This window comes from Dipodomys spectabilis, unplaced genomic scaffold, assembly GCF_019054845.1.
Source record: "Dipodomys spectabilis isolate Male_0828 unplaced genomic scaffold, ASM1905484v1 ptg000009l, whole genome shotgun sequence".
Lineage (NCBI taxonomy): Eukaryota > Metazoa > Chordata > Mammalia > Rodentia > Heteromyidae > Dipodomys > Dipodomys spectabilis.
In genome coordinates this window covers 31,053,626-31,339,823 of record NW_024870686.1, presented here as the reverse complement: position 1 = coordinate 31,339,823, position 286,198 = coordinate 31,053,626, and the positions used below count along the sequence as shown (strand labels likewise).

General features: G+C 42.4%; 2 protein-coding genes and 1 non-coding gene across 10 annotated transcripts; 2 read left to right on the top strand and 1 right to left on the bottom strand.

Moving 5' to 3' along the window:
• Positions 1-19,396: 19,396 nt before the first annotated feature.
• Ints10 (integrator complex subunit 10) lies at positions 19,397-45,402 on the bottom strand. Of its 6 annotated transcripts, none has more exons than XM_042701103.1 (19): positions 45,189-45,399; positions 44,852-44,919; positions 43,253-43,356; positions 42,262-42,401; positions 39,909-39,990; positions 38,624-38,764; positions 37,566-37,737; positions 37,278-37,447; positions 35,769-35,902; positions 34,430-34,586; positions 33,045-33,127; positions 32,060-32,212; positions 30,150-30,258; positions 27,729-27,808; positions 26,540-26,702; positions 25,038-25,131; positions 22,938-23,015; positions 22,015-22,092; positions 19,397-19,738 (listed from the first exon to the last, which is right to left on the bottom strand). In XM_042701103.1, the coding sequence occupies exons 1-19, from the start codon at positions 45,315-45,317 to the stop codon at positions 19,582-19,584; spliced, it is 2,292 nt and encodes a 763-aa protein (XP_042557037.1). In that variant the 5' UTR covers positions 45,318-45,399; the 3' UTR covers positions 19,397-19,581. The 6 variants fall into 6 exon arrangements, with proteins under 6 accessions (XP_042557037.1, XP_042557028.1, XP_042557014.1 ...); XM_042701094.1 differs by having other exon boundaries at positions 34,430-34,583; positions 45,189-45,398; XM_042701068.1 differs by lacking the exon at positions 19,397-19,738 and having other exon boundaries at positions 19,745-22,092; positions 45,189-45,402.
• A 10,698-nt stretch (positions 45,403-56,100) lies between these two features.
• On the top strand, positions 56,101-56,266 carry LOC122127865. Its single transcript, XR_006151314.1, has one exon. It is a non-coding gene; the product is annotated as a U1 spliceosomal RNA (small nuclear RNA).
• A 19,176-nt stretch (positions 56,267-75,442) lies between these two features.
• Positions 75,443-279,749, top strand: Csgalnact1 (chondroitin sulfate N-acetylgalactosaminyltransferase 1). 3 transcript variants are annotated; one of them, XM_042700213.1, is made up of 9 exons: positions 75,443-75,483; positions 174,414-174,503; positions 220,975-221,880; positions 253,089-253,305; positions 254,851-254,952; positions 266,711-266,889; positions 267,433-267,527; positions 276,470-276,551; positions 278,131-279,749. In XM_042700213.1, the coding sequence occupies exons 3-9, from the start codon at positions 221,247-221,249 to the stop codon at positions 278,418-278,420; spliced, it is 1,599 nt and encodes a 532-aa protein (XP_042556147.1). In that variant the 5' UTR covers positions 75,443-75,483; positions 174,414-174,503; positions 220,975-221,246; the 3' UTR covers positions 278,421-279,749. The 3 variants fall into 3 exon arrangements, with proteins under 3 accessions (XP_042556147.1, XP_042556154.1, XP_042556142.1); XM_042700220.1 differs by lacking the exon at positions 75,443-75,483 and adding an exon at positions 76,040-76,058; XM_042700208.1 differs by lacking the exon at positions 75,443-75,483 and adding an exon at positions 76,872-76,996.
• Positions 279,750-286,198: the final 6,449 nt, after the last annotated feature.

Below are 286,198 nucleotides of genomic sequence, written 5' to 3'. Positions count from 1 at the left end.
TTTACTGTAGTGTTGTAATACCTTATGGAACAGGAAGTGTAATGTCACCAGCTTTGATATTTCTCAAAAATGCTTTGGACATTTGGGCTACTTATGGTTCGAGAGAAAATTTAGAATTTTTCCCCCTATTTCTGAAGAGCGCCATAGTAACTTTAACATTCTCACTAAATGAGTAAATCATTTTGTGTAGTGTTAGAGTTTAAGGGTGTCCCTCAAAGATACTAGGAACTTACTTCCCTGTAGCAGGGTGGCAGAACCTTAAAGAGGTCCCAATGGAAAGTGGTTACATCTTCCATTGGGCTCTCAGTGGGAACAAACATAGTTCTTACAAGAACATGTACTCTGTACCACATACATCCTATCAATGTGCTGTCATCTCTCAAAAAGAAGCCTTAGCTAGACATTGGTGGCTCACACCTATAATCCTAGCTACTTAGAAAGCTGAGATCTAAGGATCATGGTTCAAAACCAGCCCAGGCAAGAAAGTCTGTGAGACTCTTATTTCCTATTAACCACCATAAAGCCAGATGTGGAGCCATGGTTCAAATGGTAGGGAACTAGCATTGAGCAGAAAAAAACTCAAGATACAATGCCCAGGCCTAGCCTTTGCACTTGTACACACACATACACACACACACACACACACACACACACACACACACACACACACACACACACACATACAAAGAAGCCTTACAGATGGGACTACTCAATCTTAAACTTTTACTGTCTGATACTGTGAGCTAAAGAAACTTCCTTCTTCATTTATTACTTCAGATATCACTCAAACTCAGGTAGTTTATTATAGTGATAGAAAATGGCCAACACCAGAATGTTTACACCAATAGTATGGTTGTTGCTATAGGGACACTTGAAAATAAAGAAGTGTCTTTGGAACTAGGTCTTGGACAGCGGTTGGAAGAAGATGGAGAGGCAGGCTTTAAAGGGACTATATTGCTACAAATGGAGCCTTATGAATAACAATTCTGATGTAAACTTGAAGAACAGGCCAAATGGAAAGGAAATTGGAGGGGAAAATCCTTGCAATGAAGTAACAAGGAATTTGGTTGATATTCATGCACACTCATGGAAGACTAAAGTTAAGCATGACGTAAAACCAGTGGATGAAGTGTCTGGCTTGCAAGGCACTCAGATGGCTGCCCATTACTTTCAACTACATGGAGAAATGGCCTGGGAACAATGGCTTGATCTAAAGGCAAGATGTATAATTAAAAGGTAAACAACAGGAAGATTAAGAACATTTGTGGCCTGTCCACAAAAGAGCAAAATGTCCATGAGGAGAAGGTGCGACTCTACAATTGCTAGCTAGAAAGACTGACATGGAGAAAGGAAGCTAAGTGCTATGCATGGGAATATTAGAACAAGGTCCAAAGGGCCTCTTGGAAATCTGAGAGTTCACAACAATATGGACGTTATATAAAGCTAACATCTGGACACAGCCTGTGCCTTGCCCCAGTATTGCATTTGGGAACAGATATGCATTTTAACATCACCTGTCTCAAGAGTTCTTTGTGTTATTTACTCAAGATCTTAATTAATCACCTTCAGTCACTTTTTTTGTATTTGTATCAACTCTCTTCCCTTGCCCTCAGCAAGGCCTATTTGAATCCTGCAGACACACTTGAGAACTGTGTGCCTCCTTTGTCTGGGGTGTTTAAATAAGGCCTATTTTATTGTTGTGGATTTGATCCACCCAAGCATCTATGTGTTCCTGGTTCAGTTTGATAGACTCATAAGTAATAATCTCATAACTTATTAAATACATTATTAGTCTGCCTTGTGATTTCACTGGACAGATGGTAGTGTGAAGTTCTTCTGCCACAGCACTGCACTCCAAATGGAGCAGACTGTTGTTTTATTCAAATGAAATCATTCAGGGAAAGGGATAGCCTAAACACGACTGTTCTGAACAATATGGAATAACTGGGTTAGGGCTCAGCCTGATCTGCAAAAGTGGCTTCCAGCGAGATTTCTGCAAGTCCAAGCTGAAGCCTGCTGTGGAGGAAGAGCTGCTATAGAGAGTTTCCACTAGGAAACCAAGTAAAGCCATGGGAGTGTGTTGTCACTGGAGACCCCAGAAAGGTAGAGCCACCACAGGAGAGCCACAGACATCAATGCACCACTTAAGAATGCAGCCACATTAGCTGCAACCGTTAGTCATGGGGGGGGGGGGTCGAGGCTTCCTGAGGCCTTCTGGGTCCACCCCAACCACAGTGCACACTGGGACTCTCAGTATCTTTAGTATTTTTCCTGCTGGTTTATACTCTCATTTCACACAGATTCTTCTTTTTCTATCTCTCTATTTCTCCCATTTGGATTAAGAATGATAATCCTTGCCCTATCCTGCTAAACACAATTTGAAATACTAGTCACTTTTATATTTTGACTACGATTTTAAATATTCCAAATACTATCTTAAACACTATTTTAAAGTTTAATTTAAGTACTATTCATTTTAACGTCTCACAGCTACAAGGAGTTTGCCATGAATCCCAGGTGAGATTTCAGGTGAGCTTTGAGTGACTCTCAATTCGGTTACAACTGGGAATATCGGTTATGGATCAGACGTGTTTTGCATTGTAACATGGATGTGAACATTGGGGTCTGGAGACAAATGCTGTGGTTCAGCGACTGGTAGATGTGTTCCTCAAAGGTTCATGGGCTGAAAGCTCAGGTCTAAGTGGGACAGTACTGAGCTGCTGGAATACTTAAGAAGGAGGGATGAATGGACAGTGATTAGGTTTTTGAGGGTGCTGCTCTCAGAAGGGACTAACACAGTTCTCTTTCAGGACCCTGGATAGTTCTTGGGAGTGTGGGTTGTACTGAAAGGAGCAAGACTGGTCTCAGAACCCCTCCAGCTTCTTATTTTACCATGTGATCTCTTCTGCACACAACCCTTTACAAGGGGGCCCTCCCCGTGTATATAGATATGGTCTGAATATTGGTTTTTGTTTGTTTCTTGTTTTCTTTTGCTTTGCTTTCGTTTGGTTTTAGGTCTCTTGATACAGAATCTTGCTAGGTAGGCCAGGCTGGCTTTAAACTTTTAACCCTCCTTCCTTAGCCTCCTGAGTCCTTGGGGTTACATGCTGAGATCTTTGATTCTGCTTTATAAGACTGTAAGAAAAATCACCAGAAGTTGAAATCAAGGCTTCTGTTATTAGTGTAATTATTGTTGTATTGAACAACAGGTGCCAGCATTCTTCATTGTGAGCATGGTGACTCAATGCTGCCCTTAGAACATTCCCCTGTATCTGCTTCTCTATTCATGCTAGAGGGCTAGAGGATGATTTACCTCATTGCCCAAGCCTCTCAGTTTTTTTCATCTCTAAAATTGAGAGATTGTTACCTATCCTGCCACCTTGCAAGAGCAATTTTTGAATCAAATGGGGTCATTTTCTTTCTCTTTCTTTCTTTCTTTCTTTCTTTCTTTCTTTCTTTCTTTCTTTCTTTCTTTCTTTCTTTCTTTCTTTCTTTCTTTCTTTCTTTCTTTCTTTCTTTCTTTTCTTTCTTTCTTTTTTTTTTTTTTGTCAGCCATGGGTCTTTAACTCAGGGCTTGGGCGCTGTCCCTGAGCTCTTCAGCTCAAGGCTAGTGCTCTACCTCTTGAGCCACAGCACCACTTCCAGCTTTCTGGTGGTTGATTGGAGATAAGAGTCTCAAGGAATTTCCTGCCCTGGCTGGCTTTGAACCGTGATCCTCAGATCCAGCCTATTGAGTAGCTAGGATTATAGGTGTGAGTCCAGCTAAATGGGATCATTTTCAAAAGGAATTTGTACAATGAGATTACAATGTAGATGTTGGTGTTTTAAAGATTATTTGTGACTTCTGATGATAAAGCAGTATGACAAAGTGTTCTTTTGTTCTTTGCCTCTCAAAAAGTAAGCCTTCAAGGCTAATGACTAAATATAATGAGGGAAAAAATGTTGTGAGTCGCATTTACTCAGATCTATTGCGTTTCTGAAACTGCTGATGTTCAAAGAGAAAGGATATTTCATTCAATGGCTCTGGCTCAGTTTCTACTGTGGGCCACATGTAAGTGTTTTCCCCAGTACTCAGAACTTTTCCTTTGGAAAAAAAAATCACAGTCCCAAGAAATACAGCAGGAAGTGGCTTTGGAATCCACAGCCCAGAGGCCATTTCCCTGTATTTAGACTTACTGGTGAAAACATGAAAGACAATGTGTTCTGTGTGTTCAATGCCAACCACCCTAGGGAAACCAGTCCTTAAATAGAGGGATTTCTGTGTTGGTGAGTTTCCTGGAGCCAGATGTTTCAGTAGAGAACTGTTTCTCACAGTCTGTGACGTATCAGTCATTTTAGCAGAGTCGACTGAAGATGTACCTGCTTCATACTTTGGTCTTATATACATCCCCTCTACAATACTCCAGAGGCACCAGTTTAGATGATATGTAAAAAGATGGAGACTTTGGAAAGAATTGACAACCAGTTGGTGGCCACTGACCTTTGTCCCTTGATTTCCTTGGTAGCTCAGCATCCTATACCAAGTGGTCTGGGTCACGGTGGCATTTCCTGGGCTGACCCCTGGACCAGGCCATGAGTGAGAGGCATCAAATCTGCAGGTGCCAGCATTCTTCATTTGCTTTTCCATCTCCTTCATTTGCTTTCCCTTGCAAACTGGCTAGTGAATATAAATGATCCAAACCCTAAGTTCCTGGAATGACCTCAATCAGGAGAGAACACAGCTGGGTATGCTTTGTTTTCCTGGAGAGCAAGACTATGCTCTATTTCCAAGTCTAACCTTCCATTTCTCAATCTCAGATTCCTGCTGGACACGTGTTCATCTCTTAAAACCAACATCTCAATCATCCTAAGTGAGACAGAGAATTTGCTTTCAGATCTAATTGGTTAGGAGGAAGGAGACTAACTTTGGACTATTTCAGTGATTTTCTCCATTATAAAATGAGATCATGCTGGGTGCCAGTGGCTCACATCTGTAATCCTAGCTACTCAGGAAGATGAGATCTGAGGATCACAATTCAAAGTCAGCCCAGGCAGAAAAGTCCATGAGACTCTTACCTCCAATTAACCACCAGAAAACTGGAAGTGGCACTGGAGCTCAAATAGTAGAGTGCTCACCTTGAGCTGAAGAGCTTAGAGACAGCGCCCAGGCTCAGAGTTCAAGCCCCATAACTACCCCCACCCCACGCCCTGCCAAAAAAGGAGACAATTCTTCAGAAGTCAAGAATATGTTAGCTGAAAAAATGTATATTCATATTTATTTTGTGTCTCTAAAATTGATATTAATGTATTCTTGCAGGTGAGCTTTTGCTGTTGGTTTGGGGTTTGAATTTCTGTTGTGAGAATCCTTCAAGGGATGCTCATGTTTATTTGGTGACTGACTTTGCTTTCACTGTAGAGTCATTCTATGCTTTGAAATATTTTACTGTGAAAATGTTTGCTCTTGGATATTTAATGGAGCAAGATCCGTTTTCTCCAAACACTTGCTATTTTTTTTGGTCTGTTTTGTTTTGTTTGCAGTGCTGGGTTAGAGATACAATATTGAGAAAATACAGCCATGCTTAATTATTCTACTAGCCCGGGCAGTAGAAAGATAGCATAAGTGTGAGTTCCCCTATAGCCAGCACCAAGAGAACTCCTTCTCAGAAGGTCCCAGTACTGAGCATACATAAGCAAAGCTCAGAGTCCAAAATCTTAAGCAAATCAGACGATCCTTGAACCCTACGTGTGCTCCAACCCCACCTGGGATTGAAATCGAGGGGCACACATTGCTGCTCCAGGGGTGGAACAAGAGGCTTTGGTGGCACAGATTCTTATCCCTGATTCTCACAATATTCTCAGGGGTGGATAGGACAAGGAACAATGTATTCATTTCACATGTCAGAGGAGTGAAGCTCATTGATGTTAGAACTTGCAGGAAGCCATGCTGGATGGCTTTATCTTTCCCCTCACTGAGGCTCCTCTGTGGTGTTCTCCTTAGACAGTTCTCACAAGGCCTTGAATCAGGACTCTCATACATGCATGCTCTAAAGAGTCAGGGAGAGAGTGGGAACTGCCTTAGTCAATTTTCTATTGCCATGGTTTACGTTGGTTCTGACGTCTAACAGAAAGGCACAGGCATCGACTTGGCTCCTCAGAGGGCCTCATGCTGCTCCATGCGCAGTGGAAAAGTGGGAGGACAAACAGGCCCATGCAGATAACAAACAGTGTTTGAGACAGGCTGGGCTGAGGTGCCAGGCTCACTTCATAACAACCTGCTGCCTGGGTAACTGATCCAGTCTCAAGAGACCTAACTTAACCGCTGCAAGACGTAACTCACTCCCAGGAGACAGTTCCAGTTCCTTAAAAAACAAATCAACACTAACCAACCCATCATGAAGGTGGGTTTCTTAGGACCCCAAATGCCTCTTGAATACCCCATATCTCAGCACTGTCACAGACGGGACCCAATCTTATGAGGTTGGGTGAGGACAAACCACAGCAGCAGCTAATCTCCATTAGACTTCAAATGTTATGCCTGGTGACTTGTATGCATTATATTCATACCTTTATATGCATATATTTAGATGCTCTCATTTCTACATCCCAGAACCCTGAGAGTTTTAATTATATATAGTTTACTTGGAAGGAAACTGAGACTCAGATAAGGTAATAAATTTTTTCCAAATTCACTCAACTGAGAAGAGCTGAATGAATGAAGCTAATTCCTCACACATGTTTATGACGTCTGCATGGATATGATTGCAGACTATGTAAATAAGTACTACCATTTTGCAAACATGGAAATTATAGGACACATATCTGCCTAGGGAATGGCTGTGTTTTGGGCAAGTTTATGGATTCTTAACCTAGTACTATTTGCACTATATTATAGTAGGCTGTGGAGACGCTGTAGAAGAGCCTGCTAGTATATACAAGTGACACAGGGATGTTCCATTTCCAGGCCCAGTTTAGAATCCAGAACCAGATAGACATTCCTGCAATGGAAGAAAACAGCATTCTAGCTCTGCCTCTGCATTCCCTTCTGTTTTACTGCTCAACTTGTATGACGAACATCACATCCCCTTTCCCCAACACCTTTCCTCCTTTCCCTTATTCATGTCTTTCACACAGATCTATAAAGGTTGGGTGTGGTAATGTCAGAACTTGGCCTTGTGGAGTTAAAGGTTGGTGCTGTCCTTATGTCAGCAAGCATTTCCATCCTCACATTTCCATCTTAGTCAAACCCCACGTGCTGGACTTGCTTCCTTCCTGGGACCACAGAACACCTGGCCCCAAGTTCATGAGACTGCAAAAGCACCCTGGCTGCATTTATACAATAACACTTACGTAATGATCTCCCTTATGCAACATGCTTACAATCATGAGCCCAACTTTGAATCCATTTTACATCTGAAAGTCCCCTGAGGGCATAGGGACTACTATGTGAAGGAAGTTGAGCCCCAAACCCAGGACAGGAGCCTCCAAAAAAAAACCCTATTCTTCTTTTTCCCCTTTTGACATTTGAGCCAAGCTTTACTTCCTTGCCGACATTCAATAAGGAGGATTCTTTGTGCTCCTCTTCTAGGGGACAAAGTCATATGGTAAAGAACAAAGTCCTCTATTTATCTCTGTACCTCTGGTGCCTGGCCTAGGTCAGTATACAGTAGGGATTCAACCAACTTTAAACAACAGTTTTATATAAGACCAAACTGTCTCCAACAGGTGCAGAATTGGTCTTGCTGGTTTTCAGTTGGGAAGGGGAGCACTTCATAATAGAGACCTGGGTTTTCCATTTTCCTCTGGATGCCTGTAACTGACCTAGGCTTGGGCTTGGAGATTGGATGTTGCTTCTTTCTGGGTGCAGGAATAGCAGTAGGAAGATGGTTTTCAATGGGCCTCACAATGCACGCAGGGCCATGGGACTTATAAGGTTTTCTTGCTAGCTATTGCTATTGGTCCTTGGGATATGATTTGGGGTAGATGCCTATGGAATAAACCTGCTCTAGCTATTTTAGGGTTTTGCTGAGTCTGTATGGAAATTTCCCTGTATGGAAATTGTTTTTAATTATATAACTCTTTATGAAAAAGGGAATTGTTGATGACAAGTAAATTGTGAAGTGGACCTACCCTTAGGCTCATGTGTTGTTACTATACTCAATGTGAATAAATTATGCTGTCAAATTTTGCTATACAGTGATCAAAGGAATTCTCTGATTTCCTGGTTTTCTAAATTTGCTTTTAATATTTACATATGTTATAGTATTTGCTCCAGGAGATGTCTACTTAACTTTTTCATTTTAGGACTTCTTGAGTTTAGATAATTATCTAACATGACTGACACTTGAGTGTTAGAGAGTACGTGTTAGGCAATTTGTCCCTTCTATTTAACCTTTCCTACCGTTATTGAGCAACCATAAGAAATTGTTCTTTGCGATTTCTCAGTCTTCACAGTGACACAAGTTTTGTGAGGCAAGATTTTTCTATTTAAAAATAATCCCTTACCTTACTTAATTTGCAAGGGTTGCTGTTTGCCCCATTGGCTACACTCTGGAAGCTGTGAAAGATGTTTTCACAACGGCTTGACATTTCAAACCTCATGCTAGGATCAGAACCTAAAAAAACGTCCAGACAGTCCCAATGTCAGAGCACAATTCAATGGAAAATGTTTATGACACTAGCTCTGTTTAAGACACGCCAGTGAGCATGTGTCTCTTGTTGGCAGGTGAAGCTAGTTAAGGTCATGCTCTCAGGTAGGAGGAGAACCTTGGAGGAGAACCAGCCTGCCTTCCCCTAAGTCATGCTTTCTGTCTTGCAGTGACCTGGGCACCTTCAGCAGCAGCAGACGGCCACTGACCTTGAATCCTCTGGGTCATCATCTTTGATCGGGGATACCATTGTCTTCTCTCAAGGACATTGAGACTTAGGGATTTCAGTCTTCTTTTTCCATTCATGTTTATTCTATCATCTTCCAGACTCTGGAAAATTTCAGGAACTCGTTTTGGTGACCTGGCCTCAGACATCCAAAATACATGCAAAGGAAATAGCAATTCTACTTGGATTTTTTTAAAGTTCACCATTTGGTATATTTCCTTCCTATCCTGTCATTAATAAAAGGGTCCTGGGAAAGCTAGACAATCCTTTACCTTTGAGCTACATCTCCAGCTCTCAGCTTTTTTGAGAAGAGGTCTCTATGTAGCTAAGATCAGCTTAGAACTTATCATTCTGCCCTCTTTTCCCAAGTGCTCTGATTGTAAATGAATGCCACTGTGCCAGACTTGTTTAGATTATTTTAACCTGTAACAACTTTCAGTGACATTAAATGACCTAGAAATACATGCAGACATTTTAATTAAGAAAACAGCCTTTATTTATCAAATTGACTCCTCGTAGCTACTTTAGCTATCACTTGCTTCAAAATCTGGCTTTTGCTTTGCTCTCAGTAGGAATTTCCCTGTCCACAAGAGGAAAGTGGGCACAGAAGGCTGAGACAGAGCAGGAGCAAGGCCATGCGCTACTCCTTTATGGTTCATCATGGTCTGCACCTACCAATCTGTTAAGTTCCTTTCCCCCGTGCCTTTGGAGAAATCATTTTACATTTCTGATTTGGGGGTGCTAATGAATTCTATTAAAGGGTGATTTCAGAGATAACTTATTCTCTGTATCAACAATGTTACTCTAACGGGTGCCTGGTTCCTTGCTGGGCATTAACCACTCTCTGAAATGTTCTGTTTTGCTGAAATCCAAACCTCAGCTTTCCTGGGGCTGTTTGGGAAGGAAAATAGTCGCTCTCTCTGGATCAACTGCTGTGTAAGATCTAGAGAGCTTAAAACTATAAAGAAAATGTTTGGGCTTTCAAGTATATCAAAGTGCAATGGGTTTGGAGACCATGCGTGAAGAACTGAATTCGAAAGGTGAATCCATTGGTAAGTACAGTAGAAGGCAATAAAACATACATGTTGTGAACAACACGACCCATGTTGTAATAGCCCTGTGTGGACCGTGGGCTTAGGCCAAGCGCCACTGTTGCAAACATGGACCCAAGTCACTGGCCTCAAGTAAGAAGCAACTTAGCCACAGAGTCCAGACATCTGAACAGGAGCTACCTTTATGAACAAAGGCAAGATATTTAAGGTCAAGCTTACTGAGATATAATTTATTATTATAAAATGTTAGCCAGGATAGGCTAGGAATGTGGCTTGGTGGTAGAGTGCTTGCCTAACATGCATGAAGCCCTGGGTTCGATTCCTCAGTACCACATAAACAGAAAAAAAATGGAAGTGGTGTGCTATGGCTCAAGTGGTAGAGTGTTAGCCTTGAGCAAAAGAAGCTCAAAAGACAGGCCCTGAGTTTGAGCTCCAGGACTGGCAAAGAAAAAAGAAAAAAAACTGTTAGCCAGTTTAGTATGCATTTTGATAAGTGCATTCAGCCTGTAGACATAATTATGATGTAGTTCTATCACCCTTCCCCCCACAAATTTCTTCATGCCTTTCATAATCAACTATTTCCTCACATCAATCTCTGCTCTGCTCTTACTTCCTATAATTTGAAGACTAGATTCTTAAACTTTCTAAGCCTTGGGGGTTTTTGTTTTTTTTTTAATTTAATTTTATTTTATTTGTGAACATACTGTACAGAGGGGTTACAATTACATGGGCAGGATAATGCGTACATTTCTTATCAAGCATTGCAGCCTCCTCCTTTGGTTTACCCTTCACATCCCTTCCTTGAAATGGTATTAAATGCTGATTCAAATCAAATGTGAAGCAAGAGAATATAAATTCTGAGGGAGTAAGGTGTACAATTTACCAGGCTTCGTGCATGGTGCATTCATGTTTGTGTTTGTTTTTCAGCTCAGAGTACTTTAAAAATGAATTTCTTCTTCTCTCATATTTTGAAGAGAAGATGGAGGCTGTCGTTGTTGGCAAAATGGAGAGCATATTTCTTCCTAACTTCTCAGCCAGAAGTGACAGCACCAGCTGCTTCCACATCAGCATGTGGCCCACCCCATAGAGACAGACAGGAGAGCTCCTTTGGCATGAAGAGAGGAGCCAGGACACAGAAACGCTCTTCTACCAGATATCTTGGCCACTTTGCTAGGCTTTGACAATCATCCTAGTGGTCAATCCTATGCGAAGAATTCCAAATTCAAGGAAGGCGGAAAGGAAGAGGAAAGAACGTAGCCCAGCAATAGTCTCGTATAGAAAGATAGAGAAAAGAAAGAGAAGGGAGAGAGGATGTTTGTAGGAGGCTAAAATCCCTAAGAAGCAGGAAGGACTGGGCATATTTTTACCTCAAGATCATTTGCCACTGTCTCCTCCTGGATCAGAGGAGGTGGAATAATGGCCTCTTGGTTACAGGTAACAGCCACGTTTCTGGACCTTGCGCGTTGACCATCTTCCAGGTGTGGTATTAGGAGGAAGCTCAGCAGTCCCTGACGTCAATGACAAAACTGTAACATAAAACAGTGTGCTTCTTGCTTCTCTGGACACCCTCCTTCATGAGCACCAAGCAGGACATGTTCCCTCACACTGCCAGAAACTCTTCCCGGGCTCTGATGGGTGCTCAAACCCTTTTGTTGATGAGGGCTTCTTTGTTTGCTTGCTTGCTTTTGTTTTGAGATAGGGTCTCACTGTAGTGTAGAAGGGCAATTACAGGCATGTACCACTCCACCTGGCCAAATGATTGCTTCTTACACTTTTCATTGTCCACACAAACCACTCAATAAAATACAGTTTTGGCTTCCGAGGGTCTTGGTGTTGCTCGAGGTTTCTAAGAAGCTTCTCGATGTCTATGTAAGCTGCCTGTGGATCAGTCTTTGAGAAGCAGTGTCTTAGACGACTTCGACTCTGACTAAATTAATTAGGAATCTTGAAGGGACAGAAGCATTATATAATTCATGCGGAACTTGAAAATGTTACTGCTAAAAGGACATCGAATATCCACATGGAGGCCCAGGAACTACCTATTTCTAAAACCAAGCCTTATTCATGATGGTCAGTTTTCTCATCACCACGAGATACAATCTGTAGTTGAGAGAAATTTAAAGGAGAAAGGATGGTCATGTAGCTCCTTTCTTTCTGAGCCTGTGGTAAGGATAGATCAATGTAGAATCCCAAAGACAGATCTGCTGTGACCTACTTCCTACTTCCACCAACTCAGCCCTACTTCTAAAACTTTCCAAGACCTCCAGTGATGAGTCAATGTATCTAGAGAAGCAGAGCCCTCCATCAACAAAAAAATATTTAATTTTGTTGAGCAAAAGAAACAAAAAGGAGGGAAATACCACTGGAGCAGGTCTAGCTGGTTGGCTCACATGGTACTCTTACTTTCCCTTTCTAAGGAAATGTCATGTCTTTTATATTATGACTGCACTAATTTGTTGTTGTTTTGTCAGCTGTGGGGCCTGAACTCTGAGTCTGGGCGCTGTCCCTCAGCTCTTCAGCTCAAGGATAACGCTCTACCACTTGAGTCATAGTGCCACTTCTGGCTTTTTCTGCTTATGTGGTGCTGAGGAATCAAACCCAGGGCCTCATGCATGCAAGGCAAGCATTCTACCACTGAGCCACCTTCCCAGCCCCAGACTAATTTATTTTCTCATCAACAACATTTAGGGATACTTTGCCCCCACATGGCATCTGCATATCAAAAACATTTTATACTATTCTAACTGGGGTGCTGGCTAAAAATATTGAACATTTTTCCTATATTTGTGGTCCATTAGTAGTACTTTGAAAAATGCCTACTTAATTTATTTGCCCTCTTTTTTTATTGGATAACTTGTTGTTACATTTTGAGATCTTTTTGCTCTGCTGCTGAGTTCTTTCATGGTGCAGGAACTTTTAAAACTTGCTGTAGTCTCATATGGCAATTCTTGGTTCCATTTCCTGATTTATTGGTGTCTGATTCAGGAAATCATCTCCAGTGCCAATACCTTGAAGTGTTTTCCTCTAGTACTTCCAAGGTTTCAAGTTTTACATTGAGGTATTTAAAGGACTCTAATTTCAATTATTTATTTATTTTTAGTCAGGTTAAACTCTGGGCCTGGGAGCTGTGTCTGAGCTCTTTTGCTTATGGCTAGTGCTCTACCACTTTGAGCCACAGCATTATTTCCAGTTTCCTGGTGGTAAACTGGAAGTAAGAGTCTCATGGACTTTCCTACCCCATCTGGCTTTGAATTGTAATCCTCAGATCAAAGCCTCCTGAGTAACTAGGATTATAGATATGAGCCACCAATGCCCAGCTTGCTAATTTCAATTTTTCACGTGTCTATCAAGTTTTCCTAGATCTATTTGTCAAAGAGGCCATCCTTCCTCCAATATATATTTTTGGTACCTTTTTCAATTGACTATAAATGTGTGGGCTTATTTCTGGGTCTTCTGTTCTGTTGAGCTATGTGTCTGTGTTTGTGTTCATACCATAGTGTTTTTATGTCTATGTCTCTAGTATATTTTGAAAGCAGATATTGTGATGCATTTAGCATTTTTTGGCAAGATTATATTATTCATTGGGTTGTTCTCATATAATTTTTGGATTATTTCCTAGTTCTTTGAAGAATGACATAGTATTTATTGTAAGAATTGCATTGAACCTGTATATTGCTTTAACTGTCTAGCTATTTTAATAATATTAACCTACTTGTGAGCATGTGAGGTCTTCAATTTCTTTCTTCGGTGTTTTATAATTTTCATCTTAGAAGCCTTTCATCATCCTAATTGGATTTATTCCTATGTATTTTTAGGATATCAAGGTTGGGTTTGTTTTCCTGATTTCTTTCTCCTTGTGTTCATTATTGACATGTAGATTTTTGTACATTGCTTTTTGTATTTGGCTACTTTGATGAAATTGTTATAAATTCTAAGAGCCCTTTAGTGGGATCTTTAGGGTTTTCTATGAATAGAACCATGCCACATGGAATCAGCAATGATTTTATTTTCTTCTTTCCTTTCTGTATCCCTTTGTATTGCTGATTCTGGTTTTGATTACACTAGCTAAATTTTTTTATATTGAATAAGAGTTTTAAAAGACAAATAATTATACCTGGACATGTCTAATTAAACAGCAGTCTAACCATCCACACAGTGAGAACAAGGATGGTCTCAGGATTGCTCGGACACAGTAGCTATGTACACATGGTCATATAACATGATGCTAATCAAAGCAAACTTCAAGAAATGGAAGCAAGAGGCTTTTTTTAAATTGTGGTTTGTGGTTCCTCCTCCTCCTCCTCCTCTTCCTCCTCTTCCTCCTCCTCGCCTTCTTCCCTTTTTTCTTTGGTCTATTCCCTTCTGTTGCTGTGTTTGAATCTTGGACCCCTTGTGCTGTATGTAAGTTTATCTGACTTGGGGAGGGGGAGGGGAAGCACAGAAATGATGGGAGAATAGGTGAACCAGTTCAGCAGTGAAACCCACTGGACACGATGATGGAAATGAACTATATAACTTGGGCTGGGGGAGTCATGAGGGGGAAAAACAGAGAGAATGAGGGAGGGGCTGACACTGTAACCCCTCTGTATATAACCTTTACAATAAAATTTAAAAAATAAAAGTTATAAATTATATTTTTCAAAAAGAGTTGCAAGTGTGGGTACCCTTTTTGTTCCTAACTTTAGGGGAAATTCTTTCATTTTTCTCCATACAGTTTGACACTGACTCTGGGTTTGTTGTATATAGTCTTTATTTTGTTAATATATTGTTCTTTTATTTTGTATTTCTTCTGAGTTTTTTTCCATCATGAAAGGATGTTTGTCAGGTTTTCTAGTGACGAGTCTTATGCTTCTCCATGCTTTTGTGATTGTTATTTATCTTTTCTCCTTTTCTCTGTATAGGATCTCTTCAAATGTCTTCTTTAATGCTGGTTTTATGGTCATGGATTCTTTTATATTTATGTTGGAAGTTCTATATTTTGATATTGAAAGATAACTTTACTGGATATAATAAACTAGGTTATAAATAACTAGTTATTTATAAATAATAAACTAGTTACAAATAAACTAGTTATTTTCTTTCCAGTTTTGAAATACATCCGTCTATGCCCTCCTTGGTGTTTAGTTTCTACATTTATGCATTACTGGTGCTTCTTTCCTACAACTTTCAATTTTCTTTGAAGAAGATGTAATGGAGAGATGATATTCTGGTCATGTCACTCACCTTCAGCATCTAAATGCCTTTGATACCTAAATGTCCATTTTGTCCCCAAATTTAGAAAATTTTGTTATTATTTTACTTGATAAGTTTCCTATACCTTCAACCTATATCTTGGTGCCTGCATCACCATTAACCATTTGTATGTTCAATTAAAATATATGTCCCATGATTGTGCGTCTGTTCATACCTCTGCCACTGATGGATAAATGATTCCTTATCAGAAAATAACAACTAGTTTCTATTTTATTTGGTTTCTGTACTTACTAAATAATTTTTTTGTGTGAACACTGTATTGACATGACTTTCAGTTGTACGGTCCTTTCTGTTTTTATGCTTCTCTATGTGTATTATTTTGCTCCATGTGAAGGTTGGATATAGTGTCATTGAACTTGAGACAGCTCCAGGTAATGAGAGAAGGAGGGAAGGAGGGAATGGAGAGAGGCATTGGAAACCTACCAAGTAAAATAATAGCAAGATTTTTTAAATTTGGAGACGATATGGACATTCTAGCCCACAAGTATGGATAAAGAAAAGGCATAGACAGGCCAGGCCTCTGTGGCTCATGCCTATAATCCTCGCTACTCAGGAACTGAGATCTAAGGGTCGAGGTTTAAAGCCAGACCAGACAGGAAAGTCCCTGAGATTCTTATCTCAATAAACCACCAGTAAACTGGAAGTGGTGCTGTGGCTCAAGTGGTAGAGTGCTAGCCTTCAGCTCAAGGCTAGCACTCTACCACTTGAGCTGAAGAGCTGAGGGACAGCGCCCAGACCCAGAGTTTAAGCCCCACAACCAACAAAAAGAAAGAAAGAAAGAAAGAAAGAAAGAAAGAAAGAAAGAAAGAAAGAAAGAAAGAAAGAAAGGAAGGAAGGAAGGAAGGAAGGAAGGAAGGAAGGAAGGAAGGAAGGAAGGAAGGAAGGAAGGAAGGAAGGAAGGAAGGAAGGAAGGAAGAAAGGAAGAAAGAAAGAAAAAGAAAGAAAGAAAGAAAGAAAGAAAGAAAGAAAGAAAGAAAGGGGAAAGAAAAGAAAGAAAAGGCATAGACAACAAGGGAATAGGTGACATATTCTTTGCCTGACTTATGTAACAGTAACCCCTCTGTTTTTAGCATGTTCAAAAAAAAAAAAAAAAAGGCATATAGGCAATCCTGCTACTGCCCCTCAGCCACAGAAAAGGACCAATATAGAGGGCAAGAATGGTCTGGAGGGAAAACTAACACCAGATGACTTCCAGCAGAAACACAAGTTTTAAACAAGAATAGGTGAGGTAAGGAAATATGTGCATGGGTGTGTGAACAGCAATGTCAGGGGTGTCTGAATAGACAGGTAGGCAGGACACTCAGTTGTTTGTGTGGCTTCACAATCTAGAATTATGTCTCTAGTGGAGATGGGACCAGGAAAATTCAATTCTCTCCCTGAGCCTATTCCTTATAATTAGTATCTACTGGGATTCCAAATTGTATGCTTACAACCAACACTTACGCTTTTGAAATATTATACTAATGAATTCTCAGGAGACGTAGACAGATAAAAAGAGCTATCTCTGTGAAAAGCTGCTTGTTTTCCTTGCAGGTAAGTATTTATGAGGAAAAAATTTGCTTAATGAATTCATCTCTGTTCATAAAAGAAACATATCCAGCAAATGTACTACACAAATGTACTATGGAAGTTTGTTGTTTCCTAAAATCTGCAGAAATAAACAGGTTTTTCAGCAAAGATCAATCAAGTTGAGTTTATTTCTTGGAAGGAAAAGACTACACAAGTCATTGCAGGGAAATAAATCTGTATAAAAGGCTGAGAAAGCAGCCTAAGACATTTCCCTTTTTTGAGATTGACTAGTGCCACCTTCTGGTAGTTGTAGATATTTCTCTTCATTTTCTTTCAGAGTGCTTATGCAATATTTTTAATTTTTTTTTTAGAATTTAAACAAAATGGGACATGTTTTAAAAGCTGAGTATAATTGAATAACAAAGCAAACAAACAATAGTCTATTTATTTCCTCTTCCTGTCTCTTGGCTCCCAGAGATGAACGCAATCTTTTCGGCTGGTTTTTCATGGGTTTATCTTTATGAATCACTTTAGAAAATGTCTTGAGCTGCTTTGATCCACCATTTATATAGATTATCCATTGACTTCAGTTTATTGAGACTGACAACCTAGCTTTCCTGATCCCCTGCCCCTATTAGACTAAACACTTACTTCATAATTTTGTTACCTAAACATATGTTTTTATTACTTAATCATCTAGACTTTCCAGCTCTCCCACATAAAACAACACTTTCTGGTGAACCTTTATTCTTTGCATAGACTATTCCATTAATCAATATATGCCTAATGTGTGTGTGTATGTGTGTGTGTGTGTGGCACATGCATCAGTCCTGGGGCTTCAACTCAGGGCCTGGGCATTCACTGTCCTTGAGCTTCTTTTGCTCAAGGTTAGTAGCCTACAACTTGGGTCAGGCTCCATTTCTGGCTTTTACATTTGTTTCTGTAGTGTCTCATAGACTGTATAGGAAGCTTCAAACAACAATCCTCAGTTCTCTTCCTTCTGAGTAGCTAGTATTACAGGCATGTAATATACCAATTTGGTAATTAGAAAATTGCTTCCTCAAAATCTAACCAAATCATCAGTATTCTGTTCCAACTCAGAAAATTCAAGTGAAGTCTATCATAGTTATTTTCCCCTTTCTTCCTCCTTGAAAGCTATAGTTTCTGAAATCTGCTTTAAGAGAAATGGCAAACAATTAGGAAAACTTTTCTCCCCAGATAGAAATAATGGTTTGGTTTTGAAATTCTGAACCAGAAATACTTTATACCTTGGTTTTCACCTCCAGCAGGTGCCTTTGGGGAAAGTAATTAATACAGCATTCTGAAATTACACCCTCTCACTCCTGAGTTTATGTATGTGGGAGCTGTGAAGGAAATGTCAGAGTAATATATACCAGGGTCACCTGTCCAAAGAAAGATGGTAAATTTTCCAAATGTCAACACTGGCCCTTGTTTTATTAGCCTCTGTTTAAAAGAAGCAAATTATAAGATGCAGAGTGAAAAAAAACACAGATACCTTCATGAGACTGAGGAAAATATTATTCCTTAAGGTGATATAAACAACCAAAAAATATTACAGACAAAACATAGGTTCCTAAGGCATCATGGACTGACTTGAATCCTCTTAACATATATGATGAAGACCTTCTCTGCCTCAGAACTTGATTTCTAGCTGAAAATAGTGTCATTTACGAAGCTAGGAGCTGAAATGAGGTCACAGCGGAATAAGCTAAGTCCTGTCCAGGATGGCAGGTGTCCTTATAAGGAGAAGGAAAGGACAAGGAACACAGGAATTCCCAGTGACGGCAGAGAAACCAGAGGGATCAAGCTACTGGCTAGCATGTCTGCTGGTTGTCACTTCAGGCTTCAAAGAGGCAAGAAAGACTCCAGTGAGTTTCCAGACAAGGGGCAGGGAGAGGGGTACACAGCCCTGACAATGAGCTAACAAACCTCTTCTCTTGACCCCATATGTTGTTTTACATCACTCCAAGAAACCAAGAGCTGAGCAATATTTACAAGAGTGGTTAAAAAAAATAGAAGAGGTTTATAAGGATAGAGGTTTAAAAAAAGAAAAGCATGAGATCGATCCTGAGTTCAAAGCCTACTACTGACAAAGAAACACAGAAACATTAAAATTGGAGGAAGAGTTCCATTCTGCCTGCCTTGATCTAGCTAATAGGACAGAGTAGATACATTTATATGAAAGAAAACAGATTAAAAAGCTGCGCCCAATGGAGGCATGGTGTTTGCAATTTTCACTCATTAGGACTAGCTAGCCAGTCATCATGGGAGAAGTAGAAATAAACCAGTTTCCACAAAGATGTGTGTGATGCAGCAGCCCATTTCCTTTGAAAGGCAGAACAGGAATAAGCTCTGGGCTCATCCTGAAGTTGACATGAGACAGATGAAGGGGATGGGTTGGGAGGGGATAATCAATGATCCCAAAGGGAACTTGGGCCAAGGAAGGCGGGAGGACCACAAGGCTGTCGCTTCAGTCGCTGTGGGGATAGAACCTGTCTTGTTCACCTGTACCACCAGTACCCATCAAACGCCTATGATTTGTTGCAACAACATTCCAAGGGTGCTTATCGATCACTGAGCCGGGAAGTAGCCCAATTTTGTGGAACTGGGTGAAGTTCAGTCCCTGGATCGTTCCCCCTGGCTGTATGTTTAGAACTGCTGAAACAGGCACCAATATTTAGCAAACTGAATGCGAGCACAATTTAAAACTCTCGAATTTCAGATCATTCTTTATTTACAAAACAGACTGCCTCTTTGTTTTACAAAACTTACAAAATAGGACTCTTAAAAATAGAAATCGGCTTCTCAAGCTCTCGGAATCCACTTTTAAGTGGTGAACGTGAGACCAGCAACTCTCAGATCCACACTGCCGCCACTGCCAAGGCGGGCGCGGCGGTCAGGACAGACTCTGAAGGAGCAAGATCTTCTCGTTAATGCAGAACCTGTGCAGCACCACCATCAGATTCTCGCCGCAGCGGGACACCTGGCGCTCCATGGCCAGGCGGAAGTCCTCCTTCACGCCTTTGGTGATGCCCCGGGTGACGGTGTGGTGCCTGGGGTCGGCAACAGGAAAACAGAGGGAGCTGGGTTAGCAGCAGCATCGTGGACTGGCGTCACCCAGGTGGGAAGAAAGCCTGCCTCACATCTAAGCATAGGAAGAGACTCGAACCAAATGTAAAAAGAAAAAGAAAATCTGCAAGCAGACACCCACTCCAGCCCATTCTGCCCGGACGGTCTTTAACTAGGGAGATAGCTTACCCGCCTAGACGAGGTGATTTAAATGGCCACATGCTTACTGGAACTACGACTTGCTTTAGGTGGTTGCGCTCCAGTTGTCCATCCCTACTGCTGGTGTGCACACACCACTCCATGACTGAGGGCCCAGTGGGTCCCGTCCTCACTGGTGCCCAGTGAGGCCAGCAGAGCCAGGAGGGGTAGCAGCAGGAAGGAGGGGATCCAGGATGCAATCCATCACCAAGAAGAGATCCCCGCAGCTAGCGTTCCCACTCCCCCAGCTCGGAAAGGCCTGGGCTTCTGTGTAGCTTTTGGGTTCCTGGGTGAGCACACCTCTTTGTGCGGCTCCTCCCCTCCACATTCCCATCATCGTCAGAGAAAAAGCAGGGGATCTTGGGGACAGTGAGATAAAAAGGGTAGCCCAGATGGGGAGAGAGGGCCTGCAAAGTCCTAGGAAGACCAGATTTGTCCAGAGGCACAGAGGAGGGCCACTGGTCTGGGAGGGGTCACCAGGAGAAGCAGTTAAAGACTTGTCTAATTGGCCCCTACTGCTGTGCATCAGGGAAGGAAATGACAAACAAACCCCTAGAAACCAGAGGACAAAAAAAAAAAACAAACCAAACAAACAAAAACAAAATAACAACAACAAAAATCCCCCATCAAAACTCAATGGGAAGTTTGAGCTCCTAGTTTGGGAACGTCATAGATTCAGACAAACAAAAGTCCTTCCCCCGCCCTCTCCCCCATATACCCACTGTCTAACTTCTCTCAGACAAAGGAACAAATCTGAGCGTTCGATTGTACACTGGGCGAAGTGTAACTGCTGCAATCATTCTCAAAATGGGTCTTGTTTTTAGAACATCATCATCACACAAAATCAAGTTCACCAGAAATCCTAAGATCACAGTGTAATAGAAGACAATGGCTGCGGCTGTGAGAGGCTTGTGGAGCTACTAGAGCACCCCACAGGGGCCATGGAGATTTAAAAGGACCGTTTAAGGGGCCATGGGGAAAGGGCAGTTCTTTGTGGACACACTATGGCTGGGGCTAAGTGTGTCAGTGAGGTCAAGGTTCTCAGTCCTGCTGGGAGGAGATGCAGATCGTTTGCTGTTGTGGTGGGAGGCTGCTCACCTGGGTCCCAGGTCTCTATAGTGGACCGAGTCCCCTGCAGGCAGCAAGGTAAAGGGAAACCTCTTCTCTGAATGCTACTAAGAATACAATTACGTGTCACACCTGCTGTCCGGTTCCTGTTTCCGCCTATAAGAACAGCACCACTCAACGGTATTTCCATTAGCGCCTCTTCTCATAAGGCCAAAAGGTGCTAATTACAGTCATCCCCATATGATGTTTCTTTCAGCTACTGAAGGACCCCATTGGCTCCATATAGTCTAGGAATGGGGGAACCATCCCACCCAGGATGGGATGCCCCCTGTGGTGCTGGCATTGGGGACAAAGCTAACTAATGAAGGATTCCTTTCTTAGAAAGTGCTCCCATTATTAAGTGACCATGACGGCAGTTAGCTCTGACACTTCAAGAACAAGATGGGCGAGCTAATGAATATGGGATTGTGTTGGGCTATCAACTATGCACCCCAGAAAGCCAAGGGCTGAAAAACCAGCCTGAGTGGCAGGAGCAAAGCAGGTCATTGACTATGGAGACCAAAAGAGACAATCCTGGTTTTTACTATGATGAAAACCCCCAAAGGAAAAGCTACTTCAAGTCAACTTCAGTTCCTTAAATATTTCCTACCAAAAGTCCTGTTCTTTTTTTTTTTTTCCTTTTCAAAAGAGACTCAGAGTTGAGCACTAAATCTAATGCAATTTTATAAAATCTTCGATTTTGTTTTTCCAGATCCATAATGATTTTTAAATTCAACACAAACACATTGGCAACTTATGGGAAAAAAAAAGAAGAAATGTTACGATATTACACCGGATGGTTTGCCAGGGGGGGATGCGAAATAAAGTAAAAAAAAAAAAAAAAGAAAGAAAGAAAGCATGGCACAGAGCACTGAGGAAGGAAGCTGAAACCATGGGGCGGGGACACATGTCGACACACAGCACACTATGAGCAGGTGTTTTGTCCACTTGGTACCTGTCAGCAGTCTGTATGTTGGGCTGAAGCACAGGTAAGAATTCCTGCTGCAGCAACCCCATGGGAGGGCTAGAAGGCCTTTAAAAAACAGCAAACAGCAGCATTCAAACACCCACACCGGCTCACCCTGCACTGCAAAAACAACACTCCAGAGAAGATACACAGGACTGGAAGCAGACTTACAGAAACTTCAACCTGGACAAGCCCCTGGCGTGGCGTGCTTTGGGTGGGTGTGGGTGGGGGAGGGAGGTGGGACAAACTAGTGAGCCTCATGACATCCAATTGTGGGTAGCAGGGCTGAGGCATCCTGGCTCCTGGTCCTCGAGCTCCCCTCAGCCCCCTTGAGATGGGCACAGAGCCCACTGTGAGTTTGAGGGCCACGGCAGGTAAAGGGACGGCAGTGGGAAGGGGTGAATCTGAAGACACGGTCACAAGCCCAGCCTCCTCGACTCTGCGCTCTTCTCGTGCCCACACCGGCCTCAGACACGCACCGGGTGACTGTGGGTATCCACCTGTGGCGGAACTGAAACCCCAAACTTAAGAGGCCCAGAGGGGCGACAGTGCTTTTGGGAAAAGAAAGGGCGAGTCTATAGGTCAAACAAGTAACTGATGGGGGGAAAAAAAGAGTAAGTCTGGGGGCCCACAGTGTTGTAGAACTCTGGAATAGAGATTTAGTCAATTAGCTGGTAATTACCTCATTGAGCACCATCATTTTCTAATTGAATCCAGTCTAGTGCAACTGAGAGACTACAAATATCAGCATAGAAACATTTCTCTGTTTTAAAACACATCAGAGCAAAATGTCTAGAGAACAAAGGAAGAGCTTGCCTCTCCTTCCGGTCAGACACCAGGGACCCTGGTGTGTGTGTACTGTACCTGCTTGCATCCGAGATACCACAACTAGGACGGACTCACAACCTTACCCCAAGGGGAGGAGCTGTACACTGCTCACAACATCTCTGCCACTCATCTGGCGGGACCACCCATAAGGTCTGCAAAGGCTTCAGAGAATTTGTTTGGAACCCAAAGGGAAAAGGAATATAGATAGTTTTATTCAAGAGTCTAATTATACCTCAAGTAGTCAAAGCTCTCTGTCTTATGCAGTTTGATTCTCGTACGGTAGTTTAGGTATAAGTTATCTGAAATATAGGTTTCAAATTCACTTTGAGACCCCCACAGTGAACACCAGCAAACTCCTGAAAGCCAGGTCACTAGGCAGCCATCCCTAGTCCCGTTTCTAAGCCAATAAAATAGCGAGATTCCTATGGGAAGTTCAAGGAAATTAAGGTAAGACTGGTCAAGGTGGGGGAGCCTAGAGTAATCCAAATGTACACTGCCACCTGCAACTGACCCCTTCCTGTTGTACCATCCAGGTTACTAACTCTCCCTTACTTTACATTCTGTGTCCTAGAGACGGTCATGAGCCCTTGACACTGATCAGCTGAAGGAAAACTGGGGGAAAGAAGGAAGGCTCAGGACAATGAAGTCTGAGGTTCAAGGGCAGAGTTTCAACATTCCTTTCACTCCCACTTGCACAGAGTTAAGGACTGGCTGAGTTAACAGGACAGTCCTCTGTAGGTTTGATCTCCTGAGGGTGCAGTAGGGTGGTTCTAGGGCTGTAATAGAACCCAACAACTGTGTACAACAGAATTCATAAGCTTGAAATGTAATCGAAGAAAACTGTTGAGGCTGTGTGTGACTCGTGAAGCAAGGAGACAATTGGGGTGTGGTATGGCAACTTGATTAACTAAAAGGCTTTATTAAAAGTCTGCTTACGTATTCAACATTATAGCCTAGAAACGGTAGCAGAACAGGTCTGCTGTTATTCTCAGAGTTAGGAATATTTTGAGCCATGCAGTCATTTTCCCCCCATAGTTCTGACTCTCAAATCTCAGGAGCGTCAGTGGTCATGGAAGATGGGCGTGTCCAGTCCCTCTTGCCTACGCAATCTCATCTGTGTGGGGTCTCAAGATCTTAAAAAATGTACTTGTTCTTTCAAATGTTTAGGATACCTAATTCTGATCACAAGATTCCCAGACCATTCTTGCTAAGGCAAGAATGTCTGCTATGCACCTAACAACTAGGGTCACAGAAACCCAGGATGAATATTTCTTCCTTCCCTTCCTCAACGTTTCTAAGACTGAAGAATAACAGAGCAAGGTATGGACTTTTGCTTTCAACCACCCAACACTTGCTGCTATCACCATTGAGGGTAAAAACGAAAGGCCTTCCAGCCTCAGCCTAACCTCCTTCCCACTCGGGGCTAAGTCTCTTGCAGTAGCTCTTTTCCCTAACTAACAGACACACTGAATGTGCAGGAAGCAAAGGAGGAAAGATGAAAATAAAACTGTACGTGGCACTAACAGCAGGAAGGAAATATTACCCAAACTACAATGAGGATTGAGGAGAAGCAAGATTCATGAGCTATTTAAAAATCATAAATGGTCACTAACTTGGTATTTTCACCTGGGCCAAGCTAGAACTTCAGGGACCTCGGTGGGCACAGGGGCAGGTCTGGGACTGAGTCCCTTTTCCTCTCCTCCCCCCCACATTGCTGTAGGCTCTGGGGGGCACTGGGTACAAGGACCTCATTTAGTGCTGGAAACAGTGGGCAGTGCATGAAGGACTTCAGACAGAGTTTAGAAATGACATCTCTCATTTTTCCTAATGAATTTCCCCTATTTCAACACAATTTTAAGCACGCCTAGTCTTATGAAAATCCTTTCCTATCTAATCAGAAATGTATATACTTAGGCTGTAAGTCTTGGAAATGAGAAAGGATCAGGAGGAAACTTCTCATCTAGTGAAAAAGCTTCAGAAGTAATATCCTAATTTAAACTTTGTTTAAGTTAAGGAAAGACCAGTCTTTCAAACAGTCACCTGAATTACACTGACTCTTAAAAAGAGACCAGGTCTGGCTTCCTTCCTATTAAATTACCAAAAGGTACAAAAATCGACAAATAGTTCGTACAAACACAGGAAAGGTGAGCACAGTTTGGAAGAACAAAAGATCGTCTGCTTACTTGATCAGCATTCCTTGATTGGGGAGTAATTCCAGGTGGATCTTTCCTCCCTCCTGAGTCCGTAAGTAGGCAAATTCCTCCAGCATATCAATATCTGCAGGCCAGAGTCAGGTCAACCGCACGTGACAGCAAGGCACTCCATCCTTCCACTCTTGGCCGCCACCATCCCACAACTGCAGAGTGTGAACCTAGGCCTAACTCCAAAACACAGGACTTTTATATCCACCAAAGTGCCTCACAGAGAGAAATATTGGCCGAGGATGTGCCAGGCTGGCCCGGGGATGTAGCTCAGTGGGAAGGCATTTCTACAGCAAGCAAAAGGCAATGGACACTGGGACAACACGTTTAACCTGTAGAGATAACTATACCGACTCTACCATTATTTTTTCTTACTAAGGCATCATAGGTAGGGGGAGTGCGAGAGAGTGGTTTGGGATTCCAGCATACGAGTTATAACAAGCAAGTGATTCTTTCTTATGCCCAGGGTGCAAGGATTTCTAGATATTGCAAGATGAACTCATATATTTTATTATTTGGGGGAAAAAAGGTATGTAAACTCAAAAGGTTCAGCACTCCCCACCCCCCCAAAAAAAAGAGTAAAAACTCTTGCTTTATGGCACTTGGAAAATGGAATATGTATCTTGCCACTCAAAGTACTGCCCTAAAATAAGACAGAAAGCCATCCACATGGAGGCATAGCCTTCAATTCCAGGAAGGTCTCTGGCTAATGAACACCATGAACTCAAGCACCTGCTATGGGAGAGAGCAACTCTGGGCTGGGGAACGAGTCATTAGCAGTTATGACAGCCAGGGCCTGGTGAGCTTACAGCCAATCCCAGGGGACAGCCTACGTCCCAAGAAAGGCCACAGGGAACACTCTTTCCATAGAGGAAGGCTGGGGAACTATGCTACTCTGTAGTTGGCTTTCCCAGGCACCTTGTAGGCTATTACGTCAGAAATCTTGGGTGCCTTTCTGGAAGTCGATTCGAAATAGAAAATGGAACAGGGGTGTCCAAGCCTGATTCCTTGAATTATGTTTCTGAAGTCTCATTTGACTTTTTAAGAAGAGTTCCTTTCTTTTTTTTCATGGTAATCAGGTTTGCACTCGGCCTTATGCTGACTAGACAGGCAGTCCACCACTTGAGCCACACATCTAGTTCCTTTTTCCTTTAGTTACTTTTCAGATAAAGTCTTTAGTTTTTTCCCAGGCTGGTCATTCAACCAATTCTCCCTCTTATGTCTCTCATGTTTAGATTATGTGCCACTACTCCTGGCTTGCTCCTTAATATGAGGGCTACCTAAATTGCTGCGGAGCTACCCTCCTGAGTAGCTGGGATTACAGGCATGATCCACCTCTCCTGGACCCACAGCTCTATCTGAAATCACCCCCAACGGTAAAATCCAGTAATGCTACTCCAGAATGGTTCACTCCATTTCGTACGATGCATTCGTACTGAACAACTCAGAATCCATTATGCTTGCTTGAACAACGAAAAGGATACTCGTAACATAATTGAAAAAGTTCTCGTATTGGAAATTTCCTTGCTGGCAAATCTTATTGATAGCCTTCAGGAAGAGATTCTCTCCCCGCGGCCACTCCTGCTGGAGCAACACAATGACGTGTCCCAGTGCCATGTCGTCTCTGCTGTCCGTGAATGCCCTGAGCTGCAAGACAAACATGCCCACAGGCGGGGAGAGGAGATGAGTGTCAACTCGGATCAACACCTAGGATCACCTCCTAAAACCGGTGCCTATGCAACTGTGTGGTACAATCACAAGAGAAGCACCAAGGAACCGCTGGTCCTCATCAGGACGCTGGTCCTCATCAGGACGCTGGTCCTCATGTGTGCAGGGGCTGGCAGGTTCAGATGGGAGCTGGGCATGCTCGAATGAGCCTGAGGCTGGGAGTCAAGTTGAGTCACACCCATAACAAAGAATTTGGAGATTTCTTTTGGGGATTAACTGTGAGTGGAAAAAGATGGGCTCTTGAAGAGGCTATGCAGGACAGAAAACACAGGCAGCGGGCAAAGGACTGTTTTGTTTTCAATGAACAGCTATGCATAAAAACCACACTCCAAATTGTTTCTGTTGTCCCAAGTGGTTCCGATGAGGACGGAGGTCTGGGAACTACTGCGCCAAGGATCATTCCTCTCTAACAGCTAAACCTTCCTTACCCACAAAGCCCCAGGCTCTGACCCATCTGGGCCCAGGGTCTTGCTTGCTCTCTCCATATAATCCTTCCCAGCCAGCACTGCTGGCCTTCGCTGATCCTCGTGTCTAAAATTAATGCAATAAACTCACTACTTGCCTATGACCCTAACAGCATGCATGTACCCTTTTGCAGCTAATATAGTGAGTATTCATAATTTAGTATTTACTTTATGACTTGAAATATTCATACATTAATCAAATATTTATTGCATACTAGGGTAACTAAGCACAGTTATTTGCACATTTGTCCCATGGATGACTCATACATCTAAACTTCTCAAGGATGGGGCTAAGTTCTGGCCAGTGCAGTTGTTACTTATTAGATTATTTGTAAATCCCTAGTCTGTGTGCATCTCCCATTACCTTTTTACAAATCCTAAACCAACAATTGTCAACAAGGGTCTCTTTTCAAGTCATTCCAGGAGGCCAGGACACTTTGGCAAGTAAAATGTTTTTCATGCTAATCAATGTTAAACTCACCTTGAAGCAGGCTAGCATCAAACGCAGGCAGTAGGGCATGATGGCCTTACTGGTACAGGGTAGGAGCTTCAGATCTGAACCTAGCACAATAGACAATGTCATGTTAACATGGATGGATGTTACTAGGAACAACTTTGAAGATGGAATGTTCAAGACCTTTCCTCCCCTCATCAAGGAAAGCAACAGTCAGGTGACTGCTGATACATTTAACCCTAATGGTACTTGGTTGAGTCTGTAGATTTCACTTCTCAGTCTTCTTTCCTCAACACCATTAAATATTTTTGCATCATGTAACATTTCAGATACACAGAAAATTACAGAGGAAATATTATAAACACCAGTGTGCTCATCACTTGCCTTTACAAAATGCTAACATTTTACTTTTGATTTGTAAAGATTTTAACGTAAAGACTCACAGAATCAGGGGAAGTGTCCTGTGGACCCTTCTGAGACCTTCTCCTCCTCCCTCCCAAGCAGCCCCAGTGTTGAATGTGATGGCAATTGAAAGCCACCTGCCCACTCTGTCGCCTTCATTTCTATTCAGAGGAATTCTCGCAGGTTTTCAGTCTGCTCTACTAATGGTGTCAGGCTGCAGGAATTGGTCTGAAAAGTCACCTTTCTTTAACTCAATCTTTGAAGTTTCAGATTAATAACAGCGCATGTACAGAGGTCTATGGTTTATGAACTTTCAGGGTTACCTAGTATTTCTGTTTCCATATTACCATAAACAATTAATTTTAAAACAATGCTGAAACAGAACATTACTATTCATAATTTCCTGTGCATTTGTGGAAAAAAAAACTGTAAGCATGAATTTTAAATCAAGATCTGACCAACCCAGATCCCTCTCAGTAGATGAATGGATCAAGAAAATGTGGTATATATACACAATGGAATTCTATGCCTCCATCAGAAAGAATGACATTGCCCCATTTGTTAGGAAATGGAAAGACTTGGAAAAAATTATATTAAGTGAAGTAAGCCAGGCCCAAAGAAACATAGGTCCCATGGTTTCCCTTATTTGCAATAACTAGTATATGTCTGAGTCAAGCAGAAAAGGTCAGATAAGGTGATGTATGTAAGATATGTAAGATATCTAAGATATGTATTCAAATGTTTTTTCTTTCATGTGATTGTTTCTAACACATTTATAAGATTATTTCTTTGTTGCTTTGTATGTCCCTCCCCCACGGTATAACCCCTGCTTTCACTGTATTTGATGTCGGTATAATTTGTGGAGGGGAAGGGAAAAAATAAATCGTTTAAATAGGGATACAGGTGGACCCATTGCAACAATGAGATGTACAAGTCATTATGTCGAAAACGAACTTTACAACTTTGGTGGGGGGTGGGGAGAAATGGGTGAGGGGCTAGGGGAGGATGGGAAGGGATGGGAAGGGGAAACAAAGGAGGAGGCGACAATGCTTGATAAATGTACTCATTATCTTGCCCATGTAATATGTAACCCCTCTGTACAGTATTTTCACAATAAAAAAAAAAATCAAGATCTGTCTTTTTCCTTTATGGTCTGTGTTCTTTATATCTTTAATCCTTCTCTATCAGAGGTTAAAAATAAGTAAGTTTTTTTTTTTCAATCATGGGGCCTGAACTCTGGGCTTAGGTGCTGTCCCTCAGCTCTTCAGCTCAAGGTGAGCACTCTACTACCATTTGAGCCACAGTGTCACTTCCAGGTTTCTGGTGGTTTATTGGAGATAAGAGTCTCACGGACTTTCCTGCCCAGGCTGGCTTTGATCCGAGATCTTCAGATCTCAGCCTCCTGAGTAGCTAGGATTACAGGTGTGAGCCACCAGCACCCAGCAGAAATTGTTTTTTTTACATGGAAATCCTGTACACACATACTTAACATGTTACATGTCTAAAACTAAAGGTTTCACAAAATAATATTTATGCTTTCAACCTGAAATGCAATCATTTAAACGATTCTATCTATTTCATTAAAAAAGTAAATTTCTGGTTGAAATTCAGGAATAAAGGACCCAGTTTGGAAAACACAGATCTATGGTACAGAACTAAGAGATGAGGTAGATGACTAGGAAATGACTAGAAGTGATCAAGGCAGGAAAACGAGTTCACAAATATTCTTCCTTGTCCTTCTCCTCCTCTTCCTCCCTTTCCTTCCTCACTCTCCCTTTCCTTCCCTCCCATCCCCTCTCATTTCCTTCCCTCTTGTGGAGCAAGTGGAGCTTGGGAAGAAACACAGATTTACAGCTGTTAGGAAATCAGAGCCAAGGAAAACCTTGGAAAGAGGATGAACTTTTTATAAGGAACAATTTTTTATGCGCTACAGATCTGTAGACCACTACAGTTATCTTCTCACCAGGAAGCGTACACACCTTCCAGCCATGGCTTCTAACCCAGCCATGGGTTTTGACAAAGTAAGAGTAAAACGTCTCACTGTACCTTTTCTAAACTTGGGCTTCGCTTTTGATGGTTCTTCCTGTGACTTGCCGCCATCTTGGATGGGGAGGGTCATGTAGCACATCAGATCCAGAACTTTCTCACAGGTCATCTATACAAGATAAGACCATTAGGGGCTGGGAAGGTGGCTCAGTGGTAGAGCGCTTGCCTTGCATACATGAGGCCCTGGGTTCGATTCCTCAGCACCACATAAGCAAAAAGAAAAAAAGCCGGAAGTGGCACTGTGGCTCAAGTGGTAGAGCGCTAGCCTTGCACTGAAGAACTGAAGATAGTGCCCAGGCCCAGAGTTCAGGCCCCACGACCGGACACCCCCCCCGCCCCCCAAAAAAAGATAAGACCATCAGGCAACAACCTGAAATGAAATGAATGTGAAAGCAAATACCCTGTGCAAACACATAGGCAACATATGTGCCAGAAGTCTGGATCTCTGCCTCAAGACTAAAACGTATGTATGGGATCATAAGTATTTGTTCGGCAGTGAACACAAAGAAAGGAACAAGGAATGGTAAAATTAACAATATGGACCAGAGGGGAAAAGTCTGTACTTTGATGTTAAAGCCTAAACTTAAAAATTAATCAAGTACTAACTCAACTATCTGTGCGTAGGTGCTAAATGATGGTGGAAAAGCATTTCCAATGTTAAATGCACACCTTTTACCTGTTCTCCCGTTGTTTACATAAATGATCATCACGGCAAATTATAAATTATATTGCAGAGTCCAGGTTAAATTTTGTAGGTATTTAAATCGTAATCAATTTAAGTATATAGAGAGAATCTATACACAGCTTTCTGCACACTTTGAATCATCTTTTGATGAATTGCATTACCTAATCCAGTGGAAGCCCCATGGGAACAGCTGTCACACCGTGCTGTTCAAAGGAGGACAAGAATGTCTGCACATTTCAGAAGAAAGCAGAGTTCGTGTGTGAAGCTGTGGCCTTGAATTTGTAGAGTATCTACATATATGAAAATGCACCTATAATTTTAACCGACTCCAAATGTTTGCCGTGCATTCACTCTGAGGAAGTCATCATGGTAGGTGCTTTTGAAATCCGAAGATAAACAGTGCAGCCCCCATTCTGCAGCAGGAGAACTCAGGCTCATGAAGAAAAGATTACTTATAAATCTGTTCCTGCTGGGCGTCAGTAGCTCATGCCTGTAATGCTAGCTACTCAGGAGGTTGAGATCTGAGCATCATAGTTTGAAGCCACCCCGGCCAGGAAAGTCCATTAACTCTAATTTCCTATTAACCACCAGAAAGCCAGAAATGGAATTGTGGCTCAAGCACCAGACTTAAGTGGAAAAGCTAAGGGACAATGCTCCGACACAGAGTTCAAGCCCTAGTACTGGCATAATAAATAAAATAAAATAAGATAAACCTGTCTTGAACCCTCTGTCTAGTGTCATAGCCATTTAACTAGAGAAGCTGAGGTATGGGTAAGCTAAATGTCGTAAATCCTGTTGGCCACTCACTGATGGCCTCATGTCTCCAAGCACAACAGAATAACCTGGGTAAAGTGCACTTAGTAAACAGATTAAGGAGATTCTAAGCAAAAAAAAAAAAAAAAAAAAAAGTAAGCAATGATCCTCCAATAAAATAGAAAAAAAAAATCAGAACATTTGAAAAGCCTAATTTCAGGAAAGTCATGCTAAAGAGAAAACTAAAGAAAACATCTTTGTCGTTTCTTCACCAGCAAAATTAAGTCATAAGTCTTAGTGGCCACGTGAAATTCCAGCACACACACACACACACACACACACACACACACACACACACACACACACACACACACACACACACACACACACACACTGGTTTCAAGGGTCTTCTCTAAGACAGGAAGTGCCCATCACTTGGAGGCCAGGTGCCAGGCAACACACTCATACTCACTCTGTATTCTCCCAAGGCTAAGTGACAGGTTGCCAGCTGGATGAGTGCCCGCTGATGCTCCAGGGTCCCCTGTCCTGAGATCTGTGGCTGGGAAAGCGATCCCTGCAGAGCGGCTAAGTGATGCAGGCTGGCTATTGCCTTTTTATATTGACCCTTAGCGAGGGAAGAAAAGAAACAACAAAAACATTGCCCTGAGAAAAAAAACAAAAACCCACGTTCTCTAGTTTATTAAGCAATCAGCAAGCAACTGTAAATAAAGTACTTTTTTTTTTTATAGAAAGTATTTCTTTAATCAAGTACTTCTGAATGATCAGAGGAGGAAAAGGATCGAGTGGTAGAATCAGATCGGTTACTTCAGATTAGAAGTTCTTTATGAGGGTGCCTCACTAGTCCAGTCATTCCTACGGATCCTCAGAAGCGTGGCTCTAGGACCATGCAGGCACCACAACGTGTAGATGCTCCATTCTATTTCAAATGGTCCATTTGCATTCCGTGTATATACCTCCTGAAGACTTTAAGTCTTGAAATGAAATAAGACAACAGGAGCTCCCTGATAAAGAACATTTTGGAAGTTCATTTTGTTTTGTATGAAGGATGGCAGGAGGACCTTGTCCATTTCATCGTACCGGAAGAACAAAAGTTGCCTACACTCTCCATTCTAGGGCTAAGAAGCTGGAGGGCAGGAGAGCAGAGCAGAACTCTTACCACAGCAGAGGGGAGGAGGGAGAAAGTACTAGCATTCTATGAAATGATGGTGGTGTGTGTGAGAGTGACACTTCCAAAATCCATGGAAGGTGTGGCCTTTCATTTCAGAGTTATGCTTAAGAGTCACTAAGCTTCATACCTGTGATCAGGCACTGGACTAGCTCACGGGGGGGGGGGGGGGGGGGGGGGGGGCATGGTGTACCCTGCAGATGAGGGGTTAAATAATGGTGCACTCATCACTCAGAACATACCCAGGGACCCAAGACACACAGCACTGTACCTGGTAGATGATCATATCGGTAAGGAAGATTCTTAACCACAGCCATGTATCTGTCTTCCATGCCAAACAAATTCTTGTGAATTCTGAGTGGGAATTCAAGAGCAAATTCACCGAAAATACAGAATGCAGAAGCAGAAAACAACAGCAACCAACCCAGTAAAAGAGAACAAACTCGGGGCTGGGAAGGTGGCTCAGTGGTAGAGCGCTTGCCTTGCATGCATGAGGACCTGGGTTCGATTCCTCAGCACCACATAAACAAAAAGAAAAAAGCCAGAAGTGGCGCTGTGGCTCAAGTGGAAGAGCGCTAGCCTTGAGCTGAAGAGCTGAGGGACAATGCCCAGGCCCAGAGTTCAGGCCCCACGACCGGACCCAAAAAAAAAAAAAAAGAGAACAAACTCCCCCAAAAGTCTTAACTTTATAGACTCTTGTTGCTAAAACAATGGATCCAGACTTTTAGCTTAGATAGTTAGAGTTTGCCATACCCAATACACAGGCAGGATTTTTATTCAGAAACCAATATGACAAGCACACACAATATGCTAACTGTGCTTTTCATGTATTATGACACTTGGTGCGTTTATCTGATTAATCCATCCATTCACCCATTCATTTATTCATTAACTCAGAGTGTCACTCTGTAACAGATTGGCCTTGAACTCAAGATCTTCCTGTCTCAGCTTCCTGAGTGCTGGGATTTGTGTCGTGAGCCCAGGCTCACCTTCCATTTAACTTATAAACTACTTTGCTTCCCTTAGAATATGAAGTTGGATCTCAAATGAAAATTTTCTTCCAACACTCACATACACACTCATAAGTTCTACATGCAACAAAGAAACTGACTTAGAAGCTGGAACATGACACATTTGATATGCCAGCAGGGGACAGGAGGCCAGGGGACAAACATCCACTGGCTAAAATTAAAGCAATGGGACTTGAATGCAAACTACAGCCAGGAGCTATGATATCCCTTCTGTGTCTATACTTCAAAGCAAATGGGTTTGCATGGCTTTTCAATGACATGTATAGCTTGAGGAAGATGCAAAGCAATGGGAAGGAAGAATAAGAAAAGAAAACCAAAAGAAACAAAAGGCCAGCAATGTAAGTATTAATAAGAGTACAAACTCTATTTCAAACTCCCTCCTAAGCCTGATTATAATATAGCCTACCCAGAGGAGGTAAGAGGTGAACATTTGTTTGAGTATTAGCTAAACAGGTATCCTATACAATGTGTGAACTACTATAATCAATTTCAATAGCTGTAAGAGACTCGACATTTCGAGCCAAGCATAAGTGACTTGTTAATATAATGACTATGTAAAAACACACACATAGACACACATACACACACACACACACACACCACACACACAGAAGCATATTCTTACCTTTGTCAAGAAATTCTAGGGAATACAGCAACTCCCAGCTCTCCCTGGCCAGCTTAAAGCTTTCTAACACTTCAACGGAGTTAGAGAGTTCTGCTTTATTGACCACAATGTGACGATTCTTTCCTTTGGCTGCACATTCTTCGTCATCTGAACTCTGCTTGAAAGTGGGAAGAATATGTTGTCTGTTAAGACACGCTGTGTGTTATAAACACAAAAAGATGGTCAGGAGAAATTGCTAAGTTTCTAATTTTCAAATGTAGATTTCAAAGGTGGCTCTTTGTGGGCATTTCAGTTAGATTTGGGATTAGTCAACTCTGACCAAAGTTTTATAAATAAAGTTTTATTGGAACATTATTATATCCCTTGTTTACACATTGTCTATTCATGTTTTTGCACCAAAACAGCAAAGTTGAGACCATCTGGCCTGAAAGGAGAGCAAACATTTCTTGGCTATTGATGGGGAAAGTAGGCTAACACCTGAACATGTCACCTCACTAAACATTCTTCTGGAAGAAATGGACTACTATCCTGCTTGTGTTTGCCACCTGGCTGGGTTAGAAAGCTGAAAGTTCTTCACATCCTCTGTCCTCTTCTGTATTTGTGTGGACCCAACCCTCTCAAATCCTGCCTCCTAATTCCAATTGACAAAATCCTGTATATCCTCCCAGCAGGGGAGATCCTTTTCTCCTCCAGGACAGCTCTGCTCCGTAATCTCACAGGGTGCTCAGGCTTTGCTCAGTGCCTCAGCTCTTTATAGTCTGAGGCCAATTTAGTTCCCACTTTGTTTTGTAAATTTAATCATTACCATTCAGTCAAACTGTGGGCCATAACTCAAACTAGTTTTCCATCTTGTCGCTACTGACTCTTTGGGCTGTCCTGTACACTGTAGACTGAGACCATCCAAGTTGTAGCTTTAACGGATGCTAATTTAGCAACTTCTCCCACCAAGAGCAAGATTGTGACAATCAAGAATGTCCCCACACACTGTCAATTGCCTACCACGTTGGATAACTTTAAAGCCTAAGCTTTGGGGCTGGGAAGGTGGCTCAGTGGTAGAGTGCTTGCCTTGCATGCATGAGGCCCTGGGTTCAATTCCTCAGCACCACATAAGCAAAAAGAAAAAAAGCTGGAAGTGGCGCTGTGGCTCAAGTGGTAGAGCACTAGCCTTGAGCTGAAGAGCTGAGGGACAGCGCCCAGGCCCAGAGTTCAGGCCCCACGACCGGATCCAAAAAAAAACCCCCAAAAACCTAAGCTTTATTATGAAGCTCCCAAACCATATTTTGCAAATATAGGAAAACTATAAACACACAATGCTCCTAATTAAATCTTTAAGGATTACCATGGTTTTTTCTCTTCCCTCAGCTAGTTTCCTCTTCTTATGTATGTGTTTATTACGGTCAATTTCTACATCGCCATACACATTTGATACATCTTCAAGAAGAACCAGGGGAACTTGGCTTGGGGCATTAGGACCTACAAATGGATGGGGGGAAATATAAACATTAAAAACACAACAGGGCAACCAGGTGCTGGTGTTTACACCTGTAACCCTAACTACTCAAGAGGCTGAGATTGGAGGATTCCAGTTCGAATCCAGCCTGGGCAAATAAATCCAACAGATTCTTATACCCAATGAACCAGCAAAACGTTGTAAGTGGAAGTCTGGCCCAGGCCTTAAGCAAAAGAGCTAGGCAAGAGCGAAAGGCCCCAGTCATGGCACAAAAGAAGAATACTTGACATTAGTGAGATGTTTGTTCAACTGTCACAAGAAAATGGAGCCCATCAACATGTCTAGAAGTGATCTCAATTAGGTAAGCAAGTCAGTGAACATGCATGTACACAGATATACCAAGTTTTCTGTTGTTTTGGTTTGACATGGGGAGAGTAGGGTCAGGGTCTTACTAGGTAGCCCAAGCTGGCTGGAACTCAGTATCCTCCTGCCTCAGCCTCCCACGTACTGGCACGACAGGCATGCGCCACCGCACCCAGCCTGCAAATAGTTAATGAATGTTGCGGTCAGTGCTGAAGACCCGCCATCGCTCCTTCTTCGTATTTGCTCTTCCCTATTTGAAATCTTTTTGAACAATGACCATAATTCATAAAATGATCACAGAAGGTAAGACTATAAAATTGCACACACATTATGGTGACATACTCCACACAAAATATAAACATGAAATACACGGAAATAAAGGGTTTGGTGGGTGATTTCACCTTCTCATTTCTAGTTTTTCAAACTCTCTAGGAGACATGTACACATTATATAGGTGGATACAAAACCATATAAAATGTGTATTTCACTTAAAACTTTGCTTGTTGTCATGTCTTCATAAAACCTACTTCGCTGTATCAACTGGGGTTTTTTTCCCCCCAAAAAACAGCATCCATAGACTACATGTAGTTTAGGCTCCCAGTACCACTACACCCTTTGATGAAGGAATTTTTAGCAAAAACACTGTTATATTAAAAACTACTGACTGGGGCTGGGAAGGTGGCTCAGTGGTAGAGTGCTTGCCTTGCAAGCCTGAGGCCCTGGGTTTGATTCCTTAGCACCACATAAGCAAAAAGAAAAAAAGCCAGAAGTGATGCTGTGGCTCAAGTGGTAGAGTGCTAGCCTTGAGCTGAAGAGCTGAGGGACAGTGTCCAGGCCCAGAATTCAGGCCCCACGACCAGACCTCCCCTCTCCCCCCCACCTCCCCGCAAAAAAAAACCCCAAAAACTACTGACTTAAGGCAGACAAAATTATCAACCACATCGAGGTCAACCTCAGCTTCTGAGTTCAGTAGTGATGGTAACAACTGCCATCCCTACAGATCCAGGATTCCCGGGTAATCCAAAACACACCAACCTTGGAAGAGGGATGGCTGAATGCTGCTAACGTACTGGAAAGCATTCTTAAAGAAGACCAGCATGGTGGAATAAACCACCTGGTTCTTGTATTTCGCATGGGCCTCACTGTCAAAGTTGTTCATGTATCTGCAGAGGTCTTTCATTCTGTGCAAAATATCACCATAGCTTCTGAAAGATAAAGGATGAGAAAAATCTTTCAACTCTCTAGGCTTGTCAGCAAAAAGGTGAAAGGAAAGCTGTAACAGATTCATCTCAGTTATCAACTATAGAAATGAACACTCATTACCGTCTTCCTTTATCCATCTGCCATTCACATCTCACTCCAACCACATTCAAAATCTTGAACAACCTCTCCCAAGGGTCCACAATCTGGGATGATTTTTCAGTCAGGCCTTCTATTATGTATTTCTGAGAGCTCCGTTTGCTAGGAGACATTAAATCAGATGTATCTTGGGCACCTGAGAAGGAAGTAACTCACAGTTAGCATCACGACTTCCTGTGCCTGAGGGATCTAGAAAGAAAATGTCAGACTCCTTATTCAAAAGCGAAGAGGACAGAACCCCAGCCTAGCACTACAATGCCCTGCTCATACTACACTAGTTGCAAAGGATCAGGCCGAAGCTCAAATGTCCTTCAGCCTCCTGAACACAGATGAGCAAGAGGCAAAAGGAAAGGAAATCACAGAAGAAAAAGAACACCCAGGAAATTTCAGTGAAGCCTTAGAAGAAGCTCAACAAGCTCATACAAAGCTTGAGACCATGGTAGAACACCCAGAGGTTTTCACTGACAGAGAAAAGTTCGCATCTGCTTCACAAGAGAACCTAGGATGACGAAATAAACAAACCAAGCTAACTACCACCGATGGATTTCTGAGAAGAGCACCATCTTCTCAACAAGAGCCACAAAAAGGTCCCTTAGGCGGGAGCTGGCTGCTCAGCTTTATTACTGGGGCAGGTGGAGGCAGGGGTGGGGGGTGGGGGCGCGGGAGGTGGAGGTGGAGACTCTAGCATGGGTGTGGAACAGGCTATGGCCTCCAGGACTGGCTGAGAACACGCAGGGGAACTGTCTGTTTCTCGGAATCCATTTCCAACCTGATGCCACATCACGGCATGTAATGCCACTGGTGAGGCAGAAAGTGATCACGCAGTTCAGTGCACCTCAGGTGAGTAGCCACCATGTTCAAGGTGAGAATGAGAAAGAAAAGTCTCCCCATATTTATCCTGCTATCAACTTTTAGAGAAAGTGGGCCACATGGGAGAAGAGCAAGGTGATGATGGAGGGTGGTGATGAGGGAATTGTGAATTCACACCGGTGCCGACCAAGCTGCAGGACGCGGATGCATACCTTGAAGCTGACTCTCTATCTGAGGGGACCTGGTGACGTAGCTGATATAAAACTCGGCTGCTTTGTTCAAGTACTTATATAGTAAATTGGCAGGCAATCGGACGTCATGGTTGTTAATTATTAGAGGAAGGACATCACAAACTGTTCAAGGAGAAAAAAAATCAGAAAATAAAAAACCACATACAATAAAAATAAAAAACTTCACTTAGAGTTCATCACCTACCATTACATTAGGGATTGGCTCAATGGTTGTTAATAGATTTCTTCGTCTTTTCGTTTTTTCTTTTGGGAGACTTAGATATGTATTTTTTAAATTTATTTTTATCTTTAGTTGTACCAGGAAGTGCCATATACCAAAGCAGTTTATGTATACAAAGCATCTTGATCAGTGTAAGCCTCCTTCTCACTTTTAGCCCACCCCACACCCCTTCCCTTACTTTTCCTGATTTTGTGGTATATACATAATGAATTGTTTTTTGTTGTTGTTTTTTGTTGGTCATAAGGCTTGAACTCTGGGCCTGGGTGCTGTCCCTCAGCTCTTCAGCTCAAAGCTAGCGTTCTACTGCTTGAGCCACATTGGCACTTCCGGTTTTCTGGTGGTTAATTGGAGATAAGGGTCTCATGGATTTTCCTGTCCGGGCTGGCTTTGAACCACGATCCTCAGATCTCAGCCTCCTGGGTAGCTAGGATTACAGGCGTGAGCCACCAGTGCTTGGCTCACAGTGAATTCTTTTTTTGGGCGGGAGGGAGGGCCCGGTCATGGGGCCTGAACTCTGGGCCTGGGTGCTGTCTCTCAGCTCTTCAGCTCAAGGCTAGTGCTCTAATAATTGAGCCATAGCACCACTTCTGTTTTTTTTCTTTTTGCTTATGTGGTGCTGAGGAATCGATCCCAGGGCCTCATGCATGCAAAGCAAGCACTCTACCACCGAGCCACCTTCCCAGCCCTCACAGTGAATTCTTGACTGTACCTATTGTCATTGTTTTAAGAAGGACGGGGGTGGGAGAAAGTGACAGAGGGTCTGAGGTTGCCCTGAAGGCACTGCACACGTGCATGGAAATGTCACAGTGGAATCTTGTACAACTTAAGGTTTGCGTACAAAAAAAAAGTTCAGGGGTATAATATTACATAAGTTTAGAAGTTGTTGAAAATGCTTTCAGGATTAAAAAGATGAACAAGGTTTTAACTCCTTAATACACAAATGACCTTATCCCAGAAATGGACATGGACCCAACCCCCCAAACTTCACTCACCACAGGAGCTATTATAAAGTACCACTTTTCTTACCAAACAATTTCCTAAAACAGTTCACAGGAGACTCTTGTTCTTCAATAGTTTCTGCTTCTAGCAGCGCCTCCCCAAGGCCAACCTGTTTCACAATAAAATTAACCACTTAATATGTGGTTTCCAGAGGTTAAAGTCACACAAAGAAATGTAATTACAAGGTGTGTGTGTGGGGGGGGGGGGGGGTAAAATTCTCTTTTTTATCTCAGTTACCTTAGTTACATTTCTCCAACAAACAAAATGTAAGATTGGCACAGCAGCACTTCCCGGAAGTGCTGGCCACCGGCCACTAGACCACTCTGGTCGTAGTTATTCTCTGAATTTACAAAATTAAAAGGCTAATGAGATGTTCACAGCAATGCCAGGGGAACAACAGAACTAGAGTCAGGATGATCATATCAATGGGGAAGAAGGGTAGAAATCCACTTTATTCTCTCATCAAGAGATCCCAGGAGACAGTCTGCATGAGATTAGGATGAATCATCTGCTGCCTTCCCATGGCTGACACAGAAGCACAGCAGGAAGTACCTTATGAAAACCCACTAGGATGCTTGTATTATCTCCCTTGTAACCACCCAGGGAGCTATAACATAGGGTGAAACAATGTAGAAGATTTTACTGCATAGAAGGGTAAAAGCACTGTAATCAGGCACTAGTACCTCATATCTGTAATCTTAACTACTCAGAGACTGAGATATGAGGATCATGGTTCAAAGCCAGCCCAGGCAGAAAAGTCCATGAAATTCCAACTAACCATGAAAAAAAAGCTACAAGTGAGTCCATGGCTCAAGCGGTAGAGCATCAGCCTGGAGCACGCGGGTCCTGAGTTCAAGCCCCAATACCCAAAACTAAAATTAAAAAGATCATTTTTTGATTTGAATAGTGTTCTCTCCCCTTCAAATTCGTGTCCACTCAGAACCTCAGAATGGGACCTTACACATTCACGTGCAACTTCTCAGGGCTGTGGGTCTGACAAATGCATCAGCAGGCAATTTTGTCATGAGAACCTCAAAGAGCCTTTCACACACGAAGGTGGCTGTGTGCCAGGATCTTGCTGGGCCACTGCCACCTGTGCAGCCTAACAATGACCAAAGTGCCACTGTGAGATACATGGCCATCAACTTTACCTTTGAGGTTGTCTTGTTAGCTTGCTAGTGTTTGCTTATAATCCCAGCTACCTGGGATGCTGAGGCAGGAGGATATTAGTAGTTTGAGTGGCTCAGTGGTGTAATATTGCCTAGTGTATGGAAGAGTTTAATCAGCAGTAAAGAACGAGGGGTGGGGGAGAGGGAGTCTACAGATCTAATGAGTTAGGATGAGGTCACACTAGATTGAGTTAGGCCTGAAACCCAACCACTAATAAAGACATAGGAAAGGGGGAAAAGGCTCACAGGATGACAGAGGCAGAACACTAGAGCAATGCAGCTGCCAGTCTAGGAAGACAGAAGAAAGGGAGGGGACAAAGCTCTGCCCTTTGCCTTTGGACTTCCAGCTTCCAGACCTGTGAAAGAATTTCTGGTGCTTTCAGCCAGCCTATTTCTACTACTTTGGAGCCTCATAGAAGAAAGTATGCAATGGTTAAATGGAGCCAGCAGCCAGGCAAGTTGGGGGGTCAGGGGAGTTTAAATGAAAATGGAAAGAATGAACTGTTGGAATCCTGAATACCACTGGCCAGACCAAGTGATTAGACATCTGGGACTCAGTTTCTTTAGGGGATCCCTAGCACTTACTAATGTCCATCAATGGTGCTACATAATTTTCCAGATGTAAGGAAGTGGAAGGAACAGAGGGGAAGTGTTTAGGCCCCACAGGGAGCGGCACACAAATAGCACATCTGTTAGAGCCATAAACTGTGGCTCTCGCTTAGACTCAAGCACATTTTCAAACACAGTAAGGGAAAAAATAAAACCTATTGTACCGAACACAAATAAATGCTACAGTTTGGTGGGTTTTTTTTTTTTTTGGTGCCAGTACTGGGGCTTGAACTCAGAGCTTTTCCCCTCAAGGTTGGATGGTACTCTACCTACTTTAGCCACAGCTCCACTTTGGCTGGCTTCAAATGAGGCTTCTCAGATCTCAGCTGCCTCAGTAGCTGGGATTACAGGAGTGAGCCACCAATGCTCAGCTGATGACTATTTCTTTATACTGATAAAACTTCTGCTGGATATATGTACCTAATGTTTGACGGCAGTGATCTGCAATGCTGGCCTCTTAGTTTTCCTGACCAAGAACCTCCTGACTGAGGTCTTACTACAGTCAGAGAATCTCTGCTTTGGGATAAGACAAACTACAGCTTGTCAGCGGGTTGATCATCAGCTTCATCTTCTCATAAGGAAAAGGGGAGACTTGCTCTTACCCCATGCTGCACCACTGTTTCGGGGAAGCGCCTCAAGAGCAGGAGGAGCATTTCTGACCTTTCCAGTGTGTTGAAGCACTGTTCTGTGACCTTCAGGAGCATTTCACACTGGACCCGACCAGGAAGCGTTTCAAACAAACCTGCATACAACACAGTTCACTGTTAATAGGTTATTCAAGACCAAAAAAAAAAAAAAAAAGGTTACCCGGAAGTACTAAAGATGGCATTTCCCCCACAAATGGAACCATTAACAACACCATGGTGGGCAGGACTCTACCAAAGGGACCTGGAGGGCTTTTGAATCCCAAAGGACTTAGCGGACTTAGCGCCAAGATGTTTGCTGGGTAGTCATAAAACATTCGAGGCCTTTCTAGATCCAGAAGACAAGAATGATCGATGGGTATGAGCTTACCTAATGCCTGTCACAAGAAGTGGTAAAAACAAGGGCTGTTTAGAGCTGAAATGACCTAAACCATCCACTTCCTATTTGACCTTGAACTTGGAATCTTTGATCAGCAACCACAACCCGCACAGCAGTTTAGAAGGAAAAGGTCATAGTTTATGGAAAGCTTTCCTGCTGCTTTGTAGAAACCTGGTAAGATGTTTTAGGGTTTCTATAACATGTTATACAAAATCTATTCAATTACTTGGACTCACTGATAGAGCCAAAGACTTTAAGGAAGCTCAGAGGGTTCTAAGCAGATGCTCAGGCATCAACTGGCATTATTACAGACTTTAGTAGCCAAGCAGTAAATACCAACACCACAAGTGTAACTTCCTCCAGACATTTCTGTAAATGATGTGGAATTCAGAAAAGGGCATTTTAAACAACTGTTAAAAAATATTACTCCATACTTGCCCAGTTGTTTTGTTTTTGTTTTTGAGACAGGGTCTCCTCTATGTAACCATGGCCGGCCTTACACTCCAGAGGCTCCTGTGTGCAGTGTTTATACGGTCTGTGCCACCCTGCCCGGTGCTACTTCATACTTACTTCTTAAAAACTGGGTTTGTTTATCCTGGGAATCATTCCTTAATGCTGATGTAATAATGCTGATTTCTCTCCACACCACTGGCTGGTCTGGGAAGTTCACGAACCTATTTTTTTTTAAAACAGATGCATTAAATTCAGATGTCAGATTCTTCACCATATTCCAAAAAATAAGGTAACACTATCAGTTATTTGTGGAAACCATTTTTTTAAGTAAACAGGTATGTTGAAACAAACTAAAGATATGAATTAGTTTAGAAAAAGGAGTATCATGAAAGTCTTTAGAAGTTTTTTGTTGAGTGATAGACATGCAACCCAATACATAAAGAGAGCCTAAAAGTCAACAAGAATGAAACAAACTATCCAAAAGAATGGACTAGACAAAAAAGAGAATACAAACAGCTGAAACTGTACTTAGCCTTATTAGTACTATGACTAGCACAATTTGAAAAATAAAATAATGTGTCCTTTTAAAAAATCATATTAACAAAAAGGAAAAGAAAACTGATAAGCTAGGCACGATTACACAAGCCAGTAGTTCCAGCTATGCATGAGACTAAGGGAGGAGGATCACTTGAGTAGACAAGTTCAAGAACAGCCTAGACAACATAGTGAGACTGTTTCAGAGAGAGAGGAAAGAAGAGGGGAAGGGAGAGAAAGAGAGGGAAAAGAAATAAATATCCATAATATTCAATGTTGCTAGAACATGGGGAAAGTTCTTACATACCAATCATGGAAATAAAATTAGGATAGTCCTTTGGGGAGAGTAATTTAATAGTGGATCAAAGTTAAAATGTCCATACCCTTTAACTATAAATATATGTCTTAGGATCCTCTTCCACAAAAAACATAAAATGTAACTACAAAACTGCTTACTGAAATTCTGAATATTATTTCGAGTAATGAGAAAACAGATGCTCACTAAGGAAAAAAAATGGATTAGTATAAAATACTACACAGGCACGAGAAAGAACAGAGTAGAGCTTTACATCCTGACACAGAAAGGAGTCCACCAGGTTGGGTGAAGAAAGCGAGCCGGAGCATGAACTCACTTTAGTAACTTTTCCCTCAGACTCCCCCAAACCTCCTGTGTACATGCACTGGGTTCAGACAGATACCTGGACACTCACAGAAGTCTGGCTGGGCTTTAGGAGACTTTGTTTGAATGCTTGCAATGAGCATGTATTGCTTCCAGCACAGGAGTGAGTGAGTGAGTGAGTGAGTGAGTGAGTGAGTGTGTGTGTGTGTGTGTGTAGAAGTCTTAGCAAGAAAAATGCACAGGAATAAAATTGCTTCCAGCACAGGGGTGTGTGTGTGTGTGTGTGTGTGTGTGTAGAAGTCTTAGCAAGAAAAATGCACAGGAATAAAAAGGCCAGTGAAGGAAGAGGCCTGGCCTCATCAGGAAGTAAGCTGTGGGTACCAGGGATGGGGAGGGCTTGAAGCCCCCCTCCCCCCCCCCCGCCAGTTCAGCTGGGGGGGGGGAGAGGAGGGTCGCCCCAGGGGAGGGGGAGGGGGCGGAGCTGGGCCGGTCCCCGCGGGGGGAGGGGGAGGGGGAGGGAGGGAGGGGGAGAGCTGGGCCGATCCCCCCCCCCCCACACTCACATGTCGTACAGCAGCCGCCCCGCCGTGGCCGTCCGCTCCGCGTTGCGCTCGATGGTGTACATCTCATACTGCAACAACACCGCGCCGGGTCACGGTCACCATCGCCCTGGGCCCCGCCGGTCCACAGCCATGCCCGACGCCCGGAGGCTGGCGACAGGTCCCGAGGGGTGCGGGGGAGGGGGTCCCCGCCGGGGTGGAAGGGATCCGGCCGGGGGTGAGGGTGGGGCGGCCCCGCACGCGTGCAGGCGGCCCCGCAGGGGTGCGAGGGGCCCCGCAGAGCCTCCACGGCCACCCCCGCGGCGCGGCGCTCCCACCTCCGCGCCGGGCCCGACCTCACCTGGATGTTGAAGTCAGCCGGGTAGAGGCTGCGGGCCGTGATCAACCACGCCTTGGCGGCCCAAAGGTCCTGGGGCACCAGCTCCCGGGCTCGCTGCACCAGGAACTCGCAATCCCCCTGGGCGGACATGACCCAAGAGCCCGCGATCCTCCGGCGCCAGCCCCGGCCACCCAGACCTTCCGGCCACCGGAGAACTCAGGCCACTGGCCGCCGCGGGAGACCACTGCGCATGCCCGGAGGAGCGCCGAGCGCGCGAACTGGATCCAAGGCTTTTTCCGGGCTTTGCGAGCAACCGCCTCCCGGCGCCGGTCTGTGGCGGTGCCGCACGGTGATCTTCTGAGACGCCGTCATCCTATTGGTCCTCCAGGGTCGTCTCCAAAATACGGAGAGGTGGATTTGCCTTCTGGTGGGCTGCCGCGGGACGCTGCCGCAGGTCAGGAGCATGCGCAGTAGCCATCTGAGCGGCTCGAGTTTGCGACTAGACCTGCGGACTAGGGGTGTAGAGTCCCTCGGTGCCCCTCCCCCCCCACCCGCAGGCATGGTACCCGGGACGGGACTGGGAGGAAGCTGGAGGGAGAGTAAACCTCAAAGGAGCAATCAGAATGCACCCCCGGCCCCAGCTTCAGTGTGCTGCATCTGGATAATCCTGCACCTTTGCTTTCAGTCTCTGATTTCCCAGCAAAGGTCGAATAGTTAATGTTTGCAAACTGCTTGTCTGGATGTTAGGGGAGTTATAAAGATGAAAACAAATCATCTCACCAGCGAGGGCTTTGAAGAAATCTAAGGTTCTAGATGCACAGCCAATAGGAAAAATAGCTCAATCGTCTCCTCCAACCAGAACCGTGGATTCTTCCTCCACCTAGGTCACTTTCACTCCAGATTTCCATTTGAAAGAAACAAAAAATTCCTCCCTGCTCCACTGACGAGAACGCAGTATTCATTAGCTAAATAGAAGAAATGTTCCCCAAAGTAAATACGGGATATTAGATTTTCAAACAGATGCGTTGCATACCTAATGTTGTCGACTTCTCTGGCAGTGAATCGGCTCTGTGTGTGTATGTGTGTGCCAGCGCGCGCGTGGGGGGCGTGCATACGTGTGAGCTCTGGGTTTTGAACTCAGAATCAGGGAGCTGTCCAAGAGCGCTTGTGCTCAAAGCTAGTCCTCAACCACTTGAGCCACAGTTCCACTTCTGACCTTTTTTCTCTTCTTTTTTCTTTTTGTAGCTAATTGGAGATGGATGAGTCTTAGGGACGTTCCTGTTCTGGCTGGCTTCTAACCACAATCCTCAGATCTCAGTCTCTTGAGTAGCTAGGAAATAGCCCCCAGGCACTAACATTGACATTTAAGACCAGAAGATAAAAGATTCAAAGCTAAATACTTACGTGTTTTACTATAAGTAAATAAATAAATAAAAGGATAAAAGAACGTGTAGGGTAGAGTGTGTGATATGCATATATCAAAAAAGGATAATGAAGACTGTTAAAAAGCATTTTAAAAAGAGGAGTAGGGAGGCTGGGAACGTGGCATAGTGCCTAGCATGCATAAAACCCTGGATTTGATTCCTTAGTAAGCAGAAAAATCCAGAAGTGGTGCTGTGGCTCAAGTGGTAGAGCACTAGCCTTGTGCTCAAGAGCTGTGGGACAGCACCCAGGCCCAGAGTTCAGGCCCCTCATGACAATAAATAAATAAATAAGCAAGCAAGCTCAGGGTCAGCACCCAGGCCCTGAGTTCAAACCCCAGTACTGGAAGAAAAAACAAAAGAAAAAGGAAATAAAAAGAGGAGTAGGGATAAAATTGAGTAATATGTGAGGTGAATTGGGTCCAATCAACTATATACACATATGTAAATATTACAGTGAAACCCAATTTTACAATTAATATTTCTTCATAAAGGAAAAATATTGTTGGAATATATTACTTTTAAATCCAATTCCACTTACATAATTCTGATTTGTTGAAATAAAATAGAATAAATAAAAATAGTACAAATAAATAAAAAGGGGCTGGGAAGGTGGCTCAGTGGTAGAGTGCTTGCCTTGCATGCATGAGGCCCTGGGTTCAATTCCTCAGCACCACATAAGCAGAAAAATCCAGAAGTAGTGCTGTGGCTCAAGTGGTAGAGCACTAGCCTTGAACTTAAGAGCTGAGGGACAGCATCCAGGCCCAGAGTACAGGCCCCATATATAAATACATAAATACATAAATAAATAAATAAATAAAATCTCCCTTCCAAAAATAAACTGTAGAAACTGCTGAATATGCACATGGAAATATGTCTTTTAAATCAACACAAATGAATACATTACTCCAGTGAACTAAAGTTCTCTAAAGAAGTTGTATCTACTTTACAGATGCTGCAGACTGTTCAGCTTGGTGATTGTGGAGAGATGAAACTGTGTAGGAGGCTGATTTAGGGCTTAGACCAGCCATGTACCCTGTCTATCTAAACTAGCATTCTTCTAAATAATAGGAAATTTGGAATGTACCATTTATACTCAACACACCTCCGTTTTCCACCATCCCTACAGCTAATAATGCTATAAACTAAGCCTGAAACCCGAGGAAAAGGCTTCCCCTTCCTTTTGCTGTGGCCCACCTACCAATGCAGTCAATATAGGTTGTGAATATACTTATTTATGACTTGTTCTTGTTCTGTGACTTTTTGTTCTTGTCACCTCTTCCCTGGTGGAGCCCATCCTTTGAGGGAACTCCAGTCTTTGTCCCCAGCCAAGCCTACTCATATTTGACTCCCCCAAAAACCTATTATTTCTTTTAAAAGAATCACTAATCTATGTCAACACTATAGTGGTAATATGCCAAGTGTAAGCTTACTAATGCTGCTTATATAGAAAGAATTTGTAGACTCGTTTTAGATTTAAGTATTGAAAAGGACAAACACAAAGGAATATTATGTAAAATATCAAAGTCATCAATTAATAGCCCAATGAAAGCACTAGGGTGTGGCCAAGTGTAGAACAACTTCCTGGCAAGTCTTGTAAGCCTCAAGTTCAAATCCTAGTACTAAAACATAAGTAAATTGAAACAGAAAATGAAGTTATGAAATGTGTGCATGTGTGTGTGTGTGTGTGTGTGTGTGTGTGTTTATGCCCATACTGGGGCTTGAACTCAAGGCCTCACATTCTCCAATCACAGCTGGTATTCTGCCGTTGAACCACCTTTCCAGTTCCCAGTCATGGAAAATTTTCAGGCCTCACCCCTTACTCTTTTGTTTTTTTCTAAATTTTTTAATTGTTATTCTGAAGGTGATATATTGAGGGATTACAGTGACATAAGTCCGATAATGAGTACATTTCTTTTGGGACAATGTTACCTCTTCCCTTACACTCTCCCAGTTTTTCCCTCCCGGCCTCACCCACAAGTTGTATAGTTCATTATCAGCATCCTTACTCCAGGTTTTTCCAAACTTGATTTTGTCTCATTAGTATCCGAGAGCATAGCTAGGCTGAGGCTAGCTGGGGTTCACTGTTCAAGCGGGGTCAGGCTGTGTGTGGGGATGTGTGTGTGGGGATGTGTGGGGGGTGTCAGCTCTCAGGCAGCTTCTATGGATTCTGCAGGTGTTATTTATCTTCCCAGGCAATTCCTGGCAGCCTAATTGTGCAATCATGCTCCAGACCAGGATTGCTCCATGACAGAATATTGTTGTCTTTGCAGAATGGAAAAAGGTGGAAAACTGAATTTAAACAAAGATCAGGATAATTTTTGTCTTTTGAAGTATAGCCACAGCAGTAGATTGCTAGCCAGGCACTGGTGGCTCACATCTGTAATCCTACCTGCTCAGATTGCTAGCTTGGGTAATTTTTTTCATTACTTTCTTGGCTTAATAGATGAGGCACTATGTAAGAATTTTTGAATGGCAAACTGTTCCTTGGGGGTCCTGGGAGTGGAATCTAAGGCCTTCTACTGGCTAGGCCAGTGCTCTCCCATTTGAGCCCCTCCAAGTCCACCTCCCATCACAGGTGTGAATGGCAGGGTAGCAATAAAATTTAGCATCAGGTTAAATACTTTCTCTTGATGATTGACTTTGTTAAAATAATTAATAAGAAGGAAGTACTTGGAGCTGGGTGCCAGTGGCTCACACCTGTGAGCCTAACTACTCAGGAGGCTGAGACCTGAGGATCACGGTTCAAAGCCAGCCCGGGCAGGAAAGTCCAGGAGACTCTCATTTCCAGTAAACCACTAGAAAACCAGAAGTGATGCTGTGGCTCAAGTGGCAGAGCACTTGCCTTGAGCTAAAGAGCTGAGGGACAGCACCCAGGCCCAGAGTTCAAGCCTCATGACCGACAAAAGAAAGAAAGAAAGAAAGAAAGAAAGAAAGAAAGAAAGAAAGAAAGAAAGAAAGAAAGAAAGAAAGAAAGAAAGAAAGAAAGAAAGAAAGAAAGAAAGAAAGAAAGAAAGAAAGTGCTTGGCCTACCACAAAATAGAACTGTTAAAATATACAAACAGACAAACAGACAGGAATTCAAGCAACAAATAAGGAAAGGCCCACACCAGCACCAGCACCAGTGCCAGTAGCTCATACCTGGTGTCATAGCTACTCAGAAGTCTGAAATCTGAAGCCAGCTCAGGCAGGAAGGTCCATGGTAGAGAACCAGTCTTCAGCAAAATAGCTAAGGGATAGTTCAAGCCCCAGTACCTACACACAAAAAAAGAAAAAAAGAAAAGGCCCAGTTTAGAGAAGCCAGTAGGCGGAGTTGCCTGTTTTCCTTCTATAAGATAATTAACTTTTCAAATGACCCTTCTGCTTTTCCTTTGGATCCTGAATTCTGCAGCTCTTTTCTGCCTCAGTGGTCAATCCCTCCAAGCCCTTATGGGTTGTTAAGGCACCAAATGCTGTCCAATTCTAGAGTGTCATATAAAAGCCAAGTAGATCTTTAAAGCAAATGTGTTTTCCTTTTGATTTTGGAAGGTCTCTTAAAATCCTGTGGTGACTAAAACCGATGAAGTGTATTAACAATAGTGGTGCAGTGGGTAGCTTGTCTCCTCTGTTTCTCTGTGGTCATCAAGCTGAGCAAATTCCAGCTGCCCACAGTGGTCTGAAGGACAGTCGTTGTTGGTTTTTATCTCTCTGGCTCCCACAAGTCATTCTAAGGACAATTAGAGCTGCCTGTCAGGGGGGTGGGTCCAGTGGATTTACAATTTGCTATTGTGATTGTCTGAGATTGATTCATATTTAATTTCCACTTCCTGTGGAACCTGAGAGCCACTGAAGAAACTTCAGACAGATTCTACAGTGCCATTGTCTAGCCCGGCAGAGACAGGTCTACCTGGTCTACCACCTTCTCTGTGACTCCAAGCTTCTTTAGTCTAACGTTCTGCTCCAGCGCTTTTTAAGTTCTCAGTGCCAATGTACTGGGTTCACATTTTTATGAAAATCTACTGCCAAGTTGTCATGTGGAATATAGAATCACTGAGAGTGATACCAGGAAATTAATTTTTATAACATTTTAAGGGCTTCTTTGGGCTATTTTCTTGATTATACAAGGGTGAAACAAAACATGCCTTGTGTTTAGATGATATACCAGTGGAGAAGACATTGGGTTGCTGAAGAATCACAGCTTTGGGATCATCTCTTTAGCTACCAGTTTGCTATCATGTCAGAAATAACAAGCTACCATAGATTTAGATTTTAAAATCTTATATCACTGTGGTGGCATCTGGTGTGAGACAAAGTGCTCAGGAGAGTCCTACATAGTAAGGAAACAACAACAAGAAAACCACTTAGCCAATGCTTATGTTCTTTTTATGTTCCCCTTATTTCATGGGTCGATCCTACATTTAATTCTGTTTTCTTTGATCCCTTGAATCACATAGCCACTGTCATCCACATTGTGCTTTTCCTAAGGGCTCGGTGTCTCTGTCTGCTTTGCGTTGCTATTACAAAATACTTGGTGCTACATAATATCTAAAGAAAAGAGGCTGATATGATTCAGATTCTGGGGGCCAGCAATTCCAACCAAACAGTATGGCTCTGGCATCTGAGGAGGACCTTTTGTCGTGTCACATTGCGGAAGAGAGCTCACAGCAGCTGCACGCAGAATGGACCACACAGAGAAAGGGAAAGAGAGCAAACTGGGGAAGGTGAAGCAACTTTCAAACAACTCATTCTTGCCAAAAAGAATTAATTTTATTTTTATTACCCTTAAAGAGTTGTGCAAAGAGTGGTTTCCATTTAACATGCTGTTTGATGAGTACAATGCATCTTGATCACTTGGCTCAATGTCACCCCTTCCATCATTCTTCCTCCGTCTATTCCCAACTGCACCCTCCCTTATTTCCCAGTTCCATTTCCACATACGTTCATTGAGTATTATGACAGTATTTACCCATCCTTCCTCTCTCCACTTGTTATCCCTCCCCTCCCGCTCAGCCCCATTCCCCTATGACAAGACACTTTTCAGCTTCATTTTGTTAAACAGTTCATTGTACAGAGTTTGCATTATGGTATCTACAGTTCGATTATATGGATATGCATTGGTCCTATAAATGTTTCATAAACAAAACAACCCATTCTTTTTTCCTTGTTTTGCAAAAATTTGTTTTTATTTTTAAATTGTTAATTGTAGAGAGGCGTTACTGTTTTGTAAATCAGGCAATAAATATATTTCTTTTTGGACAGTGTCACCCCTTCCTTCATACTCTCCCAGTTTTTTCCTCTTGACCCTACCAATAAGTTGTCTGGTTCATTTTCAACATAGTAAGTCTAGTGAGTACCACTGCTGCATTTGTTCACCCTTTGTCCCTCCATTTCCCCACTTCTCCTTTCCCTCCCCAAGACAGTTAAATGAACAAATAAGACGAAAAGAAAAGAAAAACCCTCTTGTTTCTATTTCCTGGAGCTCAGCGGCACAGTAGCATTGTGCCTTTGTATTCCTCCTCTAAGAGTGTTCTCCTCTGTTCTCACTGGATGTGAATCTCAGAGTCCAGTACTCTTTATCAGGTTCCAGTGTATTTTAGATCTAGCTTCCACATAGGAGAGAAAACATGCTGTTCGTCTCTCTGAGCCTCACTTACTCACTTAATGTGATTTGTTCTAGATCCATCTATTTCCCTGCAATTGGCACAACATCATTCTCTCTAATGGCTGTGTAAAATTCCACTGTGTATAGGCACCCCATTTTGGGATCCACTCATCTATTGTAGGGCATCTGGGCTGTTGCCATAACTTGGCTATTGTGAATAATGCAGCAATGAACATGGATGCACAAGTGTCTTTACTGTATCCTGGTTTGTGGGGTTTTGGGTAGATGCCTAGGAGTGGTATGGCTGGGTTTTACAGAAGATCTATATTTTGTTTTTTGAGGAACCTCTAGAATTGCTGGCTAGGGTGGTTGTAGAAAACACTTCCTTGTTGGGAGAACAAATCCCAGCCCTCTATACCTGACCCACTCCTGAGAGACAACATTCATTCATTTATGAGGGCAAAGCCTCCTTGTCATAACTGCTTTCCACTAGACTCTGACTTTGAAGGTTCCACAACCTTTTAACTGTTATGGTGAAGATTACACTCTAGCATTTGAACTGTGAAAGCAAACCGTATCCAAACCATACCTGCTTGATTTACTTCTCAAATTAGATAGCAAGTTCTTTGAGATCAAACATCATCTTTTCTTTTTTTGCTGTTTTTTGGTCAGTCATGGGGCTTGAACTCTGGGCTTGGGCACTGTCCCTGCGCTCTTCAGCTCAAGGTGAACACTCTACCGCTTGAGCCACAACGCCACTTCTGGTTTTCTAGTGGTTTATTGGAGATTAGAGTCTCACGGACTTTCCTGCCCGAGCTGGCTTTGAACCATGATCCTCAGACCTCAGCCTCCTGAGTAGCTAGGATTACAAGGGTGAGCCACTGGTGCCCGGCTTTTAATTTCTTTTTATGCTATAGGCACAGTTGTTTGACTAATGTTGGATAATTATTAGGGTATGAGACACTTAGCAACTTTTAATGTGGTTTATCAGTATAACAACACTTCTATTTTAGAAGATACTGTATGAATAAGAATTCTAATGTCAGTAAATTATGGCTGAGAGTTCTCTCATAATTCTTACTCTTGCTAGATCCAATTTGGCACATTAATAATTCATTGGAATGTGTGTATGTGTGTATATGTGTGTATGTTGGTAGTCTGACGTTTTAAATTTGGTTCTAAGTCATTAAACAAAATAAATGAAAAATTTCAAATTGGAAAAGAGTGCTATTACTCAATTTTAACTGTAGAACACCTTGTAATAGTCTGAGAATCACTTTCATAAATCATCCAAATATCCTATAAATTTAACAGTTCAGCATTAAATCATCCAAACATCTCATAAATTTAAGTTCAGCATTCAAGCTATCTTCCCCAGAGAGTACCTTTTGCAGGAGCCATTCCTTAGAATTGTGCAGTACTTAACTCTGAAAATAATTCATAATCATTATAGGAAATTAGAGAAGTACAGAAAAGCATAAGGAAGAAAGTATACATCATTCATAATTCTATCATTGAGAAATAGGCATTTTTACCATAATGGAATATCCAGCCAATCTTTGAAAAAAATCATTTCTCCATTTATATTCTATACATTTAAAGAAAAGACAAATAGTCCAATTATTACAAAAATGGGCAAGAAATCTGAGTAGGCATTTCATAAAGGACTAATTCTAAGTGATCAATAAAATGCATTAGAAAAAAAATGCAAATTCGTAATTTCAACAATATACTTCTATATAATACAAAAAAGCTGTTAGCATTAAGAAAGACTGGCTAAGGTTAAATCCTCAGTGCTGCGAAGAAAAGAATTAAAAATAAAATCAGATACAACTAGGATTAATAAGAACATGGGATAATGGAAACTCTCAAAGTCCTGATGAGCATGGGCAATGGTTACAGGAAAGTAATGTTTGACATTATCTACTAAAGTTGAAAATCAACATATCATTCCCCTAGGAATACTACTCTAAATATTTACTCAGCAGAATGGTATGGAAGACTGTTCCTAGGAGCATTATTTATTTATCGGTTTTAAGATTAATTGCTGCCAAATTACTGTCCACATAAGTTATAGCAAACTGGATTCCAATCAGCCTTATAAAAGAATGCCAATGCGCTCTGTTCTCAATGTTAGGTATTGCCATATGGTTTATTGTATCCAATTTCACTTATCATGCTCTCATTTTTGTTGGCATTTGCATTTCTTTGACACCTAGCAATGTTAAACATTTAAAAATACATTAATTGAGTCGGGCACTGATGGCTCACACTTGTAATCCTAGCTACTCAGAGGATGAGACCTGTGGATCACAGTTTGAAGCCAGCCTGGGCAGGCAAGTCCATAAGACTCTTATCTCCAGTTAACCAGCAAAGACAAGAAGTTGAGGTGTGGTTTACATGATGGTGGAAAAAAACACTAAGGGACAGAATCCAGGCAACACACACACACACACACACACACACACACACACAATTATTGGCCATTGTAGTTTTTCTAAAAAGTATCTTTGCTCACATAAAAATTTAAATTTAAGTATGTGACTTAAATATTTCCTTGTGAATTCAAGAAAGATTATTAGTACACATGATATTAATTTTTGCTGTCATTTATGTACTTTTCCTGGAGTGTCTTTTATTCTTGCTTCAGATATTATACAAAATATTTGTATTGTAAAATGAGAGTAGAAAATGATATTCAACAAAGTTATAGCTTAGTGCTTTAGTGAAAAGCCAACATCCTTATCATTAATTACTCCTTGGGTGAAGAGACAGAATTAATTTCCCATATTCCTCTCCACCCCCTTCCACACAAGTGCTCACTCTACTGACGTTTCCAACATTACTTCCTTGTGTATCTTGTGTATCATATGCTTTCACCCCCAAGTGTGTGTCCCTACACATCACACTTTAGTATCATCCATTAAAACTTAATATATCCCTTTTGCGGGTTATCTTGAAATAAAATGCTATAATTCACATGCCAAAAATGTGTATGTAAAACCACCTTTTGTTCAGCCATTCATTGATGGATGGCCATTTGTATAGTTTTGTCATTTTCTGATGGCAATAATGCTGCTAGAAACAGGTTCATACATGTTTTTATGGGATGCAGCTTTCAATTCTCTTGGGCATACACTGATAGAATGTCTGGATTATATACTAAGTGTTATGGCTAACTTTATGAGGAGCTTCCAAATGGTTTTCCACAAAGAGCTACACCATTTTACATTCTCTCCTGGCATATACACAGGTTCCAATTTCCACCACTCATTGGATTAATATGTCTTTTAAGGCTTTTTAAAAATCTGTAATGTCTCTTGCCCTGTTCCCTTCTCTTCCCTAACATTTTATATATTGAGGAAATTAGGCTATTCAGTCTTTAGATTTCCCCCATAACCTGGGTTTTGCTGCAAGCATATGTACAATGAGGTGTAAAATGTCCTCCGATTTGGATCAGAGTGTGTAGGGTATATTGGGCAAGACTGCAATGGTGGATCTTGTATTTTTCAAGAAGATTCTATCGTATTGTGATATTTTATGCCTAGATCCATTAATTCTAATGGATTCAAATCATTTATCCAATGATTCAAGATACCTCTTTATCATGGACTAAATCATCTTTATAGAAAGACCTATTATAACTTTCTGTAGCTGTTGATGTCAGTCTTCCATTTCTGTGACCACCTCACACAGCCTTATTTTCTGTCTCTGCTGAGTATAAGAAACTTCCTTTTACTTTTTTTTGACATTTTCTTAATTATTCCTTTCCATGTGTTGAGATCATTATTCCAGCAATTTCATCAATCCTATTGGTTAGAATGGTAAATGATGTATACGGTGAAGAACTACATTTTCGTCACATAACACAGGGATTTGCTTCTTCCTATGGATCTTCCCAGTCCATTTCTGCTTTAAAATATCTGATCTCATGTTTACCTGGGAAGGAGATTGTGTGTGGAGACTGTGATCGCTTGGTGATTTTCCTGGTGGGAGGCTGATCTATTGCACACCAGATGGAGTCCTAGATTTCCCCAAATGAGGGAAACTCACTTGTATAACTTGAGGTAGTGGGGACTATGTTCATGTTCTCTCCTGAAAATGAAGAGGGGTAAAAACATAAAGATGTATATATGCATATATACATATGTATCTATGCTATGCATATGCCTTTATATGTATATGTACATAAGCCTTTATATATACCTCAGATACACACATGTATACATATATACTTATATATACACATAATATAGGTAACAGGTATACTGAAAAAAAATAAAAGTAGGGGCTGGGAAGGTGGCTCAGTGGTAGAGCGCTTGCCTTGCATGCATGAGGCCCTGGGTTCGATTCCTCAGCACCACATAAGCAAAAAGAAAAAAAAGCCGGAAGTGTCGCTGTGGCTCAAGTGGTAGAGCACTAGCCTTAAGCTGAAGAGCTGAGGGACAGTACCCAGGCCCAGAGTTCAGGCCCCAGGACTGGACCCCCCCCCCCCCAAAAAAAAGAGAAAAAAAAGTAATTGCATGTATACGTATATATTACATATGTACATATATTGCATAGTCTATATGATACAATATAATTGTATATATATATATATATATGTAGAGAGAGGGAGGGAGGTAATAAAAACATGTATACAGCTGTAATAGGTACTTAAAACTGCTTTTGACCCCCTATTTGGGCCTATATATTAACTAAAAGCTGAACAAAAGCCTGCCTCCATTTTGCATCTGTCTCTTTTCTCTTAAAGCTTTGGGCCAGACTGCTACTCAACTCTGACCATAGCATGTTAGTCATTCAAGGAGTATTTATAAAAACTAAGGACACCCAATTTTATCTCATTCCTCTTTGAGGCTGAAGGTTCAAAGAGTAACTGAGGTATTTTACCCCTCTCATCTTTACCATGCCCCTTTGGGACCACCAGTTGGACACCCGAAACTCTCATCGTTGTCCTCAGCTACACTTACCTTGGATTTCAGGAACAGTAGACTTTTCTATATAGCTCACACTGTCTGAGAAACTCCAGAGCCCTCCAAAAGAGGAGAAAGTATCTCAGAGGAACCAGCTTTTGCCTTTAGGGAACAGGGGCTTCTCTTAGCCACCATTCTCATGACTAGAACAGAGATCATGATCAACAAATGACTAAGACTGCTTAATAATCCATAACGCTTTCTTCTTCTCTTCAAACCTAATGCCCATGCTAGTGCCACAAAGATGTGTGAGATGCTGCTTCCCTCTTCCTGGGCCATGTTGAGTAAATCTGCATTCTCTGTCCATCGCCATTCTTCATCTCTTTAACTGGCATGCTGAGATATATGGTCTAGTCTTTTGGGACTCCTGGAGCCAGGGAATTTGCTCTAAGATGCCAGGACACTGTTTAAGCTAGGTAGTTTTGCTTTTCCCCGCCAAAATTAGAAGAGCCAAAGTGATGGAGCTGCTAGTGATGTGTCACATACATGCAAAATGAGTTACATTTTGTAAATCACTTATTGTCAGTGCCACTGGGCTGGTGTGGACTAGCCTGGTGACAAGAAGGATTTGCCATGGGAAACGTCTATCATTCTACTTCCAAAATGGCTAAGCTTTGCTGGTGGCAAGGAAATTTGGTGTTTCTGAAGGTGATATGGCAGTGTTGAAAGGGATGACATTGATCAAGTATACTATTTTCATTAACGACTTTGTTAAATGGCAACTCCTTTGTACAATCACTTAAAAATAATTTTTAAAAATAAAATTAGCTGGATGCCAGTGGCTCAAACCTGAATCCTAGGAACCTGAGGATCATGGTTCAAAGTCAGCCCAGGCAGAAAAGTCCCTGTGAGACTCTTTATCTCTAATTAATCACTCAAACATTGAAGTGGTGCTGTGGCTCAAGTAGTAGGCACTAGCTTTCAGCATAGAGGCTCAGGGACAGCATTCAGGCCTTGAGTTCAAGCCTCACAATTGGCAATAAATAAATAAATAAAATTAGAGAAATAAAAATGAAGCAAAAAATATTCTTCAGGTGAATGTCTCTTAATTCGTCAGTAATTCCAAGTTCTAGACATTTGTTTTGTCACATACTCCATTTAGAAGGCTCTATTCCATAAAGTCTTATTCTTTCCTCTGACAATTTCTCTAGTGAAGTTTCTTTGTTTGTTTGGTTTGGTTTTTTGTTTGTTTGTTTTTGCATGTCCTGGGGCTTGAACTCTGTCTGGGCCTGGGCACTGTCCCTGAGCAACTTTTGCTCAAGGCTAACACCTGACCATTTCAGCCACAGTGCCACTTCCAGCTTTTCTGCGATTAATTGGAGTTAAGTGTCTCATGTACTTCCTGCCCAGGCTGGCTTCCAACAGCAATCATCAGATCTCAGCCTCCTGAGTAGCCAGGATTTCAGGCATGAGCCTCCAGCACCTGGCCCCAGTGAAGTTTTTTATTCCTCTGGGTTAGTGATTTTTTTTGAGAGTCTTATTTCCATCCTGACTGAGGTCTGAGGATACCGTGCTCCATCTCTGCCTTGTTAAAGCCGAGCTGTAGGGGCAGGAGCCTGTGGCAGAATCTTTCAAAAGACTATATAAAGGGAACCAAATACCACACAGGTATATAAAGCCCTTGGCATTAAGATTCTGGGTTTTTTTCCCCTCCTTAGTTCTTTTGTTTGGATTCCCTTTCTTTCTTATATCAACTGACATTATTTTAATGGTTCATTTTCGAGGGAGACTAATTATACCCATGGTACATCTGCTTTCCCATTTGAAAATTTTCTTTCTGCCACAGGATTGGAAAATAAAACAGTTCACACAGCTGCCTTAGTTACCAAGACAACAAACCCATGAAGTGGCTGGCTACTTGGCTTGTTTGTCAGCTTTGCTGAATTACCTTCTAAATACAGTCACCTCCATTCTGAAATCTATATCTCTTTGAGATTAGGAGCTGAGAATTACTAGGTAAGATTTGTAGCAAGAACCTTATGCACCCTGATTATTGTTTGAGAATAAGTCAGTTTTTGTTTTCTCTTCAAATTTTCTTTTCAATTATTTAAAAAAATATATGTATATTTCTCTATAGTGCTGGTCCTGGGGCTTGAAATCAAGGATTTGAAGTCTCACTGGCTTTTTTATTCAATGGTGGTGCTCTACCACTTAAGCCACAACTCCACTCAACCACCTCTAGTTTTTGCTGATTAATTGGAGATATGAATCTCATAGACTTTTCTGCTTTGGCTCTTTTTTTCACACTGCAATCCTCAGCCCTCAGCCTCTTGAGTAGTTAGGATTACAGATGTGAGCACCCATCCTGCCTGGCTGAAAATACTTCTTTTTAAATATGAGAATTCAATCCTAATAAGACACATAATTTTAAAGAACTCATATATAAATATCGCTACCTAAAGGGTTTACACATGAATGGTATGATGGAGTATTTAGCTAAATAAATCATGTGAGGCCAAGGTTCAACTATTGTTGACTGGTTTTTTTTCTAGTTATTTTCCATTTGTAATTCAGAGGTTGCTATTGAGTTCTAGGAATTACTTTTAATATATGCTAGAAATCTGCCAGGCACTGGTGGCTCACACCTATAATCCTAGCTACTTAGGAAGCTTAGATCTGAGGATCACAGATCAAACCCAGCCCAGGCAGGGAAGTCCGTGAGACTCTTATCTCCAATTAACCACCAGAAAACTGGAAGTGGTGCTGTGGCTCAAGTGGTAGAGTACTCGCCTTGAGCTAAAGAGCTTAGGGACAGAGCCAGGTCCAGAGTTCAAGCCCCCACAACCCAACAACAACAACAACATATATAGATATAGATAGATAGATTCTAGAAATTAATCAGTTATCAGCAATATGATTATAGACATTTTCTCTCATTCTGTAGAGTGTCTTTTTACTCTTTTGAGAGTATCTGCTTTTTGTCTGGTTTGGTTTGAGACAGGGTTTCATTCTGTAGCCCTGGCTAGCCTGGAACTCGTCATCCTCCATCTTCAGTTTTCCAGGAGATGGGACAACAGATGTGCATCCATTTGCCTGGCTTGATGGAATCTTGCGATACATATAATTTAAATTTTGATAATGTTCGACTTATTATTTTCATTTGTTGCCTGTGCTTCTGGTGCCGTGTCCAGAAATCATTGTCAACTTCAAAGTCAAGATTTTCTCTTGCTCTCTTCTTCGAGTTTAAAAATTCACACAGAATCGGTGGGAAACAGGTGCAAATGTGCAGCAGCAGAGCTCACTGGCGGCACTGGACATTGATGAAAGTGAACCATGCAACTCATGGGCAGAGACGGGAGGGAGGGAATGGGAGAGAATGAGGGTACAGATGATACTTTGCAGAAGGAAAGAAATGTAATATTACCTGATGTTTATAAAGGTTAACTCCGAGGTATATCACCTCTAAAACAACAAAAAAGTAATTTCAGTCCTTCACTACAGATCTTTAATCTATTGTGAGTTATAGGTGTGAGCCAACAGGGCTCAATAATTTGATTGTGTTCTAAAGATCCATTGCTTAAAAAAAAATAGTTGGTTTGTTTCTGCTATGCTTTCTTGTTGGCTTAACTGCTTTGTCCCTCTTTTATAAACATTTTTTTCTTCTGTATCAGAAAATTCCAAGACTGAAGTCCTCTGAGTTATAAATGTACTATTTCTAGACAATGACAAGCTCCCTCCCCATCTCCAGTAACATTCGTTGTGAAGATGTTAATAATACTTTGATGTTAATATAGCCACTCCAACTTTGTGGTAGAGTTAGCATAATAGATCTTTTTTTTTTTTTGGTCTGTTGTGGGGCTTGACCTCTGGGCCTGAGTGCTGTCCCTCAGCTCTTCAGCTCTTGAACTCTTGAACTCTACCACTTGAACTACAGCACCACTTCCTGCATAATATATCTTTCTACCATTTTTACTTTCAATTTATTTACGTCTTTAATATTAGTTTAATGTAGAAGATGCATAATTTTCCTTGCTTAAAAACATCAGTATATCTAGTCATCTGTGCCTGAACACAGGCAATTTCATTTTATGGAATTTAGAAGGAAACAAAACAAACAACATTTTATTAGCACTATTAAATGATTATTAGTAATTACATATATCAAAAATACTAAATTGATAGCTCTCAATATTGCCTCATGTACAATCCAAAAATTCATATGGAACAATAAAAGACCCCGAATAGCAAAAACGCTCCTCAACGGAAAGAACACTGCTGGAGGAATATCAGTACCAAATTTCAAACTCTACTATAAAGCCATAGTAATCAAAACAGCTTGGTATTGGCATAAGAACAGACCTCAGGACCAATGGAATAGAATTGAAAACCCAGAAATGAACCTACAGACCTATAGCCATCTAATCTTCGATAAGGGAGCTAAAACAATAGAATGGAAGACAGACAGCCTCTTCAGTAAATGGTGCTGGCAAAACTGGTTAACTACATGTAGAAAACTAAAGCTAGATCCTTATATATCACCCTGCACCAGAATCAACTCCAAATGGATCAAAGACCTTGAACTCAAAGCAGACACTCTGAAAACATTACAGGATGGAATAGGAGAAACCCTGGGTCTCCTCGGCTCAGGCCGAAATTTTCTGAATAGAGACCCGGAAACACAACAAATCAAAGAAAGGTTGGACAAATGGGATTGTATAAGGTTGCAGAGCTTCTGCAGGGCAAATGACATAGCTAGCAAGATCAATAGAAAGCCCACAGATTGGGAGAAGATCTTTACTAGCCATACAACGGACAAGGGTCTCATATCTAAAATATACTTGGAACTCAAAAAATTAAACCACCCAACAACAAATCCTCAAAGAAACAACTGCCCAATAAGTAAGTGGGCGAAAGACCTAAAGAGAAGCTTCTCTGAAGAAGAAAGAAGGATGGCCAATAGACACATGAAGAAATGTTCAACATCCCTAGCCATAAAAGAAATGCAAATCAAAACAACATTGAGATATCACCTCACTCCAGTTAGAACAGCAAAAATCAAGAACTCTAACAACAACAGATGCTGGAGGGGATGTGGACAGAAAGGAACCTTACTTCATTGTTGGTGGGAATGTAAACTTGTTCAACCACTTTGGAAAGCAGTATGGAGGTTCCTCAAAAGACTCCATATAGAGCTCCCCAATGACCCAGCAATCCCACTTTTGGGCATTTACCCAAATGACCACAAACAAGGCCACACTAAAGCTACCAGCACAACTATGTTTATTGCAGCATTATTTACCATAGCTAAGATATGGAACCAACCCAGATGCCCCTCAGTAGATGAATGGATCAAGAAGATGTGGTATATATACACAATGGAATTCTATGCCTCCATCAGAAAGAATGACATTGCCCCATTTGTTAGGAAATGGAAAGGCTTGGAAAAAATTATATTAAGTGAAGTAAGCCAGGCCCAAAGAAACATAGGTCCCATGGTTTCCCTTATTTGCAATATCTAGTATAGGTATGAGTCAAGCGGAAAAAGTCAGAGAATGTGATGTTAGGAAAACGAACCCTCAAATATGTATTTTAATGTTTTTGTTTCATTCATGCATGTGTTTCTAACGCATTTATATTATTATTTCTTTGTTGCTTTGTATGTCCCTCCCGCACAGTGTAACCCCGCTTTCACTATATTTGATGTCAGTATAACATGTGGAGGAGACGGGGACAAACAAGTCGTTTAAGGATTCAGGTGGACCTGTTGCAACAATGAGAAGTACAAAATGTCATGTCAAAACCAGCTTTACAATGTCGGTGGGGGGGAGGGGGGGGGTATGATTGGGTGGGGGGGAGGGGGGAGGCTGGGAAGGGAGGTGAAGGGTAAACAAAGGAGGAGGCTGCAATGCTTGGTAAGAAATGTATGCATTTTCCTGCCCATGTAATTGTAACCCCTCTGTACAGTATGTTCTCAATTAAAATAAAATAAAATAAAATAAAAAAAAATATTGCCTCATGTACCTTAAAAAATACCTATTACACAAATAGCCAAGAATGTTTAGAATTACTTAGATTCAGGGAAATGTACTTATTGTATTGCTGAACTCTATGTATGCCAGCATAGTTGATACAAAGAAAATATCCATTAATTTTTGTTATCCCACCATTGCTATGCTGATTTTATTCTAAATAATAGTGACAGGGAGTGACTGTTTTTTTTTTTTTTTTATTGACAGCCAAGAATCTGCTTTAGAGGATAATTTGTGGTTGTCTTAACTGCCTGCAGTAATGATTGCCCATGATTTTGCATGCAACTAAAAGCACAATGTGTTGAATAAATATTGGAGCCTGAGGACTTAGAGGATTTGCATCAACTTTCCCTGCTCACCCTCTTTCTCATCTCTCTTTCTTTTTGACACTGCAGGGAGATAGCAGAAACTCAGATTAGTGGTCCTCATAAGATGGCCCACGTTGGTTTTCAGAGCCTGGCAGGTTATTAGAATCTGTCTCAGTCATGGATTTTCCAGGAGACCGTGAAGAGATTCTCATACAACAAAAACATAATAAATACACACTCCTTCTGCCTTTTTCCATTAAGAAATTTAGAAATCAGCTGAGTGCTGGTGGCTCACGCCTATAATCATAGCTACTCAGGAGGCTGAGATCTGAGGATCATGGTTAGAAGCTAGGTCAGGCAAGTAAGTCCTTGAGACTCTTATCTCCAATTTACCAACAGAAAATGGGAAGTAGTGTTGCGACTCAAAGTGATAGAGCTTCACAGACCGTGTCCTGAGTTCGAGTTCTGTGACAAACCGAAAAGAAAGAAGAAATTTAGAAATCTTAGGATTCATGAAATGTATTTTAATGAAAGGGTTGTATTAGTATACATTAGTGGCGTTCTTAGAAATTTCCATTATGGAATTCAAGACTCCTCAAAAGGGGAGGGAATGGCATAACCAACACCTGTGTTCTCAACCCCGAAACTTTTTGCCCATGTCATCTTAACTTACCTTCCAGCTTAACGTTCTTTTCCCTCCAATTTCCTGAATTATGTTAAAGAAAGCCATAGCTATTAGATCATTGAACCTATAAATACTTTAGTAAGTAAATCATTTAAAAACTACACACACACTAATCCTTTCTTAGTCCCACTCCCTATTAGATTAGGAAAATAAGATTAATGAGTTGCCCAAGGCCACATGATTGCATTACCACATAGGATGTGAACTTCAGTCTTCCAGATACTCAATCTGGTATTCTTTCTCTGTAATATGTTGTCTTTGAAAATTACCTGCTTACTATTTTGTCTAGGAAATCCAAGATCCAAGTGCCAGCAGTTTTGGTCTTTGATGAGGGCTTGCTTTCTCAGTTCCTAGGCAGTTCCTTGTAGTTCTCTCTTCACAAAGTGAAAGGGATATTCAAGCTCCCAGCTGCCTGTACTAGACGGTCACTAATCCCATACGTGAAGGTTCTGCCCTGATGATGATCTAATCTACAAGTGTTGATGGCTCTCACCTAAAATCTATCATAAATGTAAGCTAGCCAGGTCAGACAAATCTGAGACTCTTATCACTAATTAACCAGCAAAAATCTGGAGCTAGAGATATGGCTCAAGTGGTACAGCACTGAGTTTGCACCCTCTTCCCCCCCACCCAGACAAAGGCAATTACATTATCTACCAGTGTCTTAAATCAGAGTCATCTTGGGAGATATGAAACAGACAAACTCCTGAACGGCAATCCCAGAGGAATTAATGCCTTAAGGTTGGCATGGAGCCAGGAATGTGTTAAAACCAATTGACATCAGCTGAAAGCCAATAATTAAATTTCAAAGAATGTGATGAGCTAATGACAGAAAAATCATTAAAAATTAAGTTGTATAAATGTCCAATAATATAAATTATATTAAAAAGCAAATAGAATAACTATTTAAAACTGTACTTCCTCTTAATTTTACTGATCTTTACTGTTTTGTATACTCCTGGTTTTTTTTTGGTAATACTGGAGTTTGAAATTAGGATCTTGGGATTACTAGGCAAGCATTCTTTTTCTTGAGCCACATCTCAACTCTTTCTTGCTTTTAGGCTACTTTTCAGATAGAATTTCCAACTTTAAGTTTGCTCTTTTCTTTCTTGTTTTGTTTTTCTAATTTTCATTAGGACTGGCCTAATACAAAATCCTCCTCCTTAGACCTCTCACACAGCTGGACAGGTAAGCCATCACATCCAGCTAGTGGTTTATGTGGGCACTCTACCACTTCCAGCCATACTTATAGTCCTTCTTACATGGATAAGGTAGGTTATCACTTCCCTTCCTTCTTTCCTTCTTTCCTCTCTTCCGCTCCCTCCTTCCTTCCCTCCTTCCTTTCTCTCTTTCTTCTTTTCTATGGTACAAGATTTCCTGTGTACACACTAGACTAGCTACTAATATAGCACACCTCAATTTTCATCCTTTAATCAGTTATTTGACATTCTTTTGTGTGGGAGTAGAAAGAAACTGGTTTGAATAAGCATTGTAGAGAGCTTGTCACCTCATTTGCTTCGTTGCCCAATGATGAATTTGTTTTCCATTTTTCTGCAATTCTTGATTGCATTTCTATTTTCTGTTGTGATTTTCCGAGCTAGACATATTAGGAAATACATTTAATTTAATTTTAAATTTTAGATAATAAAGTATCCATTCACTTCCCTAAACATTATGCTACACATCATTTGGTTTCAGAATTTCAGCTGTGGTGTGGCACACTTGGTAGAGCACTTGCCAGAATTTCAGCTGACAGCAAGTAATTACTATTTAGCACAAGCATATATATATTGCTGAATTACTCATCAGAGATGTGTGTGTGTGTGTACATGTGCAAGTGTGTCAGTGATATTAGCTTCCCAGTTCTAGAATGTCTGTTTCAGAAATGTCTTTCCAAGAATGAGATCAATTACATTTTATTCAAGCTGACCAAGGCAAAATTTCCAATTTATTTTAGTGGTATGCTAGTCTTCTCTTATAAATCATTATAAACCTGCCTGGCTGGCCTCAATTTATCTGAAACTGAATGGTGCTTTTGAAGAAAAAGAATCTAAAAGCTAAGACTAGGTAGGGCTGTTGTTATACATTACACAAACACCTGTTCTAAAATAGCATGACTAATTGGATCTAGAAAGTCAGAGATGCATCAAGGCTGTGCTAGAACGTGGCTATGGGGGAACTTATGACTTGAGAGTATTGTGTTCATCTAGCAACTTCCAAACTACTTCAGGTTACAGCTCCGCTGTCCAAGTCTCACAATGGGTTGGTTGGTGACAAGACTAGAGGGGAGGAGCCTAGCTCAAGCCAGCACTGGCTGAAGCTTCAAATCCACTTCTGTGGGGAGGGGTTAGCTCTGGTTGTGTCTCTTCTCTGGGGACAGAGGCAAAAAGTGAATGAATAGGTTCCAATTCTTTGACAAATCTGCACTGAGGTATCATTAAATATTTATTTTGTCCCTTTTATCAGTCATCAAATTGTCTTGAAAATAAAATGCAACTATACATCTAGTAAGGTTTAAAACCCCCCTCCCTCTCCCTTCCCTTTTGTAGGCTTTATTCTCCTAAGGATGACAGAACTCTTCAAAAAGCCCTTTATCAGTGTGGGAGCTGTGTTTTTTTCTGCCCAATCAAGATAAAAAGCAGAATGTGAAGGGAAGCCCTGTTTATAGATCCAGAGACTGGTAGACTTCCAAGTTGCCAGTGAAAAAGAATTCGGAAGGAAAAGTCTCTGTTCTTTGGGAAGGAAGAGACACAAATGCTTCTCTATGTGGTTATATAAATGCTGTTGGTATGACTCTTTTTGTTGCTTAAGAAATGAGGTCTACACTAACATCATTGATTATCATCTCAAAGTGCAATACATTGGACAAGATGAGTGAAAAATACAGCCGATACCTGAAGAAGCTAATTCATGAATTAAAACTGTATTTAACTTTTCAATGTGAGGTTGTCATCCAGAGAACCTGAACATACCAAAACCCAGAGGTGCTCAGAACCCTTCTATATTTGCATCGAACATATGCATGTATATCCTCCTATGTGCTCTGAATCACTGATTGATGACGCATTCCCAATGTAACAGCAATGCTATGTAAATTATCATTCTGTTGTGTGGCTTAGGGAATAAGAGCAGAAGTCTGCACATGTTCGGCACAGACACAATTGTTTTGGAATAGTTTCCATCTGAAGTTAGTTGAACTTATGAACCTGCAACTTACCTTCGTGGAGGCCCACTATCCTTTGTCCTACTCCTTACTGGTGATGCTAAGGTTATAGTTAGAGAATCAGGAAGAGCACAAGAGAGCGCTGGATTGGAAATCAGGTGGACTGGACCCACCTTCTGAGTTTACTTTGTTCTCAGAGGAGAGTATTGGAGAGTTTTATGGTTCCTAGGTTTTCTATGGTCAAGAACCTCTTTTATGGTTTTTGCCCTGTAGATACAATGCACAAAGATTTTCTTACCTATAATTAAAAAAAATCTCTGTTTATAAGATATGGTAAGCCTAAGGGCTGCTTGTTAAGGAAGGAAACACATGGGTGTGAATTCAGGCCTTATGGTTTTTGTTGCTGACTTTGGGAGAACTATGTGAACTCCTTTGGACTCAGTTTGTTTATAAGGTGTGGCAAGGACGTTAATGGATATGTAGCCTAGAACCATGACTGCAACAAGTTTAAAAGTCACCATCTTAAAAAAAATTAAATTGTCATTAGAAAAGGTAATGTGCAGAGAGGTGACAGTTACATGAGTCAGGTAAGGAGTACATTTCTTTTTGTGCAATGTCCCCCCTTCCCTCACTCTCTTCCACAAGTTAAAAATCTTTTTGTGATGATAATAGTCATGTTGTTATTGTTGTTGTTGATGGGGATGATGAGGACGATGATTGGAGCTGGCCAGATAGAAGGCTGGCTTATTTTTAGCGAGTTGACTAGAAGTGCCACCCATATGCCTCAAGAGTTCCAGTAAGCTTTGATCCGAGTAGTGATGCTATGGGCAGAAGGGGTTTGGGGCAGAGGTGGCACAAGACTTCAGGAGCAGAAGTCTATGCTCATGTTTCTTGACTGTCAATGTCAGAGCAGGATTCTGGCACAGAGCAGTATAGAAGGAGGGAAGAAGTGAAACTGGAACAGAGTCCAAGATAATAGGGCCTAGGTCCAAGTCTCAAAGCAGAGACACTTCCCAGAGTGAGAACCACACCTGCAGAAGCCAAGCCCATCATTAACACTGTTTGTGGCACAAAGGAGAGTTAAGGGGGAGCTACAGCTGGTGCCGGGCAGAGACTCAAGGCAGGTGCAGGCTGAGTGGGGGCCGTCACACCCTGCTCTATGATGGGGCGATGGTTCCCAACAGATGGCCAAAAGTTTTAGAACAAACTCTGGGCTTGTCCCTTCAAGCGGAAGGTCTTGAGAGCAAAGGGGTAAGGAGAAAAGTGACTTGCTAAAGTGACTGCTTTCCCATTTCTATTCATCTCATTCATCGTATTTCTTTTCTTTTCTTAGGGTGGCACAGTACTGGGGCTTGGCATTGTCCCTTAGCTTTTTCACTCCATGTTGGCATACTACCTTTGAGCCACACCTACACTTCTGGCTTTTGGAGGGTTCATTGGAATCTCATTGACTTTCCTGCCTGGGCTGGCTTTGATCCTTGGTCTTCCAGATCTCAGTCTCCTGAGTAGCTAGGATTACAGATGTGAGTCACTGGTGCCTGGCTTGTATTAACATTATTTTTTTTCTATTCTCTTGCTGAGCCACTCAAATTTTCACTCAAGATTTTCCATCATCAAAGGTATATAATAAACTTCCTGTTTTGCTTCCATGATTTTCACTGAAAACAATTAGGATGAATAAATGCACAGTTACTCAAGCACTGTTCCTGGATACTTGGTTCTGGATGATCTTGATTTCTAAACGCACACCAATGGAATTCCAGATGCTGTGTGACAGGGCCACCATTCATGTCCCAGTAACGTGTCCCTCTGACATCAACAGTGAGCCAGCTTGCACACATTGTGAAGTGTCAGTGTAATCACAGATTTCATAGAAAAACCAGAGAAACAATACAGTTAGATGGATGAACCTACTTTTTCTGTGGGTTTTGTGAAATGCTGATCATGGCTTATCTACAGCTCAAGAAGCCTTGTAACAAACCCCACCGATACTATAGGACCATCTCCAACCTTCTGAAGCCTTGTGAGTCCTAAGACTTGTCACTCATTGGCTCTCAGTCTTGGTTTTTTAAGTTATGGTTTGTTTTGTTGTTGTTGTTGTTTTTACAGTGATTTCCTAATTTCCTTGATAGAATCCTCTTTTTATAGAATTCTAATATTCCCTGGACAGTACAGACTATCAACCACCTTATTGGGGCACTCTTATTCATAGGCCCTTTAATGCTGATTATTTGGACAAAGACATTTTTGTATGTGGGGGGACTTATTCTCTCTTATTTTTATTTTGTCATTCATAGAGCTTGAAATCAGGGCCTGGACACTGTTCCTGAGCTCTTTTGCTCAAGGCTAGCACTACCACTTTGAGCCACAGCTCTACTTCCAGTTTTCTGGTGGTAAACTGAAGATAAGAGTCTCACAGACTTTCATGCCCAGATTGGCTTTGAAACCTGATCCTCAGATCTCAGCCTCCCAAGTAAGGAGGATGACAGGTGTGAGCTACCAGCCCAACTCTATTTCTAATCAATAGACCTCTCCTCTGGGGTGTTTCACAGATAAAGGTCCAGCCATTTGTCACATTGATTTTCCTGTTGGCTTCAGACAGTCATAATTTATTTTCTTATTCTCTCCTATATTAGTAGCATTTTTGATTGCCATTTAGAGCCTTACGGGAGCCTTATAGAGATGAGCTCTGGACAACATTAAAGTTCTTTCAAGCACAAAATAAAATCCTGATTAAGCAGCCAACAGTATCTTCTCATATTCATACATTACCACTCCACTAAAATCTATATAAGAAAGTCTTCACCTGTCAATCAATAATCTACATTCACGACACTGCTAGACTCTTTTCTTTCTCCCTAAATATCTTCTATATTATGGCCATGTTGGATCAGTATTATGTTTCAATATTACGTGCAACTGTTTGTTGTTGGTGGTGGTTGGTACTGGGGCTTAAACTCAGGGTCTCACACTTGCTAAGCAAGCATTCCACCACACCCCCAGACCTTTTTGCTTTAGCTTATTTTTTTTCAGATAGGATTTCAAGCTTTTGCCAAGGACCAGCCTCAGACCACAATCCATCTAAGTCTTGGAGTGAATGGGATTAGAAGCACGAATCCCCCTGCCTGGCTTGGCCCTGCTACACTTAATGTTTTCTGCAGGCTGGGGGTTGCTTGATAAGGTTGGTGCTTTGTCACTTTTGGTGTTCCCATAGCGCTTGGCACACAGCAATTGCTTCAGTTGCTGCTGATGGATGAGTAATGATTTGACTAGCACACTTTTGGGGGGTGTGACTACAGAAAGTCAAGCATGGTTCATGAAACCAGGGAACCAATATCAGAATCCTCTTGTTTGAAGGTCAAGTCCTCCTCAGACTTGTGTGTGTGTGTGTGTGTGTGTGTGTGTATACCATGAAGCCCTTTTGCATACTGACCTTATATAAACAGGAAATTAGGAAATGAAATGCCCTGGTTCTGCCACTAGTAAAGCTTATTTTCTACATCATCATCATCTTTACATTTCTACAACTTTTGTCAGTTTTGGTGACTATCCCACTTGTTACTAGTCCCTAGGTGTGTGTGTGTGTGTGTGTGTGTGTGTGTGTGTGTGTGTGGTGAACACAGGGATATTGATTCTGATTATTTTCACTTTTCCCTTCTCCAGATTGTTTTCTCTATTCTGAATCAATATTTTATACACTAGCTCTTCTAATATCTCCAGTATGCCTTTATGCATCCTGCTTGTACTTTTGATAACAAAGCTTCTCATGAAAGTGTGTGTCATTGAAACATAGTCTCTTATTAGTGGAAGACATATGAATAGCACTAGAATGTACAAAGTCCTGTTCTGAAAGTGAGACAGGACTTGGCAGATATTGACATAATAATAATAATCTATTTAAGATGAAATACTGGAAAAGATGATGACAATTTAAAATAGTCTACCCACCATAATTTAAGAAATGACAGCTGGGGTGGAGCTCCCTCTGATTAAAGTTAGAGGATCTCTAATAAACAGAGACTGCAGTTATCACAAGAAAAATATTTGATTGTGTTTTTTCCCAGTCCTGGGGCTTGAACTGTCTCTGAGTTTCTTTGGCTCAAGGCTAGCACTGTACCACTGGAGGCACACCACTTCTGGGTTTTTCTGTGGTACTGAGGAATCATACTCTGGATTTATGCATGTTATCATGCACTCTACCACTAAACCACATTCCCAGCCTCAGAAGGAAAATATTTGAGAGCAGCATTGTGAGTCATATATAAAGGGCTGGGTGAACTCAATCTATATATTGGTGAATTCAAAGACACTGGTTTGAAGAGCTCTGTGCTTAGAGCTTTAGATTTCATGTCACAGGAATGCAGGCCAGAGGTGGAATAGTCCTTGCTAATTCATATGTCTCCTTTTTCTGAAGATCTTCTGTCACTCCTCAGGTTTTTCCTATGGGGAGTGGAAAGTTCAGCACAGAGAAGCAGCCAAGGGAAAGCCAGGCATGTGATGTTCTAGATGGCTTTCATGGGAAGTCTCAGCTAGGCTGTTGGAGAACAGCTTCCTATCTCCTGTCATGTGGAGAAACAAGCTTGGCAGTGGTGCTAAATGACATGCCTCTTTTCCTGTCACTCCTCCTTGATAGACCTAGGGAGAAAAAGCATGAATAGTGAGAGGGAAAGTTTGAATATAGCCGAAAGCAACTCACTCATTATGATGTTTGTTTTTACAGATGTTAATGTAAGATATCCAGGATACATTAAAGGCGTACTTTCTTCTGCTCTCTTATGTTGGAATTACAATGGTTTTGAACATCTAGGGTTGTTTTTCCTCTACAAAGCTTTGGGTCAAGTATGACACTAAAATTTACTTAGGAATACCGTTCATTTTTTCAAGTATCCTTCACTTGACTGTACAGCATATACTTCAGTACTATTTTGATGAATTGCTACCCCACAGCTTTGTATAACCTGCCTGTGTCCACACAGCATGTGTGCTATGATCTGAGAAATCTGATAACCTTGATTAGTATCGTCACCAAGACTTGAGTGTGTCTTCCAGAAAGTAAAGTGATTGAGCTTTGATGAATGGATTTCACAAGTGTAATGGTTCTGGGACTAGACTAAGAGATCCTAAGAGGCTGAGAAGTCTGGCTTGACTTCTGTGCAGTGTTTCTGCAGTGTAGGTTTAATAGCTACAGATTATCTATTTGAAACAACTTATTGAAGATATCATACCTTATCATATTTTACCTTTTTTTTAAAATCTATTTTTTAAAAAGTACTGGCATTTTGATTTCGCTTATTTCTAGAACTTTCTGTATGTTTTCTTTCTGTTCCACATCCTCAGCATTGCATGATGCCCTTGGTAATTCTTTTTGCTTTTTTAATTTTAATTTTAGATTATTCTTCTAAAGGTGATATACAGAGGAGTTATCGTTGCATAAGTCAGGTAATGAGTAATTTGTTTTTGGACAATATCACCTCTTCCCTCCCTCCCTCCCAGATTTTCCATCCTTGGTAGTTCCAATGAAACATTTCAATTCCTGAATCATGTTTATGAAAAAAAATTTAAACAAGCAACGTTGCATTGCAAAGTAATATTCACAAGAAAACTTCTTAATTTTGAATCAATTTTAAAAATTGGATTTAGTTTGGTGTGATGGTGTATGCTTGCAATCTAGTCCCCAGGAGACAAAGGCAGGAGGATTGAGACTGTGTTCAACCTGGTGTGTTGTGCCCTTAGTCCTTGAGGTCTCTAGGGTCCTGTGCTCCTGCAGGTTTCTCTGCTCAGCTCTGCTGGGCGAGGTTAGAGGAGCAGCTGCAGGGAGCTGTGGCTCTTTCCCTCATATCTGCTGGTGCCTCTCTTGGTGAAGACGGAGTCTAAGCACAGTTCTTACACAACTCAGTAATAGGGACTCCCTACTGGATCCTCCTAAGCCTTTCTTTCTGGTTAATAGATCTAGATGAAATGTGTTGTTCTTTTTCTCTCCTCAATGATCATGTTACTTACTTGTTGTTTTTTTTTTGTTGTTGTTGTTGGTCGTGGGGCCTGAACTCTGGGCCTGGGCGCTGTCCCTCAGCTCTTGAGCTCAAGGAGAGCGCTCTACCACTTGAGCCACAGCACCACTTCTGGCTTTTTCTGCTTATGTGGTGCTGAGAAATCGAACCCAGAGCCTCATGCATGCAAGGCAAGCGCTCTACCACTGAGCCACCTTCCTAGCCCCGTGTTACTTAGTTTTATTACTCTTCCAACTCTTGTATTTTTCATATATTAGTATTCAAACACATTGAGGGGCACCAACTCTTTATTTAGAATTAAATTAAGGAGTTGGTATAAAGTGATATGTACTTACATGATACATTTGATATGCTAATTGCTATATTGCTATATTTGGCATCCAAATGGGAAGTTTGGAAGTGGTCATCTCAGGATCTCTCTTAGCAACCCTGAAGAAAATGTAATCAATCTTGAAAATTTTCTCCCTCTTTTTCTTGGACAAGGGTAGTAGAGATAATCACGGGAGCCAGCATGTGTCCTTCATCTTCTCCAAGCCTGTCCAAATAAGCTAGAGTCTGAGACAGCACTGGAAGCCCATCCTCAAGTTTTCTGGACTGTTTTCCAAACCAGATCCTATGCTCAGCCCAATTACATACTTCAGGAGCCAGCACTGAATGGAGAGATGGAAGGTACTTCAGCTGAAAACAGTGCTTTAACAACCTACCTGTCAATATAAGAAGTGTGGGAATGCTTATGTGGCTACCCAGGTGCTTGATTGTGTAAGTGGTAATCTTTACACAACTCACAACTATTCACTCCCCCGCCTTCGCCCCAGTGTGCTGGTGACCTTCATCTGCAGAAGATGATTGACAGCTGATTGGCCTTATGAGGTTGTTGGGAGATAAGGTATGGATGAACTTGGCCAATGACTTATACCTATGTGCACGTATGATGTGTCTCTGTATGTACTCTGTGTTATTACCTCCAGTGTGCAGTATTTGGGAGCAGTAAATATACATAGATGTATATAAATATGTACAATGTGCATAAATATATAGGGTATTGCTCAGTTTGTAGACACTTCATCCTTCTCTCGCTCATATCTCAACTAAGTGGCTGCAGGATGGTAGGTTTCCAAGGGTGAACAGCTCACTTGGGGTGTGGGGTGAGAATGGAGACACCCAGGGAATGCTGGTAGGAAACCTGGCTTTGAGGATGCTTTCTGCAGGTAGACAGGTGCTCAGCAGAAACCCACCTGCTTCAAGGCCCGCCTGTTTCCTCCAGGTCTATTTACCACCTCCCAACCCCCATACAAGTCTGCTGTTCTGGAACCTGAGCTGGAGGCTTTGAGTATACTGATAGACAGGAAGTAGAAGCAAGGCACTGGGAGTTTAAGGGCTGATTTTTATTGTTTAAATTTAATGTGTGTGTGTGTGTGTGTGTGTGTGTGTGTGTGTGTGTGTGTGTGTGTGTGTGCATGTACCAGCACAGAGGTTTGAACTCAGGGCTTCATGTTTTCGCTTAGCTTTTTCTCTCTAGGCTGGTGCTCCACCACGTGGGCTACATCTCCATTTCTGGCTGGTTAATCGGAGCTAATACGAGTCTCTTGAATTCGTTTGGGTTCTTCTATCCGTGATCTTCTGATCTCAACCTTCCGAGTAGCTAGGGCGATAGGCCAGAGTCGCAGGGTGATAGGCCAGAGTCGCCTGGTCAAGGGCTGGTTTTTGGGCCCAGGGCTCAGCATGGGGCTGCTTACAAGCTGTCTATCTGCAACTGCGGGCCAGGATGGACCCCTGGCAGGCTAACGTCATCTCCACCTTACTTCAGGTGTTACCGTACTCCACGGAGCAGCGCTGGGCAGTAACCAGTGACAGGTGGTGCATCTGAAGGTGGCACGCTGGTAGGTATGTGCAGGGGGTGATGGGGAGGGTCCCTGCTCGGTTCTCCTCTTGCACCCCGTCCTGTCCTCGCTGCCTCCTTCCTCTCCCGTTTGTTCTCCCAGGGCCCTCGGTGTCCACCAGGGGTCTCTGCAGACGTCCCTTACCTCTCCCGTGGGCTCTCAGAGCCAGGGAGGTTTCTGACCTTAGCAGTGCTCAGGAGAGCTCTGGACCGAAGGCGACCTCACCGCAGCCGGAGGCCGCGCACCCCCCCCCCCACCCCCATGTGTGGTTTACAAAGTTTGTGGGCGCTGCGCGGCCCTGGTGGCGAGGGCTAAGGAAACCGAGAAGGTAGGTGCGGGGCGCCGGGGGAGGGGGGTCGGCAACTGTCTGGAGAGATCGCGGGCCACCTAGGTGGAGGGACGCGGGGTCCCCCTCTTTCCGGGGGCTGGGGGGGGAGGCCCCGGGATGCGCGGTGTCCGAACCCCTTCCTTTCCACCCCTTCTCGGAGATCGGCCGTGAGTGCGCCCCGCTCGGGGGACCCGGCAAAGCGCGCGGGAGGGGGGGTGTCTCGTGGCGGGGACCCCGCGGGGTGCCCCCCACTCGGATGGCGGGGCGCAGGGGACGCAGGGCACAGCGTGAGGCCGGCGGGTGGGCGCAGCCGGGCGCGACCCCAGCCCGGGGCTGCTCGGCCCCCGCGGCGGCGGCGGCGGCGGGCGCTGGGCTTTGGCGGCGGTTCAGCCCGCGCACCCGCTCGCCCGGCGGAGCCAACGCCGCTCCCCGCCCCCCCCCCCCCCCCCCCGGGTCCCTGGAGGCTCCGCGGCTGCCGGAGCGGGAGGTGGAGCCGAGCCCGGCCGCGCAGAAGGGAAAGTTCCGCGGCGGCGGAGCGGCGGAGCCCCGGCCCGGCAGCGCGGAGGGCGCGCGGGGTGAGTGTGCTGCCCGCCCCCGGGGCGGCGCGCGGGGGCGTCCCTGCCGCCCTGCCCTCCGCGCTCCGCGCGCGCGTGGGTGCCCGGCGCGCCCCGGCCCCGCTGGGGAGGGAGGCTCGTGCGCGCGGGGAGCGGGCTGGGGGGGGGGCGCGGACCACGCTGCCGCGGCGCCCGGCGTCTGCTCCCCGCGGTCGGTCGCTGTCCACCCGGGCTTCCCCCCCCGTCCCCCACCCCGCGGGGCCTCGACCCTGGGAAGGGGTTCCGCGTCACCCCGCGGCTGGGAGCCGCTCAGGTGGACGCCGCAGCCCGCGGCGGAGGCTGCAGAGCCGGGGTCCGGGGTCCGGGGTGGGGCGGGGGCTTCGCCAGCTTGGGTCGCGGGGGGACGGGGCTGTTTCCATGACTTTCTCAGAATTAAAAACAAGAAAAAACAAGTAGCCTTGGCCCGCGCCCCGCCGCGACTCCGCTGCCATTGTGTGATTCTCCGCCGTGGGCCGGCCGGGCTGGAGGGGAGGGTGGGCAGCCGCTCCCGGCCTGGCCCCCGGCCCCGGTCCTGTCCGCGGGGCCACCCCAGAAACGCCCCGTGCCCTGGGCCGGCGGAGCGGAGCGGGTGGAGCGCCAAGGCGTGGTCTTGGGGTGCGGTGGGCTGGGCTGGGGGGGGGGGGTTGGAGGGCGGGGTTGGAGGGAGGGAGGAAAGCTGGACCCGGCCCAGGCGGAGTTGGGATCCCGCCCCATCCCCTGCACCTGCACCCCGCCAGTGACTTTGAACTTACCTTCTCATGGTGGGCAAAGAAGGGGGGAGGGAGAAAAGACAAGAACAATCCTGCACTCCACACCCCGCGGCCCCGGCGAAGACCCACCCACGGGGGACGCGTGGTTCACGGCTGGCACGCTCTGCTTGTGGTTCTGCGGGTGACAGTCTGGAACTTCAGTGTCCTCAGGTTTGACGAGAATTAACTGCAGCTGCTCTTCTTCTTCTTCTTCTTCTTCTTCTTCTTCTTCTTCTTCTTCTTCTTCTTCTTCTTCTTCTTCTTCTTCTTCTTCTTCTTCTTCTTCTTCTTCTTCTTCTTCTTCTTCTTCTTCTTCTTCTTCTTCTTCTTCTTCTTCTTCTTCTTCTTCTTCCTCTTCTTCCTCTTCTTCTTCCTCTTCTTCCTCTTCTTCTTCTGATTCTCCTCCTCCTCCTCCTTCTCCTCCTCCTTCTTCCCACTCCTCCTCCTCCTCCTTCCTCTTCTTCCTCTCCTTCCTCTCCTCCTCCTCCTCCTCCTCCTTCCTCCTCCTCCTCCTCCTCCTTTTCCTTCTTCCCACTCCTCCTCCTCCTTCCTCTTCTTCCTCTTCTTCCTCTTCTTCCTCTCCTTCCTCTCCTCCTCCTCCTCTTCCTTCCTCCTCCTCCTCCTCCTCTTCCTCTTCTTCTTCCCCTCCTCCTCCTCCTGTATCTGCTTGAAATTGCCATTTTTTAAAAAAATTCTGCAGGGATTTTGCTCAGGTGATCCACCACGCTAGAGTCCCCACGGTGAGCGTTGATTCAAACAAGCTCTGGGTGGAGGTGTCAGGTTGGCAATTAGGAAAAACACACCTTGGGTAGAGAAGCAGAGGGCAGAGTTGTGCGGGTCGCCCAGAGGGTAGAAGGCGGTGGGGGTCTCGTTCACTGGGAGCCCCAGACAAGGCTGGTGCTGGGAGCACCAGGGATGAGCCCCCCCACCCGGGACACAGCACACAATCTGGACCGACGCCTGGGCGTCGTTTAAAACCTGCACGCGTGGGCGATGGAGGGAAATCTAAACGTTGAGATTCCTCCGTGGACACCAGGAGTGGAATGCACCTGGTGTCTGGCTGTGGCAGGTCCCTGAGCTCCCAGCAAATTTCTCCCATTCCCGAATTGCGTGGACCTGGAACCACCTCACTTAACCCTAGACGTAAGATGCCAACTGTACAGGCCAGAAGGGAACCCTGGTGCGGGCACAGCACATGCTTGTGATTCTCTTGCCTTTTGCCCTTCTTTAGCTTTCAGGGATCCCGAATCTAGCATGTATCAACACTGAATAGAATTACAACTTTTTTCTTGTGTATGTGATCTTACTTTTCATCCATCCACCCATCTCTTTATTGAAGAACCACGGATGTCTTCTCTGGTCATCTGAAAATGATGCTTTGGGGTGGTGGTATGCAGTATTGCTGGGCTTTTCTGTTGGTAAAATTCTGTCCTCTAGTCCTCTGGTGATGAACTGGACTGTCCAGTCTTCATGGTGCTCTCATTCCATTAGCAATGAGAAAAGAAATCACAGCGTGCTGTACTGGGTTTCTTCTATCTCCTGCTTTCCCAGGCCTCCTGGTCCAACTTGGTGCCAGGCGGCTTCCTGAGGACTTAATAAATGTTTGTTGATTGGAAATTCACCATGCAATGAAGTTATTTTTCAGGTCCCATCGTTTTTTTAATTTCGGCAAAAGGGCCTTGGGATTGTAAATGATAGCCCTCCAATACATCAGGGCTCACAGGTATTAAAGAGGATAAGCTGAGGTAGACTTTATTACCTATTGATTTTGCCCTCATGATGTGAAGCCGCCTTGATCTGTAAAGCCAAGGTGTAGCGGTAGGCTCACCACTAGGGGCCTCCTCTGCATAGTGGATCACTCCAGGCTGTCATTTGTTACCACCACCCTGTCCTTTGAGGTAGCAGAGACATTTAAGTTCCTGCTTCTTCTTGACATACAATACTGTGCTACAAAAGGATATCCTTGAAAAACATTATCAAGGCCCTAAAATCAATGAAAGTGGCCTTGGATGGATTCAGTATGGCTTTTAAATATCGTTAAAGGTTTTAAGAACTGTTGTATATGTTAATGGTTAAATATATTCTTTTAAACAACTTAAAAAATCAAATCTATGATTTTTGGTTTAGTATTTTAACTGTTTTTATTTTTGTGTGTGTCTCTTCGATAGAGATTATTATTATTATTTCTATTATTTTAATATGTTTAAAATCACTTTATCTCAGCCAGGTGCTTATAGTACTAGCTACTGAGGAGTCTGAGATCTGAGGATGGCAGCTTGAAGTCAGGTTGGGCAGGAAAGTCCATGAGACTCTAATCACTAATTAATCACCAAAAGAGCTGGGAGTGGGCCTGTGGTTCAAGTGGTAGAGCAGCAACCTTGAGTGAAAAAGTTAAGAAGTGCTTTCTCTTTTTTCCTTTTCTCCTTTCCTTTCCTGTGCTATCCTATCCTTTCTCTCTTGTCCTTCTTTTCTTCCTTTTTTCCTTCCTTCCTTTCTTTTTTGTGCTGGTACTGGGTCTTGAACTCAGGGCCTAGATGCTGTCCCTGAACTTTTTTGCTCAAGGTTAACACCCAACCACTTGAGCCATAGCTCCACTTCTTGCTCTTTTGATGCTTAATTGGAAATAAGAATCTCACAGTTTTCTACTTGGGCTAGCTTTGAACGTCCATCCTTAGATCTCAGCCTTCTGAATAGGATTACAAGCTTGAGCCACCAGTGCTGGGTACACTGGTTTTTCTTTTCTTTTCAAATCAAGGTCTAGATCAGTTCTTATTAGGAAACAAAGTTAAGAGGAATGACATTTTCATGAAGGCTGTAGGCAACTTTTTAAAAATATCACTCTGATTAGTATACATGTTTATGATTGCTTTTAGGATTCTGTGTATATCAAAGGGTTATGTGGAACCTGTTTACATAATGGAATGGTCTTCTAGAACTGGAAGATGTTTGTGTTCACCCCCAAAACTCCAGTGAAGAAAGGGCTGGGAACCTTCCTGCCTCTCTGTCCACTCCCCAGACTGTAGCTGAGCTGAAGCCAGAACACGGGTCCTATTCTTTGTGGAGAACTCCAAGAGTTAGTATAGTCCACAGCTCTAAGCCTGATGAAGATTATGGATGCGTAAGGTGGCAGAAAATGAATGGCTTTTTATACCTGGGAGATATTTTTAGGAGCTTGCATTTGAGAGATGCCACCTGTCTGGAAATGACAGCTGTGTGCTAGAATTTTCAGTGTGATATTGAGGACCTAACACTTAGCACAACACCACTTTGCTGCCCAGATAATTTTTGTTGTTGTTTTTAGACTATGCAGAACATAACATTTGCTTATCCCGGGGTCACATCTGCTACTTTGTTTTATTTGCACACACAAAGGGCAGTTGAATTGTTGCAGGAAAAGGGAAGCAGGAAACTGGGAGGAGGTAGTTGTGAATTTTCTATTTATACTGAGCTTTAGGGCCAGCCTTACTTTTGCCTTCCAAAAGCACATGCTACCAGCTTACAGTTTCCTATAAGTAATTGTTCTCCAGTGCTTTTTAAAAAAATGTGTGTGTGCTTACCAGAGGCTTGAACTCAGGCCCTGGGTGCTGTCCCTGAGCCTTTTCACTTGTGCTCTACCACTTGAGCCCCAGCTTTTCTTCTGGATTCTTGCTGGTTCATTTGGAGATGAGAGTTCCATGGACTTTCCTACCTTGGCTGGCTTTGAACTGCTATCCTAAGACCTCAGCCTCCTGAATAGCCGAGGATTACAGGTGTAAGCTACCGGTTCCCAGCTTCTTCAGTGATCTTATAAGTCCCTTTCTGAAATAGATCCTTAGTGCCTTGAAAAGTACTACTTCTGTCTCTATTAGCTACTGTGAATGTTAATGTATTGGTTGATGCATGTAATCAGGCTGCTGCTGTTTCATGAGTTGGCTTTGTGCAGACTAGCTCTAGGTGCTAACTTGCACAGAGTTAACTTGCTAACTTGCTAGTTCCTCTGTGCTGGACCATCTGGTGCCCAGCCAGGGGGTTAGGTTTACTAAATATGCAACAAGCCAGACTTCAACACAGCTCACCTCCCTGTTCAGCTCTATTGTATATGGAATATTCTTCACAGACATTCATGATGTTATCTGTAGGGGTGACAAGAAAATTGTTGGCAAACAGTACATGTATAAATAAACATATATAGTATATATATATGTATCTGCTAATGGCTATTAGTGTTATTGACTTAGTTGCTTTTACTCAGTGAATTTAGTGCCCGTGATAATATTTGGAAAAGTTCCTTGTTAAATGGTGTCTGCAATTCTTCTCTTCCCATGATTAAAAAAATAGCTATATTTATGGAGCACTTAATTGTGAAGCAAGCGCTGTACTGAGTGTAAGACTCAAGCTATTTACTTAATTGGCACAGCTGCCTTAGAAAGTATGCATTGTTATTATCTGCATTTTGCAGATGGGAAAAATCAAGGTTTAGGAGATAAGGTGCTTGCCAAGGGTCAAGTAGTTGGAGGAGCTAAGACTCAGTCCACATCTGTCTAACTTCAGCTCAAAACCTTTGTGTTTTTTTTTTTTTTTTTCTGTAGTACTGGAGCTTGAACTCAGTGCCTGAGCACTTTCCCTTACCTTTTTTTATTCAAGACTGGGTGCTCTACCATGTGAGCCACAGTTCTACTTCTGGCTTCTTTTGGGTAATTAATTGGAGATAAGAGCCTCATGGACTTTACTGCCCAGGATGGCTTTGAACCACAATCCTCAGATCTACACCTCCTAAATGGCTAGGATTACAGGCATGAGCCACTGATGCCCAGCTTTTTTTTTTTTTTTAAAACTCTAGCATAAACTTGTTGAAGTGGCAGCTGGGAAAATGAAAGCATTCTTAGGGTTAACAAAGCAGCGAAACATCGGTTTTCATTAGTTGTTGGACTTACTTCTGAACATGATATAGCAAGATAACAAATGCATTTTTATCAGCCAGTGAGTCTGCTTCAGCATGTTTTATTTACAGGTCTTGTAGATGCTGTTTTAATTTTTCCCTCTGCAGTTTAAAAGATGATAGAGAACACCCCTGTAAAACATTTATATTCTTATAGGATGCTTTGCAGGCACGTTCAAAGAAGAATCTCTGGATAAAATAGAGCGTTTAGATGTTGCTGTTGGGGCAGTCCATCCATGTATCACAAACATTGAACACCCATCGCTTGTGAATGTGTTTCGGGGAGGCTCTGTGCTAGAATGCAAAGAAGAGGGAAGCACCACTTACTGGCTGGGGCTGCCTGGTGCTCTTATTGGAGACGTTGGAGACTTGGTTTCATCCAGTGCATGCTAGGAAGAACAACATTGTAAGGACTTGTTGCAAGAGTTAAGTGGCATTTACAGGTAACATGCCAAGCCAAATGGAGGTGGCAGGTTGTAAGGACTGACATTGCTTTCCTCTTTATCCTTGGCTATCTCTTCTCACCCTTTCACTTCTCCTTCCTCTTTCCAGCACTACTTATGAGGTGGAGGGAGATAGAGATATAACTCAACTCTGGCAGGATGCTGGTGGCTCACACCTATAATCCTAACTACTCAGGAGGCTGAGATTTGAGGGTCACCATATGGAGTCAGTGCAGGCAGACTCCATATTTTGGGATCTCCAATTGGAGACTCTTATCTCCAATGAAGGAGCAAAAATGTTGGAATTGGGGGTGTGGCTCAAGTGGTAAAGCACTCGCCATGAAGTGAAAAAGCTGAGTAAGAGGGAGAGGTCAAGCACCAGTCTTGGCAAGAAAAAAAATAAAAAGATATCTTAGATCCAAGGTATCATGTGAACAATTCCTTGTAAATATTATTTTCTGTTCTCCCTCATACGACTGGGACAGGTCTGCAGTGGAGGTGGGTGAGTTATGAGCTGGCACTGGCCTAGAGTCCCTGCCATGCACTTGGCTATTACCTGAGCTGCCTAGAATCAGCTGACCAGGGCACCTTGGAACCTAAGAGAGTAAGAGATTGGGTTTGAGAGGTAAAGGAGAAGCTCTTTGAATGCAGGCCATGACCTCAATTCTCAAGCGGGCTGAGCAGTAAGAGTTCAGAATTTTGAAGACTAACAATGCAAGCTGTTTCTCCTGAGGAGTTCTGCAGCCCTTCTGCACCCCAGCTTGCTTCATTGCCTATTAGACACCCCAGATTCCTGGCCCCTTACCATAGGCTTTTCTCAAAGGCAGTGTATCCTTAGCAAGTCGCTAGGTTGCCTGCCAGTTCCCACTCAAGTGAGTGAGTTGAGAGTGAGCTAGTGTCACAGGAGAAACAATCCCTCTCTTAGTTCCAGTTGGAGATTTGGTTAAAGACACTCTGGTCTGTTTCACTGTGTGGCAGAGTGCCAGATCCACAGGAGCCTCAGGGTGGGCACTGCTGGCGTGGCCTGTGTAGCAGGCTGTGTTGGTAGCTAAGGGTGGGTTTGACTGAGATGTGCTAGTGGTTTTTATGATAATGAACTGCCTTGTTTGGTGTGCAGAGTAGATGCTGTGTGTGGTATGGAGGGAATATAGTAGGTTTCACAAAATCATTACAGTTTAGGAACGTCTGTCTCCCTCAGCCAGGGAACAGAAGGCCTTGAGTCATTATTTATTATGCATAGGCAGAAGTTGGCCCTTCTGTGAATAAGCAAACAGAACCTGTCCAGGTGCAAATGAAGCTTGAGTTAAGGTTCCAAAAAAAACAACTGCCAAAAAAACCCAAAACTTAAAATTACAAGCAGGATCAAGTTTAGAGCAAATTTCTGTAAGTTTCAAAAGCCCATTTTATAGAATTAATAGTGTGTGGAAGAGAAATGAACATACAAGGACAAGGAGGACTTTTGTGGGAAGAGGAATAGTCCTTGAAGTGAAATCAGCTGGTTCATAGCGAGTCTTGGGGGGATGAGAAGGACACCATATTGGATTTTATACCAACACGTGAGAAGTGCTGGGAAGCAGGGAACTCATTGAGGACCCAGCTGGCCTGAGAGTTGAAACCAGTTTCACAAAGATCGAGGCTATACTCTTTCTCAACTAGATGATCTTAGGCAAGTTACCCGATTCTTTAGATCCTAGTTTCTCATTTATGGAATGGAGACAGTCCTGTTTGTCTCATTGGGTGGTCTGCTGATTCACTGAGATAATCTATGTAAACTCAGTAGCACGTGGTAAAAACTAAATACAAGGAAGAGAAATGAACTCTTTTTATCTATGGAGGAGAATTTGGAAGAGTAAGGAGAGAATCCTAAACTTTCCCTGGACCTTGAACCTCCAAGTTCCACTCTTGGGTAGTTTCTTCTTCAATGTTTTAGGTTAGATAGCTGTAACTTTCTTATCTTTGGATCACCATTGTGTGCAGGTCACCATGATAAGGTACTTGTATGGAAATAAATTCCAGTAAACCCCTATGGACACTCTTATGTAGCTTGCAGTTTCAGAGAATAGTGTGATAGTAAGACTTACTAATAAGCAATGGATTTCTAATATTCCTTTGCTACTTAAATTAGCTGCTCAAAAGAGATTACCTTTCCTTTGCTTCCCCATCTCTGACCTCTCTATATATACTAATTTGGAAATGACTTTTTTTTCTTAGACTTCCATAGGCATGAGTAACTCAGAGGACCAAGGATATATAGAAGTAGAATTTATCTGAGTGTGTTTCTGGCTATGTAATAGTGAATGAAGGGAGGGAGATTTGTATTTTGGAGGAATTTTTCTTTGGATATGCCTATATGACCTCTCAGTACTGGCTTCTGTCTGTAGTATGTAATCTGGCTTAGAGATTCTGCTAGCTTTTTTTTTTTTTTTTTTGGTTTGTTTATTTCCCATGAAACTCATGGTCTATAGATGTGTAGGTTTAACAAACAGGGTGTACCCAATTTGTAGACAGTTTTCTCTAGAAGTAGGCTAGGTGAGCAGAGAAGAGGATGTTAGATCTGATTCACTATGTAGCCAAGAGCAAATTTTTAATCCATAAAGAAAGAATTTAATCATTAAAATGCAGGAGCTGTTCAAATGCTAAGCAATGAAATTTGTGGGCTGTGAATTGATTCATCAATCCAAATAGCAGCCAATACCAAAATCTGAGCAGAAAATCAGTTACTTTGTTGGATCAAATAAGCTGGTTCAACATCTTGCGTTGTCTTAGAGTCTTTCCTTTAAGGATAACATATAATTCACTTAAATAATTAAAAATCCAGAGGATTTTCATTGGGTATATAGGAGAATTCATCTAGTTTCACTGAAATTAACTTTTTATGTTCCCCTAAGATTATATGTGGATCATTATGACTGGGTAACTGAGGCCAGGGCAAACAGTTCCATAGTCCCTTATGCAAAGTTGGTGCCTTCATGTTTAGTGTTCCTGTGGACATGACGAAGAGGAGAGGGGGAACGGCAGGATGTTTGATTTCTTTCCTGCTTAAGGCCATGACCTCATGATGTCAACACTGGAATTATTTGCCCCCTGAGTACCAAGCCTGCAGTAAAACTAGGTGGCCGAAAGCATGAGGAGGTGTATCGTGTGTCCATGGAGGTGGCTTGGTGTGAGTGAAAGCATGCGGGAGGAATCGACGTCTTCGATTTTCTCTCCTTGGACTCTTGTTAGGATTTTGTTTGCTTCTTTCTCCTTGGGGCTACGGCCAGGCCAGTGTGAAATTATTTGGCCAGGATTGCTGCTTGCTCTTCATCACTAAGGAATGGAGATCAGGGAATGAGTGGAAAGCTTTAAATGAAATTGGTCCTGTTCCAACAGTTAATTCACATACATTAGAAACCTTTAATATGAACAAATTGTGCATTTGAAAAGAAAGGGTTCCTTCCTTCCTGGGGAATTTGTAGACCTTACTTAACAGTCGTATGAAGTTAGACATAATAAGAGAACCACTGGTTAGCCATTGAAATCACAGCATTTCTGAGATCATTGGCCTGATGACAGTATAATGAGGAATTCATTGATCATTTGAGGTGATTGTACTATCTCCATATCTTACAGATAAGCAGGAGGCTCAGAGAGGTGAAGTGACTTATATAAGATGACTCAGCTGCTCAGTGGGATAATGATGGTGGATGGTGTCTTGTTCTTTTCCCTCTCTCCCTCCCTCCCTCCCTCCCTCTGGATGATGCTGGGGTTTGAACCCAGGGTCTCACACTTGCTTAGTAGGTACCCTTACTGCTGAATTGTGCCTCCAGCTTCAATTTTTGCTCGTTCTTTTGAGATAAGGCTTGCCTTTCTGCCCCCTTAAGATCTATGTTAAGGTTCCTGGTAGTTAGGATTACAAGTGTGTACCATTGCATTGAGCTCTTCATTGAGAAGTAGTCTGAAGAACACTTTTCTGCCTAGGCTGGCCTTGAACTGTGATCCCAACATTCTTAGCTGCCAAAGTACCTAGGGTTGCAGATTTGAGTCACCAGTGCCTGGCTAGTCATGCTATGCAACATTGTTAGTACAGCTGGTTTACAGGTAGATTTAAGTATTCCTATAGTCATAACTGTGTACTATGTTGAGTATGAGACAGGAACTGTGTTCATGAATGGAAATGGCATTGTAGGATTCCTGTATCTGGGTGTAAAACTGATCTGGAGAAACCAAATGGAAATCCACTCTTGAGAATCTTCATAAGCATGCCTGTTTTTAACTATATTTGTGTACAGTGTGTATTGTCTTAAAAGCTACCTTTAAACAAATTACATATTCATAATCTTGTGGCAGGCTGGATTTAATAGAGTGAGGCTGGCTCCCAGTACACTGAGTATTCTTGAAGGTAATGAAAAGAGGACTAATGACCTAACTGAACATTATTAGGGGGAAGTTGGACATCGTGGTGCTCTGGGTGTCTGACAGCTGGTTAAGAAAATGCAGCTTAGAGAAGCAGATCTGTGTGGACTGAGTTCTTTTTGTTCAATGTGTGGTGTGGATGTATGTATGTATAGTTTGCAGAGCAAGAAGACAGGGCTGAATAATGCATGGGGTTTCTGTGGTTGGAGTGGTAATTTGAAAGGATGTGGATGGCATTCACAGTTGGAGCTGGTGGGATTTTACGTTTAATGATTGTACCTTTCCCATAGCCATCTGTCTTTCTCTTTAATAAGCGATATTCCTTATCTGGTCTGATTTGTGTACATTGATTGCACCATTATACTTATTAAATATTAAAAAGCATCATTCCTAACCCCCTCTCTGTGTGAAACCTAATTAGATGAAGTGTTCAGTGCAAACCTGGCATTATCATTCCAGAATAATAGTCTGGTCATTACCTATGACACATACCTCAGTTTTTCTGGTTCATGTGCTATTTTCTCTCCTCCTCCAGGAGGAGATATGTAAGACCAATTTTTTTGATGAAATTTTCGGTACTGTTGGGCTCTTAGGAGGAACTATGGTTCAAAGATTATGAAATCTTTAAAAAATGTATGAAGAAGTTATTATCTATCCTTTGCATTCTTCAGGGATCAGATTTCTGAAAAGATACATACATCAGTTGTTCTGTGACATTAATTTTTATTAGATTGTCATCTTAATAAAAAAGAAAAGCATAAGCAACAGCCATGTTGGAAAGAAAATGCCAATTGATAGTAGTTACATTTTATGCATACTACTGATAAAAGTGAATATTTAAGCCAGGCATTAGTGGCTTATACCTGTAATCCTAGCTACCCAGGAGGCTGAAGATGGGAGGATCATGGTTTGAGGTCAGCCATGGTGAAAAGTGCAAGAAATCCTTCACCAATAACCGGGCAGTGTGGTGTGTGTCTGTTATCCCAGGCACCTTGGAAAGCATGAACCAGAATAATGGTGCACCAGGTTTATGCCTGAACAAAAAGTGTCACCCTGTCTCAAAATAATTGTAACCCCTCTGTCTGGTATTTTCACAATAAAAATAAATAAATTAGTAAATTAAAAAAAAGAATTGAAATTAGAAAAAAATCAGAACAAAAGATGGGCTGGAGGTGTGGCTTAGTGGTAGAGCTCTTCCTAACTAGTGCTAAGGTCTCCGAGTTCAAACCTCAGTGCCATCCAAAGGCGGGGGAGGGGGGGGCGGAAAAAGAATATTTTTAGATAAATTTAAAAAATTAGATAAAGAGTACTTTTAGATAAATTAAGTCATTATCACTGCTGATCGGTGACCTTCCTTTTCAGCTTCTCCTTCTCTGTACAGTCTGATTCAAGAATTTGTTTGTGTCATTGACTTGATAGCAACCATTTTATCATCAAAGAGCCGAAAATACGATTATGACTCACTCCAGTGATTCCAGATTATCACTCTGATAAGCTATCCAATGGCACTTTGAACTAATCACTGTAATGAACATTGTCCTCTTTTTTTGAGGCATTTACCCTATTCTCTCATTTATTATGTAAATTTCTGAAAACATCTGCAGACTGCTGTGAGCCTGCATGTGCATACAGGTGCCCACACACCCACGTGATCAGTCTCCCAGGCATGAACCACATAGGAACAGGCTTGGTGTCTTATTCCTGTCTCTGGGATAAAAGCTTGTAAGCTGGAAGTCGCATGTAATGTCTGGTTATCAGGCTAATAGGTTTTTCCCTCTCAGTGATTCCAGCCATTCCTGGTGGGCTTGTTCAGAGTGCCTTTCTCCCTTCATGACTGTAAACAGTATTGCTTCCCACTTTTGAACTCTGGGAATCAGTTTGTGAGTCTCTCTAATATAAACTTAACTATTTTTTGTGTGTTTTTGTTTTGTGCTAATACTGGGTCTTGAACTCAGGGCCTCACCCTATTCCTTTTTCACTCAAGGCTGGTGCTCTACCACTTGAGCCACACCTCTGCTTCCAGCATTTTGATGGTTAATTGAAGATAAAAGCCTCTCTGTCTGGCTTCCAATTGTGATCCTCAGATCTTAGCCTCCTGAGTAGCTAGGATTACAGGAGTGATCCTCCAGTGCCTGGCTCTTAGGTTTAAGTTATTATTATTATTATAAAGGTGATGTACAAAGGGGTTACAGTTTCATAAGTCAGGTAATGAGTACATTTCTTTTTGGATAGTGTCACCCTTTTCTTCTCTCTCTCCCAGTTTTCCCCACCTGTCCTGAAACACCATTGTGTAGTTCTTCAAGTTGTGTTTGAATGTGGTCAGATCAAAGCAAAAACAGTATGGCATGCTAAATCAACATTTCTTTTCCAACAGATAAGCTTTGTAAGAAGCCAGCTTAGCACTCTACCACTAAGCTACATTCCCAGCCATCTAAAGAATATTTTTAACAGTACTAGGGATTGGTCTCCGGGCCTCATTTTGCTTGGCAGGTATTCCACCACCTGAGTCATGTCTCCAGCTTCTTTCTTTGGCTGTTGTTATTTTTCAGATTGGTTCTTACATGTTGACCTGGTCTTAGACAGTGATCCTCCTATCTCTGTTTCCTGAATAGCTGGGATTATAGGTATGAACTTCTGCACATGGCTGCAATTTCAAAAGTATTTCCAAGAGAATCAAAAAGACTATCTAGCATGCCCCTATTGTTTACATAGCTTTGGTACAGCCATGATGGAGTCTGCCATAAGATTGACGCACTTGAGTCTTTTGGCAAGCCTCCCGTTCTGTTGTGAGGTTCCCACAGTGGTTCCTCCTACAGTGAGGTACCATTGTTTATTCAGGAACTTAATGCTTGTCTCTCTGATTCCCTCCCGCTGAGTAATTGTATTAGATATGTTAAGGTAGCTGCTTATACCACAGAACTTAAAAATGGCCCCCTGGTGCTTTCAGGAAGGCTTTCAACCTACTTCCAAATGTCCTTTTGACCAGATTCCACCATGCTGTCGAGTTCGCAATGTAATTCTGAGTCCTTCTGTGTTCCTACCTGATTTTGCTGTAGAGTTGAGGTAATATGTTTATTCTTATGTTCACTTTTAAATCCATCACTGATAAATATATATATGTATATATGTACATGTAACGTGCATAGATATTTTTCCTTACAGTATTAAGTAAATCCTCATAAGCATCCAGAATCTTCTCTTTGAAGCCTGGTGTGTGTATGTGCATTCTGGTTGTATTTCCTTCCTTCTTCCAGCTCTGCCACAGCTGGGGAATGGCTCTCCACATACTCAACCGTTTCCTTTAGCTTTATCCATGTGTGCATCTTGAGATAATTGTGTGTGTGGGCGGGGGGGGGGGGGGGGAGGGAGGCTATTGAATTGGGAAATTTGACTCACACCTCAAGGTAACACCAGAGAACAGTTACTAAAAACAAGTGGTGAGAAAGACCAAAAGAGCATTCTTCCAATGAAATAGCAGAACTTGAGCTTCACAGTTGGTGGAGATCACCCTGCTCTGAGGCAGAGAGGGCATCAGCAGCGTGGGGTTTGTACAGGATTTGTGTGAAGAAGCTGGGCCTGGAGGTTGCACTAACTTGCTGCCCTGCTTTCCGGAGGATGCAGGGGTCAGGCTTGGGAGCTGCCTCACCAGGCCTTGCAAGACTATGGCAGAGAGCCCTGCTGACACATCTCTGTGTGTGTGTGTGTGTGTGTGTGTGTGTGTGTATGTACAGTATACCTATGTGGTAATGGAGAGACAGCCAGGCACCCTTGCCCACTGTGCAGGAGTCTGGTCCTACTGTGAGCAGGAAAGTGAACCTCGGGGGTGCATGGGGTGGAGTGGGATTTGACTGTCACCCACATCACAGGGATTGGCTCAGAGAGGCCCAGCAGGAAAGCCATCGGAAACCCATGACAGGACCTATGAGAAGCAGAGAATCTTGGTTTTAAGCATCTGCTTAAAATGGCAAGACAAGGGATGGGAAAGTGGCTTAGTGGTAGAGTGCTTGCCTTGCATGCATGAGGTCCTGGGTTCAATTCCTCAGCACCACATAAGTAGAAAAATCTGTAAGTGGCCCTATGGCTCAAGTGGTAAGAGTGCTTGCCTTGAGTTCAAGAGCTGAGGGACAGTGCCCAGGCCCAGAGTTCAAGCCCCATGACTGACAAAAAAAAAAAAAGCAAGACATTGCAACAGTGAAGACTAAGTTTGTCTGTGTTGTATGAGAAGGGCAACTCCAGATAGTTTACTTCTTTTTTTTGGGTCCGGTCGTGGGGCCTGAACTCTGGGCCTGCGCGCTGTCCCTCAGCTCTTCAGCTCAAGGCTAGCGCTCTACCACTTGAGCCACAGCACCACTTCAGGCTTTTTTTTTCTTTTTGCTTATGTGGTGCTGAGGAATCGAACCCAGGGCCTCGAGCATGCAAGGCAAGCGCTCTACCACTGAGCCACCTTCCCAGCCCGATAGTTTACTTCTTATGTAGCATAAGTGAATAAGGGGCCAGTTCGGACATGGCGTGCTTCTATAGTTCCTAGGAAAAGCCTCCTACTATACCACACCTATATCTTAGGACAGTGGTCCATAGAGGGAGCTGCAGAAGCTCCAGCTGTCATTTCACATTCTAGGAATAAGAGGGATGGAAAGATAGGACATTCTACGTGGAATTTTTGCTTAGATCTCCTTAGCTATAACATTCAGTCATGTGACCACACGTAGTGCTAAGAGAGGTTAGGATAAATTTGGAGTTTTTTTTTTTTTTTTTAAGGAGACAAGGGGTATTGACAGCAGTCAGCAACCTGAGTTATTCTGACTTCGTATTAGTGTGGTCAAGTGGTCTTTCCTTCCTCCATTGTTCCAGACTTAGACAAAGGACTGCCAGCAGTTGCTGTGGTGGGATTAGGGGTGGGGCTAAGAGAGACAGGATCCATCAGCCTGTGCTGGCTTAGCTGGCCGGTGTGGACGGAAGGAAATTGTACTCTTTGAAGGTAAATCTAATTCATCACACCCTCCATTTTCTGAATCACAACTGTGTCTGGTGACAAAGTAACATCAGGACTGACTCTGTCATCTGCCAGTGGCCAGAGAATTATAGAACCTACTGGACTTTTCCCTGCTTAGCAGAAGGGAAATCTATCTGAATAGTACAGGTAAGGTCTTTCTTTCTTTTTTGGGGGGGGCGGGGTCCGGTCGTGGGGCCTGAACTCTGGGCCTGGTTGCTGTCCCTCCGCTCTTCAGCTCAAGGCTAGCGCTCTACCACTTGAGCCACAGCTCCACTTCCGGCTTTTTTTTTCTCTCTGCTTATGTGGTGCTGAGGAATCAAACCCAGGGCCTCATGCATGCAAGGCAAGTTCTCTACCACTGAGCCACCTTTCCAGCCTGGGGTCTTTCTTACACATAACTACTATGCTACCTTAACAGCACTTAACAGTCATTTTCTAAAAATTGCCTGTTAGTACGCACCCTATTTGTACATTTTGCACAATTTTCTCAAGAATGATCTCTTTGTGGAATCACAATCTGAGGGATATCTATAGTCTTTGGTCCTTTGGCTTCTGTAGTCTCTTAGTTTGTTAAGAGATACATTGCTCACTTTCTATCTTCTATTGTTTTCTATAACGTTAGAGGCTTAATTCAGTCATTTCTTTTAGATGAAATTATTCCCAATTCACAATATCTTTCTTTTCCTTCTTCCTAAAAAACCCATATGAGATATTAGAAAAATCTGATCTCCACCTGTTTACTATAATTGCCATCTTGTGTGGCTTTTCTTTGGCTCTCTAGTCTGCTGTATTACTGGCAATGCAAATCTGTGATTTCTTCTTCACCCAAATTGCTGTGACCTCCCAGACATTTGGCCAAAAGTAAACACTCAGAGAGGAAAGGAGGAGTGCTTCCCAGTTCTTCTTCTCTCCCGTGTTAAAAGAACAACTTTAGGCAGATTAAATTTAGCTGAGTTTATTTGAGCTGAGAATTCTTCAGGAGTTGGGCAGCACCTCCAGCCAAGGGAGGTCCAGAAAGAGAGAGCTCCACCCAGCATCCTTGGCGGCAGCATTTAGGGACAGAGAACAGAGGTGACTTTAGGTTCAGGAACCGCTTGCCTGGCACTAGCCCAGCTCAGCCTTTCCCTTATTTGGGCATATAGTCTGATAGGTTAGCAGATCCTAACTGAACCTCTGCTGTGATGACTTTTCTGAGAGTCAGCTATTTGTTATAAGAAGCAACATCTAAATTAGACGCCAGCATGTTGGCATAGTGAGTGACGTTGCAGTTTGCTACACTGTGATTCAACATTCAGAGGGTAGCTTTAGGCCACATTTTACTTAACACTTGGGACCAGGTATTGATTTTAGGAAGCAAGGAAGAGGCTGCTACTTTGAAAATTTAACCAGGTCCCCCTAGATCAGAAATCCTGGGGAGTGGCTGTTACAGGAGGTGGACAGGTGGCCATGGCTCCTGGTGCATCCTGGGAGGCCCAGGTCTGTACTTCTGGGTCTGAGCTCACATGCTGCGTGAGATAAGCTATTTCCTTCTGGTGACATACAAGTGCGTTAAAAGAAATCATTAGAGACCACAACGAAAGCATAGTCTTTGCTCACAGGAGCCAGGCACAATGCAGAATTCCTTCCCCACCTGCTTTCACTTGGAAAAAAGGTCAGTGTGCTGTAGGCCCACAGGACAGTGTGCATCATTTTGCACAGGCACTCTTGGTTCCTAGGCAGCAGAAGGTCACTAGGCACTCGGCACAGAAGCGTGACGTTCATTCCCTGATTAAAATTGTGTTGTAGGAGTCATGGCAGAGTTTAGTGGTAATCCACACTGGCATTCAGCTCCACGGATCACATAAGTGTGTCTTCTAACTCAGGGCGACGGAAACAGTGTTGTTTGATTCGGTAGTTATCCTGGACAAGGAATTGATTTATTCTTGCTAATGGAAAGTCTAGGGTCTTGAAGTGAGAAATAATGGAATCTCTTTTGTGTTTAAGTACCCTTTCACATCGACAGTCAATGTGAAAGGTCTTGCATGTGATCTTGTAATGGTAACCTGCCCCAAGGAACGGGTTCCACATGAACAAAGGAGCTTTCTAATCACGTGCTTAGAATATTTGGACAGCATCTTACTTTTAGTTTATTCACAGTTACTGTTATACAACAGAGGAGAAAAAGAGGGAGAAGATCTGCTTTATGATAGGTTGATATTGACAACCTCTTTCAACACCTCACTACTCACTAACAGCCTAGCATAAAGACCTGATTAAGTAATATAATCATTTGAAAGTGTAAGTATTCAATCTTTTTTTTTGCAGTCCTGGGACTTTAGGCCTGGGCACTGTCCCTGACCTCCTTTTGCTTAAGGTTAGCACTCTACCACTTTCAGCTTTTTCTGTGATTAATTGGAGATAAGAGTCTCATGGATGTTCCTGCCTGGGCTGGCTTCCAACCATGATCCTCAGCTCTCAGCCTCCTGAGTAGCTAGGATTATAGGCATGAGCTACCCATATCTGGCTTGTATCCATCCTTTTCAGTTTTCAAAATGAATTTGAGAAGTCTGCATGTTTTAATTTACTATTATTGGTGGTGGTGGTGGTCCTGGAGTGAACTCAGAGCCTGACAATCTATCACCTGAGCCAGGCTTCCAGCCCAGCTTTATGCTGTCTTTTATGTTTGTTAGTTTGTGATGAGATCTCAAAGATTTTTCTACCTGGTTGGCTTTGAATTGTGATCCTCTAGTTCTCAGTCTTCACTGAGTAGTTAGAATTCAGATGTGAATCTCTGATGTCTGGTTTCCTTTTTTTTTTTTTTTTAAAGAACAAATCCATGACAGTAACAAATCCATGCCATTCATGTTCTAAAACAGTAAATTAGGAAACTATTTACATTCTGAAAAGGATCCAAACTCTTTCATAGGATGCAGCTCTGCATGGTAATCCAGAGATCAACTTTTCCTGTGAGGCAAGGCTCTTACCCCCTCCCCCATCATGTAACAGTCTCCATGCTCTTCCACTTATTTTATGTATGAGTGCAGCTATGTATGTGTGTATGTATATATGTATGTATGTATTGCTAGTATTAGGGCTTATATTGGGCCTTGAGCTTTTACTTGTTGTTTTGCTAAAGTCTGGTGCTCTACCACTTGAGCTACACCTCTACTCCCAGCTTTTTGATGGTTAATTAGAGATAGGAGTCTCATGGACTTCCCTGCCTAGACTGGCTTCAAACCATGATCCTTAGATCTCAGCCTCCTGAGTAGCTAGGATTAGAGGTGTGAGCCACCAGTACCTGGATTATGTGTTTGTTCTTTTAATGCTCATTCACTAAGCCACTACTTGGTGCCAAGTACGGAGTAAAAGCCTCATAAAGACATAGCTGCTTTTTATGCTAATTTCATTATTGGAGAATGCTTAATATCAAGTAAAAGGTTAATTACTGGTGAGTCAGTTTTTTTATTTTTTTTTGTAACTGTGAAAATACGGTACAAAGGGGTTACAATTACATGGGCAATGTAATGAGTACATTCTTATCAAGCATTGTTTCCTCCTCCTTTGTTTCCCCTTTCCATCCCTTCCCATCTCCCCCCAGCAGCCCCCCCCCCAAAGTTGTAAAGTTCGTTTTTCCCACTTAATGACTTATACATCTCATTGTTGTAATGGGTCCACCTGTATCCCTATTTAAACGATTTGTTTTTTCCCTTCCCCTCCATAAATTATACCAACATTAAATACAGTGAAAGCAGGCATTATACTGTGGGGGAGGGACATACAAAGCAACAAAAAAATCATCTTATAAATATGTTAGAAACAATTGCAAGTAAGAAAAACCATTTGAATCCTTATCTTAGATTTTTTTTTTTTTTGCCAGTCCTAGGGCTTGAATTCAGGGTCTGGGAACTGTCCCTGAGCTTCTTTTGCTCAAGGATAGCACTCTATCATTTGAGCCACAGCACCACTTCCAGCTTTTTCTGCTTATGTAGTACTGAGGAATTGAACCCAGGGATTCATGCATGCTAGGCAAGCACCCTACCACTAAGCCACATTCTCAGCCCTGGTACCTGCTTTATGGTAGCTGCTAAAATGTACTAAACAGTACTAAAAAGTACTGTTAAAAACTCTGTACCTTCTGTAGCTGTCAGCAAATTAGAAGTAGAGCTTGGAGCACAGATTTTTCTTATTAGTTAATACATATCCATCAAAGATGGTAGGAGAAAGATAGCTAACTATTATGTGCGTTTATTTGAAACATCCATTTTTTTTTCCAGCAGACTAATTTCTAGAAAAGGAGAGATATGATTCAAGATAGGTTGACTCACATTGAAACATTAGTTCACATAACCTGTTTCTCTTAACTCAAGATTAGAACCCATTGTCAGGAAACATTTGGTAAATGACACATTTTTAGAAAACGTCTTATTTTCTGTGGGCATAAGTGGAGATTAAAATTCTAGTGCCATACATAATTGAAATGCCAAAATAGCCTTGCAGCACAGCTTGACAACTTGGTTATTACTTGGTTCAATATTGTAATTTATTTTCTAAATTATTAACCATGGCACTCCTATGAAAAACAGTCCTTAATATAAAATACTAGGGAATGTGGACAGGTCATTGTCCAGGATTTGAGTTTAGGCTCCAGTATCAACACACACACACACACACACACACACACACACACACACACACACACACACACACACACACACACACACACACACACACACACACACACACACACACACACACACACACACATTAAAATTTAAACATTCAAAAAACTCACCCATCTTGAGGGCTCTGGATTTCTTTTTTTTTTTTCTTTTCTTTTTGTCGGTCATGGGGCTTAAACTCTTGGCCTAGGCACTGTCCCTTAGCTCTTTAGCTCAAGGTGAGCACTCTACCATTTGAATCATAGCACCACTTCCAGTTTTTTGTTTTTTGTATTTTTTTTTTTTTTTGAGATAAAAGTCTCATGGACTTTCCTGCCTGCGCTGGCTTTGAACTGTGATCCTCAGACCTCAGCCTCCTGAGTAGCTAGGATTACAGGTGTGAGCCACTGGCCCTGGCTGGATTTCTTTCTTTTAGGGAGAATTGTCTCCACTTCTGCACATTTTCTAATCTCTGGGGATCCCAGCTGTATTGGTTTTCCATCGCTTGATGCTTCTTCCTTGGGACCTGCCAGCTGTCTTGGTGGCATCAGCAATGCAGGGTTGGCTGCAGGTCTGGTCTCCCTCAGCCTGCCTGGTAACGGTGGTGGGTTGGTGGGGGAAGTTCTGGTCAGTGGCAGTTACCACCTGGTTTGTAAGGTGGTTAGCATGAGGGAACAGAGGGAGCAGAGAGGAGAACTCCTTCAGTGTTATGAACAAATAAGTCCCAGCAACTTATTGAAGAACACTTGACTCTAGGAATGCAGTCAGAGGGACCACCAGGCTCTCTTTGTTCCTACTTAGGAATCCGGGTTTCTGGAATCACTGGGAATGCTGATTTCCTGGCAGTTGGCTCTGCACAGAAATGAGAAAGACACATGACCTAATTATTATTCCTTCCTAGGGGTTCACTTGAGACATCTTACTTTCCTGTTCGTCCTTGAGTACTTTTTTTTTTTTTTTTAAAGTCCATTCAGAGTAACAGTCTGCTCATAAATGATCATTCCAACCTCAGCACGTACATGGTCCAAGTTTAACAAAGCGGAACATCTGTAGTTACCTAGCATAAGCAGTTTCTTGATTGCCATCGTGATTGTAAGTCCCCAGTGTGCATATTCTGTTAGTTGGCTTTCCCTTGGCAGCTTATAGCTGTCCTGTTTCCTGGAGGCTCTTCTGCTTGAGCCTTCACAATTCTTTGGTTGGTTCATGGAGTTCACGCCTAGGCCTGGTGATAGGGAGAGTTGAAGAGAGCGTGAGCACATTTAGTGTGATTTTGGCTTTGTATTTCTCAAGGATTGTGCCTTCTGATCTTCTGTAGCATTTGTAGATGACAGCATTTCCTGGCTGCAAGATCTTTCAACATTCTGTGGGCACTCGCAGAAAGATCTGGGAGCTTTGGAAGACTTATCTGGGGGAACTACTTTGAGGCCTTACTATGGGTGCACACAGAAGACAGCAGGTGACACCCGTGTCCTGGTCCCACCTGTGTCCTTGGAGAGGTGGAAGCATTGGGGAATGAAAACTGCTGCTTCCTCATTAAGACATCAAGAAGTTCCCAGTACAGGAGCTTGGAAAGTTCTGTATGGCACACTGCTCAGAGATTCCTTCTGATTGCTTCCCCGTCAGGGAGTTTAGGAACCCTTCTACCACCCTTTTCTTTTCTTTCTTTTTTTTTTTGTCAGTCCTGGAGCTTGAACTCTGGGCCTGGGCACTGTCCCTGTGTTCTTCAGCTCAAGGCCAGCACTCTACTGCTTGAGCCACAATGCCACTTCTGGTTTTCTAGTGGTTTATTGGAGATAAGAGTCTCATGGACTTTCCTACCCGGGCTGGCTTTGAACCGTGATCCTCAGATCTCAGCCTCCTGAGTAGCTAGAAGTAAAGGCATGAGCCACCAGCGCCATGCTTCTATCACCCTTTTCTGTGTGGCCAGGACTGAAGGCAAGGACAGGGTGGGGGAAAGAGCGGAGTGTGTACCACAGGTCTCCAGCACCTCAGGAGAAAGACAATGTCAAACAGAGGTGAAATGAATGAAAAGCCCTTTACTTGCCTTGCTAAGGTCTCAGACTCTCCCATTTGAAAAAGATCTCTCTATCTAGTCTAGCTGGCCTGCTGGTCCTTCAAGCATCTCTACAACATACTGGGTTGTCCAGTCTGTACTTGAATATATCTAAGGACTGCAAACTCACTACTTTCTAAGACAAGCCATTCAGAATCTAGATGGCTCCACGTGAATGAGTTCCTTATGATGTCTTTTTCTTTCCTTTCTTTTTTTTGGGGGTGGTGGGATGTAGCGTTTGAACTCAGGGCCTGGTACTCTACCATTTGACTACTCCTTCAAATCCTTTTGCTTACAGTTACTTTTCAAACAAGGTTTTATTCTTTTTGTCTTGGTTGGTGATCCTCCTATCTCCATCTTCTTTATAGCTGGGATCATAGATGTGCATCATCTATGATGCACATATTCTTTGAGATAGGGCAGTACAAACTTTCTGCTTGGGCCTGCCTTAAACAGTGGTGTTCCTTTCTCTGTCTTCTATGTAGCTGGAATTACTGGAATAAACAACTGCCTACCCTATTATATAATATCCTTTGTTTTCACCTATAGGTCCTTCGTTCTGCCCTTTAGATGAATGAAAAACAACGCATAAAAGATAGATACCAGTTTTCAGATGAGCATTACATGCAACAATGAAGTCCAGTCATGTAACAAGCAAATAAATCAATATGGGTCAGAGTGAACTGAGCTTCCCTCTGAATTCTTAACTCCTTCTTAACATGCTTGGCCAAGAGTTCTGGACTTGTAGGCATTTATTTTTAAAAGGCAATGCCTTTTGCCCTTTAACAGTGGGACATTCTGACGTCAATGAGTTGTAGCTGGGAGGCCATATTTAAAAGACTCATATTGTTATGGAAATAGGGAATATTTTGGAAGAAAAAATTGGAGGGCATTTGTTATAATTGCCTTGGGAAGTCTATGCATCAGCTTAGATGAGGAAGGGACAGTAAACTAAGAGCCTGAGAATTTTTTCTTTTCAAGCCGTCTGAGCTTCCTCCTTGCTGGAAGGACAGTTGGATTTTCATTCACCTTGAATGGCCTACACCAGATGTGTGTGAGTTTAGTCTTCTGGAGGGTAAAGAAAGGGTTATTGAATATTTTTTTTTAAAAAATTCCCCCACAGTATAGTAATACACACTTAAATCATTCCAGAATTTTTGGTAGAAATTGTAAGCAAGTATTAAAACTTGAGAAGTGAATTAACAACCACCTTTTCATGAGGTGAAGGTGTGTCTTCTCACTGAATGAATGGTACTTTATTCCATAGTGGCATAAATCGTGGGCTGCAATGTGGAGTGAGCAAGCAGGTCTAAGTTAGTGTGTGTGGGGGTGTATCAGCATGTGTGTGTGCATGTGCTGGGATTAGAGGGAGCTTATGCAAACGAGACTGAAAGTCTAACCTAGACTCACCCAACCTTCCACCAAAGAGTTCAAGCACATCTTGGGGTTTCTCAAGCAGATCATTCTCCCAATGAATATTTTCCACTGTGTGAACAGAGAAGGTTTGGATATTTCACTTAGTCTTATCTTTGTGCACTTATTTTTTAGGGCTGACTTATAAATGTGTCCAGTTTTTACCCAATCGAATAGCTGGACTGCAATTGTGGGGGAAAAAAAATGAGTCTGTGTCTTTTAACTAATCTGGATGAGATCAGGCACATTCGAGGTGGTATGTAATACGGAAATTATGGTAGGATTTCCTGCATCCCTGTCACCATGAGTGTTTTATGTTCGTCAGTCATAATTTCATGGCCACCTTGTGAGATACGCACTACCACTTAGCTCCTTTTTACAGATGGGGAAACTGAGGCATTGAGGGGTTGAATAACTTTCTCAGGCCTCACTAATGAGAAGAGTTGGAGCCCAGATTTGAGCCTCAGTGTCTGGCTTCGCAGTGTAAGCTTTCAATCGCTGGTGACAGAGGCTATAAGAGCCTAGCTAGGGGATGTACTGGTATCTTGTAGTAGCCTCTTCCTTCTATTAGTTGGGATAAAACGGAGATGTCACCACAGAGACTTCATATAGTTTTAGTGGCTTCAGAAAGTATGTATGCTTCTCATACCATCTAAAGGAAAAAGTCAAGGTAGCCAGGACAGGGGTACTGCATTGAGTCTTAGAAGGGCTCAGGTTCTTTCCAGTTACTTTCTATCATCCCCAGGGAGCTGCTGGCATCCATGAGAGCTGGGTGGTGGCTATAGCAGATTCTACCCATAGAGAAGGGGAAGGAAGTAAAAGTGATCTGCCATATTTCAGTCATCTTCCATTGGACCATGAGCCATCATGGACCACACGTACCTGCCACGAAGGATGGGAAATGCAGTCTGGCCATAGGATACGGAGAACGGAAAGTTGCCACCATGTTCAAACAAAAAAGGACACTTCAATTACCTTGATAGAAATAACCTGTTGTCAGTATATGAAATCTTGAAGGAAGTAAAAGTTACTCCTAAAAAAGTGGACCTTTTTTTTTTTTTTTTTTAAACTGCCTACCACCTACTCTCTCACAAAGCCTCAATTTCTAAATTTCCATTTTGGGAACCATGTCTTCTGCTGGGAAGGCAAGACTTTCTGGAAGCAGAGAGAGGGGGAGGGAAGGAAGGAGGATGGAAGGGAAGAAGAGGGAGAGGGAGAGAATACAGCAAGGAACCAGGGCAGGACATAGTCCTCAAGGACATGTCCCCAGAAACATACTTCCTCTAACCAGGTTCTACCTTCCACCTTGCCCCATCTCTCAGTAATACCATCATATTATGAATCCACACAGGATTAATCCATTCATTACCAAGAAGCCATCATGCTCTACTTATCATGGTAACCAACACAACAAACCAAAGCACCAGAGGTAGGTAGATCATGTGACTTAGGTTGGGCCTGGATCCTTCCCAGGAATTTCTGGGGTGTAAAAATGCTGGACTTTCTTAATTCCTTATGATGGTTTCTTGACCTGCATCCCTGAGTAAGGATGTTCTTGAAGTTGCTTATTTAGAAATTGTCCAGAGTTGCTGCTATTTCTTGCTTTGGAAGCTTGATTTCCCAGCTTTCAGTCCCACAAGCTCCCAATGTCCTAATGGGATTCCTTTTGTTGAAGTTAGTCAGCACTGGTTCCTGGAGTTTGCAGAGTTAAAGAGCCTACCTGATACACATGCAGTGGCCATCTCTGCTAACAGTTGGTGGACTTTCCTTCCATTCTCTTTTGTGTTTACAGCCAGTGTTTTGTTTTTAATATCTTACACCCATCCCCAAATGTTATATCTGATGACTATATCTACTAATAATGTATCTAAGCCTTGAACATTACTAAGTGAGTAAGTGGTAAATGTTCCCACCTCTGAAAACATCCAGTAGATGCTAATTAGCTTGATTTAATCATTTCACAGTATGTACACAGACCACAGCATCATTTTGTACAACATAAATATATTCTTTTTTTCCTTGCTAATTGTACCTCATCAGAGGGAAAAGCAAGAATAAAAGTGAAAGCAAAAATTAACAGGAGAAAAGATAAAGGTAAATTTATTTCCATTTCACAAGAGTAGAAGTATAATATTAGATTGCATAGATGTATCATATTTATTAGGATAGTTGATTTTTTATAGTATACATAAACATGGTTAGAATACCACATTTTAGAATCATGGGTTACTTGTTAAAAGGTCTTAAATATTGTTAAAAGAACTTAACTTTTACTTAAAATCTGTAACCATTTATGATACAGTTTTAATCCAAATGCTTGGCATGTCTATGTTTTCTAACACACAGGGGGTTCAGGCAGAATTACTAGTGCTTTCTTAGGGAATTCAAGGCCTTGTAACTTTTGTTAGGTAATGTGTAAAACTTCAGGTTTTCTTGAAACAGAGGAATTTTTTTTTTAGATAGTGAAATGTCTGTATAATATTTTAATGACATGTATGTGCCATTATTTATTCATTCAAATCCATTGTACCAGTCAGCTTCTTGTCACTCTAATGGGGTGCCTGAGGTGATTAGTTTATAAGAGAAAAGATTTGTTTTGCTTATGGTTTTGTAGATTCGAGTCTATGCCCTGACCTCTGTGGATGCCACGTATCTCTGGCGAGAGGGTCACAACAGAACCATTCACCTACTGCAACAGGAAGACAGAGAGATGGAAAGATTGGAGGATCCTGTTCTCCAGTAATGAATGACTACTTCTGCAAGAAAAATGTCTCTGATTGTTAAAGATAGGCTGCTTGGTTAAGAATAGACGTATGGGTCAGAGCTCTATTTCAAGTGGACTGTTTATATTTTCATTTGGATTTAGGACCAGGGCTGTTTATGGATCATAATATAGCCACTTGAATTTTCCAAAGTGTTTTTAGAATTTTCCCATGCATGCCACCATTCAGTGATGCAAGTGTATCATTAAACTTAATTATAAGCTTCTGAAAGGAGGCCCTTTTTCTAAAAAAGAAAGTCACAATTCCTTTGTGCCAGAAACAAACTTGTTGACTACCTTCCTCCCCAGACCTCCCTGTCTCTCCCATACCTTTGATTTTTGTTGTTTCTAACATGGGCCACTCAGTTGTGACAATGGCATACACCCCACCCTCTTTGCTTCCTCTTGCTGAGAAAAAAAAACAGTTTATTTGAGGTTTGCATTTTTTGAATCAACTGTGGTATTCCAACAGGATGAAAATTATGTGATGTTTATGGAGATATCATAATTATACGTGTGTGTATGTGTGTGTGTGTGTGTGTGTGTGTGTGTGTGTGTGTGTGTGTGTGTGTGTATACGCGTGTGCCAGTACTGGGGCTTGAACTCAGGGCCTGGGTGGTGTCCCTTAACTTTTTGTTCAAGGCTGGTGCTTTACTCTTGTTCTACAGCTCTGCTTCCTGTTTTTGGTGTTTAATTGGAAATAAAAATCTCATGGACTTTCTATCCGAGGCTGATTTCAAACCACCATTCTCAGATCTTAGCTTCCATTAGATTACAGATGTGAGCCACTAGAGGCTGACCTGATTGTAATTATATTTTTCTAATGATCAGCATAATAACATTTTTTCTTGTTATTGTCTTCATTAACATGTTAAAAATACTGAGCACACAGAGATGATATTATGTTCAACTTCTTAAGAGTTAAGTCAAATGGCTCCTCTCAGTTTTTGTTTTGTTTTGTTTTGTGTTTTTGTTTTTGTTGGTTGTGGGGCTTGAACTGTAGGCCTGGGCACTGTCCCTGAGCCTCTTCAGATCAAGGATAGCACTCTACCACTTGAGCTACAGAACCACTTCCAGCCTTTTCTGTTTATGTGGTGCTGAGGAATCGAACCCAGGGCCTCATGCCTGCAAGGCAAGTGCTCTACCACTGAGCCACCTTCCCAGCCCTCCTCTCAGTTTTAAGGATTGAACATAAGGGATGTAAAGATTGGTTTTAAATTTTGATATCAGTTTATTGAGTCTTTGGATCAGAGCATGGGGGAGGGGGGAGTTCCCAAGACACCTGACTAAATAGATATGCAAATAGAAGAGGTTTTCTCTAAGGCAGAGATGATTGAAAAGGGAAAAAGACCTTGTAATGGCCCATCTAATCTTTATCCCCAGAGTAGAGGTTGGTGGCAGGGAATGACAGCCTGGAAAATCCAAATATTCTAGTTGCTCCAAAGAGACTTGTGGCACTGTTATACCGCCCTCATTCCCGTTTCCCCAGCAACGTTCTGAGAGTTACTTGGCTTCCCTCATTGCAGATCTTGCAAATGGGGGAAATTGTGCTGGGATGGGATTTGCCACCCCCAATGGAGAATTGATGTCTCTCTCAAGCCTAGTCTGGTTAGCAGGGTCACTCTATCTGAGTGACAACACAGCATTTCTGGGTTTGCTAAGCTCCTCAGTGATATTGGACCAGCACAGTGGGACTCCCACAGGATGGCCAGCCAGATGGCAGGTGGTGGGCACAGGCTCCTGGCTGCACACTGCTCTGTTACCACCCATCGGCACTGTGCCAGGAGATGTTAGGGAGCTACATGGTTAGATGTGCATTCAGATCTAGACCGTGCTACCTGAGGTGGTGTTTAACCTGGCCAGGTTTCAGTTTTCTTGATGATCCTGGCCTGTGGTAAGAAGCATCCAGAAATTTTAGCTGCTTGGATTATTATTTTAACTATCTATATGCATCCTAAGACTCTACAAGCCAAGTGAGTAATTAATTTATTTATCTATGAGCAATGTTGATGAAGACACTCAAGGTGTCTAGCACAGTGCAGTGTGGGCATGTGGGCAGAAAATCCTGAACCAGGCAGGCAGAGCTGCCTCAAGGCTGGGTGCTGTCTTGCTGCCTTCTAGGTTTTTCTACCTGCTTTCTTCTCTAATTAAGAAAAATAAATACTGATTTTCAACTAATTTGAAGTATAAACAAGATGCTTCTCTTGAGCTGAATTTAAGCTGGAATCAATTAATTATCTTTAAATTGTGGAGAAAAAAAATTCAATGCAAACTTTCTGGGCTTGCTTGCTTGAAGATTTATTTGCTCACTTAGTATTGATATAGCCGGCCTTTGAAGACATCTTATGGTTGTAACATTTTAGAGTTGCATTTTTATTTTGTCTGTACCAGGGTATTTTGTGTGTGTGTGTGTGTGTGTGTGTGTGTGTGTGTGTGTGTTGGGGAGAGAGTACTGAGGATCAAACCCCAGCTGGCCTTATGCTTGCTAGGTAAACATTCTAGCGCTTGAATCACACCCTATGCCCGTTTTTGCATTAGTGTTTTTTCAGACAGATTTTTGTGCCTCCTACCATAGCTGGGATTATAGGTGTGCACCATTCCACCCAGCTAGTTGGTAAAGGTGCAGTTCCCGTACCTTTCCTAGCTGACCTGAGTCTATGATACTCCCAAACTCCATCCCCTGAGTAACTGGGATTATAGGCTTGTAATATAAGTCTAGCTTTTATTCTATTTTGGAGATGAGCTCTTACTACTTTTTTTTTTAACCTAAAGCTGGCTTTGGACTCATGATCTTCCACCTTCCACCTCCTGAGTAGCTGGAGTTAACAGATGTTGGCCATGATGAGGGAAATTCTTTTTATAGCTTTTACTTTGTCTTTGGAATGGCTATGCTAAGGAATACATTTAATAATCCAAGGCACTGGATATGTAGAAGCAATAGCCAAAGCTAAAAGTTTGCATATGTTCATTTGCATATGTCACCCAGTTCATTAAACATAAACGTGTTTTCAGTGTAATGTCTGGCATTATTCAACTAGTAATATAGGAAGACATAACTATCATATTGAATTTAACCCTCAGATGACAAACACTGAAGTTTGTAGATTTGCCAAAGACTGTGCCTTTGTCATTGCTAGTTTCATTCGGAGAATGATAGTTTCTATACTTCCTCAGCATAGGGAAGGCAGGCTCATTCATGTATCCAGGGGACCAGTTTTAAGGTCTCCAAGATGTTGTTTACAAGGAAAACCAAGGGGCCTTGGGAGAAAAGGTGCAGACCAGGCAGGTGGTCCTGTGCCCGTCAGCTTTAGAGAGGAGACACAGAATTGATCCCCGGCAAGCTGCCTGGCCTGGTCCCCAAGGGCCATGACACCCCAGAATAAATGGAAAATACTAAATAGGAAATAATGACTAGAAAAATCCTAAATGGAGCCTCAAGGGGGGAAAGGCCAAAAGCACCTGACAGCTGTTTCTTTACCTCCCCGGTATCCTGGACTCCAGAAGCCGGCCTCCTTCATCTGGGGCCACCTTGAGTCAGAGACTTGGTGTGCAGCTGGGATTAGTGTTGCCATCACTGAGGCCTTGGGCTTGGAGAGGAAGACATGACAGCTATCCTCAGCTTGGTTCTTTGGTGTCAGCCTTGCGTGCCAAACCCAGTGGGACCATTGCATGGTAGCCTACTTGCTCAGGGAGGGAGAGGCTTGGAGGCACTGTTTGGTTGCTGTATCTGTGACTGGTGCTTCATGCCCAGCCTCTGTAGCCTGGGAAAAGGGCTTTTCAGTGCAGTGTGTGTGTTTCCTTGGCTGGGATGGCCCTGCCTGTAGGATCTCCAAGAGGCAAAGTCTGAGGTCTTCAGGCCACTGTACGAGGTGTAGAACTAGAGTAGACTTGGGTTCCTTATTGAGGGTTTGGTTGGTATGGTTTAAAACCATGTACCCTTCCCTGGGTCCCTAGGGTATGAGCCAGCAACACCCAAATCTCTTAGGGAGAGGGGAGGAAAGAGCGAGGGAGGAAAGAGAGAGGGATGAGGGGAGGGTGAATCTTTCCTCTTTGGGTGGTGAGAACACATTTCTAGGACCCTCTGAGAGGTGGACGGGAAGTGGGGAGGGGGAGGGTGTAGAGAAGTAGAACACAGAATTCTCATGCCCATACCTGGCCCAGCCATGTCCCCTGTCCTGCCTGGGGAAGGCCAGTGCCTGTGCAGCAGTACCACTCAGATGTGCATTTCGTACCATCTCATTGGTGCAGATATTTTTCTCTTGGAATCCAGTGTCTTGGCAGGAGGTATGATAAATATGCTATTTTCATATGACATGGCTCAGTGTAAATGCTTTTAGTGCAAAGCCATCTCTCCCTCCTTTGGCCTTTCTGAACACCCCAGTTGTGGCTCTCATGCTCGTCACATGCCAGCTGGATTGTGACATTATTCCTCTGAGTTTCCTATCTCCCCCTGATAGATAGAGGACTGTGATCATATCTTATTTATCTCTTATCATTAAGCCTCTCCACCTCTGGTCACCAGGGACTAAGTTTGGCTTTGTGTAATGAAAAACCTAACACTGGATAGAAATGTAAGGCTCATTTTCCCCACTCTATAGTGAGAGGAGCAGGCTTGGAGGCTCAGGACTGGTGCCAGGGTCCCCACATCCTGTACCTTCTTCTCTACGTTCTTTGGGTTTACAAAATTACTCCTGTAGTTCTGTCTTTGTCTCCACCTTCCTGGAGATGAGAAGATGCAATGATGAAGCCAAGATCAGCAGTTTCTGAAGAGCACTGGCATATTGGGGTTAAACTCGGGGTCTAGAGTTTGCTAGGCAGGGACTTTGCCACTTGAGCCATGCCTCTACCCCTTTTTTGTTCTGGTTATTTTTGAGTCACATTTCATCCCTCACCAGCCTGCACTGAGATCCTCCTACTTGTACTTCCCTGTTGATGGAGGGTACCAGAAAAAAGCCACAGAGCACAGCTACTGTGCTTCTCCTATAGCTGAAATGATAGACAGCTGCCACCATGCCAGGCCCATCCATGGTTGAGAGGAACATTTAGGCCCAGGCTGTCTTCAAACTGAGATGCCTCTATTTCTTGTCTCCCAAGTAGCTAGGATTACAAGGCTTGAGCCACCACACCTTCTACTTGGGTGGTGGAGTAACCCTTATTCAAACTCTTGGACCAGAAGTAGTTCAGATTTCTGTACAAAGTTATGGAATACCTTGATATTTCCAATAATATCTTTCTATTACAGAACAGGAAAAAAGCATGTTTGGAGACTTAGGCCCCACATGGGGAATCTGCTGGTGTGAACACAGGGCCTGAACAAAAGTCCCTTTGCTACTCACTGTGGATGTGCCTGTGTGGGGGAATCTGGATGTATGTACAGTCACAGGAGGCCCTGAATGAATTATGTGCTGTGTGTCTGTTTTTGAGTGGGACCTGTCACATGGAGAATTTTCCATCCATCTGTGTGGCATTACATTATCCCTTGAAAGCTTTAGGATTTTTGGAGCATTTCAAATGTTGGATTTTTGAATATAGGCTGCTCAGCCATTATAAGGAAAATGATAGTCTTTCTAGAAGTCCCTGACTCCTGATGTCTGTTCACCTCTCACTGGCCAGAAGGATGCTATATGGTCGCCCTTGATGCTAGGGAAGCCTAGGAAGCCCCCAATCCTGGGGCTTAAACTCAGGGACTTGGTGCTGTCCCTGACCTTTTGTGTTCAAAGCTAGCATTCTACCACTTGAGCTACAGCTCTACTTCTGGCTTTTTGGTGATTATTTGGGGACAAGAGTTTTACAAACTTTCCTTCCTCAGATCTCAGCCTCCTGAGAAGGTTTACAGGCTCAGCTGTTGTTTTGTTTTTGGTTTTGGTTTTTAAAGAAGATATAGTGCTGCCTGGAGCAAAGTCAAAGTTCTATTAATAAAGAAAGGAAAACTCAGTATGGATAGCTAGCATTGTGTGACATTCTCCTCTTGAGTATCTAGGATTAAAAGGTATGAACCAGTGGTGCCTGGTGCATTTTTACTTTTTCTTTTCAGTACTGGGGATTGAGCTCTGGGCCTTGTACATACAAGGCAGGTAATATACCACCTCCAGCTCCTCCAGCTTAATATATTTTATGTGATCATGAGAAGAAAGTAAAACCTACTACTGTATATGTCAGGTCTACAGTGATCAAGTAATTGTACCTCATCTCAGAAGTGTCATGAGATTAACAGTAATTGTGATGGTTATGCTTCATTGTCAACTTGACTGGGTTGAGAAATTTGGAGGAGACTAGTTGGAGCACAGGAATGTGTCTGTGATAGGTTTCCTGTGATGATTAGATCATGAGGGCTTTGACTTAATGAACAGATTCCTTCTTTGATGGACTCCTAATCTGATGGCATTATTGGGAGGTGGTTGAAAATAGAGGGTCTGGTTGGAGGAGTCTATCATTGGGGGCCAGTCCTTGAGGGTCATATTTTACCTTGACCTTTTCCTTTATTCCCTTTCTCTGCTTCCTGACTTCCATGAGAAGAACTGTTCTATTTTGCACACTCTCCCCACCATGATGGATGAGGCCAAGATAAGTGATTTCCTACCTTTGAGTTGTGCTCGTGTGTTTTGGTCACAGTGATGATAAAAATTACTAATGTATTATATATATATATATGTATAATTGTGAATTTTAAGTTAGGCAGAGAATCTAGAAGCACTGGAGCATTGAGACTGAGACTCAGTAAAAGGTAACCCCTTCCCTATTCTCTGTTAGAAACAAATTTTTTCTTAAGTGGTATTTATACCAAAGCACTAACCTTTATGCAGGGCTTATCATACACATGATCTCACTGAATCTTCACAGCAATCCTGTGAATGAAGTGCTAATTTCCCCCTGTTTACCTCCACTGATGCTTAGAGATTGCAGTCATTTTCCACAGGCCATGAAGCTACTGAGAGGGAACTGTAGATTTAATATAGGACCCTTGATCCTTAATTATACCTAATTATGATTGGATTCTAAAACCTGGCAGAAAAGGTCTTGGTGGACCTTCACCTTCTGTACTGTTTGGAAGACAGTATAAAAATGCAAAAGGGAAATGTTAATTTTTTTAAAAAAAGGAAAATATTTGTACTATATTATCATAAAATGTATGGTTTTGCTTGAGATATAAGATAAGCATGTGTATAGGAATTATGTAATAGTGAGCCAAGATTGATCCTCTAGGAATCTCTTTTTTATTCCATTAGGTAAGGTAAAAATTTATCGAGAGATACACCACCTGCCAGATGGATAGTGCTAACTGATAGAAAGCAAACAGGTGCAGCACTCTGAGCCTGCAGAAAGGGGAAGTGACATATGGATGAGGGTTAAGGAATGCTTTTAATGGGTGAGGAATCCTCAGAGGTGGATTTTGACATTTGGAGGTAAGCAGGAAGGTAGTTCTTGGTGCAGGGAATAGGATGAACATGCAAAGAGGCAGTTGGTTTCCAGGCAGAAGAGTGGAGGATAGAAAGAACTTCCCTGTCAACTGCACAATAACTAAAAGCTGGACAAGCAGCAGATTGATTGCTGGTGATCCCATGGGGATGCTGGGCTTGCAAGGCCTGCTGTGTGGTGAGTTGGGCTCAGCACTGACTAACCTGGGTAAGAAGCTGGCAACATGGTTAAGAAGAGTTCCTATGGGTGGGGTTGGGAAAGTTGGTGGAGAGAGTTGGTGGCATTGGTCAAGATGTGTTACTCTGATTTGTTGGATTGAAACTCCCTTTGTACAACTTCTCAGAAATGATAAATTAGAATTAAAAAAAGAGTTCAGCCTGTGTGACTGTCTCCAGTCACACAGGCTGAATTGGGGCATGTGGGTTGAGTGAGGAGAGCCCCAGGGGGCTGGAAACATGGAGGCTCTGCATATGGTAGGTGTTTCCTTCTTGTGTCCCACCAGTTAGTCACAGACAAGATTGGAGAGTTTAGAGAATGTGTTCTAATGGGGCAGAACTGAAAAGGAAATAGAAGCTGGGGTGTTGGTGGGGAAGAGAAACTGCCTACACCCTTCTTCTGTGTCTCCTGTAATCCAAATTTTTTTCTTTGGCAGAGGGGCAACAAGTGTTACCATCTTCAGGTCAATGAAATTCAACAGGAGCCAGGGAAAGAGAATAGGGAAAAAGAAATCTACATTTCCAGCTGGATTCAGGACTAGACTTGACAGAAGGATAGAACTTCCACAAATATCTCCCTCCCATTGCAATGTCTGGGAATTCAGTATTGCCTAGACCGAGGTTTAATCAAAATCCAGTGGATACACTCGGACCTTGCTCCCTGCCACGAGGATAGACATGGAGCCACAGGGAATTAGTAAGAGGCATACAGCCCTTCTTTGAGGCTGGAACAAAGACTTAAGGCTCAGAGTACAGCTGAACAGACAGACAAACTTTGGAGAGGAGCTTTATGATGAAGTAAAGGACAATATGAAATGGACAGCCCAGTAGTATATTTTAGTATTGTTTTTGGGTCTCGTGTATTAATGTAAGGGTATAAATGCTAATGATCTCAAAAGCAGACAGTAACAGGAAGAAGTAATTATGGCATTCCTATCCGGTTGAACACATTTGCAAGAAGTGTTAAAGGAAGAGTTTCCCTCTGGAAACAGGCTTTCCTTCCTTTGTTTTCTTGTTTCCCAGTGGAAAAGCACTGAGAACAGTAATACAGCCTTACCTACCATTCTCTACAATGAATAGATATTAGTGTTGTGTAGTGTTTGCTGAATAGTCTTCTTCAATGAAAGAAGAAATCATGGCTTCCATTGGAATGGACTCTGTGCTTTCCTCCCTCCCTGCTAAAGGAACATCTGAGGTCACTGGGCATGTAATCCGTACGGTGGTTCATCTCTTTTTCACATCTCTCCTGCATACAGCTTTGTGATCTGGGCTGTAAATAAATAAAGCAGACATCTGACTGCAGTTGCCTGCTGAATGGACTTCTTTTTGTTTTTTCAGATGATAATTATTCCTTGATACATAGCAATAAACCCTATCCATTTCTCATATATAGTCATGGTGTGTTAATTTTTAACTATGCATTTTATAGACTGGCAGAAACAATTATAGTTAATTTATGGCTTTTTATACTAATATACACATATATGTCTGTATATATATGTGTGCATATATATATAATTTAGAACTGACTTTAAATCAGAAGTCATAGATCATTTACAGGGATTGAGATTAAGCTGGTTAATTAGGATATATTCCTAGAATATTCCTATGGGAGAGAACTCAAGCCTTCTTGAATCAGAAGTAATTAATTATTTACATCACCTGTGGGCCCAGCTCAGCCTGGGCTGCATTTGGCTTGGATACCTGGATGGATGGAGCCGATGTTTCTCCGAGGCCTCTCGACCCAGAGGGCCTCCCTGCTTCAGCTCTGAGCTCAGTCCACGATTCCCAAATGCAGGGGAACTTAGCCTTCCTTCTACAGGACCTGAGTGTCCACATTTAGGCCACACCACCTCCGAGAGGCCATCCCTGACAATCCCATCTCAAATAGTCCCCAACCCTCTCCAGCAGACCTTGCAATCTCTCCTTTCCTTTCCTAGTCCTAGAGTCATCCGACACTGCCTGTTAATGTCTTTGCTTTTTGATCGTCTCTGAGTCTCTTCATTAGAAGCTCCCTGAGGTAGGACTTGGCTTTCTTATTCTACCTGGTGTCCAAGTCAGTGCCTGGTATACTGTCATCATGCACTACATTTTCAGTGACAGTCAACCATAGGCTGCATGTATAGTGATAGTCCCAAAAGATTCCAAAATGTAGTGATATCCTGGCCATCTTAGTTTGTGTAAGCATGCAACGATGAACTTCTTCCTAATTATATACTTTGCAAGTCATATTCCTGTCATTAGGGGACCCATGATTGCATATGTGAAAATTCATTAAGGAGAATAAATTCTAACATCAAGATGCATCTGGTTAAGCCCTTTTATTTAAGACCTAAGGACCAAATGGAAGTGTTTTCTTCTGATTGTATCTCACTTCCCCTCTCTTTGTTTATTCTCTATTTAGCTCATCTTCTCTTGGTAGGGAATGTTTTCCATATAATAAGATTTATAAAAGCATGTCTGTTAAACATATCATGTTGGTCTACTTTGTTGCTGCTTTTGTTGATATGTGGCCCTTTCAGGACAGTGACTCTGTGACAGTCTCTGTGTCAGTGATCTCTGTGCAAGCATTAATAGGGACTCCTTTTACTCTGTGAAGCATGCCAGTTGGTATCATAGTTGCCGAGGACTCCCCTACTCCAGAATGACCTCTCCCCAACTCCTAATTTGTAGACAGTGACTAAGAATAAAAATGGCCTCCATCTTGGATACTGTGTCTACCTGCTGTGTCTCCTTCCTGTCTCTGACCGATTGCACATGGCTGTCACTGCCTTGAATTACATGAAAGAGAATCATGGCTAAATAGGTTAGCAACTGTGGATTGACGGTGTCCTCAGGTTCACAGAGCGATTCACTGGGACTTAAAGGTTGTAATTGTTAGGTTTAATTATATAGTGTGTTTGCACATGGACCCACTTGATCTGTCAACCCACCAAGAATTTCCTGGCGTTAGCACAAGCATTTCCATTGACAGAGTTGGTTGCACAACTATTTCCACTGACAGCGTTGGTGTTTCCAAATCCTCTTTAACCTCTTGCTACCTTTCTCTTGAGCTACCTTGTGGATTTACCTGACTTGGATGAATGTGGTTGTCCATTAATAGGGACTCCTTTTACTCTGTGAAGCATGCCAGTTGGTATCATAGTTGCCGAGGACTCCCCTACTCCAGAATGACCTCTCCCCAACTCCTAATTTGTAGACAGTGACTAAGAATAAAAATTGATGGGGAAATGGGTGCCTCAGGTTGAGCGGATGTTTTGCTGCTGAAGAACTTCCCTCCTTCGCTCCTTCCTGTTTCTCTCACAACCTTAGGGCTGCAAATTTTCCTTTTGCGAAATCTCAATAGCCTGGAGACTGTCCTTGCGTGTTGAGGAAGACATGTGAGGGCTCATCCCACAATGTTTCACACCCATGGAAGGCCCCTGACCTCTACATGGCCCAGCTGCTCTTTTCTCTTCCTGGTTCCCATGATTCCTCCTCTTCCTTTATGGTTGGGGGCTAACAGGAGTGCTTCTGGGTGTTTTGTGGACATAGGGCTGGGAAAGCACCTCCTTTCTACCTGATTCAGTGTCTTCCAGTTTCTGACTTTAGTGCTTGCATTTTTCAGCTGCTTGACTCCCTGGGCTGCGGTGATCCAGAGTCTCCGGAAGGCTTTCATCAATCCCACCACCTCTTAGGAAGTAATGCTTCCTGTGAGGACAAGGAGGAAACTGCTTGTGAGGAGAGAGAATCAGACTGAGCTAGGCTTACATTACTCACACAAGGGCAAGGATATTACCCTGTTACTGGCTCCCTTCAGAACACAAAGCCAGCTCTCTTCACTTTGAGCGCACTCATTATTACATGGGGGAGGGTTGGTGGATTCACCAACAAAGAGGACTGCAGATAACTCTCTCCCATTCAAATTGTTTCATGCTGTAGTTTACTCTGAGGGTAATTTTACCTTTGTCCTTGTGTCAGGGAGGAGATTCTGGGATTTTGGAATTCATGTAGTACAAGGTTGTTGAAGACATTTTTGGAAGAAACTGAATAATCAGTCTTGCCTTGTTATTCAGCATTGCCTTGTTATTCAGAAGGTTTCCCTAGTTTTGCAATTTAACTTATATATGAAAAGTAAAATAACAGTATATAATTTTGCAAGTTTCTCCTAAAATTTTCTCTCAGTTAAAAATTTACCACAAGAGCTTTTACTTTCTGAAAAATTTTCAAAATTATGTAATTGAACAGATGCATGAAAATGTCCTATAGAACAATTTTTGAGCATTTAAATTGGATTCAGTTTCTCCCCAAGTTGATGAAATTCTTAAATTTGAGCATTTGAATAAATATCTGATATCTTATGGTACTTTCCAAGAAGTAGAATTACTAAATTAAGCGTTTAGTTTTCTTTTTTTCCTCTACCTTCCTGTTCTTCTCTTTTTTTCTCTTCACTCACCTTCTTCTCCCCTTCCTTCTTTCTCTTCTTGTCTCCATTCTCTTCTTTTTCTTTTTCTTTTCTTTCTCCGGCAAAGAGATCAAATCCAGGGCCTTGTGCTGTATCACTGAACTACACCTACAGCTTAAACCCTTTAAAGTATATAGTTTGATGTTTTGATATACATTGTGCAATGGTCACCAAAATCAAGTTATACTGTACATTGTACAAAGTATGTGTGGGGGGCACACTAAATGAGAGTACTTAAGATCTAGTTTCTTGGAAAATTTTATGTGTACAATGCATTATGATTGACTGGTTGCTGTACCACATATTAATTATCTGGAACTTACATTTTAACCAAAAGTTTTCCTTCTTTGACCATCTTTCTTTCTTTTTTCCCCACACCCTGATCTTACCTGGCAACCACACTTCTACTCTTTTTCTTTGCATTTGGCTCTTGTAGATTCTATATTTAAGTAAAATTTTTCACTATTCATGTGCCTGACATTGCATTTAGTATAACATTCTCTTAAGTTCATGCATGTTTTCACAAATGGCCTTTTTAAAGACTGAATAGTACTCCGTTGTATATCTCTACCATATTTTTGCTTATCCATGAATCCATTTATACTAATTAACTTAAAAATTTATACTAATTAACTTAAAAAATATGAATACAACCTAAGTTGTATTCATATTTTAATTAGTATAAATGGTGTTGTAGTGGGTACATGAGTGAAGATTTCTTTTTGAGTAAGTGGCATATTTCATTTGGATATATACTCAGACAGGAGATTGCTAGATCATACCGAACATCTTCTTTTAATTTTTTGAGGCCTGTTGATACTGTCTTCAATTATAGCTCTTCAATTCCCGTTTGGACTGTCAAGGTTTATGACTTCCTTGTGAAGACTGTCCTCCTAGGTATGAGATAGGATCTCTTCCTGATTGGCAAGGAATCTTGTAAACTTGAAATCTGCTATTAGTGAAATTTAATATTTCAGAAAAATATGAAATTTCTCCTCCATATAATAATGTCTAAAAGAGTTGTATGATTCGAACACTCCCATCCCTATTTCCTATCTTCTCTGGCAACGTATTCATCTAATGCTTTGTTTTCCCAGGGATTGGGGATAAGAGAAGAAAAGGGAGAATGACTTACTGATTTCCCTCATTAACCATTAAATATGGCTAATTCAGAGCATTCTCCTGCTTTCATTCATTGAAACCTTAAAAAAATAAAATCCCTCATGTAGATTTGTATGCTAGCCCTATTCAGACATAGATGATGTAGATGCTATTCTCGAGATGCTTCTAGCTAGTCAGAATGAAGGGACAGAGCATTGGGTAAGAGGCCTCTCAGAACTGCCTGCGACAGGAGGGGAGAAAGGCAATTGGCTGAGCAGCTCCTGAAGAACCCTGGTATAACTTCTCTTCAGGGAGTTAAAAATAAATCTTACTGAGGAGCTGTAGGTTTGGGTGTATTGTGCATGGCTTGATTTAGAATAGGGAATTCTGAGTAAAAAGAAGCAGGCAACAATGCGTCTAGTGGGAACTGTAGTCATGAGGATAACTTGCATGAATTGGAGCATTTTCCCATGCCTAGTGTCACACCATCACTAGGAATCAATTCTCCGCTTACCTGCCTCTTCTGATGGGCAGTCCTGAGTCAGCTGGATTGATCTGGCTGGGTTTGTGTTGATCAATAAATCACTAGGACAGTGACCTCAAATTATACGGATCCCTGGGCACTAGGAAGTGTGTGACTTTTTTTCTTCTCTCCATGCATCCTTAGGGTTATAAGCCTCCCTTTTGTAAATTATTCTAGCCTGAGACTGCACATAGTGATCATTTTTGTCAGATGAGTTATACGGGGTGATGAAATATATCAAAAAGCGGGGGTCCAGGTGGGGAGGTGTAGGATCCAGTCCTGAGCCTAAGTCTATGTGGGGGATTCCCAGGGCTATACTTGTTCTCCTGGGGAAAAGGAAAAGCCCAGCCCTGCCCACCCCCAGCTGACCTGTGGCAGCTTAGCGAGGCCTGTGGTCCCTTTACCAGTAGGACTTTTTTTTTTTCTCTCCATTTTAAGGTTTTTATGTAAAGCACAATTATCTTGAGAGAATAGCTTGAAAAGAAAATTAAGCTAGAATAGGTCCATTTTCAGATTCATTGTTCTGCCGTATTTCAACATGTCCTTAATGTAGTAATCCAAACTCATTATGATTTTCTTCCATTTGACTTTGCAAAATATACATTTGTTCTTAGTTAGCACATGACATTCTAGAGGTAGCATTGGGTTTTGATGCTAAGTATGTAATGGACTAGTGTCTAATCTGAATACTCCAACGTGTATCTTTTTTTTTTTTTTTTGGCAGGGGGCAGGGAGAGGGCAGGGAGTAGAAAACATTTGGAAGCTTCTAGGTTTTCTGAAACATACAGTACATAGATTGCTATCTGTAGTCACTTCATTATGCCGTAGTACACGGAACTTGTTCTTCTTATCTGTATCTTAGTATCTGTTGACTTGAGTTTTGAGGACCAGGTGTGGTGGACTGGTAGGTGGAGCTAAGGGAAGGATGGACCATTCTGGCAGATTGAGCTTATGTGGGGCGGGTGTTAGGTTGAAAGTCCCAAGTGAAGGCAGGGCTTAACTAGTGGCTTAGTGGAATGAGAAAGGGGTACTGGGAAGGTGGGAAGGGACTCTAAGCAAGTCCAGGCCAAAGAATTACTAGATTCATGATGGCATTTTCATATACTCTGTTCCAATCATGTGTTAAATGTCACTGTCTCCTAGTTACCAGTAGGTCCCTTGAAGGCAGTCTTGATTTCATTCTTGCTTATACCCTTAATTCATTGCCCGCTCCATGTTCCTATTGCTCAGTGAAGCACCCAGAACATGGGACATACACATTCATTATTTTTTGAAAGAATAACTGAAAGAATATGATGACAAGTTGAATGAATGATACATACAAGAATTTCATGTCCTCTAAAGCAGGGTCAGCAAACTAAAGCAAATCTGCCTGCTATGTGGAGTTCCCAACCAGCTGAGACAGGTTTTTATAGGTGAATATTTAAATCTGATATGGGGAACACTAACCTTGAACCCCAATTATAAGGACTATTATCTCTCCCCAAAGGATTTCCGTCTCCCTCATTCCTCAACCTCCAATATAAAATATTCCACTCAATTGACAATTGACAATATATTTTGCACTTCATCCATAAAGCATTTTAGGAAATTGTTGGTTGTTTTCTAACATAAGTATGACATAATATTCTTAATTTTATCTCTAGGCCCACACAATTCAGAATATTTGGGCTTCTGATCTTGTATTAGATAAGCTTGCTGACCAATGCTCCAAAATGTTAATGACATAATATTATTCCTGTTACTGCTACTGTTTGTTTCCTGACAGGTTGTGAATTCCAAAAATGTAAAAGGTTTCTAGTGTACTTGTCTGATTAAATGGGATAAATTTTGTGAAGCAGTTTTCCTTTTACCTGTTCTGAAATCTAATTTAGTGGACAGAACAGCTAATTAGTGACTTTAATATATGGCTTATGGTTCTTCACTTGCTAGTTTATATAAGGTTATAGATTAAACTATAAGTTAGGTTGGGGATCAAATCCTTTTCAAATTTGTTAGGTTCCTAAATTTCTTAGGAAAGTGATCCTGGACACAGGTATCTAATTATTCACAATGTCATGGAGATAATTGAACTTGGCACTTGCCATAAGCAGTTCTTTCTACACATTAAAAAAAAAGGATGTTTGCAGGTCTATGTCTGCAGATATATATTTGCTAGTGGCCTTGAATCTTTATATTATATTCAGAGTGATTTCCTGATCATGTTTCATTTTATTAAGACAATAAATAAAACAATACATAAAACTTAATGCTGTTGTTTCTCATTAGCTGTAATATCTTTGTGACAAGATGAAATCTCATGTAGTGTAATGCTTGATTTTTTTTTCTTTGTCATATTCTGTCAGGCAAGATCATTTAGAACTACTACCACATCTTCTGTACTGAAGGAAAAAGCTTCTGACTCCAATTTAAAAAAAAAGTGCATTACTCATGTGAAACCTTAGTAATTTTTGGAGTAGATTCTAAATCACTCACATTCCCTTGTTTTGATATTGTTGTTTCTTTTTAATTCACAATCTCTGCCCCAAGCTTCAAGATCACCTACCAAGTAATTTGAGAAATCTAAAAGTGTGTGTGTGTGTGTGTGTGTGTGTGTGTGCGTGTTAATCATGCTTTAATTTTGCCTCGAATTAAATCTGCATTTCTTAGGCTGTTTATTTCTTTTCTTTTCTTTTTTTTGAGTGAATGGTGCAGTCAAATTTAATTGGAGCATTTTAGGCTGAGAAGGAACTTCTGATTTAGCCCAGCCTTGTCACTTTACAAAGAAGAAGCTGAGGCCAGAAAAGAAATTATGAAATCCACTCTGGTCCCATGAAGAGTTAGTAGCTAAGCAGAGACAAGAACCAGGATGAGATTCAAATGCTAAAATTTTGTTGTTGGGTTGTAGATTTTTCAGGGATGAAACCATCCGGATACTTGAAAGGGAAGAAATAATAGAAGTCCAACGTAATTTAAAGTACTGTGATTCAAATTATTTCCACTTGTGTAGAAACTTGATATTTAATCAGTCGTTTTATGAAATTAACAATGCATCTTAGAACTGCACCGAGTTACACACTGATGTTAATATAGACATATTTTATTAGGCTTCAATATCATTGTTAAGAGTTGGATGCCCTTAAAAATCCCAGAATCTCTCAACTTTGGAATACAAGTGAGCAGAGCAACAGAGGCTCTCTGTTGGTCCCAGGGGCTCATGGGTACCTTTTTTTTTTTTTTGGACTGCAGAATGGGTGGAATCTTGGCTGCCTTTCACACCTGAGAGCTGCACGTACCATCTTTGCCTCTGGGTAGGATGGCACAGACTCTTGGGGAATTTTGTGCCTTTGTGCAGTGGAATACTTTAGAAAACAACATGCATCTCTATGGCTATCTCTTTTCTGTTTTCTTTTTATTAATGTATCTTTTCCACTTGAGCCATACCTCTACTTCTGCTTTTTTCCCCCCTGGTTACTTGGAAATAAAGTGTGTCACAGACTTTTCTGCCAAGGCTGGCTTTGACACAGGATCCTCAGAGCTTAGCCTCCTGAGTAGCTAAGATTACAGGTGTAAGCCTCCAGTGCCTGGAGCAACTAGAGAAGGGTTCTTAAGCCTGCATTAAAGTAACTGATTTCCACTAGCAGTTTATATAACATTTAAGGAACCCCATGCCTTCCTTAGTCTAGAAGATCTCATGGCTCCTAACTGAACCTTTCCAAGAGCCACAGTGTGGTATGCATAGGTATAAATACCATGCTGGATGCTCAGGAAAAGTCTCTGCCTTTTCTGGTCCTGGCTTCAATCCCAAGTCAGCAACATCATGATCCTTGTTATATGCAATTGTCTGTTTTCTTTTGTTTTTGACTTTCTGAAACATTCATTAAGAGTGTTGAGCTTCTGAAGGTTGGTTGTTAAGGATAATTCAGTGCTTTCTTTTGGAATTCAGGACTTGAAACAAGGCCCAGTCTCTCTCCAAAACAAGAAGTACCAAGGGAGGACTGTCATTACACTGTACTTAGTGCACTTACATGGGTATTGCCAAAAGCATTATCGTTTTCTAGAACACTGTGTTCTGACTTGAGTTTGTACATCTGTTGTCTCTTTGTAGCCAAAAGCAAGCAAAAGTTGTGAAAAGATCAGGTGAGCTTGAATTTTTCAAGTCAACAATTTTCTTTTGCCTGATTAACAGACATTCTCTTAATGGCATATGCTGAGTTCAGGATGGGTAGATGGTAGGTATCAATAGAGACTGTCTTGCTCCAGGAAGCTAGAGTTTGATGTGTATCAAATCTGGGTGATGGAGGTCTTGGGCTGACTTCAGGGCACCATTGAATAGTCTAGTGACAAAACACACTGATCACCAGAAAGTAATAAGTAAAAATCTAAAATAAATGAGTTCGTGAGGATGAGAAAAGGCCTAGCAAAGTCTCCAGTGCAATGGCAGTAGGTGAAGCGTGGTTAGGACTGAAGCTGGAAAAGGAAGCAGCATTCATCATGGCCTAAGCAATCAAATAGTCGCTCTTATATACAAGGATTTAGTTATGAAGATCTTTGATGGACCTGAAAGTCCAGGTAGGAAGATGAGGTCACTCAGAGGTTAACAATAGCAGGAAGCCATTCTATCCACAAAGGCTGATGTGTCAAAGGCAGAGGGTGGTGGTGTGGCCGAGGCCAACAGCTGGAGCTATGTACAGGATGCCAAAACATCTGGGGCTGTGGAGTTGGAACCATGGAAAAGACAAAGCCACTTGTCTTAGTCTGTTTTGTGTTGTAGTCTCAGAACATCATGGTGTGGTGAATTTATAATCAGAAATTTATCCTTTGACAGCTGGGAAGTTCAGGGTTGAAGGATCTTAGCATCCTTTTCTTTAAATGGCTGAAACTTTCTGAATGAATGATGGAAATTTGTACTCTGATAGATATAAAAATAAAGCAAATTTCCATATTGAAAAAAATCCTTTTAGGGCTGGGAAGGTGGCTCTGTGGTAGAGCGCTTGCCTTGCATGCCAGAGGCCCTGGGTTCGATTCCTCAGTACCACATAAGCAAAAAGAAAAAAGCCAGAAGTGGTGCCTTGGCTCAAGTGGTAGAGCGCTAGCCTTGAGCTGAAGAGCTGAGAGGCAGCACCCAGGCCCAGAGTTCAGGCCCACAACCGGACCTCCCCCCCCCCCCAAAAAAAAATCCTTTTATACCTTTATGTTTTAGATTGCTACAGAAATGATACTCTATGGAGTTAACCATTTAAATGCTCAGCTATAGATTAGGGTATCTTGTGGTCCCTGTCTTCTTCTAGTCATTCTAGTTAGAAAAAGTGTAGCTTGAATCATCTCCATGGTCACTATCACCATCTTCATTACCACAGCCACAGACATGGAACTTGCTGTAAATAGAACATTGTGTTATCTGCATTGAAGAGAAGGGATGAGGTGAGCTGTTTATAGCAATGATAACCATGCCATAGGATGTGGGTCAGAATCACTTAGAGGGTCTGTTGAAATAGAGGTGGTTCCCAACCCCATGACCTTTCACTCCATTTATGATTTAGCTCGTTTGGGTTGGGAACTAGAGATTTGCATGTCCTACTGGTTCCCAGATGGCACTGCTAGTCCAGATACACATGTAGAGGGGACGTACATTAACACACTGGCTCCTCACAGTCGTGGGTATATTACCTGCATACGACAGCTGAGGTCTCTAGTTCATGGCTGCATGGCTAGGAAGCAGTAGTGAGAGGCATTATTGGGCCAGAGGTTGGTGTCTCTCTAGTTACTGTGCTTGATGATCAGGCCTGGACCATTGTCAGGGCTCAACTAGTAGAACTAGATGGCCAATAGTCTTGGTGAGCAGTTATTGTCTTTCTTAAATTGTAGGTGGGATATATATATAATATAAATATTTATATATTATATACATATATAATAAGAATTTAGGCCCTATTTGTTTGGTGTTTGTTTACTTTTTCATACAAATGCCTGCACTAACTGTGTGGCAGGGCACTCTGAGATTGTGAGCTTGGGAAGGCCAGTTGGTAGCAATCAGGAAAGGGCCTTGGGCATGACTGGATGAGTGGTTTGAGGTCTTCTTGGATCTGGGCATTTGATCCACTCTCATTCCTCCATTATTCACTCTCAGGGGTGTCAGTTCCCTAGCATTTTGCTTCCTAATAAACTAATGGGATTGTTAATAAGCCTATCTTTTACATGATGGTTCCTGTGGCCACTATCAGTGACCTTGACAGAATAAGAATTCTTTTCTTGATTTCTGAACTCAGATGATTTGCCCACAAATATTACCTAGCATTTCAAATTATGCATTGATCAAGGAAGACCTAGAGTGTAGGTGATCAAAAGAGCAGGATATCATGTCTACAGCCCACCATCTCCTTCCCCCCTGGATTTTAATCACTCGTTTATTACTAATTCATAGTATCTTTATTGCTCCATCTGCAATCTGAAAATGTGAATTCCAGCCATGTATTTTTAAACAGCTCTATTATGATCAAGCAAATTTGAATATCTCATAGAGTTTATTGCAAGTGGGCTTGGTTTATAGAGGAAAAATCTGTTTTATGTATGGTTTCTAGTTTTTCATTTTGGTCCAAAGTGCAGCCAATTCTGAGTGAAGAGAAACATGAGCTCTTTTACTGTTTAATGGTTCCATACATCAGACTCACAAAAGCTTCTTGTCTTGCTTCTTTTGTAGAAAGAGAGAATCAAGACCCCATATAGAGAAATCTATGTCCTAGAACCTGGATTAGATTATGGATGAAGTTATAATAATATAGGTAATCTGAATAATAAAATTAAAAAGCAGTGAAATAAGTTAATGTTACTTTCTGACTAATAAAGATATAAACTTACATTTTCTGTAACCTTAGAAGTTGGATCCAAAAGTTTGTATTTATTAATTGCCTAATCAATATTAGGAAATATATTAGCAAATAACTGCTTACAACCTTGTTATCAGAGTCGAGTTTTATTATATAACTTGTAGTTTTTACAATGCAGTATTGTGTCTTTTATGTGAGTTTTCTGACACCTATCAAGGTGCATTATATTTATAAACTGCTTTGTTGAATGGTAACTCCTTTGTACAACTACTTAAAGATAATACAGACATTAAAAAGAAAAAATGGAGGGGCTGGGAAGGTGGCTCAGTGGTAGAGTGCTTGCATTGCTAGCCTGAGGCCCTGGGTTCGATTCCTCAGCACCACATAAGCAAAAAGAAAAAAGCCGGAAGTGGCGCTGTGGCTCAAGTGGTAGAGCACTAGCCTTGAGCTGAAGAGCTGAGGGACAGCACTCAGGCCCAGAGTTCAGGCCCCATGACTGGACCCAAAAAAAAAAAAAAAAAAGAAAAAATGGAAAGAAATTGAAACCAAGTGAGGTGGTCTACATCTGTAATCCTAACACTGGAGAGGTTGAATCAGGAAGATCAGGAGTTCAAGGCCAGCCTGGGCAACATAGTAAGACCATACTTTAAAACATCAATGAGCAAACAAATAAACAATGATTAATTACTAGTGGATTGAGGTATTGAGAAACATCGTATCTAAAGATTAAGAAAAGGTGCTGTGTTGGGCATAGCATAACTTTCTAGTCGGTTTTTATAATGTGGCTCTGAGCAAGAACAGGTAAGCATAATTTAGAAAGTAGATTGATTAATATCAGGCTGTTCAGTCAGTTTTCTTGCCTTCTAAAGGTCAAAGCAGAGTTGACTTCCTTATCGTAATGGCTAAATATGACCTATATGAGGGTCTAGCTCTCAGCTTTCCTGATTTCTGAAAAGTCAGATTTAAGATAAACAACAGCTTAGTTTTCATGTGGTTTCAGGATGCTTGAATGTGAGTGACTACATTATTGTTTGGTCTCTTGGGATCTAATGTAGGAACTCAGTCTAAATCAATGTTCTCCCATAAATCTTACTTAACAGTTGAGTACAAAGAATAGTCTTACCGTATCCTTCTTTTAGAATTTTTAAGTAGAATCCAGAGTCTTACATAATCCTGTCTTCCAGTTATTTATTACTGCATAGAAAACCTCCTTAAAACCATGGCTTACAGCATCAGTTATTTGTTGAGCTTAGAAATAGACAGTTGGGAAAAGCTGGGCATAGAAGGTTTGGGTTCCATACAGCATCAGCCTGGCAGAAAAATCAATTTCCAGGTTGACTACTTACCTGGATGTCCAATGGACACCAGCTGAAGACTAGGGGCTTAGCAGGAGCTGATGCCTCCTTTCTTCTCCAAATGGATCTCTTCATGTAGGACACTCCATGGGCTGCCTAGGTTCTCCTATAACATGGCAGCTGGGTTCTAAGAGAGACTATCTCCACAATTCAGGTACAGAGATATAAAAGCAGTCTTCTGTGACTTAGACTTTGAAGTTACTTGCCATCACTTTTGCTGTGCCCTACTGGTAGGCCAACTTTGAAGGGAAAGGTCCCGTCATCCATGGGCTGAGAGACAGGACAGAGAATCTGATATGCTTTAAAACAGCTACACCCTGTAGAGAGCCTCTGATTAACATTTAGCTTAGCTAAACTGTGGTTTCTAAATGAAAGCCTCTTGGTCACTTGGGTATGAAGTTGGGCTGCACTGTTGTCCACAATCACATAGCCTGGTTGGATCCAGTCCCTCTTGGCTCAGTTAGGTACGTACTGAATGAACAATGCTTATCAGATTTACATTTTTGGGATCCAGGCAAAACCACGGGTGGTTTTGTTGGAGTGGTAAGTGATGAAGGTCAGACTTTAGCAGGAATAATTGAAGGGTGATGAGACAGAGAGAGAAATGATACACAATGCTTTCAGAAAGCTCAGGTGATTAAAGGCAAGAGAAAGGGTAGTAACATGGGGAAGTAAGCCAAGAGAGTGTCCATCTTCTATCATTTTCTTTTTTTTTAAGAAGATGAGGAAACATGTTGGGTGAAGGGAAGGATGCAATACATAGCATAACATAATGTCTTATTTACCTTGGTGACTTCCTTTCTAGAATGGCTTCAGCTTAGACAGCCTGGTAGCAGTGCCCTACACAATAGAAAAGAACTTGCTATACAGCCAAGGAATCCCATGGCTTAGAGGATTGCCTACCACCTGCAGTCACTGCCTTCTTTCCCTTTCTGGGTGGGGCTCTTTGTCTGCCATTTTGTGTCCCAATGAACCAAAGGAATTTTCATAAAATCCATCGTCCATGTCCATGGATGGCACAATCACCCCAAGGACTTCCATACTGATGAAGATTCTCAGCAACACCCTGAGATCAAAGACTTGACCAACAAGCTCTATTTTCTCAAGTTATCCTTTAAAACAAGACAGTTCATGGAAAGACCTAGGGTATAGAGAGCTTCATGAAGTTCCATTGGTGGCCCTTGAGGGATCAAATACTGATCCAGTCAGAACTGTGTTCTCTCAGGAGTATCAGCTGGTCATCTGGAGCATAGATGTTAGGAGGTGATTGTGAGATTGATCATCCTTGTACAGCACATTCTAAGCTCAAAAGATCATGAACTGCAAAGCACAATAGAAAGAGTAAAGAGCAGGTTCTGCAGAGTCTCACAGACCACTTTAGGCTTTTATCAGAAATCTGAGCTTTCCTCTCACGGTCACACAATTTCTCTCTTAGTCCCTTTCTCATTTTATAACTTAAACAAGATATTGGCCTGAAGTGTCAGAAATTGAAAAATTGCAATCTTTTTTTTCTGCTTCATGATCTCCAGTTATAATGGACACATTACTAATACTATACTTATGTGGACTTTTCCTTTCTTTCTAAGGTGTAAAAAACATTGCCTAGTGTAAATAAGCTAGTGGCATTTTATCTCCGCAACTAGTCTTTGGGAGTCATTTTTCCCTCTGACAAATGAGAAATGGTAGACAATATTTCAGAAATTATTCATATTAGTGTGGTAATGGTTTGAAGTATACAATACAGGCAGAGTAACATAGCCTAGTGTCTAATTTGTGCGAATTATCTGCTCTATGAAATGAATTTCAGTAATTCCAGTAATATGCACCATGTTTCTAGGGCTCTTTGCATTTAGATTATTGTCATGATGTGTACATGCATGATGATTTCCAGTTGGGCATCTCTCTGAATAGTGACACTCTTTTTCTAAACCAAAACTTGCAAATGGAACAAAGGATGAGATACAAATAGTACATTTATAGCCTAAGTTTTTCTACTTTGTGGAGTAGGATTATGAGTTTCAGTCATCATACTGAGATACTGATGTTTAAATGTTTTGCTGAGGAATTTGTCCTGGGATGTTTAGGATGCTGTCTCAGAAGGAAGAGAGGTATGATCTACTATGAAGCCTATTCTGGCAACCATGATGACTTGTGGCATATATGTGTGTGTGTATACATATATGTGTATACATATATACATACACACATATATACACACAGGCATATACATGCGTACATGCATATATATGTAAATTTCCCAGGGTGGTTCCTACATTGATACTGTACCTCTCTGGAATTATTTTCCTGGCTCCTTGTCTCCCTGTCTAGGGCCCTAGCATCTAGGGCCTAATAGGAAGAGGGTGAAAAGCCCCATTTCTAGTTTCAGATAACTGATTTTGTAAGTGAACTTTCAGAACAAAACAGGTTAGTCATGGTAGCTGTTATTTTTAGAATTTTGCATTTGGAAATGTGCTGTGTGTATATCAGGCTGAGAAGATGGATGAAGTCTACTCGAAGCTTGTGTGGGGCCTCTTGCAGCTCAGAAAACTTCCCATTTTAGCCCACTTTCCTCATTTTTAGTCTTATCTTCCTCAGGAGAGGAGGCTGAAGATTGGAGAATGTGAGGAGATTTGTGTAAGTCTTCTCTGCAGCCAGCCCATCAGTGAGTGCATTTGGATTATCCAGAATCAGCACCAGCTCCTGTTTGGCTGAATATAGCATAAGGAGGTGTGCAGAGTGCACAAAGTCCTCAAACCACGCCAGGCTGCTGCCAGGTCCACCGATGTGTTCAAGGAGGAAGGATATTTGAAGAGTAGCCAGAGGCAGAGCTTCTTAAAGAAGCCCAAGGAGTCATTTGATCAAAAGGCCTAGTGTTTCTTTGTCAGTACCTTAAAATGATCTGCATATGAAATTAGATTATTGGAATTTTTTTTTAGTGGCTTTAAAGCAGGTTTGAATTTCCTTACCAGCCAGAGTTTCTGTATAGAATAATGACTGTATTTCAGAGCTTTTTGAACTTTGTCTTCTAGAGTATCAATTGCATAATATCTGTGTGGCTTTTTATTCTCCCATAGAGCAGAGATAATAATATGGCCTAGTTAATCCTTGTGTCAGGATTACAAGACAATAGACATGTAACTCTGCCAGCACTGGCCCGGCTAGCATTAGGATTACTCATTGCTGTAGTCTCTATTGTTGTTCCTAGTTGTCTTTGTAACCAGGATTTCTCCCTCCACAGGTTTCCTGCTCCTTACTGCTACATTGCTCTTCATTTTGGAGAGATCTCCAATTACTCCAGAGAATTCTATTTCATATTTTAAAGTACTTTCCTTCATGGATCTAAAGGATAGCATTTCTTTTTCCTTTTAAAATCTTTAAAAAAGATTTCCAACAGTGAGCCAGTGGCTCACACTAGTAATCCTAGCTACTCAGGAGGCTGAGATCTGAGGATTGAGGTTCAAAGCCAGCCAAGGCAGACAAATCTGAAAGGCTCTTTTTTAATAACTCATGGGTTTTGAACTCTGGGTCTGGCTGCTATCCCTCAGCTCTTCAGCTCAAGGTAAGCACTTTACCACTTGAGCCACAGTGTCACTTCCAGTTTTCTAGTTGTTTATTGGAGATACGAGTCTCACGGGCTTTCCTGCCTGGACTGGAAACCATGATTCTCAGATCTCAGCTTCCTGAGTAGCTAGGATTATAGGCTTGAGCCACCAGTGCCTGGCAGAAAGACTCTTACTTCAGTTTACCAGCAGCTCAAGTGGTACACTGCCAGTCATAAGTGGAAAAAGCCAAGCAAAAGGGTAAGGCCCTGAGTTCAAGCACCCAGTACATGAGATTTTTGAATCGTTACATCACAGAAAGTAGATTAAACTCTTGTCTGGATCCCTTAGTTGGAGTTCCCTCTTGACATTCATACCATGTCTTGGATCTTCATTACTTTTCAGAAGTTCAAACTCTCCCACTTGAGCCACAGCTCTACTTGCAAATCTTTCCTTAATGAACTAGGAGCCTAAGGGATCTTTCTAAAGCTTATTTAACTTTTTGTGAATTGTGTTGACTTCCAGCCTTACTAGTAACTGCTCAGCTATGAAGACAGAATGAAAACAATTTCTAAAAGAAAGAGAAAGCTGTCCTTTTGTGTTCTGTCACTGTTGTGTGAAGACTTTGGGGTCTGGACTTGCCTCTCCCTGACCTGTTTACGAGGTACTTCATGTGAAATTTTCAGGACACAGAACGAATTTGCTGAGACCCCCCCCCCCCCTCGCCCTCCTCCCCTGCCACACACATCCCTTAGCCACAGAATACTCACATGGAAACAATTGCCTACGATTTGGGACTCATCCCTGAGAAAATGGTTTAGGAATTTCTGCTCCACCATGTCCCTGCCCAGATACTCAGTCCTCATGTTGAACTTTTCCTTCCTCCCTGAACCCTCAGCATCTCTCCATTCTCCTCATATATTGGCTGCTGATCTTATTTTACTGGTGAAGAATGAGAGTGTATCCACTCAACAGCACAGCTACAACCTGCCCACATTGGTCCTGCTAGACACTGGTTTCCTTCCTGCTAAGCATCCTGAGGCCTGTCCAAGGCCTGACCTTGGTTTTGTGCACTAGATCTGGCCTCCTCTCCTTTACCTTGATCCTTTTTCTCTGCATAGTCTCCTTTCCTCTTTGCTGGGTCAGCCCCATCCACATACAGAACATTTTTCATGGTAGAAAGCTCACTGTTGAACTCACTGCTGTAACATATACTTTGATATCCATGGATATTATCAAGAAGCCTCCTTGGATCCTGGCATCCAAGTACCTTTTGAGGCAGGGGAGGGATGATCCCTTGGATCGTCCTCCATAGTAGGAGCCATTGTCATCCTGTGGTGTTCTCACACCTGCTGAAGCCAAGAGGCTGTTTGCTTCTTGTTCCTCCTAAGGCTACATTATAAATGAAAACTCTGGAGATGGCGTGTTGATTTGACTTCCAACTTCTAAAAGCTGGTGTTAGGAAAGTTGGCATCATTTTGAGGATGTTAGAAATGTGGACTATGGTGTTTACAATGTAGTCTCCCATTGTCTCAACAACAAAATAAGTTTTCATCAGTGCCATCAACTTGTAACAAGCCAGCTCTGGCAAGAAGTCGCTGATGCATCTTGTTATGTGTTTTTCTCACATGGTTTTAGAGTGCAGTATATTCTTGTTTGCTAAATGCTATTCAAGCCATTGTTTAGATTTTTGCTTCGGTTTTTGACAGCATAAAACCAGATTTTGGCTAAAAGCAGTGGTTTAATAATACTCTGATTGCAATTTAAGATAAATAGTGGTTTATGAACTACTAAAATATACTTCTCACTTATGTTTCAAGGATAAGACATTGTCATCTTTAAGTGGCTAGAAAGAGAGGATATAGTGAGGGTATTTTCTGTATTGTCTGTATACCTCATTAGCATTTACTTAGATAGTTAATAGTATTCTGTAGCCATCCAGATTGTATAGTACCTTCCAGCATCCCCAAGGCATTGCGAGAGTGATACTTTGCCACCTAGTTAAGAAGGTGCTAAATATGTCTGAGATATGACTCATTCCTCTGGGTAGAAGGAAGTCTTAGTGGGAGGGAAAATTTTCCATGCATTTCCTAGGCTGTGTGAAAGGCAGAATGGTTCATGAATGCTCATTCATTTTTGTTCATTTATTAACCCAGTGGGTATTTAGTGCACATTCCTCTCTGTACGAGTCGCTGTGTGAAGTAGGTGTCTAGGGAAGACAATTTCTGCTACAGAGACTATTTCTAATGCAGAAAAGCTGGTGGTGGAGAGTTGGCAAAGCCAGAGAGAAGTTCTGTGAACCTGAGAGAAAGATTATTACATGTGTGTGGGAGGAACCTTGACAGATAGAAGGAGAGAAACAATCTGGGCACATTGCTTTAAGATCTGGCTGCCCTGTGCAGTTAAAACCTATCACGAGTCTCCACACTGTGTTCTCAATTCCATGTCATTCCACCTCTTACAGTTCCCTTAAGAAGACAGAGCATTATTTATAATAGTTTTTCTAAAAAGATAAAACTTGAATTGCCTTGTAGAGAGGAATAGTTTAATGTCATGGACTCATGAGTTGGAATTCTCTGTTGTCATTAAACAATCACATTGCAAAAGAGTATTTAATGATTTGAGGGTATACTCAGCTCATAATAAGTGCAAACCCCTATAAAACAATATGATCTCAATTTGCTACATTCTCGGTGTAATCCACCTTTGACTACTGTAATAAAATTCTGCAGCTTGCTTCCCCCCCTACTCCTGTGCTCCCAACACCCCTACCAGTTCTGTCCTTTGTCTTTCTGTACATCCATCAGCTCCTAACCACTTTAAGCCCTCAGGTTTTTTGTTTTTATTTTATTTTATTACTCTTTTGAATTTCCTTTATAGCCTATAATTATGGATTACCTTTGCGATTAGAAAATAAAAGGATTTAAGAGATATGATTGCATAAGAATTCCTCATATAGACCTAACTAGGTTGCCTGTAGGAAACAATTAAATGAATATTGAAAAGGGCAGAATCAAAGTCTTGTGCTATTAGGTAAAGAACATTGTCTATAGTTCTTGAGATCTCAGGGGTTGGGTATGGCTTCTGGGTTGCTTGTTGGCTGGGATTCAAACTGGTCTTTGCCTTCCTTACCCATCATCTTTGTCATCTGTCTTGTGCCTATCAAGCAGGTCCCTTGATTCACTCTTCTCTTGTGCCGTGCCAGGCTTGCTAAGGTTTTCCCCAAACCTTACTTCTGTGTTCCCCTTTCTAGGTTCCGGTTTTCCTGGTTGCATGTCAAACTCTGTGCCTCCTTCAAATGCCAATTTTGAATCCTACTTTCTTGTATGGTCTTCTGGGATGACTCAGGCCTCCTTCTTCCTTGAGGTCGTGTGGCACCTGTGGAATATCCCCAGCGACTTGGCAGAGTCTCAAGGCGGCCATGTTTTTCGTTGACCTGAGCCAAAGAGGCCACAGTGACTACTGCTGGGAGCCAAGTGAATCTGTCTCAGTCTATTTTAAGTTAGAAAGCATAGAAATGCTTTAAGTACATATGCTCTACTTGTCTTATGTGTTATCTTCTTTTTTTTCCCTGCAAGTAAATGACAAGCTGTTTGAAAGAAAAGGTTTCTATTTTCAACTTTTCTTATCTTCAATAGTGCAGAAGCCATTCTGGTCTTAAAGTGGATCACACATGCTTATTGGTTGGTCTGTGTTTTCTTCTATATACATAAATGCTGTTTCTGACCCTTCAGAGATGGCGTGAGAACAATATAGGGCAGAGATGTGAGTACCTTGGAAGATATTACGTATGTATGCACATATATATTTAATGACATTTCTTATTAATATTTAAGACACTAATAAACTAAAGTGAAATGGTCAGGATCTAACTTGGCTGCAGTAACTTCTGCTTGTTAGAAGTTATACAATTTGTATTCAGAGGTAACATTGCGTTTTTAAAGCAGAATATCATATAACATTGTTCAGTTCAATAAATACTTAGTGGGATTCTGCTACCCATAAGACACTGCAGGAGATAGTGCTGAAATTGTAGAGGTTAGCTGAAAATGGCCCAGGAGCTCTCAGAGGGGTGGAGGGGATTGTAAGCGTAGAAGAAGGGCCCAGGGAAAGTAGGAAAGATCTACTGTTGAATATTTAAAAGAGGAAGAGAGTCCATGTGACCTGGGGCCACATGAACATGGGTGGAGTAGGAGATATAGCACTGTACACAAAACTATGACAATGAGGGTAGGGAGATGGTAGTTGTAGGAGAAAGAAAGACTTCCAAGGCAGGGATTAGGAAGGGAGGCTTTGCTGATAGTTGTTAATAGGCAGAAAGATAGAGAAGGCATGGTGAGGGGAAGTAATGCTAAAAGATAGGACAGAGAGCTAGTCCTGGTGGCTCTCACATATAATCCTATCTGCTCTGAAGGCTGAGATCTAATTATCATGGTTTGAAGCCGACAGGGCAGAAAATGCCGTGAGATTCTTATGTGCATTGAAGTACCCAAAAGCCTGAACTAGAGTTGTGACTCAAATGGTAGAGCACTAGTCTTGAGCAGAGAAAGCTCAGGGACAGTGCCCAGGGCCCCGAGTTGAAGCCTAGGACCAGTACATAAAGCGAAAAAATAAAGATAGGACTGAGTATCATAGAAAACATGATGAAATGCATCTTATTTAATCTCCCAAAAGAACTGTGGATATTATACCATATTAAGAGTTTAGATAGAAAAAAATATAGGTTTTAATTGGTTTGACAGATGAAGAGTAACCATATACTTCTGATATTGTGGTATTTATGATAGAACTATAACTTCATCTCAGAACGATACTGATTAAGCAAGGAAATAGGGTTTTGCTCCCAGAAACAGCAGAGCCTGTTTCTCCTGTTGCATATTCCAGTGGAAATGGGACTAGATCCTGCATTTACAGTTGTGCCCTGATTACTACCGAGGAAATGGAGGTAACTTTTAAGGAGTTATTTTTCTCAAAACCACATAGCAAATAATCAAAATTATTTTTGGGTGTGCTTACATCCAGGACTTGAACTCAGTGCCTCATGCTCTCGTTTGGGTTTTTTTGGCTACCTCCTAAACAATATATTGGAGTGATTTCAGAGAATAGTAGATATGAAGGAATAAACGAGAGAGAGTCACCTCTTACTTTGCATACTTAAAAAAAATGCAGAGAGTCGGGTACCAGTGGCTCCTGCCTATTATCCTAGTTACTCAGCAGGCTGAGATCTGAGGACTGGTTCGAAGCCAGCACGGGAAGACAAGTTCATGAGATTCTTATCTCCAATTAAGCACCCAAAAAAGCCAGAAGTGGAGCTGTGGCTCATGTGATAAAGCACTAGCCTTGAGCAAAAAGAGGTCAGGGACAGCGCCCAGGCCTGGAGTTCAAGCCCCAGGACCAACACCAAAAATAAAAAGTTGAAATTATATGTGATTTCTACTTTTGAATTAAAAAATATTAAAATTATTTTTATTGCATAGATGACCATATTTTACAGTTCTCAGTCAGTTTCTTTCCCCATGGAAAACTTAAACATATGGTAGTTAGGGCTTATGGTTTTCTTAATGCATTTCCATCTTTGTCTTGCAATATTTGAATTTGGACAGTTCCTTCAGATCCTCATTTTAGAGGAATTGTGATCTGTTCTTTAATTATATTTCCTTTAAAAATATTTAGTTGGAGAAAATCCCATGATCATTCATGGGGTTTAATACTTTCTGTTCCACATGCCTTATGAAATTCTTGAATTCTCACCAATACTTAATGCTCCTGTAATGAAAATATATGGATGGTGTAATCTTTCACGCAGTCTGTGCTATAAATTAACAGTGACTCATGACCTATGATTTTCACATTCTGTCTGGTGAAGCAGCAAACGGTCTTCTCAGCTTTTCAGAATTGCTTCTTGTCTGAGGGGGAAGCATTAGGCATTGAGTTTCAAATACCTTTTCCTCACTGTCATTTTGTGGTCATGTTGCATTAAGGGCCTTGACCTCTTGTTACATCAATCAAGCTTGGTTAAAAGGAGATGGAGCAATACTGAGTCTTTTATTGCCATTTGTACTGTTCTCTCCTTGTTGTGAGACTCCAGTGAAATCACTTCTCCTGTAACAGACTGAGGGAAACTAGACATGATACATTTTGAGGGGAAGATGTTGATAAACAACTAGGGCAAAGTAGCTGACTAGATGAAGAAGTAGAAGAGATTGTTCCATGGCCCTTGGGCAAGTTCTCTCATTCTCCAGGGCACTGTTACCTTGGATATTAGATGATGAAAATGGGATGGTACCCTTTTAATTCCATGGCGACTTTATGGTCTACTAGCTTGGGCTCTGCTGCTGTGGGGGCTCCTTTAATACTGTTTCTCTTCCTCCCAAATAGAGATATGGTTCTAGGGGTTTGGGAAGGCAGTGAGAGCCTCCTTGGTTTTAGCAAGGATGGCCATCCAAAGTTAAAGTAGATAAACAAGTTGAAGCTGGGTACTGGTGCTCACGCCTATAATCTTACCTACTCAGAAGGCTGAGGTCTGAGGATCAAGGTTTAAAGCCAGCCCAGACAGGAAAGTCTATGAGACTCTTATCACCAATTAACCAGGAAAAACAAACAAACAAACAAAGAAACTGGAAGTGGAAGTGTAGCTCAAGTGGTAGAGCTTCACCTTTGAACCAAATGGCTGAAAAAGATGATGAGGTGCTGAGTTTAAGCCCCAGTCCTGGCACCATCCCTCCCCCATACATGTAGGTAAACAATTTGGAATGATTCTAACAGTGATTGAAATGACCTAAGTCCACATTGCCATAGGATAACCATCATCAGAAAATCTGAAAGGATGATGAATCTCAAACTGGGAAGATGGATGATAGAGAAACAAAGCAATCTAGGAAACCATCAGGAATGTGATTTGATGAATGTGGGCCTATCGACTTTGTCTAGGGAGGTAAGACCTTGGGGAAATTTAGATCTCCGAGATCTTACAGGATGATCTCTTTCTACATCTTGCATAATTTAACATGCTGTATGGAATCCCTGTAGGATTCACAGGGAAGAGGGCTGCAGCTTCACTCTAGGCTATTAATTCACTCTTGGTTTTGTTAGTTGAAAAATTTTCTGAATCAATGGGCTGTAGTTTTTGCCTTCTGTTGCAAGGCATGATGAGCTAAGTTCTCATAGTTGATGTGTGGAAGAGGCCTGCTGAGTCAGACTAGGCTGGAGATTTCAACACTGGCCATGAGCAGCGATCATTTATCCCATTGAATGTCCACTCATAGGCTAAGTCAGTTGCCTGCTCTTGTCCTTCCTTCTCAGTTTTGGCTTTCCTATATTATCTTAGGAAGCAAATTTCATAAATAGACACCTTGTAAGTATTTAAAATGCTATATTAAGAGCATGAAAGAGCTATGGTTCTTTTAAGTGCAATTGAGAAAGGAGTAGTTTTACAAATGTATTTGTCTTTTATTTTTATAAATCTCTAAATTTATCCAGCAAGGTAGCTTGTAGCTAAATAAAAATGCTGTCTCTTTATTCGGCAAACTTGTAAAACCAGTAATGTCTTCATTCTATTCTTAAATTTACAGCTTTGAGAAAAGGTTTCAGTCTCAAATGTGGCTCTAAGGATGGTATAGTATATCTATACCAAAAGGCAATGGGAAGAAAATAGCTCAGGATCTAAGGATCTATCCTGAGTGTGCAAAACAGAGGGGTGCTGACGGTATCCCGGCTGTGGGCTTGTCTATGCCAAGGGGTATCCACACTGTGAGGAGTGTCATGTCTAGTTTTGTATAAAAGTGACAGTGGTCCACATTAACACACCCACTTTGCCTTGCTTTTCTCTCCCAGATTGGTACCCATCCTTCATGCCTTTGCAGAATGTTAGTGCTGTAGATGCTTAAGGACATTCAGCCATCCCTGGCCATCTATAACTGCCAAGTAAACAAGGCCTTTGCAGCCTGTGGGCCTTTTCTTTTCATCCTGGGCAAGCAGACAGAAGCTGTGCTGTTTGGAATGGAGCCCAATGTAGGAATCCCTCATCCAAAGCAGAAAGGAAAATTAGGGTGTTCAGTCATTGGCTATTTTAAAGTTAAGATTGTCTCAGGATATATTTACTTGTAGCTGATGGCTTTCAATATGTTTTGCCTTTAGTTTGTAGAGGGAAGAATAGTTGAAGGGAAAATAATTACCCAAAGAAAGCAGAGATTTTACAGCATTTTATCCTTAAGCTACAGTAGGAGATAATCTTAAGAGACTATAAACCCAGGCCTAATCCTAAGACTTGGAAAATGGAAAATCAATCTTCTGAGCTCTCACTATCTTTCCAACATGACAGAGGTGCCTGGGAGCACTTCCCAGCTGTGAGAATCCATGGTATTGTAGGTTATGATCGTGATGAGCAGAAACAAAACAGATGTAGAGACAGAGAATATCCCACTTCCTTCTTCCCCTCTGTTTTCGGTATTTACAGATCTGGCAACATTTTTCTTTATCTTTTTCTTCTTTCGTTGTGGACGTGCCCAATCCTGTAGGCAGATTCCTGGGCTTCTGACTCTGGGATTGCCAAGTTCTTTCTGGGGAGTGGTTGAGTAGCTGGATGTGGGGTGGAAGGTGTGGCAGTTCTGCTAGTCCATGCAGGGGACCTACCAGATCCTCTGTGCTCACAGTGGATGATAGTAGAGTTCCCGGAAGCACTGCCAGCATCATCCATTGTTACAGTAGGATGGAAACTAAACAAACACGCATTCAGACATTTACTGTGCATATCTTCATGGCAACATTGCCGGCACAGCCCTTTCACTGCAGGAGTTAAAGGATTCATATCAGCTAAGGGGAAATAATAGAACAATAAGAGGCTTGCCCGCGGAGAAGATTGCATAGGATTATAACATCATATAGAAATAGTTAATAGTTAACAACTGGATTGTTAATAGTTAACAACTGGGTTGTTAACAACTGGGTGCACCCAAATAGCACAACTGGCATCCTAACATTGGTTTTTAGATCAAGAAGACTGTAGAGAACATAAAGTTGAGTTCATTGGGCTACTCAGGAGGCTGAGATCTGATGACCATGCTTTGAAAGTAAGCCCAGGCAGAGAAGTCTGTGAAATTCTTATTTCCAATTAACCTGCAAAGAATTGGAAGAAGCAGTCTTGCTCAAATGGTAGAGTGCAACCCCCTCAGTGCAAAAGCCATGCAAGAACATGAGGCCCTGACATCAAGCCCAATAGTGGCATACACAAAACCAGGTAGGTTAAAATTGTCTCGGTTCCTGAATTTCAATGATGAGCTGGAGCTGGAGAGAATGAAGTCCAACTTTAAGTAATGCTGGAAAAAGAGTTATTGCTGGCTGGGAAATCTATAAACATCTAATATCTCCAGTCCCAGAGTAGTGAAAAGCTAGGAGGGAGAATGGGAGTTTGGAATATGAGTTTGTGCATCAAGATACTGAAGTATTTTGCTGAAGAGCAATCTTTGACAAAAGTGAACTTGTTACTACCTACATGAAAGTCCTCCATAGGTTGAAGAAACAGTTCTGAAGAGGTAGAAAGCTAGGACAGAGCTACATGACTTTATGTGTGAGTGACATATTCATATCCTAGAAGTAGAAACGTATTGGCTTTTTAGAATTTTGTAGGAGGAGATGATTAAATTGCCCTTTGCTAACAGATTATTCTTGTCTACCCCATTATTGTATAGGAACCCTGCCATAGATAATTGTGAAAATGGATCATGGATAAAGATGATCATGTCCATACAATCCAGGACCATGTTGCTTGTGTTACTTTCAAACCTTCCTATACCAGTTCTACTGGACTCTCTCACAAACACCATCAGATCATTGCATTCTTTAGATTGTAGGCAGTTTTTCTTTTCTTTTCTTTTGTCAGTCTTGGGGCTTGAACTCTGGGCTTGGGTGCTGTTCCTGCGCTCTTCAGCTCAAGGCGAGCACTCTACCGCTTGAGCCATAGCACCACTTCTGGTTTTCTAGTGGTTTATTGGAGATAAGAGTCTTACAGAGTTTCCTGCTCAGGCTGGCTTTGAACCGCGATCCTCAGATCTCAGCCTCCTGAGTAGCTAGGATGACAAGCATAAGCCACTGGTACCCAGCTAGTTTTTAATTTTAATTTTTTACTTTCACTTAAAAAAAAACAAACATCTTTCCTTGGTGCTTCCCGGTTGGTACTCAGGAGGATTCTGGGACAGGTGCTAGACAGCCAGGGGATTTTCTTCTCTGTGACTCATCCTCACGTGCATTGAGCCTTTGCCCGGTTTCCTGGCACTCGGGGTTGATGGAATGAGGTTCTCAGGGATCTGCAATTGTGGGTGTGAGGAGTGAAGGATCCTGTGTGGAGTCATTGGTGGAGGCTTGGGGGAGGAGGTACACTCTATTGTAAGAAGCAGGTTTCTGTGTGTGGAAGGGAATGTGTTGTTCTGGGAGAGGACACCATGTCTGGGGATTGGTAATTCTCATCCCCAGTGTCACTGCTTTATCTTCGGCTTACATGGAAGGTAGGCCCTCTGGATGTATTGTTCGTTACTTGGCTAATGACTAATAAGAGGAAGGCTTTCCTTCGCTGTCTCTTGTGTTCTGTGGGATGACTTTCTGATTAATTCAGAAGTCCGGTTGTTTTCGTGGTTAGTGAGAACAGGAGATTCTGTCTTAGTGTACAGTTGACTCAAAACCCCTAACAGCAGCCTGGCATTGGTGGTTCCCACAGTTTGAAAGATGGTAATCTTCTAGCGGGTGTGGCACACAGCATTACAGAAAGATTATGGGGTCAGGTTCTCTTCTGCCACTCATCAGAGGTAATTCAAGCTTATAATTATCCCCCATTAACAGATGAAGAAATTGAGGCTTAGGGAGATTAAGTAATTTGCCTGAGGTTGCACACCTAAAAGAAGAACTGAAGCTCAAGCCTTCCCTGTGCCCAGACTGCTCTTCCCTCTGCTACACCCCCTCATCCTTTCTCTGGAGCCGATCCTTCATTTACTCTCTGAGATATCATGGCAAGCTATATGGAGTAACAGTTTGCCCTTTACAGATGAGTGTGAACTGTAGATAATTGTGTGAGCTTTGAATAACCAGTCTCAATCATGGCCTGCCAAATCTTCACTGCAAGATTGGGAAAGGTATTTACTGCTTTTTTGACTCAGTTTCCCCATTATGATGTAGGGACAACAACAGTACTTTTCTAAAAGGTGTTAAAGTATTGAATTAGTTACCACATAAAAGCAGTTAGAATGGACTGAAACACATACTGTACAAATGACAAATGAATGGGACTCATTATTAATTTTGCCATAATTAGCTGTCAGGTCAGGCAGGGAGAATGGGTGGTTGGGTAATTTGTGGTTGGCAGCAAAGACAGCTTTGTCCCCTCTGGAGGTGAACTGCTAAATGGTTATATACTTGGGTAGTCATGGGCAAGACAAACTCTCTAAGCAGCTTATTGGGTAAGGGCTCTTAAACCACCACTGCAGGGAGAAAGGGATGACCTGCTAGCCTTTACTTCAGATCAAGCCACTGTGACACTTACTATGACAAAAGAAAGCGATCACTTAAACTCATGCACCCAATTTGATGAAAAAAATACATTTATAGTTATTGATAATATTCAGGAAGATTCAATTCAGATATTTTGAGAGTCATTGCTAGTACAGAGACACAAATTCTAGGAATTCATATGACTAATTGTCTACTCCTGGAGAGCATTCATTCACAAATGTAATTCAAGACACCAGGAAATGTAATTCATTGTAGAAGAGTTGGGATTGGCAGTGAGAATACTTGGTGTGGGTGCAAAGGATGTGGAGAGCATGCAGGACAGAGGGATGAGCCCAGAATAAAGTATTGAAGCATAGTTGGGCTATACTTCAGGTAAAAGATCAATTATGTCTAAGGGTTGCAGGTGGAAATCAGGAGAGGCTTAATTAAGTGAAGTGGAGCTGGTTTACTTATAGTGTCATGATGTTGAGTGTGGATAGAACCTGACGGGCATCCTATACCACTGCATACTTGGCTGGTGGTACCCTCCTCTCTCTCTCTCTCTCTCTCTCTCTCTCTCTCTCTCTCTCTCTCTCTCTGTTGGTCCAGGCATCTATCTCTATCTATCTGTCTATCATCTAATCTCTATCATTTGTTTATTATCTATCTTCTATCTATTCTCCACTCTAGTCCCTCTCTTTCTCCCTCAAAAGTACACCATACATTAAATGATAATCTATTATGTAGCAAATGTATGTGGTAAAAAGATGAAAGTTTTTTTTTTTTTAAAAGAAACTTGCTTAGTTTTCACCAAGCAGGAGATTCTATTACTTTGATTCATGGAGAAAACATTGGTGAAGATAACCATTTAAACTCTAATAGAAGTAATCTGTCATTAGATACTGATTTTTAACCCCAGGGATGTATTCAACTTGGACATATGTAGACAGGTATTTGAAGCTGAACACTACATATTACTTTGTAGTCTTTCTCTTAAAGGAACTAGAACATACTAAATGTCAGCTACTCCGAATCTGAGTTCCTCTCCTTGACTTTTCTTGTTAACATCTATCTTAAAACCTGTTACTATCATTTATTCATTTATATAGATTTTGTGGTGCAGAGAACCCAGGACCTTGTTCATACTAGGCAAGTTCTCTGCCACGGAGCTTACATTCCCAGTTCTTTGTGCTTTGAGACAGGCGCTCACTGTGTAACCCAGGTTGGCTTGGAACTCACTATGGAGCCCAGGCTGAACGTAAAACTCATTCTTCTTGTCCCTGCCTCCGAGTGCTGGGATTGTAGTCCTGTGTCACCATATGGGTACTTAAAACCCCATTATTAAAGTATTGTTAAGAGAATAATAATTGTATTAGTCATCTCTGGCTTCCTTAAGAAAGACTGGATGACTTGAACAATAACAATTTATCTCATGATTTGGAAGCTGGGAAGTACAAGCTCAAGGTACTGGTCTATCCATTTCCTTGGAAAGTTCCTTTTTATCTGTGTTCACATGGCATTCTCTCTCTCTCTTGCTCTCTCTCTTTCTCTCTCTCTCTCTCCTTTCCTCTCATGCCTTTTCTTATGAGGAAACTAATTCTAGTATGAGGGTCCACATTTAGGACCTCATATTCACCTTAATTACTTCTCACAATAAGATTAAAATCCAAGGGGACTGTGAAATGAACACACCCTAGAGCTGTATGAACCACAGTTTATCCTCATGTGATTGAAATGTCTCCCTTCCACTCTGCTCTATGGAAACCACCCAGCCTTCAAAGTCAGTGTCAAGTACTCTATTCTGTGAGAAGATATCCTAATTACTCAGTTCTAACCTAACGTGGCACCCTTCCTCTTTAAGCTCGCTTAAATACCAGGGGTGCTTTTATCACAAAATTCTGCTACCTTTTATTATATACTCTTTATTTGATCTCTATTACTCAACTGAAAGCTGCATGTTTTATTGATTTCCATGATCTATCACCTTAAAGAGATAGTTGGGATACCTTTATTCAGTAGTAAAAGGGAAGCAGTTCATAACAGCATGGGAATGAACTAAGCAAAGAGTTTCAAAGTTTCTTTAAGTCTCATGGTGTTGTTCAGAAAGGCCATTGGCTTGGTCCGAAGCCCTCTTCCTATGGTCTGTGTCGTAGCATGCTGGGATCTCTGGTGTTGTGTCAGTGCATGACACAGACAATGGTTGGGCAAAATGTTTGTCCATTCATAACAAAGTCAGCACTGCTGAGGAAACTCCCTGCCATTCCAGGAAAATGATTTCTAATCACCATTATTTTTTTCAAAGACAGATTACACCATGCTGTTCTAAAAAAAATGATTGCCCTAAAATTTATTGATTCTTACTCATTGTATTTCACTTATCTTATTAAAAGAATGAATTCATACCCTGAGGATTTTTTCCTTTCCTTTTCTTCTCTACCCTCAGGTGATTTTAAAATTTCATTTTCATGATAATTGAGGAATGTTTTAAAACCTGTACTCTCCTAACATTTTGCTTTATTAGATAGATAGATAGATAGATAGATAGATAGTCATATATATATATAATGGACTTTGGACTCAATACCTTCTTAATATAAATCACTTGAATTATGGATCCATCATGATCTTCAATTTTAAAGATAGAAAAACTGGGGCAAAGTAACTTTTCCTGTTCAATTACCCCTTAACAGCTGGGACTAATTTGATTTGGACTTAGAATTCACCTGACCAGAGAAGTTTTCTCTCTTCTCTACCACACATTCACCAGCTACGCTTATGTTAGAATTCAGTCATATTGTAAATATTAAAACATTAAATACATTTAAAGGCTTTCCCCTCCTACTTGAAATTTAAAGCTTATTATTACAGGACATGACCTTGTAGGAAAGTGATTAAGCATTTCCAGTTTCCGTTGTTTATTTTGTGTTTAGAAAACCAGCTGGAAACCATTATGTCCGGTGGTTATTACTGACTTAATGACTCACGTTTATGTCATAGTGTGGGGTTCTTGTGTAGTTTTCAAGCCATGGGGGGAGGGGAGGCTGTCTTCAGAGACTGCTGAACAAGGCAGGCTTTTGTCTGGAGGGCACACCCAAGGGGTTCAGGACCAATTGGCCAGGCTCAGGTCTTAAGTCCCTGTGGGAGGAGACTAGGGTTTGTTTTTTCCTGACCTATCTAAAATGATAGGGACAATTGCAAAGTTGTTTCAGGCAGTTAAAAACTATAGCCGTTATGGTGCACTTTGTCACTACTCTATAAAGATGTGGATGGGTTGTTGGAGGATGGGTTAGACACTCAGGAGGAAGTATGGTTGAGGAGTTTCAATTGGGTCTAAAAGCATTGAGGATTTTCAATTGGGACATTAGCCATGGAGCTGGATGAAGGCCAAGGACAGGCACACCACAGGCCATAAAATTGGAGCCTGCAGAGCAGACAGCAGGGCCTATAAAGTGTAGAGAAGGGAGGGCTTGCTTCTCAGGAGTACTCAGTGATGTTAACCCTGAGAGAGCTCAGGCCCTAGGAAAGCCAAAGAGTGCTTACTGGATTCCTTTAGCAAAGAAACAAGAAAGCAAAAAGATCAGGAGATGACTACCACCTGGAAATGTGGGTTGAAGGAGAAGTGAAATACAGAGTTTAAGCATTCTGGTTTGAGTAACTAGGTGAACACTAGGTTGTATTGTGAGGGACAGTGAATCTGGTCGGGAAGGGGGGGGCAGTGAAGATGGTGGGAAGACAGGTGGGTTCAATTACCATCCATTCAAAATTGAATAGTATGAGTTTTCATTAAAATGGTAAGCGTTCAAACTCTCAGTCCTCTGTTACATATATTATTAAATGCAGAGATAGGAGGTTCAGGACAGAAGAATGGTCAGTAGAAGGTGGAAGAAGAGGAGATGGCTGGAAGGCCAGAAGGGCAAAAGGCAGTGGAAATTGAAATCACCTGGTAAGCCACGTGAGGAGTGAGTCAAACTTGTTCTTTCCATTGCTACAGAAGAGGGGTTAAGCTAGCTAATAACTAAGAAGTGTCCATTGATTTGGGCCAAGACTCTTTCTCTCTCTCTCTTTTTTTTTTTTTTTTGTCAGTCATGGATCTTGAACTCTTGAGCTTGGGTGCTGTCCCTGATCTCTTCAATTCAAGGTGAGCACTCTACTACTTGAGCCAGAGTGCCACTTCCGGTTTTCTGGTGTTTATTGGAGATGAGACTCTCCTGTACTTTCCTGTCCCATCTGGCTTAGAACAGCGATCCTCAGATCTCAGCCTCCTGAGTAGCTAGTATTACAGGTGTGAGCCACTGGCATCCGGCTTGGGCCAAAACTCTTATACAAGAATGATGGGGTTCAAATTCACTGACTATAGATATTTTTAAGTGGAATGCAGGGAAATGGAAATGGATAAGAGTGGTAGGTATAGAAGCATATGCTCAAGACATGGTAGTCATTGGTCTTTGTCTATTGCTAATGGAAGGACACAGTAGAAAAAGGGAGAACATTGAAGAACTGAGATCCAGAAGATGGGTGAAAGGAGAGACATTTCATCCAATGAATTAGTCAGGATATATTTGAATTGCTACATAATGTCCACAAACATTAACTCCCCCTCTTCTCCCTTAACCCCCAAATATTTATCATCGCGGGTAGTTGTCGTTTCTCCCATTGTGCAGTAAGGGTTTAAATCTTACTGCAACATAATCAGCACTTACTTTTGTAAATACCAAGGCAATGCCTACTTACTTATTATCAGATCCTTTTCAGAAACATTTTCAGACTCCTGTTCAATGGATAAAAGCAAGCTCCCCAGGGAACATTGACTTAAGAGCACCACCAACTCCATTGAGTCCATCTCTTGAGACTACATTTTCCCCTGTGTTCTTGGGCTTTCTCCTGGTGTTGTGAACGTCCTTAGAATTACCTTGTGCTTCCTGACCCAAGAACTTCCACCTGTTACTTGGCCATGCCCTTGATACACACTTGGCCATGGTGATTCCAAGAGACACAAGGGGAGGGGAGGGATGCGACTTGTGATTCTCCTCATCCCAGGATGTGCCAGCGTAAGCTGCTTCCATTGCCGAACTTGTCACCACCTTTTCCAAGATGGGAAGATGCACTTCCCCTCTGAAATCATTGCCAACACTGCTATGGATTCCTCGCTCCTTATGCAGTGGCTCTGTTTGTTTACGGTGAGTTTTCTCAGCACTTCAACATGTGGTTCTCAAACTGCACATACACTTTCTAGAGTAGTCTATCTCCGAGGAGAGTGGCCAACTGTGATGTGTCTAACCAAAGGTCTCTAGAAGACAATACTCACCTCAGTTCTGTCATCAGAATCTTATATTCCATGGCTGAAATCACATTGTTGGTCCCCATGAGATGAATTTTAAGTTGGACAGAATGTAAGTGCTTCAGATTTGCTCACTTATGCATAAACAGATGTGCTAATTTCTAGCCTTTCTCAGCCATCCTTGAAACTGCATTTCCATTTTTGAAATCTCCTTTGAATCACTGATCACATTTCAAAGCAAAGGCCTTACAGGTACCTTTTCTGTCTTTATTTTATACAGCTCATAGTTCTTAAGAGAAAATACAAGTCTATTCCAAGTTAATTCTTCGCTGGGTTTTCATTTGCTTCTGAAAGGCAAGGACTTGAAGAGTTGCATTTTAGTCCATGAGGTTAATTTCGCAGATTAGAGTTGTGTTGAGATGGATTGTCCTGCACCCTCGTGCTCAGGCTGTGGCCTGCTTGCCATTAGTATCAGTATCACTGGGGAGCTCATTAGAAATGCAATCTTGGTTCCCAGCCCAGAACTAGGGATCCATAGTCTGCATCTTTACAAAATCCCCAATGATGCAAATACACATTAAAGTTGGAGAAGTATTGTTCAGAGATCTTGTGTTTTAGAAAAACATACCAAAAATTACAGCTCTACCTCTTATATGTTGTACATTTTATGAAGATGTGCCTAACTTTCTATTTTATGAGACACATTTTCCTTTCAGAAAAAAACTGCTTGTATATCTCCATTATTATTGGAAATGAGACACAATCATGAGACAGAGTAAATATGCTTTTACTGTGTTTTTTTTTGCTATCTGTAATGAATTTCTCCATTTATGTGGAAATAAAGTCTACAGCTTCTATTATCTTTGATAAGTGTCTTGGAAAATCTGTAGTAAGTAAGCGTCCTTATTCTTCACCGATAGCAATAGGCTTCATGCTGGTTTTCTTTTCCTGAGTGTGTGTATATGTGTATATGTGTGTATACACATTTTGTCATTCCTCCTTGATCACTCTGGAAATATTCATAAGTATGAACTCTATAGAATGAAGTTATATTTTCCATTTTTTAAATGCTTAGAAAAGAACAGAATTAATATAAGTCAATATAGGAATAAAATGACTTTTCATTGAATATACATAATTATTCATGTTGTCCTTGGCAGTTAATCCAAATAGACAGAGTTAAAAAAAAATCTTGGATCTGCATATTGTTTGGACAGGTCATGATCCTGTAGAGAATTTTTTTTTGGGGGGGGTCCGGTTGTGGGGCCTCAACTCTGGGCCTGGGCGCTGTCCCTCAGCTCTTCAGCTCAAGGCTAGCGCTCTACCACTTGAGCCACAGCGCCACTTCCGGCTTTTTTCTTTTTGCTTATGTGGTGCTGAGGACTCGAACCCAGGGCCTCATGCATGCAAGACAAGCTCTCTACCACTGAGCCACCTTCCCAGCCCCTCCTGTAGAGAATTTTAAAGATATCTGGAAAAGTTAGATTTCCTTTCTAGCCCTGCCTTCTAGCCCTGCAGTCCCCAGCAGGGAGACTGCCCTTCCCAGATCTCTCTGAGAATCTTCACTGACGGTGCCTCCACTGGTCGCTTCTGTGCAGTTCTGCTAAGAAGGTGACTCTGGTCACATGGGCTTTGTGACATGGGGCAAGTTACCAAACCTCATTGGGCAAATGAGGAGTATTAATATTGCTGAGTGGAAAAGTGAGATAGTCAAATGCTATAGAACAATTTTTGGCCTACACCGTGCAATCAACAAATACTAACTACTAATATTATATGAGGGCTTTCCTTTATGCCATTAACTTCTGTAAATACATTGTAACATATTATACATACTTAAATATTTTGCCCGTTTAAAACCTAACAAGTGCGACTTTTCACTTAAGAATATGGAAATTAATTTGTTTCATTATGTACAGTGTTCTCACTTTTCTCAGTACCCTGCAGTATTCAATTGTGTGAGTGTGTATGGTGTGTGTATGTGTGTATGTGTACCTATCACTCTTACTTGACATTTCACTCAAGGTTATTACACTACCACTCCAGCCATACCTTCACTTTCAGCGTTTTATTCATTAATTGAAGGTAAGAGTCTCATGGACTTTTCTGGTTGGGCTGGCTTAGAACTGTGATCCTCAAATCTTAGCCTCCTGAGTAGGTAAGATTACAGGCGTAAGCTAGCTTCCTCAAGTATTCTTGAGAAATGGAAACAAGGAGTTTGAGAAAAGACCTCCGAACAGCAGCACTTCTTGGTTGGGTTTACATCAGAGCCTGGCCTCTCCATGCTCTTGGCCTTCTGGCTGATACACGGCTGTCTGTTGGTCCAGTGTCTGCAACAAACAACACAGAGCCTCTTTCTTTTACTGAAACCCCTCATTGTGCAATCCTTGCTGCAATCGGAGCAGACCATACAGCTTTTGTTTAGGATGTAGGCGAAACTGTTTCTTCTAAGCACTTGAAAATATTCCTGAATCTCTGAAGTAAGAATGAATGCTCATATCAGCACCCAGTATTCTGTCACATAAGACCTTCGCTTAGCAACATTTGGGCAATCCAAAGTATTTACAATCCCTTTCTTATTTATCTTATATTTTGCAGTGAATTTGGCCACTGTCTATGACAAAGTTCATAATACATTGCCTTCTCCACATCTAACTCTGTTGTAAAAATGAGAATTTGCTCGGAGACACTCATTTTCAGTCTGTTTGTCAAGTGAATGGTAGGTTCTAATTGAATATGCAGATGAGCTAAGGATTTGAGAGAGGAGAAAAGAAAGATAATATTCCAAGGGGCAGACAATCACAACATCATTTTCAAACACCAGAGAAAGTCAGTAAATATGATCAGGGAGTTAGGCATGTACTCATCTGGTCCAGGTAAAAGACAGTGTTGGTGATGGGTCTTGCTCAACCTGGTAAGAACTTCCTGGCTGCTTCAGGACCCCAGGACCTGACCTGGAAATGGCCTGTGATATGGTATTTAGCCATTGTGGGCTTGTGAGGCTCACTGTGGGATTTGTTCTTGGCCCAGTTAGACTTCTTATTTAGAGGGCCAGTAGACAGGTTTCACAGCTGCTTAGGATAAGCTGAATTAGTCATCCCTTACCATTCTTCGAGGACCCATGGAGACAATGCACATGTTCTCTGAGGAGCTGTGTAACAAAGCAGGACTTAGCAACAGGGGAGTTACTTGTTAGTCTTAGTAACTTGACAAGCTCTCAACAGACACTGAAGAGCTGTGTCCAGTCCCCCTCTTTAGAATCTTCTCAACACAATGAATGCTGTGTCACTATAGTTATGATTTATGTAGCTCTTACCATGTGCTAGGTCTTCATGTCAATTATGACATCATAAGTCCCATTTACATATCCCTTTAGTAGATGAAGAAAAGTGTTAAAGATGTTAAGTGACATGTGTGGGCAGGTAAGGGGATAGTTGGGATCACCCTCAGGTCTCCTCACTGTGGTGGCTGAAAACAAAAAATGCCTCTAAAGATAGAAGCCATTGCCACTTTTTTTTTTCTGGAATAAGGACTTACTATTAGTCCTGATTCAATTACCCTTCTTATAATTGCGATCAATTTTAATGTTGCTAATGATTTTCAGTATCTCTTAAAAATAATCTCTATTACTACCCAGGCTTAATTCATTGACAGATTGTCACAATTGTCCTTTAGCTTTCATCTGATCACAGAGTCTTTCATCAGCCTGGCTAGACCTCTGACCCCTCTCTCACTGGCCCAAGTTCATTGTCTAATTCTCTTAAGATCTCCATGCTCGCTGAGCAGCCTTCTTTTTTTTTTATTGTGAAAATACCGTACAGAGCGGTTACAATTACATGGGCAAGGTAATGAGTACATTTCTTATCAAGCATTGTTGCCTCCTCCTTTGGCGGCCTTCTTAGTTTATACACATTTACCTTGTATTTCTAGTCTTTTCTCTTAACTTGCTACTGAGTAATACTGATCTTGGTCTTTATTATTTATTATTATTATTATTATTATTGATTATTTAGCTTCTCTCTTGTGGGCAACATCCCTTTCAAAGTAGTGCTCAATAGGCTTACTCTAGATTTGTTGGGCTCTCAATTTCTTTCTTGTTTCCTTTCTTTGACTTACAAGGCTTATTGTATTGTCTATAACAGATTTCCTTCTGCCCTGCCACAGCTTCCTGTTCCTCCTCTGGTGCCACTCTTACTTGCCTTCTTCTCATTCTTTCCTCTTCACTTTTGTGTGGACACAGAGGATTCGACAGTGGTGGACAGAGCTCAGGTCTGCACCAGCCTGAGGAACCTCTAGGGCCCCGCCAATCTCCTTGTGCTGATTACTGCCACATCATTCTCTTCCCACCCATCACAGCTTCACTTAAGTGCCACATCTGATCCTGCAAGTTGGCCAGCAAAGGGAAAGTGGTACCCAGAGCCAAGGAGACAGATTCTGTGGGAGGTTAAGAACCTTACATAGCTTATAAGTGGTTCAACTGGGTAGTGTGCCACATATTGTCTGTGTAACTCCTCAGCCTATCTATTCTCTGTTACAAGCAATTTGGTACTTGAATTTGTATTTGATACACTTTTGGTTATATTCTATAATTGGACTGTATCTTTCATGTCTTAATTAGAAAGTATCTGATTTATTCCCTACTGTCCAATATCTTAATATGCTTACATCATACTCTCTAGAGCTACTTATCTCTCCCTGTTTAATTCATTAATAAGCCCAGTACATCCTTTCTTTGTTCACTGTATTAGAAACAGTAGCTGGTGGTTCCCATTTCCCTGCTTTCTACCACCCTAAGAACAGGCTTTTACTAATTGCATTGTTCTGCTCTGACAGGATAATAATGCCTAAATCAAGGCTATTGATTATTTCCCTTTAAGTGAATTTATACTTTGCTGCCTACAGAACTTTTGCAAAATATTACAAACTGAATTTTTTACCCTTAAGCCTGGGTCTCGTTTCTACCAACCTTGTGCTAACATCTACACAGGATATTAATGCGTGGCTTATTTTTTTTCAGCTTTAGCTTCATAAGATGCTGATACTGATAACATACTGATAATGATTTTAAATCCATTATAGAGAATCTTAGATACTAGAGATTATTATGGGCTCTGTAGTTCTGGTTTAGAATGAGTTTGGGCTTTTATGGGCTCTGTAGTTCTAGTTTAGAATGAGTTTGGGCTTGATGAGCATAGATTTCCTGTTGTCGTTTACTTTCAGGTTTACAAAAAAGGAAAGGAAAGAAAAGAAAATCAGTGATCACTAAATGTGGAAAAGGTACAAAGTACCGAAATATATGAAGAATAAAAAAAATGCTGGACACTTGTTGGTTGTCTGTATCGTAATACTTTTGTCTGGTTGTGACCACCGTACTTGGTTGCCTAGACACCAGGACATAGGAAAGCGGTGGTGTGCAGGTGGCAGATGCTGCTGCTTAGCGGCTTTCATACTTTCAAAAGGTTGTAAAACACACAGAAAATGATGCAATTGAAGCCTTATGTAGTCTAGAGTGCTTAAAATACTTAACTCTCTGGGGCCTTTTCTTTTGTGGATTTGGGGCAGGAGGAGGATTTGGGATGTGATTTTTCTCTGCATGTTAGGTTGTTTTCAAACTTATTATGTAGCTCAGACTGGCCTCAAAAATCAAGATCCTTCTGCCTTAGCATCCTGAGTTCTGGGATTATAGCTGTGCGCCACCATCCCTGGCTTTTTTTTTGGGGGGGGGGGGGTCTGGTCGTGGGGCCTGAACTCGGCCTGGGCACTGTCCCTCAGCTCTTCAGCTCAAGGCTAGCGCTCTACCACTTGATCCACAGCGCCACTTCCGGCTTTTTTCTTATGTGGTGCTGAGGAATCGAACCCAGGGCCTCGAGCATGCAAGGCAAGTGCTCTACCACTGAGCCACCTTCCCAGCCCCATCCCTGGCTTTTCTCTGATATTTGCAGAAAGTTTCCCCAGGGTATCGTGCAGGTCTGAGGGTAGAGACAGTTGGAGGTCACAGGTTAAAGGTAGTTATCACTTCTTTTGAAGAGTCATGTCCATTCATGTAGATATTCTGTTTTAATGAACATATTCCAGCATTAGGGCTGGTTTGGTCAGCAACTCTCCACATAGAAACATTTGAAAGGCTAAGAAGCCTCCACCCAGGTCTGCCTCGTGCTCCAAATGTAAATCAGTGTTTCATATATATCATCTAACTGGATTGAGGCAGCTTTTAAACTTGATGTGGGCTGGATTATTGTCCAGTTAACTCCTATCTGTTATCACTGAGAAAGGCTAGACTCTACAGGTCAGGATGCAGGATGTAGGCATGAGGTATTGGGTGCCAGAAGTATGGTGGAGCTGTTCTGTGTGCCTTGAAGGAGTTAGGTTGGAAGGAGGAGTTAAAAGAAGAGAGGCTTACCAACAGACAGGAGAGATGCTGGTCTCCAGTGGTGATAACATGGTAGATTCAACTTCTCCAGAAGACCTGATAAGCCCATAGGAGGAAGGGATGGTGGGGGGGGGGGGGGGAATGGCGGAGTGATCCTGTCTCCTATGGAAGTTTAAGTCTCACAGGGTAAGTCCAAACTCCAATAGATTCCAGCAAAGCTTCCCTCTTGTGTCTGGGAAAATAGAATTGTTCCAGTCTGGAATCCAGCCTTAAAAAAAAAATCTGAAATACTGAAGTTGAAGCCTTTAGCTCCTAAGGTGACTTTCTACAGTTTAAAAGGTGTTTGTTAGAGGTCATGGAGACTTTTTTTTCAAGTACAGAATTATTCCAGAGGAGTGTAAGGCCTTGCCGAGTGGGTTTAATTGAATTTACAGTAGGCAAGTCAGGCAAAAACCAAATTTCATGGAAAAGCTTCTAAAGCAAACTTGTTGGAAATTTAAATTAGATTTGAAGGTGACAGATCAACTACTGAGAGATACTACAGTGTCTTGCTGTTCAGTTCTCCCGAGTCTGCTTAGAATTAATATTGCTGGTTTTCTGATGCCGATTTCAAGTATTGAGGCCAAGTAGATACATTCTCCAGATATCATTGTTTTGTCCAAGTGAATGAAAATATGCCAGGATTAGGGACTCTCCGCTCCACACCGGGGCTGTGTTTTGTATTAGTTTGATGTTCAGTCAAGAATATTCTAGCAGCTGAAACTCCAAGGGATCTTGGGAATATTTCTTGTTCAGGAAAAGTAGAGTTTGGGGAATCAAGGAGAAAACAGCAATATTATAAAGTTGGAAGTGTAAATGTGTGAGGTCATATACTTACAAAATCGTTAGTCAAATATCTTCAGAGATTTTCTATATGTGTGTGTGATATGTATAAATGAGTATATGGGTATTCATTTCATAAAGCACTTCCTGTGGTTACTTTGTTGCTGTAACTGGTAAGTGCTATAGGATGTGAGGGTTGATGGATATCAATATGTACTCAATTAAATATTATTGATGGAGATTAAGATCTTGTGCACCTTTGTAATTTCTTCCCCAAATTCATTGAACATTTGAAAGGCTCCTTGGCAGACAGGTTCAGTGAGCCCTAGGCGTGGGCAGAGTTGGAGCCTTATGGGAGGGTTCTATAATAAGTACCTCAAGTCTTTGTCACAGCCAAATTCTATTCATTTCCAAGTCACTGGAACATATCCCTACATATTACACCTGCACTCACCCTCAGAAAGGGCATCTCAACAATTTCCTTCTGGTTGTACTGAGATTTGAACTCAGGGCCTCCTGCTTGCTTGGCTTGCTTGCTCAGCTGGTACTCTACTACTTGAGCTCTGCCTCCAGTCCTGCTTTAGGCTCAGTCTTTTGGACATGCAGTTTCTCAGACTTCTCTGCCTGGGCTGGCTTTAAAACATGAAGGCAGATTTCAGCTTCTGAGTTAGGAGGATTACAGGTGTGATCCACTGGTGCCCAGCTGTAACTTGACATTTTTTTAAAATGACCACTGATCTCTTGAGGCTGTAGGAGCTACACTTCTGCTGCATGCATCATCACCTATTCAGCTCTGGCACTGTGCCTTGCACGTGATGGAAACTCAGTATGTACTTGTTGAGGGAATGAATGGAGACTAAATTTGGCATCTTGAGATTATGATCTTAGTTCCCAGATTTAGAGACTGAACAATTATACTAATGGAGCTGACGTTTATGAATGATCTGAACAGGCTGCTCTATCAAGAATGTCCTATATGATGTCATTTAATTTTCACCCAGCTTCATGAATAACCTCAGTCAGGATATACTAGATTGTGCTGTAGTCACCACCCCCTGGTCCAGTGACTGAACCCAACATCTACTGCTATCTGGGCAAGGTGACATGAGGTCGCTTTGGTCTCTCTGTGTTCCTGCCTTGTCAATCTAGGTCAGAAAGAGGGCAATCTAAGAAAAGTCATCTTCTTTGTGCTGGAAGGAGAAGAGAACCAAAACTTGGTATAGAATGACAGTAATGGCTACATGGACTCGTTACATAATAAGTAAGTCATTGCTTTACAAATCATAAAAGTGAAGCCCAGAGAGAGTAAGTTACATGGGTAGCATGGCAAAAGCAAGGTCTGGAACTTGTGCTTGTTTTCAAAGCCCATGCTCTTCAAAAACAAGCAACACTATCTTTCTTAAGGAAATGGATGTCCTTCTTAAGAAATTCAACAACCTCCAGGAAGGGGAGAATAATAAAAGTATTGGGTAGGGACTTTGGGAAGCCTGGTTTACTAGGCTTGATTCTCATCACTGATGCACTTGCTGATATTGCTGAGCTGCTGCTTAGACTGGTGCCTTACCTCAGGATCATATGACTCCAGTGCTCATACATGGTAATTAATCACTATGTGACCATCTCTAGTCATGTGCAGTTTCTTCACTGCAAGATTCTTATGAGGTCATTTCTTCTCATATCGGAAGTCCTTTAAATTATCTCAATTTATTCCTTTATTTCCCTTGCATCAGGCTATGCTATTCAATTTGTAATATTAATATAGCTTGGTACAATCTCTTCATTAGACAGCAATGAGTTCCTGATTAGATTTATTGTCACCTGTATTTTTCCCTCATTTTTTTATCCTATGAAAAAAAGATCTTTAAAGGTGTTCTGATGAATATTTCTAGTCAACACAAATGAGTAAGTCACTTTAAATTCAGAAAATTCTTGATATTTTGCCTTTTGTGGATCAAACAGTGACCTGGTGGCTCAGACCTAATTAAGCTAGGCAGTCCTTCCCTGGAGGTGGAGGAGAGTAAGAAACATTAAAAAAAAAAAAAAATCAAACATGGCTGGGTGCTGGTAGCTCAAGCCTGTAATCCTAGCTACTCAGAAAGCTGAGATCTGAGGATCATGGTTCAGAGCCAGCCTGGTCAGGGAAGTGCATGAGACTCTTACCTCTAATTAACCACCAGAAAACTGGAAGAGACGCTGTGGCTCAAGTGGTAGAATGCTCTGTTAATCTTGAGCTGAAGAGCTGGGGGACAGTGCCCAGGCCCAGAGTTCAAGCCCTATGACCGACAAAACAAAACAAACAACAACCCCCCTCCCCTGCAAAACAACCAAACACATTAAATTACCAGCCCCAGTTTCCTGCCTTCCAAAATGTGTTTGGCTTCTTTTTTGGGTGTCCCTTGGCCTCCAAGTTTTATGAACATCCGTCCCCCTTCAGTCCTCCCTAGTCCTCCCCAATCCTTTCCACTGGCTCTTTGTCAGTCATGCTGGAACTAGGGAGCTGTGGCCAGTGGACGCCCTGTGTTTTGTCCTGTTCTGCTACCACATTGCTTCATATAGAATGCTATAGCCGTTATAAGCCCACCACAGGCTTCTTCCTGGCTGTGGCTAAATGCGCAATGCATTGTAAGATTAGAAAAGAAAAAAAATGTTTCTATGGAAATTTGAGAGAAAATTTCTGTGGTAAGTTGAAACAAAAAATAGCCAGCATATTTTTGTCTGACCCTATCCTTTGGGCATACTTAGCCCTCAAGGTTTACACATAACCCTTCCCACCCATGCATGCTAGGCCTTTCTTCTCCTCTCCCATCTGGACATAAAGCCTGGTATTGTTCATTGTCCCACAGTTGAGCCACTTGAAAATGACATTTCATTTAAGTCGAACATTTTTATTGCTGAAGAACAGGCCTCTTTAATTTTATTCTTCCAGAATGGCTAGGAAAAAAACATTTACATATACTCCCAATCTTTCCTTTTCTGAGCTCTAAAGAGACAGGCAGGATTGATTAGAGAATAGATGATCATGATAGAACCTCTTTATTGGTGAGCCATAAGAACAGGAAGAGAACAACCTGTGGGGAGTAGGCATTTATAGTATTAAAAGCCTTGAGCAAATTATATATGTGGTGGTTGAAACTGACCTTGGAAGTTACCTAAGTCTTTGGATGTGTTTTTATATTAGAATGTGGTCTACAATAATGATGATAATCTTGTGAATTTACACAGTATCTTTGGAGAGGTCTCGTTCAGCTCTTTCATAATGGTGAAAGATGGAAGACACCACACCGCTTTGGTCTGGAGAAATTGGCACTCTGTGATGGTCCCTTTCTCTCTGTCCTTTTTTTTTAATTTTTTTTTTTTGGTCTGGTTGTGGGGCCTGGGTGAACTCTGGGCCTGGGTGCTGTCCCTCAGCTCTTCAGCTCAAGGCTAGCGCTCTACCACTTGAGCCACAGCGCCACTTCCGGCTTTTTTTCTTTTTGCTTATGTGGTGCTGAGGAATTGAACCCAGGGCCTCAGGCATGCAAGGCAAGTACTCTACCACTTCAGGCACACAACAGCCACTATTTTCAAGATCTCATACACCTATGTAAATTCCAGATGGGCCTGTCTTTGGTGCATTGAGATTTACATCATTACAATGCACTTCAAGTACCCCTTTCTGCTTTATTATTTTCTTTTCTATTTTTTCCCTTCCAATTCTTTGGCTTTTTTTTTTTTTTTACTTTATGATAACATTTGTGTGTGTGTGTGTGTGTGTGTGTGTGTGTTCTGAGGACCATAATTGATTAAGACAATGAACCAAATGAGATTAAAGATGTTACAGGGCAGGGAGACACAGAAGGGACGGCCTAGATCAGATTGGACACAGAGGCAAGTGGGCATTGATGAAGTGTGTTGCTACTAGGACTTGCTATCCTAGCTTTTATTCTTTGTTCTGCCCTTCGGGCAGTGGGCACAAAAGAAGCTGGGCAAAGGAGGCCTTCCTTAGCAGTGGGCCTGTAAGCAGAGGCCTGAAGAATGAGGAGGATCCAACCATGCTGAATAAAGGAAGGGCATTCTAGGCAGAGATGATCAGCACGTGCATGTGGCTGAGAAGACAAAGATGAGTCTTATTTGTGGGTGCTTGTCCTCAAGGAGTTGACAGTGCAGGCAAATGATCAAGGTTTTGCTGTATCTGCATCTAAGTCTTCCTCTTAGAACTTATGAGGGTTCTTGAGCTAGATCTATGGCTGTTTCCTCTAATCCCATCTTCTGGTTTCTGTATACCTGTTTATCTGTCTTAACCTGTGATCTGGCTATAGATAGCTTTGAAGGGGACTGCATAAATGTCCTCTTGCCAATTTTAGCTCATGTCTGCACCAGACACTTAGTTCTGATATGTTTGCGAAAAACAGCCATTATATAATGTCCTGTACTCTGTCCATGTGGTCACAAACATCAGAATTTCATCCTCTTCTATAGCTGAATAGTATTCTATTGTGTGTGTGTATATATAATTTCTCCTATCTATTCATCCACTGATAGACACTGAGGTTGTTGATTCTATGTTTTGCTTATCACAAAATAGTGCTGCAATAAACAGGAGAGTGCTGATGTAACTCCAAACACCCATCTCATTTCCTTCAGATTACAATGAGAAGTGGGATGGCTGGTTCACATGGCAGGTCTGTTTTTAGATTTTTGTGGAGTCTCCATACTGTTTTCCATGATGGCTACACTGTTTTACCTTCTCATCATCGGTGTATGAGAGTTCCCCCTTCTCTGCATCTTTGCCAGTGTTGGTTATTCATTGTAATTTAAATTTAAATTTTTGGCCTTTCCCACAAGATCCATTTAAATGGGAGTAAGGGAACACTTCCTTGTGACTTTGATCTTACCTTTCCCTAATGATTAGGAAACAAACACTATTGGCCATTTGTACATCACCTTTAGATGAGATGTCTGTTTATATCTTTAGCCATTTTTAATTGGATTACTTATGTTTAATATGGATTTAGTACACCCATGTATACATAAATGGAAGTATCACATTGTACATTATGAATGTATATAATTACTATGTGACAATCAAGAAATAATGGAGACAAAAATTAATAAGGGCAAGGTGGTCTAGCTCATTTAGAAAAAGTATAATCACAAAAATATAATCCTTAGGCTGCCACTTTTCCAGAAGATGGAAATGATGATTTGAAGTCAGTCCCAAAACAGCAGTGGCCAACTGGTTCCTATTACCTTACTTATTACTTACTACCTTCGTAAAACTGAAGCTCAGTTTTGTAATTAGATCAGCCCTGAAGGGAAGTTCCTATCTGTATATGCTACATTACACCTAATTTGCATGGAGTAATATTAACAGTATTTGTAGTCTTATTTTTCCATTTGTGCATGTGATCACATAACTGTTCTCCTAACATTAAGTTTTAAATGATTTTATTTTAAGTATCAGCCTGTGGGTGAAATAATCAAGACTTAACAGAAGGGAAAATTAGGCTTATGACATTATCATATAAAAAAGAGAATATTGTCATAAACTGGAATGAAAAATAGCAAAATAAAAATCTTACCAGCTGCATATGGTAAATAAAAATGAATCATTGCTGCTATTATTAAGTACTAAAATCACCAATTCTAGATTGAGAGACTAAATGTTTTTGTGTGGAAAAGAAAAGGTTGGTGTGGATTTGTTAGAGCCCTTAAAAACAATAATTTTCTGTAGATTTTGAAAGGACATAAAGGACACAATGAAAGTCATCACTTTCTTTAGAAAATGATAAATGATATATTCAAAACAATTGTCTTAATAATTTTGATGAGCTTATAAGAGCATCCATACTCAATGTCAAGTGCAGTGGTATAAACTTGTAATCCCAGCTACCTGGGAGGCAGAGATTAGGAGGATTGCAGTCCAAAGTTAGCCCAAGCAAAATCATGTCTTTATCTGAAAAACAAACTATGAGTAAGAAGGACTAGTGATATGGTTCAAGTGGTAGACCACTTGAATTTATTTTATGTACCCTACAAAATGCAGTGATTAGAAACAAAGGAAAGGTATTCCAAATGTTATACATATATTCTTGGCAAATACTTTTTTATGCTTCTTTTAAATGCTTTGCCATTTGGTTTGGAAAAGCTTTCAGGCAGCTTTGCCACCTAATTATGAACCACTTCCAAGGCATTTGAGGAGGTGCCATAAACAGCAGATATGCAGTTAAGAGAAAGCTCTTGTTTTATAGGGTCTGATCTTGCTTGTTAAGTACAGGGACATAAAATGGTCCATTTACAATTTCAGATTCTTGCCAACAATTTTTCAAGGTAGATGTGACTTCTGATAAAGTTTCAGAGACATAAAGTCATACTGTGGAAAAGTTCACATTTGCGAAAAAAATTAATGTGGAATTCAGTGATTGAGAGAAAAAATTTTTTTTTACACTTTATTGCCTGAATCTTTGTAGAGTTAATGGGCATGAAAACTATTATGTAAACTTGCAGGTGTGAAATGCAGCTTCGCAAACTAGGAAGAAAAATATCTTTCACTGTTTGAAAATTTAAGCCACAGCAGGTGTAAAAATAGACAACAAAAAACATTCCTCCCCTAATTATTCTCTGATCCAGTTTCCATAGTGAATCCATGGAAGGAGGGACCTAATCTTCCTTCCTCTATCATACTCCAGGCCTGTTAGTTTCCTAGAAATGCTTCCAATAACATAGGACTTTGAGAACATTTGTATAGACAAACAAACCCAGAAATAGCAAGAATACCTTTAGGTAGCTGGCAATGAAATGAAGACAGTTTTTCTCTCTGTTTTAGGTGTCACCATGTCATGAACAGTTTATTTTATTAGCAATGAACAGACAAATTCTGACTTGGCTTTTTTCAAGCCTAGTACTAAGGGAATATGAACTGAGGTAGTATTTTAGGTACCAGTCATGCCTTCAACAATAAGAAGAACTTGTTTTCCAGAATTCTTTTCTTTTAGCAGAGCTCTGGATGAATGTGATTCCTGAGAATGACAATTATTTGCAAATCCTGGCAGGTTTTGTAGACTTGCTTTAGACAGTTGGCCCATATGCTTCAGAAAAGATACACGGAGGTTGAAACACCACAATACTATGACACTAGTCAAATGGCCAAAATCCAAGACATTGACATCACCAAATGCTCTCAGTGATGTGGAGCAACTGGAACTCTCAGTGAGTATCAGTGAATATACAAAATGGTGCAGCCACTTAGAAAGACAATTTGGCAATTTCCTACAAGACTCTGTATGGTCTTAGGGTACAAATGATCGTGATCATGATCTTTGTTATTTACCCAAATAAACTGAAAACCTGTTTGTACAAAAACCTGCTCATGGATGCTTATAACAGCCTTATTCTTAATTGCTAAAAAATGGAAGGTTGGACTCCCAGCTCCCTGCGTCTTTTCACTCCAGTGCAATTTTAATTCTATGCCTGGCTGCCAGGCAACTCCATATGATGAGAGGCAGCACACTTCCTCTTCCTCTTTTCCTTCCTTCTAATTCAATTTGTCATCCCCCAGAGGGATGCTCAGAGGAGAATGAAACGTAGAAGCATTAGGTTAACTTACTGGAGCAAATTGAATTCTGAAAAGAAGGGCTTCACGGAGATGATGGGAAGAGAAACTAATGAGAATCAGGTCAATAGCATTACAAGACGCACACATTTTTACAGCTAGAAGGAACTCTAATTGTCCAATCCAGTTTTATGCCAGTGGACAATTTTGCTAGCCTTAAGTTTAATCTGGAAGATCTGCCCTGTGAAGGAAGATCAGCCTGGGTTTGAATCTGCCATTTCCACCTACAGGCAGCTGAGTGGTCTTGGATAGGTGTTGCCTCTCTGAAGCTCAGGTTTCATTTAGCTTTTGAGGATCTGAAGATTAGTTCTAGCCAATAAGATGTGAGTGGAATTGAGGCTTGTCATTTGCAAGCTGTAGTAGTTAAGTCTTGGATTAGATTTCTCCTTGTGCTTCTCTACTTCTGCTGGCCAGATACCATGATGACAGTGAAGCAAAAAGATGGTGAAGACTCAAGATGAAAGCAGCCTGACTATCTGAATCATCAATGGAGGAGACTTCAAACTCAACTAATTAATCTGTTAGACTGTGATTCAAAAGAGAATGAAAGCTTTGTTGTTGGAAGGCACTGATGTTTGTGGGTGGGTGTTGCAGCAGTTAGCATTAAGTACTCCCAATATGCTGTAGGTTGTTTATTAAAACTTAAAGTTACAGTTTGGGTGTTATGCTTCTCATCATATTCTAACTATGATTTATATGAAATATAAATGATATTTACATGAAAACATGAAAGCCGTTCAATAGAAGGCTGTAGCTTGGGGAGACCTACACTTGTGAATTTGGGTAGTTTTTAGCCTAATATATCTATGTGGGTTTTATTTTATTTATTTTCTTTTTGTCAGTCATCGGGCCTGAACTCTGGGCCTGGGCGCTGTCCTTTAGCTCTTCAGCTCAAGGCTAGTGCTCCACCACAAAGCCACAATGCCACTTCTGGCTTTTTTTTTTTCTTTTGTGATGCTGAGGAATCGAACCCAGAGCCTCATGCCTGCAAGGCAAGCACTCTACCACTGAGCCACCTTCCCAGCCCTCTATGTGGCTTTATGCATCTTCTGGCAAGCATCTGAGATCTCTCTCCCTGGAGGAAAAGGATCATGGGGAATAGAGATGGAAGAAGATATGGAATGTAGACTCTAAAAGTATTTGACAGATAGCAAAAAGATTTAAAACATACGATATGTCAACTATTTGGGCATCTTAAAGGTACTGTTTAAGATATGAGTATTACATAGTTAAATTGTATAGTGTTCTGATCTTTGTCTTGAAATTATCTTGAATATCTGCCTCTGTTTGCCATGTGTGAGATTACAGATGATGGTTTTAATCTTGCATTTTACTCTTTAATTTCTACCTATCTCCCCTGTCTGTATTTAATTTTTTCCCATTCTTATTTTCAAGTAAGTGACTTAAAAAAAAAAAAAAAAACCTTTCCAATTTCTTACCTCTCCTCTGTTGCACCTTATACTTTTCTTTCATGTTCTATCTGGATAAGCTTAGAGAGGACACACCACTCAATTTGCTAACGGCTGATATAAACTAGAACTTTCACCACTTCCTGGGCAATGTATTGGCCTTACATTACTTTAGCTCTATTTATCCCCCTCCCAAATTTATATGTAACTTATTTTGAATAATTTGTAGTGACATAAATAAGAAATGATGAATCTTGAGTATTTAATATGTTGGTTTGAAATATTTAATTGTAAGTTTGTACGATGTATTTTTAAACAATTCTGTATTTAACCATTAGATTAAAAAATACCTGAAAATTTGATTATTTCCTATAAGCCACTAAGAACTACTTCAAGCATAACACTGCATGAGGTCTTCTTTTGAAATTGTACTGTTTTCATAAAGATAATCTTTGAAGTTACAAACAGCATCTAAACATGAGTATTTTAGAATCTTTAAACAACTGAAGAACATCTGTGTTTTGTCATATTCAAGAAACTAGTCCGTGTCTGTACCATTGATCTGGATGAAGGGATGGAGAGGGATGTATACAATGGTCAGCAATGAAAGTGATGTAGCTGTATGTGGGTGTGGTCTCTGAGTGTCTCTTACTGACTGGTGATCATGTTGTAGCTTCAAATTGGCCACAATGGGCTATTGTGACTTTCTGGGAGCATTGACTACATATCAGGTATGATTTATGATGTTGTCTAACTTAAATGAAGTTTAAAGTTAATAGTGGCTCCTGCCTGCAGCATGACATCATGAAGAACACACAAATGTGGGAACACAGTCTAACGTTCAGAAATAACTATTGGATGTAACAAAGCCCCTCTTGCCATCTTTAGTGAACGATATGTCGATTATTCTCAAAATAAAATATTAGCAATATATGTGCTCAAGTGTATTTGCTCATGAATTTCAACCATAAGTTTTCTATGAATGTAATTTGATGAAAATTAACAGATCACTTGGCTATTGAGATCTAAGATGGAGATATTGTGTTTTATTATTTGCAAACTATATATTGCTTATATCAGTAAAATCTATAGTGTGGTACATAACTATAGATATGCATATAAGTTTTCTTTTCCTGGAGAGAAGGTTGTTAAACATTACAGCACATCATGGCCTTGAGGTAGAAGTTTTGTTGTTGAGGGAGAAGAAGAGGATGAAGGTAGAGATGGAGGAGGTGAGTCTGATCACAGTACATTGCATACCCACAAGGACAGGTCAAAATGAAACCTGTGTACATCTCATTGATGCTAATAAAAAAAGAGGAATAGAAATTTTTTTACTTTATCTGCTGACTTTCTTAAGAATCTATGGTAGAGTTTAGCCTGTGACCCCAGCTTAAATACATCTGTTTCTTTTTTGTTAATTTCTCTATTAGAGTTTCCCTAGAACTAAGACTCATTGCTCTTTGATCGTTTCTATAAAAACTACCTAAGTTTCCATCTTTTCACAGATTGTTTATAACATTTTCTTTTCTTTCAGTCCTTGGGCTTGAACTCAGGGCCTAGGCACTGTCCCTGAGCTCTTTTGCTCAAAGCTAGCATGCTACCACTAAGAGCCACAATCCCACTTCCAGTTTTTGAGTGGTTAATTAGAGATAAGAGTTTCACAGGGACTTTTCTGCCCAGGCTGGCTTTGAACCAGGATCCTCAGATCTCAGCCTCCTGAGTAGCTAGGATTATAGGTATGAGCCACTGGCACCTGGCTTTACTACAATTTAGAGAGTTGCTGTTGTGTATCTATTCAGATTTTCCTGTTAGAAAAACAGATTGTTTTATTTTTCTCTTAATATGGTATCCTATTGGGTGCTTTCCCTCCCAAGTTCTGACAGATTTAGGGCTAGCATGGCCCACACCAACTATATGAAAGACCTTTGCTCCTTCTGATGACCTTGGGCGAGCCTTAGAAGGAACAGCTGAGGAGAGTTGACGCCTTCCAGGCCATTGCTGCCTTTTTTTTTTTTTTTTTAAATCCAACACTCATAACTCAGGCCACCTTAAAAAACACATACACTAATACTTTAAATTCATAAACAGTTTCCCCCCACCCCTGCACTAGGAAATCCCCTTTTTATATGACAGTAGTGTTGATCTGGTCAGTGCTTGTATGGGTCTGCATGAATTTTGCATGATTTCCTTTTATTGACCTTCTAATAGACCTCATCATGGAGTCCTGGTGTCAGCTTTCTGCCACTGTAGAAAATGCCTGAGACAGTCAAACTTCGAGTTGGAGATGATCTCATTTCTTGCCCAGGCTGGTTTCAAACCCCGATCCTTCTCAGAACTCATCTTCCTGAGTAGTTAGGATTATAGGCATGAGCCACCGCCACCCACCTAATTATTTATTTTTATTTATTTAATCTTTGTGGTGTTTTTCTGGTTTCTGGGGCTTGGATTCAATGTCTCATGCTCTTCCTTGGCTTTTTTTTCCCCTCAATTGAGCCACACCTCTACGTCAGGCATTTTGGTAGTTAATTGGAAATAAGAGTCTCACAGACTTTTCTGCTTAGGCTGGCTTTGAACCTCAATTCTCAGCCTGCTGGGTAGCTAGAATCATAGGTGTGAGCCATCAGGGCACACACACACACATATGTATATGTATATGCTTACATATATATTTTTTTGGAAGAGTATCACATTCATGTGACAGATGCAAAGAACTAAAAGATGTCTCATTATCATCTTCATTTTTAATCATCCAAAAACAAATAAAGCACAGAAATCCCAGTGCCAAGGAGACTGTGAAGAAAAAAAGTAGAAGACACAGATAGGCTCCCATTTATTGGTGACACTGTAAATTGCTAGTACCAATTTTGGAGAGCCAGCTGGCCATTTGTAATAAGAATCACAGAGCTGATTATGGTTTTGAAACTGTTGATCCCACGTTGTAGATCATAGCCTGAGGAAAAATAGCTCAAAAAAGAAACACAAGATTTATTCATTTAGGAATGCATGACTGGGTTATAATAATGTGTGGAAACAATGAACTGAGTGGTAGCTAATTAAACTGTATTTTAGGGACACGCACAAGGGGATGTATTGCTTTATTTCAAGTGATAGATATATGGACTTGGTAGAGATGTGGCAAAGTTAAGCAAGAAATGAGAAACTAGTGTGTCCATACTGAATGCAAGTTTGTAAAATGTGTATTTGTACAGTGATTAAGGTTTGAAGGGAAGTCTGCAAACCTCTGGTTTTACAGAGTAAGGAGATGATCTGTTTTATTTTATTGTTCATGATAGTAATGAGAACATAATGACTGCTTAATAATGAGTCTATAAAATCAAAGCAAAACCATAAATTATACATTGTGAGACAGAAAAGCATATTCATGAAACAGTATATAAAACATGAATGCAAATATATAGGGGAAGTAATAGAAAAATAAACTGTACTCCTAGTTTTCATGACTTTGACTCACTCGTGCATTGTTAAAGAAGTTATCACATGTAAGAAGTGCTTTTCTCAGAAATAATTTTCAGTTTGGCTAAACCTTAAAATAGGGAATGAAAATTCATGAGTTATTGTTGAAAATAGTGAGTAAGGTCCTTTCAGCTGTTTTCCCTTGGTTCTTTTGTGACAAAGCAGAGCAGAAGGCTTTTTAGATGGCAAGATGATAGCCTTATTTAGTTGTGCTCTCTCTCTTTCTCTCTCTCTCTCTCTCTCAGAAAACCAAAGTAACTACACACACACACACACACACACACACACAGACACAGACACACAGACACACAGACACACACACATGCTTAAAAAGAGAAAACAAAAAATGGGAGCTGCTGGCTCATGCCTATAATCCTAGCCATCCAGGAGGTTGAGATTGGAGGATCATGGTTTGAAGCTAGCCTGGGCATAAAGGTCTTTGAAACTCTTATCTCTAATTAACCACCAGAAAACCAGTGCTGTGGCTCAAAGTGGTAGAGTTCTAGCCTTGAGCAAAAGAACTCACTCCTGTAATCTAGCCACACAGGAGGCTGAGATTTGGGGATTAAGATTCTAAACCTGCCAACGCAGAAATGACCATGAGATTCTACTCTCCTGTTAACCAGCAGAAAACCTGCAATGGGGCTGAGGCTCAAGTGGTAGAACATCAGCCCTGAGCAAAAAAAGCTTAAGGGACCGCACCCAGTTTCTGAGTTCAAGCCCCAATACTGGCTCCAAAAGGAGGCAGGGGAAGGGGGGAAGAGAGAGTCTTTAGTGCAAAGAATAGCCACTTTGGATGCTCAACAAGACTGAGAACAAATGGACTATGATGGTGGTAGCCACCACTTTCCCATCCAGATGTCAGCAGCTTCGCAGGGAGCAAGGGGTGAGCTCTGAAGGGTGGCAAGACTCTTCTTCAACCCCTGAAAGGCAAGTCAACTCCTGAGTGATTTTTTGCTTGAAGTAAACAGTTACTTTATTTGAAAGCCAAAGGGAAGAAAAGAAAGTAGCAACACAGACTCTGCGAAGAGAGGAGAAACCCAGAGTTGGGTATCCACCATCACTTTGAGCCTGTGCCAGAGATAAGGTCCCTATTTCCCTCCCTCTTGGGGGCATGCATCTTTACTTTAATTGGTTAAGCAATGGCCAAACTCTGCAGGACACCTTTCTGATTGGCTTTCCCCACCTCAAAGCAGGAAGCCAGAGTGAGAGGGCTTGCCTTTTGCCTTGCCATGTGTCAGTGTTGGAACTCACACATCCAGATGGGAAGAAGAGAGGTGTTTTGTGCTGCATCACTAATCCCCACCCCCTTCCCGTTGATGACCTTTGTCTCAGTCACCATTTTTCTACCTTTAATGACCCAGCCTATCAGCTAGTATCCTCCATTCCCCTCTATGAGAGCAGCTTGCCAAATGAAGCCATCCATCCACAAAAGACAACCTAGTGTATGATGTTCCTTATATGAAATTCTAGGAAGAACTGTAATATCCAAGGTCAGGGAGAGGAGCAGTGGTTGACTCCAATTGGTGGTAACTCAAATTGCTGTTAGGGAATAAGAGAAGATTGTAGGGAATTGAGTGGTTTTGAAGTGATAAAAGATTTTCAGACTGACCGGGAGAACTTGGAAGTGACTGGATGAGGGCCTCGTCATTTCCCTTGGGCCCTCATTGGGTGTTTCTTGAGAATATACTATTCTTGAAAAATAAAGACTGATGATGATAACCATAGGAGGGAGCCACGTGTTTGGGGGAAGGAGGAAGTTTTGTATCTGGAATATATTCATCTCATAGAGGATTTTACTTTTCAGTGGCAGAAAGGTTTGAACTCGGGACTTTGTTATTTGCTAGATAAGCTTTCTGTCACTTGAGCCACACCTTTAACCAAATGTTTTTGAGACAGGGTTTTCCTATGTGATCTAGGCTGGCCTTGAACTCTTCGATTGCTTCTGTCTCCTGAAAGCTGGGATTATAGATGTATACCACCATGCCTAACTTCACAGAGAATGTTAAACCCGAGTGGCAAATGCAGGAAATTATCCCCTAGACCAGAAGAATCACAAGACTGGAAGGAGTCTTATAAAGGCAGCAGTCCAAACTTCCTAAGTTTACCAAAGAAGTGGTGAGTAAGTCCATGAACAAAGCCAGTTCTGGATCTTCTTTTACCTCCATAACTTGCTGGTAGCAGCCTTTGATGCCGCTACCATGCAAATGACTATCTTTTAGATAGTGTAGCTGGTAGCTGTTCTCTTTAAGCCATCAGAAGCATGAGTCAGCAGGTGGTAATAGATAACATCATTCCAGGATTCATTTTTACTTTTGTTATTTTTTAATGTTGTGGATTGAACCCAGCTCCAAGGGCTGGCACACAAGGCAAGTGCTCTGTCATTGAACAGTAGGTCTGGCATAGGAGTGAAGTTTAATTTCAATAATTTGCTGGGTTCAGTGGCTCACACCTGTAGTCTGAACTATGTATAACATGAAGGTAGGAAGATCTTGATCCCCTTCTGCAAAATGGAGCATCGTGACCATACCTACTTCTTAGATTCCTTAGGTGAAATTGTATGAAATGACCGTTTTGGGCCCGCTTTACAGTGAAATAAATGTGAACGCAATAAATGAGAGGTAGTTATTTTTACTGCTCCTCTGAGGGTAGTAAGAACTATTCTGCCCAGGTCTTAAGACAATAAGAACCCTATTTTGTGTTTTAGGGTGCTGGTTGTGTATTGTCTAGGCACAGTGCTTTGGCACTTACAAAGACTTGTCTGGGATTGTAAATCAGAATTCTTTTTTTTTTTTTTGTAATCTCTTATTATGAGTCTACTTTAGCTTATTTTATACTGTAGCTCTTTATCCAACAGCTGTCTTAATTACTCACAAACTTCACTACTTTAGGTCTTTTTTCCCCTCTAATTGTTGATTGTCTCTCTACTCAAGTTATTTTTATTTTATAGGAGGGTAATCGATGCCCACATGTGACATTAAAGTATAACATAGGATTAGTTTTAACACATGTATACAATATATACTTGAAACAATCACCAAAATCCAGGTATTATTTGTGATACCATTTACAAAATCTAAGACATAACATTTCTATCATCCCTAAAATTTCTTTTGTACCCCTTAGAAGCCAATACTACCCCTCTCCCTGACTGTGGATATTACAATTCTTTTTAGAATTTCATGTAAGTGACAATACACTAGGTTGTCTTTTCAGGATGGGTTGCTTCACTTAGCACACTGCTCTCAGATGAGCCTACATCGCTATAGCTATCAACTTGCTACGATTACCTGTTATCAGATATTTGGCTTCTTTCCAGTTTGGGGCTACTATGGATAAAATGAATTTACACTTGCAAAGAAAACCCAAGATATTGAACATTATCAGCCACCAGAATAGCACTCATGTGCCCCTTGGTAAGCTTATCTTCTTACCGTGGTACGTGTTCTGCCTCTGTGGTACCATGCAATATGTGTACCAGTAGTTCATTTGCTTGCTGGGTGTTCCTGTACTCTTTCTTGGTTTGCTTTTCCTCCACCTTGCTTACCTGGAGATGGTAATGGAAAGCAAATGTATTTTAATGATCTGAAGTATTGATTCATGGGACATGCATGTTTCCTGTTCTGATTTTCAATTTCACTGCTATCTGGTACACAGAGTAAACACTACATAGCAATTGGAGAGTCTTCGAGGACCACTCTCATTTACATTTTGTGTGCTGAGATTTTTTTTAATGATGTCTACAAGCAATATCCTTGTTTATTTATTTGAAGCTTGAGATTAAAATCTCTCTCCTGTCACCCTGGTGAGCGCCTACCATTCCTAACTATAAATTCTTCCATCAGTCTAACCCAAGTGGATTGATGGGAGTAAATTCAATTATATAAATATTTATGCAAGGTTTTCGTTTTCCTGGCGAAATATTTATTCTGTTAATGTTACAGCATTTTAAAAAATGTGGACAGTATGTTCTCAATTTCCTTGCAGTAGGAGCATAATATGAAGTAAACAAAAAAAAAAAATGGATAGAGCCAAAGTCATCCATTGCAAGATAATGAGGGGTTATTTGAGTGGCTAGTCCAGTTTAGCAGGGGCTTTTCCCATCCTCACAGTATCTCATGCCTATATCTGACAAGAAAGAAAACAGAAAAATTAGCATTCAAACTAAAAATGCCTGTTCAAGTTCAGTGAAAAGACTTATTTTCTCCATCTGTCACAGTGTCACTGGCCCTGTGAATTTTCTAAATCACACCTCAGTTTCAGAAGCCGAGTCTTGGCAGGATGTAGTGGGTAGTGTGTACCCAGGAAGAATTGTGAGGAACCCAGAGAAAACAAACTCTACCCGTTCTGCATCTCAAACTTGGGTTCTGGACAGTCATCCTGAGAATTCTCTGCCAGAGAAGGACACAGTCATTTAACCCCCCTCTCCCCACCAGTGAGGGACATAGATGCAGGGATCTTAAAGATGCTGCAAGGATACTAGCAGCAGATCGATTTTTTTTTTTATGGAGAATAATAAAAGAGAAGTGCATTTTCTGTCCAAGGAGGTAACTTGGGAATGATCTGTTCTAGACTTTATTCTGCAAGTGATTTGTCCAAGGTCACACAATTAGCTACAATCCAGAACTGGGACTAGACGTGGTGTTTTGTCATGTTGTACCTTCCACGCAAGGTGTTGGAATGAAAATCATTGTCTTGGGGCTGCCCTTCTTGTGTGGGATACGGCGTAGGATTCCTAGATGCACAGTTCTTGATCATTGTGTCTTCTTTGGGGGTGACTTTGCCACATGGTAGGAAGTGCTTGCCCCTCTGCCAGCTACCTGTGTGATGGAAAAACTGCTGTGTGAATGGTGCTTTGTACTGCATCCGTGAGCCTGCTAGTAGTCTTTATAACCAAGAAGTCCATAACTTTTCAATGTTTATCAGTTTGTATGCTATTTAAGCGGCTCTTCTCTCATCTTTATATCTAAGTCCACATGCTCTCTTGTGGCCTCCCTATTGTTTCATGTAGCTAGTACTCTTCTACAACCATCTTCAGGTGCAAAGATTCTCAGCTGAAAGTGGGGAAGCAAGAGTCAGGGGTCATCCTCCCGCTTGGAGAAGCACTAGTTCAGTACAAGCCATTTATTTTATACATCTGGAACTGGCAACTCCTAGACGTTCCGGCCTGGCTGCACGTCTGCTAGTCACTTGTTGAAGAAACAAAGCCAAACCTCTTGTTCTGGACAGGATTAAGTGTAACAGATCTCCCTGAGCCACTGTTCATGCCTCATTAGTGTCTGTGATTGGTCTCAAGCCCCAGCTGAGCAGCTGCAGTGTTTAATCAGACAGGGCCAGCCCAGAGGATTCACAGGGAGAGGGAGTCCAGTACAATGAACAATTGCCTGATGGTGCTACAGGCCGTGTAGTGGAAACAGCTCTTTTTTGTGAAGGTGCCTTGCTGTCTGCCTGCATCTTAACTGATTTAGAAGCATCATGCTATTGGCCTTGCAACCAATGGCAAACAGAGGCAATCTGATTTCTTTCAAAGAGATTAGTTATAACTCTGACCCTCTCCAGGCTCAATTAGTCACTCTTTCTTTATGCTCTAAAAGCATATTATTTGTATCTGTGGCTGGCAGGTGATATGAGTCATTTTCACTTTCTGTCATGTGGATAATTTGAAGAGGATTCAAACTATTAAAAAATAGCATTTAAAAAAAATCCAAGATGATCTGCAGTTACCAGGATGAGAAATTGAAATGGAGAAAATAAGGATAAAGATGACCTATTTCAATGGAAGGATTAGGAATAGGAAAAACACGTCATCTTCTCACTTAATCTGTATCCATGTTTTCTGGATCAGGACCCAGAGACTTTCTTGCTTATCATTTTACTCAATGACAGAAAAATAACCTTTGGTGGTGGGGAGAAACTTTTTTTTTTTTTTTTTTTTATCAGTCATGGGGCTTGAACTCTGGGCCTGGGCACTGTCTCTCAGCTCTTCAGCCCAAGGCTAGCACTCTACCACTTGAGCCACAGCACCACTTCCGGTTTTCTGAGTGGTTTATTGGAGATCAGTCTCACAGACTTTTGTGCCCAGACTGAAGGTGAACCGCAATCCTCAGATCTCAGCCTCTTGAGTAGCTACGATTACAGGCGTGAGCCACCGGCCTGGCGGAAACTTTTTTTGAATATTTTATTATCTTTAAGTAGTTGTGCAGAGGAGTTGCCTTTCAACAAAGCAGTTTATGAATACAGTGCTTCTTGATCAATGTCACCTCTTTCAATATTGTTACCACCCCTCCCCACCTACCCCTTCCCTCACTTTTCTTAATTTTTAGGGTATGTATTGAATTTTTTTTGCCACTTAACAGAGCAGTTTATGTGTTCAATGCATCTTGACCTTCAACCTTATTTTTTCAATTTTGTGGCATACACAATGACTTAATAACTGTATTCTACCCGCCTTCCGCCTTCGTTCATCTACCCCTTTCTCCTGGTCCCCCTCTCCCTTACAACTACCCATTTCTGGTGCTTGTTTTGTTGGGCTTTGACATAGTCTTTGTAAAGAATTATACTATTTGAGCTCTCCATAGAGCCTATTATACTTCCGTTATTTGTAACTACTTGCATACCACCCAGTGTGTTTACTTATAGATTTATAAGCACATTCTAACACACTAAAAATCATTTTGCCCTACGAGGGATTATTTCAGCATTTTCACCCATCCCTCCCTTCTTCTCTTCTTCCCTCCCTCTTCTTAATTTTGTAGGATATGCATTAGATTTTTGTCAACATTTTCCCCTCTTCTCCTCTTCATTGACCCCGCCACCCCACCCCTTTCAAGTATCCACTTCCTGGTTTTTAATTTTACTGAACTTTGATTTTGGCTTGAGTCTACCATGTTTGTTAATACATTCCTACACACTTGCATACCACCCAACGTATCTACTTATGAGTGTGTAAGCTAAATCTGGCTCCCACATATAAGGGGAAACATGGATCCTTTGTTTCTCTGGGCCTGACTTCCTTCACTTAACATCATTCAAACCATCTAAAGACCTGGATAAACGACTTCCATGGACTTCTCCTAGCTAATCTTGGCCTCAGCCTGCCACCTTTCACCCACTGCTCACCACAACCAAAATGTGCGATGCCACACCGGCTCCTCCCGCCCTGAGACACTGTGTTTAACTGAGGGATGTCCCGTGGTGACTTTCTGAGATGCTTCTTGGATTTAGTTTTGCTTGTAGCACCTTGCCTTCCTGTCTTTTTCCTGGATATTCAGGAGACTTTTCCGAGGATATGTTTTTGGTACTGAGATTTCTTTTGAAGAGAGATCACATGATCCAGGGAGGCCTGTGTTCCCTAGGCCTCAATGGCTCCCACTCTCTCAAAGCCACCTGCCTTCAAGCCCTGCTACTAAGGGTGGACACATAAAGACTAGGCGTACAAGACAGTCACACAGTGGGAAGCATAAAGCTTGCTTTTCCCTGTGTGAATTTCTGTTTAAAAGTTAAAAAAAAAATGCTTACTGTCCTGTGAATTAGCTTGTCAGCTTTTAAAGCACTTCATTTTCTCCATTTGTAAACAATAACTATGGACGTATCAATGCACATATCTTTAAGTGTCATTGGAGGGACAGGTGAGTTCCTGTGCAGTGAGGAATGGGTATATGGCCCATGATAGCTACTGTGGCTGTTCCTTCCCTTTCTCCTCATAGGGCTGTGGCCAGTTGAACACAGCCTGTGCTGCTTAGCCTGCTGTCGTTCATCTTCTGTAATTCTCCACCATGCTCTTCCCCTTTGGCCATGTGGGCTTTGTGGGTGAATCTGCCTCCCGGTATTTTTCCTTTAGCCTTAGTAGCTGGAGATGACACCTCTCAGGAAGAACTGCTTAGAGGATGTGCACTTCCCAGAGCCAAGAAACTCAGGTTTTGTTTGTTGTTATCGTTGTTATTTTTAGGCAATACTTCAGATTAAACTCAGGGTCTGGCTTTTGCTAGACACTGCTTTCCCTGCTCCTTTTGCTTTCTTCTTCTTTTTCTTCTTTTTTGCCCCTGAGATGTCTTATGAAGAGAGATCACGTGATCCAGGGAGGGTCTCACTTCTTATCCCAGCTTGCCTGAACTGCAACCCTTCTCTTTACGCTTCCCTTGTCTCTGGCTCCAGGCCCAGCATTTTATTCTTCCACATGGGGACTTTTGAACTTTTTTCCCAGGCTGGCCTTGAACTATGATCCTCCGGATCTAGGCCTAGCTAGAATGGCAGATGTGTGCCACAGCACTGAACATGGAGTAGAATACTAATGAATTCTTTCTGTAGAAAAAGAAGAAATTAGGGGATCCTATAGTTTCTCCAAGCTGGGTAAATGTGGATTCTTGTGTCTTCATGAAAAGATTCTGAACATTTCTGCCCGAGTCACTAGAGTAATAAATAAGTAAGATTAATGGTCATATGGAGGTATGCACTAATGGTCTATTTGTTTTCATTATGAAAACAAGAGTGGCTTTAGGTATGTAGAGTCCTTCCCTCTCCCACTTTTCTACTAAGACAGCAAAGCATATTCATTAAAGGCTATCACTAAAGACCATGCCAGTACCTGGCGTCTAAAGACATCCTGCATGCTGGAAGACAGAAAAGAAATTTTAGTGGTGGACAATGAGAAGAGATTGATTGGAAGCCAAATTATAAACTCATCTCAATTCTTGGCCTGCAGGCTGTGAACTTACATTATGTGTTGTCAAGGAAGGAAAACAGCTCAGATGCTGCTCCCAGTGATTATCCCTCTTTGACAAGCCTGCCTTCCTGCCAACTGCAGTCCCACTTAGACATACATTAATTAGTCCAGCCCAGGTGGAAGTCAGCCATGGAGATCTAAGCCTAAGGCAGCCCAAATGAAGTAGACACCCTGACCTGGGGTCTGGAAATTTTGGTCTTAGGCAATTGGTGACCTGCTTTAATATTAAGCCCACAGCAACCTGTGGATAGGAGACAGACTCTAAATGTGTATAATGATACACCTGATGTGTCTACTGATTTTGTTAATACCAGTGAGTCAGAGAAAACCTTCCAACTTGGTCCCCAGGAGACTGTCCCCATGGAGACGGGGTGGGGGCAGGGCACCAGCAGTCTGCAGACCTGAGTGGCTTACCAGACTTTCCTCTCACCTTCTGCAAATCATGCTGGACTGCTTGAGAAATGGAAACAAGTTGCACAAGTGTGTGCACACACACACGTACCTATATACATATATATGACTATGTAGCTTCCCTCCATTTTGCTTGGCTTCTACACACATAGGTACATATGGTAATTATTTGAATTATAAGTTCAGATGGGATAAAAATCATGGAGACACTTGAGCAAGAGTTCCATAGTTAGGGTCACAGGAAGGCCTTTCCAGCACATATCCCACTGGCTTTTCCATCCAGAGCCTTCAGCCTGGCCCCCTTTCCCGCTCTGCTTTTATCTCAGGGGATTGTATCTATTTCCTCCCATTAGAGGGGCTCAATTACTCCCCCTTCCAGCTCTTCGTGGAGGTGGAGAGGGACAGGCTGGCACATGAGGGGATCCCCAGGGCACAGCCCACCCTCTCTCCAGAGTGAGTTTGTGCACTATCAGGGAGTAAGAGGACCCTTCCAAGAAGGTGGGTTGAGTCCCGCTCCCCAAATGAACTTGTAGGAGGATTTTCTAGTATGTCATGTCATGGGTGATGTTTTTTGACGTGGTGCTGGCACAGGGGGGTGGCACTTGCACCCCAGGACCCTGACCTGGAAGCCAGGCCGTGACTCTAAATACAGTTCTTGCATCAGAGGCAGAGGCGCCAAATTGGGAGCAGCAGTTGGTGGTGCGCGTGGCGTTTGCTGTCGAGTCGGCCCTTGGGATGTGTTCTTTCTCATGTGCCAGTGTCCTGCTTTGTACGACATACTCCTTTCCTTGGTCTTCACTGTCCTAAACACCGTGTTCTCTTTTTAAGTCAAATAGTTTGCATTTTGCTCAGTAAAATAGGAAAGAGATATCCCCTCCTGCTTTTTATTGGGGGGGAGGATAATACTTTGAATTGTGTACTATTTGCTAAGTCACATGAAAATCATACCATTTTGTAATCATACTTATGTTTAAGACATGGAAATTTACAAGGGTTATGTCTTTTTATGTCTGTCTTTTAGATTCTTTGCATCCCCTGGAGAGAAGCCAAGATCATTTATTTTCCTGGAGGAAGCATGTAGCGCCTTGCTAAGCTTTGCTTGTCAATCCAGGTAAGTGAGTCTGTGTGTTAAGAACACACCTTTGTATTCCCTAAGTTGTTTCGGGTATTCTAAATATATTTGAAATCCAGTATCCATTTCACTCTCACTCTCAATGGCAAGTTTTTATTTGCTGACTTCAAACCTTATCCCAATTAGCACAATCATTTACTCTGAATCTTCTTATTCATTTGGCTATGCATTTTTCAACATTCCTCTTTGGATATTCATCTTTTCTTAGAATCACTAGTGTCTGAAATCATACAGCACCTACGAGATGACGTGTTTGTTTTGTTTTGTTTTGTTTTTTTCCGGTCCAAGATCAGGACTCAAACTTAGTACCTGATACTTTTGCTCATTGGCCAGCATTCTATCAGTGGATTTTTTTTTTAAATACCCACTTAACCATGAATGTTTATCCTCCCTTTGGAAGTTGGGATGAAATATTAACCTTTCTGAAATATTCACCCTAGAATTTTGACCAAGAAACAATGTAATCATTTATGTAAAATGTGTTAGAAAAATTGAAGAATGATCTTTCTTTCAAACTTAGAGAGCATCTATGGGTAGACTTCCTAGCACTTTACAAACAGAACCCCAGTGGACTGGGTGCTGGTTTAGTCTACGAACAGAATCCCAGTGGTCTGGGTGCTGTTGTTAGTCTAAGGACAAGTGGAAATCTCTGGAATGTGGTTTTGGTTCTGCTGTTGTAACTGATAGTTTTGAGTTACTTTGCAATAAGTTCTTTTTATTATATCTGGCAAGACAAAAGTTAAACAAAAAAACAAAAACAGAATGAAAACCATTGGGACATCATTAAGTTCGTGGTACAAGTGTAAGAATCAGGAGTTGTTTATGTGATTTCTATCTTCAGCAGAAAAATCCTATTTTTGTTTTCTCTCCAAATGGTTTGATAGACATATAGGTGAGACTGGGTAAACTGCTTAGTGTGTACTTTTGTCTTCAATATGCCCTTTACTTTCCCACTTTTTTTAAGAAACAAATTTCTATAGAGGGTTTGGTGTTTTGTTTTTATTTTTGTAACCTAAATTAAGACCAATGCATAGATTTTAAAGTAATGGATGGGATCTAATATCACATTAATAAACTCTCCTGTACACAAACTATAGTGTGTGGCCTTTTTAAAGGGACTACATTTGACTTATTAATAAGTGAAAATGCATAAATAGCCTTGGCTAAAAGTTAGTAATACAAACAAAATAAGTGAAGAATGCTTGTCCATAAATTCATTTCCTTTCTTTTCTTTTATCTTGAAACAGGGATTGAATACTTCCTCTACCACTTGCACTGCTCTCTCAACCCTTTTGTTTTTATTTTGCTTTTGAGACAGTAACACTAATTTTCCTGGAGATAGACTTATCAATGGAGAGAAAGCTGCAGTTTTGCAAGATGAAAAGGTTCGGGGGTTTGGTTGCATAGACACATTCATTTAGTGCCACTAAACATGCAAGGTTCAGAACACCACTGAATTGCGAACTTGGAAATGATTAATTAACGATGGCAAGTTTTATGACAAAATAAAGTCAAAGTGCTTGCTTGTACAGCAAGCAAGGGATTTATTTAACTTAAAGCCTTTTTAATTTTTGAGTTTTATTTCTCTCTTACTCAAGACTTCAGAAATCTTTTTTAACTTAAAAATAAACAAATCTGTCTTTACATTTAGATGCAATACACTGTGTATAAAGCAAGCCACATTTACATTGGTAAGGTCTTGAGAATTTAATTTTAGACTTTATTATTCCTTTTCTATTGTGACGTATTTCTGCAGTTAGAATGTGATTAAGAATTACTCATTTCCTGATCTGCTTTTCGTCAGCAAACATACGAAGATCTAGTGCTCACTCAGAAATCCATGTATGACATTAAAAAAAAAAATACTTATGACAAAGAGGAGAAACACTTGTTCTGTCACAAGCAGAGGGCATGACAAACTTCAGGGTGGGATTTCCTTGCTCACAAGAAGCCAGCTCCTTGGAAGTGGCGCTGTGGCTCCAAGTGGTAGAATGCTAGCCTTGAGTGGAAAAGCTCAAGGACAGCATCCAGACCCTGAGTTCAAGACTGATACAGGCAAAATAAAAATCTAAAGAGCCATCTCCTTCAGACTTCACCTGACCCGTCATGCTAATAGCATTTTTCTGGCAGAAAATCTTGGTTCTGAAAGTGTAAATAATTCCCTTGTGGTTGAAAATTTGTAATTTCAAATCATTCAAGTGACCTTTAGAAAACGGTTCTCTCTTTACTCAAGGACTCTGACCCCCTAGTGCCACATCTTTCCGGCAGAACTAAAAATAAAACTAGAATTACACCAGCCCAAGACCCTGTTAGCTAAGGGAGGGAAGGCTAGAGTATGATGAGATACAATGGAATGGTATGGTAAGATGGGTGAGAGAGGAGGCTGGATAAAAGAAAGAGCTACAGCCTGCTAGAAATGTGTTGAGGGGTTTGAATATGATCATTTAGTCAGCCTTTCCCCCAGTAAAAGTGATCCAAGATGTCACTTCAAATTATTTTCTAAAGTTCTTTAAAAAAATATGAGAAATGTTATTTGTTTACACTGAAGTGTAATGGCAACTATATCTTAAGTATAAAGACTATAACTGAAATTGTAGTGTGTGTGTGTGTGTGTGTGTGTGTGTGTGTGTGTGTGTGTGTGTGTGTGTGTGTGTGTGCTCACACTGGGCTTTATCTCAGGGACTTGTGCTCTCATTTGGCTCTTGCACTCAAAGATGATACTCTACTACTTGAGCCACCCTCCACCTCCACCTTTTGCTGGTTAATTGGAGATATGAATCTCTCAGATTTATCTGGGCTTGAACCACCATTCTCAGATCTCAGCCTCCTAAATAGCTAGGATTACAGGTGTGAATGACCGGCACTCAGTGAATTCTAGTCTTTCCAGTAAGCAACTTGTAGATGAAGGCTTACAATGTTGGGCTTTAAGTGGACACTGTGGTTACCAGGTGTCTGTTCTTGGCTTGGAACCCAGTTTCTGGTGAAGGTCTCAGTCATCCGCAGAGAAAAGAGAAAAGTGTAGGGTGTGATGTCCTCTGACCCCACCATGTGATGGTCAGGAGGCCCTCTTAGTGCCGGCTCCACGTTCTGGGACTTTCTGGCTTCCAGAACTGTGGACCAAGAAAATGCCTATGTAAGTTACCTGGTTATTTTGTTTATTTGCTTGTTTGATTGGTTCTAGTACTAGGACCTGAACCCAGTTCCCATGCATGTTTGGTAACCACTCTACCACTCATTTCATTTCTGAGATAGAAGCACACTATTTGCATAAACTGAATTCAAACTCATCCTCCTTCTTCTTGCCTTTCCCTTGCAAGTCCCTCTGTCTCAGGCATGTACCACCACACTCGACTGCCTTCTTTCTTAGTGGGTTCTAGAATGACTAATGCAGGGCCAGAAGAAAAGGAAAGGGAGTGAATTGAAATTGTTCCAAGTACCGTGTCATTTGTTTATACCTACAGTTCCCTCCTTTGTTCTCTTCAATATTCTTAGGAATATTAAGTTAGGTTCTTAAATAAAGATGAGATATGGAGCGTAGAGAGCCAGAGAGACAATAATGCATCTTAAGGTCCACAGCTAGAGAGTGATGGAGCTAGAATTCAGATTTAAATATACTTGATTCCCAAGTCCCTGCTAGACTCTGCTATGTACCAATTAAATTTATCATTGGTCTACAGGGCTGGGGACCTGATTTTGATCAAGACCCTGGCTTCCGAAAATCTTTGCTGGAGATCTGAATGGCAAGCTTCTAATTCTAGTAGGAGAGGGTGGGGGAGGAGAGAGAGGGCTTTATAATTGATACTCTAATGCTGATTATGTATTTCCATCAGTATGGATTGTGACTGCTTCCCATCCGCAGCCATTACTGGACACCCTCTGAAAGAAAAGATGTGGCAGCAAGCCATAGGATCCATTCATTCATTTTCACTGAGTGTGTTTCAATTATTCTTCCTTTGATTTTTGAATAGGCCGTTAATGGTGTTCATTAGCAGTGTGTCTGATGCCTAGAATTTAGTGGCATTCACTGGAATTTTATAATGGCATAAACAATTCTCTGGAGGAAATAAAATAGCACCATGTGAGATAAAACTAACATTAGTAAAATAAATATTAGTCTAGGGTTAACTGTTAGCCTAAGCTTTCTCTTAATTCAAATTCTGAGGTAAGCCTTCATTTGTCAAAGTAATAGTTCATTTCAGCTCAGTTTGGCACTCTAATATGAAAATCACCAGAGACTTGCAAAAGTCTATGAGTAATACAAACTGGCTCCAGAGCTTAATTGCAAAATGCCAAATAGCATTCCTTGGGAAGCACATGACTCTACAATCCAGGTTAAGAGATCACGAGACATTATCAAATGCTAGCTCTGGGAGCCAACCAGTAAGTCTGGCACTTAGGTTTAGTTTTTCTTTTTAGATTAAAAAAAATCATATATTTTTATTGTAAAGATACTGTACAGAGGGGTTACAGTTACTTGAGCCAGGTAGGAGTCCATTTCCTATCAAGCATCAAGTATTGTTACCTCCTCCTTTGATTTCCCCCCACCATCACTTCCCTCCCCACCTCCCCAACTCCTCCCTCCCCCACCCCTGACATTGTAAAGTTTGTTTTCAGCATAGTGTCCTGTATATCTCATTGTCACAATGGGTCAGCCTGAATCCCATTTAAGCATTCTGCTATTCCGCTTCCCCTCCCCAAATTACAAAAACGTATATACAACATGCAGAACACCAGAATCAAAGACAGTGAAAACGGATTATACCGCTGGGAAAGAACTTACAAAAGAAACAAAAGAATCGCATAGTGGCACTTAGGTTTTGTAAATGAAGGCAGCTGCTCAGGTGAGCAATCTTTCCAAATCACACAGGGCTGGGGGGTGGGAACATGGCATCTTTACTTCCCATTTTTAGGTAGTGTTGCTTTTAGCTGAAGCATTTTTATGCACAGTTAGCCTAATAATCTAGTCAGTTTGACCCAGTTTACATGTCTGATGTGTTATTTAATTACAATCAAGACATACAAACGCACTCCAAAGCTTCAGGCTATGCAGAGTGGTAGTTTACGATGTTCGGCCTCATTGGGCCAGTTTTCTCAGAGCAAGCATTAGAGCAGGTGGCCAACAAATTTCAGAAGGCTTTGCAATTTGATCTCAGTTGCTCAGTGACTGTGGAGGAGTTGTCTGTTCTTTGTTGGTAGTTTCAACCCAGATGTGGAGGCTCTGTGGCTGTTGAGGTAAGGAAGAGGTAAGCACAGAGTGCAAATGAAACTCAATGTCGGCAAATGAGCACAGTCCCCAGCAAAGGCTTATCATCAATGCAATCACATTTTCCAGCAGTTGATAATTTAAATAAAAGTGGAATGTGGGTCGCTGCTCTTCTATTTTTCTGAATTATACCTGTCTGTGATTATTAGAGAAGACAGAGAGAATATATAGGTTTTTGAAAGGGTCACTTAGAATGGAATCCAATGGGCTTATGTTTATTTTCCATTTATAGGCAGTTGAATTGTGTTAGATGCAGTGTAAACTAAAATTTTTCTTTCTCCAAAATGTATATACCCTTGTCAGTGGTAGCTCTCCAGGTGTAATCAACCCACTAGCCCATGACTTTGAACATCTCAAAATAGTACCTGTTACAATGCATGCCATTCTTCAGGTGAACATATTGCTGCAGACCCTTAACTAGTACAAGAGATAGAAAAGAGACCACTGGTTTCTTAGACCTGCCTGCTGCTCACTCTCCCGAGTGGCCTTTACTTCCTATTTGCTCAATAAACTCTTTACAACTGTAACAGAGAGTGAGACCCCAGCTCATAGCAGGCTATGCATACAAAGGAATATATTGGTTTATAGAAATTCTGGCTTTCAGAATGCCTTGATCCAGGAACTAAGATCTTTGTACTCTACTCTTTATTTTGGCTGCTGTGTGTTTATCTATTTGGTTATTGCACTGTTTTGTTTTTTCCCCAAGGTTGGGTCTTGCTTTTCTTTTTTTCAGGGGGGAGGGAGGGGTCCTGTCGTGGGGTCTGAACTCTGGGCCTGGGCGCTGTCCCTCAGCTCTTCAGCTCAAGGCTAGCGCTCTACCACTTGAGCCACAGTGCCACTTCCAGCTTTTTTCTTTTTGCATATGTGGTGCTAAGGAATCAAACCCAGGGCCTCATGCATGCAAGGCAAGTGCTCTACCACTGAGCCACCTTCCCAGCCCTCAAATTTTTTTTTTCTATAGGCTTGCCTCCAACTTTAATCTTTGCTTCCCAAGTGGCTGACATTACAGGTTTGAAGGTTCTGTTTTGGCTTCAGTTTTTGATCATGGAAAAAGGCTTCAGCATGTCTATGTAAGTCTTGCTGAAGAGTTAGTAGGCTTCTCCCTCAGACTGCCCAGCAGAGCCCAGCACAGACCACCTTCAGCGGTGATTGGTCATTTGTCCACCTCTAAACCAATCTCTGTGGCCAGGAAGAATGAATTGCTTCAAGGACAGGTCTTGTGACTATCACTCCAGAAGCAGGGTGTTTTCTTTCCGCAGGTGCTACTGAAAATGATGGTTTAGCAGATGGTCTCATACTCTTTTAAGAAGATGGGACACTGAAGGAAAATAAACAAGAGAAGTTCTGATTCTCAGTCTGCATATGTACCACAGTGCTAATAAAGTACATTACAGGTTTGAGTGATCTAAGTCAGCAGTAGACTGTTGAGTCTCTTCACCATGTTCTTCCATGAGTCTTTCTGAAACATCTCAACATTTTAATTATATTCTTTCGGAGTCCTCTCCCCCATCAGAACAACATCTAAAATCCTAATACACAGGGGCATTCTATCACTTGATGAAGGACAGAATTTTAAGACAGATCTGTTTTCAAGTCTCTCTCTCTCTTTTTTTTTTTTAGTCTTAGCATTTCCAGGACTCATCTGGGTAAGAGAGGTAACACAAATAAACCTTGGGCTGGCAAAGTATTATCTTTGGAGAAAATTATATTTTAGCTCTTTCATCTGAGTTCTTCTATGTTAACTGTAGTCACCAGTTTTTCTAAGGTCTGAATCATTTGAAACTATAATGACCTTACTAGTCTTAATTATTCACAATAACAGCCCTCCGACTACATAAGAGATTAACCTAAGTGTACCACCATCACAACTAATTTTTATTGCTTACTTAAGGACCTTGGGCTCTGGAAAGTGAAATCATGAGTGTGGATGAGTACATCGTTGGTGTTCAGTAGAAGATGCCTTTGCTATGCTCATTTAGACACTATTTTGACGGTTCTAGATGCTTCGTTCATCTCTGCATCCCTCAGTGTGACTTCTGACATCCATCATCATCTCTCAAACTCACACCTAGTCCTCCAAGGTCATCTCTGATTTCCAGACCACCAAATCCCAAAGGCATGTTTGAATCCTCATCTACCTGATGCTGACCCAGAGTCTACATAACCCATTTCAAATAGGCACCAGCCATTCTGCTGAATGAAAGCAGGCTACAACACTGGTATAGTTTTTTTCTTTGTTCTTTTATCTGCCATTCCATTCAGGCAGCCACACCTAGAGGGTACGATGATCTTACATGCAGTGAGCTCTTTATTTTCCATTGGCACTAACTATGGCAGAGAGCGAGGCTTCTGTCTCTTGTGAGGTGATGCCAGTGTGTGTGTTCATTCATCGGCTGTGAGTGCTCCAAGGGCTCTGGGAATCATCCCAGCCACCTTTCTCATTTCTAAAGTTAAAGTCATAAAGTCTTAACTTCAAACATTGCTCCATCTTTTTACTCAAAATCACACAGCTGGAAACTGGCTGAACCTGGTCCCACACCCATTCCTATTCTTCTAATCCAGCGAGAATATCTCTTATCCCCTTTTGTATTTCATTGCCTACCATGGAAACCTGATTCTTTGGAGATGCAATAGGGTAGTGGGAGTTGCTAATTCTGATATTTTTATGCCATACCCCACCCCCAGCAGTAGAGCTTATATCCTGTTCAGAGCAAAATGAAAATTTCCAAGGCCAAATACAACTTCCAATCTGTCTTACTTTCTTTTATTCTTCCTTCCTCCCTCCCTCCCTCCCTTCCTTCCTTCCCAGTTGTGGGGCTTGAACTCTAGGCCTGGGCAATGTGCCCAGTTTTTCTGGTGGTTAATTGGAGATAAGAGTCTCATGGACTTTCCTGCCCCGGCTGGCTTTGAACTGCGATTTCAGCCTCCTGAATAACTAGGATTACAGGTGTAAGCCATTGGCGCCTGGTCTTCTGATCAATTCTGAAGGCAATCAAGGGCACCAATTTGCCAGATTTAGTAGTGATAAATAAGATGTGAGGCGGAGGTGGAGGTGTGCTTTTTCAAATATAATCTTTGTACATGAAATCTTCCCGTGGGTAGCAGGGAGACTAAGGAAATTTGAATGGTTCTGTGCCTCTGAGCTGAGGTGGGGGTGGAGAGCATGGGGATTCTCTCATAGTCCATGGGGTCTGTAAGAAAGAAAGACTGGCAGTTATCTTATTGCATATCCACTGTGTAGTGATACTTGTGAATGGAGCCTAAGGAAGAGGTTACTAAGAGAAGTTGTGATATCAACAGTTACGAGAGAGCCAAGACTGCTCCCTCAAATCTATTGCATCTGAGAGATATGCAGTTAAGATTCCATTCTTAGGCAAGCCCAATTATTGGCCTTACCCCTAGAGGTATGACAAGCAAGCTTGGGCTCTCAACAAGTGGAATAGAAAGACTCCTATCGAAGTAATGTGGCTTGGGGCAGTCTAAGTAAAATCAGACCTAACAAGACACTGACCATCCATGAGCAGAAGAGCTGTTCAGGGTGGAGATCCCTGCTAGTCTCTACCTAAGACACATGGTACTTCCATCCATATCAGCTTCAAAGACCAAGGGCAGGCAGTAATAATCTTACCACCTGTGTAGCAGATAGTCATGCCCACCAGTGGGAGATGTCAACCGGAAAATGACTACTGACTGCCAAGGAGAAATAGTCACCATCTTTGGTCTGCTGTATCCTCGGGAGGAAGAGGGTATATTAGAGAGACAGAATATTTTCCTTTCCCCCAACCAATCCCACGTATTCTCACCTGGGGCATTTGTACCACCAGCATAGCCTACTTTGTAAAATGGCACATAACAGGATGAGATTGAAATATGGTCCCTTTTTGAAGACAAAATCTTGTATTATTAAAACATTAGGTATGGTGGTGCGTGTCTATAATCACAGGCATGGATATAGGAGGGTCTCATTAGAGACCAGGGAAATGAACGCAAGACCCGATTTGAAAAACCAAGTAAAAGCAAACGGACCAGAAGTATGGCTCAAAGAGTAGAGCACAATGAGTTCAACTTCCAGTACCATACACACAAAAATAGAGTATTAAAACCTTTACATATATATATATACATGTATATATAAATAATGGACAGCCATTACCCCATCACTCAACTTGAAGGATTATCAACTTTACCAATCTTATTTCATCTGTCCTTCCTACAATTTTATTTATGTAAGTTTTGTGGGAATAAATCTGAGGTTTGCTTTAAATTATTGTATTAAGTATATGCAAATAAGGATTTTTTTTCAAAATTAGTATACCAGTATCATTCCTAACAAAATTCATAATAATTCCTTAATGCCATATTATATACACATTTCCCCATTGTTTCAAAGTGATCCACTTTTAGCATTTCTTCTCAGGTTTGTATATGAGCAAGGTCCACATTTTATAATTGATGACCATGTTTTTTGTCAGGTTATTTATTTAGTTAGTCTTTTACTTCTCTTCTTTTTTATTCATGGCTTTGATTTGCTACAGAAACATATTTCTTTTCCTGTAGAAAGTTTCAATCTTACAGGTCATGGTGCAGCATACCTATAATCCCAGTCCTTGGGAGGCTGAGGCAGTAGGATTGTGAGTTCAAGGCCAGTCTGGGCTACACAGTAAATCTGTCTCAACCAACCACCACCACCAACAACAAAAGTTTCACCATTTGACTGATGGTTCTAAATTGTGTCATTTACTTGTTTCTCCATCCGTCATGCTATTTGTGAGCCAGTAATCAAGAGAAACTTGATTAGATTTGGGTGAAGTTATTTTGACAAAAATACTTCCTAAGTGGTACTACAGAGAGCAGGTTATTAATCAGAATTGACTAAAATGTTTTGAGATGGACTGGGAATTAAGGGCACTCACTTCCCAAGGGAAAGGGGCATCCAGAGTGCAGCTAGTGGTAGCAGTTAGTGGGAAAAAAATAAAACCACTGTGTTTAATGTTCAATCAGTTGAGCTTCTTGAGCTGCTTTGGTTACAGAGGAGAGGTGTAATGGAATTTTAAAATTGCATTTTCCATTAGGAATCCAAATTCAATACATGTGTGAGTTGGCAGACAGGACAGTTGAAAACCTGCCCAGGGCTCTGAAATGGTTAGACTGTGGTGCGAAGACAGGACTTTAATGAAAAGATTTGGGACACAGCTTGCCTTGTTATCCTGAGCCTTTTGGAATGGAGTGGGACTATGTGAGTACAATTTCCTGGTTCCTAGAGCTTCAGAGCTCATGGAGTCACTGAAATCCTGCATCCCAGGCAGTGGGAGGAGACTTGGTTGTTGTGTGGATGCTGTACCCTATAGGTGGCTGCTCTGTTAGTATTCATTGAACAACATGTGGCTTAGTGATTGCTGCCTGTGTACCACAGGCAAGCGGCCCACAGGAGAGCCACAAACATGGCTTCTCAGTTCTGTCTGGTGAACTGAGTCCTGTGGAAACACCAGAGAGCCAGTATTTGGAAATGGATTTCTGATGTGGTTGGGAGAGATTATGGCATGGAAATGTTTTTTTGTTCAGGCCAAAGAAATGGCAAGACAGCCATCTGTGGGATTATCATTTGGCTTCCTTTTTGTGGTGCTAGGTTGTTCCATGCTAGGTAAGAGATCCACCCTTGAGCTATAACCCAGCCCCTTCTGAGACTCTCCAGGGTTGCATTCCAGTGGCTCATACTGGACAGACTGACCTGTAAAAATCTATTAGACTGCACTGGTGACTCATGCCTATAATCCTAGCTACTTAGAAGACTGAGATTATCATGGTTAAAAGCCAGTTTGGGCAGGAAAGTCTATGAGATAATTAAAAGCAAAAAACTGGAAGTGGAGCTGTGTCTCAGGTGGTAGAGCTCTACCCTTGGGTGAAAAAGCTCAAGGACAGCCCCCAGACCCCCAGTGCTAGTACATGTGTGCATACACGTGCATGTGCATGTACACCACACACACACACACACACACACACACACACTCACTTACACCTGCCAGACTACTCAGAGGACTCACTGCCAGGCTGTAATTGAATCATCCCTTCTCAGAGAAGTCTTGCTTATGCCTTTTTTCTTTTCCTTCTTCACTTCTCAATGCCTGAGGGGATTAACAGATATAAAGAGCAGAAAACTCACACTTCTTTCCAAGACTTGATCTAAATCTAATCAAGGCCCCTGGAAGAAGAGATGGAGCTCTATGATTATCAAAAGGGATTGGAATGTTTTAGGACTTTAAGGTACTCCTAGTGATCTCAGGGTCAACTCAAGGATCCTGGAATCTGCCAACGTTTTCATCCAGGGCAAGAGAAGTACACTCCTAGCCCCCACTGGTGGATTTTTCAAAGGGTAGATGGACAGTTAAATTACATTGCTGATACTCAGGTAGCGGTGTTCACTTAGCCTTTCTGGTTACTTAGTATTTGAATGAAGGCGTGGATGAGGGCTGATTTGCTGGGTCCAGTTAGATGAGGCAAGGATGAACCAAGCTGCCTTTGTTTCTCTCATGCCTTGAAATCCATGTGAAGCTCAGGATGCGACAGCCAGAGGGATGATCATTTAGAGGATCTCCAGATGGAAATGACCTCATCATTTGTCCCATTGTCATTTAGTGTCATTTCCATGGTTACAGTAAGGACAGCTTTGGTTCAGAGTCTCTCATGTCTTCTTGCTTTCCTAATGGGATGTGCTAAGACTATGACCTCTTGCCTTCTTAATATGATTTGTTAAGATTACAATTATCTGGAGTGAACCACTCAACTCCAGCTAATTATGAGTTATTTATCTTCATTGGTCAGAATGAACAATAGCATCTTCTGTGTTTTAAGGTCTATAAGAACCTTGAATATGAGTTATCATAAGTGAGCCTGAGTATTAAAACAGCAAGTATGCAAATATTTCAGTCTTGTGAAATGACATTTTTAGCATTTTCTATATTGTTTCCATGCTTTTGCATAGGATATATACCTTGTGATATTATTCCACTCAAGTGATATAATCAATAATTTTATTTAGAGGGGGGCAATTAGAATTAGTTAGAATTACACAAATAAATGATTGTATATTCTGAACTAAAGTCTGCTCTAGGTAAATGGGATATAAATACATTAAGTTGTTCCTTTGCTGATCTTAACTTTTGTCTGGTATTGGACCCTTAATCCTCAGATAGACTGATTTTCTGGAAGAGATTTGAATCTCCAAGCTTTCTAGATTTCCTGTGTCAACTCTTTCTGAAAGTTACTGTGATATGTCTCTTAGTCCAAGATACTGTTATCCTTTTACTACATCCTATCCATGAGGAATGGTAAGAAAGAGAGCAAATTAGTGGCATGGATTTTAAATGTCTCTTGCATTTCATCTTGGAGATGAAATTATATAGATAGATAAACATTCAAATCTCCTAGGAGAAGGGCTCTATGGTACTGTGGGGTGGGAGATGAAGCTCTAAAATTTATTTTTAAAAAGCAAATGAAAACATAATTACTACTTTAAGGGAAAGTATTCCAGTTTTTAGTGGTGTTGACAGTGATGGTTTTGGTTGACTGACAGATCTCGCCGTTTCTAATAGGAGAAAACACTTGATGGTAGCTGATGTTTGTCTAGCCATATTGAAATAGGGAATTAAAATGTGACAAGAGATGTGGGTTCCCACTCATGTGGAAAGTCGGGCTAAGGGCACTCCCTAATAAATCAGTGACCTGTTTGTTGGTGGATATGAGATAGGCCATTTTCATCTACTTCTTTGGAAATGAATTTCACTTATTTATCTCTGTAGGTCCCAGATGAAGTATTTTAATGCAGTTACTAGAGATTAAACTCAGGACCTGAACACTGTCCCCTAGCTTTTTCACTCAAGGCTGGCACTCTACCACTTGAACCACGGCTTTACTTCTGGGTTTTGGTGGTTAACTGGGGAAGAGTCTAAATATTTTCCTGCCCAGGCTGGCTTCAAACCTCAATCCTCATATCTCAGCCTCTTGAGTAGCTAGGATCATAGGTGTGAGCCACCACAATAGTGCCCAGCTTCTAATAGGAATCTTCTGACATCTTCTGATAAGACACAATGTACCTGCGCCTTTCAGGTATCACTGCCTAGCACTGATCAGGGGTAGGAAATACTCAAATTGAGATGTCTCATGAGCCGATGCAAATCCTCCCTGACCCATCTCTCCCTTCTCAGGTGTTCCTTTGTTCTTTGCCCTTGAACCCGTTGAACACTGACAAATTCTCTTCTCTCTGCAGCAGTCCAGGACTTCCCTTGGCCTGCCTCAATCCTGGCTCACTGCCAGGAGAAACACCGTCACAGCTATTGCCTTTGCTTTCTCTTGTGATAGTTGCTAGTCACAGGCACATGGGGATAAAGCGTGCTTCTCCCTATGTTCCTTGTCCTTCCCTTACTTATCTATTTGCCCTTGGAAGGGAAGACAAGACTTGGACATGTATCCTAATCATTGGATCTCTAATACAACAGAGCAGAGCTGGCATCAGTGATGGGAAAGGCAGCATTCAACTGAATTTTTCACAGGAGCTGCAACACAGTGGGTGGCTGACAAGCTAAGAGTCCTGTGGGGCTTAGGAGAGGGACTAACAAATAGGGACCTGAGCTGCCATGTTATTTTTAGTGTGTTTCTTATCATTTTAGTGTGTTTCTTATCTACTGTGCTTGTTTATGGTAATGAAACATTTATCCACTACATCCCCAAATCAAGGCCCAAAAGTTACACCTTTCTAGTCATTTTTATTATAAAATACAATATGTATGCACAAAAAAGGCTATAGACCAGAAATACATGGGCTAATGAATAGAATGTCACCACTGAATAATTCAGAGTATGGCCAGCCTGCCAAAGCCTTCTACGTGTCCCTTCCTAACCTCTATCCTACCTCTCCCACAAACTTGTCAGTCTTCTAACTTTTATAATAATACCATTCTTGCTTTTAAAAAGTAGTTAAAAGCCTCTATAAAAGAAAAGATACCATTTCATTTGTGTGTGTGTGTGTGTGTGTGTGTGTGTGTGTGTGTGTGTGTGTGCCAGGACTAGCGTTTAATCTCAGCTTCTAGGCTCTGATTCCTTAGTTTTTTGGCTCAAGGCTGGTGCTCTACAATTTCACTTCTGGATTTTGTTGTTGTTTGTGGTGATTTGGAGAAAAGAGTCTCATCATGTACTCTCCTATGCTGGACCACTTTGAACCTGGATCCCCAAATCTCAGCCTCCTGAGTAGTTAGAATTACAGGTGTGAGCCCTGGTACCTGGTCTCTTGTGTTTTTTAAAATTATTTTTATTTCCAAATAAAAGTCAGACTGTTTGTGTGCTTCTGTATCTTACTTTGCTCTACATAGGGTTTCTAAAATATTCGTCGTAGCTGTACCTTATTAGACTTCACTGCCATTCTGCTGAATGATTCTTATGTTTATCCACTCTGGGGTTAACAAATGGGAGAACCTAAAGGACTCAGGGATAAGTTTTCTGGTAACTGCATCCCAGTGTATGCATTTCTCCATCAGCCTAGAAGAGGCCAATGGGCTATGTATCTTTTCACATGTACTGGGTTCCAAAATAACCATGGATCCATGTCAACATTTAGTATTGTCAGTGTTTTTTCCTCTTTAACTAGTTATACAAAGGAGTTGCCATTTAACTAAGCGGTTTGTGAGTGCTATATCTTGACCATGTCACCCTTTTCCACATTCTCACCCATTCCTCCCCTCCATCCCTTCCCTCACCCTTTGAAATTTTGTAAGATATATAATGGATTCTTAACTGAGTTCTCCCCATCTTCTCTTCTTCATTCATCAACCCTTTTCCCCTTCATCTCATTTTACCCCTTTTGAGTACCCACTTCCTGTTTTATTTGACTGAACTTTAATTTTTGCCTTTCTAAGGAATTACACTATCTGAGATGCTGGAAAGGGGCGTGCATTCATACCTCACCTTGTTGTCTTTTGTCTATTAGTTAGACTGACAAATGTTTCATGGGTGTGGCCAAGGAGATCATTTCGCCATTGTATTGCCTACCTTTTTTGAAACAGTTTGCAGATTTGCTTAACGTTCTGCATTCTAGCCTTGTGTTCATTATGAATAAATCCAATCTCTTTTCCATACTGTGGTTTGTCTTTTAATGTTCCTCCTGGTGTTTCTGGATACAGAACACATTTTAATTTTGATGCAATCTAATTTAATCAGCCTTTTCCTTTCTGGATGGTACTTTTGGTGCCTTGTTTAGGAAAACCTTTTCTACTCCAAGGTCAGGATAGAGATATTTCCTATTAAATTCTACAGACTTTAGAGTTTAGCCTTCCATGGTTAGGTTTAAAGTTCATCCTAAATTAATTTGTGGCTCAAGGCAAAGAGCCAATGAGCCAAATTAATTTTCTTCTATATGGATATTGTCCCAGTTGCATTTATTGAAAAAGACTGTTCTTTATCCCCTCTGGGATCTGTCACAGGTCCTCATCAGTAAGGGTCTGTTTCTGAGAGCTCTGATGGGTTCCATTTGTCTGTTCTATGCCAGTACCACCCCCATATAATTGCTGTGTTTTTGTAACTGAGTCCTAACTGCAGAGAGGCATTTAAGTTCTGCAGGAGGGTCATGAATGAGCTTGGCTCTTGGTGTCTTTATATACAATTTTAGGATCAACTCAATCAGGTTCTAAATCTCTCACAGGAAGCTTTGTGATTTGGATTGGGATCACATTGAATCTATAAATTAATTTGGAGAGAACTAATATTTTCATTTTTGCAATACCAAGTCTTTAAGTCTTTTTCAGTGTCTCACAAAGTTTTATGGTTTATTTCTTCATCCGTTTCGCATATCTCTTGTTGGAGTTATTGCTAAGCACTCCATATTTTTAGATATTGTTGCAAATGGTATCTTTTTTTAGGATTTAATTTTCTGCTTGATGTTAATTCAGAAATACAGTTGGTTTTTCCACATTACTAAACTCTCCAAAAACAGCTTTATCTGTAAATGCCTTTGGATATTCTATTATTATCCTCAAATCACTTGTGAATAATGACAATTTGTTTCATGCAGTCACATCGATAGCATCTATTGACCTGTGCCTTGGGACACAGGCCAGGCCTCCGGGGAAATGTTGAATACATTGGCATTTTCTCATTGTCCTCTTGCTTCTGATTTCGAAGGGAAATGTTCAGCACTCAAGCTTAAGTATGATGTTTGCCAAGCACTTTTGATAGGGTATCTAGTAACAACAGAAAAAATTAACCATTTTTTCTCACTGTTAAAATCATGGACATTGTATTTGAGCAACCTCTACCTTCTGCGCTTATTGAGACTTTGTATAGTTTTTCTTTTTGATTGTCAATAAAAGAAATTTAACTTCCTGATTTCAGCTTGTTATCAGGTTGGTATCTGAGAAAAATCAACTTGGTCACGATAATGTTTTGAGGGGTGTTTTTATATCTGTGTTCATACTGCACACTAGTTTGTAATTACTTTTCTCCTACCATTTTATGGTTAAAATAGGACAGTGAAATATTTCATCTCCTTTCGAAGTCCCTCAAAGAATAAAAAGACTAAAAATTAAGATTTTTCTCACCATAAGGCACAGTTAGGTTGAACCAGAACTCTTTTCCTATGTTTGTAGTTTTTGTATTACAAAATATTTCAAAACTATTTTCCTTTAGAAAAATTGAAATCATCTTCAGAATGTTTTTCAGTTTGAAATAGTGAGAAAAATTCCATAATATCAGTTGGTTCATGGAAAAGACAAACATTCTTTGCAAAATATCTTTGCAAGAATTTTAGTGTCCTAGACCTGATGGCCTCATCCTTTCATGAAGCAATTTTTTTAAGAAGATAACTAGATTTGCAAATTATTCAATATTCCATTTCAACCTCTAAATGTCAGTGTGGAAAGAATTTTTCTTGTCTTGGATAACCCGTGATACTAATAGTTTGAATGTTGAGTCACTTGAGCAGGGTATTTTCTAAAAATAATTTTCACTTTTGGAAGCAAAAGACAACTGTTCTAAGTGAAAAAGAAATTTAAAAATCTAGATAAAAGGGGCTGGGAAGGTGGCTCAGTGGTAGAGCGCTTGCCTTGCATGCCTGAGGCCCTGGATTCGATTCCTCAGTACCACATAAAGAAAAAAAAAAGCCAGAAGTGGCACTGTGGCTCAAGTGGTAGAGCATTGGCCTTGAGCTGAGGTGCTGAGGGACAGCACCCAGGCCCACAGTTCAGGCCCCACAACCGGACCCCCCAAAAAAAATCTAGATAAAAGGCATACACTGTAAAGTAATGATGTAATTTTGATTGATGTTAATTAGTATCTCGGTGTGTGTGTGTGTGTGTGTGTGTGTGTGTGTGTGTGTGTGTGTGTGTGTGTGTGTGTGTGTGTGTGTGTGTGTGTGTGTGTGTGTGTGTGTGTGCCTGCGTACATGTCAGTCCTGGAGCTTAAAGTCAGAGTCTGGGTGCTGTCCCTGAGCTTCTTTTGCTCAAGGCTAACATTCTACCACTTGAGCCATAGTTTCACTTTTAGCTTTTTTGAGTAGTTTATTGGAGGTAAGAGTCTCACAGACTCTCCTGCATGGACTGGCTTTGAACCATGATCCTTAGACCTCAGGCTTTTGATTAGCTAGGATTATAGGCATGATTATGGCATCTGGTAATGTATGTATTCAAGGCCAGCCTATGCACAGAGTAAGACCCTAGTCTGAAAACAACTAAAACAAAAAAGGATCAGAAGGGAGATTGTAATGGTAGAGTGCCTGCCTAGCAAACTCAAGGCCCCGAGTTCAATCTCCAGTTCCATATACACACACAAAGAAGTCCTTTTTTCATGATACTATGAGATTGTTCTTTTGCTGTAACAAACTACCTGAGCCTGGGTACTATACCCAGAAAGTTCCAAGTTTTGAAAACCCAGGAGTGTAGTGCTGGCATCTGCTCAACTCTGATGAGGGCCTTCTGGCCAGTGGTGGATGGGATGGCATCATGGGGGGACCATACAAAGGGAGAGATGATCACATGACAAAACAGGAAGTGGGAGACAATCCAGCAAGTAGACCTTCCTCCTAACACACAGTTGAGGGAGATGAGTATTAACTCTTTCCAGGGTAATGCCCTCCTCTTAAAGGTTCCACCCTCCCCCCACCCCCATTCACACACATTGGGGACCACATTTCCAGCCCATGAACTTTTGGGAACAGCCCATCCCAAACCGTAGTTAGTGGTGAAAGAACAATGCGCAAAGGAAGGAAATCGAGATGGCAGAGAGGGCTGTTGAAGATAGGATTGTCAAGAAATAATTCTGCCGAGAGATGACGTTTGAGGAAAACCTGAATGATGTAAGAGAATAGAAAAACTCTGTAGGTATTTGGGGAAAGAATATTGTACAGAAAAGAGAACTTGGTGTGAACTTGGTGTTCTCCAAGCATTTGCATTTCCGTATGGCCAAAGCAGGGGCAGGTAGCAAGGTGTGAACTATAAGGTGAGAGATGGGCCATGTATCACATCACCCAGGACCCAGACTCAGTGTCCAGACAGACAAGAGTGGAAGTAGGGAAGCAGTGAGGAGAAACGTGCAGTTTCAAGCAGAGACCTAAGACAGAACAACACAATTCAGGGTGGTGAGGGAGAGCAGGTCAGTGTGATGGCTTCCTTGTATATCACCTTAAGGACAGAGGCCAACAAGACTGGATAGGGATGGAAGGGAGACTCCAGGTACTCCACAGTGACATTGCTTCCCTTTCAACTGAAGGATGGCAAAGACTAGTTTAACACTTGGCTTGCCAGGTACCTCATCTCCAGTGGTGGACTTGGTTCTACATCCCAAGGTCCCAAATGTGACGAAGTTTGATTCTGGATTTCTAGAACCATCCATATCTACCATCCAGTTTTGCATCCCAGCTGGCAGCTTTATAATCTTTACTCTCTGTAAGACCAGAATGTGGCTAAGTCTTTTGCTTCAACCTAAGACAGTCTGTTGAAATGATTATGGTATAGACCTAGGTGTTTGGCACTAAAGAAATGATCCAGGGAAACAGAAAGAGAGAAAGAGAGATTGAGAGAATCTATTAGATACTGGCTGCTTGGTGCACATAGAAGCATACAAAACAGTCCCAATCATGCTAAGTTCTGATTGTGCCATCTCATGAAGTCGCCCCAGAGCCCAGCACTATTGGCCAGCAGTCTTCGTTGTTCTGGAGAGGTGACACTGCATATTGGATTTCGCTAGTGTTGATCATCGCTTATTTCCACCCCCACCCCCCAAAAAAAACCCAAACGTAACTCAGGATTTGAATCAGTCATAAAATACGTTTTTGCCTGTGAGTTCTTCATGCAAGACATAGCGTGTGCTCGCCTTCACGACTTGTGGTATTGTTCCTGTCTTGAAGGGGAAATCACACCACCAAACACCATTCCAGATGGCTTTTTCTTTGTTTTGGAAAAATGGGACCCCAGTGGCAAATGACAATCCATTCTCTGTGACTTTCTTTCCTGCAGCCATGTTGCTAAGGGGATGAATGAGCCAGGCTGGTATGTTTTCTAGAGAATTGCATTGCTCGTGGTTTGCAAGGCAGGTTGAATATTTCCTGCAAAACAGACCTGTCATATTTTAGGCAGGGGCTGTGACAGGTGACTATAGTTTTCATTTCATAAGTCAATTTGAACAGAGATAGGGCTTGATTCCCTTGGAGCTCAGCCACCTGCACCAGGCTCAGTGCAGACAAGAAGTGAATAAATAGCTAGCGTGCAGCCTTATAGAGCACTCAACACACAGCATTTACCCACAGATGTTCCCAACTGGAGCCAATGTCAAGGGCTTGCTTTATTGTTATATTAGCTCTGTCAGGAATCAGGCTTCATTTTGGGGAATGGGCTTCAGATACACAGTTGGGAAGGATCAGCTAGAATGTTCTATGTGTCTTGGTCCTTTCTAGTGGCCCCACTGCTCCTCTTAAGGGATTTTCATTTCCTTTCCTCAACACTATCCCTTTGGCTCCCATTTGACCAACTGTCCTGCTTTGGTTTTTGCAAACTCCTTTCTCCATTCAACACTGATTCTTCCCTGAGGTTTCACCCATGATTTACTTTTTAATCCTACTGCATATTTTCCCTCGACAACCTCGTGTATAATCTTGGTTTTTTCCAACCATAGACAAAATGGTTGTTAAATAGTTGCCTCCAGCCCAAATCTCTTGCCCTAAGCTTTTGATCTTTTTATTTCCGTCTTTCCAGTTAGTCATTTCTGCCTGTGTGTGGTCAGACAGGTCCTATGCCTCACACCTTGTTTTACCTCTGCCTGCTGTTCTCTTTGAGAGAGAAAACTTTCCTTCCCTTCCCTTTCTCGAACCCACATTTTCTTCTTTCTCCTCTCTCAAACCCCTGGTAACTTCCTTTTTCGATATGTACCATCTTGTTTCTGAGTTCCTGTTTATATCATGATTTTCTGATGATCAGATCTGGACAGTGCTGGTTTCCTGCCACTCTCCCAACCTCGCCTCCTGCTGTTAAGTCTAGCTGCAGCACAAGTCTTAGTCCCTCTATGTAACTGATTGAAATAGGATTGTTCTATCTTGCTTCATTGCCCATATATAGATGGCCTCACAAGATGTGGATGTTGGCACCCCGTTTTTCCTTCAGCTTCTCTTCCCTCTTCTCCCCATTTGTTTCTGCTATGAGCACGAATCTGCACTCATCAGACCTGATCACATGTGTTTGATGGATTCATTGCTGATGATGGAGGCAGGCCTCCTGTGGCTGGTCTTGGCATGCCCACTTCGTATATCTTCCTTTGGTTCTATCTAAATCTTGCCCTGTCGGTCCTACATCTCTGGGAGGCCCCTTGTCAGGCCCCTCTCACGCCTCTGCTTTTCATTAGTGTGAAAGGAAGGAAGAATTGTGTGAGAGTCACCCGGGGTGGTGAGTAAGGAGGTAGAGCACTACACCTACTCATCTTCACTCTCTGAACTCTTTAGCTATTGTTTGACTTCATTTTCATGATACTTGGTATGAGAAGAAACAAATACCTATTTTTTATATGTATAACTCATTGCAAAGACAATTCCGAAGCATCAGCGATACTCACTTTGGTCTCCATCTGGAAGTATCACCCACATTTTAAATGTACTGATGCTTTTAATGTCTTGAAAGACAACCTTTAAGTTCCCTGAAAGCCTACTGGAAAGTGGAAATGTGAATCTTGAAATTGAATTGAGCTTGCTGTAGGAATAGTTTTTCTTATTCAGACAAGAATGTTCCTGTTAGGGAAAAAAAATCACATACGGTTGGAATAGCGGTGGTTATTTTCTGCTCACAGATCTATTGGAAAGGAAAGAAACATACAGCTGGAAGGAATTTGAGATGTCATTGTACAGTATTTCACCTCAGAGAAGTAGACTATTCTCACTTTTAATGTAATTCCAGAAGAGAAAATTCCACACTCCCTCCTGGTAATACTTAATGTACTTTTCTGCCAGTGAATTTTCCTTATGCTAGGTCTTAAGTACATTTTTTATTCTGTTGGAAATAGAAAACAGAACAGTCAGGTGGGCCATCTTGTGAAAGATAATAACCCTTCATCCACTTGATAGCAATTATTAAATAAATCATCCATCAACCATCTCTGCATTTTGCTCCTTTTCTTAAACCAATTATTGTTTCTAATTATTGTTAGAAATCCTCTAATTATTGTTTCTCATCCCATTTAAATTCCCTCCACATCATTTATGAATTAGAACTTGTAGACTACAAAATTGAATGTAGTGCTTTGGCACTAATCTACAGGATGACACTGTTTGAGAGAGTTGTCTAGTCAAGGCTTCTAACCTGATTTTCCTTATGACAAAAAAAATCTTAGGGGATGTATTACATATGGTAGTTTGAACACACTTGTTTATCTGATCTTCTTCCTAAGACTATTCAGAATGGTAGGTTAGAAATTAAAAATGACACCGAGAGCCAGTGGCTCATGCTTATAATCCTAACTACTCAGGAGGCTGAGATCTGAGGATCTCAAAGCCAGCCCGGGCAAGAGAGACTCTTAACTCCAATTAATCACCATAAAACCAGAAGTGGCATTGTGGTTCAAAATGGTAGAGTAATAGCCTTGAGCTGAAGAGCTCAGGAACAACACCCAGGCCCAGAGTTCAGGCCCCACAGTTGACAAAAAGAAAGAAAGAAAGAAAGAAAAGAAATTAAAAATGACATAAGTCCACGTGGACGAGGAAAACAAGCTATGAGGGTTGAAGATGAAGGCTATGTTTATCAAGATGTAAAGCAAATGGATGAGTAGACAATACATTAGCAAAGGGGAGAAAATTGGAAGCTAAGTGCCCGAAGAGAGGGAAGCCAGGCTAAATCAGCTGATATTGTACTCAAGATAGGATACAAACTTGGAACCCTCAGGCTATGCCAAAAGACAGGTGTGAAAATGAAGCTGAAAACTGGTGATCAGTGGAAAGTCTGCACAAGGTATGGTTCAGCCTCATTCCTTTCCATATGCCTGAACAAACGGTTCTGGCGAGTGTACTCTACAGGGAAGACCAGAGACTTTGGATCTGGAAATAGCAGGTACAGATGGAATATGGGGTTTCCATGAAAACTGACACCAAGAATGTGCTAACTCCCTCTGAATACCTAGATCTTTGTAGTCTTCCATCTGTAAATTAGAGGGCTATAGCATTGTTCTCCAGGAAATGGATTGACTAAACAGAAGTGATATAAAATAGGCGGATTGCTACCCTGTCACGTCATGAAAGGTTATCTTTTGGTCATCTTCTCTTGGTCCCACAGTAGACATACAGGACTGTCTCCAGTATGAAAACATGAGACCAAAAAAAAATCACAAAAAGTGAGTCAGAGAAAACTAAGAAAAGTCAGCTAGGAAAAAAACTTTTAAAAATCTTATAACTGAGCCATCATAGTGGCTTACTCTTGTAATCCCAGCTACTCGGATGAAGATTGGGAGAATCATGGTTAGAGGCAGTTTGGGCAGAAGATTATTGTGCCTTCGTTGCAGGCGTAATGTTAACATACCTGTCACCCAGAGGAGGTGTACATTCAGCTGTGTATTTATGATCCAAGCTAATCTAAGGACAAAAGGGTTGGAAGGACGGCCCAAGTGGCTTGTATGAGGCCTGGCCTTCAAACTCCAGTTCTACCACCCAAAATATCCCAAAGCCACTATAAGTGATACTTTCATGAAGTAGAGCTTAGAAATTTAAAATAAAACAGCAGAAATTAGAATTCAGTGTAGAGTTGGAACATTTATGACATTGCCCAGGAAGAAGACCAGAAAGACAGAAATGGAAAACATTTGAAAAAAGTAGAGAAAATAAGACTCACCTTCTAAGAAGCCTTAAATCTGAAAAATAAGACTCAAAGAGCACAAAGAATGAGCAATGGGGAAAAAAAAGATAGAAGAAAGATGGAAGGAAAAATCATCTCCTAAAATTGAGCACCATAAATTTCCATATGAAAAAGAGACATTAAGTTCGCAGCACAATGAATGAAATCAAGACTAACTTCAAGACATATTTGACAAAGTTTGTGAATGAAATTTTTTTCCTAGAATTTTAACACAGAAAAAAAAATAGTAGGTCACACACAAAGCTTTGCTCAGGATTCTGACTAGTATCTGATGCAATGGTACCTTGAGGAATAGTCTTGCTGTTTAAATTTGAGTGAAAATAATCTCTGTCCTGGAAACTTGCATCCATCCACACCAGTCAGTGCCCAAATGCAAGGGAGGATAACAGTATTTTCAGACAGACATAAAAGGTCTCAAAAATTGGCCTCCCAGTCACTTCTTCTTGGGAAGTTCCTAAAAGAGCTTCGCTTCTCTACTAGAATGAGAGAATAATGATGATGATGATGATGATGATGATGATGATGATGATGATGATGATGATGATGATATTGATGCCAGACTCAAGGGAAAGTGAAGAATAGTGTCCAATAGGAAGTGTGCATGACTGCAAAGGCAGAGAAACCGGGGGCATGCTGCTCCATCCCAGGTTGGAAGTCCAGAGAACTTGGAGTGCTATCATCCATGTGCAGGAAAAGGAAGCGCTTCCAGCAATGACAAAGCAAGGGATAACTCCATCTCACTGGGCCTTTTTGTTCTCTCTTGGCTCTCAGCTGATTGGATGGTGTTTACCCACTATCCAATCAGAGTACTTCCTGGTTGACCCACTGTGTTAAATGCCATTTTCCAGAAGCCAAGCTAGAGGTAATATTTCTAAGTATTCCTTTATTCTCCAGCACCTGTGTCATGCCTAGAGAAAAACTCTTTTAGACTGATCAGTCGAGAGACCAAGAAAAAAATGGAAAGAGCCTGAGGAACAAGACAAAGTAGCCAATTGGAATGATCACCAAACATGTTTATTTGTGATGAGATAGTTTTCTAGTTCTGTATATGAAGAACCTTAGTTGTTAGATACATTAAGAGAAATCAAGCAAATGAAATAACGATTCATATCAGAAAAAAAGCCCAAAAGGTTGTACAAAAAAAACAGTGTACTACTGAGCTCAATTATGATGGCTATTTAAACAGTCATTATAATATGATGTAAACACTGAGTTTTGCTATAACTAGAAATTGTGATATAATTAAAATGAGAGGATTTTGGTTTGTCTGGGCTTGGTGAAGAGAGTGTATGTACAAAATAGGAGACCTGAATCCTTATCTTCCACGGTATGGGGCAGTTAGATAGTAAAAATGGAGACAAAGTAGCAGTTGAAGAATTTGATTTGAAAGTAAATACTAAAAGAGACAGCTAAAAGAGTTGAAAATTATTGTCTTTGGATTTAAGAAGGCTGAGGAGGACAAACAATGCTATTTTTGTCAGCCTTGTGGTACTACTTGATTTAAAAATTCTGTAGGGCTGGGAAGGTGGCTCAGTGGTAGAGCGCTTGCCTTGCATGCCTGAGGCCCTGGGTTTGATTCCTCAGCACCATACAAGCAAAAAGAAAAAAGCTGGAAGTAGTGCTGTGGCTCAAGTGGTAGAGCGCTAGCCTTGAGCTGAAAGGCTAAGGGCAGCACCCAGGCCCAGAGTTCAGGCCCCACGACTGGACCCAAAAAAAAAAAAAAGAAAAAAAATTCTGTGCAGTATTATTTTGATAAAAGTCAAATATATTTATATGACTATTTTCACAAGTAAAATTATGATCTTCACAAAATAAATTTTAGTGAATATTCATTAGAGAACACTAACAGCAATAAAAATGTCAGATTAATTGAAAAGGTGACAAGTTTTCGTTTGGTGTGACTCCTGAGTTCAGTCATGTTTGGTATAACATTTTGCCATTGTAACTTGTGAGAATGTAGCATTATTATTCACCCATGTTACTGTCTAATTTATTCTTCAATGTTTATTAAATCTAAGTGTTAGCATCATTGGAATTTAAATTTATCTTCTGTGAGGAAACTTTCAGTTCTAATGAAACAGGCATGTATCCTCTTCTCTTTTTAATGGTTAATATTGATTAATTCAATGAATGATGATTAAAAGGTAGGTTTTGTTTGTGACATTTAAAAACCCAATAGCAATCTACTTTCAGCTTTAGTGCTTCTAGATTTTCAACTTCACAGAATTCAGCACAAGAATATTTATATCATGCATAGAGGTTTCTTGCTCTAGTGCTTTAGACCATACACTAGAAACTTAGGAAAAAGGCAACTGTTCTCCTTTCTTCCCCTTCCAGCCACTGACAACACCATGAAGCTACTCAGGGACTGGCATTATTTTGTCCTGATTGACCTTTAGCTAATTTTTGCTCTTCCCTTCCCTTCTTCATGAAGGAAATTTTTCAGGTAAAATTTTATTTTACAAGCTCTGTTTATCCAGTGCACTTGTGATTATTGTTCTTGATAAAAGTGAGAGCCCCTAGAACACAGTACTTTTATTCTACCAAATAATCAAGTGCAATTCCAATTCCAAGTGGTAAGTAGACATGACCATTAAAAATTAAGAGACTTTGCTGAGTGCCAGTGGCTCACACCTATAATCCTAGCTACTCAGGAGGCTGAGATCTGAGGATTGTGGTTCTAAGCCAGACAGGGCAGGAAAATGCAAGAGATTCTTATTTCCAGTTAACTAGTAAAATGCTGAAAGTGGAGGTGTCATTCAAAAAAACAACAAATGTATAAAAAGAAACAATTAGAAATTTCAGCTCATGCCTGTAATCCTAGCTACTGGGGGAGGGGGGCTGAGATCTAGAATTCCTATCATGGTTTAAAGTCAGCCAAACTAGAAAAATCCTAGAGACTCTGTCTTCAAAATAAGCAGCAAAAAACAGGCTGGAGGCATTGCTCAAGTGGTAGAGTACTGGTGGAGAAAGCAAGCCATGCTTACACAAGTCTCTTAGTACCATTAAAAAAAAAAAAGAATTAGAGGGGCTGGGAAGGTGGCTCAGTGGTAGAGTGCTTGCCTTGCATGCATAAGGCCCTGGGTTCAATTCCTCAGCACCACATAAGCAAAAAGAAAAAAAGCCGGAAGTGACGCTGTGGCTCAAGTGGTAGAGCGCTAGCCTTGAGCTGAAGAGCTGAAGGACAGCACCCAGGCCCAGAGTTCAGGCCCCACGACTGGACCCCCCCCCAAAAAAAAAAATGAATTCGAGATTTTATATATCTCCCTTACTAGGGTGTATGTTGGATTACACCTCAAAAGGCCATCAAGGGTGAGTAAACCTTCAATAAAACAGTGTTTTTACTATGGCATCATCCTTTGGCATCCTTCACGGAATCCTTCATCCCTTGGCTAATTTTTTTTCCAGCTAGTAAAACTCAGTGTATCTTTTTATGCCTGTTATATTCCTGAGAGTAGAAATACCAGGAAAGACCACTCTGTTCTCAGATGGTGTTTCTAGAAAATTACTGTCAGGTAGTTCTAGAAGAAAAGCCTTCAGCTGACTCAGCTGCTGCCAGCTGCCTCTGGAAAGAACGTTTTGACGCTTGATTGATGGCCAAGCCAGGGTGCCCCAGGCTCTCCTTCTGTGGCACTAAGCTGGGACTCCAGTCAGCGTGGCAGGGCCTTCATTTACTGTCCAGCCAAAGCTCTTTGAGACAACCTATGGGCTTCTCAGTATCTGTGTTTGGATGGAGAGATTTCTCAAGGTATTATTTTATTAGAAATTTAGCAAGACTGTATACATAATTTCATGAGTAAAGAGTAGCTGGAGAATTTGTAGAGGGAAACATAGACACTCGGTCTTCCTTTTAAACAACCCAATGGGGTAGTGGTCCTCTAGTAGAGATAGTTTATTAGCCCAGCATTACCCTCTCACTTGACTGAATTAAACTAAAATGTTATCACATCAGAAGGGCTACTTAATTCCTTTGTAAAGACAATTTTATTGAGATGTAAATTCACCTATCCAATTTGAGGAATGCAGTTCCTTAAGGAGTTTAAGGAATTACGTTAAAGGAATAGGTATTGTACGGAAACTGAGTCATGAGGTTATCAGGATAAGTATAATTTGTGGAGGGGAAGGGGAAAAACAAATCGTTTAAATAGGGATACAGGTGGACCCATTGCAACAATGAGATGTACAAGTCGTTATATCGAAAACAAACTTTACAACTTTGGTAAGGGGGGAGGATAGGGTGGGGACAGGGGAGGATGGGAAGGGATGGGAAGGGGAAACAAGGAGGAGGCTACAATGCTTGATAAGAAATGTACTCATTATCTTGCCCATGTAATTGTAACCCCTCTGTACAGTATTTTCACAATAAAAAATATATATATACATAACTATAAAAAAAAAATACGGGGCTGGGAAGGTGACTCAATGGTAGAGCGCTTGCCTTGCAGGCATGAGGCCCTGGGTTTGAGTCCTCAGCACCACATAAGCAAAAAGAAAAAAGCCAGAAGTGGTGCTGTGGCTCAAGTGGTAGAGCACTAGCCTTGAGCTGAAGAGCTGAGGAACAGTGCCCAGGCCCAGAGTTCAGGCCCCACAACCAGAACAAAAAAAAAAAAAAAAACTACTTTAAAAAAAATACAAAAAAAAAAAAAAAAAGAAAGGTTAGAAAGTGGACTCAGCAGACCAACAGGCTTTATTCAGGAATGGAGCCTGGAAAGGTAACCTTTACAGCCTGGCTGAGGGGAAATGGCACATTCCCTCTTACAACCAGACTCCCTTTAACTATTAGGCAGGGAGCGTGTAGTCCAGTGTGTGTGTGGCGTGGCGGGGAGGCTGACAGATGGAAGTGGGGTGAGATGGACGTGGGGAGGATGAGACGTTTCAGGGTCTCAGCAGCCTCTGTGTTAGTCAGGGGCCTGAGCATCACATGTGGCAGCTCTCTTCCTTCTCAGGCTCTCTTCCTACACCACTGGTGCATTTCTTCAGGGGTTAAGGGAGGGGAGATGGGTCAGCAGGATCAGCAGCAAGGATAGTTCTAAGTTTTTGCTGTCAAAGGGGAAGGTGAGTGCTTTAGGTTAAGTCATTTTCCATCAGATATACTGAATGCTTATTATTTTGGTATACTGCATTCTTATTTTTTAGTATAAGGAATATATGACAAGTCTTGTCATTAATCACTTACTCATTTTTCAGCCATTGAATTTTTAACACAGCACATGGGGTGCTATCTGTGTTAGTAAGTGTTCTCAGGCCGAACAGAACTGGGGACCAAGCAGAGACGATGAGTCAGGATGATTCTGCTTAAGCCTGGCTTACAGAGGGTGATGCCCTCTCTTTTCTGCTTGTCACTGGTGTTTTATTTTCTACCATCATCTTTTCCTTGCAGGGCAAAGTCATTCCCTTTCTTATTCCCGCATTCTTGGCTCTCCACATCTCTTCCCTCCAGCCCTGGACCATGTGCATTCCTAAATGTTAGCTACCGAATGCACATGAAACACTTTTCTCCTGACTCAAAGAATTGATTATGTTGTACGGTTCCACTTCCGTTTGGTATTTAGAGTGGTCAATTGACCCAGGGACGTGTGATCGATGGTGACTGATTGGCATTGGAGAAGGAGGAATAAAAATCTATTGTTAGTCTGTACAGAATTTCAGCTTAAGATGAAAAGTTCTAGAAATGGATGATGGTGAGAGAAACAGCAATGTGAATGTGACCATTACACATGTGTGTATGTACACTACCCAGAATACTGGAAAAAGGCAAATGGAGATCCCTTCTAGAACTTTTATAACATTATCTTTTTTTAATTATTGTCTTTAAGTAGTTGTACAAAGGAGTTGCCATTTAACAAAGCAGTTTCTGAAAACAATATATCTTGACTGATGAATAAGCTTGAAAAAGCAAGATTAACTCATTCAGGTGCATATCTGTTTGGAATTAACTTTAGTTTTGTTTGTTGCATTTATGAAGTCATTTTATATATATATATGTATATATATTAATACTTTTGAAAATTTTTCTTCTTCCAGAATAACCAAGGAGCTGAGCATTAATTTTTCTTCACTACTGGAGGAAAAAAAATGGAAAATTCATGTTCCTATTAAACACCTGAGTTTTCATGTTAAATACCTAGTATTTTAGTAATAAATGTTATTCAGTAACAATTTTCCCCAATATCTTTAAAGCTATATGTGTTTTAAAAAGTAGGGATGAACTGTATTCAATTAGATTTTATTACAATTGAATTAGAAAGATAAAATCCTTGTCTCTGTGGCAGTAGATATTCCAGCCATCCACTCTGATTTGTATCATTGCCTCTAGCAAACAGCAGATTTATTATTTGGGCATGTCACAATTTATAGTTTGACAGACATGTCCTTGTGGTCACCAAGCTATTTTTCTTATCCCTGCTAACTAAATGCAACCCAACAACTCATCTTAAAGAAGTTACAGTTGTGTCTCCTTAATAGAAAACCCTTGCATTAGCAACTCCAGGCTATCTTGCATTCAAATGAAGACACTGAGTCTAAACCTGTGCCATCTTGGCCACATTAGGGAATTGGGTTTAGTTGGCGCCATCTTGTCTTCATGATGGAGGAAGGGGAAGTCTCACCTCCCAGTGATGGGCCTGCTTGAATTCCCAGAGGCAGGGGAGGGACTTGAACCACAGGTTACTGGACCTGTCATTCCTGTGCCTTACACTTGGTAGGCTCTCAAGTTTCTTGTGTTCCTGCCTGACTCTGACAGTATTTAGGCCCGGAACTATAACAGGATTTTGTGAAAAGTGAACTCACATCTTTCTATCTCTCTCTTAAACCTCCATACTGATTAGTCAGGATTTCATGTTGATACTCTATTTTCTCCCTTGGAAACATTAACAGTTTACCCAGAAAGTGTTAGATCTTGTTGTGAGGAGTGTGAGGCTATGCACACATTCAGATATTCACAAAGTGACTCAAGATTGGCACAATTTTAGGTTAATGGCAATGAAGCAGAAAGGCTACACAGACAGATCATGGATCGAGGAATCTATGGGCCACTTCCTGTGTTTATTGTAGGAAAGTCATACCAGTCATACTCCCCCCACCCTTGCTGTGGAAAATACAACAATATGCATACATTTATTTTTTATTGTGAACGTACTGTACAGAGGGGTTACAATTACATGGGCAAGATAGTGAGTACATTTCTTATCAAGCATTGTAGCCTCCTCCTTTGTTTACCCTTCACATCCCTTCCCAGCCTCCCCTGCAACAGGTCCACTTGTATCCTTATTTAAATGACTTGTTTTTCCCCTTCCCCTCCACAAATTATACCGACATCAAATACAGTATGCATACATTTTTCTGCCTAACAAAATCCATTCGAAACTCAGGGTTTAGGGTTTTCAATAGGTTTTTATAGGCATTGTCTGCCTCACAAGCTTTGCTAAGCACCAGGGTCTTGGAAAGAAAGCAAGTGTCTTCCATAAATCACACTGTTTGTCTGAACAGCTGAAGCACTGCTAAACAAGCTTACCAATTAGAGAAACCTTAATCTGCCTAGGAAACTTTCCACTAAGCTAACAAGGGGTTCCAGTTGCCAGATTTGGTGGGTAACTTTTCAATTTTAACGTACTTGATTTCTCCTCAGCGTCTGACATAGCTGGCCATGGTAACCTTCTTATAAGTGTATGGTCAAAAATTCTAGACTTCTAGTTTTATTAAGACTGATAACCCCACATACTTTCTACCCAGTCTAACAAATCAAATCCTAATAATGTGCACAGCGATTCCCCAATAGAGCTTGCAAAAGATTCTGCTCTGCTCTTTCCAAGAGATAGTCCATGCTAACTTAGAAGCTTATAGCTTTAAGGACTCAGTCTATTTATCTTCCACTTATGAGTTCTGCCAGCCCCTTGTAGCCACAGACCATCGGGAACACACTATTGTGGGCAGGCAGAATCACTGCTCCTTGCTCTGAGTGGTAACACAAAACATGGTGAATCACCAGGTGTCTCAGGGAGAGAGCATTGAAGAGCCCGTATAGATTTGGGCTGGGGCTGGATGAAAGGGGGAAGGCTAAAGAAAGAGACTTTTTTTTCCTCTTGATTGGATGCTATCAGAAAGTGGAAGTAATTCTCCAATTAGGCATTCTAATAAACCCTACCCAGGAGAGGATAACATGAAGACAACGTTCTCATTAGTAAAGAAGGAATCATTTTGGTCATGTGGTTGATGCATAAATTTTTTCCCCTGTGTTTAGACAAAATTATGAAGTGGCTTTGTTTGATCTCTTTTTGTCTCCAGAATAACCTTGTCTGACGGAGGCTTCCTCAGTCTGGGAGATGTTTCAAACCTAATGACAGGATGGAGTGGCATTGCTTTGAGTGTCAGGCCAGCTTTCTGACTGTCAGAGGTGGCTTTTGTTGTTTGTTTAGATCTTTCTCAGTCTTGAACAAGTCGAGAGATTGCATTTAGGGAGATGGATGCAAAATATCAGCTAATTTGGTGAACACAACTAGGATATGATACCAGGATTGGCTTCTCAATTGCTTTAGTCTTTTTATTGTTGTTGCTATATTACAATGTCTGACACTGGGTATTGTATGAAGGAAACAGGTTAACGCCACTGCTGATTCTGGCAACTAGAAAGTGGAAATTGCATGGCAACATTGTACTCTGAAGGCCTCCCTTGGAGGCCTTCATTATGGGGTATCAAAACCTGATACCCCATTGTGGGTGAGTGAGCAAGAGAGAAAGACAGAGGGGCTGGGAAAGAGAGTTGCCATTTAAGGAAACAAGAGAAGGGAGAGGGTTTATTCTTCCACAGTAAACCTGCTGTCCCAGAAGATAGCCCAGTCTTGTGAGAACTATATTAATCTCCTCCATGGGTGGTGTCTCTCTAATTTAGTCCTTTCATAATGGACCCTCTACTTCAATACTGTGACTTTGGGATCTATACTTCTAACATATGAAGCTTTAACATACAAAGCTTTGTGCATGTCATACACAAAGTCTTCTAGGTTACATTGCATCCGCCCATGACCTTCCTCAACTTTGTCTCTCTAGTATTACAGTTAGCTCACTGATTTATTTATCTCTTTATGGGTATCTGGCCAACACCACACTGTGTGTGTGCAGAAATCCTATCTGAACTTTGTTTATCAAGCTCTGCCTATCTTTAGGTGGATGTTGTAGGTGGAAATGTAAATACTTAGAGATATCCTCCTACCTGGAAGGAGTTGTGGGTCTTATTGAATACTCAGACAATGCATGAGAGGCTGCTGATTGTCTGGAAATGTTTTTGAATATTTTTATTATCATTAAGTAGTTGTACAAAGGAGTTACCATTCAACAAAGCAGCGTATGAATACTGTGCATCTTAGTTAATGGCACCTCACTGTGTGGAACTTTTTGGTTGGGATTTTTCCAGACCTTGATTAACCAGAGATTTGAATAGAATAAGTGTTTACATGTTGTTTTACTCAAGAGATGCCTGTCAGAAGAGTCATATTTAGATGGAAGATTGGCTAAGTCTGTAGCGTTTCTCTCTTTAGCTACGTGATATTTTCAGAATTGAATTCATTTGTTTGACTTCCATCAACCATAACGCCTAACAGGGTTTTATAATGTCTGGATGAATGAAACACACATTCTTCCATTTTACCTATAATTTTATCTCTTTAAGTCATGAAATGCAAACTTCTAGGATGAGGTTGGTGTTCCTGTCTCCCAGTCTTTCCTGGATTTTTAGGAAGGAGGTAGGCAAAGTGAAGGGAGAGTGGGCTTTGACAGTCCTGGGACTGGCAAGAACGTCAAACTGCTTTTTCTGTTTTCTTATTTTATTAAATGTTTTATTTGGAAATGCTTAGGGGAAATACTTCACAGGAAGTTGCAAACCATTCTACATACCCCTCCCCTAGCTTCCCCACAACCATACACATGGTTGCACAGAGCTACAGATACGCAGAGTGCAGTCACCTTCCTGGCCTGGGTACTGAGCTGCGGTCCTGTGAGATGGAAGAAGTTTAGCAGCTCTGGAGTGTGCGTCGCGGGGAAGTGGAGGGAAGGCTCCTGGGGAAAGCGTACATCTCTGGGCAGAAGGCCCCAGGGAACCAGAACACACATCGCACAGCAGGTGAGGGATAGAAAAGTAGGACTCTGCCAAGGGGACCCAACCCAGCGGTGGGAGATAGGCGCCCAGAGGTGGAAGCCGGTGGTCTAAACTTCTTGCTCTAGCATTCCTAGGTAAATAAGAATTCTCCTTATCACCTGTAATTTGGCTTCCTCAAGCTAACCTCCTTGGAAATGTCTGTGGGTTCTCAGTGCCAGTCACAAGGAAGATAAAAGCAGAAATGGCACCACCCATCCTGAGTGTTCACTTTGAACTCTGCCAAGCCTTTGCACGTGTGTTTAGAGAAAATTGACATGATGTTTCCATCAGCTTTGCAACTGAGATTGGACACCCTGGATGGAGACCTTGGCTTGACAAATAAATGGGATGAAGAGCACAGTTTTCAGACTTAAGGGTCATGGCTGCTTTCTTGAATTACGAGAGTTAAAGCCATAGCGAAGTAATAAAGCAGACGTTACACAGAGGCTGAAGAGGTGGTCAGTTTGTGTCTTGCACTGTTTGTAGATTTGCTCTTCAGAGTTTGACACTTGGTCACAAGTGTCACAATGAGGATGGCTCCTAGGGATTTTGGCCTCTTTTGTCTGATTCCTAAACTGGGGGTGGGTTGACAAAAAGTATGATTTGTTATACTTTCATTTATGTCGATCACAGCACTGAGCAGAGACTTGGACATAAATAAGGATGGAGCTTTGGCAAGCAACCATAGTCCCTACACAACTAAGAAAACTCCTTCTAAACATTCTGTTATTATAAGCTCTACATAGAGATAAAGCAATGGCCACTAAATGCTGAATCCTCTGTAGATACACCACAGGGGATAATTGCAGTTATATCTAGCGTAAGATAGTCAGATGCTGGTGGTGCCCATGATCCTAGCTATTCAGGAGGCTAAGATCTGAGGATCATGGTTTAAAGCCAGCCTGGCCAGGCAAGTCTATGAGACTTTTATCCTCAATTAACCACCAAAAAGCCAGAAGGGGAGCTGTGATTCAAGTGATAGAGCACCAGTCTTAAACAAAAGAGCTAAGGGACAGTGCCTGGGCTCTGAGTTCAAGCCCTTACAAAACTGGCACATAGAAATTAATTAATTAAACCATGTTTGATTTAAAAAATTGTTTTATACAGGGTAACTAATACTAAAAATAAATAAATAACAATAACTCTGTTAAGGTGTGTTTGGGGTTTCATGAAAAGGCTAAAAGCTAAGAAACAGGCTAGGAAAAATGAGTTAGAAAAGAAATCAGGCTTAGTTAATAAATTGATAAGTGTTTAGAGTTGTCTCTCTTTTGTTGTTAAACAGTATGCATCTTTAACAGTGGAATAGGGAGTGGGAATAGTGGAAAAATAGCTAGATCAGCTGCGTATTTCATGTCTATGATCATTTAGGTATTCTTCCAAATGTCTGTATCTCATCCTAATTAATAATGTACGCCTTGGAAAGCCCAGTTAGAAATGTCTTTGATTCCTTTAGCCAGAAACAATCTGGACTACAACATTCAGTGTTCATAAACTACATGTTGTTTATGTCAGTGATGATGGATGGCATTCTCCTGATATCATAGTTGGTTTTAGGCCTTAACTCCTCCAAATTCCCATCACCCTGTGAGGATGGAGATCTGGCCAGCCCTTCCCTCTACACACTAGTCTCTATGGTAGTTGACACCGTCTGTTCCACAGTAATTCATATTTGATGATTAGCTGGACAAAATGCTTGTCAGTTGTAACATGAGCTGACTCTCAAGGAAGTTACGACATGGGACTGTGGTGGTCCTAGCTGAGTGTCATCCACCACACTTAAAGTTGGTGGTGTGCAGTGCGCATATGCGGCTGCCGAGTCATCTTCTACAATTGCTCATGGCAAAGTAGATCACTGAAGTGTGGGGTAGAACTCTTCGTTACTCTGTTCCTTGGAGATTATGGTAATGCAGTTATGGTAATTTCAGCAACAGATGTAGCTCCACGCGTGTAATCAGAAGGAACATATTCTAATTTACCTTTCTGGGGGAGGCATTGTGTGCCAGTGCTAAGCAGCTTTGAACTGAGACCATTATATGTCAGAATAATGATAGACAATCAAAAGAGGGCACCAAGGAGCTCCTTCCTCTCACCAGAGACGCCTGGAAGCGTGGCTAGGAAAGCATCTTTTATTGTTATTAAAAGTTGTTTTGAGTCTCCCAGGAATATATCTAATAGTAGCAGAGGCTGAAAGTTGGACTCTGGTGTATCAATCGTGTCATTTTGAGCTGCAGGGAAATTGTAACTCAAAAGAATATTAGGAGGTCTTGAGATTCCCTCCTGCCCTCCTTTTACTAATGACTTTGCAGGTTGGTGTCCAGTGGTGTTAGGCTCAGGCTCTTACCGACAAGTCCTCTGGTACAGAAAATTGTGCTTCCTGCTTTTGTCTCATGTGTGCACCCACGATATAGGTTGTTCTGGGACCCAGTGACCCCTCCATGTTGGATCCTGGGCAGAGCCTTTCCTATGCACTGTCCTTTTAATCTCTTACTACTCTAGGTGAGATTGGTTCCACTAGTCAGTTGGAGTTTGAGAAGAACATTTCAAATTCCCTAGTTTCCTTTCTCCTTTTTTCTCTCCTCTTTTCCCTTCCTCTTTCTTCCCCTCTCTTCTTTGTTCGTCCCTCCCCTCCTTGCTCCTTCCTTCTCTCCTTTTCCTCCACTTTCCCTTGGAAGGATTTGGGGGATATGATATGGATGGAGTTATGGCCACCCCCTCAGTAGATAGACCAAGGATCGTAGATGCTCAGACCCCTTAGATAAGATAGAGCAGTATTTTCATATGACATGTGCACATTCTTGGTTATACTTTAAATTATTTCTAGATTACTTATAACAGCTAGTAACAATGTTAAGTGCCGTGCAAATGGTTGCTACATCATCTTGTTCAGGAAATAAAGATGAGCAGAAAGTAATTGTTCAGTGCAGACACCACTTTTTCCATAACAAATTCTGTCATTGGTTGACTCCCAAGCAGAGCACCGGCAGGTATGGAGGCCCCTCTGTACTCTTCCTTTAAATGTTGGGAGTGCAATGTAGACAGAATACAAGGGGCCTGCAGAGTTTGGGGTTCCAGTTCTCCTTGTGCTTTTTACCAGTTCTGTCACTTCCTGTAAACACCAGCCATCAGAATGGCTTAGGGCAGTGGCTGGTTTGTCTGATCACAAAATGACATCAGCACCATGCTTGCCTCTCTGGTACGATTGAGAGTGAAACAGTGTCTCACACTGCTTGAGAAGTAACTTCATCCTGAGCATTGAGAAACCCCTGAGTGATTCACCAGTAGTCTCTCATTTCCTCAACACAAGGCTTTCTAGGGTAGTCTCTTATTTGTTTGGGAAGCAAAAGACTGAAAAGAATCAAACAATGCTGGACTCAGATGGCCTGACCCCAGCTCTCAACCCTGAACTACACCACTAGAATAAGAGGAAATACAAGATAAGCAGACCTTGGAAGAATGCGAGGCTGACAAGAGAAGTCTTATCAAGTCAGAATGGGTAGAACAAGAACTTGACCCGCCAGATAATTTGAAGAATGCAAACAGTTTCCCTGCCAGAGTCCGCCCTTCTACCTGCCACTCATGTGGGCAGTGCCAAGTCAAGTCAGCCTGGCTGGTGTGTTATTCCAAAGACAGCTCCATTTTTTGAACCAGGTGAGCTAAACACTAGTTTTAGCAGAGAGATTATATCTTATAGCCTTCTCCTCTGTCTGTGTTGTGGCCTTGATTCAAATCCAAAAGACTATAGTAACTCAAATCTGGTGTTAATCTTTCCTTTCCAGTCTATCTCAAAACTCCCCACAGGGCAGAATTGTTTTGTTTTGTTCCTTTTTTGCAGAGTGTGTGTGTGTGTGTGTGTGTGTGTGTGTGTGTGTGTGTGTGTGTGTGTGTGTGTGTGTGTGTGTGTGTGTGTGATTTAGTCCTTATTTTGACTCACACTAATTGAAAAGTGGCTTACATCTTTTTTTTTTTTTGGTTGGTTGTGGGGCTTGAACTCTGGGCTTGGGCACTGTCCCTCAGCTCTTCAGCTCAAGGCAAGTGCTCTATTGCTTGAGCCACAGCACCACTTCTGAAAAGTAGCTTAGTTCTAAGCACTGACAGATCACTGAGTGATTCACCAGTTGTCTGATTTCCTCAACATAAGAATTGGAGCTTGAACTCAGGGCCTATGCACCATCCCTTAGCTTTTTTTTTTTTCTCAAGGCTAGTGTTCTAACACTGGAGCCACACTTTCACTTTGCACTTTGGCTGGTTAATTGGAGATAAGAGTCTCACAGACTCTCTTGCCTGGGCTGGCTTAAGACTGAGACCCTCAGAGCTCAGCCAGGTCCTGAGTAGCCAGGATTACAGATGTAAGCCACAGGATAGAATTCCATTGTTGTCAGGTAGACTGTCTTGTTTTAAAGCTTAGATTCTGTGGACTGAAGGTTAAACACCCTGTCTTGATATAAGGACCCTGGGCTATGAGCCCTCTCCTAGGTCTCCCTGATGCCCTCTCATGATGCCTTGAATGGGCAGCGTGCATTTCCAGGTTAGCCCTCATGTGTCTACATCTTCCCTTTACCATGCTCATCTCTGTGAAAGCACATTAGAAAACGTGGCACAGTGATGAAGGGCACAGGCCACAGGACACCCGGCCTGCACTGGAAACCCAGTTTTGCCATCTAGTTGCTGGGTTGCTTGGGAAGTCAACCGCCCTCCTTCTCAGTGTTTGATCTGGGAAGTGCTCATGGTAACAGTAGTGACAGGAAGATGCAGCTAGATTGGGTTGTAGCTAAGAAGGGGAAGTTGAGAGAAAGCATGCGGCATTGTAAGGTGGGCCAGAGGGGACTGTAAGTAGTACTACACTGCAAAACAAACATGAATTAAATAAGCGTTCCGTGTCATCTCTGTGTGTACAAATAGGAGAGCTACTGTAGTAACACTCTCTTCTTTCTCTCTTTGGTGATACCAAAATTTGAACTCAGCCTTTGGCTTGCTAGGTAGGTGCTCTGACTGTTAATACAGGCATGTGGTCATTCTTTGTGCTGGATATTCTTTTTTTTTGGGGGGGGGAGGGAGTCCGGTCATGGGGCCTGAACTCTGGGCCTAGGCGCTGTCCCTCAGCTTTTCAGCTCAAGGTTAGCGCTCTACCACTTGAGCCACAGTGCCACTTCTGGCTTTTTTCTTTTTTGCTTATGTGGTGCTAAGGAGTCGAACCCAGGGCCTCAGGCATGCAAGGCAAGCACTCTACCACTGAGCTACCTTCCCAGCCCCTTGTGCTGGATATTCTTACATGGGCACATGCCTCCTTTTAAGTTGGGTCATCATAGTTGGGGATAACAGGCCCCAACTTTTGTGCCCAGCTTCCTCCCAATCTCAACTTCTCAAGTAGCTAGGATTTACAGGTCTGAGCCACTACTGCCCAATAGTCTTTGTGGACATAACATCTGGAAGTGTTTTAAACAAATTCCTTAATAGCCAGTTAGCCTCCCAGCAGAGATAGTTGAACTTGTGTGGATTACCAGTAAGTGTGAGGTGTGAGAAAATGAAGCAAGGGTAAAGAATGTCACGAGGAGAACCCACGGATAGGCTAGGTGTGTTGGGCTTCTAGCCCATTCCGTACAGAGTATTGAATGTTCTTCATCAAAAATCACAATGCACTGCATACACATCTATTATTAAAGTCCCCTTGTTACATTCTTCTAAAGATTTTTTTTTTGTTCTGTTTCCGTACTGGAATACACAAAAAGAAAAGGCTTTGTTGATCTAACTTGGTAGGGTTTCTAAAATAATTCTGCACAGTGTGCACAGTCTGTAGTCCTGTTAGATAAACAGTACTTTCTGAAAGAAAGCCCCTCATTTCTGGGCTGATGTCTGCCTTATAGGTAGGGAAGGAAGAGAAGGACTGAGAGTAGTTAGGCAGTTTGTTTTGTCTAGACTCAGTATGGCCATTTCATTCTTAGCCCCTTACCGCATTCAGCCAGGAAAGCCAGTCCACATCCACCCCAGAGAGAAGTGCGAACTCCTTTGGTTTGGATGGCCCCATTTGTCCTTGCTCTGGGATTGGGAATCAGCTATGCAGCTTCCTCTGTCTCACAGGACCCAGGCTACCCAGCCAGCTGATTCCTGATTCTGTGTACATGTGTTCTGTTTACTCTCTAAAGTGCACAGCTGGCTGAAGAAGGTCACCATGGTGGCGATTTAGGATTTGGGAGCCCTGTGGCTCTGTGGGCATGCGCGTTAGTCAGCTTCCTGTTATTGTAATAAACACCTGAGATCATCCGTTTGCAAAGGGAAAATGTTTGGAAGGTCCATGAACTACTGACCTTGTGGCTTTGGGCCTGTGGTGAGACAATACCTCATGGTGGAAGTATGTGATGTGGCAAAACCATTCACAATTCATGACCTGGATGCAAAAGAGAGAAGGGGAAAGGGGAACCAGGATCCCACTGTTCCAGTGGGGCCATGCCCCCCCCCCCCCTCCAGTGACCTGAACACCTTCTACTCGGCTCTACTTCATAAAGGTTCCACCATCTTCCAACAGTTCCAGCCTGGGAACTGTTCCTTTACCAGACAGACTTTGGGAGACATGCCAGATCACACTGCTCCCGTGAGTCACCAGCCCTCTTGAACCCATTTCTGGGCCTTGGAGAATAGGGATGGATGGCTCACCATGAAGATCATCGTGGGGTTGAGGTGACATCACAAGTAATGCAGGAGGCCCGACCACTTAGTCTCCAAAAGAACTCTTGAGCCCCCTAGGGCTACCCAGACAGGTCCCAGGTCACTTCCTGGGATGAGTAAGCCCCTTTGCCTCCACGTAGTCATGGACTGGCCTCTCTAGATTGTGTTGCTCGGGCAGTCTCAGGTCTCTGGTACCTATTATTTCTCTCCCTCCTAGCTGATGGCAAGGCCCATGGCTTATCTTTTAGGAAAGTGAGGAGGCTGTTTTCCTTCTCTCTAGGCTGCCTTACACCATAGATGACCACAAGCCCATTTCACTGGGTGCCACCCGCACCTTCTAGCACACATCTGACCTGACCTTGTTGCTGAGATTCACCACTCAGCAACTCTGCTCGCCCTCTGTGCCCTGCGCTTATTGCTTAGCAGGGAGGTAGTTGGCTGCAGAGCAGAGCACTGTTCATTTTTTCATTAGCCCCCTCCGTGATAATAAACAGTCTGCATTTCTCTGGAAGCAGGGTGTAGAGTGACCTTAGGACCTGACTTCACCCCCCACAGATGCTCCTTCCCTGAGTCACCATTGAGCACTTGCTAGCTTTGGCTGTCCTGGAGGATGTGAAGCAGACACACCGCATGGCTATTGCTATGGGAATCTATCTATTCCATGGTCTGGTAGAAGAAAGAAGGGAATTCAGTACTTGGCAGGAAAAAAAAAAAACAAAACAAAAATCTCCTAATGGCTCAAGGCATTGTAACAACTGAACATCTAGATAGCTAGAGATTTAATCCTTTTCTCCATTCAGAGATCATCCTCAGTTGATTAAAAATGTCCTTTGCCAGGGGGCTTTTCAATTGAGATATCTTAAAGCTGCTCTGGTGCTCTAAGCTCCTTCCCTCTGCTTGGAAACATTTGAAGTTGTTGTAGGGACATTCTGTCCTGGCTCCAAGTGTAGAGCCAAAGCCAGTCTCATAGCTGACATAGGAATCCTTTATCCGGGGAACATGAGTGTGCACAGCCATGCGAGATGTCAACATGCAAATCATGGCTACATGGGGATGCAAAAAAGAACCCAGATTGCTAGACAAACAAAGCTTCAAGTGACAGTAGAGGTACTGGGATTGCTCATGAACAAAAAGCACACCTTGAGTTTAGGAACCAGTACAATCGCATATGATGGGTGAAGCAAAGCAGTTCAGATTATCAAGGGTGTCGCATGGTGTCGCCAATGGCTGACAGGGCAACTTACAGTCAGCCAGAGTTGGGTTGGGAGTTAGCTTGGCTTCTTGCCAGCTGTGTACCTTGGGCAGGTCACATCACTCTTAAGTTTCCATTTCCTTGAGTGGGGATAATAAGACTGAGCTCATAGGATTGATTTGAGGATTAAATGAGATAATGTTCATAACACACTTAGTCTGATGTCTGGCCTAGAGCAAATGCTCACTAAGTGGTTGTAATTACAAGCAATGGGAAAGGTAGAAGCAGCCTGGATTTTAAGTCTGCCTGTACTTTGTGGCACTGGGTGGCCCCCGCAGCATTGAAGGAGTGATAAACCAGACAAGTCTCTCTCCAAGGTGATGCATGGTCTCAGTTTCTATTTGGCTGTTGGCTAGAGGCTCCCATTACTCTCAATATGGGCTTCTTCCTCGTACTCACAATATGGCAGCTTGCTGAGCAAGACAGAGGACTCCTAAGACAAAAGCTGCAGTTTTGTATTCCATATTCTCACCTTCTTTTATCCCACCTCTTCTTCCATAGACTCACATCAAGCCCCTGGGACAGGTAGAGCAGACATACAGTGATATGAGCACCAAGAAGCTAATTGTTGGGGGCCATCCTGGAAGCTCTGCCAACAGGAATTAAACTGAGAGGCTGAGTTGGATGGGGATTCTAAATGAAGCCGTAACATGCCAATGCAGTTTACAGTGCTCGTTTTATACCTATTTGGGAGAGTATTTGAAAAGTGAATAAAATCCTTGCAGCACACCCACCCAGGATGGCATATGGACCCACATGTTCTATAAAGACATTGAACCCTTTCACTGAAAGTCTGTTTGCTAATCCTTCCCCTGGAAGGCCGTCAAAGAGCTCACTGTATAAGCCAGAGTGGAGCTGACCTGCACGGCGCTACTGAGGCTCTGGTCTACCACTTCCTGAAGCAGAAGACACTGCTCATTTCTTTCCTCCATCTCTTGGCTGTGCCTGCACATGGGGTGGAGATGTCTTGTAGAATTTATTGCTGTTCCTTGACTAGTTTCCTTTATCACTCACAAGGCCCGTAGTTGTAATGTGCCATGTTCCCTGACCCCGTCTGCCATCCCTTCTGCCTACCACTGACTTGACAGCTTTCATCCATGGAGCTCAACCTGAAGTCTGCCATGATTTATATGCCTGTGGACATGAGCAGACATATCCTGGAAAGTTCTCTGTCATAGTACCCAGTTCTTATGACCGACCCAGTGGGCTTACTGGGATCTACAGAGTAAAACATTTACAGCCTTCCAAACAGCACTTGCCTAGTTGTAGAAACCTCAGTATCCACTGACAGTACCAGAGTGGAGTTATAGGTTCTGGATCGAACTTAGACTTGTCTTGTTTTCCGATCACTTCTACTTGAAAATAATGAGAGACAGTTTCTGTGGCCACTTGAGAATACTGACAAATACTGATGACTCGTATCATTTGTCTGAAGTTAATTTTATTCAATGATCTATTTCTTATGTCTTTCCCATACAGTGGTAGGTGGGAACATGGTGTGAATACTTCCTATCTGTTTTGAATGACATCTCAAATGATTTAAATTGCAGGCCCCTGAGCTCACTAAGGTTGGAATCTGTGCTTAGTTGACTTTTCCCATGACTTCTTTTCCCTATGACTTTTTCTATGACTTCTTTCCTATGACTTCTTAGGCAAGTACACTGACCATGGTAGGAACTTGAAGCCTATGTGTTAGATACAAGGGTGCAAAGAACCCCCAGAGCAGTGGCTGTGGACTCTGACTCACATCCATTGTTGCATCACTGCTGGATTGTTTGGAGGTCTAGAGATGATGTTCTGGATGTCTCCTGATCTGGCTAAGGTGTCAAGAATGTTGCTCCACTTCTACTTGGGATCTTTAGATACCCACTCCATTTGCGTGGGCCAACTCTGTCCTTCAGATCCCCAGCCTTAAAGTTTCAAGAAGACTATAAATTCCTCCAGCATTCCTTTATAGCCGTGAAAAGCCTCTGAGGAAAGCCCGGAGATGTGTCTTGCCTAGCAAGCACACAGCCCTGGGTTTGATCTCCAGTACTGCTAAAAAGGATTATGCCGACCTGAGGCACATGGAGCTGCATTGTACTGAGGATTCTTTTCTAGTCGGAGAGTTCTTGGTCCTGTTCAATGGCTCAGACCCAGATGAGTACTAGAGAATGTGGCTTTGCAGCCACAGTTTGCCTTCATAAAAGGGCTGCAGAGATGTCTGTTGTCCATTCTGTAAGTGGTCCTCAGATCATAAAAATGGCAGCAAGTCCACGATGCTGTGAGTCTTCTTTAGCCCAATCAATAGCTCGAGTGTTCAGATGTGGTGTATGACACCACTCTTTAGGGGTTGGCCAGGAATAGGAAGATGTAGGGCAACGCAGTTGGTAAGGATGAATGCTTTAAAATCCAAGTGGATGGAGGCCTGATCAACACAAAGATACTCAACAATGAGAAAATAAAGCTGCATCTCTCGTCTTCCCCGAATATATTCTTGACAAGGGCACCCTCTTCCTCACCATCTCTTCTCTGTTCCTTCTAACTCCTCAAGAAACTGAGCTAGTCTGAAAATCCAAATTCCTTTTCTAAGGGTTAAAAATAGTCACACAGTGCCGCTGTGATCTCATAAAGCGGTGTTTTCACTGTCATCTCTAACTTGTGGTTAGTATTGTTTGGTAATTACATGCTGCTGCTCTTTATGAGCAAATCAGGAAACAGTTTACAAATGCCTGGTTGATTTCTGCAGGGAGCTTGTACAGTGCCCCTGCAGCTCAGCTGACCATCAGTCCAGTTGTATCTCCACGAAGTATCTTTCCTAAAGGTGACAGCTAGGGAAATGACATCTACTCTCAAGAATGACATTCTGGAAAAGTGGGGTCAAGAAGGAGGAAGGGGAGATAAATGGAGAGAATGAATGATGTAGTCATAATATTCAGTATATAGAGGTGAAAATGAAACTAGGTAAAATTGAGGGGAAGGGTGGGGTTGGTAGAGAAGGTAGAGAATGATTGATGGAAGATGCATTGTACTCACAAAGTGACAAGTTGAATACAAACCGTTTGTACAACTGCCTAAAGATAATATTTTTTAAAGATTAAAAATAAGAATGGCATTCTGGGATGTCAAATAAAAGACTCAAATTTTCTGTAGGTCTAGTTTCTAGGCTCTAGTCTCTACAGTATATTATCCTCCATTATCTTTACAGAAACACTAAAACCAGCTACTATTGTGATTGTAGATCACATTGTTGGTCTTATTTGTAAATGCTATGTCTGCTAAAGGATGCAGAGCTTATGTCTGACTTACAGTGTTCTCCTTCCAATATCTAAAAGGAAGAATTTAGCGCTCCCTCATTGACAGCAATTCTTGGCTGTTTGTTGCTTCTTTGGAAAAGTCCATTCTCCCTCAAATATCTATGTTTTTCCCTCCTCCTTTCCTCCTTAAGAGTTGAATCAATACCAAGTCACCTTGACATTTATCTAGTGAACTTTGAAAGCCAGAGTAACAGACAGACCTATGGAACAGAACAAAATGATATTCTATCATTTCAATTTTCTTTAACCATAGTCTGAATGCATTGCTTTAGTTAACCAACATGACTTCAATCTGTTATGCAAATATAACAATAATCCCATTAAAAATCTGTGAGCTAGTTTGCATATTTTAAGTTTCTACCGCATAACAAATTGTGCCTGAATGTTCCACCTTATTTTATTGCCTTATTTTGTCTTTAATGACAACCTATTTAAAGCAGAAATCTTTCAAATGGCAGAATAACTTGATAACATGTCTTCACTGGTAATTTAATACTTGTATATAATGAGTTCATCTGATAGATTTCATTAAAAACAGCAAGGTGCCCAGCTACCAAAGCTGAGATGTTTTTAATCACAGAATTATAGTAATTATACAAATCCCAAGATTTTCATCAGACAGATGAGGCTTCCAGAGCTAAACATGCACTTTAAACTTAGCTCTAATAACTGTGTATTGTTCTAAATTATAGTAGAGGGAGTCCTCAGGCCCAGGAAAATACTAGAGGAATATTAGAGAGAAAATGTTGTATGCGGGATTTTTAAGAGAAATGGAGCAAGGAATTATTTTGGAGCTGGAGTGGTTTGGGTAATAGGCACATCTCCCCACCTCCAGTGTGATGGAGGAGAAAATGCCCATGTGTGGAAATAGAATGTTCAGATTAAGCCTGTGAGCTCAGGACCATCACCACCCATCTTAGAACAGAGTGTATGATAGCCGAACCTCTGTCCTCTAAGGAGCCTAGAGATACTAATTGACTTGGCTAGATTCCCCTTCCCATCAGCCACCAGAACAGAACTCCTGGAAATGAGGTCAGAATCTAGGATTTCTAGGCTAGATGAAGACTCTATAAAGAATAATTAAAATGGGGTCCAGTGGCTCACGCCTGTAATCTGAGTTGTTCAGGAGGCTGAAGTCCAAGGCCTGCAATTTCAAAGTCATAAACATTTTGCTTTTCTTTTTAGATTAAAATGTGTGTGTGGTGGTAGAGAATTTATAACACACACACGTGCATGCACACATACACACAGGAGAGGGGAATGATCACTTACAATCCTTCCACCCAGAAAGAATTATCATTTGCATTCGCCTACATTTCCTCCCTCCCTTGCTCTGCACAGATACACGTTTGTGTTCCGATGGACACACAGGTACCAATATTTCATCATCCTCTCTGAGCACCCTGCATAGACCTCAGGGGTGGGAGTGGCTGGGGGTGTCGACTCCCCATTGTCTTGGGGTGCTATCTTCTTCATCTTCTGTCTCCCCAGGTCCTACAGCCTTTTGAGGGGGAGCGGACTACGATGTGGATGAACGGGAGAAGTCGGAGCCTCCACCCGACGCGTTGCTTCCTCCTGGAAGACCCTCCAGTGGGAGCGGAGCCGCTGTCTCCCGCGGCGATCAGCGCCGAGGCTCAGGCCCCTGTGTAGGTGGAAATGGACAGAAGGAGCACGCTGCCGGTGGTCTAGACGGGGGAGCCCTTGCCGGGGTCGGGGGCCGCGATGCCACGTGGTCTGGACGCATGGCCCTCCCCTGAGTGACCATGGTCCGCCGCGGGCTGCTGGGCTGGATCTCTCGCGTGGCCGTGCTCCTGGTGCTGCTCTGCTGCACCGTTTCGGTCCTCTACATGTTGGCATGCACCCCGAAAGGTGACGAGGAGCAGGCCTTGGGGCTCCCCCGGGCCAATGGCCCCACGGGCAAAGAAAGCTACCAGGCCGTGCTGCAGGAGCGCGAGGAGCAGCACCGCAACTACGTCAGCAGCCTCAAGAGACAGATCGCCCAGCTCAAGGACGAGCTCCAGGCCCGCAGCGCGCAGCTCCGGACCGGCCAGGAGCAGGCCAGCGAGGCCGCAGGCCTGCACCCGGCCCCGGGCCCTCCCGCACCCCCAGCCCAGGCCGACCTGCTGGCCTTCCTGCGCGCCCAGGTGAGCAAAGCGGAGGTGCAGACCGGGGTGAAGCTGGCCACCGAGTACGCCGCCGTGCCTTTCGAGAGCTTCACCCTGCAGAAGGTGTACCAGCTGGAAACCGGCCTGACCCGCCACCCCGAGGAGAAGCCCGTGAGAAAGGACAAGCGAGACGAGCTGGTGGAAGCCATCGAGTCGGCCCTGGAGAGCCTGAACAACCCTGCGGAGAGCGCCCCAAATCAGCGAGCGTACACCGCCTCGGACTTCATAGAAGGTTGGCATGTTTGTAAATTGGTGGGGGGGGGAGGTCAGAGAAGAGGCATCAGGTCTGGGGTACCCCCCCCCCCCCCACACACACAACCTCCCTTCCCAGGCCTTCCCCAAGCCCAGGCAGATTCCATCTGAGACCAGCAATTGGCTATGGGGAAAGGCCCCATATCAAGCCTTATGGGAGCCAGTGTCCTTGGGTTTTCTTACTTTGCAGAAACATGTGTTTTCACTTGCTCGTGGAAGTGGACATTAAGGGCAGTTTCGTTGTTCCTTGGCAGAGGCTGAGTGTCAGAAGCAGCTTGGCTCTTAGAGGCTCATACCTGTAATCCTAGCTACTCAGGGAGGATGAGGTCACACCTGTAATCCCAGCTACTCAGGGAGGATGAGATCTGAGGGCTGGGGTTTGAAGTGACTTGTCTCCAAGTAACTACCAACATTTTTTTTTAAAAGTGAAAAGTGGTGCTTGACTCAAGTGGTAGAATGCCAGCCTTGAGCTCACAAAGCTCAAGACAGAGTCCAAGCCCTGAGTTCAAGCTCCAAGTATGGCATGATAAGTATATTCATACACACATACAAACATAAATATAAACAGAAGAAAACAAAATACACATGTAATACTTTCAGACCCCAACAGACTGAGAGGCGATTTTCATTCTCTCTTCTCCTGGGGATTTTTAGGAACTGAACTGGCTATCAGACCTCGAAGGAACAGAGCAGAATGCTTACCAATTCCCAGGCAGGCAGGCCTGCTGGCAAAACTTCCACTCACTTCTCCCCAAGGAATAAAGATATAGAGCTATAAATTCATTAAAAACCTGTTGCTTGGCCAAGCTAGTGGCAGAGGCAGGATTGATTGGTTGGTTGGTTGGTTGATTTGCCTGATTGTGATACTAAGGTTTGAACTCAGGGCCTAGTGCCTGCTAGGCATATGTTACACTTGGGCCGTGTCCCACACACTTGTTTGTGCTGAATTTTTTCATTTGGATCTTGCATTTTTGCCTGGGTCAACCTGGACGGAAATCCTTCTATGTATGTCTGCTGCATTGCAGGAATGGGAGATGTGTTCCAGCATGCTCAGCTTAGTGGTTGCCATGATTCTTGCTAATTATTTTCTGAGGCTGGCCTTCAATCATGATCCCTTCCTTCTAAACAGATTGTATTACAATCATGAGCCTCAGTGCCTAACCCAAATCCAGGATTTTAATCCAGCAAGTCTTTTCCCAGGGTACCACCTCATTGTATTGTACAGATTGTCAGAGCACACAGAAATAAAACAAATGGGCACAAGACAACCTGACATTACGGTTGTCTGATTTTTTTTAAAGAGAACTCATTATCTTTTCATTAAATTACATATCATTGCTGGCTCAAAAATCAGCTAATAACTTTTTTGCAGCGATGGGAAATGAACCTTTGGCCTTGCATATGTTAGGCAAGCTCTCTACCATTCAAGCTATGCCCACAGACATAGTACTTTTTATCAGTTACATTTTTATTTTCTTTAAGTAGTTGTACAAAGGGGTTATCATTCAGCACGTCAATTTATACTACAATACGTCTTGATCAATGTCACCCCATTCATCATTCTTCCTCCTCTCTCTCAGTACGATCCCTTCCTTAACACTGCGTTTTTATTTTGTTTTAGAGATAGGGTATCACTACTACCTCTCCCTGGGCTGGCCTCCTGAGTATCTGCTGGGATTACAGGCTTGTGCCACCATGCCCAACTTCAGCTAATAATTTGGACGAAATGGTGGCCTTCAAAGATATCTACCTCCATTCCCGATTTGGGGGCAGAATTAACTTCAACTTGCCCAGAAGTATACCTGTGTCCTAACCCACTTCCTCCTTTGTTATGAAACTGGCCCACGGTCTTCCAGGCAAATTCTTCTCTCATCACAACCCCTCTGGCTGCTCGTGAAGCCTGCTCTCTTGGGCACTTTTTTGGCGTGGGGTCTTTCCACTTTCCATGGGACCACAAATTCATGCAGTTTTAATGTGGCACTGTTTTTCACATACCAGGAGCCAGGTAAGGAAATATTTCAGTGTGTAGATTTTCTTGACCCTCATTTTCCATGAGATTAAAAGAAAAAATATGCAGAGCCTTCAGCAGTAATTTGTGTAGTGTTTGTGTATGCTAAGCACTCAAGATTTCAAAATATACTGATGAGGTAATATCAAACCTTACAGCGCTTTTCTGTATGTGACAAATTTCCACATGCACTATCTTCCTAGTTGACTCCAAGGGAAGATCACCAAACATTTTTTAGAAAATAAAACAACCCTCCCTGTTTGCCTCTGTCCCTGGAGTAGTAGGTGTGAGAGAGCGGCCTGGGTAGAAAGCGATTTGGAAAAGCACTTGATTACAAATCAATGCTTGCCTTTTCGCATATTTGCCCTTGTTATTGTCGGGTTTTTGCAATCGTGGTGTGCGTGTCTGTGTACAGTGCCTTGTCACAAGGCCCATTGCTCTCCATCAGCAGTGGCACCAGCCCTGTGTCCCTATTTGATTTGCTCTGCAGTGGCACTGGATTTCTGTCGGAGATATTCTCAGCAACAGCTACCCCATGTTGCTTTCATGGGTTGTACATGGCTGGTGTTTGGGGCAGATCAGCCCACATACACTTCCAGATAGAGCATAAACCTAATCCAATGTTCTCACGTGACAAGTAAATAAAGACAAAGCATTATGCATGGTTGATAGTGATTTAATTTTTAACTTCTCATCTGTGGGTTAGAAGGGACTTTTGGATGACGTCTTCTATTGTCACAGGAAGTATGTGTTTTGAAAAGGTCTGCCAGATGGAAGAAGGAGCAGATAGATAGAATTAAGTTCAATAAGACGAGGAACTTGGAAAATACTGACATTACAGAACAAAATAGGATTCTTGTCATTACAAGAATTCTGCCATTGGCAGAGGACAGCGGCTTATAACTATAATCTCAGATACTTAGGAGGTAGATTTAGAAAAATTATGGTTCAGGGCCAGCTAGGGCAAAAAGTAAGATCCTGTGTGAGGGTATCTGCCTATAAATCCCCAAATCATAGGAGGAAGACTGTGGAGAATCTTGGTCAGAGAAAACCCTGGGCAAAAGCGTAAGACCCTAGTTGAGAGATAGCTAAAAGGACTGGAGGCATGGCTAAAGGGGTAGAGCACCTGCCTCACAAACACCAGATCCTGATGTTATAGATTGTGATTCTTGGTTCAGAGAGGTAGCTGGCTGGACTGAATTCCAATCTTACTTGCTGCTCTATGGTCCAGACCTTGTGATGGTGAAAGTTGTAAATGGAAAAGGCCCAATTTGAGACCATTCCTTCATGATGAGCTAGGGCAAGCATTAAGTACTATCTCATTAAAATAATTTATTCACATTTTTAGACATTATCTCAGAGAGCATGGTTTTGATTTGTGCGTGAGGTTTCATTAGTACAAAAAGTAGAGCAATTTAGCTCAAGTCTGAGGAGAAGAATTTTAGAAGCAGGAGTGCTCCACACACTGAGAATTCTGAATGAAGGCAACAGATTTACTGAACCTTAAACTAGTATGATAAAGATGGTGATTCTTTGTGCTTAAAGAAATAATAAGGCCAGTCTTGGTGGTGCATGCCTCTGATCCCAGCACTCGGGAGGCTGAGGTAGGAGGATCATGAATTGGAGGACAGCTGGGCTCTACAGAAAATATAAGGCCAATTTGGCATCTATAACAGTATTCTACCTCAAAAGAAAGGAAAGAAAAATTAATAACAAAACTCTGTGAGATGTGGCAAGATGACAACCACTCTATACAGCTTAAAGCTCACTATGAAGTGGGTGGCTTGGTGGCATTAGCACTGTGTGACTCACCCTTAGACTCTGTTAGACTTCACTTGCTCCATCAGTAACACACTTGATATATACCCCCTTGATAGCCGCCAGCCTCTCATCTGCAGAGACAAAGCACCGCTAACTCTTTTGCTAAGCCACCATCTCTGAGGAACCCCTCGCTATCCATTCTTCAGTGTAACCCAGTAGGAGTCACCTGCCTTTTGGTAGATGAACTGGCACCTATTCTGTAGCAGGAGAGATTCAGAGAGATGACCGGTAAGGTCTGATCTGCCTGTGGTGGCTGCTCGCACTTCTGCAAAGTCTGCAGAGGGAGAATGTCTACTTAGGCCCATCTAAATTACCATCTACATGATGTAAGTACTTGTCTCTAAGAGCCAGGGAGAGCAGTATCTGCCAGGGTGGCTCTGGTGTTTGCATTGGGTTCTTCCATGATTGCATTCATCTTTGACAACCGTCTGTGTGAGCAAAGAAAATGGAGTATGATCAGGCCCTGGCCTCAGGACATCTCAGTGTTTGCCTCCTCACATACACACAAAACTCCCTTCTCAGTGGGTGTGCTTGAGTTCTTCCTTCGGTCGAGGATGCACACACTAGTATTGGAAACTCAGTGACACAACATTTGGCTTGGATTTCGTGGTTTTCAGGAGAGCATTTGGACACACATTTGACATCAGTCCATACACTGAACCATATCTGAACTCTTCCTCTTCTGCAATCCAAGCATCTGACGGCAGGACTCTTCTGAGAGCTGTTAGTGTCTGCTGTCTCCATGGGTCACACTCTGGTCTGTCCCCATCCTGTGCACCTCCCCCCTCCCACCTTCTGCAGCTCCTGTGGGGTGAATAGTGTGGCCAGAGGAGTCCTAGGCCAAATACTCTCTTTAGGGGTGAGATGGAGCTAAGCCCCAATCTGCAAGACAGTTAAAGCTTTGATGCAGTTATGGTTTGACTGTGTCCCTCCAAAGTGCAGTATTGTTTATTGATGAATTGATTGGTTTTTGTAGGCTTTTTTGTTGTTCAGTATTACTGGGGTTTAGACTCAGAGGCTTATACTTACTAAGCTCTGTATTGCTTTATTTATTATTCAGAGAGGGCCTTGAACATTTTGCCCCATATCCGCCTCAGTCCAGAATCCTATGTATATCCCCACATAGCTGTGATTACAAGCAAACATTTGTGTCAAGCTCGTTGGTTGAGATGTGATCTTCTGATCTCTGGCTTTCAAGGAGCTGGTATTAAAGGTCCTCAGCTGCCATACCAGAGGAGGTATGGTAGCTTGTGAGGGGAATTACAGCCTGTGAAAGAGGCTTTGTGCAGTGTGAGTTGCCTACTCCACTTCTGAGCATGCAGGATTCATCTTCCACAGACACTACATCTTGACTTTGAACTTCCCATTGATTTCCCAGAATTACAAGGAAATAATTTCCTGTTCTACAAGTTACCCAACCTCGGGTATTGTGTTGTAGCAGTGCAAATAGACTAAGAGAGGGCAAACCTTGATGGGCCTTAAAGCAAGGGGACATGGAGGTGACTATTAAAACTTAATAGCAGGTGGCACTGACTATCCCAGAGCTTCTGGGTTCTGGACCTCCATTGATTGGGGTATGACCAAATGACCCACAGGGGACACTATGACCATTTTGTTCATGCTTATCTAGTCACAGGTGTCAGATCAGGAGTTGAGCAACAAGGAACAATCCACCAGTGTACAATGTACCTGGGGCTGCAGCGGACAGAAACTTACCAGCCACCTGCTGATGTGGGTAGAGATGTTGAGACACACATTGTGGTACATTTCCAGACACTTGATCCCCACATCTGGAGATCTCCGCAGAGTGGGGTGTTTGGGGGATAGTTGTGGGGACTCGGAGGAGCAGGACTGGAAGGATGCCAGGATTCTCAGCCAGGGCCTTCAGGGAACTCAGGAACAGGCTCTCATGAAAGGAGCACCAGGCCTTTCGGCGTCCTTCAGGCGCGAGCAGTCCTGTGTGCTATTGGAGCCTCACCCACCTCACCTCCCCCTTACCCCCACCCCCAGTCTCAAATTGGTTTGATGGTGCTCTAGTTTCCTATAAGGAAACATTGCATTCTGACCCTGGCTCTAAGAGGCTTCAATGCAAGTAAGCGGCCTGTGGCTACACTGTGTAGGGTATATGCATCCAGTGGCGATGGTGAAAACAAGTTGCCCAACTTTGGATTCTTTCCAGTGGGCAGGAATCCAACTGCCAAGCCCTTTATCAGAGCCTGTGGAAGAATCAACACTCAGCCATTCCCTGATCATGTTTGAGTAATGGCCACACATTTTTATTTTGTACTGGGTCCTGGGAACTCTGTGGCTGGTCCTACCCCCAAAGCTGAGAGAAAAGGGAGAAGAGGAGTGGGAAGAACAACCATGCAGCTCTGCTCTGTTGTTAAGGTCCAGCTCTGCTGGCTGGGGCTCACAGAACCTGGATGTGGAATCTTTTTTTGTGAAAGGCAGGACAAGGGTTTGGAATCTAGTGTTAAGGGTTTATATGCTATCTGAGTATTTTGACTTTACTCTATGGACCATGTAGAAACATGAGCCTTTGTAAATGTCATATTAGATTTGCTTTCTGGTTGGGTCACTGTGATGGGAGGGTAGAAGGTATATTTGAGTGAGTTAAAGTGGAAGGAGGTTTACAAAACAGTCCATCAGTTCTTTAAAGTGTCAAAGACAGAATGATTATGTAGCTTGACAGTTCTACTAGGTAAACACCGTGAGAAATGAAAACATACACTCACCAGAAACCTGTGTCTAAATGTCCATAGTAGCATTGTTCATAAGACAAATCACTCAGGTTCCCATTAGTAAAAAACTGATCAAAGATGGCAAATGTATCCAGGCCAAACAAACATTATGAAGCCCTAGAAAGAAATGATTGATGTTTGGTACAACATGAATGGCCCTTGAAAATGGCCCTTGTTAACTGGAAGAGACTAGAGATAAAAGGCCACATACTGTATAATTCTACTCATAAGAAATGTTGAGAATAGGAATTTTAGAGGGACAGAGAGTAGATTGATGGCTAATAGGACTCCAGGGTATGGACAGGAATACTTGCTAATGGACACAGAGTTTCTTTGAGAAGATATGAAGTGCTCTAAAATTAGAGTATAGGATGTACACATGACTCTAAAAGAAGTCTGTTTACATACTTTGAATAGTAAACTGTATATCAGTTGTATCTCAGAAATTAATTGATTAAAATAAAAAAGATACAATCTATATCCTTAAGAAAAGTGACAAGAAAAAGAGTAGAAGCTTGAAAACTAATTTAAAAGTTTAAAAAATATTGAGGTGTCCAAAGGACTCCAGGAAGGATAGCAGGATAAGAGAGAGATACTCAGGAGATGTTAATACTTTACATTTAAATGATATATCCTAAGAATTACATAAACGCCTCTCAAGCTAATGAACATATTTATATGATGGCTTCTTCTAGAAAGAGTTTAAGGCAGCTATGGTATTTATTGATACCAGATCTTTTTCTCACTTACGTAAGTACTAAATTATCTGGTTTGTGGGTCATCACTGGTGGAGGTTGGGCAAGGACTACAGGAAGGAAGGAAGGCCCAAATCTTAATTTTATGGCCGGATTAACCAAGTATGACAAACCTATTTATCATACACAGCTGACTCCCACAAAGATGAATTTCCAACTTGGCAATAATTTTTCCAATATGTTATCCCTCTTTGGAGGCCAAACATTTCAGAACAGTAAGTGGAAGCATGCACGCCGTTGTTGGGCCAGTGGCTGTGGGCATAGAAGACTAGGAGTTGAGCTGATGAGATGAAACAGCTTTAAGCCCAAAACACAGCTGGGCCTTCAGATGGTGTTGAAGTGGACTGTGCCATTACTATGAAAGCCTTTGGGGCAAAACTCAAGTCAGATGAGAGCATTAGGATCAGTGATATGGGCAAGAATTGGCATCAGTAGACAGGCAAGCTCAGCAGTGTAGATTGTATCGATTGTAATGGTCAGACATGGAGAGAACTTTGGGGTTCAGACTAGACACCAGCTGATAGGCAGCAAAGACTGTCTGAATCAGGACAGAAGGGTCATTGTGCCAGAACCTGAAGACACAGTGTTTACCAACCTGGGATACATATTCAGCAAACATCTGCTGCATCCTACGATGTGCCAGGCACAGCCAAAGTTCTGTCAGTTGGCCCTAGAATGTGAGCTGTGTGCTGTCCCACTGCATCATTAGCTTCTCTGTGAAGGAGCTTTCAGAGTTCTCGTAGAGTTAGTGTTTTGTTACCTACGCCCTATAAATTTCTAGATATTTTGTAAAAGAGTGTCACCACTTACCAACATAAGGCTTCAGAGTAAATATAGTATTCATGTTTTTCAAGTCTGTGGCTAAAGATCCTTCAATTATAAATATGTTTATGGTCAGTAAGTAGAGTTTATGAACAGTGCAGAGTGTACTTTGGCCTTTCTTCCATGTTTAATGAAATCATTAATTTCTGTAACCTCTATCCACAAACTACCTTAACCTGGAATTCATGAAAAAATTTCAGTATTGGTGGCCTCATACTAAGTATATGGAATGCAGAAGTATGCCTTTGTATCTCTCAATTAGGCACCAAAACTATTGAGTCATGATGTGCTTTACAAATTACTTGGTAACACAGAAGGGCCAAGAGTAAAATGTAAAAAGACCTTATTTTGTTTGATAGATACACTTGTGTCATGTGCGTGATACAAGTTCTTGTTTAAATTAAAACCCAGATAACAAAAAAAAAACAAAACAACAACAACAAAAAAACCCAGATAAATATCATGAAAGACAAATAAGTGAAAGAAATGAGCAGGTTACCAAGAAAAGATTCAGATAGCTGGTATAAACATGAAGTCAAAGTGAATCCTGTGTTGAATTTTTCATATTGGAGTTGTAGGTAAAAAATTAAAACAAAGTTGAATATTAAATTGCCACCATTTAAAACAATAAATGTATAAGGTATTGGTGAAGATGGGTTAAATGAAAATTTGTATTTCATGACAGAAATATAACTGACTCAACTGTAATTTCTATCAAGAGCTTTCAAAATATTCATAACTTCTCCCAGCATTTTCATTCCTGAAAGCTTATTCTCAGATATTTCCATGAATATTTATATAAAAAAATGTTCATCATAATTAGAAACTACCCAGATGTTTAACAATAGGAGACTGGTAAAATTGTACAGTATCTGTGTAGTGAGATACAGCATTTCAAAATCATTTATTCAATAAATATTAAGTAAATGTGAGGCTATGCCTCACTGTGAGTGACATTGTAATTTTAATTACCAAAATAATTATAAAGTTGGTAGCTATATAAAGAAAATGAGAGGATCAAAGTAATATCAAAAGGTACAAGTTTTATGTGTGTGTTTGTATGTGTGTGCATTGCACATGCATGTGTGTGCATGAACATGCATGTATGCTGGTACCTGGACTTTAATTCAGGGCCTCATATTCTTACGTGGCTTTTTTGCGCATGGTTGGCACTCTACTACTTGAGCCATGTCTCCTGCCTAGTTTTTTCCTATGTGGTGGGATTGCAAAGATGCTCTGTTTTCCAGAAATTTTTCTGTGAAAATCTGTCCTCTTTATATTTTATAATAAGATAAAAATTTTCTGATTGTATTTCCATGACTAAATAGAAAACTATTTGACTCTCCAAACATGACAGATTGGGGCAGTTGGGACAGACAATTTCAGGAGTGTGTCCTACAGCATTCCTACTGGAGAGAAAAATAAAATTAGAAGTCACTGCTTAGTCTTGGCCAGTCTTTATCCTAAGTACTAACACTGGGTTTATAAGAAGGTGATGAGCAGCCTGTGAGTTTGCAGAGTTTCACTGTTCCCCAAACTCCACTGGACAGAACCGTCAGCATGCAGCCCTAAGCAGGGAGGTTTACCAGTTACCCCTGCCCACAACATTGGCTCTACATCCCTGTGTCTCATAAACATCAGTTTGGCAGAACTAGCATCTCCTGTTCTCTGTGGGAGTCCCTTTCCCCATGGCATCTCACAATGCATTCTTGAAGCCGTTTTCAGTACTCCATGCACTGAAATGAAAACTTTAAATGGAAGGAGGAAAGAGAATAGAACTCCTCTTCTTGCCTTTCCAAAAAAGACCCTATTGTCAACAATGCATTTTTATTTTATTTTTTCAGCCTGTCTCTTTTCCCTTCGTTCTCTCAAATATGTTGGTTTGTGAAAACCAGTGTGAGCTGCCGCCACCTTCCATCTGCGGCCCAGGCTGTCTTGTCGCGCCATATATTTAGAACGCCTCAATTAGTAGCGTGCTCTGTGCTATTTCCAGAGGGGCTGGGAAGTCAGATGGAAGAGCTGGTCCACTGATCAGGACTGGCTTCTGCATGCTGCTCACTTTTCTCCTCCCATCCCCAGAAGTGAGAGGTATTGGGAGCAGGGAGGAGGGACATCAAGAAAACAGATGTCTAGTGAAAGCAACCAGCCTATGTGGTCTACACACAGACAATTGGTCATTTTCTGAGCTTGGAAACAGACATTTGCTTCTGCTTATGCCATCCAAGAAGAGAAGGAGATTTTGGTTAGTATGCACAGGGCTGGAAAATGTGTGCAAAAGCATCATAATGGATAGAAATCCATTTAGCTGACTACAAAGGAAAGATTCCCCTTAAAAAAGATTGAAGGAGAGTGTTTAGGTTATTAAGTTATAATTTAAGTCACTCCAGTAGGTTTAGTAAAGCTAGGGAAAGATATTACTGTAAAGGGGGCTAGTGAAATTCTCAGTGGCACAAGCCTCTCTCTCTCTCTCTCTCTCTCTCTCTCTCTCTCTCTCTCTCTCACACACACACACACACACACACACACACAAACACACTCTAAGGCATTGGTTGTTGATAAGTTATGGGTTTCTTTGATCTGGTCTTGGCTGAGTGACTACTTGTCATACACAAGTAGAATTCTTTATCCACAGAGGTTGATTAAATGTTGAAGGACTAAATGAATTCAAGGAAAGAGGGACATGAATGGCTTTTTGACTCTGCAGTGTGTTGGGGAAAGTTTTGGTTTTTTTGACTTTACCATTGAGATCAAGACCAGGCAGAATCTAAACAAATAAATGTAACTGTGATAACTGTGGTAATGTTCAATACATGTTTGCTGGTGTTGAGTTTAGAGGACAACAGGTCTCCCTCATTCCTCCCCCCCCCCCCCACCATGTTGGTCATGGGCCTTGAACTCTGGTCCTGGACATTTGTCTCTCAGCTCTTCAGCTCAAGGCTAGCATTCTACCACTTGAGCCATAGCACCACTTTCATCCTCCGGTCTTGATATCCACTTTCAAGCAGAAAGCTAATCTTATTGTAGGCTTGGTGCTTCTGTTTGTAATCATCGTGGTTCTCCAGTCATCTCTTCCTTGGGGAGATGGAGCCATGCGGGCTCACACTGCTCTCTGCTGTCAACCCTTCTTAGGTGGCACAGCTTCTTCATCTTAGTACCATCTTCCGCCTGTCGGAAATGCATCTTCTGCTTTTCCAATGGAGCCGGTGTTCCTCCCTCAGTTTCCTTGCACAGAATCACAGCTGCATTGAAGAAATGTTCAAGAATCCTGCCTCAGTGTGAGATGAAAACCTTCTAATTCTACTATCACTGGGGGCAGGGGAAATGGAGTGGACCACCTCATCCTGCTACTGCTTGTTCGCTTCAGTTTGGTTTGGAGTCAGGATGCCTGGATTCAAGCCTCACTGACCATTTACGCAGCACATGCATCCAGGGTGCACAAGCCCTCTGCAATGCAGTTTCTTTGTAAAAATCAACACCATTAGGATGGATTCTGTGGGGTTGTTGCAAGTAGTATGTGGGTGAATATGCACAGGGCTTTCCCAGTAGTGCATGGTGCAATAAATATTAATAATTATTACTATTTTTGTTATTTGCTGGTAGGCTTTGGAGAAAAGCATTTTCCTAGCCCCAGAAACACTTTAGATTTCTTTCCTGGCTCTTCACATTCTCTTGAATTGTAGCTTACTTTCAATAGACTCCATTAACTCGTGGTCAGTTCATTTCCCTTTCTGAACTTAACCTTACTGTAGATAAAAGTATTCTTTAGTGAACAAGTTAGATTCTGATCTAAATGACGGTTAATGTTACAGTTAATGTTGAATTTTGTAATGGTTGTATTGGAACGTCTGCACTATATTAGCTTTATTTTTGGTGCATAGAGTTTCTGTTGGCACAAATAAGTGGCTCTGGGGAGGCTGTGGCATGGAGGCTTTTGGATTTAGGATAAATGCCAGTGTTTATCCATGTTTATTTCGGCATGTCTTTCAGTGTGTGATTTTGTTTTGTCATCTCATCTCTTGGACTGCTGACTGTTCTCCAGCTCTAAGCCTTCATTAACTAGAGAGCCCAGTGATTTCATGGTCCCTGTGCTGTTTTTAATTAGGATTCCCCATTGGGTGTTGGTGGCGTAGGAAAGACGCCCCGTTGGCATATTCTCCGCCGAGAGCTACCGTGTCGTGCAGACAGGTGCCAGGTGCCTTAGTCACTACTGCAGACAGACCTCTGAGGGCTCTGGCTTCTGAACCTGTTGCAATTTATCAACAGTTGGCCTTTCAAATCCTGACTGCTTTTTCTCTTCTGGGATTTTACCCATGTTTCTTCCTGTTCATCATGTTAATTGCTATTAGGTTCCAGTATCTCTGGCCCAGAACTCAGTTGTCTTAGTCATTTTACTTCATGGAGAGACTCTGCCATGCTCTTGACCTGTAGTGGTCCTTCCTCCTCTTGGGCTGTGTCCAGAGACCTCCTTCTCATGGACATGGGCTGCCCAGAGCCCTTTTTAATCTGGAGAGGGTTTGGTTAAGTGAGAATATTAATATCAGAAATATGTCCTTTCCTTTCCAGGTGCCGGAACTACTGCTGGGTACTGGTTGCTGTGGAATTGTTAATCTTTAAAAAAGCAACGCTGTGCTTTAGGATATTAACATGATAGATGAGTCTCTAGGGCAAAGTCTGAGTAAATGTTAAAGCTAAAGCTTTCAGGATTAAAACTGAAGCTCTTTAGAACTGTCAATGGGAGGGAAAAATAGAAGTAATTCTTCAAAAGAAAAGCGTTGGATAAAAGCATGAGTTGGCACCTGAATGTAGGTTAGCTCTCTTTCTCCAAAAATAATGGGTAGAAGATTTCCCTTTGCTTTGGCTTTCTCCAAGGGCACGTAGTAAATCCTGACATCCTTCCAAGCAGACATGAAGTCCTAGATAGCACTTTCAAGCACCGTTCTTTTGATACGGTTATTGAAAACTGACTATGTGCCAACCACTGCTTCCAGACACCAGAGAGCCAACGTGAAATCCAGACAAAAACCCTGGTTGTAAGGCTTATGCCCTAGTTGGGAGAGCATTAAATGCAAACCTAAGGAAGAAGTAGGTTACAGCTCGAGGAAAGACAATTCCTTTTGAAAGCAACAGAGGGGTTTCAGGGAGGCGACTGCTGGGAGGATGCCACAGTCTTAAATGAGGCAATCAGACTAGATTTCACTGAGAAGATGATAGCTGAGCAGTGAAAACTGAGGTAGTGAGCCAGTTGTGTATCTTCAGGAAGAAGGTTCTGGATAGGAGTGGTTAAAAAAAATCCATCGCATAAGCACAGAGCCATTAAAGGAGCACACTGTAATTCACTGAGATGTGAAATGTGTGTGTGTGTGTTACATGAACATTTATATACCCATACACAATATGTTCTGGAAGATGACTGATGGCAGTCATCATAGTATTAGTTTACTAGAACTTCCCTAGTGATGAACTATTATAGACTAAGTGGTAGAAACAATAAAGGTTTATTTTCTTATTCTTTCAGTTACTGAAAATCTAAGATCAAGGTGTCTGCAGGCCTGATTTGCTTTGAAACTTTTCTCCTTGACCTGCAGATAGCCACCTTCTTGCTATGCCCGTCCTCTGTGAGTGAAAATCCTTGACATCTCTCCTAGGTGTACAGATTTCCTCTTCTTCCAAGAACACAAGCCAGATTTGGTTGGGGTCTATCCTAGCAGCTTTATTTCAGGACGACCATAAAATCCATTCTTCTATGGTCTGGGAAAGGTTGATTTCTAGGGGAAGATATTCTGAGCTGTGTCCTGAGGGACAGATGGGAGCTGACATAAGAAATAAAAGTGGATGGGAATGGAGTGGAATTGTAGTTTTGTACAACAGGGTTAGCAAGAGCTTGGGGAATTCATGGAGCTGGAATCCATTTTGACAGAAGCTTTGGAGTTGGGGTCTGGACATGTTACAGTGAAGCCAGAGATATATTTAACAACCAGATAGAACAGTCTGTACACTGTTTATATACTTTGGCCTTTATAATGAGATTCCAGGAAAGCACTGAAGAGGCTGAAGAGAAACATGGTGTTAACAGAATGGTATTTAGCAATATCAGATGGACTGCTCTGTGGACAGGGAATTGGAGGTTCTACTGAACTCTCCTGTGGTGCCCTCAGGCTGAGAAGCTCCCCTTCTAAGCTGCCACTGCAGAATTAGGGAAAAGGGAAGTAGAGGATCCAGAGTTTCTGAGGGAACAGAATCCATAGAACCTGATGGCGACCAGGCAGAAACAATAGTAAGCACTGACGTAGAGATCCCCTTGTGTGCTGAACATGGGATGGAGAGGGAAAGGCTTGGGCAGCCAATATGCAATTTATGGTTTCTCAGGAGAGGCAGAGCTAGCCACACAATGGGAGACAATATGCCCAGGTCTGGAGGTTGATGTTGATTTTGTGGGCAACACACATCAGCGAGGTATCTAAGACAGTTTGGAACTCAAGAGCTCGATTTCTAGAGCATTACTAAGGCATTACTAGAGCACTGATGCAACTTTAAATAATAGGGATGGGTTGGATTCTCTGGGTAGGCACCATGGGATGCTGGCTAAGAGAAGAACTCTGAGGATACCCATCATTAAGTAACAGGCAGAGAGCACGGGGGATGGAGAGGAAGGCAGAAAAGCAGGAGACTTGGGCACCTTACAGAACAAAGGAATTTTTGCATGGAGAGAGTGAGCCTTTGCAGAGGATCCAGAGGAAAGGTGATCACATTCGATGACCTGCGATTAGTCAGGACATCTTAGTGGTGTGGCAGGGGCAGAAATAAGCTTGCAAGGGGATAAAGAAAGGAAGAAGGGAAAGAATTAGTCTTCCTGTGTAGACTGTATAAACTAATAGGATATAATAGGATATACTCATCACATTTATTTATCACAAAAGGTAATTAAAATCACATACAATGAAAAGTTTAGGTCCTTAGTATAAACTAAGCCCCATTTCAGGTGTCCAGTGGTCATCTGGGAAGAACAGACTGAGAGTATCTCTCTCATCACCACAGAAAGTTCCATTTGATAATGCTGATGCAGCTGCTGCCCAATAGAGCAGCAAATTGCTATTCTGTGTGTGTGTGTGTGTGTGTGTGTGTGTGTGTGTGTGTGTGTGTGTGTGTGTGTTTCATGAAAGAGACATGGGATATTCAGTTGATGAGAAGAGCTCACATGCAGATGCATGCATTTGTTAGCCTATCTATCTGTGTCCATAAAAAGACCCCTCCACTCTTGCCAGTATTTTGAAACCTTGAAAGAAATTTACAGTGAATGCTTACAAGTGTGTTCAGAAGTTCCTGAGGAAGAGAAAATGCTTGCTTTATCTCAGACAGCTCTGTAATTTCTAGCTGTGCACATAAAACAGGAGTTGGCACACACTTGTTCACTTAGACCCTGACTCACTCTTTGGGCAGTGCCGGGCTGGGGACCTGGATCAGCGTATATTCACGTAGCAGCAAGCTCTCGGCACTGCCTGTGGCCCAGCTCCTGTGCTGAGCACTAAGGATCTGGAGATGATTGCATGGTGTGACGATAAACTTTTGGCCATGAGAAGAATGCTTGTGCCTTGTGTGGGCCTCTTTCCCAGGAGTTGTTCTAAGGTTCTCATGATATGTCCCACGCTGTGATTTAGAGTTTAGAGGAGGTTTGGGTCGCCTTTGATGAAGACCCCTTGGGCAGGGCTGGTTATCTAGAGATCGGTGAGCTGGATATTCCCTTAAGGTTCACCTGTCCATAGGTTTTCATTGACCTCTGGTTCAGTGCCATCCATTTGTCAGGTCTTAGGTTATACAGTCTATTTTGTATGGTGTTTGTGTGTGTGTGTGTGTGCGTGTGCACGTGCGCGCGATAGAAACTGAACCCAGGGCTTCATATATTTTCCTTAACTTTTTCACTCAAGGCTCGCTCTTTGCCACTTGAGTCAAACACATCTCCCCTTCTGGCTTTTTGCTAGTTAATTGGAGATAAAAATTCTTCTGTTTTTGTCTGCTGCCACTGGCTTCAAACTAATTTCCTCAGATCTCAGCCTCCAGAGTATCTAGGATTACAGAAAGGAGCCACCAGTTCCCAGCACAGAATAGATTTGAAAATAAGATGTGGTTCCTGTTACAGTTGGGAAAACAAGACATCAATACAATAAAAATGTTACTGAGATGAGTAAGGGATGGACCATGAGGATGATACGCAGAGCAGAGCAGCAGGCCGGATAGGCATGCGACATTCAGGGGACAACCTGTACTGGACAATAAGATTGGATAAAAATAAGATGTGCTTGAAAAGCGTGTCATTTTATGAGCTACACCTGAGAGTTGTTCTCATGATGAGGGTATTGTCTGATTAATCACAGCCCTTAACATTTGGGGAAAGAATTTCAATGTGATACTTGCGGTGATGGAAAATAGGTACTTGGATAGATAGGCGAATGGCATGATGCACATGAAGAGCTTGCTAAGTATATGGACCTAGAATTCCTCCCTCAGGCAGGAGACCCAGCAGAGCAGAGCACAAGTTAGGCTGCACTGATCTAGCTTGAAGTTGCAGAGCAAGACAGTGTTAGAATGACCCCTTACTGGTCACTTCTGGTGTAGATTCTCATCTTAACGAATGCATTCCTGGAGTAAACTTTATGGAGCTGTGCAATAAAGAGAACAAGCCCATGTTTCTAAATATATATTTCACAGCCTCAGTGTATGATGCTCCAGACCCCTGAACCTCAAAGAATTAGATTTCCCTAGCTAGTGCTTGAAGCTCAGTGCTTTGGCATTTGTGCGCTGGGTCATATTTGTATAAAGTTCACTACTGGGTTTCTACTGAGAATTAGGTATGTAGGCTGTTGAAATATGCGTAGGTTGAGTTGCTTGAATTCAGATCTAACAAAGTAAGCTCACTGTGTTGAGAAATGTCCTTTTAAGGTCTGCAGAGAGCTATTTGTCACCCATGTGTTTATGTCACACCTGGCTCTTGAGCAGATTCCCAATGTGTGGGGGAGGAGGACAAAATTTTCTTCTGAAGACCCTATTTCATGATATCCACTGAGCAAGATCTTTTCTGTACCTGAGACAAGAAGTGTGGCTCTCTTTGTTAGGTCCTTGTTAACCCTCACAGCTTGAAAAAGGAGCTTGATGAGGAACACGTGTCATCTAGGATTTCCATATCTGTACGGGCATGAGCATCACTTAGTCTTGAATATTTGCCTGGTTAGAATACTAACTTTTTATGGCATTAGGATTTTTGTAAGCCTCTGATACTACAGTTAGGACATAATAAATGTAAAAGTGAGCATAAGCCAGACTTAATGAGAAAAAAATGGAGTGGCATCCAGGTTTTACAATACAATATTGGAAGGAGAAGAATAAAGTTGAGCTGTGTCAAGTGATTATTTCTGATAGAACCCGAGGCCCACCTGCAGGTCTGCACGACTACTGATGCCTAGGTTGTACTTTGATAAGCCTCTTTCTCAGCATGAATTGACTCTTCCAGTCCTGGAAAAACTTCTCCCAGGGTTATCCCAGAGAACAGGTTCTCATTAAAGAATGGACAGAGTTGGAGAGATTCTTTTTCTTTTGAGTTGTGGCTAAGTGTCATGATCTTTGTCTAGGACAGCTGTAACTGTCAGACAGAGTCCTGAAACTCAGAAGACAATTTTATACAAGTAGATTTCTGACCCCAAATTTCACATTTCCTCATATTGTTTTTCTATTTCCATCTCTTCACATCATGACAGACTCCAGAGCAGTCGTTAATACTCTCTGCCTTCTGAGGTCTGAATTTTCCATTCCACATCTGTAGCACCATCAAATAAGCCCTTCACTAGACACTCGAGACTTCTCAGGGTTTCCTCTCTATACTCTTCTCATAGAAATTTCCACTGTCTCAACATTAATAGCGTAAAATGACAAGGATTTTTCAATATAGGGCCTATGGAGACCATTATTGTTTCCCACAAGGGAAAGATGTGGAATGCACTTAGAGATTCATTTAAGGAGAATAACGAGTCCAGAAGTCTGAAAACACTTCTTGATGCCAATGTTGTTCACTCTGGTTTCATATGAATACGAGCCTTCGCAGGACAAATAATCTCAGTCACATCTGAGCTCTGCAACATTAACTTTTCTTTAGTGATGCAGTTTATAGGAATTTTAGAGCAATTCAGCAGTAGAGATGAGGAGGCGTTGTTTGTACCATTACTTCACTCTTAGATTTGCTTTGAAGAGAAGCAGTATGTTTCTGGGTAAGTAGCAATGTCATGAGACTGAGAGGCAATGGTGGAGGGCAGGTGTGGAGGTGGGGGATGACTTGCCCTCCATCTGGAAAGCATGAAATTATGGAACCATTGAAATCATCCCCTAAGCAATATTTTCCAACCCTGGCTGCACATTACATTGTCTTAGGGGAGCGCAGGGCCTACGATGAAGTAGTTAAATCAAAATTTGTGTGAATGGAACCAGAGCATCAATGGTTTGAAAGCTCCCGGGTGACTTCAGTGGGCAGCCACAGTTGTGAACTTCTGCTTCAAATACATCACCATATCTAGAAGAAGACTATCTTTAGATAGACAGAGTGCCCAAGCTCACAACTGGGACTGGGAAATGGGGTCTCTGAAATGGTGGCTTTTTTTTAAAAATGTTTTTGGTCAGACATCATGAAATATATTTGATGTTATCTGTTTAACAACTACATGGCTTCATGAGAAATGGAGGTATTTTTGCCCCGTATCCTAAAATAATGTTCCAACTAACATGTATCAAGTGCTTGTGATATTTCATGTATTGTTCTAAGTGCTACACATGTACCTTGGTCCTTATGAGAGTTCTGTTACATAGCTATTTCATTAGGATTACTTTTATGCTAGGGGTAAGTACACAGAGGCCAAGAAAGACTGGATCCCTTCACACAGATCACCCATCTGGGGCTTTGAACCCAGGAACCTTACTTTTTTTTTTTTTTCCTATGTCAGTCCTTTCCCAGGCACACAGACAATCAAGAACTGCTTCGTGCCATCGCTTCGTACACATGTGTACTGTGGCAGGCGAGTACTAGGGGACTCATTTTTGCCACACTGTTACTGTTATGAATTAGGAGTCCATTAGGTGATAGAAGACTTGCGTATTCACTGTCAGACAAATGATTTGTCTCAAAGTCATTATTCTTGGTAGATGGTCAGTATTACCAACGCCTCTCCATCATTCTGTTTAGTTATTTGTAATTTTTAGTTTCCTTTAAGACTGCTTGTTTTCTACAAAGATTATTGGAGTAATATGTTGTTTAACTTCTGAGTATGTAGGAGTTATTTTTCTTTTATGTGAGTTGACTCTGATATGGTCAGAAAACACACTGTGTAGTTCAATACTTTTAAGATTGTATTTTATCATTTTATAGTCCTAGATGTTGTCGATCTCGGTGTATGTTCCAAGAGTACTTGAAAAATAATATCTTAAGTATGCTGTCTTGTAATAGAGTATTGTCAACTAGGTCTAGTCGGCTGGTTGTATTATTTTTATCTTCTGTGTTTTTATCTTCTGATTTTATATTTAGCAGTTCTATCATAAGTTGAAACTCAAATTGTGGATTTACTTCTTCTTTTAGCTCTGTCAAATTTTGTTTTATGCATTTTGAGGTTTTATTACTCGGTATATAGCTATTTGGGATCTGTCTTCCTCATAGATGATCTTCTATCATTTTTATAAGACACAAATTTTGTCTTCATCTCTAGTAATTCTCTTTGTTCTAAAAATGTACCTTGTATGATAACAATTTAGTCACTCCTTTATAAATATTATTGTTTATGTGATATATCCTTCTCTAACTTTTTTCTTTTAATGTATGACTGAATTTGTAATTGGGTTGTGTTTTGTTTTTACTCACGGTGTCAATCTTGTATATTTAGACCATTTATACTTAAGATAGTTATGTTAGAGTTCATGTCTCCCAACCTCTGACTACAGAACCGAGGTACATTTCCTATTAGAGAGTTCAACAAAAGATTATATTTAAAATACCTGCCAATGAAAACCTGAAAACCTGACCAAGGCAGTGGCATTATTATTTGAGATCATCCACTTGAAAATTTTGCTAGAATAAATTTATTACTGCTATGTTCAGTTATGTAGAATTCTTTTGAGCGGGGGGGGGGGGGTTGGGGGGGGGAAGAGTCTCAGTTACTCAGTTGTCTCTGTGTTTAGTGGACCTGGAACTCTTTTCTGAAGAAAAAAAAGTGTCCTCCTCAGGGAGCTCTCCCTGCTCCATAGAGACCGAGAGGCCTTGTGTTCTGGCACACGCCCTGTGGGGTCGGCAGAGTCTGTCAGTAATAGCAGAAGCACAGTGACTGATGGATGTCTGTGTTTACTCTAAATGAGCAGCATAGCATATTTACATGTTACGAGTTTGGCAAAGAAGGGAATACTAAAACAACTGCTCATGTTCTGTTTTGATGTCCGCAACACCATTTTCTTATGCTGGCCGATCCAGTGGCTCAGAAATTCAGAAAGGACATGGTTGAGATGGCTTGTCCCTGCCCCCAGCCTGTCTAGGAAAGATTGATTGCTGGAAGGATGAGTGACTAGACAGCTAGAGCTAGAATCACCTGAAGGCTCACTTACTCTTAGATTTGGCACCCAGGCCGTGACAACATGAGCATCAGGTATGCTCACTGGAATTCCTGGATATGATCCGTCCTTGTCTGTGGCTTCTTTGTATCATGGTTCCATGAGAAAAGGTAGACACTACATGATCTTGGCTCTCTTTCCTTATCCAACCAGTCAAAGGGCCACTCCAGTTCCAAAATGTGAAAGGAGATACAGACTTCTGATGGGAATGTGTTGATGAATCTGGAGGTCATGTCTCAGCTGAGAAAATAAGTACTTAGAGAGTACTATCTAAATAGCCCAAGTATTATATAACACCATGGGTTCTCTAAAAGAAAATCCTTATAGTAGCCAATTTTTAAAATAACATCTGAAACCACGCATCTATTTAGACCATGTTATGTTGATGTCTTATGAGATTATTTTTGTTCTAGTCTTTAGGGTACCACATCAGTCATATAACACATTAGAGAACTGACTGAAGGAATTTTACAGAGGCAGTAGCTGTCATAACTCGATGTGACAGTGGCCTTTCTTCTAGTTTCTTGCTGTGCCATGCTCATAGTGGGTTGATACTGTTTTGTAGCTGGGTTGCATAGCCAGGGAAACTGAGGCTTTTGGAACTGACTTTGCCCAAAGTCTTAAAACACATTATTGTTGGGATGGCATTAACATTCAACTCTCACTTTCTCCCAGGCTAGACAGTCTCTGTACAAATTTTCCCTGCCTTTGTTGTCCAAAGGATTTGCCACTAAGTAGGAGAATAGCATGACTAAAACATAGCTTGGCAGTCAGAGTGGGTTGCTCTGTTTAAAAGGACATTCCTGCTGAGCTGACAAGACTCCAGCTGCCAGTATTCAGTATTTAAGTTGTTTCCTAGTAGTTCTTCACCTCAAAGGAAAAATGCTTCTGACTTTTTCCTTGTGTGTCGTGTTTTCTTTGGGGGATCAGTTGAAGTGTGGGTCTCTGTGCATGTGTGTTTCCCAGAATGCAAAGGCAAGTGTCACAGGGCTCATTTTTGTGACTGATCTCCACATGATGTCTTCTTTTTTTTCAAGGTGCCATGGTGATTATTGGAACATACTTTTTCCAGCATAAGACTCTGATTATTATGGGTTATGTTTTAGCTATAGTAGTTGTCCAAAAATAAAAAGAAACTCCTACACCGAGATCCAAACAGATCTAACAGCCCATCTGTTGCAAATGTTGAGACCTCTTCAGAGATGCTCACAGTCTTCTGTGGTTTCAAATCTGCTCAGCCCATCGACTTCATGTCTTATTGTATTCTTTACCTGACCCCTGTCTTATTCTCGCAGCTCTTCTGCCTTAATTAAAATACTTTCATGTCTGGGCAGTCTTCCCAAAATCTCTGCCGAGCTGTGGTTTCTCCCAGAGCCCTGGCCCTTGCCATAACACAGCATAAGAGCTGTTCATTTCGGGTTCTCTGCTCCACTTTGCAACCCCTCCTAGGCAGAGTCCATGTTTTATTCATCATTGTATATTCTAGTCTATTACCAAAAATGGGAGGTGCCTGTGGGTGGATTGAGTGAAGAAGGAGTCACCAGATTACTGGGTTAACAAAAGCAATCTCGTCTATTCATTATTGTCTTGCCTGTGCCGCCCTTCTGGCCTTAGAACATTTGCAAGAAATCATACATTATTCAGATTTCATTAAAATGCTGCCAGTGTCCGGGCCCTAGCTTCGGCTTTCTCTGTATTAAGAAGTAGGTATTATGGGGAAGGCAAGGTTAGGAACTACAGGTGTGTTTTTCACATTGGTTTTCTTTTTGTAATACTGTGGTGCCAACACAGACATCTAACACCTGCCTTGTGGGAATTTGGTCACAGCCTGACTCTCATAAGTAACTTCATTGATTTTGGACCATTTATTTAACTTACTATAATGCTTAGTTCTTTTTCTGTGTGCCTGTCCTGAGGCTTGAACTAGGGTCTAGGCTCTGGCCCTAAGCTCTTGTACTCAATTCTGTACTCTACCACTTGTGCCACAACTCTATTTCTGGATTTTTTAGTGGTTGATTGGAGATAAGCATCTCACAGACTCCTGCCAAAGCTGGCTTTGAACCATCTTCCTCAGGCTTCATTCTCCTGAGTAGCTAGGGTTACAGGCATGAGCCACCAGTGCCTGGCTAGTTCTTCATTTATTTTTTTCCTAACACTGACGATTCCTAATACCAGTCTGGGGTAAATTAGTGCTTCCTGAAAGCTTAGTTCTCAATTTAGTAAGGCCTGATGTGAGACCCAAGAATTAATTTGGGTTTCATAAACTTATATAGAGAGACTGTTATGAGATACTGTATCTCAAAACCATTAAAAAAATATTAAGTAAATGTGGGGCCATGTCTTACTATGAGTGACACTGTAATTTTAGTTACCAATATAATTATAGTTTATAGCTACATAAAGAAAATAACGGATAGGACCAAAATAATATCAAAACATATGTGTGTGTGTGCACACACACACGTGCACCAAGAGCAATAATGTATTCAGTGATTAATGGAACAAAGCAAAAGGGTAATAGGATAGAACTGTATTGATAATTATTGTTATTATCACCATCACTGAATATTACTTGTGCACCAAACATGTGTTCTTTATACTATATATATATTATTCATGATAATCTTCCTTATGAATAAGTAGATATTATTTCTATATTTGAAAGACAAATAAATTATCCTATTCTTTAGAAATTTAAGGCTAACTTTTCTGATGTATTTTTGAAAACTTAGCTAGTTTTTTGAAGCATATTTTTTTTCTTTTTGGTCATGGGGCTTGAACTCTGGGCCTGGGTGCTATCCCTCCTCTCTTCAGCTCAAGTCTAGTGCTCTACCACTTGAGCCACAGTGCAACTTCCTGCATCTTTCTTCTTAAATTATTAGTATATATTAGTTGTACAAGATGGTTTTTATTGTGACATTTCCAACTTGTATATAATAAATCTTGGTCAATCTTGCTCCCTCTCTAATACCCTCCCTTATTCCCCTCCTCATTTCGTAAAACAATTAAAAGTTTCATTGTTCTATTTTCATATATGCAAATGAACTATTTCAACTATATTCATGCTCTCTCACCTCTCAGCCTCTCCTTACCCATTGATATCCTCAGCAGCGCCTCCATTACTTTTCAGCCTTTTTTCCTTAGTGTTTATAAATTGCGCCAAGAGTTTTCACTGTGGCATTTTTAGATGCGCATGTATTATGTTTTGCTCAGAGTAACCCTCTCTATTGCTTTCTGTTTTCTACCCCACAACCCACTGCTGAGCCCGGCTTCCTTCAGAAACCTCATGTCATCTTCATACATAGTTGCAGTGGATTCTGAAATTATTCACCTTCCATCTTTCCTTTTGCTTCTCTTTCCCTCATCTCTGTACATAGTCCCATCATTAGAATTATGCTCTAAGTATGTGTATATATATGTGTATATACATATATACATATATGTTACATATGGACCTGTCCACAAATGAAGTGTCTTTCTTAATGGTTTTCTTTTTTTAATTTTTTTATTGTGAAAATACTGTACAGAGGGGTTACAGTTACATGAGCAAGGTAATGAGTGCATTTCTTATCAAGCACTGTTGCCTCCTTTGTTTTTCCCCTACCATCCTTTCCCTCCCACTTGCACAACTACGTTTCTCCCCTCTCTGCCCCTCCCCACCTAAGTTGTAAAGTTCATTGTTCAACAGTGTCTTGTACATCTCATTGTTACAGTGGGTCAACCTGTATCCCTACTTAAACATTGTGTTTTTTCCCTTCCCCTCCCCAAATTATACCGACATCAAATATACTGACAGGGGTTATACCATGGGGGAAGAACATACAAAGCAACAAAAAAATCACATGGGACCTTATAAATACATTAGAAACAATAGCAAGCAAGAAAAAAAACCACTTGTCTCCCTATGTTGGGGTTCATTTCACTTAACATCATCTTATCTGGTCATATGTGCATAGCTTTTGACCTTTTCTGCTTGTCCCAGGCATATACTAGTTATTACAATTAAGGGAAACCATCAGACCTATGTTTCTTTGGGCCTGGCTTACTTCACTTAATATAATTTTTTCCAAGTCTTTCTATTTCTTCATAAATGGGGCAATGTCATTCTTTCTGATGTAGGCATAGAATTCCATTCTACTGCTGAAAGTCAATTTGAAAGAGAAAGGAGGAACAAATGGGAGTTTTAAACATCCTTTTTTATGACAAAGTTCATTTACCTCGGAAGAGCTAACTACGACATTTGTCTTAAATTCATGCCATCTGCCTGCACACACATCACGTGTGACCTTGGACAAGTTACTTGCTTGAATTCTCCAAAGGCCTCCATTCTATCTGTCTGTCTGTCTGTCTATCTATCTATCAATCTATGTCCTTATCTGTTAACAGGATGTAAGGAAACACCCTGCAAATACTGGTAAAGGTGGTTTGAGTCAGGGGTAACATAAATTTCAGTCAGGTCTTCTATTTTGATGGTAAGTCAGTCACATAGCTGTGTGTGTGTGTGTGTGTGTGTGTGTGTGTGTGTGTGTGTGTGTGTGTGTGTGTGTGTGTGTGTGGACAAGGTCAGTGGTGAGCCGAGGACAATAGCTTGGCCTTGCATTCCATGGCCTTTGACCTTTTAACTCCTATTCATTGTTGCTGCTCCTATCTTCAGCTTTCTGCCTTTCCGACAATATCCTGGGTAGATGGTTCTGTGCTGTGTTTGCGCAAAAGGTCTTGGCAGCTGTTGGGAAATATGCCCTGATAACAGCCACCTTGGCTTCCCTTCCTCCCGTGTTTGTTTTAGAATCCCTACGGAACTCCTCCCTCGGCCTCCCTTCTCACCGCCTAGCTGTTTGAACTCTATTTGGTATGTAGGCATCTCGCATGTGTAACTTCTAATCATTGGCTTCTTAAAATAAGGTAACTGAGAGAGAAGCATCTGCCATTTTGTCAGATAAAATAAGAACCTGAGGAGACAGCTGGAGCTGTGTGCCCTGAGTCTTGAGCAGTCTGTTGTCTGGGTCTGGACAACTTGAGCCAATATCGAGGACGAAATGTAAAGAGCCCTGATTTCCAGGACAGTCACATCCTGAGTCTGCATATCACCTGGAACAAGTTAAACTTAAAGACCATCAGAATCTCTTGCCTTTCACTGATATGGCTTGCTTCATTCTCTGTCTTTGATGTTTACTCTTGCTGCGTGCAGCCTTCCTTCTCTCTTGTTCTTTCACTGTTGTTTCTTGGGCTTCCCTGTTTCCCTTTCCGGCCTGGCCCTCGTCCTGCATTCCTTCAGTCATGTGCTTTCCGGTGCCCAACTTCCAGGCCTCCGTCCCTGCCCGATCAGCGCGAAGCCCCTTGTCCCCTCCTTCACCTGCAGTGAGCGTGAATGTGAGCCTGAGCGTGACGTCACTTCAGCCCAGCAACCTCTGCATGTTATTTTTAATGCCTTTCCGTGTCCTTCCTCAGCTCTATCTCCCATTGTCCAATGTCACCATCCCGGCCTTCCAATAGGCCTCTCAAATGCATTATTCCACCCTTAAATCCCAGTATTTCATCCATCCCCAGCTTTCCAACTGAGTTCTGCTTGGGACAGAGCCCAGGTCTTTGTCTAATTGAAGTCCTTCCCCGACTGCAGATCCCACCCACTTCTCACCTCATTCCGTCAATGCCTCCTAATTAGTTACTTGTTCACCCTTTCCTCTGCACCTGTGAAGAAGTTCCATGTGTCTTTCCAATTTTCTTTTAAAGAAAACACCCCAGTCAGCTCTGTAAGTCCTTCTAACTTCCACTTTGTTGTACTTATTCTGTATTTAGCCGACAGTCTTGTCCCTTTCCCCCTCTCTCCCTTCCTTCCATGCAACAAATATTCATAAGGGATGTAGAAAGAAGGTTCTAGACTTCACGGAGCTGTCTTCCTCCTGGGAGGTGGGAATGACAAGAGTGATAAAAGTAGGAAGGCAGACAGGTTCGGATGATGTGCAGTGGAGAAACTAGAATGGGTAGTGTGGAAACTGTGGAGGCAGAGCGGCCGGGACTGTGACAGGAGGATCCCGAAACGGAGAAGGTGAGATCTTGAGTTGGGACTTCAGTGGTGAGAAGGATCTAGAACCTGGGCAGAGAATACCCCCAGACAGAGGGGAAAGAGATTGAAAAGTTTCTTCAGAGGCCAGAATAAACTTCCAGGTGCAAGGGAGTTGAAAGGAAAAGTACTCAGCTCCTGGCTGCCCCTCCTCAGTCCTCATCCTAGCCTCGAGGGCATCCCTGCCCCTTTTCTGAGGCCATTATGGGTGGGACCACCAGTAATCCTCCACAGACCCCAGCATGCCAGTGCCCACACCTTACTGAACCTTGGTGCAGTGCCTGGCACCGCTGAGAAATCCTCTGCCCATCACTGTGTTCTCTGACACTAGGGTCTTGAGCCTCCTCAAGCCTGTTATGGAAGGTGATGTTATCTTTGGCTCCTGAGTCTGTCTGTCTGTCTGTCTGTCTGTCTGTCTATCTATCTATCTATCTATCATCTATTTCCGTCTTCCTACCTATTCACCCAACTATATTTAATTGACAAATAATCATTGTAAACATTTATGTCATATCTGATGTTTTGATCTTTGCATACAATACAAAATAGAATGACTCATAATGGACATTTCCTTCATCTCACCAGTTTACCATGTGTCTGCGTTGAGAACATTAAAGCCTTATGTCTTATTAGTAGCTATGAATCTCCAGGCAGAGAAAACAGATCACTAATACTTCTGCCTGAGACTTGGTACTGTTGATCAATGTCTTTCTTTTCCCAGCCCTTCCACCTCCAGCCCCTGGGTTCCACCCTTGGCTACTATGAATTCAATTGTTTTAAATTCTATATATAAGTGAAAACATGCTGTGTTTATCTTTCTGTATTTGACTGTTTTCACTTAGCATCATGTTCTCTACCTCTAACCATGCTGTCATAAATGGCAATTTTTTTTCTTTAAAGGCTGAATTATATTCCATTATATATGTCCATTCCACACTTTCTTAATCCATTCATCTGTGACCCATTATCCATTGCAGGAGACTCAGGTTGCTCCACTATTCTGGCTATTTTCAATGATGCAACAATGATTCTGGGAGCTAGATTTACTAGCCTTCTTGGTCTATAGACTTCCTGGATAATCTCACCCATAGGTACAGCTTCAGCTTCTGTACTGGGAATAACCAGACCAATGTGTTGCCTATCTTTTGACTTCAAACCTACTCTCTTAGCTCCTCAAAGCAGCATAGCCAACACTTAACTCCCAGTCTTTCTCACCAGCATTTGGAGCCGCCTACATTCTTCTATTCCCTTCTCCTGCTAGGCCATTCTCCCACCAGTTCCTCTTCTATCCAGCCTCTTCTACCTTTCTACCAGCTCCTCTACCAGGAGTTGGGTCAGGGTGTGGTCATATCCTGCTGTACCAGGCAACTCCTTCCCCTTGGCTTCAGATCAGAATCATTCCTTGTCATCCACCCGTGCGCTCCTCTGCTCTGAAGTGATTGTACTCAAAGGCCTCATCTCACCCTGCTAAAACACCAGATTGGTGCTCCTGAGCTCCAGGACGGTCATCCCTGTGTGGACGACTTTGGGGGCCCAGGCAGTGTAGCCTTCCTTGGCTCTCCAGTGGCATCTCCCACAGCTCTCCTACACATAGCTACCTCTTATACTCTAGCCTTGCTGAACGGTAGCAAATCCTGCAAACATAACAAGCTGTTCTGTGTTTGTTTTGGTGGTTTTTCCCTTTCATTATCTGTACTTGGGCTTTGAGCCTTCCTTTGCATGCCTGCCCTGATTCCATAGTCTTGCCAGACACCCACACAATCTTGTGTTCTATCAAACTGCCCATACCTCCACCAGGTGGAGACGGTCTCCTTTCTGTTCTCCAACACCTAAGGCAGATTCTTGTATGTGCTTATTACATTATTTACACTTGTTTTGTTTATCTACGGGGCTTCTCTAATGTGTGAATTCAGCGCACACAGTTCTGTTCCTCTGTTTCCTCATTGAGAACTAGTAGTTTGAAAGAATAGACAGGCTTTGAAGCTAACTACTTAAGGTTTTCAAAGCAGGCCTTTGAGCGTCCAAAGCAATAACCCTTCTCTCTTCTGTGACTGGTTCCAGTGAGACTTCCCCAGCCTCCCTGCCGATGGGAGCCACGGAGCAGTATGCCTGTTACCCAAGGTAGCAGTGGAGGCTTGGGCAGAGGCCTTTGTTGCTGTGTCCAGCTCCTTCAGTCCCTCAGACTCACTGTCAATGCATTACTCATTGTGGATCTCAGGCAGGTCATGCAGATGATGGTAGGGAATCTATGGTACCAGACACTGCTCTGTGCACCTAAAAGAAGTCTAAGGCTGTTAAGACCTGGGCTGGTCTTAATAGGCAAAGCACGTAGAAGGGGAAGGTCAGAGAGAAGACCCTGGCAATGTGTGTGGAGATTAGGAAGTTCCATCAAAGAAAACAAGAGAGAAAGTGAGGAAGGAGGAAGTGGCTGGTGAGATGCTTTGAGTAGCTTCTTTCCCTGGAGGAGGTGGAATTTTGTAGCTGCTCCAAGACTGGGCAGTGCATGCTGAGCTGAGCTGGGGACTGAGAGAAGGAAGGAGCCGTGGAAGCATGGTGCTTTGTTCAATGTTACTAGCTAATTCTTTTTCCTGATGTTAAGAAACACCACCAGGGCTGGAAAAGTGGCTCAGTGGTAGAGTGTTTGCCTTGCATGCATGAGGCCCTGGGTTCAATTCCTCAGCACCACATAAGCAAACAAGTGGTGCTGTGGCTCAATTGGTAGAGCGCTAGCCTTGAGCTCAAGAGCTGAGGGGACAGCGCCCAGGCCCAGAGTTCAGGCCCCACGACTGAAAAAAAAACAAAAAAAAAGAAACATCACCATCACACCAATGATGTTAAGAACAGGGGGTGTTGGCCATGAGGGAAACCATCTGCTCTTTAGGGAGGGGATACGTTCAAGGAGCCCAAGGAGGGTCTTCCTCACTGTGGAGCTGAGGTGCTGAGGCCATGTCTTCAGCCTAACAAGTGACACAAATAGAATTTCAGGAACGAAGGCTGGAAAGGTTTCACGGGAACCTCAGAAAACCTCTCCTTGCCTTCTGTGTCTTGTGAATGCACCTGTTACAGTAGGCTGCCTGAGGAAGGACAGGAAAGGGGGAGGGGAGCATTATGGAGATTTACTGCTGGGCTCTTCATTTACTTGAGTCCCAGAAAGATGGAATTCTTCCCCCAGTAAATCTGCAGGGCAGGACTCCGAACCCAGGCCGTGTGGCTTGAGCTGTGTATTCTGGAGCTTGGAGCCTCTGCTTAGAAGGAAGGGGGCACGTAAGTACATGGGAGCCTCCCACCACACTGGAGACTTCACATGTTGCCTGCTTTCATGCTTCCAGAAGCTTCCTTGTATCTAGCAGCACCAACCTCCTCCAAGATGCCCTTAATAAATCACTTGTCTACAATGGCTCTAATTTCTAAGAGACAGTTTTTTGTGAAATGTTTTATTGTTATTGTAAAGGTAATATACAGAGGGGTGGCAGCTATATGTCAGGTAATGAGTGCATTTCTTTTTGGACAATGTTCCCCCTTCCCACATTTAAGAGATATTTTTAACATTTTTATTGGGAGGGCGGCTGGTCCTGGAGCTTGAACTCAGGGCCTGGGTGCTGAACCTGAGCTTTTTTGCTCAAGGTTAGTGCTCTACCACTTGAGCCACAGCTCCACTTCCAGCTTTTTTAGGCAGCTAATTGGAGATAAGACTGCCTGTGCTGATTTTGAACCTTGATCCTCGGATCTTAGTCTCCTTGTAGCTAGGATTACAAGCATGAGCTACCAGCATCCAACTCTTTTTTTTTTTTTCTTCTTAAGCAAGGTCTCAATTTGTAGCTAAGATTTACCTAGAATTCACAGTCCATTTGTCTCAGTTTCCCTAATGCTGGGATTATAGCCATATACCTACATATACCCCAATACATTTTCAGTACAATAATTTAAATATTATATTTCCAACATAATAATTTAACTATTTTTCTAATCATATCACAGAAACTGTGAATAATAGAAAAGAAATAAAAAAGCAAGAACACATCCCACTCTACATTATATGAACTTTATTTTCCCATATTTCCTAATAGTCTTTTCATGAGTGCACCTGAAAAATGAAAATACAGTTGTGCATCTAACATTACAAGCTTTTTCTCGAGTTTTTGTGCAGTCTCTATCACTGTAATTTTTTAAGTGATGGTATTTTTATGTGTTTTGGCGTATCAATGGAACATTTGCAGTTTTCTAATAATTGTGGGATATAGAGATCGACTATTAGTTTTTAAAGGCCATTTGTGCTCAAGTGTGGTTCTAAAAGGCTGCTCAGCAGCTAAGGGTAATTTCTTGAATTGTATCCCTTTGTCTTTCTGTTGACAGGGATCTACCGAACAGAAAGAGACAAAGGCACTTTGTACGAGCTCACCTTCAAAGGGGACCACAAACACGAATTCAAACGACTCATCTTGTTTCGGCCCTTTGGCCCTATCATGAAAGTGAAGAAAGAGAAACTCAACATGGCCAGCACACTTATCAACATCATCGTGCCGCTGGCAAAGAGGGTGGACAAGTTTCGGCAGTTCATGCAGAACTTCAGGTTGGTTGGGGTGCCCATTGTGTCTGCCTTGCTCCTCAGTCTCCCTCACCTCCCTTACCCCGGGTACACAGGCACCTTTGTCTTCCTGCTCTGTTCTGCTCTTCCTATGAAGTTTATCATTTGTATTATTTTTCTAAAGTCATTAGAACGTGCCTGATAGGCACATATACCTTCGGTGTGAAGCATGACCGGTAATCCCAACTATGTGGGTGTCAGTGGTTGGAGGATAGTGGTGTGAGACCAGCCATGGAGAAAAATGTGAGATCTTATCTAGAAAATAACTAAAAAAAACAGCTAAAAGGAGGAAAATGAAGCATCTTAACTCCCATTTAATAGTTCTCTGGGACACGGGGAGACGTAAAAGATATTTCAGGAGGCCTCAGTAAATTTGCTCAAGAGGTTTGAAACATAATTATCTTTCCCGTTTAAAAAAAAAAATCTCTTTCTTTCTTTTTGTAACGGGAGACATTCAAAGATAAAGACCCAGAGAAAAATCTATAGCTCTGTTATTAGGAGAACCTTCCTGCTATGAAACAAAGCACACAATGAAATAACAGATGAGCTTGAAATCAGTGGCAGAAAGGCTGAGGGAGATTTTGCAGCCAACGACAAACGTGAGGATGGTTTCAAAGGCCATGAAGGTGATTTTCGCTTAAGAGCAAGAAGAGCAGAGGGGCTGAGCCAGCATGCTTCCCGGCAATGGGCAGAAATAAACCAGGACCTGGGTTTGAGCTGGTGAGGCTCACATTCTCCTGATGAGGCCTCTCTGTGCGTGGCCACAGGTACAGGAGTCCTTATGATACCAAATGGCCACGTGAAGCCTGGGAGGGTCCCACATGCACCAGGAATGGACAATAAATAACAGCAGCAAGGAAGGGGCCTACTCCACTGAGCAGCCATGTGAGCAATGCTGAGCCCGGACACAGTATCTTGAATGCATCTCTGTGCCCTATAGAGTCATTATATGCACACACGCACGTGCACACTCTGTCCCTCAGTGTTAGGCTTAAGGCTAGTAGCATTCTACCACTTGAGCCACATCTCTACTTCTGGCTTTTAGAAGATAAGAGACTCATGGACATTCCAGCCAGGGTTGGCTTTGAACTTCCACCCTCAGATCACAATCTCCTGAGTAGCTAGGATTACAGGCATGAGCTACCAGTGCCTGGCTCCATCTGAGCTTTGGTTGGTTAATCTGCATATTTAAATTGCCCTGCTTTCTTAACTGGATAAAACAAATTCTGGACATTGGGCTAGCCAACCAGGCATATCTTAGATCCACATCTTTGATCTCTTGGCAATTGGCTTAGTTAATTTCAAACTCGTTTGTACCTTCCAAAATAGAAAGGAAGAGTAGGGAAGGGAAGGAGAGGGGAGGAGAAGAGAGGAAAAAGGAAAGAGAAAGGGAAAGAGAAATGGAAAAGGAAAGAGAAAGGGAAAGAGAAAGGGGAAGGGGGAGGGGAAGAACAGGTAATAGTTGGTACCTTGTCTGCTAATGTGAAAACAGGAACAAGACACCAGACATGTGTGTATTTTGTTTTCCAGGGAGATGTGCATCCAGCAAGATGGGAGAATTCATCTCACCGTTGTTTACTTTGGGAAAGAAGAAATGGATGAAGTAAAGGGAATCCTCGAGAACACGTCCAAGTGAGTAGAGTCTGGAGCGGTAAGAAGGAGTCATGGTAACCGCACTCACAGTGCATAACCCAGGCTGAATCTTACATTTCCTTTTGTTTTCCTCCACACTGTGGGCAAAACAGGAGATTGATTACTGGCTGTGTGTAGGGGAATTTAGAGCCCTCTCTCCCAGGGAGACCACCCTGTCTGACACTGGTCTTCATTGTGCACGGCTCATGTCTGTGACAGTGGAGATAAACTGCCTGAGCAGAAAATGTGAGGCACATAGGCTTCTGCAGGCATCTCTGAGTTCCTACATGACCAAAGGTGATCACTCTCAACGCTGCAGATGCTACACTTTCACATGGAGAGCAAAGAGCAACTCTGTGTGCAGTGAGCTCTGTGTCAGCCACAGCTTGAAAAGCTGAGTGATTGATATTTATGCTCAGATCTCATCTACTGTAGCAAATGGTCTCTCCCTTTGCCTTTCATTCATTATGCTCTTAGAGATGCTAAGGAGAAGCCAGGGGAGACGGCTGAGGCAGGATCGTTGATTAAACCTGCTCAGTTGAGCAAAATCTATATTGAGCCAAAACCTTTAGACCCAAGATTGTGTATTCATACCTCTTTGATCAATGGTGTTGGGGGAGGAGGGGGAGTAAATATATTCAAAGGCAGAGTAGACGGATATTTTTCTCTGTCAAAATAAATCAGTAACCCCACATGGCACCTTGTAGCAATGAAGAAGCCACAGTGGTACTGTCATACTCCACTTTGGTATGCGTGGATGTTTGCGGGCCTCAGCAGAGTGATCGGGTGGGTGGTTTGTCTATCAGTGATGCTTTGAGGATGATCGGTAGTAAATCTGAAGAAATTGTCACACCCATATGTGGTTGACATAAACAGGAGCCTCTCTTTTGCATTTCTGGCAAACAGCAGTAGGATGCTAGTGGAAGGATGAGGTCCCCAGATTGAGGGCCTGGTTTGGGATCGTTCCCAGGTGGTGGTACCCCTTGTATGCTGATGAACACAGGAGCAGAATGCTAATGATAACGTTTCAAACATTCTCAAGCAAAAGTCGCAGACTACAGCTTCCGGGTCAAAGTCTGCCCGTAAAGCAAGCTTCATTGGAATGTTGCGGTCCTATTTGTTTGCTTGTTTTCTGTGGCTGCTTGTATAGTTAGGTCCTTAACACTAAGACTTTAAGACTTACAGAGCCTAAACGATTTACTATAAGACCCTTGACAGAAAAGTATAGGTTCACTCCTGGGCTAAAGCAGTAAGGAGTTAAGAGTTAAAAGTAGTTAACAACTTAAAGCTAAGGGTTCATGTCCAAGGGAGATCAAAGAGAATGAAATAGTCAGATGTTCTAAAAGTAAGTGAAACAGAAATCTCTCAAGTCCAATGCCTTGCTGTAGCCTACTCTTCTCTGCTTAGGAATAGAGAGGGGGAATGATTCGAATTCATGTTTTGTGCACAGTGTACGGGTTTGAATGTCCCTGCCAGTGTCCTTTCCTGAACATAGTATATGATAAGTTTTATCCACAGTCATCTGAACATGGAGTTAGGTTTGAGAACCAGTGTAAGGGAAGGGATGGCTTACCCTGAGTTTACACCCAGAGCTACAGCCAGGTGCTACACCACAAGGTAGTGCAAGCATCTCTCAAGGTGACTCCAACATGCAGATAGAATTGACAGCTCCATTGATTGGCCTTGGCACTTCCTGATGGCCACATGCTTATAAATTAATGAGTCTAATGGATAAGCAGAAACTTTTGTAGACTTGTAGAAAATACTCTTTCTAGTGACTTCGGTACTTGTTTGTTTTTGTGATAGTACTAAGGATCAAACATGCTAGATGTTCTACCCCTAGAGCCACACCTCCAGTGTTTTTTTGCATTGAATGTTTTCAAGAGAGAGTCTCAGTTTATGCCTCTTCCTACTTGTGCTTCCCTGTGTGGCTGAGAATGACAGGCACATACCATTGCATCCGGTTGTTGCGCTTCCAGAGTTATTAGGGTGACAGGTGTGTACCACCATGCCAGCCATGGAGTCTCACAAACTTTTATGCCTGAGCTGTCCTCGATTCATTGCCTCCTGATCTATGTTTCCCAAGTAGCTAAAATTACAGGCATGAACCACTGAGCCCAGGTATGGTGTCCCTAACACCTGCGGCTGCAGCCTGATCTTCCCACAGTGTGGCATCCATGGATCAATCAGATTACCTAGGTCTGATCAACCAGCCTTAGTTGATGCCATACTTCTCCACAAATCTCCTCCTTCCATATGGATCTTCCTAGATCACCCATGACCTTGGCTTGGTTGCCCAAATTGGCTCTTAAGTCTCACCTTGTCATGAGGAATCAGTGCTCACAAGCAAACTGGGCACTGAGATTTCCCCTTCCACCTTTCGCCATTGGATTGTCCTCCACCTCCCTTTTCCATTCACTTGTCATCCTTCCATTCCTTCGAGTGTCACCCCTGGTACAGAGCTCCTCATGATTCCTCATCCCCCCCCCCCCCCCCCCCACACACACACGCCTCTTGTGTTCAGCATGTGGCATGTGATTTGATGACTTACGTTTCTTTTCTTTCTTTCTTTCTTTTTTGTCAGTCATGGGGCTTCAGCTCAGCGCCTGGGTGCTGTTCCTGAGCTCTTTTGCTGAAGGCTAGTGCTCTACAACTTGAGCCACAGCTCCACCACCAGCTTTTTCTGAGTAGTTTCTTAGAGATAAGAGTCTCTGATGAACTTTCCTGCCCAGGCTGGCATCAAACCACGATCCTCAGATTTCAGCCTCCTGAGTAGCTAGAATTACAGGCGTGAGCCACCGGTGCCCAGTGGTGATTTCTAGCTTCCTGACCTGGTGATAGATGAGAAGTTACCACACAGGTGAGGCTGTGTGTCACACTCTGCCACTGTAGCATGTAGGACAGACCTTACACATTATTCATCAAAGATAAGAACATAGTTCTACTTAGTAAACTTGGATACCTAATGATCTGTATGTAAACATACATAGATGAGGTTTTATTTCAGTACTTTCAGGTTTTTTGCTATACTAGGTTTTGAACCTAGGGCTCCACATTCTCTAGACAAATATTCTGCCTTCAGCCCCTTTTGCTCTGGTTAACTTTGAAATAGGATTTTGCTTTTTGCTCAGACTGGCTTAGGCCATCATTTTCCTAGGCATGCTTTCTTCAGTAGTTGGGCTGACAAGCACTTGTCACTACACCCAGTTTTGTTTTGTTTCTTTTTTGTTTTGTTTTGCATACTGTTTGCCGGGGCTGTCTTGGAACTGTGATCCTCCTCATCTCAGTTTTTGAAGTACCTGTGACAGATGATATGAGCCACAGGTTCCCAACTTGAAGCACCTTTCTGGCTCTTTTGTGCTGGTGAAACTTTTATTGGATGCATTTAATTTTGAATGATAATAGCTATTACTTGCATGAATTATCATATTCAGTATTTACAATAACTTTTTAAGATAGATGCCCTTATTAATCCTATTTCATAGATGAAGAAATGAGATTGTTCTTTAGGCTTTCATTGCAGGCATATGAGCAAACCTCCATCAGCAAACCCTACTTAGAGTCTAGGACTTACATTGTTAGCAACAGCAGACTTCTACCCTGTGTACCCCTCCTGAAAGCCATAATTGTTAGTCAAAGGTAATAAGATTTGTGATCAAATTAAATGAAATTTAGTTTCATTTGGAGATTCACATTTTAATTAAACCAGTCTAAATCTGGCAAAATGCAAATGTTTTAAGAATAACTAAAAATAAAATCTTGTTTAATAACTAGTTTGCTATGTTTTATACCCTCTCTCTCTCCTCTCTCTAAGTTTATGCTTACTCAATTGAGCTCTGCCTTTCAGTTGATTGCTATAGACCAATGTTTTGCAAACTCCACTTGGTGATTCATTAGAAGATTGTGAAATTGATTTAGTGGGCTGCGTCCAGTGTTTTTTGAAAAATGATATGAAGTAGAGTAGAAAATATCAGAGTGAATTGCAGAGAGTAAAGATAAATACCATCTCATGAAACTTTAATTTCAGTGGTATGCCTCTGTGTGTGTGTGTGTGTGTGTGTGTGTGTGTGTGCTGCATTGTTGTATAATATATCCTTATAAGGATTGTGTTTAGAATGTTTATAAGTCACTGCCATAGACAACAACAGTGCAAATCAGTTATCAACCTCTAATTCTTAATCTACAGATTTTTCCAAGCTTCACTTTATGCCAGAGGAAAAGCTTGCTTGCTTAGTAGTCCTCTATCTTTGGAAGTACTTGGGATGCTTTGTAAAATGCAGATTCCTGGGCCCTGGTTGTAATCATTCCAAGTTACTTTTCCCAAATGAAGCTGAGACCAAGTACCCCACACTCAGTACACTGCGAATGCTGTGCGGTCCCCGCGTGGAGACACAGCGACCTTGGTGGATATTTGGTTGGAGCCACAGCATAGAAAACTTTTAACTGTCATGTGTATTTGAATTGGCATGGGCTGACATTCCCTACATGACAAGCTCACTTTTGTCCAGTCATGAGGATACAGAGGCTTCTTTCAGGGGAATCATGTCTGAGATGGGTTCTAGAAAGATCTTCACTGCTCCGCCGTGGTGTGTGCAATGGATATGTTTGTTGTCAAGGACCTTCCTGGCGTTACTGTTTTATTTCATCCATATATCCTAGAAGAAAATGTAAAGAAAGGTTTTCTCCTCCTCCTCCTCCTCCTCCTCCTCCTCGTCGTCTTCTTCCTTTTCCTCCTCCTCCCTCCTTCTCCTCCTCTTTCTCTTCTTCTTCCTCCTTCTGAAATTTGAGTGGCATTCTTGTTTTGCTTGTGCTTTTTTCTTCCTTTTTATTAAACAGTGAACTTTTAGGTAAGAATTTCATTTGCACCCAAGTCAGGTGCCAGTGGCTCACACCTATAATCCTAACTACTCAGGAGGATTGTGGTTTAAAGTCAGCCTTGGCAGGAAAGTCTGTGAGATTAGCAGCCAGATAAGCCAGAAGTGGAGCTGTAGCTCAAGTGATAGAGTGCTAGCCTTGAGCAAAACAAGCTCAGGGAGCAGTGCTCAGGCCCTGAGTTCAAACCCAGAACTAGCACACACACACATACACACACACACACACACACACACACACACACACACACACACACAATTGTTTCATTTGCTAAAATGCAATAGCTGTGAACATAAATGAACATGATAAATTGAAACTCCTTTGTACAACTACTTGAAGATATTAATAATAAAAGAGGGAAAAATAAATCACTGCAGGGCAAATTTCTCCCAAGCACAAAAACAGTCCTGGAACCTGGGGAACAGAGGCGTGTGTATCAGCATCTCACAGATGGAGGCAGGGTTTTAGGCCTGTGGCCAGCTTGCCCTACATTGCCAGAGGTGAGGACTAGAATGATCCGTCTTGATAGACCAGCTCTTCGTACACACATGCTTGCATCCTTAATTGTCCTTTAGAGGACTTGAGCTGGGTATAAAGATGACAGGACTGTGGCCATGTTCAGTCTCCTGAGTGTGATTGTTCTCCTGTTATTAAGGACAGTACCTTGCATTTGAGATGGCGCATGTCTTAGAGAATGAGAGAAAAAACAAAATATGGCAAAGTGTTAGCCCACTAATGGAATCCAGGTGCAGGTGGTAGAGGGAAAAATCCAACTGAGAGAACCCAGGCCCTGAGTTCAAGCTCCCGTAACAGCACAAATTCTTAAAAAAAAAAAAAAAAAGATGGGAGGGGTGGACAGAGAATGCTTCTTAATGGATAGTGGCCTATTTCCATGTGAACTAGGAGTTCTCTGAGAAAACTTACTGAAATAGGCTTGTGTATGCTCAGAATCTAGAGAACTCTAAATTAATTGTTGCAAATGCTTACTGGAAAAAAAATCCTGAATGATAACATGATAAAGTAATTAAGTTTTAAATTCTTCACTCTACTCCAATGTTTTCAGTAAATACAACTCATCTACCATTTTTATATAAAGGACAACTTTAAAATTCTAAATTATTCATGGGTTATAATACTATGCTGTGCAAATGTTACAGGTTTTTTTAAAAAATGAAAGGGCTATTGTGGGATGTGTCACATTAAAAGAGTTTTATTGCAATTTTGGGGAAAAGCCTTAGAATAAATCATATTAGACAGCAAGATCTTTTATCACTTTTAATCCTGCAATTCTGGGAAATGCAAGTCAATTAGAGGAATTACATCTCCAGCCGAAGAAGTTGCTTTCTCAGGTCATTATAACCTCTATAAAAATGACTATTTGAAATCAAAGAACCCCACACAACAGATTTATGACATTAAAGAAAGGGATAGAGTGGAAAATTCCAGAGTTCAACCAGTTAATAATACACTTCAGGCAGAAGAGAAGAAGGAAATCATTTTGGTCTTGTGGAGCTGTGTACTCAGATTCATGATAGGAAATTACATAATATGACACGGTGACCCCATTCTATCATACCAAGTGCCCGTTTCTTACAATGCCATGTCAGTGGCATGTCACCAGAGACTACACTTCATCCTTTGGGTAAATTAAATATTTCAAATGAACTGCATCTTATTTGTCTCAGCTGTCTATTTTTCTTCCCTGTATTTGTGATCCATCTTCTTAAAAGCTATGATTCGTGGCCTTCCTTCAGAATCTATTGATCGCAGCCTCTTTCTCATGAGGGGAATGGGCTTATACAAAGTGTACCAGTTTATGGTGCCCACCTGGGTACGTTGTTGTACTCTTCTGCTGGAAGTGGGGGAATTTCCTCCCAGGAGGAGACAGCACCCCCTTCAGGACACAGCTGAGATGTGCACCGGTGTGTTCCTCTTATTCTTGATTTATCCAAATTCAGTGGCACCTCTGGGTCCCTGTAAGGATCATTTCCTATACGGTGCTGGGTAATCTCAGGAGGCAGAACAGAGAAAGGTCTTTGCCACCTTAGAAAGCTTTGGAGTCTACTAGAAAATTTATATATTCTGTACCAGCAGTGTTGGAGGAACAGAAGCTGGGTGAAATGCTTGAGGGTTCTTCAATTTGCCCTGGGGCTTATGACAGGCAGTCACTGTTGATGTGGGCCTTGAAAACTGAATGGATGAAGGGAAAAATGTCCTGGGTAGGACAGGAGCTGGGGCCATTCTGTGGTGAGTATCTTGGTGGTCACTGTGTTTGGGGACATAGATGATTCAGCAGGGAGCCTGCCTGCCTGTGTCCCTTGGTTGGTTGTGGTTGGGATTGTAGCCTAATAGGGATGCTGTGTCCAACTCCACATCCAGCCTACTTCACTCCATTGGCATGTTGAGCTGAATTTCTTTTTATTGCTCAGGTACAGCCTTGCTACCTCTTAATACACTGCTGATCTTGGTGCCCTGGCTTAGTGATTCAATTCCCCTGTCCCAAGAGCGAAGTTTCTAGATGAAGATTAGGACCCTGACCAGCTTGCAGGAGCCAATTCCTCTTCACCCTCTTGCATCTTGCGTTTTGGAGCCTCATGATTGGTGCTGATACATTTGGGAGGAGGGCATCCCTGTTCCCCATCCCAAAAGGATGTGGATGTGTTCATCTCTCTGCTTTGAAAGAGAGAAGAATTGAAGTTCTCCTAATTTTTTCTCCCCTGTTGTTTCCAGTTAGTCCTCTTTCTCAGCAGAGAGTACTCGATGGTTATCAGATGGTTATCCTTTCTCAGGGCAGGTAGGACAAGGAAGCATTCTTCCAGATTAGTGGATGGATAAAAGAAGCCTTTGGGTTGAGGGATCACGAGTGGGTGGGGGGAGGGGGGGGAGTACCTTATAGGGATAAGGTACCAGGGCCAGGGTCTGTGGCCTTGATGGCCTGGTCCCCCTGCAGGGACTACAGATGGATGACAAAATTAGTTTTCCTGCTCTGTCTGGCACCTGCACCTGGTTGATGGTACTGCCCAGGCCAGCGAGGACTCTGTCCTCACTTTGATTCTCCAGGCATTCACAGCCTGCCCCCTAATCAGCACCTAGAAAGTTGTCAAAGCATCAGAGAAGAGTCCCCAGGATTCGAGTGTTACCAGGCAAGCAATCACAAGGTATCTTTTTGTCTCCTGGCCACAAGAGGGTCGGGGAGGCTAAGAATGCCAGGCAGGGCTGCATGGCAGAGTGTGGCAGGCACAGGGATAGGCAGAAGTATATCTGGTGCTAGGTGTGCAGCGGCCTCCCCAGATCTCCAGGGAAACAGTGTGTGGACTCGGGAGGGGAGCACCACGTCTGGACCTTCATATTTCAGATCTGCCCTGATGTTGGGTTGCCAGGGTCTGGGTGTCCACTGCAGAGGGGTGGAAATGCACTTTCAGAATGGGCAGGGCTGTGGATTGTCTCAGCCATGGAGAAAGGTTGGCTGAAGAGAAAGGAAGCAAATTACCGTTCGTGTCAGGTCAGGGAAAGGGCTCCTTATCAGCCATTTTCCTGAATTCTCTTTTTTGAGAAAGCAAGACATGGATGCATAGTGGATGAGGTTTAAAGACTTCTTTAACGTTAAAAAAAAAGAGAAGAAAGTTCTTCTGAGTGAAAGTCAGTCAAACCATGGGGATACTGTAAGTGCTCCCTACCTTTTTCCAGTGACTGTCACACAAGCCCAGACGCCTCCTCACCCCTCGGCCATGGAGAGCAGAAGGCAGCATTTACTTAGCAGCGGCTCAACCAGCGTTGGGGAATTCTCATGCAGGACCAGGAAGATTCATTTGTGTGCTGGGTTGGCGCATGCACGGGAGCACCGCCTCTCCTCTAGCTCAGAGGCATCAGAGAGCCTGTCATCTCCAATTCATCTCCTGCAGCCTGGTGATGTGTTTAACTCTCTTAGCTCAGTTTCTTGTGCTCTTCTTGTGCTGCTTTAGCATGTGTGACTATTCCACACAATTTAACTTCTGCAAATATTCAAAATAGCTACACCAATGGGCTGTAGGCTATTTCAAGGAGACAATCCAAGAGCCACTGTTCCTTTAAGGTAGCAAGCACGTTAAGGTACTATTTGCCTCCTGGCCTACCTATTGCTCAAAAAAAGCAATTTTAAACCAGGTGTGGTAGACATGCCTTTAATCCCAGCACTTGGGAGACTGAACAGGAGGCATGAGTTTGAGGCCAGCCTTGGGTAGATTCTGAGACCCTATTAAAACAAACAACACACACACACACACACACACACACACACACACACACACACACACACACACACACACACACACACACACACACACACACTTCCCAACAGTGCTGGGGATTGAACTCTGAACCTTTACAGATAACATAAGCACTCTTATCACTAAGCCACACCCCCCAGTCCAAAAATGTGCTTTGATATTTGGAAGGTCTTGTGAGAGATTTCTGGAAACCCTCAAGGGAAGGTACTTGAAGGGTGAGATACGAGCTGGGTTGTATCTGAATGACTCATTATGTTTGAGAATGGCAGTCTTCCTCAGTCTGTGCTTAGCTGAGAGACCTGCAGTGTGGGGGATCCCAAAGAGTATGAACTTGAAATGTGAGAGGGAGAGAGCCCTGCTGCTGTCAATTGAAGCAAGATGGGCCTCTGATGGTGAACCAGCACCTATACCACGCCTGGCGGGAGACGCATAGGTGAACAGGTGAAATCCGGGGTCTCTCAATACAGTTTCCCTGGTGGCTGGCCTACATGGGTGAGAGAAATGGCTTGCACTGATTCGCAACAGCTGGGACTGCAGAAACCAGTAAGAACAGGATGGTGACTGCAGCACGTCCCACCAGCTACGTGTCTTTGAGGACAACAAGGTAGCCCTGTCCTTCCGTACTGCCACACACGATACTCAAGAAGCGGTGGAGCGCAACTTCAGCTGTACTCAAAGAGAAATGTAGAGTGGGCCACCTGCCCAGGGACAAGGCTCCAAGAGGAAGTTCCAAAAGGATCAAACACAGTTGGGGAAAATATAAAACCATAAACAATTAGAATGCTACAGCATAAAGGGACTTTGGATCTCTGGAATAAGGAAATGGAGGGTGAGCTGTTAATGATGTACCTCCAAATAAACTAGAGGCAGGAGCTGGGAAGGTGGCTCAGTGGTAGAGCGCTTGTCTTGCATGCATGAGGCCCTGCGTTCAATTCCTCAGCACCACCTAAATAGAAAAAGCTGGAAGTAGCACTGTGGCTCAAGCGGTAGAGCACTAGCCTTGAGCTGAAGAGCTGAGGGACAGCGCCCAGGCCCAGAGTTCAAGCCTCACGTCTGACATAAACCCAAGGCAGAATGAGGGTTGGAATTGTTCGTTTATCTACACGTGTATTCATAACATTTATTAAGCCCCGGGTCCAGGCCCTGGTTCAGGATTTGCTGGCTTTTAGGCCTATACAAGTCCTGAGGCCTCCAACCTTGATCTCAATCTGAAAAGCTGGTCTCACATCAGACTCAGACAAGGTGGGGCCCACAGATTGTCAAGATAACAAACCCAGCTCCCTCTCAGATCTGAAAGAAGACATTAAGTCAAAAAGTGGGCGGGGGTTGGAGAACAGGTTTAACTGATTGAATATAAGATACAAACACAGCTCAGAATCTTCAAAGCTTATGGCTCTGTATCCATGTTGACCTTTCACAAAGCTAGCTACCTAGAATCCAAACTCGTAAAGGTGGAAATAAACTACCCTACCTTTTACATTTATCAAGTGTAGAGAAAAGTCTGGGAGCAGTAGGGTGGGCCAGGAAGGGCGGGAAATGAGGGAGAGAAGGACATTAGGGAAGAAAGATGATGTTGATAAGAAGAGAAGACTTGGTACAGGCAGGAACCGAAGGAGTTCATACAGGACTAAACTTGGGTCTGTACTTCTGTGGAAAGCTGTTCATGTCCATTGGCATGGAATCAGTTTTGTTTTACTGAAACTGTGCCCCCTTCCAGAAAGTTCCCCGCTGCTATAGGAGAACACAAACTTTAGAAACCTCTTGTTTTCACTGTCCCACTTGCACTAGCAATGGTGCAAGCCTGTCCTCTAGCTACCATTTAGCTAACCACTCAGTGAGATGGTTAGGGAGAAGGGCATCGTAGCTCCCATCCTTCAGATGAGATACCTGAGGCGTCCCAGGAGGTTAATGAGCGGGACTAACCAGGTCTGAAGCCATTCTAGCCTAAAAGCTCTAGCTCAACCACTTTCCCTACCATGCTGGGCCATTCTTCCTGAGGGAAGAAATGCTCGTTCAGTTGGAGTGGGGACAGAGCCCCATCCATAACAGCTTGTCTGCCTTCTGGATTTGAATTCACCGGGATTGGGAAGACACCAAGGTGGCCCATTGGAAGATGACTGAATTTCCTCAGCTCAGTGAATTGTTTTTGGGTGGTGGTTCAAAAAGCATGGAGATTTCCTGAGTGGGGTTCCTGGGTTTGGCTCCATCACGAAGAAGAGTCATTAGTGATGGCAGTAGAGTTTTCAATGTGGGAGGATTATCACAGAAACAAGAAATCATTTAGAATCTTGCTTAAGACTGGGCATGGTGGTAGACCCTTGCATTCTCATCACTGGGAGTCAAGCTGAGGATGCAGGATTGTGATTCTGAGGCCAGTCTGGGTTATGTAGTCTCAAAACAAAATTTAAAAAAATTTAAGTTTGCTAGATGGTCTAGGTCCATTTTACCCTAATGGTGTCTATTGAGTCCAAGCCCTACTCTTTCTATTTGGGTGGTGTCAGAAGCCTAGAGGTTACAGAAGAAACCCAGCAATGGATGGACACACTGCTTATGTACATTTTTCAGGTAGCGTGCACCTGTGTACATGCATGGTTCTACCTGACCTTCCTCTTCTCTCCTAGAGCCGCCAACTTCCGGAACTTCACCTTCATCCAGCTCAATGGGGAATTCTCCCGGGGAAAGGGCCTGGATGTTGGCGCCCGCTTCTGGAAGGGGAGCAACGTCCTTCTGTTTTTCTGTGACGTGGACATCTACTTCACCTCTGAGTTCCTCAACACGTGTAGGCTGAACACACAGCCAGGTGCGGGGCTCTCCTTCCTCAACCCGCAGGGTGGCCTGGGTGCCCTGGTGTTCACATGTGCCTGGGATGTCCAGGGGTCCTGTTTGGTAATCAGCCCACCTTGACCCCAGTGGGAAAGGTGCTCTACCCCTGGAGCCACAGCTCCTCTTCTGGCTTCTTGGTGATTCCTTGGAGATACGAGGCTCACAGAAATTTCTGCCCAGGCTGGCTTGGAATGGTAGTTTTCCTGAGTAGCTAGGATCACAGGTGTGAGCCACTGGCACCACTTCAGGACATTTGTTTCGCTCCTGCTGCCATTCGCCCATGCCCAATCATATTCTTCCTCTGCTGGGAGGACAGAAAGATTTTAGAATCCCACTGCCTGGTGCAGCCAGGGCCGTGCTCCTAAGATCTGTTCTACAGAGGAATGAAGGAAACAGAAAAGTGCATAGAGGCCTCTGGGATGTCACAGAGGCCAGATGGAGATGAGCCGGCCCACTCAGTGAATGCCTCTCGGGCTTTCAGTGAAGGTTTGCCTTGCTTTTTTTCCTCTTTGGTTCGCAGGGAAGAAGGTGTTTTATCCAGTGCTTTTCAGTCAGTACAATCCTGGCATCATCTACGGCCATCACGACGCAGTGCCGCCCCTGGAACAGCAGCTGGTGAGTGGTCAGGGCGCAGGTGCTTCTGGGAGCTCTGTTTCAGGGCCCCTATTACCAGGTGCATCTATCTGCCCCTGAGGAAAGCTGGGTGGGAATCTATGGGTTGACTCTCAGCAGTAGCTTTTAAGTTCTGGCCTTTGCTCCCAGTACCTTCCTTGCTGAAGAAAACACAGGACCTGCGCCTTACCAGGATGGTGGTAATTTCATACATTCATGGATTTTGGAAACTTGTTTTCTTGCCTGATGGCTGCAGCGCATTTTTCTCTCTATTATTACAAGGTGAGGAGGGTGAGGCGTACATTCCCATCTGTCAGGTGGTAAACACAGATGTTAAGAGAGGTGTGCTCACCCTGTGCAGCTGATGAGTCTGTGGGGCACTGGGGGAGGTGTACAAGGGTCCCATCCACTTCTCGAGCCCTGAGTTCTGCCCATCACATCATCATTCCCACACGTCACTATCCGAGGTGACTGCTGGTATCAGATGAATCGCTGGCATTGTGATTCATAGGAAGTATAGAGGGATTTCTCTGCTAGAACCCTGGCTGCAGAGGTGATGGTTAGTAGAATGCCATCAGGGAACCATCCAGAATTTTCTTTTTAAAAAAAAAAATAAGTTTTTTGTATTGTGAAAATACCGTACAGAGGGGTTACAATCACATGGGCAAGGTAATGAGTACATTTCTTATCAAGCATTGTTGCCTCCTCCTTTGTTTTTCCCCTACCATCCCTTCCCTCCCATCTCCACAACTACATCCCCCCCACCCCGCCTCAACTGTAAAGTGGTTTCCTTTATTTGCAATAACTAGACTATATCTGAGACAAGCAGAAAAGGTCAGATAAGATGATGTTAAGTGAAATGAACCCCAAGATAAGGCCACAAGTGGTTTTTTCTTTCTTGCTGTTGTTTCTAACGTATTTATAAGGAACTATGTGTTTGTTGTTGTTGTTGCGTTGTATGTCCCTCCCCCACAGTATAACCCCTGTTTTCACTGTATTTGATGTTGGTATAATTGGGGAGCGGAAGGGAAAAAACAAATTGTTTAAATAGGGATACAGGTGGACCCATTGCAACAATGAGATGTACAAGATGCTATGTCAAAATTTTCATACCGCCAATACAGTGCATTTGTTAATGCATTATAACAGCATCTGTGCGTGATACTTTTTTTTAATACCCAATTAGTGTTCATCTACCTTTGAGCATTATGTTCTCCCAGGGAAAAAGAGACTCCTGTTTGCTTTCCAGAGTCTTAAGCTCCTCCGGGTTTTAAGGGATGATAGGATTCGGCCTTTATTTTTCTTGCAGCCAATCAGGGTCCAAGTTCCTTTGGTTTTAAAATAAAGTACTGCTTCACATTTGATATCGGATACAGTGAAGGTGTATGGTTCCAACTCATGGAGACCTTCTTTGCTTTCAAGGACCTCTTTTCACAATGTAAAGGTATGGTGCTCATATGATCTGCCTATGGACAGTCAGGTAACAGGGAGTTTAGAGAGGCCGGGAGGGTACATAGTCACCCCGGTCTTCAGAACTGGAAGTCCAGGCCACCATTAGAGCGCCCTTGGGTGTGCAAAGAATTGGCTTCCAAATGTACCTTTGATCTCTCCTAAGCACATGCATTTGCTAGTTCAGAGTTTAGAGCTTATAATGATTAAATTTCATCAAATACAGTAATTCAAGGGTTCACCATCTCTGAAAGAAAAGTATGATCATTTCATGATCAGACAGATCATTTTTGTTTGTTGGGGGGGGGTTCTTGTTTGTTTTGTCTTTTGTTTGGATTTGTTTTGCTTTTTGGGTCATGGAGATGGAACTAGGGGTTTGAACTCAGAGCCTTGCATCTGCTAGGCAAACCCTCTCCCTACCTCTTGAGCCATGTCCCAGCCCTGTTGACTTTTGTTATTTTTCATTCTCACCTGGGTTGCAATTTTCTGCCTCCTAGAAGGCTGGGATGAAGCTTGTGAATCTCTGTGCCTGACTGATTAAGATGAGGGTCTCAATAGCATGTTGTGCCAGCTGGCCTTGAACTTCAGTCCTTCTGATGTCTGCTTCTAAGTAACTAGGTTTACGACCATGAGCCATTGGGCCTATCTGGATAGGCACTGTCTTCCTCCCCCCTCCCTCCTTTCTTTTCTTTTCTTTCTTTCTTTTTACCTTCCTTTCTTTTCTTTTCTTTTTTGTGATAGTCCTAGGGTTTGAACTCAGAGCCTTGTGCTGGCTGGAAAGAACCCCGCCTTCAGCCCTTTTTTGTGCTGTTTTGAGCTAGCATCTCTCTTCCTGCGCAGGCACACACCTGCACTTTGAAGCTCCTATTTGACATTTTTCACTGTAGCTGGAATGATAAATATACTCCACTCCACCCAGTTCCTCAATTGAGATGGAGTCTCACACATTTTTCTGCATAAGCTCTCCTGGAACCTAAATACCTCTGCCTCCCACGTAGCTAGGATGACAGGCACAGGACAATTCACACTGGTGATTGAGAAGAAGTCTGGTGAACTATTCTGCTTGGGCTGGCCTTGAACTGTGATCCTTCAGATTTCAGCCTCTCATTAACGAGGTAGGATTACAGGCATGATGCCCAGCTTGGACAGGCCATTTCTTCATCACTTGCTGCCAGGTAGGAGCTGGTGCAGGTGGAGGAGTTAGAAGTTCTGAAACCATTTCTGTTCATTGACTTGTTTTTATAGAAGTGAAATGACTGACCCAAGATTATCCACCCTGTAGGCACCATAGCCCAAACCTAAACCATGGTGCCCTTCCTCTAGGGCACTGAGAAAATACTTGCTGAGGCTCTAGAGATGAGAGTTGACAGGTAAAGAAAGTGGCCTGGAACATTCCCAAGGCAGACAATAGACAGAAATAAATACAACGGAGACCAAGGATGTAGGTGGTGGAATGGTGTCATATAAAAAGTAATCACTGCGGGGTGGGGGGTGGAGGGATGGAGAAATTAGGAGAGACTTCTTCCCAGGGGTGTATTTTTGGCTTGCGCACATATTCACAAAGCCTTGATGGCTTTCCCTGAGATACGTATGTCATTGTCACCGCTGGCAGGGCCACGCACCCAGACTGCGGCTGGAATAACAGCTACTTACTTATGCATACAAGAAACAACCTTTCCAGGCAGCCTTGCAAACACAACCTGCTCTGTCAATGTGCCAGTTATCATTTTGCTGTGGCAATTGCCACTGTCATTTTCTATATAACCTGCAGATAAAAGGAAGGGACCGGATTTATAACTGTGCACTCAGACTTCTCATTTCTTAGCCTTTCCATAGATATAGACCAATTCATGCTGACTGAAATCAGGGGATTTTTTTCTATTAATACTTCACTTTTTGAGTTTCCAACCATAAGATGAAACTTACCCGTGCTCTCGCGTATATAGCGATGGGGCTGCTGAGGAAGGAATGGCTGTGACTTCAATAAATGTTCGCTTATAGACATTCCACTTTGCCGGCCCGGGCTTTGTCAGTTCTTGTTCAGGTTTCCAGCGGAATCTCCTACCTCCTCTGTCTTTAGATTCTCAGCCTCGTCTACATTCCAGTCTTTCCTTCACCTTCTGCCAGAAATGTATTTCCAAAACACAGATTCATTCCATTTTTCAAACCTCTTTTAGAGCATAAAGCCTGTGCTGGTCAATGTTTGGCAACCTGTTGTCTTAAAAGGGGTGGAGGAAGCCCTGATGGGTGGGATCTGCCCATTTCCATGGTGTCAATATCCTGGCCTTGGCTCTTCCAGGCTACCCATGTGACCTCACTGAGCCTCAGCTTGTATGCTGGGGCTAGCCTGTTCCATTACAGCACTGCAGGGCCTGGTTCCTTTTGGGGGGAAGGGGTTCATCATCCTCCACAGATCCTACCACCTGGCCCAAGATGCCAGCCCTGTAGACACCCAAGCCAGCCCTGCTGCTCTGCCACACACCTGTGCACAGTCTTCTTGGCTATTTTATGCCTCAAGGGCCACCTCAGTCTCTGATGCAGGCATCTCTGTCTGCTGTATATGTTGCGCTGCTGTTGTTTGTGCCTGATGCTCTTGTGCTGTGCGGTTCATGGGGTGGAGTGAGCTGACCCCCATCCTCAGCCTTTGTCTGATTCCACCTCTCTACCCTCACCTGCGCTTCAGGTTGGTGACCTTACTTCCTGCACACAGTACCTCCAGCGCATGCCGCTGTCTATTTACTTATTCAGGAAGTGTACACCCATCAAATCACAAAAGTAATGTCCTCATGAGTGGTTTCATATGCCTGCGCCGGGCTGCCTTCTTTCCCATCGCTGTGAATAGATGACAGTGCTTCCTTACTCTCAGTCACAGACAGGGATCTGTGGCTCAAAGGCCGTCAGTCACTTCCTCAGACTCCCAGAGCTACTGGATGACAGACGCCCAAACTCAATTGCCACAAAGTGAGGGATGTAATCCTTTGGCTTTTGACATCACAAAAGACAGAAGAGTTGACATCTGGGAAACAAGAGAATGTATATGGGACCCTTGCAGACACCCTTGTAAAGGGGTGTCATCATCAATGAAGATGATTTGTTGAATGGTAATTCCTTTGTACAACTACTTAAAGATAATAAAAATCTAATGATAAGAAGAAAACTCCATCATTTTAATTCAAAAAGACTTGTGGGTAAATGTGACTTAGTATGATCGGAGAGAAGAGGGCATTTGAGTTCATTCTTAAATGAATGATGGGAAGGCTGTAACTCCAAAATATCTTGTCAAGAAATACAGCTAAGATTGTCCCCATGAACCTGGGTATGCTCTGGGCGTGGTACTAATGGGCTGGGTGGAACTCCATCCAAACAAGAGAACGTCACCACTTCTGTATCCTATGCAGTGTGATTGATGAGCCTTTGGTACTCAAATAATAAAGAATAAAAAATGAAGGGTCAGGGGGCACCTAATGCACACCCAGAGTTCCTTGCAGCTCAGGATATCTGGTGCTCTTAGAACAGGATCTGCTACCTGAGTAGAACATTCGAAAGCACAACGAAAAAGGCAAGCCCTTGTCCCAGAAATTACTAAGCATTTTAAGACCATGCCAGGAAGCATGGGGCCTTGTAAGTGGGGGTCCTGTGTGAGTATACCCCCACCCCAGCTCACCGGCGCTCCTGGTGAGAAGAACATGAGACCCAGCCTCGGTTCTTGGGAGACTGTTGATTTAGAGGAGACACTCTGCCTGAGTATTTGTTATTTATTTTATTGCAAGGTCCAGATTGCTTCACGGGCAGCTCTCCAAGTCAGCACCATTAAAACAGAGCCGACAGGCTCTGCCGGCCTCCCCAGTGCCCGCACAGCTGCAGTGCAGCCGCCTGCCTATAGCTCTGGGGGAAGAGATGCTGATTTATGCTCCGTGTGTTAGTCCTCATCGAACATAATCACTCCTGTCACGTGAATTGCCCACAGAGCTGTGGCTCTGGAAACTTCCTGTAGGAGAGCTAGCCTGATAACTGTCCTTTTGTGGTGTACTGGCTCCTCGGTGAGCTCCCCCGTGGGCCAGGCAAGGTCAGGCTGGCAGCAAAAGAAATTACAATAATAATGAGTAGTTATAGTAATTGTGGTAGCAGCAGTAGTAGTAGTAGTGTTAGTACAGGGTCTTGGACTCAGGACCTGGGTGCTATCCCTTAGCTTTTTCACTCAGCCACTTGAGACACAGCTCCATTTCCAGTATTTGGTGGTAAATTGGAGATAAGAGTCCTTATGGACTTTCTTGCCTGGGCTGGCTTTGAGCCATTATCCTAAGATCTTAGCTTCCTGAGTAGCTAGGATGACAGGTGTGAGCCATCAGTGTCCAGCTAAAAGACATTTTTAAAAAATGAGGATATTGTGCTTGAAGTCAGATCGGTGAAATTTTGGGCAAGGGGACAAGATATGTCTCTTTTCATGTTCCACCTTTATCTTGGTGATGTAGAAGACACCCTTAGCGTGTGTGTTTAATACCTGGTCAGAGCAGCGGAACTCCACATGCACAAGGCAGTGTGTCCAGGAAGTCAGGCCCCAGCTTGAGGCCTCAGGAAGGGGAAGACATGCTTGTCCGTTGGTCTAGAGCCATGCAGTTTTGAGAGTGGTCACCTCTGGACCTCCTACTGATGCCTTTGCCGAGCTACTTGTGGACAAGTGGCTCCCACTTGAAGGATGTCTGTGTCCACCGACTGGGCACCATCTACAAACATGAATGGGAGCGGGGCCCTGAGCTGGTGTTCACCGGGACTGGAGGGAAAAGAGAGAGAGCAAACAGAGAAACACTTGCACCTGCAGGAGTGTTTCTCAGTGCTGCGAGTGTCACGGAGAAGATAAGCCAGGGTGACCGTGTGCAGAGGGACAGGGAGGGCGGCAGGAATGCTCACACTGGCCAGGGGGTCGGGCTGGCCGCTCTGAGCAGAACCCAGCGGTCAGCAGAAGAAGGGGGCGAGGGGAGGCCAGGCAGGAATTACAGGGTCCTCCCTTGGATGCTTAAGAGTCTGGAGAATTTGGGGGATTAGAAAGTAGGGCTGCGTAGTAGGGAGAATGAAAGGCGAGGAGGAAGGTGAGGTAGACAAGGCTGGATCTTGGAAGGATTCGAGGGCCATCCTTATCTTCCCCTCCCCTTGTGACTCAATGGGAACACTCCTGGAGGAGAGTTGGGGAGCTCTAGCTCCTAGCCAGGCTGTTCACCAAGGGCCATGTGGCCCAATGTGCTTCAAGTTGACCTCCACAAAAGGTTACCACTGAATGAGCTCCTCCCAGCGTGGCTTTCTGTGGCTTGCCGACTTTTGACATCCACTGAACCGTCTCTATTGCTCCGCCCCTAGGTCGCAAATCAGTGTTTGTTGCCCTGTCCTCATTCAACCACATCCACCACTCCATCAACTCAGACTGGAGTCTTGGATGACCACCGCCTGGAAGCCATCTCATGTTTCTTTCCAAGCTCTGTTCAGTTGTTCTTCCTGTTGAGAGATTTCTCTTTAAATTCCATGGATAGTGTAGCCAAATATTTGATGTTTAGATACCAGCCCTTCTTCCCTTTGACTTGGTCTCTCTCCAGACACCTAGAGGCCTGTGTGCATCGTAGCCAGCAAGAGGGACATGAAACCATTGATTGCCACATCATCCTGACTCCTGGGATAACAGAGACCACACAACCCTTGTTTAAAAAGAAAAAGTGTTTTCCCAGGCTTTTCTGCCTTACACCACCTTTCCAGTTGATACTCATAAAACTGCCTTCTTGTCTGGAAAGTGTTTGGGGGCCGCCCTGAGTCCTGGAGTGGTATCGGAGAACACTTATTTGCAGTTTTTTTCCCACTGACTCTCTCAGGTTCCTGATTTCCCTCCGGCCACCCTAAGATGTGGTAACAGTGGCGTAGTTGACATTTGTAGTGGTAGGTTGCAGCGAAAATAAGATAGTGACATGAGTTCCAGAGTAAAAGAACCTGCAAGATTCATCAACCCTCCTGCCAGCCATTGTATCCATTGTAATTTAGGTCTGTAGGAAGCTTCCAGAAGGTGGAGTAACCGTGATAGGATAGCTGCTTGGCTGTCACAGAGGGAAGAATCTTCAGGGGCCAGTTTAGCTCAGTGTTCTCATCTTCTAGGAAAGAAAGGAGAAGGTAGAAGGAATGAAAAGCTCTTCCTGAGGGCTGAAGCCAGACAGGGGTCAAGTTGGGACAGACAAGACTCTTCCCCTTTGTAGACTGTCTCAGATAAACAGGCAACAGGGCCAAATGTCCCCCAAATGAGGGACCTACTGCCACCTCCCTTCCCCTATCCCAGGAGAGGGGACCTCCTTTCTTCCCAGCACCTGTATGAACTACAAGAATGAATCATTAAAAAAAATTAACTATTAAGATCTCAAACCCAGGGGCTGGGAAGGTGGCTCAGTGGTAGAGCGCTTGCCTTGCATGCATGAGGCCCTGGGTTCGATTCCTCAGCACCACATAAGCAAAAAGAAAAAAGCTGGAAGTGGTGCTGTGGCTCAAGTGGTAGAGCGCTAGCCTTGAGCTGAAGAGCTGAGGGACAGTGCCCAGGCCCAGAGTTCAGGATCCACAAACGGACCCCCCCCCAAAAAAAAAAGATCTCAAACCCATTTGCAGCATGACCTCTGCCAATATGTGTGTGTATGTGTGTGTTTTCACAAACTTTTGCTGCCTCAGCAAATATGTTAAAGATGTACTTGCAAAAGAAGAGAGTGCAGAGGCAGATCGCATTGTTTTATGAGCCTGCACAGCTTGGATGGCCTCTCGGCTGCGCGCAGGGGGCTAGCACCTCTGTGTGTGCTTTCTGGAACTGAACAGTTGGAAAATAGTACCAAGAGGAAAAGGCAGGCTTTCTTCAGATCCTGGCCTCTGGGCGCCCTTTCCCCTAGCGAGTGCTGGATAGCAGAGCCCCAGAGCTGGGAACCACTGAGGTCTCTAAGTCTTTCTTTTTATGCCCTTGGGAGCCCGGCTGGTGGACTGTGCCAGGACTGCTGAATCCTGAGTTGTTCTCTCTCCCTTTGCTCAACTTCCTGAGCCCTTTGCTGGCTGCCCGCCCAGGGCCAGCATGAGGGAAGGGCTCAGGCCTCAACTTCTCACTGGCGCTGGGATCTGGCCAGACACGTAGGTGGCTTTTCCATGGCATCGCTCAAAAACTTGCTCTTGGGTGTGTGTGGTTGTGTGTGTGGTTGTGTGTGTGTGTGTGTGTGTGTGTGTGTGTGTGTGTGTATTTCCATGCCTACTCCCTAGAAACATTCCAGCTTGAGGTGCCAAAAATCACATGGTCTTGTTTTGGACTGGTAAGTGCACCAGATGCCCATCTGTAAGGCATGAGATCCAGCCATGTGTGTGTGTGTGTGTGTGTGTGTGTGTGTGTGTGTGTGTGTGTGTGTGTGTGTGTGTGTGTGTGTGTGTGTGTAGCATTGCTCACCTGCATGTGTGAATGCTGTGTTTTATATCTCTGTCTGATACAACTTTCCTTGCAGGTCATAAAGAAGGAAACTGGGTTCTGGAGGGACTTCGGATTTGGGATGACTTGTCAGTACCGGTCAGACTTCATCAACATAGGTAAGGCAAAGCTGCGTCTCTGCTGCCACCCAGAGGCCGCTTCAATGCAAGCCTTGCGCAAATGATATGGTTTTCTAAGGGGTTGATAGTAAGGCTGCCGCTCTCATTTCCCCAAAATGCCCCTTCTCGTGTCATTAGGGTAAGAGGGGACTGGGAGTGGGCAGCACCTCAGCCCTGTAATCTCTACCAGCACCTCTTGGGCCCAGAGACAATGCTGTGAGGCGCAAAGGTGGCTTTGAGGCAGATTCTGCAGGGCCTCCTCTGCCTCCCAGGTGGATTCCATTCTCTCAGGAGCACGCAGAGCCTCCAGTCAGGGCGTGAGTGGGGATATGAGAAAACAGAGATCAGGTTCCTCCTTGCCGAACCCTTGAAAGTCCCAATCACTTCTTGAAGTGTCCTAATAATATGCTTGCACACATGTAACAGAGACACCTGTGTGTACACTCACATATATACAGAAACGTGTACTATTCACAGACATGTACCAGCAGCAACAGACATACACAGACAGATGTACACACACATATACATAACATAGACACGGACATATATATATATACACAGCAACACATGCATACACATACGTGTTCTAATACACACACATACCCATGGGTTCCAAAAACCTTTCTTCTAGAGGAGAAGGCTCTCAGAGGCCTCCCAGCCAGTGAGGCCTACAGTCAAGATGAGACAGAGGGCCTCCTCCCTGTGGGAATGTCTCTCCTCATCCCCTGAGGTCCTGTGTGTTAAGCATGACCAGGATAAGAAAGACAAGGGTAGACACTTTGATCTGGGCTGATGAATGGCCAGAGAGACCCTGCCATCAGAGCAATAGGGTCCCCCTTCCCTCGGGCTCCCACACATAAGCCTTGTCTCCTCTCCCCCCCCCACTCCCCCCCCCCCGCCCCCCGTTGACTTTGTTTTGGAGCCAGGCAGGAGAGGCCTCAGGTTTGTTTGGTTTGAGATGACATAGACTACTGAGATCACAGAACCCCGTAGACACCACCGGGCTTAAAAGAAAACTTAAACGACTCGGACTCAAGTCCAGGGAGGGCAGCTTCCCCCCCCCCCCCACAAGCTGCTGCTTTATCTCACTTACGTGGCTGCAGGATCACTCAGGCAGAAACACTGAATTTCCATTCAGAAGTTGTCAAGTTCATGGGAGAGAGCAAGGGAAGGGCTGACAGTGTCCTAAAAGAAACGTACTCATCACCTGACTTATGTAACTATAACCGCTCTGTACCTTTATAATAACAATAAAGAAACTCTTAAAAAAAAAGTTGTCAAGTTGAAAAGTAAGGACTTCACAGAAGTTTGGGTCCAGAAGAAGCTGTTCACCCACACTGTCAATGGCTCTTTCAAGCAGGCAAACAAACACTTAGAATCCTGCTCTTGGTTTTGTTATCTCAGGAAAGAGATGCTTTCTGCTTTGTCTGTTTCCTTCTGGGACCTTTGACCCGGAAGGACAATCCAGTAACTTGGAGGATGGCAAGGCCCAGGGCATCCCCCATCACACCTCATCTGTGCTTATGCAGCTCAACGCCTGTGCATGTGACACGGCCCCTCTGTTCTCTCCCAACAGGTGGGTTTGACTTGGACATCAAGGGCTGGGGCGGAGAGGACGTGCATCTGTACCGCAAGTACCTCCACAGCAACCTCATCGTGGTGCGGACACCCGTGCGGGGACTCTTCCACCTGTGGCACGAGAAGCGCTGCGTGGACGAGCTGACCCCTGAGCAGTACAAGATGTGCATGCAGTCCAAGGCCATGAACGAGGCGGCTCACGGGCAGCTGGGGATGCTCATCTTCCGGCACGAGATAGAGGCTCACCTTCGCAGACAGAAGCAGAAGACAAGCAGCAAGAAAACATGAGCCCTTGCCCCCAGGGGTGGATTTGAGGGAGACATTGAATTGGCTGTTCTTATGTTACTCAAAAAACAAACCTGCAACAAGGAATAAACTTGGATCAAGGGTGGGGGGTGGGGGGAGAAGACTCTGATGAAGAGAGAGAGCCTCCAATTAAAATCCCCACTTTGTGAACATTGTTCCAATGAACCCCGAGAATTCTCCCAAAGTCGGAAAGATTGGGAGATGGCAAGATGTCCGCTGGTGCGGACATTTTGGTTGTGTTTACTGTTACGCCATTTTTCTCCCAAGAGTAACCAAAAATAACCCTATCCTTTTGGTTGTCTTTTTATCCGTCTCCATTTGTTTATTTTATTATTAATGTACTTTGTGTGGCTTGTGAGTTACAGTCTGCTTAATTAGCCATTTGCTAACCTTACTAAAAAAGCACAAGATGACATAAATGATTTTATGTTTTTTTTAATTTTAAAGAAGATTCTTTGAATGCATTATAATATCTTTCAGATTGGAACATCCAAATGATAGTGGGTCCAAGGACCTGCCAAATTCTTACCCGTCAGACACTGAATGTCTGTCCTTGACACATGGACAAATTGCTGCTGGACCATTGTGAGAAAGAGACACAGAAAAGTGTGTCTGAAGAGGAGCAACCTAACACTGGAGGAAAGGGAAGAGACGCTTCCTCAGGACCTCTTGATATATTTTAAAAGTCCAAGAATGAACCCATTCTAATCTCAGAAGAAATGAGGACCACTTTCTTATCTGTTTAAACCAAAGCTATGAAGCAAGCAATCTCTTTTCAAAGCAGCATGGTCCTTTGGGCTTCTGGCTTCCCTGAGAAGAAATGCAGAAAAATACATTTTGAGAAAGATCCATCTATCTGCCCAGAGTCCAGCGAAAGCATGGTTTTATTACATGCTCACCTTACCCTAGACAAGGTGGAAGTAACTCAATTATTTTCTACCATTAAGCAGTTTTATTCAATCACCAAGATGCTTCTGAAAATTGCATTTGATTACCATTTCAAATTATTAAAAAAATAAATACGGTTAACATTGAATGGTTTCTACATCCACATGAGAATTATTTATTTATTACCAGCACCAGATGCATGAGCTAATTATCTCTCTGATTCCTTGCCTTCTGTTTGCCGACAGTGAACTCATTGTTTAAGAGTTTCAAGAACATTCAAGCTGTTGGTGTGTACAAAAAAAAAAGCATTGTATTGATTTGTTCTGGTAGTTCATAAAATTTAATTAAACCACAAGACATGAATTGAAGGTGGCATTTGCACAGCTAATAAAATATGATTTGTGGATTTGCTTTCTTCTTGAAGGAAGAATGCTGTGTCTTTAACTTTTGGAAAACGTTATTTTATGCAGAGATCAGGGCTTCTCAAGCTTGACATTTGGGGCTAGACCCCTCTCTATTTGGTGGGGGAGTTGGACGTGGAAGGAGGTAGGCCTTGCCTACTGCGGGAGCATTCCCTGCATCCCAGTTTTGACAACCCAACGTCCCAAGTCATTTCCAAATCTTCCTGGCAGGAGAGAGGGGGTCACCCCTAGTTGAGAACCTCTAGGAGAAGAAGATCCTAATGAAAAAATTTAACCAATTATACTTTGCCTTTATAGTTAAAAGAAATTAGAAAATTATTTCAGAGGCCCCTTCCCACTTTGTGCCTACCATTTTCACATGCTATAGTGATTCCCGTGGCTTTGGGACTTATGGCTTACCGGCCCCAACTTGGTCCTGATACACACACCTCTGCTATATTCTTACAAGATCAGGAGGATGTACTTTACTAAGGCTGATGATTCTGAGCAAATATTTTGCCTATAGAATGAGGCAGTCGGTAGGCAGTTGGTACAGGTTGCACTTTGTGGACTAATAAGACATTTATTAAATTACACACTACAGATGCCCAGGACAGTGAATAAAAATTGATTTTGAAAATTGCTCAGGTAGATGGAAAGGAGACAAAATGCTTATTTAAAAAAAAGAAGCTTAGCTAGATACTAGGGTTTGAATCTTAATTCTCTGCCCCAAAGGCTCCTAGGTCAAAGCCAGCAGACAGACTTTGGGGAAATGATTGGATCCTAAAGACTTAAGCTTCATCAATGGATTAATCCCTTTGTGCAGTTATAATTTTTTTTTTGGGGGGTCCGGTCATGGGGCCTGAACTCTGGGCCTGGGCACTGTCCCTCAGCTCTTCAGCTCAAGGCTAGCGCTCTACCACTTGAGCCACAGCACCACTTCTGGCTTTTTTCTGTTTTGCTTATGTGGTGCTGAGGAATCGAACCCAGGGCCTCATGCATGCAAGGCAAGCACTCTACCACTGAGCCACCTTCCCAGCCCAAGTTATAATTTTTTTTGCCATTCCTGGGGCTTGAACTCAGGGCCTGGGCACTGTCCCTGAACTTCTTTGGCTCAAGGCTAGCACTCTACCACTTGAGCCACAGCACCACTTTCAGCTTTTTCTGTGTATGTGGTACTGAGGAATCAAACCCAGGGCTTCATGCATGATAGACAAGCACTCAACCACTAAGCCACATTTCCAGCCCTGAGCATTCATAATTTGATGATATTCTTGGGTAGAAGACCAGGAGATGAAGCCTCTTGGGAGGAAGTAGGCCCCTAGGGCATGCCCTGCAAAGACCTCCTTGTCCCCATCCCCTTCCTGGCTCTCTCTGCCTCCTGTCCTCCATGAGGTGAGCAGCTCTCTTCTACCACACTATGATGCTCTGCTTCACCACAGTCCAGAAAATATTACTCCAAGTGACCCTGGACAGAAATCTCTATAACCATGAGCCTCCTATTTGTGTCTCTCAGAGATTTGTCACCTGACTAAAAAAGGAGCAAAGTAGACAAAGGTTCAGGCTCATCATCCTTAAAGTACAAGCAAGAGATCTATCACAATTGCTTGCCCATGGCTTCTAGAAAAGAAAGTTGGAGAAGGCCCCACAGAAATCCAAGTAGGGGACTGGAACTTACATAGCAAAGGAAAGCAATCATGAAACTCTGTTTTGAAGGCTCCAGGCATATTACATCTTCTGAAGAAAGTGTACTGTGAGCTGGCGCTCAACTTTTCTCTGTATTCTCAATTCTGTTCCTGCTCCCCATAAATTGTCCAGTAAGCACCCTAACAGCTTAATGAAATCAGGTCTCCAGTACTCTTGAGGTTTCCTTGAAGCAGTGGTTCTGATGCAATTGTGTAAGAACCAAAGTCTTCCCAACTCCTCCCTTAACAGTGACAGGTGGTCATCTTGAAATCAGCCACAGTGGGAGTATTTATATCTTGGGAATTGGCAATTGACAAATGCTACAAATCAGGCCTCTCCATCCTCTACCCACCACCCCATCCCAAGCCCTTTCTTAAATTGCAATACTGCATCCACTTAGTGGCTTCTTGCGCTCAGGTTCCTTCCAGTCTTCTCCTTTCCAGCTCAGCGTTGTACTCATAAATGCGGTCAACTTGCCTCTTTCCTCATAGTGAGGAGAGAGAATCAACCTAGGAAAATAGCTGCCCACAATCTAAATTCACTCCTTTTGTTTCCAGGAAAAGCCTCTTACTAATCTAATTTGACCAGAGTGGTAACTGATATCATGGCTTCTCCATCCTAGCAACAAGGATATCCAAATTCCAATTGTTTCACATGAAGTTTATACGATCATGACTCACCCAGTGTCTCTGTACATCAGAGGTGAATGCAGCCACATCTGTATTAAACGATTGTTGTAAAGAGGGCATGAATTGGTATGGATGAGTACTTAGGACCTGACACACATGGGGCAAGTCAAGGTATTACTGACACACTGACAGTTTAAAACTGCATTTGTGGCTGGGTGCTGGTGGCTCACAGTTTGTAATCCTAACTACTCAGGGAGCTGAGATATGAGGATCACAGTTTGAAGATAGTCCAGGCAGAAAAGTCTGTGGGATTATCTCCAATTAGAGCTGTGGGTCAAGTGGTAGAGTGCTAGCCTTGAGCACAAAAGCTTAGGGACAGAGCCCAGGCCTGAGTTCAAGCCCAGTATACTCTCTCTCTCTCTCTCTCTCACACACACACACACACACACACACACACACACACACACACACACACACACACACACACACACGGCATGTCTGTGCTCAGTATGTCCAACATTGTTTGTACACAATGGTAGCCACTGTGGGTCATGCGTTAGAGATGATGAAGCTGCTGCAGTCACACTTGCCCTTTGTTTTTGACATTCTGAAAACTATCAAGGGATGTGAAGAAGAAGAGTTGGTAGGAGTGCAAAAGACAATGGATAGTTACTCCCTTAAATTCAATGCACAAACTGTACTCACTATTTTGCCTATGTAATTGTAACCCCTCTGTACAGTATTTTCACAATAAAAAAAATTCAATGCACAGCAATTTCGGTATCATGATGCCTCCTCAGCTGGGATGAGAACCTGATACTCATAGCACGAATCTTCTCAGACAAGTAACACGATTGCTTCCATTTATCTAGGTGCAGAAACTAGAGGCTCAGAAATGTTCAGGAGTTTACCCAGATGCCTGGCCAGAGCTAGCTAGCTGAAGACTCCCTGAAATCATCCTGTCATGTGGCCTCCCGATAGGCTTGAAGGTCTACAGAACCTCTTCTCTGGGCCTTAGTTTCCCACCCTTCCCATGTTTCTCAAGCCCCCTGCTGAGAAACCCAAAGAGGTGATGAAAACTGAGCAATCCAGGAATGACTGAGCACCTCCTGGGCCTCCCTCAGGCCCCAGTGTCCTGACCATGGTGAACTTCCCTGTGGGATGGAGGCCCCCGGGTCTTGCGGGAGATGCCAAGGGCTGAAGTGTGAGATTGTCTTCAGGAGGAGAGGACAGGTAAGAAACCCTGGCTTAAAAACAGACTGGATCCTATTCCTGGGTGTTACTGATTCCAGCTAATGACCTTGGGCAGCTCCTCAGAAGGGTGAGTGTGTTCTTCTCCCAACACATCAAATACCTGGCAGCTGTGTGTGATCCATATTCTGATTAGCTTTGTACTTGAATTCAAAGCTGTTTCTCCTGGCAGGACCCTGGGCTGGGCTATTGCTGCCAAACTCTATGGGGATGGTGCCAATTCGTTGAGGGGGTGGGGAACTGGTTTTCTCCCAAGGCAGAGAATAGGTTCTTTCCTGTTGGCAGAGGTGTCTTCCAAAATGTCTTCCTGTTACCAAGCCTTTGAATGCACTCTCTGGAGAAGTCAACGCCAGCTTCCTCTGGGTTGTTTCTTGTCTGCAATTTTAGCCAGAAGGCAGACACAGGGCTTGTGAGAATGGGGGGGGAGAAGTGTGAAAGAGGGTGCTGTGGGGGGAGGTCTCAGTCTGCCAGGGCTTGTCACTGCGCTGGAGAGAAGCCAGGCCAGGCTGTGGCCTTCCTACACCCAAGATCCAAGGAGGCCCAGGCCGCCTACAGGGCTTCTTCCAGGACTCGCTGTACCATGCTGGCCTGGGTTATTGGGTGACCTGCATTGAGACCTCATCCTCAGCACCCTGAGTGAGACACCTTATCCTGGAACAAGGCTAAGTACAGGGCTGTCACCAGCCCCCTCTGCCTCCCTCATTAGTCCCTGGGGCTTCGTATCTCACCACCAACCCCTCTCCATCCATGTTTAACCTGGGCAATGATACGCACCTGGCCTGCTGGAGCATTCACACCCATGTGGAAACGATTACAAAGGTTATTTTAAAAAAAAACCCACAAAACACACCGTAAGCACTCCCAGTTCAAAAGCGGAAGGCAACTTTATTAACAATTTGTCCTTTACTTCTAGTTAGTTGCTTCATATAGATCCCTATAAAGCCCACACCCATACCACAGAAGGCCGTCTGGGGCCAGTAAGAGTAACTTATGTGAGAAGCTTTTCCTGGCAACTCTGCCACACCATTAAGAACTCCCCAAAGTGGGATACTTGACATCTTGTTTGGGAGTTACTGGTCTCGTGACTCAGTTGGAGGAAGCACTTCAGACAGGTGCAGCCTTTCAACTGAAGAGAAGTGCACACTGGAGTGGATGGACAAGAAAGGCAGAGAGCCGTCCTCGGGCTTACCCATCATTCACTGGGCACCGCCTGGCCTATTGAGGGACAGGCACAGGGAGTCCTGAATCAGCAGCTTGGTGGTAAACACTGATTACTGACTGGGGGACAGCAGCAAAAGCATTAGCAAAAGCAATCCCTACTACATGCAGTCCACGTGAAATGTGCCAGTTATCTGCAGACCAGTAATGGATTGTACAAGCTGTCATTGTGCCCTTTACTCTTTAAAAGTTTCCCTTTCTGTCCTAAAACCACCCCAGACATGCTACACAATAGGCCACTAGGATAAACAGCTCAGCGGTTGTGTAAAGTGAGCTAATAAAGGGAAGATCTAGAATTCATGGCTGCTGGCTGGCTTCTGGCCTATAATCTCAGCTATTCAAAAGGCTGAGATCTGGAGGATCATGGTTTGAAGCCAGCCCAGGAAAAAGTTTCTGTGATACTCAATTGTCAATTATTCAGCAAAATGCTGGACTGGGGGTGTGGCTCAGGTGGTAAAGTGGCAGCTGTGAGCAAGAAAAGCATCTGACAACTCAGTGAGTTCAAACCCCTGTACCAGCACGTGTGTGCGTGTGTGTACACATATGTGCACGCACACACACAAAGGCACTATAAATAATACTGACAGAGTTAGGCCTAAGCTTGAGCTTCCTCAGTCACTATCTTGAAGTTGTCTCTAAGTTGGTGCTGGACCCAAAAATGACTTGATCTTCCAGTTAGCGGTACTGTAAGGCATGGAATTTTCCAGTTAGCGGTATTGTAAGGCATGGAATTTTCCAGTTAGCGGTACTTTAAGGCATGGAATTCCTGGTCCTAGCGCCAAACAAGAACTAGTTAGGTTTTCCCATCTCCCATATTTACTTCATTATGAGGATGTGAAAGTGTATACTAAAGAGTGAACCGATGTGTTTGTAAGCTACTGTATTAGCTTTCTGAAGCTACTAGAAAACACTATAAACTCATGACTTAGTCATCTCTTCTACCACAGTTCTGGGGGCTAAAAGGCTGAATCAAGGTGTGCTCCGGGCCAGCTTTCCTTCTAAAGGCTCTGGGCCTCTCCTGGCTTCTAGGGACTGCCATAAACCCCTGGCATGCCCTACCTTGAAGTTACGTCACCGCCTTGTGTGTGCATGTCTGCTTTATATCAAATCCTTCTTCTTATAAGGTTGCTAGTTGTGGGATTTGGGGGCCTGCCCTAATCCAGAGTGCATCCTCCTCTTCCCTCAGCTCCATCTGCAAAGTCCCAACACATTCACAAACAGGGGTTAAGGACTTCAATGTAGGTACGTTCGCATGAACGACTATTGCTTTTGAGTACAACTTAATTCTGAGAAATGTCTGCTTTCTTCTTTGTTCGTTTTATCTTACATACATCGCACCAAGTCACATTCGAACACCTGGCATATTTGTTCCTGTCTCTGCAGCAGTGATGACTGGCCCCTTCGGTGCACTTGCCTCATTAATTTTTGTGCCTTTAGAGAAGAAGTGCGGGCTCTTCTTGTCTCCCCCAAAGCAAACAAGCAAACTCCCAGATGCCGGCTCACTTCCCTATGGCCCTTGTGTATCCGAGGTCATGTTTCTCCTCCAGTCCTGCATTTGCAAACTCCCCATTCAATCTACACTCATGGCATCTGGTTTCTGTAGATTACATCCTGGCTCATCTAGCATGCATCATCTAGATCACCCAGGATGATGTTAACCCTCAGGAAGGACTTTTTTGGCCAGCTT

Bases quoted from the DNA above. Each gene is read 5' to 3' on its own strand.
- Csgalnact1 (XM_042700213.1), top strand. From the start codon at position 221,247: ATGGTCCGCCGCGGGCTGCTGGGCTGGATCTCTCGCGTGGCCGTGCTC. The intron at 253,306-254,850 runs GTTGGTTGGGGT...TTTGTTTTCCAG, and splicing joins CAGTTCATGCAGAACTTCAG to GGAGATGTGCATCCAGCAAG. The intron at 254,953-266,710 runs GTGAGTAGAGTC...CTTCTCTCCTAG, and splicing joins ATCCTCGAGAACACGTCCAA to AGCCGCCAACTTCCGGAACT.
- Ints10 (XM_042701068.1), bottom strand. From the start codon at position 45,317: ATGTCCGCCCAGGGGGATTGCGAGTTCCTGGTGCAGCGAGCCCGGGAG. The intron at 23,016-25,037 runs GTAAGCAGACGA...AATTCTCTGAAG, and splicing joins AATCAAGGAATGCTGATCAA to CCTTTGCAGACCTTATGGGT. The intron at 22,093-22,937 runs GTAAGGTTGTGA...TGTTTTTTAAAG, and splicing joins GTACAGCTCCTCCCCTTGGG to GCCTTCTAGCCCTCCCATGG.